The sequence below is a fragment of the Callithrix jacchus genome, chromosome 15 (genome assembly GCF_049354715.1).
Source record: "Callithrix jacchus isolate 240 chromosome 15, calJac240_pri, whole genome shotgun sequence".
Classification (NCBI taxonomy): Eukaryota; Metazoa; Chordata; class Mammalia; order Primates; family Cebidae; genus Callithrix; species Callithrix jacchus.
The window spans coordinates 75,384,823-75,607,041 of record NC_133516.1 but is presented as its reverse complement, the minus strand read 5'-3'; the positions used below and the strand labels follow the sequence as shown (position 1 = coordinate 75,607,041).

At 38.5% G+C, this 222,219-nt stretch overlaps 2 protein-coding genes and 1 pseudogene across 18 annotated transcripts; 2 read left to right on the top strand and 1 right to left on the bottom strand.

Annotated features, from left to right (window-relative positions):
* The first annotated feature begins 101,406 nt into the window (after positions 1 to 101,406).
* CCDC66 (coiled-coil domain containing 66) lies at positions 101,407 to 145,946 on the top strand. Of its 10 annotated transcripts, none has more exons than XM_078351852.1 (19): positions 101,407 to 101,485; positions 103,279 to 103,343; positions 103,779 to 103,866; positions 103,992 to 104,017; positions 110,424 to 110,850; positions 112,608 to 112,773; positions 112,954 to 113,057; positions 117,627 to 117,748; positions 122,717 to 122,848; positions 123,236 to 123,486; positions 123,686 to 123,770; positions 136,237 to 136,398; positions 137,766 to 137,910; positions 138,606 to 138,743; positions 140,115 to 140,608; positions 141,184 to 141,224; positions 142,305 to 142,564; positions 142,836 to 142,960; positions 144,129 to 145,946. In XM_078351852.1, the coding sequence occupies exons 5-19, from the start codon at positions 110,424 to 110,426 to the stop codon at positions 144,213 to 144,215; spliced, it is 2,739 nt and encodes a 912-aa protein (XP_078207978.1). In that variant the 5' UTR covers positions 101,407 to 101,485; positions 103,279 to 103,343; positions 103,779 to 103,866; positions 103,992 to 104,017; the 3' UTR covers positions 144,216 to 145,946. The 10 variants fall into 10 exon arrangements, with proteins under 10 accessions (XP_078207978.1, XP_078207976.1, XP_035129785.1 ...); XM_078351850.1 differs by having other exon boundaries at positions 138,588 to 138,743; XM_035273894.3 differs by lacking the exon at positions 103,779 to 103,866.
* Positions 143,188 to 207,664, bottom strand: TASOR (transcription activation suppressor). 8 transcript variants are annotated; one of them, XM_035273889.3, is made up of 24 exons: positions 207,073 to 207,664; positions 197,742 to 197,887; positions 195,619 to 195,711; positions 193,858 to 193,930; positions 193,443 to 193,534; positions 192,493 to 192,654; positions 190,091 to 190,215; positions 188,002 to 188,033; positions 186,842 to 186,947; positions 184,840 to 184,943; positions 184,654 to 184,757; positions 170,813 to 170,885; positions 170,654 to 170,725; positions 168,417 to 169,118; positions 164,493 to 164,896; positions 162,659 to 162,803; positions 161,248 to 161,307; positions 155,653 to 156,578; positions 150,975 to 151,097; positions 150,091 to 150,250; positions 149,602 to 149,710; positions 147,369 to 147,547; positions 147,024 to 147,188; positions 143,188 to 146,398 (listed from the first exon to the last, which is right to left on the bottom strand). In XM_035273889.3, exons 1-24 carry the CDS (start codon positions 207,398 to 207,400, stop codon positions 146,343 to 146,345), a joined length of 4,539 nt encoding a protein of 1,512 aa, XP_035129780.1. In that variant the 5' UTR covers positions 207,401 to 207,664; the 3' UTR covers positions 143,188 to 146,342. The 8 variants fall into 8 exon arrangements, with proteins under 8 accessions (XP_035129780.1, XP_035129774.1, XP_035129782.1 ...); XM_035273883.3 differs by having other exon boundaries at positions 143,188 to 146,121; XM_035273891.3 differs by having other exon boundaries at positions 155,653 to 156,455.
* On the top strand, positions 176,789 to 177,700 carry LOC103788261 (calponin-3 pseudogene; annotated as a pseudogene).
* Positions 207,665 to 222,219: the final 14,555 nt, after the last annotated feature.

Sequence of the window (222,219 nt, the reverse complement as noted above, 5' to 3'; positions counted from 1 at the left end):
AACATACTGTAATATATAGGATTAAGATTCATATATTCTATAGCAATTCCTTGGGAAGAAAATGAATAATAGGTTAAAAATAACTTCAAATCAAAATTAATGGCAGAAGCGGAAGATGAGAAGTTGGATATACTCTTCAAAGAAGTTCCTGGGATAAGGATTTAGGATTCAAAACTCTCTTCCTCTGGTGTTTTTCAAAATAGTAGACTTCCTTTTCTTAAATTATTATTTGTTTTTCTTTCTTAAATTATTTCACCATTTTTTCCTCTAAAATGTAATAATGGAAAAGGGTGGAAAGAAAAGAGTCAAGAATAAGAAGAGTATGTCACATTGCATGCCTGTATCAAAATATCTCATGTACCCCATAAATACATATATCTACTAGATACCCACAGAAATGAAAGTAAAAGAAAATATATAGGAAAAAGAAGGAGTGGAAGCAGAGATAAAACAAGAGGGAGAAATTAATTACCAACTTGGGAGAAAACAGAAACCATGTGTAGAAGTAAGGTTTATGTTTGCCTTCCTTGGTTTTCTTCTACGGGAACAAGACGCATTTTGGAAAATTTCCAGAGAATTCACCCTGGAAATGAACATTTCCACTATCTCTGAAAAGGTATCTACAAATGAAGTTTTAAAATTTATTTTTATTATACTTTAAGCTCTGGGGTACATGTGTAGAATGTGCGGGTTTTTTACATAGGTATACCTGCAATAATATTTTGCTGCATCCATCACACTGTCATTTACATTAACTATTTCTCCTAATGCTAACCCTTTCCTAGTCCCCTACCTCCTGACGGGCCCTGGTAAGTGATGTTTCCTTCCTGGTGTCCATGTGTTCTCATTGTTCAACTCCCACTTATGAGTGAGAACATGTGGTGTTTGATTTTCTGTTCTTGTGTCAGTTTGCTGAGAATAATGGTTTCCAGCTTCATCCATGTCCCTGCAAAGGACATAAACTCATCCGTTTTATGGCTGCATAGTATTCCATAGTGTATATGTGCTAGATTTTCTTTATCCAGTCTCTTTTACAACTTTTGCCTAAAAATGTGGAGATCACTAATCCCAGAGGCAAGATCACATTAGCAATGAAAGAGTGGGGGAAGTTCCAGTGTTTAAAAGTCCTTCTCTTATATCAATAACACTTCAGTCCATTCTGAACTTTGCTTTTGCTTTGTCGATGAGGCTTTGGTACAATGACCATAGGTAAATGTCTCCTCCGACCCCTTGACTTCTGTTTGTAACATTTGTCCTCCTGCTGTTAGTGACAGAACTTGCTTTAATAGGAAGCAAAGGGTAGGACAGAAATTTGTCATCACACTGACGGTGCATATCTTGTGTGCATGTGTGCAGAAGCATGTGCTTTGTTTGCTTCCGAGATTTTTTAGGGTGAGCCTGTGATCAAAAGCCAGACATAAAAGTGTGAAGGGGCTGGGCACAGCGGCTCACGCCTATAATCCCAGCGCTTTGGGAGGGTGAGCCGGGTGGATTACAAGGTCAAGAGATTGAGACCATCCTGGTCAACATGGTGAATCTTCATCTCTACTAAGAATACAAAAATTAGCTGGGTATGGTGGTGCAGCCTGTAGTCCCAGCTACTTGGGAGGCTGAGGCAGGATAATTCTTGAACCCAGGAGGCAAAGGTTGCGGCGAGCCGAGATCGCGCCATTGCACTCCAGCCTAGATCGCGCCATTGCACTCCAGCCTAGATAACAAGAGCGAAACTCTGTCTCAAAAAAAAAAAAAAAAAAAAAAAAAAAACCTGTGAAGCGAGTTGCCTATGATTTTGAGATGTCTTCATGTCAGCTTTCCTTTCTTAAGGTACTAAAAGAAGGTTTTCTTACTTTCTAAAACACTTACGGTAGGTCATGAAGGGGTGAACTAACTCATCAGGGAACTGTTTGTCTTCGAAAGGCCTCATTGCCAGTGGAAAGAAAAGAAACAGGAAAAATAACCCTGCAGAAAGCAAGTGCTCTGATGATTCATGCATTACTTGCAGGTTTTTTTTAAAAAATAATAACTAAAAACTAAACGCTGCTTGAGGCTGGGAATTTCTCTAGGGGAAAGGGTAAAGAGTTATTTCCCTCTAAGGACAACACGTAATATTTGCAAAGCACGGGAAAGTAATTTTCAAAAGTATTATTTTGTTTGCCCATTTTCATCCTCAGGCTGAATGAAACCTCAGTTTTCATGTTTGATTGAATCTGTCTTTGCTGACAAAAGTTTTCTGGGCAACCCAGAAAGTCCACAATATGAGATAATGTGATAAAGGATACAGTGAATCAATAATGTCTCTGCTGGAATTGCTTTCTGGAGACTTTGAGATGTCAGGATTGAAATGTTATACAAGAAGTCACTGGGCTGGGAGATAACTGGAGATGTGACTCCATGAAGGCATTGCTCATCCCTGTTCCAGGCATATCTGGCTGCTTTTGAGAGGGAAATAGGGATGGATGAAAGGGGGGAGTTTTAGTCCCAAATTTGTACCCTGGTTCTGCCACTTGCCAGCTCTGCTGCTCTTGCTAGTTAGATCACGTAACATATTAACTCCAGTAATAATCACTGAAAATCATGAGTCCTTTAAAGTAAATAGCATTTTCCCCATTTTACAGGAGAGGATACAGCATCAGAAAAGTTAGTTACTTTCCCTAAGTTCCCTGGGCACATTTATTACCTGAATGCAAACTCAGGCTTTGTGATGCCATGTCTTGTGAGGATTCCATCACATTGTCACTGGCCATAACTGGAAGCAGGAAAGACCCATTGCTAAGGAGTAATAGCCACATCAAGAAGTGGTTGGAACTCCCAGTATGCTGCCCACAAGTAAAGCTCACATGTATTCTGTTGGGTGGTTTGTATAACTAGAAAAAACTGGGGGTGATAGTGCTTAGATGTTGGCAAATAACAAGACTCTTTTGTCTTGTATTCTCGCTCAAATTCTGTGCTCTGATGAGTGGCTGAATCTCTTGTTTCTACCAAATGACTCAATTCACGTCAACAAGTATATTTTTTTGTAGCACTGCCTCTGCCTATGAAAACTTAGGGAAGTAACATCACTCCGATTCTTGGTAAAAAAAAAAGAGAACAGAGACATCTTCCATAAAATTACTGGAGAGATGACTGTGACAATGCATTTATAGTGCTTAACATAGTGCCTGGGACAGAATGGCACCTGTTATCAGTCAGAATTATTAGTGCAGTTTTAAACTAGCTGTGCTTGCAAATACATCACTTGGTCTCAAACCTTCACAACTAGCTGCCCATGTGTCAGCAGTAACACCCAGCCCCAATATGCACAATTTCTAAAGCGTCCGACATCAAGGTTTTGGATGTGAGGATTGCTCACTTTGTTCTCTCTTTCAGAATTGATCTCTGCTTTCTTTTCCCATGATTACTGGTGTTTTTAAGATAAACTAATTAAAAAATGCAAAGCACTCTTGCCTCAAAGGTACCGTAAGTATAAAATAATAATGCGAGACTCATCTTGGCAACCTTACCATACCCTCTCTAAAGCCGAATATCTGCTTGTTCAGGTCCAACCGTCCATTGAGAGGCAATGCGCGTTAAGCCCCACGCCCATGTCTCCGGGCCTGTTGAATCTTAGAAGAGAAGCTCCTCCCTATGATTCCCAGGGAAGACAGTGGTGAATTAATTCTTATGAACATGGAACAGTCAGCCCCTGCTTGTCCCTGAGATGTGGCCCAGGGGGTTAATCTCCCATCTCCTAGTTAATCACTTTCATCCTCAGGCTGTATTAAGCCTCAATTTTCATTGAATCTGTCTTTGCTGACGGAAGTTTTCTGGGTAACCCAGAAAGTCCTCATTATGAAAGAATATGATGAAGGATGCAGTGAATCCATAACGTCTTTGCTGCACTTTCTGGAGACTTTGAGATATGAGGGTTGAAATGTCACACGAAGTCACTGGGCAGGGAGATAACTGAAGAAATGGAACAGAAATGGCTTATCTCTGTTTCAACCATATCCGGCTCCTTTTGAGAGGAAAGTAAGAATGGAGGAAGAGGAGGAGAGTTAGTCCTGAATTTGTACCCTGGCTCTGCCACTTACCAGCTCTGCTGCTCTTGCTAGGGAGATCATGTTAGCATATTAATACCAATAATACTCACTGAAAGTTATGAGTGTTTTTTTTATATCCTCGCTACCCAAAATGTGGTCCTTAGGCCAGCAACATTAGCATTTCCTGGATGCTTGCAAGAAATGTAGACTCTCAGGACAAACCCCAAATTACCTAGATATTCTGATTGAATGAACAAAAATACTCATCTTATCAAATTCTCTGAGTAGAGTAATTTGTATGCTCTGGAAAGTTTGAGAAACACTTGCAATTATTTCATTTCTCCCTCATGATGATACTAAAGATATTCATTTTGTAAAGTCTGTCTTCTGGTTTTACTAACCACTACCCTGCTTTACATGGAAGGAAACTGAGGCTCAGAGAGGTCAAATGGCTTTCTCGATATCACACCACCAGAGAGAGGGTTTGAAGTTAGGTGCCTGCCAAAGCAGATGCTCTTAACCCTATGCAGGTGGGAGGCTTAAATAAGATTCTAAGTATCCATCACTCAGCAGAGTACCAGGCCCACCATAGATGGATGATACATGTTGGTGACCTTCTCTGTTCCTTCTATTCTCTTTCTCTGTTCTGGTTATTTATAGACTTCCAGATGCTCCCTTGTCATGGCATTTATGTTGGTCCACCCGAGATAGGCTGGATTTTTCCTAAATTCTTGGTTCCCCCTTGACTAGGGCAGTGGTTTGGAGGAGTGCTATCTTTCCTAAATTCTTGGTTCCCCCTTGACTAGGGCAGTGGTTCGGAGGAGTGCTATCTGTTTTCCCGTGGCATCCTAGAGGGTCTCCTGGAGGGTGTTGTCGGCCCCTCTTCTCCATCCCCACTGCAAAGAACTTGATGATGTTTGTTGCTGACCATAAAGCTGGGATGGAAAGCAATCCCCTGATAGGCTGGCTAGCCTCTTGTTCCCTTCCTCTAGACAGGTATCATGGGTTTTCCTAGGCAGACATGGGATGAGTTCAGGATTTTCACCTGTTATTCCTTTTGGTCCTGGGAGTTGCATAAATGAACTAGTCTTTGGCAGGGGTGGGGCTTGTGGTTTCACAGTTTACTTTTTTTTGGAAAAATAAAGGGTTCTGATTTATAGATACATTATTTCTATAAAGGATGAGCACATTTATAGTTAATCAGTTTCTATGGCTTTGGTTTCTCAGTAATACAGATGTTAAATCATACAGGACAGGAGAATGGTAGAAGGATTGAAAGAGAGAAACATGGAATCTGAGTTAAATAAACAAGAGTATAATTGAGTTCTCTGATCCCATCTTTTCTAGATCCAGTTTTTCAAGCAGGTGTAGCTCAGATCTCATTAGATGTTTCTTAGTAGATCTAGAGCCTGTGACAGTCACACCACTAGTAAACCTTATCTCAGGCTTTCAACATGAGTATATAATGAGGAAATGCTTTAGGACAAAATGGAAAACTCATGGGGCAGCTGGGTGAAGACCATAGTGAATCAGATCATTGAAGTACCTTCTCTCATTTGATCAATATCCTGGACAATGAGTTTAGGGAACTGATGACAAGTGGATTTGTGACTGTTTTGGGGAAGGAAGCCTGAAATCAGGAGAAAAAAGGAGAATGTGCATACACCTTGGAGAGCCTAGTGGCTGTAACAGAAAATATGTGAGTTACTTATTATTGCATAAAAAATCTCCTCAAAAACTAAGTGACTTAAGAAGCAAGAAATGCTTATTATGACACAGTTTCTGTGTGTCTGGAATCAGGAGTGATTTAGCAGGGCGGTTCTGGCTCAGGGTCTGCCATAGAGTTACAGTCAAGAGGTTGGCAAGGACTGCAATCTCTGAAGGTTTAAACAGGATTGTTAATGGGACCAGAGGATCCATTGCTGACTCACATAGCTGGAAACGTGGTACTGTCTCTTGGCAAGACGTCCTTGCTCCCTGGACACTTAGGAGCCCTATGAAGTGTCTTGAGTGTCCTCACAACCTTGTATCTGCCTTCCTGCAGAGCACATATTTCAAGAGAGCAAGACAACAGCCACAATGTTTTTTATGACCTAGCCTCAGAAGCCACACTTTGACATTTCCACTATATCCTGTTGGTTATGCAAGCCAGCCATCTTCAGTGTGAGGAAAAATTATACAAGAGTGTGAATAGTAGGTGGGGAATCACTGGGGGCATCTTTGAGGCTGGGTATTACAAAAGATAATATATAATCATCTAGAGGCAAGGGGGGCATTCTGGGTTTCTAAAACTCTCCTTAATTGTGTGATCTTAGATTATTTGGAATCTCTTGGTCTCAGCTTCTTAACCTCTAAAGACATTAGAATGATTTCAACGACTCTAATGCTATGGGCTTTTGGTCTGATGGAAAGGTAGAAAACTTGTCATTTGAGGACCTCAGTTTGAAGTCCAACTCTCTCTCACTTGCTAGAAGTCTAAGGCAAGTCACTCCCAGTTCTGAAGAATAGATTTTCAATCTGCAAAGTGGGGATTGTCCTGAGGATTAAAAGAGATAATGGATGTGGAAGTCTTTTAAAAATCTGTGTCCATGCGCTTGTAAGATGTTTTATTTCCTCATAAAAAAGCTGAAGTAGAGGGAGCAGGAAGGCAGTATCATTATCGTGAAAATAAAATTACTTTTTACTCTCCGATGTATTATGAGCCCCGAAAACAGCCTCTTCTATCTGTCAGGCTAGGCTGTGATCTTTTCAGCTATTACAGGTGGTTATTATAATAGAAACAACTTATAAAGAGGTTTTACTGACATTATGTAATTTAGACCTCATTTTTTTTTGCCAGTGTAAAATACCTTGTTTGTGGAAGTACTTTTTAAACTAGTATTTTTTAGAAATGCAAATGTATGGTCTTAGAAAATTCATGCTGATTGTCATATTTAGAATTACTTACCACGCTCACCCATGAAGTGGTTAAAGTCAGTCAAATAGGACTCCTCCTTATATTTTAACACATGAGAAATTTGCATCTTAGAGAAGTTAAGTGGCTTAACAAAGACTCAGAGCCACTCAGGATGAATCTGTAAAGGCAAATATTATGTCTACGGCTATTTTTTATTTTGAAAACTGTGCTTTAAACCACTGAGATGAAAATGACAATCAAACTAATCAAATCTATTATTATTATTAAACTCTATAAACCCATCTATGTTTTTTCTGATGCCAAGTACTGGAGTCATGAAGATGAAGAAAATGTGGTTTCTAACATTGTGTAACTCATTCGTGGGTGGAGATGGTGGGTCAGGCTAGACATGCAGGTGAATAGTTTCAAGGTAGCATCATATCTCACTGTAGAAGTTTATTAAAAAGTATGTGCTCTGGGGAAAAACTGGTGAACAAAACATGATCTTCTGATTGAGGTCATGGGAAAGCAGAGGGGCTCTAAAGCTGTAGGTGAAGATGAAGGGCATGGCACAGTATGGGGAGCTGAGCTTCAGGAGGCTTGCTCCACAAGTTACAGGCAGGCAAAGGCCAGGCGTGAATGCCCTGGTATACTTATCACAACAACTGTGGCTTTGTTCTGTGAATGACAGAGAAACATTGGTATATTAAAAATACATTTTTCCCCTGATTATTAAAATACAGTCATCCCTCAGAACCTGTGGGAAATTGATTCCAAGGCTCCCCTGAATGCCAAAATCCATGAATGCACAAGTCCTTGATATCAATGGCACAGTATCTGCATGTAACCTATGTATATCCCCCATGTACTTTAAATCATCTCTGTATTGCTTATTATACCTAATACACTGTAAATGCTACGCAAATAGTTATCATACTGTATTGTTTAGAAAATAATGACAAGAAAACTATACATGTTTTGTATACGAGCAATCTTTTTTAATATTTTCTATTCACAGTTGGTTAAATCCACAGTGCAGAACACATAGATATGGAGGGCCAACTGTATTTAGAAGGCTTTTGAACAGGGAGATGGCATGAAGACAGTTACAAATACATTTAGAAAACAGGCAGGAATGAGGCATTAAGTTTGTAAGAGGCTAAGAAGGAGGGTCAGGCTGGAATGTAAGGGAGTTTTGTGTTGTCTCACACTGGGAGGTAAGTGGACATGTAGCCTCTGCCCAGTAATGTGCTATAGCTCAGGGGCCAGCAAATGTTTTCTGTACAAGAATATATGGTAAAAATTCTAGACTTTGTGGCTCACATGGTCTCTGTAGCAATTACTTAACTCTGCTGTTGTAGCAATGTATTAACAAATAAGTGGGGCTGTGTGCCACTAAATCTTTATTTATGTATATTACATTTTGATTTCATATAATTTTCACATATCAAGAAATGTTATTCTTCTTTTGAATTTTTCAATTATTTAATAATGGTTAAATCATTTTTAGTTCATGAGCCTTCCCAAAACAGGCGTGGAAGATATTTTACCCATAGACCATAATTTTGCAACCCCTCTGGTAGCTTCTGGAAATCCAATCGCCATGTCTACCTGATGAACTTGGCAAATTAACTCACACCAGTTGTAGTAAATGGAAACATTACAGAGCAGTCTCCTGCTACACAGCATTCTTTTCCAGGTCACATGTGGAGTTGAAACATACTCCTAAATAACAAAAGTTAAGTGTGAACAAGGGGAGGCAGGTGTGCCTGCTCAGGTCATTTTCCATAGCTGGCTGCTGAGATGCTGTGGGCGGGTCGGGACCTTGCTGAATTCCTGAACAAGACTGTTACCCTGTGTCTCCGTGCTGGTGGTTCAAGGCTGGCTGTGCTGTGACTGCTGTCAGGCCGATAGTTGAAACAACTTGTCTCCAAAGGAAGACAAACGTGTGTGCTTCTTGGATGAATCTGGCACCATACTTAGCTGAGCTGTTTAAAGTCTAATCTTTTAAAAGACACATCTGGGATTCTTGTCTGTGCATGTTAATGGATATTCACAGGAACATTCAGAGTACCTGCATAATGTATTGACAAAACTCATTGAAAATACACGTACCCTTGGTTGGGCACGGTGACTCACCCTTGTAATCCCAGCACTTTGGGAGGCCAAGGAGAGTGGGTCAGCTGAGATCTGGAGTTCAAGACCAGTCTGGCCAACATGATGAAACCCCATATCTACTAAAAATACAAAAATATTAGCCGGGTCTGGTTGAGTGCCCCTGTAATGACAGTTACCAAGGAGGCTTAAGCAGGGGAATCGCTTGAATCCAGGAGGCGGAGGTTGCAGTGAGCCGAGGTCGTGCCACTGCACTCCAGCCTTGGTGACAGAGCGAGACTCCATCTCAAACAACAACAACAACTCAGCCTTATTTCATAGGTGGGAGGAACGGTTCCATTTACAATCCCACAATGCATGGATGGGAACAGTTGGGGCTCACATCCAGATTGTTTGACGTCATTTATCTTTTTCCCACCCTGCCTAGCTCTCTATATGGTACATTTTGAATGGGTTGGGTAGGCCTAGGTAGAGAAGGAAATAAATGGAGCATCCGGGAGACTGCCTCTTCCAGAGGAACATGGCACAGATGTATTTATTCAGTCTCCTAAGGAGCGAAACCAGCTTTCTTAATATAGTTTTATTTGACCACCTGCTACCCTTGCCTCTTCTCTCCATCTCTCTTGCTACCTTCTGCCAGCAGGTGGAAGAAATTATTGCTATGCCCAGGCCAAAATATATGAAGGCAAACAATATCTCAGCAAATGGGATTTTTGAACACAATAATCCAAGTGTTTGAACCTCAGCAAACATGCAGCTGATACAGATTCTCTTTTGTATCAGTTCTATTTTTGGCAAAAAGCAAAGGACAGAACTAAGGGGACTACATGATTCTCCAGTGTGCCATAAGGAAATCCCTGGTTCGCTGCTTATTAGGATGGTGAAAGCCAACTAAGAATAGTCAGGAAAATTCGCCAGTTCTAACTCTGTCATCTCCTTTCTCAATCATCCATGTTCCTCCAATGGTTGTCGGGGAGTGTTTACCTGTGCCATTCTCTTCTAGGCATTGGGGCAGGTTGGCTGGCCAGCTTTATGAATGAATAATATATGTCTACTTTATAAGCCCGTTATACTAACAATGGTATTCTGGAAACCAAAACTGTTTCTCGGATTTTCTCAGATCATGCAGAATTGGGTGATTTTCTCCCCCACTCCCTCTTTTTGCCTTTAGCCACACCTAATAAATACAATCTAATTCCATAAATACAACCTAATTCCATAAATGCAACCTAATTCCATAAAACCTCTTTTCTTTCTCACCCAACATAAAGCATGGGGCCCATTGCTTTCCCCTGAGATGCCTAGATGGAGTCTGCCCTTGCATGCACTGTTTTCCCCCTTATCATGTTTCTACAGGGGTTAGCTCTTTTATATAGTTTGTAGACACATAGGCATTTGTATGTAGTCCAGATTTTCATAATGATTCCATAGGTTGAAGGGAGAGGGAGTTTACATTGTGTGTGGGGAGCAAATTTCTCAAATCCCTTTGAACATATTCTCCCTCTCCCCTGCCCTTCTTTCTTCTCACTTCTGAGTCATCCTCAGGTCTCTTGATGTCTCATCCCTTTCTGATGAGCAGTTTAGCTTCTTTCCACTTCTACTTTCAGAATTTTCCAGCTACCAAGACCCACCTCCTCAGAGAGTTGCTGGAGATTTTAGTAACAAAAATTTTCCCTGTCACATTTAGGAGACGTGCTTTCTTATCTTTATTCTATCAAGCTGGGCGAAATTACACAAAACACTTTATATCTTAGAACCAGTTTCCTCTATGTAGAATGTAGCTAACCTCTATTCCGTGGTCACAAGGATCATCAAAATAAAAAATAATCATAGTTCATATGTGTGGCTTACTAACCATGTTCTAGAAACCATGTCAAGTGCTTTCTGCAGATGGTTCCACTTTTATTATACTATTGGAACTATCATCAACCCCACTTCACAGACTACTAAATTGAGTGTCTGAGCTGCTAAGCCACTTGTCCAACGATATACAGCCAGTAAGTAACAGAATGAGGATCAGCATTTGAGATAGAAATATTCTACACAAAATGTACTGTTACAGTGAAACTAGAGTGGTATCATCCCAGATAAGCGTTCATGCCTGTTCGCTTATCGAATCGGCCGAATACATTAAATGCTTTCAGGAGATTGGGAGACATTGTTTAAATTTTCCCCCAAACCCAGAAGAACTCAAAAGTACTCATTGTCTTGGCCTTATTGGTATTTGACTATGAATACAATAGATCCCACAGAAGCAAGTCTAGTAGAGTGGCCTTGGAAAAAGGCTAGGATTTAGGAGCAGGTTTAGGCAACTCAAGCCTTCTTGGCTTCCATTTTCTCATCTGTACTTTCATAATTCTGATTTTTAAGAGCACCTTTGTTGAAAGTAAAGGTTCAGTGGAACAGCACAGATGAAGTCCTTCATATTTGGTCTGGCAGGTAGTAGTTGCTCAACACGTCTTGTCTATCAATGACGACCACAATGATAATAGTGGACTAATAATGAATTGATAAAATATGATTATGTAAGTTCAAATGAGTTTTGATCTTGCCCCTCTCCTCTGTTTCCGAGGCTGTATGGTTTTTATGTTCTACATTGTATGGCTTAACGTTGGCAGGTGGGGGATTTTGATAGATACATGATAAAATCAGAAGCCCCAAGACTTGTATTTTCATCACAGAAATGTATTACTTCCTTAAGTTGTGACCTGGAGAAAGTTACTTTGTCTAAGTTAACCTTACTTGTAAAAATAATCATAAATATACCTGCCCTTTCTCGTCATCTCAGCCTCTCCACAGTCAGTGTGAGGTACCACTGGTATAGTGTATATGAAGGGGTTTGCAAGCTCTGGAGTGCTGTATGTATGCTATTTTGCCTCTTCAATTGTGAGTGGTGTTTTCCCATTCTCCTTAAATGACCCAACACTACGCTTTTGGTAAAATAAATGCATTTGTGCATGAACATTTGGCAAATAATAAGAGCTGCATTTGCAAGATTTTTTCCCTTGAACAGCCAAGTGAGCCACTATGAGCTGCACTGTAGCAGTGACATTTACAATAATTTGTTCAGAAGAGCAATTGCCAATTTGACTAGTATGGAGTACTATACGTTGTTCAGGGTGATGAGATCAGTAAACCAGCAATTTGGTAGAGCCATCAGAGAAGAGGATGAAAAGAAATGAATATCTGAGATCCTGAGTTTCCAATCAGATCAAGAAAAAGAAGCCTATAAGAATAGGTCCCATTTATTTGGGGGAGAAACATACACCACTTTGTATGGAGGCTTCATTTTCTAGGAATATTTTCTAATGCTTTCAAAAACATTGTGATATATGTAGGACTATTCCCATTTTACAGATGAGAAAACTGAGGCTATGAGGTTTAAGTCACTAGTCTGCTCCTTACATTCTGGTTTTTAGAAAATGGTGCCACCACCTATCCAGTCACACAAGCCAAAGTCCTATGAGTGAGCTCTGGTTTATCCCTTTCTCTCTCACTTCTCATATCCAACTTACCATTCAGGCCTGCTGATTTTAGTTCTTAAATATCCCTTAGCTTCTGTTTTTTCTTTCCATTAAAATTCTCATTGCAGCCCTTCTGTGGATTACCTCCTGGCCTTCCACCTGTGTGTCTGTGTCCATGTTGTCTCCAGTCTGTCCTCCACATAAGTCAGACCATGCCCCATACCTCTCAGTCCTCCTTAGAATGAGGACAAACCTCCTCACCATGGCCACAGTCTTCTTTCCATTTCTCTGTCCTCATGGCATGCCCCTCCTCTCTGCTCTGCACTGCAAAGACTCAGCATCTTGTACTGGCCAAGGTGCAGGTCCCCCTGCACCACATATTTGCCAGGAATGCCAGATCGTCCTTACTTTGCCCACTTACTGCCCACTCATGCTTCTGATCTTGGTCCCTCCCTAGGGGAAACCTTTCCTGACCTTTGTAACTAAAGCAAAGCCTTCTCCTGGGTGCTCTCATTGTTCCAGAGACCTGCCTGCACAGCACTTGTACCAGTTAAACCTTTACATTAACTGGAGTGACAGATATGTTAGTGTCCACTGCTGCCTCACAGGGATAAAGCCAGAAAAGATAAGGCCCTATCTGTGTGCATTTCTACAGTCTAGTGTGCTTAGTGAGATATTGTTTAATAAGAATGAGTTAGACATGACAGCATGGCTAGAAAGTGATGGATTGAGGATTTAAACATACTCCTTTCTGGTTCTAGAGAGTTGGCTGCTAACACTATTCACTTTGGGACAGTGTCATTTTAGGACTGATAAGGGTACTTTTTGCTAAGATCAAATATATTTTGGGTCCATCAGATGAAGTTTGATAAAAGTGGGTTATTAAGAACCCACTGATAAGCAGAGCTCCCTGACCAAGATTTTCAGATTTTGCATCAAAGAGAAAAGTAATGAAAGTGGGCTGATGGGAGGGGAAGGAGGGCTGAAAAGTGAAGCAGGAACAGCTATTTCTATAGTGCCCTTGACCCTGTCTTTCTCTGTTCTTCACTCTGGCTGAAATTGACCACCCTGAGTGCGTTCAGATAATGATAAATTATCTCTGTCACACTGTGTGTGTGTGTGTGTGTGTGTGTGTGTGTGTGGCTATGTACAAAAGAGGCAGCTTCTGTGAATAAATGAAGCCTTGTAATTAAGGAATTTGTTGTAAATGGCAAGATGCATTGGTGCTTGGTCCTTAGTACTCCTCGCTGAGGCCACATTTCCTTGAACTGGCTTGTATTTGCCACTGACACTACTAGCAGCAGGATCGAGGGGAGGAAGGGAGACACCAGGTGTTGCAATGCTTAGCGCCTGCTTTCAGCTTTGCTGCAAACTAAAACACTGACTGACTTTGGTTAACACACTAACCTCTTTGAGCCTCAGTTTTTTCATCTGAAAAAATCAATGATGGTTTGAATTTCTTCCGAATATGACATTCAGTTATCTCTCTCTCCATTGTGGAAGCACTGGGAGCTATTTTTCTACTGTCTCTGGTGGCCGTTATGACTTCTGCATTATCAAGGGGCCCTCTCTAACCTAAATAACCCCCCAAAGAAATTAAGTTTGTAATCATTTCTGCCTGGTAAGCGAAATGACAAGAGAAAAGAGCTAGTTGTCAATAGCCCTGTGGATGGCAAATTAATGGGATCTGTGCAAACAGTTGCTTATATAGCCATAATTTGCCTTTCGTTTTCCTTTGCAACTCAGAAAAAAGTGAATAATTTTCAAAGAGCCTCTCATTGAACATATTTTTAAAAAACATGTCATTGGCAAAAGGGGCACTTGGTTGCTTGATTGCCATATATCTCTGAGTATGTGGAACAGTTATTTTTAGCTGGGGGTAATTAGCTGAGAAGAGAGCTGCAGCATCTTGGAGGCAGAAGAATCTTTGTATGTCTTATGTTGGCATGGAGAAAGCAAAGCGAAAGGGCAGAGTATAAAAGGTTGTTAAATAACTAGATAAGGGGTCAGCTGCATTTCCTCTGGCTGCTCAGAGGTGAGGCCCTAAAGCAATGGAGACAACACTGTGGGTGGGAATGTGTTTGCAGGGTCTAATTAGTTTACCCAAGAAAAGCAAAAAAGAAAAAGGGCTAAAAATATGTAGATTGTAAAATTCATGGCTTCATTTGCTTTTCTTTGCCTTTGAAACCTTTTTAAAACCTTATAGTAGAACAATTTATAATCCTTAAAGCCTTTTTGCTACCACTCTTGTCAGCTTGTCTAAGGCCACCGTAACTTATCAGCTACTGGGGAAAGTTGTTTAAACTCTCTAAGCTTCCTTTTTTCCCACTGGTTCACTTAGGGGCACTAATTCCTAATTTTTATGCCTGAGTTATTGTTTTTCAGATCCCATAATTGTTTGCATATGTGCTCTATAAGATGCGTCACCTAGCACACGTTGTGGGCAACCTCAGGTGTAGAAGTTAGGACATCTTTGTGCCTGGATTTGGCTGTTACTAACAAGACGGAACGGGGAGGAAGGGCAGAGTAGACAACTGTAGAATTTTTCTGGATTCTTTGGGTTTCTCCAGAAAATGATACTGTTCTTATATTTAAAGATAACTATCTGCCTAGGCATATTGAAATTCTAAGGTTGACACCACTTTGCATTGATCCTAGGGCAGGGTTTCAGGATTGCTGGAGCAGCATCATCCTTTTACAGTATAGATTTCAGTCAGCAGGCTGGTCATGGCCTCCTCAGTGTGCAAGAATCTTCTTACTGATAGTGGGCGTCAGTGGGCTGGACTCACAGTTTCCATCTTTTAGGCTGGGCAGGCCCATGGTGGCAATGGTAAAAATTTAATGGGAACATACATCAGAAGTAATAAGAAATCCATCTTCTTAAAGCCTTCATAGGAGATTTCCTGAAGATTTATAAAAGGCACTTCATTAATCAAATGACTCTGATGTTTCCCCTCACTGGAAGAAATTCAGGTCACCAGCCCACTTAAAATCATTGTGTTCTCCTTTTGCAGTAACCTCTGCTCATATAATTTCTTTATGGCATATTATATACTATTAACTTAATATCCTGATTAGTGGAGCTAGCAAACACTCAGTATCACTATAAACTGCAGTATCATAACTGACTTCCTTTAAAAATCTTCTAATGTTTCTTTAAAATCACTGGTGCTTTTGTAAAGTAGTTCATATTTAGGAATATGAACATTTTATAATGCTGGAAAATTATTTGAATTCCTTTTCATTTAAAACCTATAGCTTTTTATTTAATCTAGCTTTCACAAATATTTTATTTTCCCACTATAGAAAAATAGAGTTTAGAGATAAATGTAAAGTCACTCATAACTCCATCCAAAAGTCAACAACTCTTAATATCATTATTTTTGTTCTTGTTCTCAGTATTTTTGCTGAATCTACGTTTCGTAGAGTTTCGTCATATGTCAGAAAAAACTGCATATATATGAGTTTTAAAATAATACATTTTTATTGTCATAAATGAAATACACATTTAATATGGTATGACTAGGACATATAGAGAGATATAACAAAGAAAATTAAAGTCATTTAAAATCTTACCAAATCTAATAACCATAAACCTTTCGATATATTTTCTCAGAATACTTTTTCCTATGCCTTTTATATTTTCTTTATTATCAAGTACTTCAAGCGTATAGAAAAGACAGAAAATAATATAAGAAGCAATGGAAAATTTTAAAATATGGGTATTTTTCTGCACGTGTTTCAGATTGTTTAGTTTTTGTTGTCCCTTGCCCTCCCCACGTGTCCCTTTATTTTCCTGGCAAAACAAAGCATTACAGATATAGTTGCAGCTTCCTATGCTCAATTTTATTCTAAAACTTATTGGTATTGAAATGTCTACCTCTGGTCTACTTACTTTCCCTGCCGAATAATACTTTACCATATGGAAATACCACGATGTACAATTACATGCATAGTGCCATATACATTTGTTTACAGGTTTCTTGGGAAGAAGCTCTCTTACTGTGTTCCCAGAAGAGGGATTGGTAAATTGTAGGGGAGGCTTGTCTTCATTTTTACTATGAATTTCCAATTGTTTAAAGTAGTTGTAACAATTTGTATTCCCACAGGAAATGTGGGGAAACTTGTTTTGTGTTTGGCTTCACTTGATATTCCTAGGCTTTTACTTTTTGTTTGTCAATCTTATGAATGTAAAATGGTATGTTTTCATTTATATTGTGCACAGACTTTATTATTTGGGACACATGTAACCTTTCTCATGCACAACTGTCATGGATTTGTTTTCAATTTAACTCATTTATTAAGCACGGAAAATTGTGAGGTTTCTCAAAGATGGCGATGAGAACTGCTGATGGGTTTGCTGCATTAGATCCACCCTCTCCAGCTCTGGCCCTCTAGTGTCAGTATTTCTGCCTTCCATTTATAGTGCTTCCTCTTTTCAGGTTCTGGGAACATTCTGGCTGTAGAAATCAGTTGCAGTAATTGGAAGGACTTTTATTAAAGTGACTTACTTGTTTTCTTACCTAGTAATTATGCAGACTGTAAAATATATTTATGAAAAAATTCAAGTTATATACAAAACCAGACACTACCAAAGCATATACAAAGTTCATGATCCCTTTTATTTTTCTCTTCTTCCTCTTCCAATATATAACCACTTGTAGAGAGCCCCTACTATTTCCTTTGTGTTTATGTTTATGTCCAAATGCAATAGATATTCTCTAACATATCTCCTTGGATCCATGAGAAGAAGGTGAATGTAATTTTTAAAAATGAATATTATATATTTACATCAGCACAGTATTGCATTATACGGAAATAAGAGAAAGAATCTAACTCTTCCATGGACATTTAGGTTGCTCGTAGTTTTCTATTATTTTAAACAGTGTTGTGGAACACATTCTTGTAAATGTCTTTGGACATCGATGTGAAAATTGTCTTAGGAGATATTTGTAGAAATGCTATTTACATGGTATTTTTTGCCTACTTTATTAATTTTTATTTAGAACATTTTATAGAACTTTAGGAATTGGTGACTTCTAAGTAGGTGTAAAACACAGTTTGGAGGCTCACGCCTGTAATCCCAGCACTTCGGGAGGCCGAGGCAGGTGGATCACGAGGTCAAGAGATCGAGACCAACCTGGTCAACATGGTGAAACCCCATCTCTACTAAAGATACAAAAAATTAGCTGGGCATGGTGGTGCGTTCCTGTAGTCCCAGCTACTTGGGAGGCTGAGGCACGAGAATTGCCTGAACCCAGAAGGCGGAGCTTGCAGTGAGCCGAGATCACGCCATTGCACTTCAGCCTGGGTGGCATAAGTGAAACTCCGTCTCAAAAAAAAACAAAAAACAAAAAACACAGTACCTGGATTCTCTGAGCTTTATGTTCTGTTTGAAGCAGGGGAAGTGACAGTAACTACCTGTTAGGGTGATTTTGAGGATTAAATGAGATACTGTGTACAAAGTTTATAGCATGGGTTATGGATCACAGCAGAGACTAGAAAGTTCAGTTTTGCCTCCTCTTAGTCAGTCCCGAACCCAAATATACTTTTAAATATTTTTTCAGCACAGATTTTAAAGTTTGATAGAAATAGAATTATATTGTGATCACTCCATATGTAAGGTTTCTTTTAGTCAAGAAAATGTTTTTGATATTCAGCCATGTTGTTGCACATGTCAATAGTTCTTTCCTTTTTTATCCTCCTATCTCAGGTCTTAGAAAAGGAATACTGCAAAAAAAAAAAAAATGAAACAATATTTCCACTTGTATTCGGTTTTGGTCTACAGTTGACATTGTTCTCAAGTATTACTAACAGGTTCCCATGGAGAGAAAAATTTATTTTCTGTCCACAACATAACAGGAATTATAACAGATGCAGAAGGCCTACTAGCCCTGTGTGAAAATCATCATGTTGACTATATTTCTCAAAAGTTAAACTCAGGTGTAGGGGCAGCTGTCAGTCTTTGTTTCCTCACTATCAATCCCACCACTTTTATTTTTTCATTTGGGGAAAAATAATAATGACTGTAATAACAATGAAAAAATAATAAAAGGACAGTAAAAAGGTTGAATGCACTGGCTGTGGCAGGGAGCAATCAGAAATGGTTTGTTATTTCCCTTCACTTTATCAAAGTTGCTACGTGGACTCATTCTTACTCACCTGTTGGGTAGAATCTTTGATATTTTCTATTTCACTGAGCAATTTAAGATATTAAGAAATTCTGTCTAGTTTAAAACAGGAGCAGAAAACCAAGCACCACACTTTCTCACTCATAATTGGGAGTCGAACAGTGAGAACACATGGACACAGGGAGGGAACAACACACATTGGGGCCAGTTGGGGGTCGGAGGAGGGTGAGACGGGGAGACCATTAGGACAAATAGCTAGTGCATGTGAAGCTTAAAACCTAGATGAACGGTTGATAGGTGCAGCAAAGCACCATGGTACACTTATACCTATATAATAAACCTAAACATTCTGCACCTGTATCCTGGAACGTAAGAAAAATCCTGTTTAGTTTAATTTCCAAACTCAAAAATCTCATTCAGCTGAAAACTTAATCCTTTTTTACATATTTTAACACATAAAATAATCAACAATGAAAACAGGTAGAGGTTGAGCATCTCTGATCCATAAACCCCAAAATCCAAAATATTCCAAGATCTGAAATTCATCCACATCGATGGCTGAGATAGCGATATGTGTACTTTCTGATGGTTCAATGTATACAAACTTTGATTCGTGCACAAAATTGCTAAAAATATGTAAAATTTTATTTGCGTTATGTGTATGAGGTGTACATAAACATAGGTGAATTTTGTGTTTAGACTTCAGTTATATCTTTGAGATCTCTTTATGTATATGTAAATGTTCCAAAATATGAAAAAAATTTAAAATCCAAAACACTTCTAGTCCCAAGGAATTCAGATAAGGAATATTCAACCACTACATCTAATAAGTCATGGATACTTTAAAATGAAATTTTAAAAGTATTTAAAGAGTCCAAAAGACATCAGGAGAAAAGGGACAGGACAAAAAGTGGGGAAGGGGATGCAAACAAAAACAAACAAAATAATGAAGCAAATCATTAAATTGTAAGCTTGAATCCAATTACATCATTCAACCACTAATAAATCTATATTTAATAACGTTAAATGTTAATAAATCATACCACATACTCCAATTAAAGTGCAGAGATTGCCAGAATTGATTTAAAAAACCCACAAGACCCAGTGCTGTATATGAAATACACACTTTGAATAGAAAAAAAAAAGACAAATATACGTAGGTCTAAATAAGTACATTTGATTTTTTTTAGACAGTGTCCTACTCTATCTCCCAGGCTGGAGTACAGTGGTGCAATCTCTGCTCACTGTAAACTCTGCCTCCTGGGTTCAAGCAATTCTCCTGCCTCAGCCTTTTGAGTAGCCGGGAATACAGAAACCTGCCACCACGCCTAGATAAATGTGGGGGTATTTTTAAGAAAGCTGGGGTTTCACTGCATTGGATAGGCTTGTCCTAAACTTTTGACCTCAAGTGATCTACCTGCCTCAGCCTCCCAAAGTGCTGGGATTGCAGGTGTGAGCCACTGTACCTGACCCTAAATGAGTACATTTAAAATGATATACTATGCAAACAGTCAGTAATGGAAGTGTGAAGAAGCTATATTAATACCAAATAAAATATGCTTAAGTCAAAACAGTATTTCCAAAAATAAAGAGGGATATTTCATGATTACAGAAGAGTCATTTCATCAAAAAAATGGATTAAAAATAATTTGTGTGTCAATTTGCACAAAACAAAATTGAACTAAAGGAATAAACAAACAATCCACAATTTTTATTGGTGATTTTAATACCCATCCCCCAAGCAATTGATAGATAAACTAGACAAAATCTTAGTCAAGATGCAGATGACCTGAACAACACTCTCCACCATCTTAAACAAACAATGGAAGACGACACCCAATAACCACAGAATACTGTATGTTTCAAGTACATGTAGTGTTTACTAAGATAGGTCACATGCTAGGTCGTAAAACAAGACTGAATAGATTAAATCAAATTGAATTCATGCAGTGTATGTTACCTGACCACAATAGGATTAAAACAGAAATTAACAATAAGAGAACTAGAAAAGCTCCAAGTACTTGGAGATTAAATATAATACACAAGCCCAAGAAGAAATCTAAAGGTAGAATATAAAATATTTTATTCTAAGGGTTAATCAAAATACAACATGCCAACCCTTATGAATTACAGCTATGGGAGTTCCCAGAGGGAAGTATAGCTGTACATGCTTATACTGCAATAGAAGAAAAAGAGCAAGGTCTAAAATCAATGACGTAAATGTTCACCTAAAGAAGATTGAAAACACACACACACACACACGCACACACACACACACACACACACACACACACAGAGCAAAGAAAACTCCAACGAAGTATTAAGAAGGAAACAATAAAGGTAAAAGTGCAGAGATAAACCAAATTGAAGACAGACAAAATAATAGAGAAAACTAACAAAGCAAAGAAGCTGGTTGTTTTAAAATGTCAACATTAATAAACCTTAAGCTACTCTGATCATGAAAGAGAGGAAACACAAATGGTCAGTATCAATATCAGAAGTGAAAGCGAAGTGAAACTATCACTACAGATCCTGCAGACCTGAAGAGGATAATAAGAGACTATCATAAACAACGTCATGGTGACAAATTCTGCAACTTAGATGAAATGAACAAAGTATGTGAAAAATACAACAAAAACTAACACAAATTTTGCAGAAAATGTGTCTGGGAAAATTAAAAGATACATTAAACAAAAGAATATGCAAGCCACAGCCTGACAGAAAATGGTCATAAATCTATTTTCAGTAAAGAGCCTGATTTCCAGAATATATAAAGCAGTTTTATAACCTGAAAATAAGGCTGGGCACAGTGGCTCACACCTGTAGTGCCAGTACTTTGGGAGGCCGAGGAGGATGAATGGCTTAGGGCCAGGAGTTTGAGACTAGTTGGGCAACATGGTGAGACCCTGACACCTAGTATAAGTACAAAAAGTTAGCCTTGTATGTTGGCTAATATCAATACAAAAAGTTAGCCTGGTATCAGCTAATTGGGAGACTGAGGTGGGAGGATCGCTTGAGCCCAGGAAGCAGAGGCTGTAGTGAGCCAAGATTGCACCATTGCCTTCCAGCCTGGATGACAGAACAACTAAAAGAAAAAAAGATAACAATTACTGTTTAGAAGGGGAAAAATTTGAGGAGCCACTTTGCAAAGATAATATACAAGTGGGACAAAATGGTTAACATCAAGGAAATGCAGATTAAAACCACAGTGAGATACTACTACACACCCCACAAAATAACTAGGTTGGGTAAGACTAAACAGCAAATGTTGGCAAGAATACAGCACAACTATAACTATTGCTAATGGGACTATAAAACAGTACAACTACTTTGTCAAATTTCTGGAATTTCCTTATAGAACGAATATACATCTCATCTATAATAAATTTCCGAGTTAGGAATTTACCCCAATTAGTGAAAATACATGTTAATAAAAATACTTATAGAAGACCACAATAGCTTTACTCATAATAATCAAAAGTTGAAAATATTTCTGGTGACCACAAATAGAGGATCAGGTAGTGAACTACGTTATTTCATAGCATGAAATACTACTCAGCAATAAAAATAAAAGAGATACTGATATGTGTAACCTGACTGATAAATATAAAAATTATTTTGTGGACTGAAGGGAGCCTTATATATAGGGTTATCACAACATGATTCAATTTACGTGGAATTTCTAAAGTTGGCAAACTTAGTCTACAATGAAAAAAATCCAAGGGTACAGAGCTGGAGACTGAGACAAGTCATGAGGAAACTTTCTGGGATTGTATTAGTCCGTTTTTCCACTGCTGATAAAGACATACCTGATACTGGGTACTTTATTCAAAAAAGGTTTAAGGGACTCACAGTTGCACCTGGCTGGGGAGGCCTCATAATCACGGCAGAAAGTCAAAGGGACATCTTACATGGTGGCAGACAAGAGAGAAATGAGAAACAAGCAAAAGGGCTTTCCTCTTCTAGAAGCATCAGCTCTTGTGAGACTTATTCACTATCACAAGAACAGTATGGGGGAAACTGTCACCATGATTAAATTCTCTCCCACCAGGTCCCTCCCACAACACGTGGGAATTCTGGGAGCTACAATTCAAGAAGAGATTTGGGTGAGGACACAGCCAAACCATATCAGGGATTATAGTAATGTTCTTTATTTGATAGAGTTTTGGGTTACACATATGTATACTTTTGTCAAAATTCGGTAAATACATACTTAAAATTTTTGCATTTCATCATTTGTAAACTTTACACCAAAAGGAAAAAAAAAGGTACCAAATTCTAGTTAATGCACGTTGAGTTACTGATGTCTGCAATTTACTTTAAAATGCCTCAAAACTATAATGGATTACTGGATGGATAGAAAGATGGATCTATGGATGGACATGAGATAAAACAAGACTCCAAGTTGGTGAAGATACAGTTAAAGTGTTCACTGTAAAGTTTTTTCAACTTTGCTGTACGTTCATAAATGTTCATGATAAAATATCAACGAAAACAATTTTCATCCCTCCTCCTCTGTGACAGCCTCAGCCTGAGAAACCCACAGTGGGAAGGGAAAGGAGGGCAGTGTGTTTGGTTATGACCATCCACCCTCACTTCTTAGCAGTGCTTTCTGGCTCTTCTAGGGTTGGATAGGGGCAGGGAGAAAAGAGAGACAGAGAAACAGATAGGGCCTTATTGAATAGTTCAGCTGTATTATGGTGTCACATTTTAGGAGCAGGCATGCAGTTTTGGGCCCTTTCTCATGCGTTCCTGAGAAATTCTCCTGGTAGGGATCTCTGACAGCAGTTCACTACCTCAGGTAATACAGTTTCTAGGAAGCCACTAAGAGCCCTCCTACCACCTGCCTCTGGGGGTCCTGGGCAGCCTCTTCCTTACCCCTGGCAGGAAGCTTTTCAGGGCAGCATCCTCCTTAAAATCAATTATTTTCTCTATTATGGAATTCCTATTTGGCCCATATAAAACATGCAAACACCTTTGTTTGGCTTAACTTGAAGTACGGGCCACTCCCAGCTCCAGTCTTTAGCGCTTCTATCTGCCCCATTATTTCAACTTGGCCACAGCCTTTTGCCTTTGGATTGTATTCAGATGGGATAGCAGTTCCCATGTTCTCCAGCCTTCAGGGACGTGAGCTAATCAGTTTGAATGGTTAATTAGAAGTTCCTGTTCAGGCAGCTCATTAGCTTTAAAATGAAGCAGCAGCATTTTCCCTTCCATGAGAATTGGGTGAGGAGGGAGTTCATACAACACACAACCCTTTCAAAAGTCTTCAGTGTAATTAAAAAAAAAATGCCCAGCGTGGTGGCTCACATCTGTAATCCCAGTACTTTGGGCAGCTCAGGTAGGCAGATCATAAGGTCAGGCTTTGGAGACTACCCTGGCAAACATGGGGAGACCCTGTCTCTACTAAAAATTCAAAAATTAGCTGAGTGTAGTGGTGGGCCCCTGTAATTCCAGCTACTCAGGAGGCTTAGGCAGGAAAATCACTTCAACCTGAGAGGCAGAAGTTGTAGTGAGCCGAGATCATGCCACTGCACTCCAGCCTCAGGAACAGAGCAAGACTCTGTCTTAAAAAAGAGAATTTTTAGTCCTGTCCTATAAAGGTAAGAGGTAGATAATAACCTATTCTGGCAAAACTGGTTCTTGCCCACACCATTTGAAAAATCTAGAACCTGATTGTAAATGAAAGGATTCTTGACAACTACTGTTTGGCGCTTGATCTTTGACTCCAATGCCAAACTTGGAGAAGACAGCATGTTTCCACTGTTCTGAAAACAGTAGCTAATCTGTGCTTCCCTTTGCTGTCTCGAGTATAGTAAAACATTTATGAGGTACAGAGGCTTGCAGAAAAGTATTTTAGAAGTGGAGTCAGAACTCTACCGTGGAAAGGGGGCTGAGAGAATCATGAATCCGATCCCTTCTCTTGCCAGAGGAGACTCACATTTGTGATGTGGTTTCTCTGGGTAAACATGAGTAAGTAACAGAAGAGATCAGTAAAACTCTGGTCCACTGCTTAGAAATTAGTGTTTTATGACCTCCCCTCTGCCAGGGAAATAAGCATGAAGACAGCGCTTTTCCTCCCACTATTTTTAAAACTCAGATGAGCAGGTGTTCTATTGCTCCACGTGGTGTGCTTTTGAACTGAGAGGGACTGAGCACGGAGAAGCCAGAGTAGCACTGCCCCCACCCCGGGCCACCTGAAACTCATCAGGCTGCTTTCTTTGGAGCGGCTGCCCATTTAAAAGAAGACTAAGGGGTTTCATTTGGCTTTGTGATTCTGCTGGAAGGAGGCCTGAGTAAGGTTGAGCTGAGGTTGCAGAGGAAAGGGGCCATTTGTCCCACAACCTGAACAAAACAGAACTATGATGAAGCAGCATTGTCCATCTGAGGTAATACCCAAGGTACATTGCCTCATGTCAAGAAAATCAAGGACGTGAATACACATGGAGTGAGGTGAAGAATGGAGGTTTTACAGGCAAAAGAAGAAAAGAGAACATCTTTCTCTTCTGCAGAGAGAGAGAGGGGCTTCTGAGTGTGTTTTCTGGTTTTCTGGTGAACTGCACAAGGTTTTATAGACTTGTTGAGGAGGTGGTGTTTGATTTACATAGGGTCCAAATATGGGTTGGACCAGGTGAGAGCTTTACATAGCTCGTGAAGAAGCTGGCTATCCACCCGAATCTTCTTAAGCATATAGGTTTTCTACTTGGCCAGTGCATGTTGTCTGTCCCTTACTGCACTTGTGGTTGATAAAGAAAAAGGAAGATTAAAGCCATCAGGTTGAGCATGCCTGGCACCCAAGTAGCCTCCTATTGTTACAGCTGCTGGCATTCACCTGTGCAAGCTTCCAGCTTGCTTGTCTATGTCTTCAGCTCGATTTTACAGGCCGCTCTTTGTTAGAAATTGTTTTGGGGCTGCTTTTCATTCAAAGGGAAACCTTACCAAAGACTTCCTTACTTTCAATCTCTGACTAAATAATTTCTTTAGAACTCCTGTTATCAATGGGACTTCTGGATTACAGTTGAAGTAGTTTTGGCTGATCATCAACTCTGCCTCCACTTAATAGTGAATGCTTTTATTTTCTATGTTTCAAGGAGGGTCTCTTTGCTTCTTGCCCTTCTTCAGAATAGCAGTGTGGAAATTGCATTTAGAACACCTGTTGGGCACAGTGGCTCACACCTGTAATCCTAGAAATTTAGGAAGCTAATATGGGAAAATTGCTTCAGGCCAGGAATTTGAGAGCAGTCTGGGCAACATAGCGGTACCCCATCTCTCAAAAAAAAATTACTGGGTGTGGGGATGCATACCTGCTGCCCTGTTGGCTCAGCTTCTGTCAGGAGGCCGTGGCAGAAAGGTCACTTGAGCTCAGGAGTTTGGGGCTGCAGTGAGCTATGGTCATGCCACTGTACTCCAGCCTGGGTGACTCCATCTCTTAAAAAACACAACAAAAACCAACAAAAGCCCACTTCCTATCTTGAATGGGAACTGGTAGAGCCTTATGACAGTGAGTGACTCAGAGGCAGAGCAAACGTTTGACCACAGTTTTAATGGTGCAATTTGAACCTTGTGTCTGTCCTACTGACCAAGGCTGTGGCTGTCTTAGGGTCCTCCATATGGTCTGGCCTTGGAGGAGAAGAAACTGTTCTTGTTCAACACTTTCTGTTTGTGGAGCCCAAGATAAGAACTTTGTTTGTTTCACAGATGAGAGGGTGCTAAATAGCTTGCTTAGAATCACACAAGTCAGAGGTAGGAGGGCCACGTTCTTTAACCAGTTTGTGAGTAGATGTCTTCCCAAGAACGTACAGCTGATGGCATAATGCTGACCTTAAGCCTAGGTTAATCAAATTGATGTTTAATGAAAAGCAATAGATTTCCTCCTGTAGCCCAAGAAAGAGCCACTTGACTACAGCTAATCAGTGAGAGAAGTACCTCTCTCAAAGGAATAGGTGATCAGAATTCATGGGCAGCAATGGGACATAGGAATGTGGAAATGAGAGGTGTGGGCTCCAGGGATGCTGGAGAAAACTCCTCCTCCAGTATTCCCTAACTCTCAAATGCTGCTGTCTTTTCAATACAAATACAAACCCACTCTGTTGTTTTGCACTGCCCCGTGCCCTGAATCTCTTGTTTGTGGACTGTATCCTCCAGTAACTTATTCAAGCAAGGATACACTGAAGCAAATTGTTCTGAAATATGACTTTATTTCTTCTTACACTTACATGACTGGTGGGGCATAGAATTTTTGATTGAAAATAATTTCCCATTCAAGTTTTAAAGATACTACTCCATTATTTCCCAGCTTCTGGTAGTGCTGTTGAGAAGCCTGAAATCATTCTGATTTTTGATTCTTTGTAAATACTGTTTTTTAAAAAACTTTTCTGAAAACTTAGGAGAGCTGTTTTCCTTTGTCATATATTGCAGATTTTCAAGACAATGTTCCTTGGTGTGAGTTCGTGTTCATGTGTTTAAACCTAGGAGGTCATGTTATTCAACTTGAGAAGTTGCCTTTTTTTTTAACTTTTATTTAAGTTCAAAGGTTCAAGCACAGGTTTGTTATTTAGGTAGAGTCTGTCATGAGGTTTGTTGTACAGATCATTTCATTACTCCGGTATTAAGCCTAGTCCCATTTAGTTGTTTTTCCTGATCTTCTTCCTTCTCTCATTCTCCACTCTCTGAAAGGCTCTAGTGTGTGTTGTTCTTCCGCCTGTTGTATGTTCCTGTGTTCTCATCATTTAGCTCCCACTTGCAAGTGAAAATATCTGGTATTTGGATTTTGTGTTCCTGCATTAGTTTGCTAAGAATAATAGTCTCCAGCTTCATCTATGTCCCTGAAGAGAACATGATCGCATTATTTTGTGGCTGCCTAGTGTTTTTTGTTGTATATGTACCACATTTTCTTTATCCAGTCTACCACTGATGGGCATTTAGCTTGATTCCATATTTTTGCTATTGTGAACAGTGCTGCCATGGACATATGCGTGCACATGTCTCTATAACAAGGATTTATATTCCTTTGGGTACATACCTAGTAACCCATTACTAGTTTTGCTGAATCAAATGGTATTTCACTCTTTAGGTCTTTGAGGAATCATGACACTTTTTCACAATGGCAGAACTAATTTGCATTCCCGAATACAGTGTGTAAGTGTTGTTTTTCTCTCTAACCTTGCCAGTATGTGTTTTTTTTTTTGCTTTAATAATTGCCATTATGACTGGTGTGAGATGGTATCTTATTATAATTTTCATTTGCATTTCTCTAATAATCAGTGACGTTGAGCTTTTTTAATATGATTGCTTGTTGCATATATGTCTTGTTTTAAAAGTGTCTGTTTATGTTCTTTGCCCACCTTTTTATGGGTTGTTTGTTTTCCTCTTGTAAATTTAATTTCCCTACTGATGTTTGATATTAGATTTTTGTGGAATGCATAGTTTACAAACATTTTCTCACATTCTGTAGGTTGTCAGTTTTCTCTGTTGATAGTTTATTTTGCTGTGTGAAAGTTTCTCATTTTAATTTGACCCCAGTTTTCAATTTTGCTTTTGTTACCTTTTCTTTTGGCATGTTCATGATGAAATCTTTGCCTGTGCTTATGTTTTGAATGGCATTGTTTCGTGTCTTGCAGAGCTTTTATAGTTTTTGGTTTTACATATCAGTGTTTAATCTATCTTGAGCAAATTTTTGTATGTAATGTAAAGAAGGGGTCTAGTTTCAGTCTTTTGCATATGGCTATCCAGTTATCCTGGCATCGTTTATTGAATAGGGAGAATCTTTTCCCCCTTGCTTGTTTTTGTTAAGTTTGCCAAAGATCAGATAGTTGTAGAAGCTTGGTTTTGTTTCTGGATTCTCCATTCTGTTCCATTAGTCTATGTGTTTTTGTACCAGTACTATGCTGTTGTTTCCTGTAGCCCTGTCATGCAGTTTGAAGTCTGGTAGCATGTCACTCCCAGCTTTGCTCTTCTTGCTTAGGATTGCCTTGGCTGTTTTTGGTTCCACATAAATTTTTCAAAAGCTGGTTTTCTGAAAAAAATAATAAAACTCAACCTACTTCTTAACATTTTTCAAGAACCCAAATGAAATCATGACTGCTCTTGGAGATGGCACTCTGTATGTTTCAATTTACTACCCAGTAACTGGTCTATTAAAATCATACTGGTTAAAAAATAATAAACTTGAAGCTAGACCAATGAAGGAGAAAGGGAGGAGATTCAAATAACCACCATCAAAAACAATAAGGGAAATATTACCACTGACCCCACAGAAATACAAACCACCCTCAGAGAATATTATGTACAACTGTAGGCACTTTTTTTTCTTTAATTTTGAGATGAAATTTTGTGCTTGTTGCTCAGGCTGGAGGACAATGGTGAGATCTCGGCTTAGTGCAACCTCTGCCTCCTGAGTTCAAGCTATTCTCCTGCCTCAGCTTCCTGAGTAGCTGGGATTACATGCATGTGCCACCATGTCTGGTTAATTTTGTATTTTTAGTAGACATGGGGTTTCTCCATGTTGATCCAGCTGGTCTTGAACTCCCAATCTCAGGTGATCAACACACCTTGACCTCCAAATTTCTGGGATTGCAGATGTGAGCCACTGAACCTGAAAAAATTGAGAAATCTAGAAGAAACTGATAAATTCCTGGTCACAACCACCCTCCCTGAGATGCAAGTTTGGTTTAACATATGCAAATTGATAAATGTCATCGTCACATAAACAGAACTAAAGAAAAAAATTACCCACATGATTATCTCAATGGATGCAAAAACAGCTTTTGATAAAATTCAACTTTCATGTGTGTTAAAAACTCTAAATAAACCAGGTATTGAAGAAACATACCTCAAAATAATAAGAGCCACATGTGACAAACCCACAGCCAGCATCATACTGAATGGACAAAAGCTGAAAGCATTTTCCTTAAAAATTGGCACAAGATAAAGATGCCCTCTCTCCCCACTCCCATTCAGCATAGCTTTGAGGGTGTTCTTTGCTCTTGGATTTCTAATTCTTTTAATTGTGATGTTGGGTAGTTAACTTGAGATCTCAATTTTGTTTTTGAGATGGAGTGTTGTTCTCTCAACCAGGCTGGAGTGCAGTGGTGTGATATGGGCTCACTGCAACATTTATCTCCTGGGTTCAAGCAGTTCTCCTGCCTCAGCCTCCTGAGTACCTGGGATTACAGGTATGTGCCACAACACCAGCTAATTTTTGTATTTTTAGTAGAATGGGGTTTCACCATGTTGGTCAGGCTGGTCTCAAACTCCTGACCTTGTAATCTGCCCGCCTTGGCCTCCAAAAGTTCTGGGATGACAAGAGTGAGTCACCGCAGCTGTCCCGAGTTCTCACTTCTTGATGTGAGCATTTAGTACTATAAATTTCTCTCAACACTACTTGACTAGCTGCATCCCAGAAACTCTGGTAAGTTGTATCTTTGTTCTCATTACTTTCAAAGAACTTCCCTAGGTAAATTTAGTTGCCAACTCTTGAACCCTTGGGGATCCTGGTTGCCTTCCTGCCACTGGCTTGGGATTTCGCATCCCTGGGTCTACTGTCAGGTGTCATTGACAGCTTCTGCTTGCCAGTTTTCTATATGCTGAAGGGATTGTCTTTATTTTCTTTTTATCTTTGTTGGTTTATTTATTTTTAATCATCCCGTATTAATGTGGTTTAATGATGGAGTGAAGGCATATGCAGGTATTCAACCAAACATCTTAGCTGAAGTCTGTGTATTTCTCTGGTAGTAAAATCTTAATCATTCTATGTTTCAGTTAATCAAATTTTTATATGTGTATTCTGATTTGGGGATGATGTGAGGGAAGAGAGAGAGAAAGAAAGAGAGACTCAGACGGACAGAGACAGGGTGAGAGAGAGAGGCTACTGTGACAAATCTGTGGGTCTGTGTATTTGGAAGTCAATAGGAATTTAGCCCTGTTTTCTGTCTAAAAAGCAGGAGTGTCCAGACAATGGATCTTGAACTAGGCTAAGAATCTTTGAGGCAATGGCGCAGATCCAGTTGTGTTCAATTTTTAGTCCTTAGGCTGAAAGGGAAAATAACGTAAAACACATTTTAAAAAATTTCTGGCTGGGCGCAGTGGCTCAAGCCTGTAATCCCAGCACTTTGGGAGGCCGAGGTGGGTGGATCACAAGATCAAGAGATCGAGACCATCCTGGTCAACATTGTGAAACCCTGTCTCTGCTAAAAATAAAAAAAAATTAGCTGGGCATGGTGGCGCGTGCCTGTAATCCCAGCTACTCAGGAGGCTGAGGAAGGAGAATTGCCTGAACCCAAAAGGCGGAGGCTGCGGTGAGCCGAGATTGTGCCATTGCACTCCAGCTTGGGCAACAAGAGCGAAACTTCATTTCTAAAAAAAAAAAAAATTTCTGAAAGTGTTGTTTTCTGATTTGCCCTCAGATAATTAGATATAGAAGGTAGCCATACATTTTTGGCTAACTCAGCATTCGTTGCTCCATTCAGCGAATTCATCTTTATATTCATGTTCTTTCTCTCCAGCTTAATATCCAAAATTTAAAAGTGAGGAATGCAGAATAGTTGAACTAAAAGAAACAGATCAACCACAACCTGCCTCTTCTTCCTCTCACCCAAAGAAAACCATTGTTAACATTTTGCTATATTCTCTTTATGTACTTTTTTCAGGTACTTTTATTCGAATATATTTTTGATCATAAAATTGTCTTAGACAATACGTTGTCAGAGAAGAACACCCACTCTTTTTACACTCCAGGCTTCCAGCTTGAAGGTGACTGACTTGGGAATCCTGTATTTTAACAAGATATGATGTTGATATGGAATCTTTTATTTGACTGTTCTGAGGTGTTCTCTTTTTAGCATACTCTCCTTCATCCCATTCTTCCCTGCTATACACACACATACACATTCACACAGACACGCACTCTTTCTTTCTCTCTCACATGCACATTCTCATACGCAAATACAAGCATGCTCATACACATGTGCACACACACACACGTGTATGCACACACTCACACTCATATGAACCAACATGCACATACACACTCTCCTTTATCTCCTTCCTCCCTGCTACACACACATACTCTAACACTCATATGCACATGTGCACACACACATATGTACAACATGCAATGTGTCAGAAGGCCATGTAGAAAATGATTGTTACTCTCCAAAAGGAAGGACACCCACACTTTTGCAATGGAAAAAAACAGCTCTGTTTTTGTAAAAAAAATGAATTTTCTATTAGGCCTAGAAAGAAACTTAAAAAGTGTTTCTTCTTTTATCTAATCGGAACTTGTGTATGTGCACACACCCATGTGACAGAAAGAGCCAGGGAGAGAGGGAGGGAGAGGAGGTGAAGGCAAGAAGAGAGAGAGTGATTAAAAAGCAAGTGCACTGTGGCAAGCTCGTCTGGACTAAGCGAGAAGCAGGCGGTTGTGGTGATGAGATAGGAACTCGGAATGCTTCCTGGTACCAAGACTGTCATAAGTGGCTTTTGGGGTCTGAAAAAGTGACGGCAAAATTCAGCGTTCCTTTGACAACCACCAGAAAATAGAATGTGAGGAAGCAGGAGGAAGGGAAGGTGTGGGGCCAACCATGAGAATGCACCCCGCTGCTCCACAGATGCCTAGAAATGCTGGTCACTTATAGGGCGCAGGTGAGGGGAAGTCTGGACTGGTGGCAGTAGTGCTGCCAAGCCACGTAGCCTGCTCTCTTAAGGGTGAATGTTCTTGCATAAGTAGTGGGGAAGATTATTCCCTAGTTTATATAGGCCCCATTTGTCCTAGACACAGATTTTAATGTTCTCAGGTGATCGCTTGCTTGATTGTCTGTGTAAAAGATCAGCAATCCTTTTTTTTTTTTCTGGAAAGGTCTAGGCAGTAAATATTTTAGGCTTGGCAGCCCATATGGTCTCTGTCACAGCTACTCATCTCTGTGGTTGTGGTGCGAAAGCAGCCATAGAAATGGGTAATAAAGGAGTGGGGCTGAGTTCCAAAGTACTTTTATGAGAACTGAAAATTGCATTTTATATAGTTGTTGACCTGTCCCAAAATATTGTTACTTTTATGAATTCTTTCACATTCGTGGCTCATGAGCTGTATGACAAGAGACGACAAGCAGGAATTGGTGGATGGGCCATGGTTGCCCAAACCCTGTGTCCAAATCATGGGATTGTACAAACAGAAGGGATCTCTGACCCTCACTTTTTTTCCTCTTTCCTTCTCTTCAGTTTCTCATTGTGCTGATTTGGAAACCAGAAATCGAAAGCTCTGGGAAGTGAACCCTTTCTGACTTAACCTGTTAGTGGCAGTGTTAGGATAAAATTTCAGGTCTCAAGGAGCACTTCTTAGAGCCCAGATCAGACTGAATGCTGCTTTTGTGATTGCAGAAGGCATACCATCCTCTGGTACACTAGTTCCTTAGCGTCACCCTGAATCTGAAACTTAGTTCTTCATAAAGTCTTTTGTTCTATGATTCCTCAGTGCATCATTTGCTAATTTGCGCCAGTTATTCTGTTTAACACAACTGAGATATAGACATAAGCAAAGTTCCTACTCTTTAGGAACTCACTTCTTCAGGGCCTGGTTTTGATAATCCAGACAAAGCTACTTAAATGTAGTTTTATCCTTAAAAGCAAAATTGGCTGCACTTATGTAAGTTACAATAATAATTAGAATTTAGGAAAAATCCATTCTTAAAACAAGAAGGCAAAGAGAATAAAAAATAAACATCCAAGTCTGACTGTGTGTTGGTTTTAAAACAACAAGACTATTATTTTAAGTGAACACAAGGAAAATTTTGCTACCAAGCGAGTACAATTTCTAACAGGTGATACATCGACTCCTCTGATTCCAGACATTTCCGAAAGTGCCCTTACTACCTACATTACTTCCTTCTGTAAAGTTCTACTGATGAAGACTTTTATCTTTTGTGGTTGGATTTTTGCTTTTGGAAATTACAACCTGCTTTTCAAGTCACATTTTGTAAATTGAGGTATCTTGCTGAGTGATAAAGTCTGAGTCAAAAACTTCCTGAAAAGTACCTCGTGAACTTGTGAGGCATCATGGCAAAGATCCCAATTGTTGGACTGAGGCAGAGAGGTAGAAAGAAGAACACAGACTTTAAGGTCTGACAGATGTAAGTATAGGTCCCACCTCCACCACGTATTAGATGTGTAATGTTAAATGAGCTACTATACCTCTTTGAGCCTCAGCTTTCCTCTCTGAAAAAAGAGATGTTAAACCTTTCCTTGCACTATTGTTGTAGGGATTGGAGATGATGTAAATAAAAATGTTTCCAGCATGCTCGGTATTCAACGTACCTTGGATAGACTTATTTGGCCAGTTCACTGCAAAGGGTAATATACACCAGTAAGATTTTTTCTTTTCTTCAAAATAGACTTTTTGGGATTAAACTCTAAAAAAGTGTTAAATAAATGAATCAAGATATTTTTCATTTCTGTTGTTGAAGTATTTGCCTTCTTACGTTTGGTAACGTTAGGATTTTCCACAGAAGAAGTTGACACTTTCCTTCTTAATCATACTGGCAATACCATGTTTCAACACTAGTTACTATTTTCTTTTTGAAAAGTGTCTTTTGTCTAGCTTCCCTTGAAAGATCAGCTAAATGTCACATTATCCCTGCTTCTGCTAATCTTTCAAAATGCTCACCACCATAGTCATAACATTTTCTTCATGCTCAAGTTTATTTAAAAAATGTTCTAAAGACAGTGTTGCTGAATTTATTTGTTTAATAAAAATTAGGCTTTTAAATATAAAAATATAGATTTATTATAAAGCCTCTAGAAAGCAAAGAAAAATAGATTTGAAAAATACCTTGTTTAATCACATAAAGCTAGGCAGAGTTAAATTACTGTTTCCATTTTGGTACATTTTATTTTAATCTTTTCACTATTTTAATGTCCTTCTTTATATCCATAATGGTGATAACATGATGTATATGTGAACATGTATATATTATATAAATATATAAAATACATAAATATATCTTTTAAAAATGGTATCTGTAGGCCGGGTGTGGTGGCTCAAGCCTGTAATCCCAGCACTTTGGGAGGCCAAGGCGGGTGGATCACGAGGTCAAGAGATCGAGACCATCCTGGTCAACATGGTGAAACCCCGTCTCGACTAAAAATACAAAAAATTAGCTGGGCATGGTGGCGCGTGCCTGTAATCCCAGCTACTCAGGAGGCTGAGGCAGGAGAATTGCCTGAACCCAGGAGGCGGAGGTTGCGGTGAGCCGAGATCGCGCCATTGCACTCCAGCCTGGGAAACAAGAGCGAAACTCCGTCTCAAAAAATAAATAAATAAATAAATAATAAAAAATAAAAATGGTATCTGTTTATTTATTATATATAAATATATATCTAATGACTATATATCTACATATCTACTTATATATCTATATATCTCCATGATAGAAGTTGGAAAATACTGAAAACTGTAGAGGAGTTCGGAGAAACAACCTATAATCTCATTATACAGAAATAATTTTCTTCCCTTTTGCTTCTCCACATTTTGGCTTAGATCAAATTTAGAAATGATTTTCTTAACGTTTTTGGTAGTATGTTTTTAGAGTATCAAGATGTTGCTGCATATTCTGATTTTTATGTATAGTTGTGACAGGAACACTCACAAAAATAATTGTTCTAGAAAAGAATTTGTTAACAAATATTTTCTTCCAGGAAGTGGTGTATTAGCGTTTTAAAAGAAACGTTTCTGGACGTCAGAGTAGACATTGGGCTTATATCAACAGCTCAATCTTTTTTAAAATACGCTTTATTTTTAGAGCAGTGTAAAGTTAATATTGAGGCATAGTGGAAAGTACAGAGAGTTCCTACATTCCCACCTCCCCAAATGCACAGCCTCCTCCAGTATCAGCCTTCCTCACTAGAGAGGTACATTTGTTACAATGGATGAACCAACATTGACTTATCACTGTCACCCATAGTTTATAATTGGCATTAGGGACCATTCTTGCTGTCGTATATTCAGTGAGTTTTGACAAGGGTGTAATGGCATGTGTCTACCATTATAGTAACACACAGAGTAGTTTCATTGCCCTAAACATCCTCTATGCTCTGCCCATTTATCCTTCCCCACTTTTCAACCCCCAGCAATCACTGAACGTTTTGATGTCTCTATAGTTTTGCCTTTTCCAGAATGTCATATAGTTGGATTCATATAGTAAGTGGTCATTTGAGATTGGTTTCTTTCACTTAGTAGTATGTATTTGAGTTTCCTCTATGTCTTGTAATGGCTTCATAGCTCACGTGCTTTTTTTCTGCAACAAAAGCCACATTCAAAGATTATTGCTTTCATTGCTGAATAATATTCCACTGTGTAGATGTACAGGTTTGTTTATCCAGGCACTTACGAGTCTATAGTAACCAGTGTGGAGCCTGGGGAAGCCATAAATGGCCTGGTTGTGGCAAAGGCCTGGAGCCTATGTTAATATGAGCCATGGAGGTTGGAGGCATTAGATCTTAGAGACATAGGGGAAGGCCTGGAGCTTGGGTTGACAGTCTGTCCCATAGCCTGTGGCTATAGAAACCTGCCTGGTGTTGAGTTCACTGAATTGTGCCCGGCATTGGAGTTGATGTTGAAGTCAGGTGTTACATTTACTCTCCTCTCTGCACATACATAGTATCTCTTTCCATGCTGCACTACCCAGGTTTAGGGGCGGGGTAATGCAGATAATAGAAAACTCTCTTTTATACTCTATTTTATGCCGTTTTTCTTACTTTTCTACTCCACAAACGTGCTATAACCTCTCACCTGGATTCCTTGTCTCTTTTGAAGACATTTTGATGCACGGATGGCTGTTCAAATTGATGTTTCTGTGAAGGAATAAGTGCTGAAAAGTTCTGTTTTGCCATTTTGTCCATGGCATTCTTCTCTGTTAACTGAAAAAATATTTTTACTGAATAACATATTGTTAAAAATTGTCAGACCCTTGGTTTAGCTCTGGAAGTTTCTCCTTTAGAGCAAGTTCCTTTCATAGTTCTCTATAGAAAGACTATAGTTGTAAAATGTTGGTAGAGATGATATTTTGTGTGTAGAATTAAGGACTGATTACACATAAATGTTTAGTGGACAGTAAACATTTGTGAGTAATCTGTTCTTACACACAAAAAGAAGGTCTATAGCTTTAGGAAAGGGAAAATTATCAAGGTTATTCAGACAATATAAAATGAGTTGAGAAAATTGAAGGGAATGTTTATACTTGAATGAGACCTCATGGAGAAAGACAAAATAAGGAAGACATGGGAGAATATTTGCATTCTCAGAACCACAAAAGTGAGGAAAGCCAAGAGCACAGCTGGAGTTGCACCAGATCAAGTAGACATTCCATCAGAGCCTGAACTGAGAATGCACCATTCCTAGTCACCTTGATAACAGCCCCATTTTCTGTTAATAATGCCCTATGAGAAAAATCTTGCAAAAATAGTCAGAAAAGGCAGAGTCACATGCGGTTCAGTGTGTTCCACCTTGGCAGACTGTCTTAGGAGGAGTTTTGGAAGGATCGTGCTGCAGGCAATGGATGAGATAATGATGAGAAATTTTCCAGCTCTGTATAAAAAGGCAAGCGAAATATATGCTTGTGAATTTTTGGCTGCTTTTTTATGCTGTATTTTCAGATCAATTTTATCCCAGTTAATGTGAATATAAACTCTGATTGTTATGGTTATCTCTCGTGGGGTGACTATTATTTTGTCAGAAATTGTATCAGGAACTTTATATAAATCACGAAATTACACATTTCCAAGCTGCATGTGAATTAGGTATTACTATGATCATTTTACAGATGAAGAAGATGAGACTCAGAGCAATACATAAGTTGCCCAAGGTCAGAGAGCAAGTAAGTACCAGAAATAAAAGCCAGATAATCTAATTCCCATATCCTTGCTCTTTCAATGATGTTTCAGAGTTGATTACAAAAAGAACCGTTCTGTGTGCTCAGGATAATTTACTACCTACTAAATTTAACCATAGGGCAGTCTTATAAACAGGGTAGAGTATGCAGTTAAGATAAAATTTGAGAGGAAAAAATTAAATTAAAATAGTACATAACCAATGATCAGAATATTCTCTCAGTATTTTAGAAATTTATGTAAGAATAAACTAGATACTGATAAAAAAATTCACATTCTTTATGCACAAATCTTGTAAGTAGCTACTGTTAAAGAGAGGATATTATTTACCTAGAAGAAAGTGGGGTTGTCAACCACTATATAACCATTCGTGGGGTGAATGTCTTTTTTATTTTAGGCCTCTGGCTGATGGATCCAAGAGGTAGATACGTGATGTCAAAATATTCTCTTTTATAGGTAATTACAATTTACAATGGAAGATACAGAGGCCACAAGGTAGTAGAGTTGAGTTATATTAACAGGAAACCTTGTTAGAGAAAAGAACCACCTCTCACTATCATGTTCAGTGGCAAAGATTAATAGAAGGTACAGCAAAATGGACACACATGCGAGTATACCCACATTGATATTGGAAGTAATTTTTTTCTTATATACTATAAATCATATCCCAGAATATACTCATAATGTATACACTTATTGGGATATGACAATCAACGTACAAAATATGTACCATATGTACATTGACTGTGATGTACATATGTGTACACAATACAGATGTACAAAAGATGTACATAATCTGTACAATATGTACATTTATATGTACCTAATCTGTACACAATAGGTATGTACGTAATGTGTACAATATGTAAATATATTGTAATATTACAATGATTTCATATAATCACAACAGCATATATAATCACAATACACATATAATACATATCAATATAAATGTACATATTGCACACATATACATTTACATTTATTGTGATATTACGATATGTACACATGTACATCATGCACACGTGCAGATTTGCGGTATATACACGTGTACATAAGTGTGCACAGTATGTACATATGTACACTACACATGTTCATATAATGTAGATATGTACCTTCTGTACAGGAGTACACAGTATGTACAATATGTACACGTATATACTAGGTACACATATAGGTGTATACCCACTTTGGTAACCGGAGAGATTTCTATCTAATATACTAAATATAAAATCCCAGAATGTAGTCATAGTGTGTACATTTACTGTCGTATTGCAATAAATGTATTAAATAGGCACAATCTGTACATGTACTCTGCTGTACATAGGTGTACACAATGCACATGTACAAAAAATGTACATAATCTGTAAAATATGTACCTATATTTCTATAATGTGTACACAATGCATAGGTACATAATGTGTGCACTATGCACATTCCTTAAAATATCAGTGATAAAATATATATAATCACAGTAAGATATATAATCACACTAATACATATATATCGTGTAATGTCACCAAAAAGTACGTATTGTACACATTAGGTATGTATTAGGTACATATGTATAGTGCACATATTATGAAAATATACATGTATCATAACACCGTATGTACACGTATACAAATATGTGCCTACTATTTAAACAATGTACACATGCAGAAATAGGTGCAAACTACATACCTATGCACAGCAGGCTATTACTACAGTTCCGCTCGTAGCAGCCTCAATGCCCACCCTGGCTGCTTAAAGACCCCCTGGCTAGGGGGCTGTACCCACAGCCCCCGCCAGAGGGCCCATAACAGCTACCAGGCCCACGCTGGCTGCTTAGGGACCCCCTGCCTAGGGCACTGTGCCCACAGCTGCTGGGGCCCGGCTATTTTGAAAATGTGGTGTAATATGATACTGGCAACCATATCACACAGAAATGATAATGTTATTGTGGTTCTTTACATATTAGGCAATAGTTCTAGTTACGCATTTGGCATATTGACAAAAATGTCATCCTCACCCCATTGACATTAGAATTGAAAGCATAGGAGGGTTTCACCCCTTGCAATGTTTAATTCAATATAATTGTTTTCTTGTTTACATTAGTGACCATATCAGAGCACGGTGTACACCTCTTGCAGTATTCAGAGTATTTCTCTACGGGCAGCAACATTTTTCTCTCCTTATCTGGATATTAGAATATCACAGGACCGGCTTACAGCGCCAGTCACATCGTGAGCAATGTCATCTGTAATCCCCTAGTTATTAAGAACAATGTAACGGGGGTCTCGTGTGCTTTTGGAGATATTTGGAGTAATATCCTTTTAGTTTCTGGATATTAGAAACAATACTACAGTGGTGGTGTACACTTCCTGCGATATTAAGAGTATACTCATCCTCTGTCCCTGGGATATTAGGAACTACATCACAGAAGTGTTGCACTTTGCCTATAATATTGGAACAATCACAGAGTGTACACCTTCTTTCATTGTGAGAGAAATACCTACTTAGGATATGATGGATAATATCACAAAATGGACACACATGGGTATATATCCACTGTGATATTGGAAGTCATTTTTATCTAATATACTAAAAGTCATAACCCAGAAAAAACTCATAATGTGTAGACTTATTGGGATATTACACTCAATGTACAGAATATGTAACATATGTACATTGACTGTGATGTACATACATGTACACAATACAGATGTACAATAAATGTACATAAACTGTATCATTTGTACGAATATATGTACAAAATGTGCACACAATAGGTATGCACATGTGTACAATATGTACATTTATTGTAATATCACAATGTTATATAATCACAACTGCATATAAAATCGCAATACACATGTAATATGTAATATCAATATAAATGTACATATTGCAAACATTATGTACATTTACCTTTATTGTGATATGATATGTAAACATGTACATCATGTACCCATTATGTACAGATGCACAATATATGCAAGTGTACATATGTGGGTACAGTATGTACATATGTACACTACACATGTGTACATATAATGTAGATATGTACCTTCTGTACCCGAGTACATTCTATGCACAATATGTACACATATAAACTATGTACACACCTGGGTGTACAACCACTTTGGTAACCGGAGAAATTTCTATCTAATATACAAAATATAATAATTCAGAATGTAGTAATAGTGTGTACATTTATTGGCATATTGCAATAAATGTATAAAATAGGTACAATCTGTACATATACCCTGCTGTACATATGTGTACACAATGCACATGTACAAAAAATGTACATACTCTGTAAAATATGTACCTACATATTTCTATAATGTGTAAACAATGTATAAGTACATAATGTGTACACTATGCACATTCCTTAAAATATCAGTCATAAAACATATAATCAAAATAACGCATATAATCACAGTAATATATATATATATCATGTAATATCACAAAAAAGTACATATTGTACACAGTAGGTATGCATTAGGTCTATATGTATTGTGCACATATGTACATATATATTTATCATAACACCATGTGTACACTTATACAAATATGTGTTTATTATTAAAACTATGTACCTGTGCAGAACAGGCTATTACCACAGCCCCCCCCCCGTAGCAGCCCCAAGGCCCACCCTGGCTGCTTAAAGACCCCCTGGCTAGGGTGCTGTAACCACATTCCCCACCAGAGGGCCCGTAACAGCTCCCAGGCTGACGCTGGCTGCTTAGGGACCCCCTGGCTAGGGCGCTGTTCCCGGCTATTTTGAAAATGTGGTGTAATATGATGCTGGCGACCATATCATATGGAAATGATGTTATTCTGGTTTTTTATATACTAGGCAATAGTTCTAGTTACACCTCTGCCATATTGACAAAAATGTCATCCTCACACCCCTGGACATTAGAATTGAAATCATAAGGGGATTTCACCCCTTGCAATGTTAAATTCAATATAATTGTTTTCTTGTTTACATTAGTGACCATATCAGAGCACAGTGTACTCCTCTTGCCGTATTCAGAGGATTTGCCTATGGGCAGCAACATTATTCTCTCGTTCTCTGTATATTAAAAACAATATCACAGGACCGGCGGACAGCCCCAGTCATGTCGTGAGTAATGTCATCTGTAATCCCCTAGTTATTAGAAAAAATATCACGGGGGTCTTGTGTGCTTTATCAGATACTTGGAGTAATATCTTTTCCATTTTTGGATATTAGACACGACACTACAGTGGTGGTGTACACTTCCTGCGATATTCAGGGTATAATAATCTTTTGTCCCCAGGATATTAGGTAGTACATTAAAGAAGCCTTGTACTTTGCCTGTGATATTGGAACAATCACAGAGTGAACACTTGCTTTCCAAATGAGAGTAATACCTACTTAAAATATGATGAATAATATAAAAAAATGGACACACATGGGTGTATACCCACTTTGATATAGAAAGAAATTTTTAATATACTAAAAATCATATATCACAATATACTCATAATGTGTACACTTATTGAGATGTTACAATCAATGTGCAGAATACGTACCATATGTACATAGAGTGTTATGTACATATGTGTACACAATACAGATGTACAAAAAAGTACATAATCTGTACAATATGTGCAATTACAGGTACATAATGTGTACACAATAGGTATGTACGAAATGTGTGCAATATGTACATTTATTGTAATATTACAATGATATATAATCACAACAGCATATAAAATCACAATACACAAGTATTACATAATATAAATGTACATATTGCACACATCATGTACATTTACATTTATTGTATCACGGTGTGTACACATGCACATCATGTACCCATTATGTTCACATGTACAAAATATGCACATGTACATATGTGTGCACAGTATGTACATTTGTACACTATGTATACATAAATACATATAATGTTGACATGTACATTTTGTACATGAGTACCTAATATGCACAATATGTACACGTATAAACTATGTACACACCTGGGTGTACACCCACTTTGGTCAATGGAGTAATTTCTAATATGGTAAAAATTATATTTTAGAATGTACTCATAATGTGTACATTTATTGGCATATCACAAGAAATGTATAAAATAGGTACAGTCTGTACATTTACTCTGCTGTGCATAGGTGTACACAATACACATGTAGAAAAAGTGTACATAATCTGTAATATATGTACCTATATATTTCTATATTTTGTACACAATACATAGGTATATGTGTACACTATGCACATTCCTTAAAATATTAGTGATAAAATGTATTTAATCACAATAAGATATATAATCACAGAATATATATTGTCTAATATTACAAAAAAGTACATATTGTACACATTAGGTATGCATTAGGTACATATGTATTTTGCACATATTATGTAAATATAAATTTATCGTGATAACACCATATGTACGCATATACATATATATGCCCGATATTAAAACTATTTACACATGTAGTAATAGGTCCAAACTATGTACCGATGCACAGCACGCTATTACCAAAGCCCCCCTTGTAGCAGCCCCCAGACCCAGCCTGGCTGCTTAAAGACCCCCTGGTAATTGGGCTGTGCCCACAAACACTGCTCGAATGCCTGTAGCAGCCCCCATGTCCACCCTGGCTGCTTAGGGACCCCCTGACTAGGTGTCTGTGCCCACAGCCCATGCCAGAGTGCCCGTAGCAGCCCCCAGGCCAACCATGGCTGCTCAGGGACCCCTGGCTGGGTCGGTGTGCTCACAGACCCCACCAAAAAGCCCAGAGCAGCCCCCAGGCCCACCCTGGCTGCTTAGGGGTCCCCTCGCTTGTGGGCTCTGCCCACAGCTGCTGAGGCCCAGCTATTTTGCAAATCAGGTGTAATATGATACTGGCAACCATATTATATAAAAATGATAATCTTATTCTGTTTTGTTGTATATTAGGCAATAGCTCCAGTTACACCTCTGCCATATTGACAAAAATGTCATCCTCACCCCCATTGACATTAGAATGAAAATCATAGGGGAGTTTCATTCCTTGCAATGCTTAATTCAATATAATTGTTTTCTTGCTTACATTAGTGACCATATCAAAGCATGGTGTACACCTCTTGCCGCATTAAGAGTATTTCCCTATGGGCAGCAACATTTTCCTCTCCTTCTCTGGATATTAGGAACAATATTCCAGGACCAGAGTACAGCCCCAGTCACGTCGTGGGTAATGTCATCTGTAATTCTCTAGTTATTAGAAACAATATCACGGGGGGCTTGTGTGCTTTCTGAGATATTTGGAGTAATATCCTTTCCGTTTTTGAACATTAGAAACAATACGACAGTGGTGGTGTACACTTCCTGCGATATTCAGGGTATGGTCATCCTTTGTCCTCAGGATATTATTAACTACATCACAGACGAGTTTTAGTTTGCCTTGATATTGGAGCAATCCGAGAGTGTAAACCTGCTTTCACAATGAGAGAAATACCTACTCAGGATATGATGGATAATATCACGAAACGGACACACATAAGTGTATACCCACTTTGATATTGAAAGTAATTTTTATCTAATATACTAAAAATCATATCCCAGAATATACTTATAATGTGTACCCTTACTGAAATATTACAAACAATACACAGAATATGTACCATATGTACGTTGACTGTGATGTACATATGTGTACACCATACAGATGTACAATAAATATACATAATCTGTACAATATGTACATTTATGTGTACATAATATGTACACAATATGTATGTACATAATGTGTACAATATGTACATTTGTAATATCACAATGATATCAGAACAGCATATACAATCACAATACACATGTAATACATAATATAAATGTACGTATTTCACACATTATGTACATTTACATTTATTGTTGTATGACGATGTGTTTACATGTACAGCATGGACCCATTATGTACGAATGTACAATAAATGCACGTGTAGATATATGTACATAGTATGTACATATGTATGCTATGTACACATACGTACATATAATGTAGATATTTACCTTCTGTACACAAGTACATAATATGCACAGTATGTACATGTACAAAGTATGTGCACACATAAGTTTACACCCACTTTGGCAACCAGAGTAATTTCTATCTTATATTCTAAATGTAATATCACAGAATGTACTCATAATGTGTACATTTATTGGCAAATCACAATAAATGTATAAAGTAGGTACAATCTGTACATTTACTCTGCTGTACATATGTGTACCCAATACACAAGTAAATAAAATGTACATAATCTGTAAAATATGTTTCTTTCTATTTCTATAATCTGTGCACAATGCATAGGTACATAATGTGTATAATATGTACATTTGTAATGTCACAATGATATCATATCACAACAGCATATATAATCACAATAAACAATACATAATATAAATGTACATATTGCAAACATTATGTATATTTACATTTATTGTGATATGATGTGTACACATGTACATCATGTACCCATTATGTACAGATATACAATATATGCACGTGTACATATGTGTGCACAGTATGTACATATGTATGCTGCGTATACCTATGTATATATAATGTAGACGTACATTCTGTACATGAGTACATAATATGCACAACATGTACATGTATAAACTATGTGCGCACCTGGGTGTAAACCCACTTTGGTCACCGGTGTAATTCCTATCTAATATGCTAAAAATTATATCCCAGAATGTACTCATAATGTGTACATTTATTGACATATCACAATAAATGTATAAAATAGATATAGTCTGTACATTTACTCTGCTGTATATATGTGTACAAAATACACATGTAGAAAAAATGTACATAATCTGTAAAATATGTACCTATTTATTTCTATAATGTGTACACAATGCATAGGTACATAAAGTGTACTCTATGCACATTTCTTAAAATTTCAGTGGTAACATACATATTATCACAATAAGATATATAATCAATAATATGTAGATATCACATAATATCACCAAAAAGTACATATTGTTTATATTAGGTACGTATAAAGTACATATTTATTGTGCACATATTATGTACATATATGTTTATCGTGATAATAACATGTACATGTGTACAAATATGGGCCCATTATGTAAACGATCTACACATGTAGAAATAGGTGCAAACTGTGTACCTGTGAAGAGCAGGGTATCCCCACACCTCCCGCCAAAGGGCCTATAGCAGCTTCCAGCCCCACCCTGGCTACGTAGGGAACCCCTGGTTAGGTGGCTCTGCCCATAGACCCTGCCAGAGTGTCAGTAGCAGCCGCCAGGCCCTCCCTGGATGCTGAGGGACCCTCTGGCTATGTGGTTGTTACCACAGCCACCGCCAGAGGGCCCGTAGCAGCCCCCAGACAAACCACAAAGGGCCCCTAGCAGCCCCAATGCCCAACCTGGTTGCATAGGGACACCCTCGCTTGGCTGCTATGCCCACAGCTGCTGGGGCCCAGCTATTTTGAAAATGTGGTGTAATATGATACTGGCAACCATTTCATATGTAAATGATAATTTTATTCTTTTTTATTATATAGTAGGCAATAGCTGTAGTTACACCTCCGCAATTTTGACAAAAATGTCCTCCTGACCCCCCTTGAAATTAGAATGAAAATCATAGGGGGGTTAACACCTTGCAATACTTAATTCAATATAATTGTTTTCTTGTTGACATTAGTGACCATATCACAGCACGGTGTACTCCTCTTGCTGTATTCAGAGGATTTGCCTATGGGCAGAAACATTCTCCACTCCTTCTCTGGATATTAGAAACAATATCACAGGACCGGTAAACAGCCGCAGTCATATCGTGAGTAATGTCATCTGTAATCCCCTAGTTATTAAAAACAACATCACGGGGGTCTTGGCGCTTTATGAGATACTTAGAGTAATATTAGAATTTCGGTATTTTACATGAGAGAGCATATTGAGTTGGTTTATATACTCCAACACAGAGTAGAAAAGGGCATTGTATATTTTTTCTGACAGATTATACTCAGAGAAATTTTGCTGTTAACATTGGGGTACCTAGATAATATTGAGATTTTTTTCTATTCGCGGAAAATTAGAATTATGGTATTTTACATGAGAGAGCATATTGAGTTGGAGTATGTACACCAAAACAGAGTAGAAAAGGGCATTGTATATTTTTTCTGAGAGATTATATTATGAGCAATTTTGCTTTTAACATTGGGGAACCTAGATACTATTTAGATTTTTTTCTATTCTGGTATAAATAGAATTTCAATATTTTACATGAGAGAGCATATTGAGTTGGTGTATATACTCCAAAAAAAAGTAGAAATAGTCATTGTATATATTTTCTGATAGATTACATTCAGAGAAATTTTCCTTTTAACATTGGGGTACCTAGATAATATTTAGATTATTTTCCACTCGTGTATAATAAGAATTTCGATATTTTACATGAGAGAGCATATTGAGTTGATGTATATACCCAATAACAGAGTAGAAAAAGGCATTGTATATTTTTTCTGACAGATTATACTCAGAGAAATTTTGCTTTTAACATTGGGGTACCTAGATACTATTTAGCTTTTTTTTGATTCGCGTATAATTAGAATTTCGGTATTTTAAATGAGAGAGCATATTGAGTTGGTGTATATACACCAAAATAGAGTAGAAAAGGGCATTGTATATTTTATCTGACAGATTATACTCAGAGCAATTTTGCTTTTAACATTGGGGTACCTAGATAATATTTAGATTTTTTTCTATTCACGTAAAATTAGAATTACGGTATTTTACTGAGAGAGCATATTGAGTTGGTGTATATACTCCAAAACAGAGTAGAAAAGGGTATTGTATATTTTTTCTGACAGATTATACTCAGAGCAATTTTGCTTTTAACATTGGTGTACCTAGATACTATTTAGAATTTTTTCTATTTGCGTAACATTAGAATTTCGGTATTTTACTGATAGAGTATATTGAGTTGGTGTATATACTCCAAAACAGAGTAGAAAAAAGCATTGTATATTTTTTCTGACAGATTATACTCAGAGCAATTTTGCTTTTAACATTGGGGTACCTAGATAATATTTAGATTTTTTTCTATTCGCGTAAAATTAGAATTTCAGTATTTTACATGAGAGAGCATATTGAGTTGGTGCATATACTCCAAAACAGAGTAGAAAATAGCATTGTATATTTTTTATGACAGATTATACTCAGAGAAATTTTGCTTTTAACATTGGGGTACCTAGATAATATTTAGATTTTTTTTCTATTGTCGTAACTTTAGAATTTCAATATTTTACTGAGAGAGCATATTAAGTTGGTGTATATAATCCAAAACAGAGTAGAAAAGGGCATTGTATATTTTTTCTGACAGATTATACTCAGAGCAATTTTGCTTTTAACATTGGTGTACCTAGATACTCTTTAGATTTTTTCGATTCGTGTAAAATTAGAATTTTTTTTATTTTGCTGAGAGAGCATATTGAGTTGGTGTATATACTCCTAAACAGAGTAGAAAAGAGCATTGTATATTTTTTCTAAAAGATGACACTCAGAGCAATTTTGCTTTTAACATTGGGGTACGTAGATAATATATAGATTTTTTTCTATTCACGTAAAATTAGAATTTCGGTATTTTACATGAGAGAGCATATTGAGTTGGTGTATATACACCAAAACAGAGTAGAAAATAGCATTGATTATTTTTTCTGACAGATTATACGCAGAGCAATTTTGCTTTTAATATTGGGGTACTTAGATATTATTTAGATGTTTTTCTATTTGCGTAAAATTAAAATTTCGGTATTTTACACAGAGAGAATATTGAGTTGGTGTATATACTCCAAAACAGAGTAGAAAAGGGCACTGTATATTTTTTCTGACAGATTATACTCAGAGCAATTTTGCTCTTACCATTGGGGTACTTAGATACTATTTAGATTTTTTTCTATTCACGTAAAATTAGAATTTCGGTATTTTACATGAGAGAGCATATTGAGTTGGTGTATATACTCCAAAACAGAGTAGAAAAAAGCATTATATATTATTTCTGACATATTATACTCAGAGCAATTTTGCTTTTAACATTGGGGTACCTAGATAATAATTAGAATTTTTTCTATTTGCGTAAATTTAGAATTCTGGTATTTTACATGAGAGAGCATATTGAGTTGGTGTATATACTCCAAAACAGAATAGAAAAGGGCATTATATATTTTTTCTGACAGAGTACAATCAGAGCAAATTTGCTTTTAACATTTGGGTACCTAGATTATATATAGATTTTTTTCTATTCGCAGAAAATTAGAATTTCGGTATTTTACATGAGAGAGCTTATTGAGGTGGTGTACATACTCCAAAACAGAGTAGAAAAAGGCATTGTATATTTTTTCTGACAGATTATACTCAGAGAAATTTTGCTTTTAACATTGGGGTACCTAGATGATATTCAGATTTTTTATCCTAGCTTAAAATTAGAATTTCGGTATTTTACATGAGAGAGCATATTGAGTTGGTGTATATACTCCAAAACACAGTAGAAAACGGCCTTGTATATTTTTTCTGACAGATTATACTCAGAGCAATTTTGCTTTTACCATTGGGGTACCTAGATAATATTTAGATTTTTTTCTATTCGCAGAAAATTAGAATTTCGGTACTGTACGTGAGAGCGCTTATTGAGTTGGTGTGTAAACTCCAAAACAGAGTAGAAGAGGGCATTGTATATTTTTTCTGACAGATTATACTCAGAGCAATTTTGATTTTAACATTGGGGTACCTAGAGAATATTTAGATTTTTTTCTATTCACGAAAATTTCAAATTTCGGTATTTTACATGAGAGAGCATATTGAGTTGGTGTATATACTCCAAAACAGAGTAGAAAAGGGCATTGTATATTTTTTCTGACAGATTATACTCAGAGCAATTTTGCTTTTAACATTGGGGTACCTAGAAAATATTTAGATTTTGTTCTATTCACGTAAAAGTAGAATTTCGGTATTTTACATGAGAGAGCATATTGAGTTGGTGTATATACTGCAAAACAGAGTAGAAAAGGGCATTGTATATTTTTTCTGACAGATTATGCTCAGAGAAATCTTGCTGTTACAATTGGTGTACCTAGATAAAATTTAGATTTGGTTCTATTCGCGTAAAATTAGAATTTCGGTATTTTACATGAGAGAGCGTATTGGGTTGGTGTATATACTCCAAAACAGAGTAGAAAAAAGCATTGTATATTTTTTCTGACAGATTATACTCAGAGAAATTTTGCTTTTTACATTGGGGTACCGAGATAATATTTAGATTTTTTTCTATTCGTGAAAAATTAGAATTTCGGTATTTTACATGAGAGAGCATATTGATTTGGTGTATATACTCCAAAACAGAGTAGAGAAAAGCATTGTATATTTTTTCTGACAGACTATACTCAGAGAAATTTTGCTTTTTACATTGGGGTACCTAGATAATATTCAGATTTTTTTCTATGCGCTAAAAATTAGAATTTCGGTATGTTACATGAGAGAGCATATTGAGTTGGTGTATATACAAGAAAACAGAGTAGAAAAGGGCATTGTATATTTTTTCTGACAGATTATACTCAGAGCAATTTTGCTTTTAACATTGGGGAACCTAGATAATATTTAGATTTTTCTCTATTCTCGTAAAATTAGAATTTCGGTATTTTACATGAGAGAGCATATTGAGTTGGTGTATATACTCCAAAACAGAGTAGAAAAGGGCATTGTATATTTTTTCTGAAAGATTATACTCAGTGTAATTTTACTATTTACATTGGGGTACCTAGATAATATTTAGATTTTTTCTTTTCGCTAAAAATTAGAATTTCGGTATTTTACATGAGAGAGCATATTGAGTTGGTGTATATATTCTAAAACAGAGTAGAAAATGGCATTGTATATTTTCTCTGACCGATTATACTCAGACCAATTTTGCTTTTAACATTGGGGTACCTAGATAATATTTAGATTTTTTTCTATTCACGTAGAATTAGAATTTCTATATTTTACATGAGTGAGCATATTGAGTTGGTGGATATACTCCAAAACAAAGTAGAAAAGGGCATTGTATATATTTTCTGACAGATTATACTCAGAGAAATTTTGCTTTTAACATTGCGGTACCTAGATAATATTTAGATTTTTTTTCTATTCGCGTCAAATTAGAATTTCGGTATTTTACATTAGAGAGCATATTGAGTTGGTGTATATACTCCAAAACAGTGTAGAAAAGGGCGTTGTATATTTTTTCTGACAGATTACACTCAGAGCAATTTTGCTTTTAACATTGGGGTACCTAGATAATATTTAGATTTTTTTCTATTCGCATAAAATTTGAATTTCTCTATTTTACATGAGAGAGCATATTGAGTTGGTGTATATACCCCAAAACAGAGTAGAAAAGGGCATTCTATATTTATTCTGACAGAGATTATACTCAGAGCAATTTTGCTTTTAACATTGGGGTACCTAGATAATATTTAGATTTCTTTCTATTCACGTAAAATTAGAATTTCGGTATTTTACATGAGAGAGCATATTGAGTTGGTGTATATACTCCAAAACAGAGTAGAAAAGGGCATTGTATATTTTTTCTGACAGATTATACTCAGAGCAATTTTGCGTTTAACAGTGGGGTACCTAGATAATATTGAGATTTTTTTCTATTCTTGGAAAATTAGAATTTCTGTATTTTACATGAGAGAGCATATTGATTTGGTGAATACACCCCAAAACAAAGTAGAAAAAAGCTTTGTGTATTTTTTCTGACAGATTATACTCAGAGCAATTTTGGTTTTAACATTGGGGTACCTAGATAATATTGAGATTTTTTTCTATTCGCGTAAAATTAGAATTTCGGTATTTTACATGAGAGAGCATATTGAGTTGGTGTATATACTCCAAAACAGAGTAGAAAAGGGCATTGTATATTTTTTCTGACAGATTGTACTCAGAGCAATTTTCCTTTTCACGTTGAGGTACCTAGATAATTTTTAGATTTTTTTCTATTCGCGTAAAATTTGAATTTCGGTATTTTACATGAGAGAGCATATTGAGTTGGTGTATATACTCCAAAACAGAGAAGAAAAGGGCATTGTATAATTTTTCTGACAGATTATACTCAGAGCAATTTTGCTTTTAACATTGGGGTACCTAGATAATATTTAGATTTTTTCTATTCGCGTAAAATTAGAATTTCGGTATTTTACTGAGAGAGGATATTGCGTTGGTGTATATACTCCTAAACAGAGTAGAAAAGGGCATTGTATATTTTTTCTGACAGATTATACTCAGAGCAATTTTGCTTTTAACATTGGGGTACCTAGATAATATTTAGATTTTTTTCTATTCGCGGAAAATTAGAATTTCGGTATTTTACATGAGAGAGCATATTGAGTTGGTGTATATACTCCAAAACACAGTAGAAAAGGGCCTTGTATATTTTTTCTGACAGACTATACTCAGATCAATTTTACTTTTAACATTGAAGTCCCTAGATAATATTTAGATTTTTTTCTATTCGCGAAAAATTAGAATTTCTGGATTTTACATGAGAGAGCATATTGAGTTGGTGTATATACTCCAAAACAGAGTAGAAAAGGGCATTGTATATTTATTCTGACAGATTATACTCATAGCAATTTTGCTTTTAACATTGGGGTACCTAGATAATGTTTAGATTTTTTTCTATTCGCGTAAAATTAGAATTTCGGTATTTTACATGAGAGAGCATTTTGAGTTGGTGTATATACTCAAAAACAGAGTAGAAAACGGCATTGTATATTTTTTCTGACAGATTATACTAAGAGCAATTTTGCGTTTAACAGTGGGGTACCTAGATAATATTTAGATTTTTTTCTATTCGCGGAAAATTAGAGTTTCGGTATTTTACATGAGAGAGCATATTGAGTTGGTGTATATACTCCAAAACAGTGTAGAAAAGGGCATTGTATATTTTTTCTGACTGATGATACTCACAGCAATTTCGCTTTTTACATTGGGGTATCTAGATAATATTTAGATTTTTTTCTTTTCGCATAAAATTAGAATTTCAGTATTTTATATGAGCGAGCATAATGAGTTGTTGTATACACTCCAAAACAGAGTAGAAAAGGGCATTGTATATTTATTCTGACAGATTATACTCAGAGCAATTTGCTTTTAACATTGGGGTACATACATAATATTTAGATTTTTTTCTATTTGCGTAGTATTCAAATTTCGGTATTTTACATGAGAGAGCATATTGTGTTGGTGTATATACACCAAAAAAGTAGAAAAGAAAATTGTATATTTTTTCTGACATATTATATTCTGAGGAATTTTGCTTTTAACACTGGGTTACCTAGATAATATTTAGATTTTTTTCTATTCGCGTAAAATTGGAATTTTGGTATTTTACATGAGAGAGCATATTGAGTTGGTATATATACTACAAAACAGAGTAGAAAAGGGCATTGTATATTTTTTCTGACAGACTATACTCAGAGCAATTTTTCTTTTAACATTGGGGTACCTAGATAATATTTAGATTTTTTTCTATTCACGTAAAATTAGAATTTCGGTATTTTACTGAGAGAGGATATTGCGTTGGTGTATATACTCCTAAACAGAGTAGAAAAGGGCATTGTATATTTTTTCTGACAGATTATACTCAGAGCAATTTTGCTTCTACCGTTCGGGTACCTAGATAATATTTAGATTTATTTCTATTCGCGTAAAATTAGAATTTTGTTATTTTAAATGAGGGAGCATATTGAGTTGGTGTATATACTCCAAAACAGAGTAGAAAAGGGCATTGTATAATTTTTCTGACAGACTATACTCAGAGCTATTTTGCTTTTAACATTGGGGTACCTAGATAATGTTTAGATTTTTTTCTATTCACATAAAATTAGAGTTTCTGTATTTTACTGAGAAAGCATATTGCGTTAGTGTATATACTCAAAAACAGAGTAGGAAAGGGCACTGTATTTTTTTTCTGACAGATAATACTCAGAGCAATTTTGCTTTTAACATTGAAGTACCTATATAATATTTAGATTTTTTTCTATTCGCGAAAAATTAGAATTAAGGTATTTTACATGAGAGAGCATATTGAGTTGGTGTATATACTCCAAAATAGAGTAGAAAAGAATATTGTATATTTTTTCTCACAGAGTATACTCAGAGCAATTTTGCTTTAACTTTGGGGTACCTAGATAATATTTAGATTTTTTTCTATTTGCGGAAATTTAGAATTTCAGTATTTTACATGAGAGAGCTTATTGAGTTGGTGTATATACTCCAAAACAGAGTAGAAAAGGGCATTGTATATTTTCTCTGACCTATTATACTCAGAGCAATTTTGCTTTTATCATTGGGGTACCTAGATAATATTTAGGTATTTTCCTATCGCGGAAAATTAAAATTTCTGTATGTTACATGAGACAGCATATTGAGATGGTGTATACACTCCAAAACAGAGTAGAAAAGGGCATTGTATATTTTTTGACAGATTATACTCAGAGCAATTTTGCTTTTAACATTGGGGTACCTATATAATATTTAGATTTTTTTCTATTCGCGAAAAATTAGAATTAAGGTATTTTACATGAGAGAGCATATTGAGTTGGTGTATATACTCCAAAACACAGTAGAAAAGTGCCTTGTATATTTTTTCTGACAGATTATACTCAGAGCAATTTTTCTTTTGACATTGAAGTACCTAGATAATATTTAGATTTTTTTCTATTCGCGAAAAATTCGAATTTCGGTATTTTGCATGAGAGAGCATATTGAGTTGGTTTATATACACCAAAACAGAGTAGAAAAGGGCATTGTATATTTTTTCTAACAGATTATACTCAGAGCAATTTTGCTTTTAACACTGAAGTACCTAGATAATATTTAGATTTTTTTCTATTCGCGAAAAATTCGAATTTCGGTATTTTACATGAGAGAGCATATTGAGTTGATGTATATACCCAATAACAGAGTAGAAAAAGGCATTGTATATTTTTTCTGACAGATTATACTCAGAGCAATTTTGCTTTTAACATTGGGGTACCTAGATAATATTTAGATTTTTTGTAACTGTTTAAATTTAGAATTTCAATCTTTTACATGAGAGAGCATATTGAGATGGTGTATATACTCCAAAAGAGAGTAGAAAAGAAAGTTGTTTATTGCTTACAACAGATTATCTTCAGAGCAATTTTGCTGTTAACATTGGGGTATATAGATAATATTTATATTTTTTTGTAACTGTGTAAATTTAGAATTTCAATATTTTACATGAGAGAGCATATTGAGTTGGTGTATATACTCCAATAAAAAGTAGAAAAGGGCATTGTATATTTTTTCTGACAGATTATATTCAGAGCAATTTTGCTGTTAACTTTGGGGTACATAGTTTATATTTATATTTTTTTGTAACCGCGTGAATTTAGAATTTCAATATTTTACATTTGAGAGCATATTGAGTTGGTGTATATACTCCAAAACAGAGTAGAAAAGGGCATTGTATTTTTTTTCTGACAGTTTATATTCAGAGCAATTTTGCTTTTAACATTGGGGTACATAGATAATATTTATATTTTTATCTATTCGCGTAAAATTAGAATTTCCGTATTTTACCTGAGAGAGAATATTGAGATGGTGTATATAATCCAAAATAATGTAGAGCAGAACATTGTATATTTTTTCTAACAGATTATCTTCAGAGCGTTTTGCTTTTAACATTGGGGTACATAGATAATATTTATATTTTTGTGTCACCATGTGAATTTAGAATTTCAATATTTTACATCAGAGAGCATATTGAGTTGGTGTATATACTCCAAAACAGAGTAGAAAGAGGCATTGTATATTTTTTATAACAGATTATCTTCAGTGCAATTTTGCTTTTAACATTGGGGTACATAGATAATATTTATATTTTTTTGTAACCGTGTAAATTAAGAATTTCAATATTTTACATTTGAGAGCATATTGAGTTGGTGTATATACTCCAAAACAGAGTAGAAAAGGGCATTGTTTTTCTTTCTGACAGGTTATATTCAGAGCAATTTTGCTTTTAACATTGGGGTACATTGATAATATTTATATTTTTATCTATTTGCATAAAATTAGAATTTCGGTATTTTACATGAGAGAGAATATTGAGATGGTGTATATACTCCAAAAGAAAGTAGGAACAGGCATTGTATATTTTTTTTTAACAGATTATCTTCAGAGCCATTTTTCTTTTAAGATTGGGATAAATACATAATATTTATATTTGTTTTGTAACCGCATAAATTTAGAATTTCAATATTCAAAAGAGAGCATATTGAGTTGGTGTATATACTCCAAAACAGAGTATAAAAGAACATTGTATGTTTTTTTGACAGACTATATTCAGAGCAAATTTGCTTTTAACATTGGAGTACATAGATAATATTTATATTTTTTTCTATTCGAGTACAGTTAGAATTTTTATATTTTACATGAGACAGAATATTGAGATGGTGTATATACTCCAAAAGTATGTAGGAAAAGGCATTTTATATTTTTTAACAGGTTATTTTCAGAGAAATTTTGCTTTTAACATTGGGGTGCGTACATAATATTTAAATTTCTTTGTAACCGCGTAAATTTAGAATTTGAATATTTTACATGAGAGAGCATATTGAGTTGGTGTATATACACCAAAACAGAGTAGAAAGGGGCACTGTATATTTTTTCTAACAGATTATATTCAGAGCAATTTCGCTTTTAACATTGGGATACATAGATAATATTTATATTTTTTGGGTAACTGCGTAAATTTAGAATTTCAATATTCTACATCAGAGAGCATATGGGTTGTTGTATATACTCCAAAACAGAGTAGAAAAGGGCATTGTATATTTTTTCTAACAGATTATTTTCAAAGAAATTTTGCTTTTAACATTGGGGTATATAGATAATTATATGTTTTTGTAACCGCGTAAATTAAAATTTCAATATTTTACATTTGAGAGCATATTGAGTTGGTGTATATACTCCAAAAAGGAGTAGAAAAGGGCATTGTATATTTTTTCTGACAGGATATATTCAGAGCAATTTTGCTTTTAACATTGGGGTACATAGATAATATTTATATTCTTATCTATTCGCATAAAATTAGAATTTCGGTGTTTTACATGAGAGAGAATATTGAGATGGTGTATATACTCCAAAGGAATGTGGAAAAGGGCATTGTATATTTTTTCTAACAGATTATCTTCAGAGCATCTTGCTTTTAAATTGGGGTACATAGATAATATTTATATTTTTATCTATTCAAGTAAAATTAGAATTTCGGTATTTTATATGAGAGAGAATATTGAGATGGTGTATATACTCCAAAAGAATGTAGAAAAGGGCATTGTATATTTTTTCTAACAGATTATCTTCAGAGCATTTTTCTTTTAACATTGGGGTACATAGATAATATTTATATCTTTTTGTAACTGTGTACATTTAGAATTTTAATATTTTACATGAGAGAGCATATGGAGATTGTGTATATAGTCCAAAAGAGAGTAGAAAAGGGAATTGTTTATTTCTTACAACAGATTATCTTCGGAGCAATTTTGCTTTCAACATTGGGGTACATAGATAATATTTATATTTTTTTGTAACCGCGTAAATTTAGAATTTCAATATTTTACATTTGAGAGCATATTGAGTTGGTGTGTATACTCCAAAAAGGAGTAGAAAATGGCATTGTATATTTTTTCTGACAGGTTATATTCAGAGCAATTTTGCTTTTAACATTGGGGTACATAGATAATATTTATATTTTTATCTATTTGTGTAAAATTATAATTTCGGTATTTTACATGAGAGAGAATATTGAGATGGTGTATATACTCCAAAAGAATGTAGAGAAGGGCACTGTATATATTTTCTAACAGATTATCTTGAGAGCATTTTGCTTTTAACATTGGGGTACATAGATAATATTTATATATTTTTTGTAACCACGTAAATTTAGAATTTCAATATTTTGCATGAGAGAGCATATTGAGTTGTTGTATATACTCCAAATAAGAGTAGAAAAGGGCATTGTATATTTTTTCTGACAAACTATATTCAGAGAAATTTTGCTTTTAACATTGGGGTACATAGATAATATTTATATTTTTATCTATTCGCGTAAAATTAGAATTTCGATATTTTACATGAGACAGCATATTGAGATGGTGTATATACTCAAACAATGTAGAAAAGGACATTGTATATTTTTTCTAACAGATTATCTTCAGAGCATTTTCCTTTTATCATTGGGGTACATAGATTATATTTATATTTTTTTCTATTCGTGTAGAATTTTAATTTCGGTATTTTAAATGAGAGAGCATATTGAGATGGTGTATATACTCCAAAAAAAAAAGCAGAAAAGGGCATTGTATATTTTTTCTAACATATTATCTTCAGAGCAATTTTGCTTTTAACATTGGGGTACATGGATAATATTAATATTTTATTGTAACCGTGTAAATTTAGAATTTCAATATTTTACATGAGAGAGCATATTGAGTTGATGTATATACTCCAAAAGAGAGCAAAAAAGGGCATTGTATATTTTATCGAACAGACTATATTCAGATCAATTTTGCTTTTAACATTGGGGTACATAGATATTATTTATATTTTTTTGTAACCGCGTAAATTTAGAATTTCAATATTTTACATGAGAGAGCATATTGAGTTGGTGTAAATTCTCCACAGGAGAGTAGAAAAGGGCATTGTATATTTTTTCTAACGGATTATATTCAGAGCAATTTTGCTTCTAGCATTGTGGTACCTAGATAATATTTATATTTTGTTGTAACTGCATAAATTTAGAATTTTAGTATTTTAAATGAGAGAGCATATTGAGTTGGTGTATGCTAATTTTTGTATTTTAGTAGAGGCGGGGTTTCACCATGTTGACCAGACTTAAATGTACCTGCCCAGCAGCTCTAAATGGAACAACGGAGCTCACAGCTCAGCACTTGAGCTCCTATGAAGGACAGACTGCTCCTCAAGCAGCTCCCTGACCTTCATATATCCAAAGAATCACCTCATAAAGAAGAGTTCAGACTGACATCTGGTGGGTATCCTTCTGGGACAAAGGGAGCAGAAGAAGAAACTGGTAGCAACCCTCACTATTCTGCAGCAGCTGCAGGTGATGCCCATGCAAGCAGGGCCTGGTGTGGTTTTCCAGCAGTCCTACAGCAGAGGGGCCTGACTGTTAGAAGAAAAACTAAGAAACAGAAAGAAATAACTTCATCATCAACACACTGGACATCCACCCAAAGACCACACCTGAAAGTCAGCAACTACAAAGACCACAAGTAAATAAATCCACAAAGATGGAAAGAACCCCGTGCAAAAAGGATGAAAACACCCAAAACCAGAACACCTCTCCTCCTCCAAGAGATTACAACTCCTCATCAACAAGGAAACAAGTCTGGATGGAGAATGAGTTTGCCGAATTGACAGAAACAGACTTCAGAAGGTGAGTAATAAGAAATTTCTCTGAGCTAGAAGAACATGTTCTAACCCAACGCAAATAAACTAAGAATGTTGAAAAAAGTTTGATGAAATGCTAATGAGAATAAGCAGCTTAGAGAGGAACATAAACGAATTGATGGAGCTGAAAAACACAACATGAGAACTTCATGAAGCATACACAAGTTTCAATGGCAGAATCGACCAAGCAGAAGAAAGGATATTAGAGGTCAAATATCAACTCAATGAAATAAAAAAAGAAGGCAAGATTAGGGGAAAAAGGTAAAAAGGAATGAACAAAGTCTCCAAAAAATACGGGACTATGTGAAAAGACTTAATCTACGATTGATAAGTGTACCTGAATGTGACGGAGAGAATGAATCCAAGCTGGAAAATACTCTTCAGGATATTGTCCAGGAAAACCTCTCTAACCTAGCAAGGCAGGCCAATATTCAAGTTCAGGAAATACAGGGAACACCACAAAGATATTCCACAAGAAGAGTAACCCCAAGGCACATAATCGTCAGATTTACCAGGGTTGAAATGAAGGAGAAAATGCTAAGGGCAGCCAGAGAGAAAGGTCGGGTTACCCACAAAGGGAAGCCCATCAGACTCACAGTGGATCTCTCAGTAGAAACCCTATAAGCCAGAAGAGAGTGGGGGTCAATATTCAACATTTTTAAAGAAAAGAACTTTCAAGCCAGAATTTCATATCCAGCCAAACTAAGCTTCATAAGTGAAGGAGAAATAAAATCCTTTATGAACAAGCATTTACTCAGAGATTTCATCACCACCAGGCCTGCTTTACAAGAGCTCCTGAAAGAAGCACTAAACATAGAAAGGAAGAACCGGTACCAGCCACTCCAAAAACATACCAAATGGTAAAAAGCATTGACACAATGAAAAAACTGCATCAACTAATGGGCAAAACAACCAGCTAGCATCAAAATGGCAGGATCAGATTCATACTTAACAATATTAACCCTAAATGTAAATGGGCTAAATGCCCCAATCAAAAGACAAAGACTGGCAAATTGGATAAAAAGTCAAAACCCATTGGTGTGCTGTATCCAGGAAACCCATCTCTCATGCAAGGATACACAAAGGCTCAAAATAAAGGGATGGAGGAAGATTCACCAAGCAAAAGAAGAGCAAAAAAAAGCAGGAGTTGCAATTCTCATCTCAGATAAAATAGACTTTAAACCAACAAAGATCAAAAGAGACAAAGAAGGACATTGCATAATGGTAAAAGAATCAATGCAACAAGAAGAGCTAACGATCCTAAATATATACACACCCAGTACAGGAGCACCCAGATACATAAAGCAAGTTCTTAATGACTTACAAAGAGACTTAGACTCCCGCACAATAATAGTGAGAGACTTTAACACTCCACTGTCAATATTAGACAGATCAACAAGACAGAAAATTAACAAGAATATCCAGGACTTGAACCTGGACCAAGCAAACCTAATAGACATTTACAGAACTCTCCACCCCAAATCCACAGAATATACATTCTTCTCAGCACCACATCACACCTACTCTAAAATTGACCACATAATTGGAAGTAAATCACTCCTCAGCAAATACAAAAGAATGGAAATCATAACAGTCTCTCAGACTACATTTCAATCAAGTTAGAACTCAGAATTCAAAAACTAACTCAGAACCACACAGCTTCATGGAAACTGAACAACTGGCTCTTGAATGTTGCCTGGATAAACAATGAAATGAAGGCAGAAATAAAGATGTTCTTTGAAACCAACGAGAAGAAAGACACAACATACCAAAATCTCTGGAACATGTTTAAAGCACTGTCTAGAGGAAAATATATAGAAATAAATGCCCACATTAGAAGCAAGGAAAGATCTAAAAATCAAAACTCTATCATCAAAATTGAAAGAGCTATAGGAGCAAGATCAAAAAAACTCAAAACCTAGCAGAATACAAAAAATAACTGAGATCAGAGCAGAACTGAAGGAGATAGAGATACAAAAAAACCTTCAAAAAATCAATAAATCCAGGAGCAGGTTTTTCAAAAAGATTGACAAAATAGACAGACCACTAGCCAGATTAATAAAAAGGAAAAGAGAAAATAATCAAATAGATGCAATAAAAATGATAAAGGGGATTTCACAGAAATACAAACCATCATCAGAGATTATTACAAACAACTCTATGCACATAAACTAGTAAACTTGGAAGAAATGGATAAATTTCTGGACACTTGCATCCTCCCAAGCCTAAACCAGGAAGAAGATGAAACCCTGAATAGACCAATAACAAGGGCTGAAGTTGAGGCAGCAATCAACAGCCTACCAACCAAAAAGAAGTCCAGGTCCAGATGGGTTCACAGCTGAATTCTACCAGACATACAAAGAGGAGCTGGTACCATTCCTTCTGAAACTATTCCAAACAATCCAAAAAGACAAATCCTTCCCAAATCATTTTATGAGACCAACATCATCCTGATACCAAAACCCGGCAGAGACACAACAAGAAAAGAAAACTTCAGGCCAATATCCATGATGAACATAAATGCAAAAATCTTCAATAAAATACCTGCAAACCAATTGCAACAGCACATCAAAAAGCTTATCCACCATGATCAAGTGGGCTTCATCCCAGGGATGCAAAGCTGGTTCAACACGTGCAAGTCTATAAACGTAATTCACCACATAAACAGAACCAAAGACAAAAACCACATGATTATCTAAATTGATGCAGAGAAGGCATTTGACAAAATTTGACAGCCCTTTAAAAACCCTCAATAAACTAGGTATTGATGGAACGTATCTCAAAATAATAAAAGCTATTTATGACAAACCAACAGCCAATATCATACTGAATGGGCAAAAACTGGAAGCATTCCCTTTGAAATCCGAGACTAGACAAGGATGCCCTCTCTCACCACTCCTATTCAATATAGTACTGGAAGTTCTAGCCAGAGCAATCAGGCAAGAAAAAGAAATAAAGCGTATTCAATTAGGAAAGAAGGAAGTCAAATTGTCTCTATTTGCAGATGACATGATTGTATATTTAGAAGACCCAATCATCTCAGCCCCAAATCTTCTGAAACTGATAAGCAACTTCAGCAAAGTCTCAGGATATAAAATCAATGTGCAAAAATCACAAGCGTTTCTATACACCAATAACAGACTTAAAGAGGGCCAAATCAAGAACAAACTGCCATTCACAACTGCTACAAAGAGAATAAAATACCTGGGAATACAACTAACAAAGAATGTAAAGGACCTCTTCAAGGAGAACTACAAACCACTGCTCAACGAAATAGAGAGGACACAAACAGATGGAGAAACATTACATGCTCATGGTTAGGAAGAATCAATATTATGAAAATGGCCATAATGTCCAAAGTAATTTACAGATTCAATGCTATCCCCATCAAGCTACCAATGACCTTCTTCACAGAACTGGAAAAAACCATCTTAAACTTCATATGGAACCAAAAGAGAGCCTGCATAGCCAAGTCAATTCTAAGCAAAAAGAACAAAGCTGGAGGCATCACACTACCGGACTTCAAACTATACTATGAGGCTACAGTAATCAAAACAGCATGGTAATGGTACCAAAACAGAGATATAGACCAATGGAACAGAACAGAGGCCTTAGAGGCAACGCCACACATGTACAACCATCTGATCTTTGACGAACCCTCACAAAAACAAGCAATGTGGAAAGGATTCCCTGTTTAGTAAGTGGTGTTGGGAAAACTGGCTAGCCATGTGCAGAAAGCAGAAACTGGACCCCTTCCTTTCACCTTACACTAAAATTAACTCCAGATTGATTAAAGACTTACACATAAGACCTAACACCATAAACACCCTAGAAGAAAATCTAGGCAAAACCATTCAGGACATAGGCCTAGGCAAGGACTTCATGACCAAAACACCAAAAGCATTGGCAACAAAAGCCAAAATAGACAAATGGGACCTGATCAAACTCCACAGCTTCTGCACGGCAAAAGAAACAGTCATTACAGTGAATTGGAAACCAACAGAATGGGAAAAAATTTTTGCAATCTGCCCTTCTGACAAAGGGCTAATATCCAGAATCTACAAAGAGCTAAAACAAATTTACAAGGAAAAAAAAAAACAAGCCCATTCAAAAGTGGGCAAAGGATATGAACAGACACTTTACAAAAGAAGACATACATGAGGCCAACAAACATGAAAAAATGTTTATCATAACTGGTCATTACAGAAATGCAAATCAAAACTACATTGAGATACCATCTCACTCCAGTTAGAATGGCGATCATTAAAAAATCTGGAGACAACAGATCCTGGAGAGGATGTGGAGAAAGAGGAACACTTTTACACTGTCAGTGGGAGTGTAAATTAGTTCAACTATTGTGGAAGACAGTTTCGTGATTCCTCAAGGACCTAGAAATAGAAATTCCATTTGACCCAGCAATCCTGTTACTGGGTATATATCCAAAGGATTATAAATCGTCCCATTATAAGGACACATGTACACGAATGTTCACTGCGACACTGTTTACAATAGCAAAGACTTGGAACCAATCCAAAGGCCCATTGATGATAGACTGGACAGGGAAAATGTGGCACATATACGCCATGGAATACTATGCAGCCATAAAAAACGATGAGTTCGTGTTTTTTGTAGGGGCATGGATGAACCTGAAATCCATCATTCTCAGCAAACTGACACAAGAACAGAAAATCAAACACTGCATGTTCTCACTCATAGGTGAGTGTTGAACAATGAGAACCCATGGACACAAGGAGGAGACTATCACTTACTGGGGTCTGTTGGCAGGGGGATAGGGGAGGGACAGCAGGGGTTGGGGAGTTGGGGAGGGATAACATGAGGAGAAATAGCAGATATAGGTGATGGGGAGGAAGGCAGGAGACCACATTGCTGTCATGTGGTACCTATGCAACGATATCACATGTTCTTCACATGTACCCCAAAACCTAAAATGCAATTTAAAAATAAAATTTTTAAAAAATTCTTTCACACCTGTGACAAGGCTATAGCCATGCCCTCCACATTTCCATTCTCGTCCCATAAATGGCTGGCTGAACCACCTGCCCCTAATGATCAATCTGGGCAAATCCCTTACTTGATCAGGTTTCACTCGGGCTTTTCTCCTTCCCCCGGGTCTTTGCCCTTTAATCTATTCTCAGCCTAAACAGGCACTGGAATTTGGAATAAGTCCATTAATATCCTGTATTAGTCTGCTTTCACGTTGCTATAAAGACATACACAAAACTGGGTAACTTATAAAGAAAAGAGGTTTAATTGACTCAGTTTTGCATGGCTAGGGGACCTCAGGAAACTTACAATCATGGCAGAAGGGGAAGAGGCACATCGTACATGGCAGCAGGTAAGAGAGAGCAAGCAAGAGCAGGGAAAACAGCTTTATAAAACCATCAGATCTCCTGAGAACTCACTCAGTATCAGGAAAACAACATGGAGGAAACTGTCCCCATGATCCAATCACCTGCACCAAGCCTCTCCCTTGCCACATGGGAATTATGGGGATTACAATTGAAGAAGAGATTTGGGTGGGGGTTGAGTGGGAACACAGCCAAACCATATTATATCTCCTCCCAAGAAGCCCCTTCCCAGCTGACCACAAAGAAACTGTCCTGATCAATTGCTCCATCCCACTCCCTGTTACTAGTTCTTTTTAACACTGTTTACTACTCTCAATAAAAGAAAAGCCTTTTTCTGCCTGACCTTTCAAAAGCTCGCAGATCTTACCGTTGAAGCATTCTGTTAGAATGCTGTCCCTCCCTTATTGCAACATTCTCTTCTCCTATTGCAATAATCCTTTTAAATAAAGTCTCCCTTACCTAAAAAAATAATAATAATAACCTATCTACAAGGAATTTAAATTCACAAGACAAAAAAAATATCAAAAAGGTGGCACATTTTGAACAGACTATGACCAGACACTTCTCAAAAGAAGACGTTTATGCAGTCAACAAACATGAAAAAATGCTCATCATCACTGGTCATTAGAGAAATGCAAATCAAAACCACAATGAGATACCATCTCACACAGTTAGAATGGTGATCATTAAAAACTCTAGAAACAACAGATGCTGTCGAGGATACAGAGAAGTAGTAACACTTTTACACTGTTGGTGGGAGTGTAAATTAGTTCAACCATTGTGGAAAACAGTGTGGCAATTCCTCAAGGATCTAGAACCAGAAATACCATTTGACCCAGCAATCCCATTACCGGGTATGTACTCAAAGGATTTAGAAAACATTCTACTATAAAGACACATGCACACGTATGTTTATTGCAGCACTATTTACAATAGCAAAGACTTGGAACCAACCCAAGTGCCCATCAGTGATAGACTGGATAAAGAAAATGTAGCATACATAAACCACAGAATACTATGCAGCTATAAAAAGAATGAGTTCATGTCTTTTGCAGGGACATGGATGAAGCTGGAAACCATCATTCTCAACAAACTAACACAGGAACCAAAAAACAAACATCGCATGTTCTCACTCTTGAGTAGGAGTTGAACAATGAGAACACATGGACACAGGGAAGGGAACATCACATACCAGAGGCCTATCGGGGGATGAGGGGCAAGGGGAGGGAGAGCATTAGGACAAATACCTAATGCATGTGGGGCTTAAAACCTAGATGACAGGTTGTAGGTGCAGTAAACCACCGTGGCACATGTATACCTACGTAAAAAACCTGCACATTCAGCACTTGTATCCCAGAATTTAAAGTAAAATTTTAAAAAAATTATCTGATTATAAATCCAAGGAGATCAAATTTTCTCCTCTTGTTCAGAGGACCTATTTATTTTTATTCATTTATGTAGCAAAAGCTCCTGGCCACAGTGCTTGGAGCTGAGGATGCTGGCAATGATTGCAGCAGAGCGTATCTGTGTCCTCACTGAGTGCTAAGTCTGGCCATCTTCACTCCTGCATGCACCCCTGGGCAGTAGCCTTCTGCTGGAAGCTCAGCCATGGCCTAAGTGGGAGGCCCATAAACCTCCAGTCTCTTGTTGTTGCTGCTGCTCCAGACAGCTCCAAACGTTTCCTCATACCTCTTTTTTAACCACATGGAGCATTTAACAGCCAACTTGATCAATCTAAAGGAAAAACATCCTAAGCACAAATATGATTTTTCAAGTGTTTGGAAAAGCCACCTTATTTGATGGAGAACTCCACCGTAATTCGTCAAAACATTTAGTTACTATGAATTGAGGGTAGCAGACATAATGTTTGGAAAGTTTTTCCTTACTTAATTTTTCTAATTTTTTTAAAGAGAAAGAAACAAGATTAGGGGAAATGGGAGTATGTGTAAAAGGGTGGGAAAAAGTTAGAGAAGTAAATACTGAATATTTATTCCCACATGTGAAATGTGAATTTTTCCTTTGAAAAAATGTGAACTTTTTCCTCAGTGGACTTTGGCATGATTTTGCGACTTGGGTATTTGAAATATTTGAATATGTAAGCTTTATGTTTTATTCTAAATTAACATAACACTGGAATGTGATTTCTACTAGAGTATATACTCCGTATGGGCAGGGATTGTATCCATCCTCAGCACCCAACATAATGCCTGGTGCAGAAGAGGCACTTGATAAATATTTAAGGAGTCAATAAATAAGCAAACAACTGCTCAGGAGACTGTAATATAGTCTCCTGACTATATTATAATCCAGAATTATAATTACTGGATGCTACTTTCTATATTTAGCATTTTCCTTTTCCTTTTGCATTTGATTTAAGATTGCATTGCTCCAGTGCTTTCACTGTCAATTTCAATGTACATAAAACTTTCTCTAGACATTACTGGACTTATGTGATTGCCTTCCTAACATTTTAGTGCTTTCATCTGGAAAAAACTTACCTGCAGCTTTGAAGGATACTATGAACCTGAAAGTACATTTTAAAATATTGGTTTTACGTTTCAGGACTACAATAAATAAAAGACTGGTTTACAAAATATAGTCTAATCTTGAAGAATATGAGGGAACAACATAACTTGACTAAACCCAGGGCTCCAATCCTAGAGGAGATGAATTCCAGCCACCCTTCTTCTAATACACTGGCCTTCAGAGCAAAAAACTACGGAGGAAGGAATCATCCCAAATCCTCAGCCTGCTGGGAAGAAGGGGACTGTTATGGACAGAATGTTTGTCTTCCTCCAAAATTCATATGCTGAAATCCTAACCCACAATGTGATGGTGTTTGGAGTTAGAGCCTTTGGGAGGTGATTGGATCATGAGGGTGAAATCCTCAAAATGGGATTAGTGAGTGCCCTTATAAGAAGAAACCAGAAAGCTAGCTAGTTCTTTAACTGCTACTTCATGAGAAATGGGAAGTTTACAACCCAGAAGAGGCCCCTAAGCAGAACCCAACTATGCTGCCATCCTGATCTCAAACTTCCCAGCCTCCAGAACTGTGAGACATACATTTCTGTTGTTTATAAGCCACCACCAGTCTGTGGCACTTTGTTATAGCAGCCCAAACTGATTAAGACAGGGAACAAATGGACATCTGCTGGTTTTGCCTGCTGAGAATTCCTGCTCTGTTAAGTAAAAGCACCCTGACTTTCCTTTGAATATACAGAAACCACTGAAAGCAGTTTTGGTGGACTGTCAATCACAGCTCCACCTAGTCCAGAGAAGAATGCATGCAATAAACAAGACCAATCAGATGTTTTCTCCCAAGAATCCAAATCATGAACTGTAAAACACAAGGACAGAAAAAGGTTAAAACGCAGTCATTCCAACAGTGTTCTTAGTTCCTGATTCCTAGATTTCAGGACCTGTGTAGATTCCTAACCTTTGCGCTACCTCAAATCTTTTCTTTGAGCTAGCTCTTATTTTTCATTTTGATTTTTTTTTTGTGTTTTATTTAGATTGACCAAAATCAATTGTTTTTGTGGCTTGAAACCGAAAAAAATCCTGTTCACGCTGAAAATAAGGTTCCAACTACTTTGAGGTTAAAAGTTATCGAAAATTGGCGGATCTCGGTGGCTCACACCTGTAATCCCAGTATTTTGGGAGGCTAAGGCGGGAGGATCACGAGGTCAAGAGATTGAGACCATCCTGGCTAAAATGGTGAAACCCTGTCTCTTCTAAAAATACAGCAATTATCTGGGCGTGGCGGCACCTGCCTGTAATCCCAGCTACTCAAGAGGCTGAGGCAAAAGAATCACTTGAACCTGCGAGGCAGAGGTTGCAGTGAGCCGAGATTGCAGCACTGCACTCCAGCCTGGCGACAGAGTGAGACTCCGTCTCAAAAAAAAAAGTTATCGAAAATTATCTGGCGGCTTGAGGTCAAGATAGAGCATGGTAAGATATACTTTAAACCCAATGGCACAGTTTTAAAAAAATAGAACATAGAAGTGAAAAATACAGAAGATATTTTCTTATGTGATGAAAGCAAGCATTTCAGACCTGACATGGCCCCACTCTTTTATGAGCTCAGGGATTAGGGTTCTTTCTACCCCACATTCCTTACTCCAGGCAAAGTGCTAGAATCTCCACTTTAAGGGGTACTTCTATGGAATGCAGGGGTCATTTGTAAACTACATCCTCTCACTCTGCTCTGCATGTGTGTCCTTTGCACTGAGTACTTGCTGATTCAGTGTAATAATGAGAAGAAGATCATTTTAAACCAAGTCCAAGTCATCCTTTTCTCCAGGATCCAAGTTGAGTCCACTTTTTGGGGCCTGGCCCAGCCCAGGGATGGCTGTGATCAACATCATAGAGACAGGAAGAAGGGACAAGGAGGCTCCCAAGAGGGAATATCATGTGGTTGGGAAGTACCATGAGTACTGACCTCTGTACCAAGAGTCAGGTGGATGGAAACCTTCAAAATAGGCCCAGTAGGCAGCCAAGTCAGAACCTGCCTCCTGCCTCATGCATCTCTGCTTCCTAGTGGTAAACATCAGCCCAAAGGAACTGACAGTATACAAAAAACTAATGAGTTATAACCCTCAGGCCCACCAGTCCAGCAAAAAGCCCTGTTCCTTAAGTGTAACTCGGGGTGCAGATGTGTACCCCCTTGAGGGGCCACTGAGGCCTAGGTTGGGGTTGGCTGCAGCAACAGTAGCAACAAAAGGCACCAGGGCAAGCAGATCAGCCCAAGCAACATCTCTTCCAACTACGGATAAACATGCCACGTGCTGGTCTTGCCAGCAGCAGCATGAATGAGAGATCACAAAGTGTGGCCAGCTGGGCATTTTTTCAACTGCACAGGTTTTATTAGGAGATGGTGCCAGGTCTCTGGATCTGACAGGAGCAGAAAATTCTGGAGCAGGCAGCATCCTGGGCAATGGCTTGGGAGTCCTCAAGCCTCCAAAAGACACACGTGAATTGTACACATGAGGTGAGAGCCCTCAGAACCAGCCCTGGAGATCTGGGAGCTATTAGAAAAGAAATTCTAGACAGAAGAAAAGGAATAGCAGGAGACTTGAGAGAAAGATAACCAGTCTGTTTGGTGCACTGCTGAGTTTGCTGTGCTGTGGGAAGAAAGTTGCCCAGGTGCCACAGCAAGAGACTGAAGGCACAGTCTGTCCCAGTATAATTAATAACTGATTACTTAGTTATAGCACAGTAAATAAGTGATTACTTAGTTACAGAAATGACACCAAATAGATATTAGATTCAATCACATAATCAATCTTATTACATCATTATTCCTATTAATCTTTGCTTTAGGGTAGGAATATTTTAGTCTTATACTACAGACATAATTGGGTGAAATATAATTAGGAACTGAAAGGATATTGTGAGAAGTGATCAGGAGGCCAGAGTAAATGCTTGTGGTAGCGCCAGCTTGGGAAGGCATCCGATACTTAGCAGGCAGGCCTTGCGGTTACGCCAGCATCTGTGCTAGTACCGTTTCTACCCCTCATCAGGTTGGGCTTTCCATAGCCGAGAGATTGAAAGAGCTAAATTGCTGAAACAGCATGGATGGTATCCCACTCTTTCTCTAGGAACTCTCAGAAAGTTTTTAAACCTCTGTTGGCCAGAAAACATCTGGCCCACCCAGAGATGAGGAGCATATCAGGGTCCCGCGTAAAGAAGCAGGCTGATTAATTACATTATGATAGAGCCACTGTGCTCTGCTGGGGTACCCCTTCTGCTCCTGAATGATTTGGATTCTCCTAAGCTGAAAGGCTGGAATGGCTGAGTTGTCCAAACATATGGGGGCCCACTCCTTCCACTGGGCACTGCATCCAAGAAGAAATCAAAACCCTGTCTGCTGGAGAATATGAAAGGGGCTGTCCGGAGGCTCTGGCAGAAGGCCCCACCATTAGATAAAAAAAATGTGTCAGGGTCCCACTTCAAGCAGGCCATAATGGGGAGTTTCCCCTCTCACTGGGGAGTTCAGAGATTACTCTGCTCTGCCGGCTGGAGGAAGGTCTGACACTAGTCAGGCAGGTCCACAGACATCCAGGGGTTTAAACACCTCTCCGTGGTGCTGTGCTCCGATGGCCGCCATCCTTATCCACTTTCATGTTCCACTTTCCCACCCGATGCTCCCTTGTAAATTCTTAGATGCTGTGAGACATAAGAATAGAGGAATCCTAAAAGCCGTTGCTCTCTCTGATAAGGGCCTAACAAGATACTGACATAAGTCCCTCCCCTCCTTGTATCGGCTACCTGAGAGGAAGGGGCCCTCTGTACTGTACCCATGTGACCCCCTGAACTATGCCTACGTGGCCCCCCATATTGTAAGAATATAGTTTGCTTGGCCCTTACCAATCATGTCAGATGTGTCACTCTCCTGACCCTGCCCCCCTGCCTTGTGTACCTTGTGTAGAATAAATATCAGCATGTCCAGGCACTGGGGGCCCCTGCTGGACTCCACCCTTTTGGTAGCAGTGGTCCCCCAAGCCTAGCTGAATTCTTCTCTTATCTCTGCTTCTTTGTCTCTTTCTTTTCTGCTGTCTATCATCTCTGCACACAAAAGAACACCCACTACACCCTGCAGGGCTGGACCCTGCACTGTGTGGCATAGTTTGAATATATATCCCCACCAAATTTCATGTTTAATTGTAATTCTTAATGTTGAAGGTAGGCCGTGGGAGATGTTTGGATCACAGGGGTGGAACCCTCATGGCTTCGTGTTGTCCACTCACAATAGTGAGTGAGTTCACATTTCACACAAGATCGGTTGTTTAAGTGTGTGACACCTCCTCCCCACTCTCTCTGCTCCTGCTTTTGCCATGTGATGTGCCTCCTCTGGCTTCTGCTTTGCCTTCACCATGAGTAAAAGTTCTCTGAGGCCTCCCCAGAAGCCAAGTAGATGCTAGTGCCATGCTTGTACAGCCTGCAGAAACATAAGCCAATTAAATCTCTTTTCTTTATAAAATACCCAGTCTCAGGTATTCCTCTACAGCAATGCAAGAATGACCTAATGCAGAAAATTGGTACCAGGGAGTGGGCATTGCTATTAAAGATAGTTGAAAATGTGGAAGCAACTTTGGAACTGGGTAAAGGGCGGAGTTTGAGAGATTTTGGCTGGCTCAGAAGAAAAGACAGGAAGACAAGGGAAAATTTAGAATTTTTAAGAGCCTGGTTAAAACGCTGATAGCGATATGGATAATAAAGTCCAGGTTTATGAGGTCTCAAATAGAAATGAGGAATATCACTGGGAACTAGAGCAAAGGTCACCCATTTTATGCTTCATCAAAGAACTTGGCTGCATTCTGTTCATGCCCTAGGCTTCTATAAAAGTTTGAGCTTCAGAGTGATGATTTCAGGTATCCAGCAGAAGAAATTTCTAAGTAGCAAAGCATTTGAGAAGTGGCATGTCTTCTTCTAACAACCTATGCTCACATTTGGTAGCAAAGAAATGCCTTAAAGTGGGAATTTATATTTAAGTGAAAAGCAGAACATGAAACTTTGGAAAATTTGCAGTCTGGCCATGTGGAAGAGAAAGAAAAAGCTCTTTCAGGAGAGAAATTCAGGCAGGCTGTAGAGCAATAATTTTCTAGAGCGATTTGCGTAACTAAAAATGAGGCAAGCACTAATAGCCAAGACAATGGAAAAAAGGCCTTGAAAGCATTTCAGAGATCTCTGAGGCAGTCCCTTCCATCACAGTTCCTTAAGCCTAGGAAGATTGAATGGCTTTATGGGCTAGGTCCTCATACTCACTGCCCTGTGCAGTCTTTGGGACAGGGCTCCCAGTGTTCCTGGGACAATGCTCCCTACGTCCCGCCACTCCGGCTCTAGCTCCAGCTCGAAGGGCCCCAGATACAACTTGGGGTCCTGCTTCAGAAGGTGCAAGCCATAAGCCTTAGTGGCTTCCACGTGGCATTAAGCCTGCAGATGCACAGAGTGCAATAGTGAAGGGGGTTTTGGCAGCCTCTATCTAGATTTCAGAGGATGTATGAGAAAGCTAGGGGTGGAGCCCTCTCACAGAGAGCCTCCACTAGAGCAGCACAGAGGGGAAAGTAGGGTTGGATGCCCCACACAGAGTCTCCAGTGGTACTTTTCTAGTGGAGCTGTGGGAAAGGGGCCACCATCCTCCAGATCCCAGAATCGTAGGTCCACTGGCAGCTTGCCCCCTGCACCTGGAGAAGCCACTGGCACTCAACAATCTGTGACAGCAGCCACGGAGACTGAACTCTGCAAAGCCGCAGGGGTAAAGCTGCCCGAGGCTGGGGAGTCCAACCCTTGCACCAGTGTACTCTGGATGTGGGATATATAGTCAAAGGAGATTATTTTGGGGCTTTAAGATTTAATGATTACTCTGTTGGATTTTGGGCTCACAGGTTCAAAGGTAGAAGGAATGCATTTCCACATGAGACTCTGGACTTGGGACTTTTGATTGAGTTAATGCTGGACCAAGTTAAGATTTTAGGGGGCTGTTGAGAAGGCATGATTGTATTTTATAATGTAATAAGAACATGAGATTTGAGGGGCCAGGGACAGAATGATATAGTTTGAATATATGTCCCTGCCAAATCTCCTGTTGAATTGCAATCCCCAGTGTTGAAAGTGGGCCTGGTGGGAGGTGTTTGGGTCATGGGAGCAGATCCCTCATTGCTTGGTGCTGTCCTTGGAATAGAGTTCTCACAAGATCTGGTTATGTTGCACCTCCCACACCCTCACTCTCTCTTTGCTCCTGCTTTCACCATGTGAAGTACCTGCTTCTGCTTTACCTTCTGCCATGAGTAAAAGCGCTGAGGCCTCCCCAGAAGCTGAGAAGATGCTAGTGCCATGCTTGTATAGCCCGCAGAACCATGAGCCAATTAAATCTCTTTTCTTTATAAATTTCCCAGTCTCCGGTATTTCTTTATAGTAGTACAAGAATGGCCTAAAACACTATGTCTGAAGGATATAGAGGCAGAAATATCTACTTGGTAGGTTTAATAGGTTGGAGTCCAAGAGGAATGTCAAAGCTGAAGACATGGGTATAGGTAGGATTCAAAGCCATGGAAATGGATGCTGTGCACCAGAGAAAAGGCCTGAGGAGAGGAAGGTGAGAGGTTAAAGAAACTTGGGTAATTCCAAAATTTAAAAATAAAAAACAATCATAATATGGGAGTTCCCTGAAGAAGAAAAGAGAAAGGGTGATCAAAGATGAAGGTTTCTCAATCTCAGCACAATTGATTTTGGGGCCCCTATAATCCTTTGTTTCAGGGGGCTGTCCTTGGCGTTTGTTCAGCAACATCCCTAGCTTCCGCTCACTAGAAGTATTCTCCTCCCTTTTTTGATAATCAAAAATGCCTCCAGATACTCCCAGATGTCTTCTGTCGGTAAAATTGTCCCTGATTGAAAACCACTGATCAAAGAACTAAGAGGAAAACAGGGAACAAAGTATGTCACAGAAGCCAAGGGCTTGAAAAATAATTAACAATGTTAAAATCCTAAGAGATATTGAGTAAAGTGAGAACCAAAGGGACCAGTGTTTGGCCAAAAAGTCGTTGGTGAACTAATCAAAAACACTTTCAAAGGAACAATTAAGGAAGGGCACCAGACTGGCTGAATGTCCATCCAACAAATAAAGAGTAAATGACATTCACCAGTTGAAAGGGTATTTTGTTGAACTAGGTGATCATTTTAAGGTTCCTCCAAACCCTGAAATTGTGTCATTCCAAATGATCTTCAAGGAAGATCTTTCAGGATCCCTCAAGCCCTGGACTGCTGGTGGCTGCTCACATGTTGACATGTCAAACTAGTATGTCTCTGCTTGTCTTACTCAGGTCACAGGAAGTAAAACTCCAAGGAACCACCAATTGCTATGCCATCTGGACCCAATGCATGATAAAAACTAAAATATGGTTTTCTTTATGTCATCACATAAGCAATAGAATGTATTAGACTTTAAAGGCAGCTGTGATTTAGAGAGAGGTTGAGTTCATAAATGAAGTCCAGGTTTAAGGTTGGTCTGAGGAGAAAGGGCCATGGGGCTGAAGTTGCCCAGGTTCTGCTGGAAGTATGTGAGCATTGTCAAGTGCATTAGTCCATTTTCACACTGCTATAAAGACACTACCCAAGACTGCATAATTTATAAAGGAAAGAGGTTTAATTGACTCACAGTTCTGCATGGTTGGGGAGGCCTCAGGAAACTTATAATCACAGTGGAAGGTGAAGAAACAGCAAGTACCTTCTTCACAAGGCAGCAAGAAAGAGAGGAGAGCAAAGGGGGAAAAGACCCTTATAAAACCATCAGATCTCATGAGAACTAACTACTATCACGAGAACAGCATGAGGGAAACCACCCCTGTGATCCAGTTGCCCCCCCCCACCGTGTCCTCCCTTGACACCTGGGGGTTACAACTGGAAATAAGACTTGGGTGGGTACACAGAGCCAAATCATATCATCTGACAACTCTAGACTTGATCCTGTGAACTGGATCATATGAGGAGAGTCCTGCCTGCAGATCAAACCCACAGTGGCTGGAGTGCACTAACTGTGCCATGGAATGCCTGTGTGGTAATAAATCTTCACAGTTGCAGCATTCTTCTCAGACTTTTGAATAATCAAACTAATTTCTATGTGAGTGAAAAAGAAATTAAAAGCAAAGATCAGATTTTCCAACTAACTCAGAAAGCAAGCATAGCAGAGGTTCTGCTTTTTAAATGAATTGAAGGCCAGGCATGGTAGCTCACATCTATAATTCACTTTAGAAGGCCATGGCAGGAGGATCATTTGAGGCCTGGAGTTTGAGACCAACCTGGGCAACATGCCAGATCTTGTCTCTACACAAAAATTAGCCAGGTGTGGTAGCATGTGCTTGTAGTCCCAGTTAGTTGGGAGGCTGAGGCAGGAGGATCAGTAAAGCCCAGGAGATCAAGGCTGTGGTGAGTTGAGATGGTACTACATGGTGCTCCAGCCTGGGCAACAAACCAAGGCCCTGTCTTTAAAAAAAAAGAGAAGAAGAATTGAGAAATGAGAAACAAGAGTTTTATTCCTGGCTTAGTTACTAACAAATGGTGAGTCACCTCCCTTCTCTGCATTCAGTTTCCACACCTGAAAAATAGGGTTTTGAGCCAAGATGTTTTTTGTTTCTCTAGTAGAGTAGGGGCTTCATGAGGTGTGTTTCCACTGTTGACACTCTTATTACACTTCATAGTATGGCTTCTTGAACTGGCTGTCCTGCCTACCAGACTGTCACCTGCTCCACCACAGTCACCACACTTCTCTTGTCCACCACTGAATCCCCTGCAGCCTGTAGTCCTTGAAAATATCTGTTGAAGGAACCAACACTTCAATCTATGAGAGGTAGCTCTAGGGAAAAATGATTTGGTATAAATTTCAATATCATGAGCCTCCCATCTCACTTTGTTTCTTTACGTTTTTATAAAAGTTCAGCTATGGGCTATGGTAAGTGGCAACATTCTAGCAGACTTCTCACACCTCTGATATGAATATCACCATCATCCTGTCTTATGACTTCCAACCAAACCAAAGTTGGAAGCTGCATCCCAAGTCGTCTATTTTAGAAGACAAAAAAAATCCAACACTATTAATCCGTGTATGTTACTTACCTGCCCCAATGAGATTAACTTGCCTTGGGACACCGAAAATTATGCATAAGGTTTAATGGATAAGGAATCTTACTTTGGAGTGACCTGAATGTTTTATAACCAGACAGATGTGATGGTTGCACAATATTGTGACTGTAATTAATGCCACTGAATTGCTCCCGTTAAACTGTTTAATTTTATGTTATGTAAATTTCACCTTAATAAATTATTAAAAATAAGAAACATAGCACCTAAAACATATTTTTATGTGAATTTGCTGTTTCCAAAAAAAAAAAAACACTTTATTAAACATTTACTTGAATACAAAAATGAATTCCAAATTAAATAATTCCTTCTGGAGAAAGGCCCAGAAAAAGAATATAGAGCTGCTTATAACTCATTGTTAATTTGCAAATGATGCTGAACCCTTGCCATGCTTCTGCATAATGTGGTTCAGTCAAGGGTTTGGTAATGAGCAGTTCATTTGGAGCCGTTTTTCCAAAATAAAGCATGCTAATCATGAAATGATTCTTCAAGTATTTATAGTTATATGCCAATATTTATTTTTTAGTTTATGGGGAGGCTCCTTTTTGAAAGGCTTAATTTGGGACTTGAGAAACTGAAGGGGCCTCAGGATGCTTCTCATTGATAGACAACTGATCATTCTGTCTCCCCAAGTTGAATGTGTTTAGAGTAGTGTAGTAGTTTTCTAAGGCTGCTGCAACAAAATGCTGAAGACCAGGTAGTTTAAACAACAGAAATTAATTTTCTCATCATCTGGAGCCTAGAAGTTCAATATCAAGGTGTTGGCAGATTTGGTTTCTCCTGAGGCCTCTCTCCTTGGCTTGCAGGTGAGAACCTTTTTGCTGTGTCTTCACATGGCCTTTCTCCTCTGTGCTCATCCCAATTCTCTCTTCTTGCGTCCAGATTTCTCTTATTATCTAATGCCAGTAAGGTTAGATTAGGGGCCACCTAACAGCCAAGGTTAGGGGTTATGGCTTCAAATATAAATTTTGAAGTAACACAGTTCAGCTCATAACTGTATCTAAATGGACCCACCATATATTACAAAAGTTTTCAATAATAATGCAATATTAAAGTAGATTTGACCTCAACATTGGCAGAGACAAGCAGCTTCATGATGTTTTTCTCATTTTGCTTCCGTAGCCAAGAGGGGAAAAAAAGAAATATTTTAAATAGCATAAATCTACTTTTGTTTTCCAAGAGTCTATTTTTCTTTTCCTTATCAAGTCCTAGTTATCAACAAAATAAACCTCATCAAGTTATCAGTAATTTTAATACCCTTTTAATTAAGTACATGATGTATTAAATACACATTTAACTAAATCTGATTCCCATTGGGGAATGAATGACTACTCTGAGGTGATTCACATTTGCAAAATGGGAACGATAGTCACCTGTATCACTGGAAACACATGAAAATAGTATACAACAACACTGATTGTAATCTATGCAATGCAACATTAACACAAGGTGAAATTCTTAATAATGCCATCCAGTACAACAAATGGAGAATGACTCAATTATATAAGAAATACATTTGTGACAGAAAACTTCTCAGTTAATTTTTCTTTAAATTTTGCTTTTTTGGCTTATTTTTATTTCATGAATTATTGAATGAATTTAGAAACAGTAGTAAAATGTATGTATATGCCATTAAGCAAGTTGCTCCTTTCATTAGCTAAGAAAAGAATCTGGAGGTTGGGGTTTAGGAAGGAAAGAAGCTCAACCAGATTCTAATTTTGTTTTTCCTTCTATGTACACATTTTTTTTTTTTGCACGAATTTGTTTGAACTTAGCACTCCTTTTGTGAAGGAAATGAGTGGAATAAAGGGGATTTAAGAATTGGGCAAGTGCCTATGGCAACACAACATTCTAAGAACTGACAGTGCACATTAGTCTGTGCTATCTGATGGTAGAGAAGCTGGATGCATGACTGGAGAAAGGTGGCAATCAGCTTCAATTTGTCTGCTGTAAATAAGGATTCACTTTCTTTCAATGGAAGTTCAAAGATTTTCATTTTTATCTTTCCTATCTGCATAAATGCTCACCAAAGAGGCATTGGACTTAAAAAAATCCTCACGATTCATAATCACTTTCTCTTTTTCGCTTGTTAAGTACAGGTTGTGAATCCTGGAGAAAGGCTGAGTTGTTAACACCAATTATTTTAATCCTGACTTATTCTTCTGCTCTGCAAATGTCAGTTCCTATACGCCTCTGCTTCTACACCTAACTTTGAAGGTTATATGTAAGATAAAGATATACATATTAAAATTTTCAATGAGCAAATAATTCCAATCTTACACAAACCCTTCCAGAGAATAAAAAAGGAGAAATAAGTTCCAAGTTATTTTATAAACTTAATATAACTGCTATATCAGAACAATATAAGGGATATAAAAGAAAAGAAAATTCCAGGCCGATTACCCTCATGCATACCAAAACAAGAATCATAAATACAATATTGATAAGCCAAATTTTACACTATATATTATCTAAGAAATGTAAAACTGGTTTAACATTTGAAAAATGTGTTAGTATATTTAGTGACATTTCTAGATTAAAGAAGGAAGAAACCAGATGATCAACCCAATAGATCTGGAAAACATGCTTGATAAAATTAACATGTACAACAAAAGTTTTTATCAACTTCAGAATGAAAGTGAGTTTCCTCAAGCTGCAAAAGGATAACTATAAAATATCTACAGCAATACCCTTCATAATGGTGAAATGTTGAGCACTGCTGTTAAGAAAAAGAAGATACAAGTCTGCCCACTATCACCACTCCTAGTTTGCACTACATTAGAGATCCTGGCCAGCAGAGTAATATATGAAAAAGAAATTAAAGATACTAAGGTTGGACAGGAAAAAAAAACACACATTTAATTTGAAAGTGATATACCTGCTTAAATAGAAAAGCCAAAAGAATCTACTAACAAATTACTGCTATTTATAGCATTATAAAATATAACTTATAAGTTTAAAAACAGATATGAGTAATAAATAGACAATATTCTTTTTTTTTGCCAGTTTTTTTTAAAGCCATACTATTTACAGAAGCAAAAGCAACTATGCAGACACCATTTGCAAGGCTGAAAACTGTGAGGTACATTAAAATAAATCTGGCAGGTGCAGTGGCTCATGCCTGTAATCCCAGCACTTTGGGAAACCAAGGAGGGTGAATCACTAGAGGTCAGGAGTTTGAGACCAGCCTAACCAACATGGTGAAACCCTGTCTCTACTAAAAATGCAAAAATTGGCTGGGTGTGGTGGCAGATACCTATAATCCCAGCTACTCAGGCAAGACAATCGCTTGAACCCAGGAGGCAGATGTTGCAGTGAGCTGAGATTGTGCCATTGCACTCCAGCCTGGGTGACAGAGCAAGACTTCATCTCAAAAGAAACACACACACACACACACACACACACACACACACCTTATAATCAGGAAAATGCCAATTGAAACCAATGAGATAACATTACCTATCTTCTGGATTGGCCAAAATTATAGATCGGAAGCATAAAATTTGGTTGAGGATTTGAAACAACAGAAATGCCTTTACAGTGCTCACGGGAGTGTAATTGCGAACTATTTAAAAAGTGATTTGGCCCTATCCGGTAAAGGTGAGGCTATGAGCAGGAAACAGATATGAAATTATTTATAGTAGCATTATTTATAAGAAATAAAACAAAAACTAACAGACTAAAAAACCACATAAATTAATAGGTAAATGGATGTAAGTACGGCATGTTGTTATAAGTACTATATAGCAGTGAAAGAACGAACTTGAAAGAATGAACTACTGCTCAAACATCAACCTGGTTGAATCTCAGAAATCATGACATTGAGTGAAAAAAGCAAGGTACAGAAGATTTCTTAGACTATGAATTTTGTATATAGAAAATTCAAGGGCAAAGCAAATACTGCTAAATATACTGTATTCGTTTGCTATGGCTGCCATAACAAAATTGATTAAATAACACAATTTTATTTTCTTGTAATTCTGGAGGTTCAAAGTTTGAATCAGCAGGCTTGATTTTTTGTGAGGCCTCTTTCCTTGACTTACAGATGGCTCTCTTCTCTAAATGTCTTCAAGTGGTCTTCCCTCGTACACATTCTGTGTCCAAATTTCCTCTTCTTATAAGGACACCAGTCATATTAGATCAGGGACCACCCATGTGACCTCATTTTAACAGAATAATCTCTTCAACAACCGTGTTTCCAAATACAGTGACATTCTGAGATACTGGAGGTTAAGACTCCAACATATGCATCTGGGATGGGAACACAACTCAACCCAAAATAGATGCATACATATGAGTAAAACTATAAAGAAAGACAAAAAAAAAAGAAAAGAAAAAGAAATTTCCATATGTAGCTAATCCATAAAAGATACAGAGAGTAAAATCCTGAACATACATTAATTGTGAAAGCTCCATATTAACTCAACTAATTAGGAAATGAGTGCTTTACCGTAATTTGACAGTGCATTTTAAAATTTATGTTTGTTTCTCTTGTGAAACATCTATAACCTGAAAAAAAAGTAATGATAAATGACTAGATGATAAAATGCTTACTCTTGAATTGGCAATTCAATCTCAAAAATGAATAGTGTCAAATTCTTCTGCTTAGAAAAACATTAATGTATGAAGAAAAGAGAAAGACATTCATATGATAAAATGAACCTTTGGCTTATTTCTACAATAGTAAACCCAGATTGGCTCATGCAAACTTGAAAAGCAATATCCTCTCCACTTTTCCTACTTTACAAGTTGATGCTGTTTATACTTATAGAAAGAAACAGTAGACAAGGTGACAAAGTGCTCTCATTGACAATGGAAACATGCAAGAAGATTTGAATAGAGTATCTAGAAGGATAAATTGGATTATTTTTCTCCCCTTTGGAACTCTTGAGGATACAGAATTTGGCACACTGGCACAAGAAGGAAATAAATCTTAGAAAGTAATTATAATACATCCAGCAGACTTTTATACATAGCGGGGTGCAGTGGGGTGGGTACCAGGGGACTACATTAATTCAGCACCTATGATGTCCCAGGGACTGCATGTGAAGCCATAGCATTTAAAACTTCTACATTTTTCTCCTGTTCAGTTGAATATAATTAGGTCAAACACTTCTATATAGAGACCAAAAGCAAATCACTGGTTGCCTGGGGCTTATGGTAAGAGTGTGGATTGGATGTCATTCACTTTTGAGATTGAATTTTTTAGATTGATTGGCTTGCCTATTCAACAAGCATTTTATATTCTAGTCATTTATACACATAACTCTTTTTTTTCAGGTTATAGTAGTTCCGAAAGAAAAACACATAAAGTGTAGAGGGAACTTTTTGTGGTAATAAGAATGTTCTAAAACCAAATGGTGGTGGATGGTAGTGACAAATGACTTTTCAAAAAGATTTCCCCTAAATCCTATGAATTTTAAAATATGGCACTTTATGCAAAATAGGTATTTGTACATGAAAAATTTTTCTAAAAAACAATTCCAAAATTTGGCCTTTTTTTTTTTTTTGAGACACAATCTTGCTCTGTTGTCCAGGCTGGAGTGCAATGGCACAGTCTTGGCTCACTGCAACCTCAGTCTCCTTGGTTCAAATTCTTTTCCTGCCTCAGCCTCCCAAAGTTCTGGGATTACAGGTGTGAGCCACCACACCCAGGCTGACCTGTATTTTCATGACTATTTTATGTTACAGTTAATAATATATTGATAGAAATTTTTTTTTAGGGAGGAAGGCAGGAAGGGAGGAAAGGAGGAAGGGAGGGAGGGAGGGAAGGGAAGGGAAGGAAGGAAATCGAGCAATGAGAGAGACATTGCTGACCTGGATCTAGAGGTCTACAAGTTGATTTCTTTTTTTTCTTTTTTTGAGAGAAGGAAAGAAAAAAAAGGAGTGAAGGAGAGGAAGAAAGAGGAAGAAAAAGAGGGAGAGAGAAGGGAAATGTTGCTTTATTCTAAAAAAAAAAATGGGTATTAATAATGGCCAATCAATATTTCATTTAAACCTATGAGTAGGTGTGATGTGGTATTGACAAGAATGTGTATTTTGTATATTTAAAGTGGAGAGCTCTATAAATATTTATTAAGTTTACTTGTTCCAGATCTGAGTTCGAGTCCTTGATATCCTTATTAATTTTCTGTCTCATTGAGTCTGTCTCTTTATAGGTCTTATGTATCTGGGTGTTAGGATCATTAGCTCTTCTTGTTGCATTGATCCTTTTACCACTATATGTTTTTTGCTTTAAGATCTATTTTATCAGATATAAGAATTGCAACTCCTGCTTTTTATTTATTCATTTATTTTTGCTCTCCGTTTGGTTGGTAAATCTTTCTCCATCCCTTTGTTTTGAGTCTTTGTGTATCCTTGCAAGTGAAATGAGTCTGGATGTAACATGCTGTTGGGTTTTGGCTGTATCTTTTGGTTGGGGGATTTAGTCGATTTAAATTTAGGGTTACTGCCATTTGATGTTAACTGGCTGTTTTATCCATTCGTTGATGTAAATTCTTCTTTATGTTGATGCTCTTTACTTTTTGGTATATTTTTAGAAAGGCTAATACTGGTTGTTTCTTTCTATGTGTAATGCTTCTTTCAGAAGCTCTTGTAAAGCAGGCCTGGTGGTAATAAAATCTCTGAGTACTTGCTTGTTCATAAAAGATTTTATTTTTCCTTCAGTTGTGAAGCTTAGCTTGGCTGGATATGAAATTCTGGGCTGAAAGTTCTCTTCTTTAATGATGAATATTGGCCCCCACTCTCTTCTGGCTTGTAGGATTTCTGCTGAGAGATCTGCTGTAAGTCTGATAGGCTTCCCTTTGTAATTAACCTGACCTTTCTCTCTGGCTGCCCTTAGTAATTTCTCCTTCCTTTCAACCCTGGTGAATCTAACGATTATGTGCCTTGGGGTTGCTCTTCTTGAGGAATATCTTTGTGGTGTTTCTCTGTATTACCTGGGGTTGAATATTGTCCTGCTTTGCTAGTTTAGGAAAATTTTCCTGAATAATATTCTGAAGAATATTTTCCAGCTTGGATTCATTCTCTCTGTCACATTCAGGTACATCTATCACACGTAAATTTGGTCTTTTCACATAGTCCCACATTTCTTGGAGACTTTGCTCATTCCTTTTTATCCTTTTTTCTCTAATCTTGTTTTCTCGTTTTATTTCATTAAGTTGGACTTCTACCTCTGATATCCTTTCTTCTGTTTGAACAATTTGAGTGTTTAAACCTGTGCATACTTCTCGGAGTTCCCATATTGTATTCTTCAGTTCCATTAATTTACTTATATTCCTCTCTAAGGTGTCTATTCTCATTAGGATTTCATCAAACCTTTTTTTCAAAGTTCTTAGTTTCTTTACATTGGGCTGCAACATGTTCTTTTAACTCACAGAAGTTTCTTATTATCCATCTTTGGAAGCCTGATTCTGTTAATGGGATGTGCTCCTTCTTGATCAAGTCTTGTTCCCTTGTTGATGAGGAACTGTGATCCTCTTTAGAGGGAGAGGCATTCTGATTTTGCATATTCTCAGCCTTTTTATGCTGGTTTCTTCCCATCATTGTAAATTTATCCACCTGTCGTCTTTGTAATTACCAACTTTCAAATTAGGTCGCTGAGTGGACATGCAAGTTGTTAATTCCCAGGGCCGAAGTATGAGCAACACACTGCGCCAGCCAAAACAGCGGCATTAAGATTGATGGTGTTTTTCTGCCTGGGAATCTCCAGTCTGGCTTCCTTCTTGAGTCTGTAATAGGTGACTCTGCCTTCCCGGAGCTCCAAACCTCGGTCAGAAGGGGAACCAGTCCTGTTTACTGTGCACCAAGAGCTGCCACGCTGAGGTGCCGGCACAACCACTGCACCAGCCACAAGAGTCGCGCTGGCAACCCGTGGAGCTCCTCCACTGGGAATCTTCTGCTCTGTGAGCGACCAAAATTTGTCTGAAAGTGTGGTGTCCTCTCGTTGTCTGAGCTTTCGCTGGGAGCTACAATCCCAAGATGTTAGCGATCGGCCATCTTGGATCATTCCCCTCATATTGATAGAATTTTTTAAGCTCAAGTAAAATTGTTACGTCTATGATAAACATTTAATTATATTTAGTAGGCAAATTTTAAGGAGTCATATTTAATTCATGATTACACACAGAGATATGAAAACATCTATCTTGGTTCTTATAGTTTATGCAAATTTCATCTAATGATTCCCCACAGAGAAGAGTTCATCTAAAATAAAATTATTAAACTTGCTTTAAATTACATTTTTTTCTTGTTGTTTGTCATATAACATGACCATTATTACACTTTAGAAAGCTACAGCTTGATAAAATGTGACTTAATTTTTACTGCAAAATTTATAGTCAACCAAGGGTATAACAGGTTCCCTCCAACCACAGGGCCTTTGCACATGCTGTTTGTCTTGTTTGCCATGGTCTTCGTTCATCCTTCAGATCTCAATGCAGACATCTCTGCCTGCAGGAAGTATTTCCCCAGACCCCCAGGTTAGGTCAGACTCCTTTATCATACACTCTCTTCGAGGCATTTAGTTCCTTCAGAGCAGTTCTTTGATTTGTAATTGTATAATCATTAAGTTAGATGTTGAACTAATGGCAATCTCAAGCCAGGTGCAGATTTCCTTTCAAAAGGAAAGAACGACAAGAAAAATAACACACTAGATGATTTTCCTGGAACCATCTCTTTCCCAGTCCCGCCAACTTTATTGATGACTGAATGCTGGGCACTAACATCACACACTCAGAAAGCAAACTGACTGTGACCATGTACCCTGAATCAAGCCAATCAGACCTATCTTCTCTCAAGAATTTGAATTTTAAGGGGTTACTTAGGCTGAGAGGTGCAGATAAGGCTGTCATCTGAAAGTCATGGGCCCCTGAGAAGATGACTGTCAGCTTCTGTTCTATTGGATCCTGGACAGCCACTGAGACCTGGTTCTTCAACTTTTCTTAAATCATGTAAGCTACTCTAAAACTTTTTTTACTTTTGCTTAAATTAGCTAGAGTTAATTTTTTTGGCCCATAGCCAAAGAACCCCAACTGTTATATTTTCCTATCTCTTTTACCTTAATCAGATGTAAAGATTTCTATGTTACAGTACTTCCCAAAACTAGAGATGAATGCTATGAATTTCAGAATTGTAGCTAAAGGAATGTGCTACATTTAACCAACACAAATGCTCAAAGTAAATGGTTGTTTGGAAATGCTGTTTTGCATTGGCTCAGGCCAAGCCCTTCTCTAACTGCCCTTCTAGGTCATTTCTAGCACGTCTTTTTCCAAGTCGTCCTTCATTCTCTGTCTCCAAGCTGGATGTATAGTTCTTTTTACAGCCAATGAATCTTTCTCAAAACTCAAAGAGCTTTGTTAAGTCCCATATGTAAAACTTCAATCCCATGGACTTCTTATTTCTCTTGAGCTTACCTACCTCCAACTCCATCCTTCCTCCTTCACAATTGTCTTGGAGGCTAGGCAGCCTGACACTTGTGTGCCTCTTACGGTCCTACCTTCTCAGTGGTCATAGCTAGTATTCCCTGAGCCAGGGATGGCTACACTTTATATGTGTTACTTGATTAAACCCTGACAACAGCCCTAAGCGATAGACACTACTATTGCAGATCAGAGGAGTGAGGCTCAGAGAACGTAACTAACTTGAGTGAGAACAGAAAAAAAGGTTTGAGCTGGACAACTTGATTCCTGAGCAGGTACCCTTAAACACCGTGTTTGTCCACCTCACTGCTTTTCAACGTTCTCAATATCTTTCAGATCTCATTCCTCTTCCCATTAAAATAAAGTTCTGTCTTCATCTTTCATCTTCCTGTGGTTTTCTTCCCTTCACTTTCCAGTCTTCACTGCCTCCACTGTAGTCTAGCTTCCAGCCTTCCAGCCTGCTGTTCTCACTAAATCTGTCCTTACTGAGATAACAACATGCTCTGCTAGGCACCAGGTACCTTATATATCCAACTCTATTGAATTCATCTATTCATTCACCAAATGGTTTTGAGCACCCACTCTGTTTCAGAAACTGTGGAACATGCACTGGGTATATAGTAGTGAACAAAACAGAAAGAGTCCCTGCCATCACATGTATGAGATCACCAGTGACTTCTTACCTTCCAGGTACAGCAGCCACTTTGGCCACTTCTCATGTTTTCTCCTGTTTAATCTCTGCAGCATTGGTCATGCCAATCATTTCTTCCTTGAAATTTGGAGCTGGCTTTGGCTTCCATGAAGCCCCTTATATCTGGTTCTCTCTCTATTCCTGGGACATGCCTTTTCACTTCTTTTGATAAGTTTTCTTTTTCCATCAACCCCTTTAAGCATTGGAGTTCTTAAGAGTTCTATCATGGAGCACATTAAAGTCAATATGGCTGAAACAATGTTTTTTCTGTCTCAATCCATATCTTTCCTTCCTTATTCCTTGTTCTTATGAATGACAGCATTTGACACCCAATCTCCCACTCTTTTTCTGCCCCTCACCCTTACTCAATTGTCAGGAAATCCTCAGAGTTCTACCTCAGTACACCCCTTACCTGTTAAGGCTCTCCTTACCATTCCTTGGACAAATACAATCGAATCTTTTTTTTAACAGCTTCATTGAGATACAATTGTTATAAAATATGTTAATATCATTAAGTATCTTTTTCATCTCAGACACTATATTTTTCATCTTTAGAAGTTCAGTTTGGGTCTTTAAAATATTTTCTTTCTTTCTTTCTTTTGAGACAAAGTCTCACTCTGTTGCCCAGGCTGGAGTGCAGTGTCATGATCTCAGCTCACTGCAACCTCTGCCTCCTGGGTTCAAGAGATTCTCCTGCCTCAGCCTCCTGAGTAGCTGGGATTACAGGCGTGAGCCACCATGCTTGGCATTTTTTTTTTTTTTTTTTTGTAGTTTTAGTAGAGATGGGGTTTTGTGATGTTGACCAGGCTGGCCTTGAACTCCTGACCTCAAGTAATCTGCCCACTTCAGCCTCCCAAAGTGCTGGGATTACAGGTGTGAACCACAATGCCTGGCCATAAAATATTTTCTATGTCTCTATTTCACTTTTTTTTGAGGCAGAGTTTTGTTCTGTCACCCAGGCTGGAATGCAGTGGCACGATCTCTGCTCATTGCAACCTCTGCCTCCCAGGTTCAAGTGATTCTCCTGTCTCAGCCTCCCAAGCAGCTGGAACTACAAGTGCGTGCCACCATGCCCAGCTAATTTTGTATTTTTAGTAGAGATGGGGTTTCTTTCACTATATTGGCCAGGCTGGTCTCAAACTCCTGACCTCAAGTGACCCACCCAATTCAGCCTCCCAAAGTGCTGGGATTGCAAGCATGAGCCACTGCACCCACCCTCTACTTCGCTTTTAAAATATATGCAATACAGTTATAATAACTAATTTAATGTCTTTCTCTACTAACTCCATCTGTGTGAGTTCTCAGTCAGTTTCAATTAATGGATTATTCTTCTTATAATGGACTATGTTTTCCTGTTTCTTTGTATGGTCATATTTGATTAGATGACAGACATCAAAAATTTTACCTTGTTTGGGTACAAGGTACACTTTTTGTATTCCTATAAATCTTCCTGAGTCCAGGATGAAGTTAATTTACTCAGAAACAGTTTGATCCTTTCAGGTCTAGCTTTTATGACTTGTTAGGCAGATCTGGAGCAGTGTTCAGTCTATTCCAATACTGAGGCAAGACCTTCCCGATTAATCTACCCATGAATTACGGGTTTCTCCAATCTGGCTGATGGGAGGAGGTACTACTCCTGGCCCTGCATGAGTACCAGCTGTTGTTCTCGCTAATCCTTCTGAATAGTTATGTCCCTGGCCTCACACTCATGCCAATCAGCACTTTGCTAAAGGCTGAAGGAGCCTCTGTCCATCTCCAGGCTTCTCTGCCTTTGTGCAGCTCTCTCCCCTGTGCTGCCCTGTTCTTGGATCTCAGTGGTCTTGGTCTCCCCACACTCTCAGTTTGGTCTCCTCACTCAGGGAAACCACTGGGCTCTACCTGGGTTTCCTCTCCCTGCTTCGGAATCTGGAAACTCTCTCAAATCAGTGCATAGGGTGGTAGGATTCATCTATCCTTCATGTTTCCTGTTTCTCAAGGATCTCTGTTCTTTATTTTCTGATGTCCGGTGTTTTGAAAACTATTGATTTATGTGTATTATTTGTTTTTGTTATTTCCGTTGGGTTGTTAAATCTAGCTCTTTACCTCCATCTTAACCAGAAGAGGAAGTCTTCCAATGGAATCCTAACCAATCAATCACCTTGTCTCAAACTTTTCCAATCCAGTTTTCTCACTTTACCAACATTTTATTTTTTCCTAAAATACTAATCTCTTGTTATTCCCTTGCTTTAAATTTTTTATGGAGCCCCCGTATTTTTAGAATAAAATCTGAAGTTTTTTTTTTTTAGCTGTTTACTATAGCATATTTCATGCATTCGTGATGAGGCTCCTTCCCAATCCTTTGCCTTCACCCCCTGCCATTCTCCCACATGTACCATCAGCTCTAATCATGTCAAGGTATTTTACTCCCCGCTCCATCCTGCTACCCAGCACTTTAAGATTTCCTACCTATCTGTCTTTGCACTCGATGTTTCTTCTGCCTGCAGTGTTCTTTCTCCTCATCCACCAGATGAACTCTTCTTTAACCTAGAAGATTGTTTTGAGCATACACTCATTTGTATATACTTTCTCAGACCTTCCCATCCTCACCAAGTAGAATCACTTCTCCTCTTACACCAACATGAAATACATCATGTGTATGTCCCTTCTATAGTATTCATCACACTTCTTTATATATATTTGCTTATGTGTTTATTTCCAATAACATATAGTACATTTCAAGAGGGTAAATATGTGCTTTCTTCATCTTTATATACTCAGTGCTAAATTCGTCTGACCAATAAATATTTAGTGAGCACCCTACCATGTGTCAGGCATTGTTCTGTGGCCTGAATATGCAGCATTGAACATGACAAAGTCTTTGTCTTCATTGAGTTTACCAGTGATTAAAGAGGTGGTTAATAAACACATGAAAGCATAGCATATTCACAGAGCAGAAGAAGACAACCTTGTTAGGAAGCTGTTGTTATAGTCATGCAGAGAACAGAGATAACATTAGCTTGGAATAGGGTGGGAGAGGAGAAAACATGCAGAATTTGATCCACTTGAAAAACATTTAGGAGGTAACACCTGACTTTTATATGACTAGGTGCCTAATACATTCTTATAAATAAGTTTTTTGAAAACTAAAAACTAATTTTAAAAAGACGAAACTGTGTATTTAACTTAGCGTCTAACTGATGCCAATTTCATCAGTAATGTTTGCCTTGTACTGACCAGATACCATCTGAAATTAGACTTCAGAGGTAGACTAATTTGACTCTACCCTTACTCACCACCTGTACTTAATCAAGTTATTTTACTTCTCTAAAACTCAGTTTTGTCTTCCATAAGATGGAGAAAATACTAATATCTACAACTGAGTTTTTGTTTATGAATAAACTGAGATACTTTTTAAGTGCTTAGTACTATGTCAAACATAATAAGTACTCAATAAACAGGAACTTATTTCAGTATATTGTTACTAAAACAATCAATGAATTGGTCATTTTGTTGTCCGTTCAAGAATATCATGATTGCAATTTTTGTTTCTATCCAGTGATCCTCTATAAAGTTAGGGGACTGCGAGCAGTGGCTTATGTTTGTAATCCCAACACTTTGGGAGGCCAAGGCAGGAGGATCACTTGAGCCCAAAAGTTTGATACCAACCCAGGAAACATAGTGAGAACCTGTCTCTACAAAAAATTTAAAAATTATCCTGACATGGTGGCATACGCCTGTAGTCCCAGCTAATCAGGAGGCTGAGTAGAGAGGATCCCTTGATCCTGGGAGGTCAAAGCTGCAGTGAGTCATGATAATGCTACTTCATTCCAGCCTGGATGACAGGGTGAGATCCTATCTCAAAAATAATACGAAGAAGAAAAGAAAAGAAAAAGAAGGAAAGAAAATTAGATAATTCTTGCTGTGATATATTTTGTAGTCTAGGAAAATTAATGAGACTTTCAGAAATAGATGCATTCCTTTGCAATAGTACAAAATAAAATACAAAATTAAACTGTCACACAAGTCTTCCCAAAAGATTGAAATTTCTATGATTTAATACTTTTTTTAAAATTTTTTATTGGATTTTAGGTTTTGGGATACATGAGCAGAGCATGCAAGACAGTTGCGTAGGTACACACATGGCAGTGTGCTTTTCTTTCCTTCTTCCCTTCACCCACATTTGGCATTTCTCCCCAGGCTATCCCCCCCACCTCCCCCTCCCACTGGCCCTCCCGTTTTCCCCCCAATAGACCCCAGTGTTTAGTACTCCCCTTTCTGTGTCCATGTGTTCTCATTTTTCATCACCCGCCTATGAGTGAGAATATGCGGTGTTTCATTTTCTGTTCTTGTGTCAGTTTGCTGAGGATGACGTTCTCCAGATTCATCCATGTCCCTACAAACGACACAAACTCATCATTTCTGATCTTTTGAGTACGTTTCTTTTTTTTTGAGACCGAGTTTCACTCTTGTTACCCAGGCTGGAGTGCAATGGCGCGATCTCGACTCACCACAACCTCCACCTCCTGGGTTCAGGCAGTTCTCCTGCCTCAGCATCCTGAGTAGCTGGGATTACAGGCATGCACCACAATGCCCACCTAATTTTTGTATTTTTTGTAGAGACGGGGTTTCACCATGTTGACCAGGATGGTCTCGATCTCTTGACCTCGTGATCCACCCACCTCGGTCTCCCAAAGTGCTGGGATTACAGGCATGAGCCACCACGCCCAGCCATTGAGTACCTTTCTAAAGTGGCCCATTTTCAAATATTTCTAACATTGGGAGAAAAGCCCATCTGCTGAATCTTCCAGTTGAAGCCAGGAGTTCTCAGTTCTCTTGAGCCTTTCCCAGGGAATGATAGGAAATGTGGGTGGACCCAAAGAGAAGATGACTGTGTCCTCAATGGGGAAGGAGTAAAGAAGGTCGGTCACTTATATCTGTGGAAATTCAGAGTCAATAAGTCTGAACACTGGTGAGCAAAATGAGACAGAAGTGGAGCTTCAGAATGGGAAAGAGGAATAAGAAAAAGGAAAGAAAAACCAATCAGGGCCTAACAAGGGGCAGCATATCAGCATATTGTTGCAAAGGCTGGGAAAGAAGGATGTTTGGTGACAGGTGTTTTTCCATATACTCTTGAAGGGCAGAGAAAGAGAGAATACATATAAGAGGAGAATAATGAGATTAGTGCCTGGAGATCCTCAAGAACAGGCAACTGTAGTAATAGTGTGAACTCATTTTCACATTTAACTCTCCAAAAACCCTAAATACCAAATTCTAATGCTATCCCCATTTTATAGAGGAAAGAAACTGAGAAGCAGAGAGGCCAATTAACTTCCCCTAGACCACACAGCAAAGTTAGCACCAAGTCAGGAATTTGAATCTGGGTCTATTTAGTCAGAGCCTACATTCTTCTCCACCTTGCTGTATGACTCTTCTATCTCTTGGTAATGCAAGGAAAGCAGGAGATTCAAAGGAATTTAGGAAAGCAATGAAGGAATGTGAAGAAAATGTACTGGCAAAACATCAGGCTGGGTGCAATGGCTCACGCCTGTAATCCCAGCACTTTGGGAGGCCAAGGCAGGTGAACCATGAGGTCAAGAGATCTAGAACATCCTGGCCAACATGGTGAAACCCAGTCTGTACTAAAAATACAAAAATTATCTGGGCGTGGTGGTGGGTGCCTATAGTCCCAGCTACTCGGGAGGCTGAGGCAGGAGAATAGCTTGAACCCGGGAGGCGGAGGTTGCAGTGAGCTGAGATTGCACCACTGCACTACAGCCTGGTGACAGATCAAAACTCCATTTAAAAAAAAACAAAAAACTTCATCCCTCCAGTTCTTGAGTAAAAATTTATGTAAATGTTTCTTTGTGTTTGATTTTTTTTTAAGACTCTCCAAAACTGTTATCTTACACCACAGTAAAAAAGCATAAAGATTCTTGGCTGGGTGCAGTGGCTCACACCTATAATCCCAGCACTTTGGGAGGCCAAGACAAGAGGATCACCTGAGGTCAGAAGTTCAAGACCAGCCTGGCCAAAATGGTGAAACCCCATCTCTACTGAAAATCCAAATGTAGCCAGGCATAGTGGTGAGCACCTGTAATCCCAGCAACTCAGAGGCTGGGATTACAAGAATAGCTTGAACCTGGGAGGCAGATGTTGCAGTGAGCCAAGATGGTGCCATTGCACTCCATCCTGGGCAACATAGTGAGACTCTATCTCAAAAAAAGAAAAAGAAAAGAAACAAATAAATAAATAAAACAAAGATTCTTAAGTAATTTTATTTAAGAAACTTATTTGCAAAAGTCAAATTTCAAGTACTAGTTTATACAGTCACTCAAATCTCTTTGGAGATAATGATCCCTATTTCCGCTTAAGAATTAGCTTTTGGTTTATTAATGAAGTATTTTTTAATGAGCTTAATATAATCAGAAAATATGTCTCTAAGTCTCTAGGAAGAGAGTCATGCTTTTCTAGAATTTTATATTTTCTATGTTAACCATTTAAAACCACAGTTATTCAGCTAAAATAAATTTCATCTGTGAAAACGTCCATATGGTATCATTGTATATGAAGTTGGACCCACACCGCCATCTACTGTGTCAAGATTAGGTTTAAAATCACCCACGTAAACTGGGTTTAAGAAATACAAAAAATATATATATGTGGAAAATCTGTATTACTTTGCTTCTTGGAAAATGAATGCAGGGGAAAATATGTACTTGCAGTTATTTATTTCAACTCATATTAGCAGTATGTGCGGGAATTGCATGTGTGCGTGTGTTTTAACATGAAATATTTTGGAGACACAAAAATGAATATAGTATAACAGAACTTATGTTTCCATCATCTTTAACAAAAAATGAATATTATCAAAGCCATTGATACTTGCTGGCTTTGTCTCCCTGGTCTCATTGTCACCCAAGAAAACTACCCTCATGGTTGTCATGTTTATCACCAAGAAAGCCTTTCACAGGCAAATATATGTATCTAATAGGTAAATGTGTCCACGTTTTATTTCTGTGTGCTTTATTAAGATTGACCAGTGAAGAAGTTTCCATGCTAACAACTTCACCCTGGAGAATTAGTGAAAAGAGCTCTATTCCAAAACAGTCCTGTTGTTCCCAGGAGGATATTTCCCAAATTTAAGATTCAGAGATCTCCACGTAATCTCTCCTTGGTTGCTGCTAAGTCTTATATCGATCATGCTGTTCCCTTTCTTTGGCATATCTATGATAATATGTAAATTATAAGCCCCCATTGTCCCATTACAGGTTCCTGTGGGGAGAAAAGTATTTTAGAGAGGGAAAGCTAAAGAAGAGACACAGAAATGAGAGAGAATAGTAAGTATATTTAGAGAAGAATAAGTAAACTGTCACAGCTGGAGCATCAGGGGTTGGGGAAATAAAGATGGATTTCTAGGGGCTGGGAAAGCCACTGTGCCATTGACAGAACGAAGGGAAATGGGACCACGAGAGTCATGTTGGGAAAGGACAGTACATGTAGCATTTCTCTGCTGCATTCAAGGGGATGCCACACAGCCATGTGAGAACTGGCAGCTGCAACAGGAGATTGCATAGGTGAGGAGAGAAGTAGAAACAGGGAGTTTCAGAGCCACCCTTAAAATCCTTACAAAAATGAGAGTTCAAAGAAGATAAGAGAGAGATTGAGCAGTCAGAAGTAGGGCCTGGGAGAAAAGCAGGGGCCATGGGTGGTAGAAAACAAAACTAGGGAAACAGTCATGAGATGCTGCAGTGTATCCCTCTACAAATTACAAAAATGCACTTACTACAATTCTCCCCAGCATCTGACCACTCTTGCTAACTATAACTTAAACCTTTTTCTTTTTGGTCTTATCTTGTAAATGCCCTTCTAATCATGAACCTGAGTAAAGACAATTCCAGGAAGAAAAGTACTGAGCCAGAGACACCACACCATCTGCAATCCAGTTCCCCATCTTCTTCAAAACTTTTATGTAAGAATAAACTCGTTTAAGGCCAGGCACGGTGGCTCACGCCTGTAATCCCACCACTTTGGGAGGCTAGAGGGGGAGGCTCACCTGACATTAGGAGTTCGAGACCAGCCTGGCCAAAATGGTGAAACCCTGCCTCTACTAAAAATACAAAAATTAGCTAGGAGTGGTGGTGGACACCTGTAATCCCAGATACTGGGGAGGCTGAGGCAGGAGAATCACTTGAACCTGGGAGGTTGCAGTGAACAGAGGTCATGCCATTGCACTCCAGCCTGGGTGAAAAGAGTGAAACTCTGTCTCAAATAAATAAATAAATGAACTAGTTTATTTATTTTTTTTCTTTTTAAAATGTTTTTTCTTTGTTGCTCTGGCATAAACTAGTTTAAATGTATATCACTTAGGCTAGAAAGAAGACAGAAGATAGCAACAAAGAGAAGCCTGCAAGGTCTAGGTTAAAGGACCCCAGAGAAAGCCATCTCAGATGATATTGCTAAACAGAAGTCTTAGACATATTGGTGACAGACTGCATCTTTCTGAGTCAGGATTCTGTGCATGAGGTGGTGTGTATGGGTGGGTGGTGCAAGGAATGAGAGACAAGGAAAGCTGGAGAAGTCCAAGCCTTTCAAAACTCAAAAGCAAATCCCATAATTTGTTCATCTCTATAGATTTCAACTAGAGCTGAGGACTCAACTCTTATTGGGTACTGTACTGGAACTGAAGGATGCTTCATGGAACAAGTACAGTCGCACTGGACAACAAATGGTCTATGGAGGGAAGTGCAGAGTACTCCCTGGATTGGGGAAGGAGTCTACCCCAGAGAGGGAGACAGTAAGGGAGGCTCCCAGGAAGATGTGACATCTCAGCAACGACCCTGCAGAACAAGTTGCTCAGGTGAGGGGCACCCTGAGGAACAGCATTTCAGCAAACAGAAATAGCTCCGAGAGGGCAAGGATTTTTGTCTGTTTTGGTTATAGATTTGTCCCTTGTGCTGAAATAATTTTGGGGACACATTAAGCACTCAATAAAATATGCGGAATAAATGACGATAAAAAGGTGGGAGATAGGAGCAAGTGTGGCTACATTTGAGGAAATGAAAGATCAGTGTGTTAAGGGGGCAGTGGTGAGAGGTGAAATTTAAAAGGTCAAGATGGGACTCATGAGCTTGTTAAGCCCTTTGTGCTTTGTATCAGGAGCAACAGGGTTTGTCTGTTTGTTGTTGTTTAGTTGTTGTTTTTGAGACAGAGTCTTGCTCTGTCACCCAGGCTGGAATGCAGTGGCACGAGCTCAGATCACTCCAATCTCCACCTGCCCGGTTCAAGCAATTCTCCTGCCTCAGCCTCCAGAGTAGCTGGGATTACAGGTGTGCACCACCACGCCTGGCTAATTTTTTGTATTTTTAGTGGAGATGAGGTGTTGGAAATAGATGCTTGGTGCCACAAAGAAAAATTAGCACTGAGACAAAGGATCTTTCAGCAACGCAATTTTTACTTCCCGGACTGCAGGAAAGGTACTGTCACTGGCCATTGTGCCACGTCATCGTGCCACGAGAGTACAAAGAACAAAGGGAAATACATAAATTTATTTCTTATGCATTTGGGGTCGTCCTTACTGTTGTGTCTGATCTCCGTTGGCTGGAGTCAGACCTCACAATCTAAACTAAACCCTGATTGGCTAACAACTTAAAACTTTTCTATACCGGTTAAAGCAATGGAAAGCTGGGACAGGCCTGTGAGCACATCCAGCACAGATATCTTGGTTAAAGTACAGGGATATAAAGTGTACTATGTGCCTGTACACATAGTATGTCTTTCAACAGCTACATAGGACAGGGCTTAACAAAGTTATTATCATACTTATTCTTTAACAAGAAAAGAAACTTTAAAAAGGAATTTTTTTACTTCCCACATGGGTTTCACCATGTTAGCCAGGATGGTCTCAATCTCCTGACCTCATGATCCACCTGTCTCAGCCTCCCAAAGTGCTGGGATTACAGGTGTGAGCCACTGTGCAGCACACAGAATTTTTTAATTATTGGGAGTTTTTTCTTTTAATAGACTGCTTTGTAAGAGCAATTTTAGGTTCACAGCAAATTGAACGGAAACACAGAGATTTTCCACATACTTTCTACCCCTTCTCCAACCTCCCTCTTTGTCAACATCCCCCACTAGAGTAGTACATTCACTACAATAGATGAACTTATACTGACAAACCATTCTCTCCCAAAGTTCATAGTTTCCATTAGAGTTCACTCTTGCTCTTGTGCATTTTATGGGTTTGGGCGAATAATTACATGTTTATTAGTCTGTTTTCATACTGCTATAAAGAACTGCCCAACACTGGGTAATTTATTAAAAAGAGGGAGAGACGGAGAAATTTCATTAATTCATAGTTCAGCATGGCTGTGGAAGCCTCAGGAAACTTACAATCATGGCGGAAGGTGACAGGGAAGTAAGGCACTCTCTTCACAGGTGAGCAGGAAGGAAGAGTGCCGAGCAAAGGGAGCAGAGCCCTTTATAAAACCATCAGATCTCATGAGAACTCACTCACTATCACAAGAACAGCACGGGGAAACTGGCCCCATGATTCAACTACCTCCACCTCGTCTCTCCCTTGACCCATGGAAATTATGGGTATTATGGGGGTCACAATTCAAGATGAGAGCCTAACCATATCAACATGTATCCATTCTTGTAGTATCACACAGAACAGTTTCGCTGCCCTAAAAATCCTCTGTGCTCTGGCTATTTATCCCTCCCTCTTCCAATCCCTGGCAATCACTGATCTTTTTACTGTCTCCACAGTTTTGCCTTTTCCAGAATGCCATATAATTGAACTTATACGGTTTGTAGCCTTTCCAAATTGGTTCTTTCACTTAGTAATATGCAATTTACATTTTCTCCATGCCTTTTCATAGCTTAATATCAAGCTCATTTTTTCTTAGTTCTGAATAATATTTCGTTGTCAGAATGTACCACAGTTTATGCATTCATCTACTGAAGGATATCCTGGTTGCTTTCAAGTTTTGACAATTATGAATAAAGCTGCTATAAACACCCATTTTGTAGGTTTTCCCGTGGACACAAGTTTTCAACACCTTTGGATAAATAGCAAAGAATGCAATTGCTGGGTCATGAATACAGTAAGAATATGTTTAGTTTTGTAAGAAACCACAAATGCCAGGTGCAGTGGCATATGCCTGTAATCTCAGCACTTTGGGAGGCTGACATAGGCAGATCTCTTGAGCTCAGGGGTTCAACACTAGCCTGGGAAAAAAAAATTGTATTTTTTGTGGAGATGGCAAAAGCCCAACTCCACAAAAAATACAAAAATTAGCTAGGCATGGTGGCACATCCCTGTAGCTACTCAGGAGGCTGAGGTGGGAGGATTTCTTGAGCCCAGGAGGTCAAGACTGCAGTGAGCCAAAATCATGCCACTGCATTCCAGCCTGGACAACAGAGTGAGACCATATCTCAGAATTAAAAACAAAAAATGCAAAGAAAGTCACCAAAATGTCTTCCAAAGTGGCTATACCATTTTGCATTCTCACCAGAAGTGAATGAGATTGCATACTCACCAGCACTTGGTGTTATCAGTGATCTAGAGTTTGACCATTCTAATAGGTCTGTAATAGTATTTCACTGTTGTCTTATTTTTGCATTTCCTAATGACAGATGACATATAGCATCTTTCCATATGCTTATTTGCAATCTGTATTCAGCATAGTTTTTGGTGAGGCATTCAGCAAGGTCTTTGGCCCACTTTTAAAATTGGGTTATGTTCTCATTGTTGAGTTTTAAGATCTTTTTGTATATTTTGAATAACAGTCCTTTATCTGATATGTCTTTGGCAAATACTTTCTCTTAGAATGTGACTTATCTTTTCATTCTCTTATTAGTGTCATATATAGAACAGAAAATTTTAATTTTAATGAAGTCCAGCTTATCAATCTTTGTTTGATGGATCATGCCTTTCGTGTTGCACCTAAGCAGTTGTCATCATATGATGTTAGCTGTGAGCTTGTAAAAAAAAAAAAGTTATTACTTTGGGAGGCCGAGGCGGGCAGATCACAAGGTCAAGAGATCGAGAGCATACTGGCCAACATGGTGAAACCCCACCTCTGCTAAAATACAAAAATCAGCCAGGCATGGTGGTATGCGCCTGTAGTCCCAGCTACTCGGGAGGCTGAGGCAGGAGAATTGCTTGAAGCTGGGAGGCGGAGGTTGCAAGGAGCCAAGGTCACACCACTGCACTCCAGCCTGGCGCCTGGCGAAAGAGGGAGACTCTGTCTCAAAAAAAAAAAAAAGTATCATCAAACCCAAAGTCATCTAGATTTTCTCCTATGTTTTCTTCTAGGAGTTATACAGTTCTGCATTTTACATTTAAGTCTCTGTTCTATCTTGAGTTAATTTTTGTGTTGAGTGCAAGGTTTGGGTCAGACTCAAATTTTTGCATCTGGATATTCAGTTGTTCCAGCACCATTTGTTGAAGCATAATATTTTCTCCATTGTATTGCCTTTACCCCTTTGTGAAAAACCAGTTGACTGTATTTATGTGAGTCTACTTCTAGGTACTCTATTTTGTTATTCTATTTGTCTATTCTTTCACTAATACCACACTGCCTTAATTACTGTAGCTTTATAGTAAGTCTTGATGTTGGGTAGTGTCAGCCCTCCGACTTTGTTCATCTTCAATATTGTTTTGGCTATTCTGGGTCTTTTGTCTCTCCACATAAACTTTAGATTCAGTTTGTTGATAGCCACAAAATAACTTGCTGGGATTTGGATTGACATCGTGCTAAATCTATAGATCAAGTTGGGAAGAACTGATCTCTTGACAATATTGAGTCTTCCAATCTATAAACACGGAATATCTCTTCATTTATTTAGTTCTTTAATTTCTTTCACCAGAGTTTCATAATTTTTCTTATATATACTTTATACATATTTTGTTAGATATATACTAAGTATTTCATTTTGGGGGCTGCTAATGTGAATGGTATTGTGTTTTTAATTTCAGCTTCTATATATTCATTGCTGGCATACAGGAAAGCAATTGACTTTTGTGTATTAACTTTGCATTCTGCAATGCTGCTATCTATACTCACTTACTAATTCCAGAAGGACTTTTTGTGCCTTCTTTCAGATTTTCTACATAGACAATTAAGGCATCTGCAAAGTTTTATATCTTCCTTCTTAGTCTGAATATTTATTTCCTTTTCTTGTTTTAGCTAGGACTAAGGCTAAGTCTTAGGATTGGCTCAGACTTCCAGTGTGATGTTGAAAAACAGTGATAAGAAGGGACATTCTTGTCTTGCTCTTCTTCCCGATCTCAGTGGAAAAGCTTCCATTTTTTCACTGTTAAGTGTGAATATTAGGCTCTAGGGGATTTAAAAAAAAAATAGAGATGGAGTCTTACTATGTTGCCCAGGCTGGTCGAAAACTCCTAGACTCAAGCAGTCCTCCTGCCTCAGCCTTCCAAAGTGCTGGGATTACAGGTGTGAGCCACCACACCCAGTCTCCAGGGGATTTTTGTAGACATTGTTTATCAAGTTAAGGATGGTCTCCTATATTGAGAGATTTTAAGCAGCAGAGTGAATTAAGCAGATTCATATTTTAGAAATCATTCTGGCTACAGGCTCACGCCTATAGTCCCAGCAGCACTTTGGGTGCCTGAGGTGGGAGGATTCCTTGAGGCCAGGAGTTTGAGACCAGCCTGGGCAATATAAAGAGACTCTCTCTACAAAAAAATGTTTTGAAAAATTAGGCATAGTGGTGCATGCCTGTAGCCCTAGCTGCTCAGGAGGCTGACACAGGAGGATCATTTAAGCCTAGGAGTTTGAGGTTACAGTGTTAAGGTTGTACCAATGCAGTCAGCCTAGGTGACAGAGAAAACCCTGTCTCTTAAAAAAAAAAAAAGGAAAGAAAGAAAAAGCAAGCAAGTGATGGGGTGGAGAAATTAGAACCCTCATATACATTGCTGGCAGAAGTGTAAGATGCTTCAACCGCTATGGAAACAATTTGGTAGTTTTCTCAAAAAGTTAATCATAGAATTGCCATGTGACCCAGTAATTCCACTCTTAGGTGGATACCAAGAAAACTGAAAATAGAGATTCAAACAGATACTGGACACCAGTGTTCACTACAGCCTTATTCACAATAACTAAAAGATGGAAACAACCCAAATGTATATCAGTGGATGAATGAGTAAACAAATTGTGCTATATACATAGAATGGAATACTATTCAATCATAAACAGATATGAAGCTCTGATACATACTACAACATGGATGTACCTTGAATACATTATGCTATATGAGAGAAGCCAGACACAAAAGGACAAATATTGTATGATTCCACTTTTATGACATGAAATATCTATAACAGGCAAATTCCTAGAGACAGAAATAAGAGGAGAGATTTCTTAGGACTGAGAGGAGAGGAGAATGGGAAGTTATTGCTTAATGGGTACAGAATTTTTATTTGGGGGTATTAAAGAGGTTTTGGAAGAATATGCTGGTGATGTTCCACTACATCGTACCATGGAACTGTCACTTAAAAATGCAAAAAACATGAATCAAGGACCAGATATCAAAAAAAATTTTTTTTAATTAAAAAAATTAAAAAGAAAATGGCAGAAATAGCCAATTTTAACACATATATTACAATAAAACAAAAGTTTGTCAAGCATTTAATAATTAATACCTTTAATTTTTTTTTTCTGAGAAGAGTGTGAGTAAAGATACTTAACCAAATGTAATGTGTGATCCTTAATTGGCTCTTGCTTTCTAAATAAAAAGCCTATAAGGTATTCTTTGGACAAGTGGGGAAAATTAAATAGGGAGGGGAGAATACTATCATGAAATCAATTATTTTAGGCATAATAATGATACTGTGGTTATATAGAACTTCTATTCTTAGGAGTTACATGCTGCAATGTTAAGGGGTTAAGTGTTACAATGTCTGTAACTTACTTGCAAATGGTGACCCAAAAAAGGGTCTGTGTGTGTGTGTGTGTGTGTGAGCGCGCGTGCGTTTAAGGGTTATAATGTCTGTAACTTACTTGCAAATAGTGACCAAAAAAACCGGCTGTGTGTGTGTGTGTGAGCGCCCACGCCCTCCCCCGCGCGCTTTGGTCTCCGCCACCGAAGCCTTAGACTCGTAAGCCGGGTCAGGCTAAATTCCACTGTGCGCAGGGTTGGGGGCAAACACAGCTTTCGCCCCGGGAGCCCCAGCTCAACTCAGCGGACGCGCCAGCATGCCCCATCCTGATTGGTCCACTTGCCCAGCTCGCAGGCACCCCTGTATCCAATCGGCGTAGCGCTTGCTAAGCGGCGGCGGCAACCGACTTACACTAGGGGCTGTAGCTTTCTGTGGAGAGAGTGCGAGGTCGGGCCATGAACTTGGGGTAAGTTGGGGTAAGAAAAGTGGTCCTCAGCGGAAAGTGGGGCGTGTGTGTATGGGTTATCCCTTGGAGTCTTTAGCGGAGAACGTTCCCAACCTGCGCCGCCGAAGAGGGGCAGAGCCCAGTTCTCGAGTACAAGAGCGAGGGAGACCTTACGTTTTCACTTAATGACTCGCGCATTAAAATTGCCTGTGATTCCCTTTTCGGCCTCTTGTTTACCTCAGGATGGGAAGGGAAGGGAGGTGTGGAGAAAAGGAGAGAATGACGAGGTAGTTAAAGGAAGCGTGGCGGCTTCTGGGGAGTTCTACTGGCCAGGCCCCAGGTTCTTTGCCACCCTATTTTTGGCGTCTAGCAGAATGTTGGAGCGCCCAGATTAGTTTTAGGCCCACGAGGATGGGAACCAAGGCTTCTCAAAAAATCGGTGTAGTACCAGTGCCTAACAACTAGTAGGCGCTCTTTAAGTAGGATTAAATAAATAGAAAGGACTGGTTCATGGTGTTCATCACTCGGAAGTTTGGTTTTAAGAAGATGAGAAGCCACCAAACTCAGACTTAACTACACATCGTTCAGCAAATGTTATGTTTTAGAATCTGGGGATATGGAAATAAGATGGTGTGTCCCTTAAGTAGATTACAGTGCAGTGCGTCACAGAAGATACTTTGCCATTCAAGGTCTTTTATTGGTAACGTTTCACCAACATAATCATTAACTGTTCATAACCCTGCAATAGGGAAACCCGTAAAACGTATTCTTTCCAGTGTTTTATCTTTAATAGTTAAGTTGAGGTAATTTGATTTCCCCTACCTGAGCAACACCGCAAATTTCGCGTTCCTAATCTGACCTTTCCCAGTCTCTCTCCCTTGACTGGTTTGCTGGGTTTAATTTTCTCTCTCTAAATTACGAACTGTGTGTATGGACTGCCATTTTTGTTTTCAGTGGAATTTTTATTTAGGACCTTAACAGACTGGTTCAAGTTTTGTTGGCAGTACCTACTGTTACTTTATGCCTTTGCTTTTGACATGCATATATAAAGCATAATACTAAATGTCAATATGTATTATTTGAAACATTCAAAGTGGTACTCTCTGCTCAAGCATTTACTAACCTTGTATTGCTAATAGACATTTTCAGTGCTCCAGCACTCCATAGAATGTGCTAGTCATGAGTTCATTATGAAACTAATGAATCGTGGTTAAATGTATCTTGGTCCTTTAACTTATGTGAGGAGTTTTGGTAACAGCATTATTTTTTCCAGTCAAGAGTTATGTGTTAAATGGTGGTATGATAACTGAATTTATTGTTTACCAATAACAAAATGAAGTTTGGATTAATGATAGCAATGCTTGTATTATTGAAGAGTTTAAAGAATAATTTTCTTCCTTTAGTTGTTGGTTTTATCTTGAATTGCAAAACTTTTTTTTTTTTTTTGAGACGGAGTCTCACCTCCCAGGTTCAAGTAATTTTCCTGCCTCAGCCTCCCAAGTAGCTGGGACTACAGGCACGTGCTACCGCCCGGCTAATCGTTTGTATTTTTAGTAGAGACAGAGTTTCACCGTGTTAGCCAGGATGGTCTCGATCTTCTGACCTGCCTCAACCTCCTAAAGTGCTGGGATTACAGGCGTGAGCGACGGTGCCCGCCTTGCATAACGTTTTTAATTGAAAGACTGATTCGATGTGTACAAGATTCCTGCATAAATTCAAAATAATGGATTTATTGTCAAGGGTCAAATAGACATTTCTGTCTATTTAAAATGTTGTGGTTAAAAGTGACAGACAACTTTCCTTTTTTATTGCAGAGATGGTTTAAAGCTTGAAACTGAATTACTGGATGGAAAAACCAAGCTAATATTGTCTCCATATGGTACGTTTTGTTGCAGAAATCTGAAATGTTAACTTTTAAATTCATACGTAAAATTTATATTAGTTCAGCAGACTTTTTGCTTGTAATAGAGTGATATTTAAATATTTTGAGAAAAACTGTTTCCCCAACCTCTTTAAATTTACTTCTAGCCAAATCAGATTACAACACTGCTTACTACTGTCAGTATTCAGACTCAGAATATTTAATGTACCAGTATATTGTGTGTTCATTATATTTGCATATACCAAATATCCTTATTGTCTGATGAATAATACAAGTGAAATTTATTTAATCATGTCCTTTGCATGTAAAGAATTTATCATTTGAGAAAAGTTCATAGTAAGACCAAAGTAAACTGCTAAAGTCACTTTTAGTATTCATTTTTAAAGTCTGTACTTTGGTATCTTCTCCTTCGCATTTTTTTTCTGTTTATAGTTTTAGCTTGGAAGGATAAAAAACAAAATTGAAATAGAAGTAAATACTTGAACTGCATTATAAAAGAATACTCAGGCAGGATCTAAAGGTAATGCTTTCAAGGATAATGTTGCTAGCTTAAAATCTTACAACAATATTAATTACAGTTTTCTTGCATGACCACCTTAATGTGTTTTTGGTGGATAGTTTAGTAATTTCTTTTTTCTTTTGTAGAACATAAATCAAAAATTTCTGTGAAGGTAAGCCATATGACTTTGACCTGATCTGTTTTCAAATGTAAATGCAGTTTTCTTTACAGTGGTTAGAAAATAATTCCTGGGAAATGTCAGGTGTTCTAAGGGGTTTGGAATTTAGTGAGAAGTTATTATTTTCTTGTTTTCAGATTGCTCCTTTCACAGAAATGCATCATTTTAGGTTTTAAAGCCCAATAGATTCTCTTTCTCTGGATAAGTGTTTATCCAGTAAAGCGTCTGTGTTAATGGAAGTGTTTATTAATAAAATCAATACTTTCGAAGCCACTAGTCTAGTCATGTGTAGTTATTGAGCACTTAAAATGTGGCTAATGCGACTGAGCAACTGAATTTCTAATTTCCTTTAATTTTTAATGGAGTTTAATGGACAATGGACTATACTGGACAGTGCAGCTCCAGAGATCTTTAAAAAATAAATATTCAGACTCTTTTTTTTGGGGGGGGGAAGGAAGGCAGGAAGGGAGAGAAGAAGGACAGTAGGGAGGAAGGAAGGGATGAAGGAAGGAAGGGATGAAGGAAGGAAGGAAGGGAGGAAGCGGGGAGGGAGGGAGGGAGGGAAGGGAAGGAAGGGAATCAAGCAATGAGAGAGACATTGTTGACCTGGATCTAGAGGTTTACAAGTTGATTTCTTTTTTTTTTTTTTGAGAGAAAGAAAGAAAAAAAATAAATCAATAAGTAAAGAAGAGGAAGAAAGAAGGAGAGTAAATGGAAATATTGCTTTATTTTGAAAAAAATTGGGTATTAATAATGGCCCATCAATGTTTCATTTAAACTTATGGGTAGGTGTGGTGTGGTATTGACTAAAATGTATATTTTGTGTATTTGAAGTGGAGAGCTCTATAAATATTTATTAAGTTTACTTGTTCCGGATCTGAGTTCGAGTCCTTGATATCCTTATTAATTTTCTGTCTCATTGAATCTAAGTCTCGTATCTGGGTGTTAGGATTGTTAGCTCTTGTTGTTGCATTGATCCTTTTACCACTATATCTTTGTTGCTTTAAAATCTATTTTATCCGATACGAGAATTGCAACTCCTGCTTTTTATTTATTTATTATTTATTTTTGCTCTCCATTTGGTTGGTAAATCTTTCTCCATCCCTTTGTTTTGAGTCTTTGTGTATCCTTGCATATGAAACAGGTCTGGATGTAACATGCCATTGGGTTTTGGCTGTGTCTTTTGATTGGGGGATTTAGTCAGTTTAAATTTAGGGTTACTGCCATTTGATGTTGACTGGCTGTTTTATCCATTTGTTGGTGTAAATTCTTCTTTATGTTGATGCTCTTTACTTTTTGGTGTATTTTTAGAAAGGCTAATACTGGTTGTTTCTTTCTGTGTGTAATGCTTCTTTCAGAAGCTCTTGTAAAGCAGGCCCGGTGGTAATAAAATCTCTGAGTTCTTGCTTGTTCATAAAAGATTTTATTTTTCCTTCAGTTGTGAAGTTTAGTTTGGCTGGATATGAAATTCTGGGCTGAAGGTTCTGTTCTTTGAGGATGTTGAATATCTCTCTTCTGGCTTGTAGAGTTTCTACTGAGAGATGTGTTGTAAGTCTGATAGGCTTGCCTTTGTGGGTAACCTGACCTTTCTCTCTGGCTGCCCTTAGTATTTTCTCCTTCGTTTCAACCCTGGTGAATCTAACGATTATGTGCCTTGGGGTTGCTCTTCTTGAGGAATATCTTTGTGGTGTTCTCTGTATTACCTGGGGTTGAATGTTGACCTGCTTTGCTAGTTTAGGAAAATTTTCCTGAATAATATCCTGAAGGGTATTTTCCAGCTTGGATTCATTCTCTCCATCGCATTCAGGTATACCTATCAAACGTAAATTTGGTCTTTTCACATAGTCCCACATTTCTTGGAGACTTTGCTCATTCCTTTTTATCCTTTTTTCTCTAATCTTTTCTTCACGTTTTATTTCATTAAGTTGGACTTTGACCTCTGATATCCTTCTTCTGCTTGAACAATTCGAGTGTTTAAACCTGTGCATACTTCTTGGAGTTCCTGTATTGTATTCTTCAGTTCCATTAATTCACTCATACTCCTCTCTAAGTTGTCTATTCTCAATAGGAGTTCATCAAACCTTTTTTCAAAGTTCCTAGTTTCTTTACGTTGGGCTACAACATGGTCTTTTAACTCACCGAAGTTTGTTATTATCCATTCCTTGAAGAGTGAGTCTGTCATCAGGATGTGCTCGTTCTCCATCAAGCCTTGTTCCATTGTTGATGTGGAACTGTGATCATCTTTAGAGGGAGAGGCGTTCTGACTTTGAGTATTCTCAGCTTTTTTACGCTGGTTTCTTCCCATCATTGTAAATTTATCCTCCTGTCGTCTTTGAAATTACCAACTTTCAGATTAGGTCTCTTCAGTGGAGGTCCAGGTTGTTAGTTCCCAGGGCCAGAGCAGCGGCGTTAAAACTGATGGTGCTTTTCTGCCCAGGATTCTCCTGTCTGGCTTCCTTCTTGTGTCCGTAGTAGGTGACTCTGCCTTCCCGGGGCTCCAAACCTCAGTCAGAAGGGGAACTGGTCCCGTTTACTCTGCGCCAAGCGCTGCCGCGCCGAGGTGCCGGGCTCTGGTGTCCTGCTGTGGACCTGTGCGGGTCCTCCGAACCTGTTTACTCTGCTCCGAGAGCTGCCGGGCTGAGGTGCGGCAGAACCGCTGCGCCAGCCACGAGAGTCGCGCTGGTCACCCGTATGTTTCCTCCACTGGGGGATCTTCTGCTCCGTGAGCGACCAGAATTTGTCTGAAAGTGTGGCATCCTCTAGTTCTCCGCGCCTTCCCTGAGAGCTGCAATCCCGGGATGTTAGCGATCAGCCATCTTGGATCGTTCTCAATATTCAGACTTTAAACAAAAATGCTCTTTCTTTTCATATTCAGATTCCATTCGCCCACACCCAAGGAGAAATTCACAAATTCTAGCATACATTTAGCTTTTTCCTTTAAAAGGTTGCACTTGAGCTTAAGGATAATTTTCCTTTTAAGTTACTTTCCCTTATCAGGAATCTATTGGGCTTTTTTTCTACAAAATACATTATCACTTTGTTTATTTTAATTTTTGAGTCAGAGTCTCACTCTGTCACCCAGGTTGGAGTGTAGTGGCATAATCATGGCTGCAGATCTTCCTCCTTCAGCCTCCTGAGTAATTGGGACCATGTGCATGAGCCACCACGCCTGGCTAATTTTTTAAATTTTTAATAGAGATAGGGATCTCACTATATTGCCCAGGCTGGAATTATCAGTTAACAGCTTTTTGAGGCTGGGTGTTGTGACTCATGCCTATAATCCCAGCACTTTGGTAGGCTGAGGTGGGTGGATCACCTGAGGTCAGATCGAGACCATCCTGGCCAATATGGTGAAACCCTGTCTCTACTAAAAATACAAAAATTAGCCAGGCATGGTGGCACCTGCCAGTAGTCCCAGCTACTTGGGAGGCTGAGGCAGGAGAATCACTTGACCCTGGAGATGGAGGTTGTGGTGAGCCAAGATTGTGCCACTGTACTCCAGCCACAGAGCAAAATTTCTTCTCAAAAAAAAAAAAAAAAAAAAAAACCTTTTTTTTTTGATACTTTTGCTTTTCTTGCTACCTATTTTTTTTTTTAATTTTTAGACTAATAGCAGTAGGAATTTCTCTTCTCCTCTTCCATAACTTACTACATCCCCCTTTTCTTTCATCTTTGCAGTGTTTTAAAGTCTTTGCTTGTCTGTGGATAGAACCCAATTTGAATGATGTAGCACTTTGCCCTTCAACTCTGAGCCCTCAATGGCTTTACTTGCAGGTTTAATCAAGGTGAAGAAGTTGGTGGAGTACCCAAAAAATCACTCAACAAATGGGTGAAGATGATTAGAACAATTTCACAAGCTACATATAAAAACTGTTTCTCTCTGTGTGTATAGTTATATACCTTGTATGCTCCCCTAATCACAGACTACAGATTGTATGTTATTCCTAGCCCTTCCCTATTAAAAATTGCAACTAACTACTGTTATATGAATCATATTCACAAATACAGTGGCCTTTATCAAGTTTCTAGATGAACAACTGTTTGTAATGGTTGATTTTTATCATCTTCAGGCTGATTTGTTACAGAAGCCACATTTGTGAAGACATTTCATTGTCATTTTAACCAACTGAGAACATCTGAAGATCCCCTTTATAGGCCTAAAATAAACAGAATTACTAGTCTTGGATTTTTGGTAGGGCTATAATAAAGTTACTAGTCTTGGACTTATGATTACTAGACTTAAAATTCTATCAGCTTTCTAGAGGTATTTTAGGACTTCTTTTTAGAGTAGCACATTCTCAACTGCTGTTGAGCCTAAATTGTTTACTGCCTTAAAGAAAATTGTTTGGGTTTATCCCCATAGCATTTGGGACTTCAAAATACTGATGCAACCTAAGTTTCCTTTCTGTATTGATTGTTTTCAAGAAGTTTCTCTTCCCATATTTATAGAGGTTACAGAGATCCTCATTTCTTTTTTGTTCTTCATAGACTGTAAACACCAGAATCAGTAGTATTTTCTTCCTTTTTTGTTTTGTTTTTTAGTTTCCCAAATCTCACATTTCTGCAGTTATATGTTGAATTCTCTTTCCTGCAAGTTATTCGTGAATTCTCTCTGCATGGTGCTTTTCTTAGTTCCTTCTAATGGGGGAAGCTCCTGAGTTACTAAAACACCCACAGGTCTCTGTTTTTTCTCACTGCCCACTGATTGAATTATTGTACTCTCCATAATGTGTTCTTGAAACAGCTGAACTCTATCTCATCATCAAGTTTAACATATTTGTGATCAAAGTGCTTTCCTAATTCTGTCAAAATATCTGCATTTTTCTTTTTTCTTTTTTGAGACAGGCTCTCTCTTTGCCCAGGCTGGAGTGCTGTGGCACAATTATGGCTCACTGTAGCCTCAACCTCCTGGGCTCAAGGGATCCTCCTGCTTCAGCCTCCCAAGTAGCTAGGACTATAAGCACATGCCTGTACCACCACAATCAGTTAATTTTTTTGTACAGACGGGAGTCTCCCTGTGTTACCCATGATTGTCTCAAATTCCTGGGCTCAAGCGATCCTCCTGCCTCAGCCTCCCAGAGTGCTGGGATTGTAGGTATGAGCCACTGTGCCCAACCTCTCCTACATTTTTCTTCAATCTGCGATAATGAAGTAAACATGATTACTAGCCTAATTTCTTAGGCTTATAGGAAGAGAAATGAAAAAAGTGCAGATAATCCAGTGTCATAAGTAATTTATTAAAATAATGGATTCTAAAACTTTTACACTCTCAAAGACCAGAAATATAAAACAATAAAAATTTATGAGTATGTCTACACGTGAGATTCAGTGACATACTAAAAGGTATTTGTAATACTAGTGCTAGATAGCACATTTTATATATATCATTTTTTGAGATGGAGTTTCACTCTTGTTGCCCAGGCTGGAGTGCAGTGGCATGATCTCAGCATACTGCAGCCTCCACCTCCTGGGTTCGAGTGATTCTCCTACTTCAGCCTCTCGAGTAGCTGGGATTACAGGTGCCCACCATCACACCTGGCTATTTTTTTGTTTTTGGTGTGTTTTTTTTTTTAATAGAGATGGGGTTTCACCATGTTGGCCAGGCTAGTCTTGAACTCCTGACCTCAGGCGATCCACCTGCCTCAGCCTCCCAAAGTGCTGGGATTACAGGCATGAGCCACCGCACCCGGCCTACATTTTATATTTAAAAATGTTACTTTTCTCTGATCTGGCCTTGATATCTTGGTTTCATATAAATTGTGAAGTCGGCTGATATTAAACAAATGCATTGAACATTGGCTTTATAATGTGAAAAATGGCTGGGTGTGGAGGCTCATGCCTGTAATCCCACCACTTTGGGAGGCGGATCACCTGAGTTCAGGAATTCAAGACCATCCCGACGAACATGGTGAAACCCTGTTTCTACTGAAAATACAAAAATGAGCCAGGCATGGTAGCAGGCACCTGTAATCCCAGCCACTCAGGTGGCTAAGGTGGGAGAATGGCTTGGACCCGGGAGGTGGAGGTTGCAGTGAACCAAGATGGTGCTGGTGCACTCCAGCCTGGGCAACAGTGAAATGCTGTATCAAAAAAAAGTTAAAAAAAATTTTTTAATTAAAAAAGAAAAGAGGTAATGTGGGTGGTATAATCTAATGGCATTAGATTCAAAGCTGGAATATAATGGAGATGTCCTGTAACAACTATAATAAAAGTTCTTCTGTATTTATTATCTTTAAGTAAGATAATTTCTAGTTGTTGATGAAGATTTGTAACTATTAAGAGTTAATTTCTTATGGTTATGTTACCTAAATAGCAAAATGAGAAAAAGTTTAGAGGTCCAATTTATCACAGATTGTATTTGTGGACAGTTCTAAAGAATAACTTTCTGGTGTTTTAACAGATGGGAAATAAGACCAAGATTGCAAAGTGTTCTTTAAGAACAAAAACTGGACACACTCTAAAATCAATTGGGAGTGAAAAACTTTTGCAAAAGAAGACAGTTGGTTCAGAAACATCACAGGCAAAAGGTGAAAAAAATGGAATGACTTTTTCATCCACTAAGGATTTATGTAAACAACATATAGATAAAGATTGTCTTCATATCCAGAAAGATATTTCACCTGCAACCCCTAATATACAGAAGACTAGAAACACCATAAATACATCTCTAGTAGCGAAACAGAAGCCTCACAAAAAACACACCACAGCTGAAAATACGAAGAGCAGTTTGGTGTGTCTAACAGAAGACCAACTACAACAGATTTTGATGACTGTAAACCAAGGAAATAGATCTCTTTCCCTGACTGAGAATGGAAAGGAGGAAAAAAGTAAGATTTTCCTAAAGTTTTAATGAGTTTTAATTTTTTTCAATGTGTTTTAGAATATCAGATTCATTGGGTTTTATGTAACTTTGACTCTTAAATTCTAATTTAACATGTCAATCTATTAAAATAATTGTTCTTTTAGAGGACTTTTTCTAATAAGCAAAATTATTTTTATAGTTGTGCCATATTTTAAAATTAGTGTTCAGAATAATTAAGAAACCCAGTTTCTGTGGACTTTAGAAAAAAATGTTAATACAAAAAACTATTATACATATTTTAGAATATAGGAGGCTTTACTCATATTTAAAATAGTTATAGGAAACATGCTTTAAAAAAACCCATTATGGTATTTCCAGTGAAAATTAAGGAAACCTTACTATGACTATTTGACTTGAGTTGCTGAAAAACATTGCTCTCCTGGCCCCTGCAGTTACTCTTCCTGTTCCTTATTCCATGCTAAGGATTGGCAGTACTCTTTAAAAAACAAGGTTAACACAGATTTGGAAGGAACAGTAGAGTGTTTCATGCTTTTTCTTTCACAAGTCCTGGCATTGTATTGTGTTTTTAAAAGCATTCTAATTTCCACTTTCGGATAAGGAATTGTGAATATTAAGACAATAGAAATAACTAAAATTTTATTAGGCAATAGTGAAATAAATAAAAAATTAACAGTTCACATGGAGAGGCCCTACAAGTGGTTTGGGGGCCCAGTAACTCCTATATAGTCCCATGATACTCAAGATGGAATTATTTACTCTCTCATTATAGATTATTCTTCGTAAAATGAGAGAGCTGGATTTTGTCTCTAAGGCTAAAATTCTAGCAACAAACTGCTTATTAGGCATAATGAGAGATCATATCAACAAAGTTAAAAGCAGAATTTGCCTAAGGAGGTAGACCTGCATATTAAGTCTTTCTCTTCATTGGAAGAACTAGCATATTCAAAAGAAATCAGAACAGTTTTTGAGCCAGCATGTGAGGCCTCTATAAATCATTTGATTTAGATATTATAGCTGGGGCATAGAGACAATTCATGAAAAGGTTTTCCACTGATTTCACAGCTAAATAAGAAAAATAACATCAAGGATAATGAGTATTTATCAATATATTTATATTCTCCTTTAGATTGTGATTTGTGTTATGATTTTTATTTTTAAAAGCATGTTGGCAAGAGGAAATGGAGATCTGTTTTCTGTTGTTGCTGCTTTTTTTCTTGATAAAAGAAATTATATGGCTGTGGTCATGAGCAAGCTATTTAACCTCTGGACTTTAGTTTTCTCTCTCTCTCTTTAATTTATTTTTATTTTTATTTATTTATTTTCTGAGACAGAGTCTGGCTTCTGCTGCCCAGACTAGAGTGTAGTGGCACAATCTCGGCTCATTGAAACCTCCACCTCTTGGGCCCAAGCCATCCTCCCACTTCAGCCTCCAAGTAGCTAGGACTATAGGCTCATGCCACCACACCTACCTAATTTTTGTATTTTTTGTAAAGACAATGTTTTGCCACGTTGCCCAGGCTTATCTCGAACTCCTGAGCTCAGGCAGTCTGCCCGCATCAGCCTCCCAAAGTGCTGGGACTGCAGGTGTGAGCTGCTGCCCCCTGCTTCCTTTTTTTTTTTTTTTTTTTCTCAAACCTCAAGGATTGTTGTGAGAGTTAATTGAAGTGATGTAAAGACATGTAAGAACTCCATAGCAGTATGCCAAGTATTATAATGAATATAATTGAGTGTTAATTTTAAAATATGCATCTTACCTCCTAGGTCAATATAGTCTTCATTTAAACAGTATTTCTAATCAGCCAAAGGATGAGAACATTATGGGATTATTCACAAAAACCGAGATGGTTTCATCTGTCCCAGCTGAAAATAAATCTATCTTAAATGAATATCAGGAGACATCTAAGCAGTGTGAGCAAAAAATTGCCATGTATGTAAACTCATATCTGTTATTGTGTGGTCATCTTTGGAATATGGTTTTGCTTTTCCTTGACTTGCATGTGAAATAGTTACTCAAAATAAAGGTACTTAAAAGCTTATTAATATTTATGGAGTCAATTGTGTAGAAATGTATGATATAATTTCTATTATCTTTTGTGTTTTGCCTTAGAGAGTGTGACTGGAAACCAGCTGATATATTCAGTACTCTGGGGGAAAGGGAACGTGATAGAAGTTTGTTAGAAGCAAAAAAAGCCCAGTGGAGGAAAGAGCTAGGTAGGTAACTTTTATGCCTTTTATTATAGCTTTGTTATTGTTGTTTTTGAGGCAGAGTCTTACTCTGTTGCCCAAGCTGGAGTGCGTGCCATCTCAGCTCACTGTAACCTCTGCCTCCCAAGTTCAAGCGATTCTCTTGCCTTAGCCTCCTGAGTAGCTGCGACTAAGGCACCCGCCACCCTGCCCAGCTAATTTTTGTATTTTTAGTACAGATGGGGTTTCACCGTGTTGGCCAGGATGGTCTCAATCTCTTAACCTCATGATCTGCCCGCCTTGGTCTCCCAAAATGCTGGGATTACAGGTATGAGCCATTGTGCCCGGCCTATAATAGTTTTATTAGCTTAAAGAATATGTATTGAGGCCCGGCATGGTGGCTCACGCCTGTAATCCCAGCACTTTAGGAGGCTGAGGCAGGCAGATCATGAGGTCAAAAGATTGAGACCATCCTGGACAACAATGGTGAAACCCCATCTCTACTAAAAGTACAAAAACTAGCCAGACATAGTGGTGTGCCCATGTAGTCCCAGCTACTCGGGAGGCTGAGGCAGGAGAATTGCTTGAACCCGGGAGGTGGAGGTTGCAGTGAGCCAAGATCATGCCACTATACTCAAGCCTGGCAACAGAGCTAGACTCCATCTCAAAAAAAAAAAAAAAAGAATATGTTTTTGAGTATAAAGTTTTGAGGCCAAGGGAAAACTTCCTTGCCCTCTGAAGGTTTTCTGAAAAATCAGCTGACAAAAGACAAATTAATAAGAGGGATACAAATTTATTGACATGCATGGAAGTTTTACAGAATTTAAAAACTAAAAGAAATGGCTAGGTGGCTGACACTTCTCCACCATGTTGAGGTTACAGAAAGAATGGGGGTTGGAGCATGGCAAAACAGGTTATGGTGGGGGAGAAGAGGCAACCTGGCCAGTAGAAGTGGTTTTGTTATGTACATGAGACCTCAAACGTAGTAGTCCTCCGAGAATAGGTGGTAAATGTTTCTTTCAGACCTTTAAAGGCGTTAGACTCGGTTAATTTATCCTAGATCTGGACGAGGAAGAATCCTCAGAGAAAGCCTGGCTGTATTGATGCAGGTTTTCTCTACAGATGCAAATCTTCTTTTTTTTGAGACAGAGTTTCGCTCTTGTTACCCAGGCTGGAGTGCAATGGCGTGATCTTGGCTCACCGCAACCTCCGCCTCCTGGGTTCAGGCAATTCTCCTGCCTCAGCCTCCTGAGTAGCTGGGATTACAGGCATGTGCCACCACGCCCAGCTAATTTTTTGTATTTTTAGTAGAGACGGGGTTTCACCATGTTGACCAGGATGGTCTCGATCTCTTGACCTCATGACCCACCCGCCTCAGCCTCCCAAAGTGCTGGGATTACAGGCATGAGCCACCGCGCCCGGCCACAAATCTTCACAAAAGACAGCTTTGCATGGCTACTTCTGTTTGCGGGCCCTCTGAACAGCCATCTCGAAATATGTCAAATAAATATATTTGGGGGTAAAACACTGTAGTTTCCTTTAAAGTATAGTTATCCCTCGGTATCCATGAGATTGGTTCTAGGACAATCCTCCCACTTCAGGGTACCAAAATGGATGGATGCTCAAGTCCCTTATATAAAATGATGTAACATTTGCATATAACATATACACATCCTTTTATAGACTTCAACTCATTTCTAGCTTAATACAATGTAAATGCCGTTGTTTGGGAAATAATGACAAAGAAAAAAGTCTGTACATGTTCATTATAGACACTACCATCCTTTTTTCTCCCAAATGTTTTCAATTTGTGGTTGCTTGAATCCATGGATGTGGAACCCATGAATATGGAGGGTCTACTGTATATCTTTTAGTATGATTTTATCAAAAGTCTTGTTTTATAACATTTGACATCTAGAGTAGTTCTCTACAAATGCTTAAGATAACATTGTGGTTTTATAATGCCTTAAGTTGAGTCTTTTTGTTACTCTTAAGTTTGCACCAAAAACATTAAGGTCATCAGTATCATCATTCTGCAGCCCCTGTAAGCTCAAAGATTTGTAAACTTTTTGCATTTCCTGGAAATCCTTTGTCATAATTTTCCATTACAGAAATCCTATGCATTTAAGGAGGGTTTTACTAAAAACTAATTGATTTCATTTTTTAAAATAACCAAAATAATCTAATTAAGAATAATCATTGTGATATCAGACAATATATTCTAGACAGAAATAAGCTTATTGCTTTCTTTCAGCTTTGGACCTTAACAGAAAAATCTATAATTTCTATTAGAGTCTTGAAATTTACTTCTTCAACTAAACTTGGATATCACAATTTGCAAAATGTGCGACAGTAGTTGTATTTCTTAAGAAGAGCTGTGCTAAAGGCATGAGATGAGCTTCACCCTAGTGGAAAAACTAGGAAGTCTTGTGAGACCATCACTAACTTGGCTGGCATGGATGATTTAGAAAACAAGCAAAGCCAGGTGCAGTGTCTCACAAATAATCCCAGCACTTTGGGAGGCCATGGTGGGAGGATTGCTTAAGACCAGGGATTCAACATCAGCCTGCTGCAGCAACATAGTGAGACCTCATCTCTACAAAAAAAGAAAAAGAGATAAGGAGTGAATTGATGCTGGAAGTCAAGTGTGTTAGTCTGTTTTGGGTTGCTGTAAAGGAATACCACAGACTGAGTAATTTATAAAGAAAAGAGGTTTATTTGGCCCACAGTTTTGCAGACTGTGCAAGCATGGTACCAGCATCTGCTCAGCTTCTGGTGAGGCCTCAGGAGGCTTTTACTCATGGTGGAAGGCAGAGGGGGAACAGGCATTATACATGGCAAAAGAGATGCCAGGCCCTTTTAAACAACCAGCTCTCATGTAAACTGACAGAGTGAGAACTCACTCATCACCCCAAGGGGATGGCACCAAGCCATACATGAGGGATTCATCTCCTATGACCCAAACACCTCACCTTAGACCCCACCTCCAACATTGGGGATCATATTTCAACATGAGATTTGAAGGAGACAAATATCCTAACTGTATCATCCAGGTAAAAGAAGAATGAAGAGATTAAACTTATGTTAGCAGTATCAGAAGGTTTGGCAGTCTGATGTCTGTTTATATCACAATTTCAGCTTTAAATATTTTCTTTTAGCACATTACACATCAAAATGCAATACCAAATGTCTGAAATAAGAGGGAACTACTTGAAAATGACGGGAGTATTTTATGCTTTAATCAGTTTTTTTGGTTTTTGTTTGTTTGGTTTTGAGATGGAGTTTTGTTCTTATTGCCCAAGCTTTAGTGCAGTGGCGTGATCCCCGCTCACTGCAGCCTCCACCTCCTGGAGGTGATTCAAGTGATTCTCCTGCCTCAGACTCCTGAGTAGCTGGGATTACAGGCACCCGCCACCATGCCCAACTAACTTTTTGTATTTTTAGTAGAGTCAGGGTTTCACCATGTTGGCCAGGCTGGTCTTGAACTCCTAACCTCAGGTGATCCATGTGCCTTGGCCTCCCAAAGTGCTGGGATTACAGGCGTCAGCTACCACGCCCAGCCTTATGCTTTAATTGTTTTAAAAATCAGTTTACTTTTTTTTTTAACTTGTCTTAGTAGAGCACTATTTAAGTCATGCTTCTAGTAACATTCTTGGAATTTAAATTTATACATCATTGAATTTTGTATTTAAAGAACTGTTGTTGATTGGGGATTTAGTTTTGGGGGTTTTTTTGTTTTTCGTTTTTATTTTTTGAGATGGAGTCTTGCTCTGTCGTCAGGCTGGAGTGCAGTGTGCAGTCTCAGCTCACTGCAACCTCTGCCTCCCAGGTTCAAGCAATTATCCTGCCTCAGCCTCCCCAGTAGCTGGGAATGCAGGTGTGTGCATTCCCAGCGGAGTTTCACCACATTGGCCAGGATGGTCTTGATGTCTTGACCTCGTGATCCACTCTCTTTGGTCTCCCAAAGTGCTGGAATTACAGCTGTGAGCCACTACACTCAGCCAGGGGTTTCTTTTTGACTATATCTGTCAGACACAAGGTTTTATGTTTTTTACTTTTCAGCAGTTAAGAAATAATAGCCAACATTTATTGAATATTTACTTTGTGCCAAGCCCTATATTGAGATAGGTACTATTTTTATACCTCATTTATAGAAGGAAGAACCAAGGCTAGAAAGCTTACCAGCAGTTTGCTCATGATCACTTAGCTAGGAAGTCGTTGAACTTGATTTTTAACCCATAGTTCTCTACTTCAGAATTCTAGCTTTTAATTCTCTTAATAATAATTGAATAAACATTACAGGAAATTAGGACCTCATGGTAATTAACAAAATATAAGTTATTCAATAAAACTACTCCTTATTGGTAATTGTGATAATAAAATTGTACCATACTTAACTTTGGTTCTGATTAAATTTTTTCTTATTCTATGTCCCTAAAAAATTATTCTCTACTTTGTAAGTTAATCTCCTTCCTAAAAAAAAGTTTTGATTAGATCTGTGTTGGTATCTGCATTCTTTAAGAAGGTCATGATTTGTTTACATGGTTCTTTTTTTACAGTTTTTGTACATTTTTTTAAAAAGGACATTATTTACAGATGAACAGGTTGCTTTAAAGAAGAAAGAAAAAGAAGTGTCGGAAAAATGGAATGATCCTTGGAGAAAATCTGAAACTGATAAAATAATATGGGGGAAACTTCAAATTCTTGACCAATCTAGGGTAAGACATCTTAATTGCAGTTTTTAAAATGCTAAGCAGTGTTCATATTATAGCATTTATTTTTAAAGCTTATTTATTTTAAAACTTTTTTTGATACGGAGTCTCTCTCTTGTTGCCCAGGCTGGGGTGCAATGGCACAATCTCAGCTTGCTGTAACCTCCCTGGGCTCAAGCGATTCTCCTTCCTCAGCCTCCTGAGTAGTTGGGACTATAGGTGCTCACCACCAGGCTGGCTAATTTTTTGTATTTTTAGTACAGATGGGATTTCATAACATTACAGGCTGGTTTCAAACTTCTGGCCTCAAGTGATACACCAGACTCGGCCTCCCAAAGTGCTGGGATTATAGGAATGAGCCACCACGCCTGGCCTATTTTTAAAAACATTTCATATTCTTGGGGTTTTTTTTGTTGTTGTTGTTGTTGTTTTGTATGTGTGGTTTTTTAAAAAAAGAAACAGGGTCTTTCTCTGTTAGTCAGGCAGGAGTGCAGTGGTGCAATCAAAGCTCCCACAGCCTTGAACTCATGGACTGAAGGGATCCTCCTGCCTCTGCCTTGCAAGTGGCTGGTACTACAGGTGTATGCCACCATGCCCAGCTAATTTAAAAAAAGTTTTTAGAGACAGGGTATCACTATGTTGCCCAGGCTGGTGTCAAACTTTTGACCTCAAGCAATCCTCCCACTTAGGCCTCCTGAGTAGCTGGGATGGTAGGTGTGAGCCACGGGGCCTGGCTCATATGGTATTTTAAAACAGTGTTATTTTTAATTTAATTGTGACCTCAACTGGCCTCTCGTTACATTCTGTATGTTGTTAGGTGAATGTAGAGGCTCCTAAGCACCTCCTTTATAGTCTCATAAAAGAGCTCTGCAATTTTTGAAATGAATACAGAACTCTGCCACTAACAATATGTAAGTGTTTAGTTATCAAATATACGCTATGCCAAGTGTGCCTGTGTAGTGCATAGGTGATTTTTAAGTTTTATCTATAGTTAATTTTGGGTAAAGAATCAGTGTCACTGTTTTTCTATTTGTTTTTACTCTTCTGCTAGCTCTTCAAGCATTCTATCACAGTCTCCTAGTCAGGTTATGGTGGTCCAAGCTGATGAGCATTCACTACTTAGAGCTAGTCAGATTTTAGAGGTAAGTCCTAAGTGTCAGTACTGTGGATATTTAAACCTTTTAATATTTGACCTCTATATAGCCTGTTTTCCTTGAAGGAGAGAATCTTAAGTCTTCCTTATTTTTAGCTATCAGTTAATTTTTACTTGAGTGTATTATGCTTCATTCGCCTTCATTTCTTTTTTACATTTATTATCCCTTTCTTCTTGTGAGCATTTACATTTTAGCAAATGTATTCTGAAAATAATGCAGTAACTTAAAGGGATGATTCTCCTAAAGGGATGATTCTGGTGCTAGAAATGTTTGGCATTGTGGCCTAATTAGGTAAATTTCTTATGGAACCCCTTCAAGTTAAATTTTTTGCATGGCTGTCTATTCTGCTTCATGTAGAGCTGAGTTGCCTACATTGATAATCTTACATGAACAAAAGGAATGAAAAATGAATTGCATTTGCCCGCAATCCCAAAAGCACTTTGACTGAAAAGGCAATAAGCTTGTCTTGATAGAACTCATTTTGGAAAATTCTGTAGCTCTGGGTGATGATTTTAAGGGTGTAAAGTTTAGAAGTTGTATGCAGACACCACTAAAAGCTGTAGCTAAAACTAAGTTTTCATGAAGTTGGAGAGAATCAGTTTTTGGGTTATTTACTTTTCAACATCAGGATAAAATATCTTTAATGCTAAAAATGTTAAATATTTTCAGTTGCCAAATTTTCAGTTGAAATATCAATATATAATTATTTCTTAATTTGCATGGCTTTTTAGGTCATTTATTATCTGGGGGTAATCCATACCATAGTTGTTAATGCAAGTAAAGAGCCATTTGAGGTGACTTTTAGGTTTTAAAATACTTTGTATATATTTGCTAATGATGGTATTTGTCAGCTGAGGAAATGACGAGTCTTATGAATTTGGAAAGGAGAACTTTATTTCTTATCAGCAGTTGCAACCTGCAGCATAGCCATTCTGATAGGCTGGGAAGCATAGCCTTTGGCCAGCCAGGAGCCAGAAACTTCAAGGAGCAGGGAAGGGAACAGGAATTTATGTTGAGCGAAGTGGCTGAATATAGTGTTTAATAAGCTATAGGAGGAGTCATGAATATTTATGAAAGGAGAAACACCCATGCACAATTGAGTTTTATGTCCCTTCATGGGTCCCATGTACAAAAAATGGCAGCATTAGCATAATCCAAGGGTAGAGTTTTCAGCCCTCTAACATCAAAAAGTGAAGCAGAGGACACACAAACCTTTTGGCCAGAAGCATCTGGTGGTTAGCTGTCACATGAGAATAGGCCGTATGCATTGGCTCTTTGGGAGGCTGCGGCAGGTGGATTTCTTGAGCCTAGGAGTTCAGTACCAGCCTGGGCAACAATATGGTAAAAATCCTATCTGTAAAAAAAATAAAATAAAAATAGCTGGGTGTGGTGGCATGCATCGGTAGTCCAGCTACTTGGGAATCTGAGGCAGGAGGATCACTTGTGCCTGGGAGGTTGAGGCTGCAGTGAGCCATGATTGTGCACTGCAGCCTGGGTGCCAGTGAGACCCTGTCTCAAAAAAAAAGTTGGGGGAGAGAGAATAGGCTCAAAACATATTTAGGAAACCAGTTTTTATGTAGGGGAAGTCTCAGGTCAATAATAGGGAGATAGGGTGAAAAAGTCAGTGAGCCTGGGAATAGAGGCTTCTTTCTTTAACTGTACATAGGACTTAGAGGGAATGTTAGAAGAAGGTCAAAACACAACGCTTGTTACAGTGTCTTGTGTTATACACAAATATACCTTACTCTGCTTTGACTAAATGCACACAGTTAAACCAAAAGAAATGCAATTCTACCTACTACTCTCTTCCTATCTCCCACTCCCATGTTTTGCATTCTTCTAACTGAATGCACGTTGGGAGAGATTTGTGAAAAAGAATATAAGAATAATTTAAAGGCTTTCCCAGTCAATGACAGAAATGAAATCCAGGTAAGTGGTAGTGGCTTTATAAGACATCCTTGACTAAGAAAGACTAAATTGAGAGATCTGATTGTTCAGTTGGCTTAGGGTTATAAATATATAAAACATTTTGAGTGTTTTAGGAATTTTTAAGGGTAATTTGACTTTTGTCTAATACCTGAATAATTTGCAGTGCCACTACACTAAAATACGTAATCAGATCTGGTTACATCAAACTTAAACAGATACACAGCATTCTAAGACTATTGAGTTACCTTGTTGAAATTTTTCTTTAGGAAGTTCAAAGAGTCCATTTACAATTCAGGGGTGTCCAGTGTTTTGGCTTCCCTGGGCCACACTAGAAGAAGAAAAATGGTCTTGGGTCACACGTTAAGTAAACTAACACCGTGATAACTGATGAACTTAAGAATTGCAAAACAATTCATAATGTTTTAAGGAAGTTTACAGATTTATGTTGGGCCACATTCAAAGCTATCTGGGGCCATGGGTTGGACAATGCGTGTTTTTCTTTTCCCATTTTGACCTCTGAAACATTTCTAGAGGTAGAAAAATTGTTAAATCATATACCTAAAGGTAATGTTCGTTTCGAAGTGATTGTTTTAGGCTTAAGTAAGTTTGATGGTTTTTAATCTGTTTAGAATTTAGGAGGACTGAGATATTAGGATCTTTCCTTTTTGTATAAAGGAAAGATTTCTTTTGATCAAAAGAAATTTTTCTTATTTCTTCTGATCAAACAGTAGGTTTTAAACTGTGAGCTTTGTGATATTTTCTGGTAAAAGCAAGGGAAGAAAGTAACACTGTGAGGTATATTGCAATTGTAGGATTCTGTCAAACCATTTTTCGTATGTCCTGCAGTTATTTCATGTAACGAAGTGTTTTGTTGCTTGCCTCTTTCATTTCAGAACAATTTGAGTAGAATATATTTTTCTTCCTTTTTTAAAAGAGTATCCTAAACTCATCAGTTAAAGTGGGAGCAAACTTTTATGCTGTTTTCATTCCTTATTTTTCCTTAAGATTCAAAGACTTATTCTGGACACAGTATGTTTTTCTTATTGAAACATCATAGGCTGTGATGGAGCTGTAGTAGCAGAAACTGAGAAGACAGGGTCTCCTAGAGAGAGACATGATTCAATAGGGAAAGTCTCTTGCTCTTATACATCTTTCTGTATTCTTGTTCTTGGTCCAGAGGCAATATTGGTTGTATTCCAAAGTCAAATGTAAAACAATATTCACCTGTTGTCAATTGTTAATAACTCTTTCAGCTTCTAAAGGAGACTTAGAATTTTGAGGAAAAAAAAAAAATTTTTTTTTGAGACAGCATCTCACTCTGTTGCCCAGGCTGGAGTGCAGTGTCATGATCTTAGCTCACGACAACCATCACCCCCTGGGTTCAGGTGATTCTTGTGCCTCAGCCTCCCAAGTAGCTGGGATTATAGTCATGCACCACCATACCTGGCTAGTTTTTATTTTTTTTTAAGTAGAGATGGGGTTTTGCTGTGTTGGCCAGGCTGGTCTCAAATTCCTGGGCTCAAGTGATTTCCCCATGTCAACCTCCCAGTGAGCTGGGATTACAGTCATGAGCCGCTGCGCCCAGTTGAATTTCAAAAGTCTTTTAATTGTTTTGGAGAAAGAATTTTCTGTTTTTCGTTAGAAAATGTCCTTTCCTTACACTTAGATATCATATTATATCTCTTTGCTAATAATATATTTAAAAATATAATTCTGAGAATCAGAATATATCTACTTAATTCTTTGAGTTCAAATTTGTTTGAAGTTATTGCTCCTCTTACAGATATATGCCTTACTGGATTAAATCTGTATGAATTATTGTGGCAAGATTTGCAAATATTAAGTGATTAGAAAAAGATAACTTTAGGTGGCTTTTATGACTGTTTTTTAGGAAACAGTACTGCTGGAGCACCCTTTCAGTGCTGTAAAACAAGAACTGCAGAGAAAATGGATGGAAGAGTTGAATAAGCAAATAGAAAGTGACTGTCAAAGAAAACTAGAGGAAAAACTTACATATTCAAAGGTAACTTACGAGGTTTTATGGCTATAAAAGAAAAAGATAATAATATTAAAGTCTTAAAACTAGAAGTATTCTGAAACTACTTGACAAGACCAGAATATTCGAGTTATTCCACATTTGCCCATGTGAGCCTGTTTTCATTGAATGCATTGTGTGACATTGCATAGATTCTTAAAACATTTTAGAAATTTCCTAATTCTTTGAATTTCTCCAATTTTTGAAGCTAGTTATCTATATGTATAAGGACTCCAAACAGAGTACAATTTTGTTAATTTTTATGATGCTTATTCTGCTCTAGGTGACTTTTAGAAATCACTTTTGGTTGTCATTTAGAATTATACATGAGAATAACTGTAAAAATTCTTAGCACTTCTTATTTGTCATCATTAGGGTGAGGAACATGACAGATGGGCAATGCACTTTGATTCATTAAAGAGTTATCCTGGTTCTCAATCTCAACTGTCCTCTTGGTCAACATACAAACAACCTGAGTACTTCTGTGTCTCTCCTGACACTCAGGAGATGGCTGATGTCAGCAGTGTTTGTACACCTACATCCGGAAGCCAGATTGAACCTTCAGAGAAGGAGCATATAGCAAAACCTATTAGGGATGTAGTTATGGCAAACAGTAAGAAAACAAAGTAAGTTCGTGTTTATGTATTTATTGATTTTTAAGAAAATCCGTGTGCTTTAATAAGAGTGTTTTGTCTAATTGGTTTCAGGTTTGGTATTTGTCTTTGAAATAGAAATGATTAGTATATTTATCCCAAACAAAAATGATTTAGCTTGTTGAATCTACCTTTTTGGGGTTTTGAATAGCTAACATATGTATCTTGCCAGCTTTCTTCGTTCTATGACTGCCCTCTTGGACCCAGCTCAGATTGAGGAACGAGATAGACGACGACAAAAACAGTTAGAGCATCAGGTATGGCATTGTTAAACATTGTTCTTTACCTTGATAAGTAACAGTCATGGTGAACATATACCTAAGTAAGTGGAAATTTAAATTCTGATGTAAACTTTACAGCATAGGTACTGTCCAGTCGTGGCACAAACCCAATTCCTACCCCAAGTGGCATTGTAATATTAGAATTATGCTTATACTGAGAACCCGACAGTATCACATACTACAGCCACCTGCCTTCCAATAGAGAAGGTCTTGAATAAGTTGTATATGTGAATTTGTATTGTCTTAGGTTAGTATTGAGGGTTTTTTTTTTTCACATCAATTTACTTCTTCTGGGTTCTGTTTAAGATGATAATTCATTCTTTGAATAGGGATTGAACTAGAATTATGACTAAGAAATCTAATGCATAATATAAGAAAGGAGACTAAAATTAAAATTTCCTCTCCTGATTTTAGCCTAGTGCTAAAGGGACTTTAATATCTGCATAATTCTTCAAATCCTTTGATATATGAATTTGGCATCATTAATATTACTCTTAGTGAGCAGACATTTGTAGAACATCTGCTATTTACCAGGCACTATGCTAAGCACTGAGATTATTTCTTCAGTTGTTTTTTAATATCGTTTCCTCCAATAGCCCTCCTAGCGTTGAAGAAAAAGCATGCAGAACTTGACAGTACAAGTGGGAGATGGGACAAGTGCATTGGAAATTTGACATTTCCACTTCACTTTATAAATAATACTTTCAGTATGCTGATAAAAATTCTACAGTCACCAAACATGCTTCTTGGATTTTAAAAATTGATATATAATGTTTTATATGTAGGATACATATGATACTTTGTTATATGTATAGAATGTGTAATAATTAAGCCAGAGTATTCTGGTATCTGTTACCTTGATTATCATCTCTGAGTTGGGAACATTTCAAGTTTACTAGCCAATTTGAAATATATAATACATTGTTGCTGACCACAGTCACCTTAGTATGCTGTCAAACATTAAAACTTACTCCTTTCATCTAACCATATGTTCGTATCCATTAACCTACCTCTCTTGATCACCACCACCTCCATACACACCCTTCCCAGCCTTTGATACCTGTCATTCCACTCTTTAGCTCCTGAGACCTTCTTTTTTAGCTCCAATATATGAATGGGAACATGTTTATCTTTCTATGCCTGGCTTATTTCACTTGACATAATGACCTCCAGTCCCATCTGTATTGCTATAAATGACAAGATTCTATTCTTTTTTTAGGGCCAAATAGTATCCCATTGTGTATATACCACATTTTCTTTATCCATTTATTCACTGATGGACACTTAGATTGTAGTGCTACAATTAACATGAGAGTGCAGCTATCCTTTTGATATACAGATTTCATGTTCTTTGGATAAATATCCCGTACTGAGAGTGCTGGATCGTATGGTAGTTCTATTTTTAGTTTTTTGATAAATTTCCATACTGTTTTCCATAGTGACTGTATTTGTTTACATTTCTACTAACAGTGTATCGGGATTACCTTTTCTCCACATCCTTGCCAGCATCTGTTATTTTTTTGTCTTTTTGTTTGTTTGTTTTGCTCTGCTACCCAGTCTGGAGTGCAATGACATGATCATGGCCCACTGCAGCCTCATACTCCTGGGTTCAAGCAGTCCAGTTGCCCCAGCCTCCCCCATAGCTGAGACTACAGGCATGCACCACCATGCCAGGCTAATTTTAGTTTTTCTCTTTTATAGAGACACAATGTCACTATGTTGACCAGGCTGGTTTCGAGTTCCTTGCCTCAAACAGTCCTCCAGCCTCAGCCTTCCAAAGTGCTAGGATTACAGGAATGAGCCACCGGGCCCAACATTTTTGTCCTTTTAGTAATAGCCATTCTAAGTGGAGTGATACGATATCTCATTGTGGGTTTGATTTGCATTTCTGTGATAAATAATGTTGAGCATGGTTTCATATACCTGTTGGCCGTTTATATGTCTTCTTTAGAAAAATGTTTGTTAATGTCCTTTGCCTACTTTTTAATGGAATTATTTGGGTTTGGATGGGTGAGTGGGTCGGTGTGTGTGTGTTTCTTATGTATTCTGGATAGTAGCCCCTTGTTGGATGAATAGTTTGCAGATATTCAAACTACTGAATATGCAACCTACTGAGTACTCAAACTACTGAATATTCAAACTGGTGGACGGACTGTCTCTTTACTCTGATTATTGTTTCCTTTCCCATTCAGAAGCTTTTTAGTGCAATGTAGTCCCATTTGTCTGTTTTTGATGTCCATGTTTTTGAGATCTCAGCTGTAAACTTTACTTACACCAGTATCCTGAAGTGTTTTCCATATGTTTTCTTCTAGTAGGTTTACAGTTTTGGGTCATACATTTAACTATAATCCATCTTGAATTGTTTTTTGTTTTTGTTTTTGAGGTGGCATCTCACTCTGTCACCCTGGCTGGAATGCAGTGGTGTGAATTTGGCTCACTGCAGCCTCTACCTCCCAGGTTCAAGTGATTTTCCCTCCTAAGCCTCCTGAGTAGCTGAGATTAGAAGTGCACGCTACCACACATGACTAATTTTTTTTTTTTTTTAAGTAGAGATAAGGCCAGGCTGGTCTTGAACTCCTGACCTTAAATGATCCACCTGCCTTACCCTCCCAAAGTTCTGGGATTACAGGCATGAGCCACCACACCGGCCCTTGAATTGCTTTTTGAATATGGTGAGAGATGAGGGTCCAGTTTCACATTACTCTGCATATAGATATCCAATTTTCCCAGCATTTATTGAAGAGTGTGTGCTTTCTCCAAGTATGTTCTTGACAATTTTGTTGAATCAGTTAGCTGTAAATACATGGATTTATTTCTAGATTCTCTATTTTGTTCCATTGATCTATATGTCTGTTTTTATACCAATACCATGCTGTTGTGGTTACTGTAGTCTTGTGATATATTTTGAAGTCAGGTATTATGATGCCTTCAGGTTTGTTCTTTTGATCCAGCTTGATTTGGTTATTACACCTTCTTTTTTGTTTCGTAGAAAATTTAGAATTTTTTTTGTATTTCTGTGAAAAATGAAGGTGGTATTTTAATAGAGATAGCATTGAATTTATAGATTGCTTTGGGTATAATTCTTCTGATCCATGAACATGGGATGTCTTGCCATTTGTTTGTGTCTTCTTTAGTTTCCTTCATCTGTTTTGTAGTTTTTTTGTGTAGAAATGTATAATTCCCCTTGGTTAAATTTATTCCTAGATATTTTAAATTTTTGTAGCTATTGAAGATGGGATTGCCTTCTTTATTTATTTCTCAGCTGGTGTATAGAAATGCTACCGATTTTTGTATATTGATTTTGTATTCTGCATCTTTACTGAGTTTATTGATCAGATCTGAGTTTTTTTATGGAGTCTAGGTTTTGTTGGGTTTTGTTTTGTTTTGTTTTGTTTTGTTTTTTGGTTTTTTTTAGATGGAGCCTTGCTCTGTCGCCCAGGCTGGAGTACAGTGGCATGATCTCTGCCCATTACAACCTTCGCCACATGGGTTCAAGTGATTCTCCTGCCTCAGCCTTCCAAGTAGCTGGGACTACAGGCGTGTGCCACCACACCTGGCTAATTTTTGTATTTTTTTTTCTAATAGAGATGGGGTTTTGCCATTTTGGCCAGGCTGGTCCTTAACTCCTAACCTCAGGTGATCCACCCGCCTTGGCCTCCCAAAGTGCTAGATTACAGGCATGAGGCACTGTGCCAGCAGAGTCTAGGTTTTTTAAGATACAAGATCATAGCATCAGCAAAAGGGACATTTTTGAGTTTTTTTTGTTTTGATTTGTTTTGTTTGTTTGTTTTGAGTCAGCTCTGTCGCCCAGGCTGGACTTCAGTGGCACAATCTTAGCTCACTGCAACCTCCACCTTCTGATTTAAAGAGATATTCATGCCTCAGCCACCCAAGTAGCTGGAATTTACAGGTGTGTGCCACCATGCCTGGGTAATTTTTGTATAGGGGACATTTTGATTTTGTCTTTTCTGATTTAGGTGCCTTTTGTTTATCTTGCCTGGTTGCTCTGGCTAGGACTTCTGTTGCTATGTTGAATAAGAATGATGAAAGTAGGCATCCTTGTTTTTAGTTCTTTAGGGGAAAGGCTTTCAGCTTTTCTCCATTAAGTATGACGTTAGCTGTGGGTTTGTCATTTACAGTCTTTATGTTAAGGTATATTTCTTAGGTGCCAAGTTTGTTGAGAGCATTTATTATTAAGTGATGTTGAATTTTGTGAAATATTTTTTCTTGTCTACTGAGATGATCATACAGTTTTTGTATTTCATTCTGTTGATGTGATGTATCACATTGATTGATTTGTGTATGTTGAATTCTTCTTGCATCCCTGGGATAAATCTCACTTGATTATTGAGTATTAGTTTTCTCATGTGCTGTTGGATTGAGTTTGCTAGTATTTTGTTGAGAATTTTTGCATCTGTGTTCATCAAAAATATTGACCTATAGTTTTCTTTGTTCCTATTTGTTGTGTCCTTCTCTGGCTTTGGTATCAGTAATGTTGGCCTCACAGAATGAGTTAGGGAAAATTCCCTCTTCTTTGACTACTTTGGAATAGCTTGAGAAGAATTGGTTAGTTCTTTGATAGTTTGGTAGAATTCGTTAGTGAAGTTGTCTGGTCTTAGACTTTCCTTTGTTGGGAGGCTCTTTACTACTGATTCTGTCTCATTACTCATTATTGGTCTGTTCAAGTTTTCTTATTTCTTCCTGATTCAATCTTGATGGCTTGTGTGTGTCCAGGAATTTTTTCATTTCTTCTAGGTTTTCCAGTTTGTATGTAGTTGTTCATAATAGTATCTGATGATCTCTGGTATTTCTGTGGTATCAGTTGTAAGTTCTCCTTTTTTTATTACTGATTTTATTTGTGTCTTCTCTCTTTGGTTCTTGGTTAGCCTAACAAGTCGCTTATTGGTTTTATCATTTGCATTTTGTTTTTTGAGACAAAATTTTGCTCTGATGCCCAGCCTGGAGTGCAGTGCCACAATCTTGGCTCACTGCAGACTCTACCTTCTGGGTTGAAGTGATTCTCCTGCCTCAGCCTCCCAAGTAGCTGAGGATTACAGGCACATGCCTCCATGCCTGGCTAACTCTTTGTATTTTTAATAGAGACAGGGTTTCACCATGTTAGCCAGGATGGTCTCGATCTTCTGACCTTGTGATCCACCCTCCTCGGCCTCCCAAAGTGCTGGGATTCCTGTATTTAACCCACTTTTTTGATGGGATTGTTTTTTTCTTGTTTGAGTTTGTTGTAGATTCTGGTTATTAGTCTTTTTCAGATGTATAGATTATGAAGATTTTCTCCCACTCTGTGAGTTTATTATGCTTAGTGTTCATTTTGCCATGCAAAAGCTCTTTAATTAGATCCCAGCTATTTATCTTTGTTTTTACTGCATTTGCCTTTGGGTTTTTGGTCGTGAAATCCTTGTCTAAGCCAACATCTAGAAGGGTTTTTCCAGTGTTATCTTCTAGAATTTTTATAGTTTCAGGTCTTACGTCCTTAAATCCGTCATGAGTTGATTTTTGTATAAGGTGAGAGATGAGGATCCAGTTTCATTCTCCTATGTATGGCTAGCCAATTATCCCAGCACCATTTGTTGAAAAGGGTGTCCTTTCCCAACTATATGGTTTTTTTTTTTTTTTTTCGCTTTGTTGAAGAGCAGTTGGCTATAAGTATTTGGTTTTATTTCTGGGTTCTCTATTCTGTTCCATAGGTCTGTGTGCCTGTTTTTCTACCAGTACCACGCTGTTTTGGTGACTATGGCCTTATAGTATCATAGTATTTGAAATCAGGTAGTATGATGCCTCCAGATTTGTTCTTTTTGTTTAGTATTGCCTTGGCTATGTGCGCTCTTCTTTGGTTCCATATGAATTTTAGAATTGTTTTTTCTAACTCTGTGAAGAATGATGGTGTTTTTTGTTTTTGTTTTTTTGAGACGGAGTTTCGCTCTTGTTACCTAGGCTGGAGTGCAATGGTTCAGGCAATTCTCCTGCCTCAGCCTCCTGCGTGGCTGGGATTACAGGCATGCACCACCATGCCCAGCTAATTTTTTGTATTTTTAGTAGAGACAAGGTTTCACCATGTTGACCGGGATGGTCTCAATCTCTTGACCTCGTGATCCACCCACCTCGGCCTCCCAAAGTGCTGGGATTACAGGCTTGAGCCACTGCGCCCGGCCCGATGGTGGTATTTTGATGGGGATTGTGTTGAATTTGTAGATCGCTTTTGGCAGTGTGGTCATTTTCACAATATTGATTCTAGTCATCCATGAGCATGGGGTATGTTTCCATTTTCATCTGTGATTTCTTTCAGCAGTGTTTTGTAGTTTTCCTTATGAGGGTCTTTCAGCTCCTTTGTTAGGTATATTCATAAGTATTTTATTTTTTACTTTTTGCAGCTATTGTAAAAGGGGTTGAGTTCTTGATTTGATTCTCCGCTTGGTCGCTGTTTGTGTATAGAAGAGCTACTGATTTGTGTACATTTAACTTGTATCCGGAAACTGCAGAATTCTTTTAACAGTTCTAGGAGCTTTCTGAAGGAGTCTTTAGGGACTGAAGATAAACAGTTATATCTTCAGCAAACAGGAACAGTCTGACCTCCTCTTTACCGATTTGGATGCCCTTTATTTCTTTCCCTTGTCTGATTGCCCTGGCTAGGACTTTCATTACTATGCTGAAGGAGTGGTGAGAGTGGGCATCCTTGTCTTGTTCCTGTTCTCAGAGGGAATACTTCAACTTTCCCCATTCAGTCTTATGTTGGCTGTGGATTTGTCATAGATTGCTTTTGTTACATTAAGGTATGTCCCTTGTATGCTGATTTTGCTGAGGGTTTTAATCATAAAGCATGCTGGATTTTGTCAAATGCTTTTTTCTGCCTATATTGAGATGATCATGTGATTTTTGTTTTTAATTCTGTGTGATAAATTACATTTATTGACTTGCCTATGTTAAATGATCCCTGCATCCCTGGTATGAAACCCACTTGATCATGGTGGATTATCTTTTTGATATATTGTTGAATTCAGTTAGCTAGTATTTTGTTAAGGATTTTAGCATCTATGTTCATCAAGGATATCGGTCTTTAGTTTTCCTTTTTGGTTGTGTCCTTTCCTGGTTTTGGTATTTGGGTGATGCTGGCTTCACAGAATTAATTAGGGAGGGTTCCTTCTTTCTCTATCTTGTGGAATAGTGTCAAAAGGATTGGTACCATTTCTTTTGACTGTCTGGTAGAATTCTGTGAATCCATCTTGTCCTGAACTTTTTTTTGTTGCTAATTTTTAAATTACCGTTGCAGTATGGTTGCTTGCTATTGGTTTGTTCAGGGTATCTAATTCTTCCTGATTAAAGCTAGAAGGGTTGTATTTTTCCAGAACTTTATCCATTTCTTCTAGGTTTTCTAGTTTGTGTGTGTAAAGGTGTTCATAGTAGCCTTGAATGATCTTTTGTATTTCAGTGCTGTCAGTTGTAATATCTCCCATTTCATTTCTTAATGAGGTTTTTTGAATTTTCTCTATTCTTTTCTTGGTTAATCTTGCTAATGGTCTATCAATTTTATTTATCTTTTCAAAGAACCAGCTTTTTGTTTCATTTATCTTTTGTATTTTTTGTTTCTATTTCATTTAGTTCTGCTCTGATCTTGGTTATTTCCTGTCTTCTGTGGGGTTTAGGTATGGTTTGTTCTTGTTTCTCTAGTTCCTTAAGGTGTGACCTTAGATTGTCTTTTTGTGCTTTTTCAGACTTTTTGATAAAAGTGTTTAGGGGTATAAACTTTGCTCTTAGCATTGCCTTAGCTGTATCCCAAAGGTTTTGATAGCTTGTATCATTATTGTCATTCAGTTTGAAGAATTTTTAAATTTCCGTCTTTATTTAGTTTTTGACCATTGCTTATTCAGGAGCAAGTTATTTAATTTCCATGTATTTGTGTGGTTTTGAAGGTTCCTTTTGGAGTTGATTTCCGTTTTATTCCACTGTGGTCTGAGAGAGTACTTGATATAATTTCAGTTTTCTGAATGACAATAATGAATGGTCCATCTTGGAGAAAGTTCATGTGCTGTTGAATAGAATGTGTATTCTCTGGTTGTTGGATGAAGTGTTTTGTATATATCTGTTAGGTCCATTTGTTCCAGGGTATAGTTTAAATCCATTGTTTCTTTGTTGACTTTCTGTCTTGATGACCTATCTAGTGCTGTCAGTGGAGTATTAAAGCCCCCTACTATTATGATATTGCTGTCTATCTCATTTCTTAGGTCTATTAGTAATTGTAAATTTGGGAGCTACAGCGTTAGGTGTATATGTGTTTAGGATTGTGATGTTTTCCTGTTGGACCAGGCCTTTTACCATTATATAATATCCCTCTTTGTCTCTTTTAACTGCTGTTGCTTTAAAGTTTGTTTTGTCTGATTATAGTTATCCCTGTTCGCTGTGAGTCCTTATGTGTTAGGTGAGTCTCCTGAAGAGGGCAGTGGTTAATTGGTGAGTTATCCATTCTGCCATTCTGTATCTTTTAAGTGGAGCGTTTAGGCCATTTACATTCAGTGTTAGTATTGAAATGTGAGGTGCTGTTGCATTCATCATGCTCTTTGTTGCCTGTGTACTTTGGTTTTGTTTTTTAACTTGTATTTTTGTTTATAGGTCCTGTGTGATTTATGCTTTAAAGAGATTCTGTTTTGATACGTTTCCAAGATTTGTTTCAAGATTTAGAGCTCCTTTAGCCATTCTTGCAGTGGTGGCTTGGTAATGGTGAATTATCTTAGCATTTGCCTGAAAATGACTTTATCTTTCCTTCATATATGATGCTTAGTTTTGCTGGATACAGAATTCTTGGCTGATAATTATCTTGTTTGAGGAGGCTGAAGATAGGGCCCTAATCCCTTCTGGCTTGTAGGGTTTGTGCTGAGATATCTGCTGTTAATCTGATAGGTTTTCCTTTATAGGTTACCTGGTGCTTCTGTCTCACAGCTCTTTAGATTCTTTCTTCCATCTTAACTTTGGATAAACTGATGACAGTGTGCCTAGGCAGAGATTTTTTTGTGATGAATTTCCCAGATGTTCTTTGTGCTTCTTGTATATGCATGTCTAGGTCTCTAGCAAGGCCAGGGAAGTTTTCCTTGATTATTCCCCCAAATATGTTTTCCAGGCTTTTAGAATTGTCTTCTTCCTTATTCTTTTTTGTCTTTATTGGATTGGGTTAATTTGAAAACGTAGTCTTCGAGCTTTGAATTTCTTTCTGCTACTAACTTAGTTATATTGTTGAGACTTTCCAGAGCATTTTGCATTTCTAAAAGTGTGTCCAGTTTCTTGAATTTTTGTTTTTTCTTTAAGCTATCTATTTCATTGAATATTTCTCCCTTCACTTGTATCATTTTTTGGATTTCGTTGCATTGCGTTTTACCTTTCTCTGATCCCTCCCTGATATGCTTAATAACTAACTTCTCAGATTCTTTTTCGGGTAAATTTCTTCTTGGTTTAGATTCATTGCTGGTGAACTAGGATGATTTTAGGGGGAGTGTTGACAAGCCTTACTTTGTCATATTACCAGGGTTGGTTTTCTGGTTCCTTCTCATTTGGGTAGGCTCTGTCAGAGGGAAGGTCTAGGGCTGAAGGCTGTTGTTCAGATATTTTTGTCCCACAGGGTGTTCCCTTGATGTATTACTCTACCCCTTTTCCTGTGGGTGTGGCTTCCAGTGAGCCTAACTGCAGTGATTGTTGTCTGTCTTCTGGGTCTAGCCACCCAGTGAGTCTGCCTGGCTCTGGACTGGTACTGGGAGTTGTCTGCACAGAGTCCTATGATGTGAACTATGAGTCTGTCAGCTGTAGATACCAGCACCTGTTCTGGTGGAGGTGGCAGAGGGTGCAGTGGACTCCGTGAGAGTCCTTAGCTTTGGTGGTTTAATGCTTTTTGTGCTGGTTGGCCTCCTGCCAGGAGGTGGCACTTTCCAGAAAGCGTCAGCTATAGTAGTGTGGAGAGGGACCAGCCAAAGCAGGTACCCTAGAACTCCCAAGAGTATATGTCTTTTGTCTTCTGCTACCAGGGTGGATAGGGAAGGACCATCTGGTGAGGGCAGGGCTAGGTGTGAGTGAGTTCAGGCTCTCCTTGGTTGGGTCTTGCTGCAGCTACTGTGGGGTATTGGGGGTGAGATTCCCAGGTCACTGGAGTTTTGTACCTAGGAGGATTATGGCTGCCTCTGCTGAGTCATGCAGGTTGTCAGGGAAGGGGGGGGAAAGCCGGCAGTCACAGGCCTCACCCAGCTCCCACACAAACTGAAGGGCCGGTCTCACTCCCACCGTGCCGCTCTTCACCCCCAACAGCCCGAGTCTGTTTCCAGTTGGAGGGAGTGTCCGACTTGGAAAACTTGCCCGAAGCTTTCTGCCTCCCAGCTGAGAAAGCCAAGGGCTTTAGTTCTTCCCCTGCCTATGAAGTTTGCAAGCCAGATTCATACCCTCCCCAGAGTTCTGGCCAGGAGGCTTCTCGCCTCATTCAAATTGTTACAGAGTTCAGCTAGAGAAGTCCTTCTCCCTGTGAAGTTTTACCCCCTGCTCCTCTGGCCACCCTTTTGATGGATCCCTGTGGTTCAAGGCAGGGATGGGCTGCTCGGGGATCCAGCAAGCTCCCAGTGTCTTTCTGCTACTTCCTCTACCCCTGTATCTCACTCGGCTCTCTAACTTGACTCAGCTCCAGGTAAAGTTGGGAACTTCTCCCACAAACACACCTTCAGCTTCTCCATTGGGGGTGTGTGTTCGGGAGAGAAGGGTCTCCCTTTCCCACTTCCACAGTTGGGGTACTCACAGTAGTTAGGGTGTCTCCTGGGCCCTGCAGGAGCACTCTGCTTCCTTCAGAGGGTCTGTGGATCCTCATGATTGTTGATCTGTTCTTGCAGTTGATCTGGAGCTAAAATTCACAGTGCAAGCCTCCACGTGCTGCTCTGTCTGGAGTGCAGTCTAGTCCTACCTCCCATCCGCCATGATCCTCAACTCCTGTTTCCTTGTTCTTTTATGTTTTCTGCATTCTTATATGTTGATAATCTGTGTGTCTGGTATAATGATCACTTCTTCCAATTTTTTGAATTTGCTTTCGTAGGGGAGAACATTTTCCTGAAGGTTTATCTATGATGGTGGTTGGATAGGTACTTTTTCTTTGATCCTGGGTGCATGCAGGAGTGTAGTCTCTGTACGCTTTTTTTGGCCAAAAACAGTATCTGTGGTATCTGTAATTTCCTTGATGGCTTAGGGTGCGGTTGTTAGTGGAGGCTGTGGTAAAGTTTTGCTGCGAACTGGGGCACCAAGTATACCGGTCTTGAGGATGCAGGGTGGTAGCAGTAGGCTGAGTATGCCTGTCCTTGGGCCCCAGGGCTATATACACTGGCACCAGTGGCAACAGGTCCAGCCAGCCCAATTATTGGGCTTCTAGATGGCTGGCTCAGGTGCTGGGAATGGCAGGAGTGGGGTGAGTGACTAGGTTTTCAAGCCACTGGTCAGGAAACATGGGCAATGGTAGTAGCAGTGGGACAAGCCTTCTGGGATCCTAGCAGTCAGTGGTGGGTGGTGTTGGCAGTGGCTATGATGGGCTGCTTGGGCCAGTCCCCATTCTTGCAGGTAGTATATGTGGGTGGGTGCCAACTACGGTGGTAATGGCATGTTGATTGGGCCCAGACTCTGGGAGGAGTGCTCAGGTGCCAGTGGTGGTGTCCTGAGTAGGGCAATCCCCAGATCCCTGGACCATGTACTTGGTTACTGATGAAGATAAAGCAAGGCTGAGCAGACCTGCTCCCAGGTTCCCAAGGTGTTGTATGCAGGCACTGGCTATTGTAGGCAGGGGTGGGATGATTCATAGGCCACCAACAGAAAGCTTAAGTTGAGGATGGGTTTGCTTTCAGTGAGTTGCTCTGGCAGCTGGTGGTTGTCAGTGGGGCTCTAGGGATGTGGAGATGCAGGGGCTATTGGGCCCCAAGGCAAGATACTGTCCACTAGGGGCTGGGCTCACAAAATAGTGCTGTGCTGCAGTTCCTTAGGTCTTGGGTGTTAGTGGGACCTAGTGTGGGCTCTCTTGAGCAGTGCTTTCATGTGGTCTACAGGTAATGCCTTGTTAGTCTTGGGACCCATGAGAGTCAAGGAGCCATTCGGTGGTTAGGATTATAGGAGTCCTTGGTGGGAATGTGGATTGCCAGGGATTGCTCGCTTACCCTTTTCCGCCATTAGGCAGCCTCTGTAGACTCCAAGCTAATCCTATCAAGACAGGCGGCTGTGCCGCCTTCCTTGCTTATGATGCTTCCTGTCATTTTGAATTCCAGTGTTCTGTGTTAGATCTATGCGATATAGGATTGTCTACTCATTATTCTGGTTCCCCTCTGTGGAAGAGGTGAGCACCAAATGTATCTAGTCAGCCATCTTTAGGTCCTTCCTGCTTCACAGATTTTTATTTTTGACAATAATTTATGTGATTGCTTATGACTAGAAAGCCATCACTGCCCAGGTAGAAGAGAAGCGCAAGAAGAAGCAACTGGAAGAAGAGCAAAGAAAGAAGGAAGAACAAGAGGAGGAGCTTCGTTTAGCACGGGAACGTGAAGAGATGCAGAAACAGTATGAAGAAGATATACTTAAGCAAAAACAAAAGGAAGTAGGTATTTACATTCTAATTGTAACTTTGGGGTTTTTTGTTTTTGAGGCAGGGTCTGCCTGTTTTGCCCAGGCTGGAGTGCAGTGGTGCAGTCATAGCTCACTGCAGCCTTGACCTCAGGGCACCTCAGTCTCCTCAGTAGCAGGGACTACAGGCATGTACCACCACATTTGGCTAATTATTTTGCTAGTGTGTAGAGACAGGGTCTGACTATGTTGCCTAGGCTGGTTTCAAGCTTTTGGGCTCAAGCAACCCTGCCACCTCACCCTCCTAAAGTGTTGTGATCACAGGGGTGAGCTACCATGCTTGGCCTCCTGATTGTAACATTTTAGAATAAAAATGGATATATTTTTAAATGAAAAATAACCAGAAGTTGAACATTTCTATGTATTTTTAAATTATGGAGCAATGTATGGAAATGTCAGACCTGCACATAAAATTAGGAAAGAGCGAAGCTTGAGAAAGTTTTGTTATTTCACATGATTTTTCTGTTGAGGATGTCAGGATGAATTATTACAGCACAAAGCAAGTTACCTATGTGCTTCATTTTTATCTACTAGTTTCTATGCTTTATTTCTAAGCAGTAATTACTATATCAATAATTATTTTAGGTATATTAAGAGAAATGATTGGCCATTCTATCAGTATCCTGTGAAAAGAAACATGTATTTGCAGAATAATTGGCTGGGATTGATAATAGAATTTGTGAACGTGTTAGGGATCTCTGTATTAAATGGCCTTTTTAAAAAGTAGATACCTGGTTGGCTAGGGGATAATAAAGTGGTACAGATAAGAGGTATGTATAGTGGTGGTAAGTGCCGTATTTGAGCTAACCTGACAAAAATACTCACTTGCTATTTAAAGGTTTAAAGTGTAGAGCGCTTTAAATATTTTCTTGCCTTTTGCTGCATTTTTCCCACTTGGCAACCTTCACTCCAAAATTGGCTGGTAAACGGACACCTGGTCTGGGTTCCAGTTTCATTGAGTTGAATAGGCTGAGCCAGTTACCCCTATGTGATAACCATACATGAGGAAATCAATGAAGCATTATTTGAATCGCAAGAAGTGGTCATATACCTTGTGTTTTACCTTTTAAAATTGATTTTTAAATTAATAGTACAGTTTTTAAAACTTTGAAAAATTTAGTATAAATTTCAAATGGGTAAAAATAGTTATTTGTAATTGAATATAGCTATAGAAAAAGATGTTAAAATGTAAGCCCCAAAAGGGCAGGAACTTTGCTTTGTTGTCCATTCTACCCTTAGTGCCTGACACATAGGAAAAGCTTAGAAAGTGTTTACTGGGAGGGAATAGTCAAGTCTTTGTATGTTTAGTAATTGTATTTAATAACACATCAATATTGACAGGAAGTCATGACTCTCAAGACAAATGAACTATTCCAGACAATGCAGCGAGCGCAAGAACTGGCACAGAGACTAAAACAAGAACAGAGAATCCGAGAATTGGCGCAAAAGGGACATGACACTTCTAGATTGATTAAAAATCTTGGTGGTAAGAGCTTAACCAGAATTTCATAATATTTTTAGAAGATGATTTTAAATCCCTTTTATCCTTGTTTGGAGACAAGGACTCATTCTGTTGTTCAGGCTAGAGTGCAGTGGTGCGATCACAGCTCACTGCAACCTCATAATTTTTGTAGACATGGGATCTTACTTTGCTGCCCAGGCTGATCTTGAACCCCTGCCTTCAGATGACCCTCCCACCTTGGCCTCCCAAAGTGTTGGGATTACAGGTGTGAGAGTCACTCCACCCAGCCTAAATGATTGCCTATTTTTAGTACCTTTAATATACCTACTAAGTATTTTTGTAGGAATTTCCAACCTTAAACTAGTGTAATTTTATAAAAATGAATGCTTACTTGGAAAATTGCTATAAAAGCAGAACTAAATGTTAAAATGTGTTAAACAGTATTAAAATAATAGGTAAAATGTGTACTTTTGTGTCTGTTTTTACAGAGAACAATCATTACATGATCCCCCTAATCAGTAAGTGATAGGAATTTGTAAATTCAGTAACTGATAGGAACGCGGGTAACTTCTTGTAAGAATATTTAGGCTAGCTCTCATAAATTTTTATTGCAGTATTCATTGTAATTAAGTGAAAAATAATATATTTAGTTGCTGCTATACATAATTTTTATTACTATTCCTTAAATGCTGTTTTATCAGGCAATTTCTCTTTGCCAGTTGATACAATACAAATGGAATATAATGCATCTACTAACATTTCAAGTTCAAGACATGATTCTGATGAAGTCAGTGGTAAAACGAATACAAGTATGAATTCTTCAACATCTCCTAAGAAGGATACTGGTGTGCAGACAGGTATTTGTGTAAAAATTGTGGTTTGATTTAAAATTTACTTAGTCATAATTAAAACTATTAGAATTAAGTTCAACTTAAAAGCTCAAAAATTAATGAAATTTGAGGTTTTCAGTAAGAGTTTACAAAATAAAGGGATAACAGCTTTGTTGAAATATGTCAGCTGGGCACCAGGGCTTATGCCTGTAATCCCAGCATTTTGGGAGGCCGAAGAGGGCAGATCACAAGGTCAGGAGTTCGAGACCAGTCTGACCAACATGGTGAAACTCCATCTCTACTAAGAAATATACAAAAAAAATTAGCTGAGCATGCTGGTGTGTGCCTGTAAACCCAGCTACTCAGGAGGCTCAGGGAGGAGAATCTCGCTTGAACCCAGGAGGCGGAGGTTGCAGTGAGCCAAGGTCACACTACTGCACTCCAGCCTGGGCAACAGAGCAAGACTGTCTAAAAAAAAAAAAGAAAAGAAAAAAAGTCACATACCACAAAATTTACCCTATAATTTGGTGTTTTTCGGTATTCAGTTGTGCAACCATTACCACAATTCTAAAACATCACTTTAGAAGGAAACACTGTACCCATTACTTGTTACTTTCTATTTCCCCTTTCTCCTCCAGTTAAGGTACTGTCTCTTTTTGCCTGTTCTGGAGATTTCACGTAACTGGAGTTAGACCACATACAGTCTTCTCTGTCTGGGGTTTCTCTTAGCATAATGTTTTAAGGTTCATCCATGTTGTAGCATGGGTCAGTACTTCATTTTTGTCACTGAATAAGTATTACATTTATCATACCACATTTTGTTCATTCATGAATTGAACATTTGGGTTATTTCCACTTTTTGCTTTTATTAATATGCTGCTATGAACATTCATATATAGATTTTTGTGGATACACAATTTTAGTTCATTTGAGAGAAGAATTGCTGAGTCATGAATAACAGGTACTCTGTGTTTAGCATTTTGAGGAACCACCAAACTCTTCTCCAAAGCACTGGTACCATTTTACATTCCACCATCAGTGCATGTGGGTTCTGATTCTCTGTATCCTTGCCAACCATTGTTATTCTACTGGTTGTGAAGTGGTATTTTAGGCAGGTGGTTTTGGTTTGCATTTCCCCAGTGACTGATGATATTGAGCATCTTTTCATGATTATCTAGAATGGTCAATTCATAGAAATGGAAATCAGAATGGTGGTTGCCATTGGTGGGAAATATGAGGGAAGAACGAGTATAGAGTTTCAGTTTTGTTGGAAAATAATGAAAGAAAAAAGTCCTAGAGGGCAATAACCTATAAAGGTATTTAATATTTTGGGGGAAAATTGTTTAAAATAGAAAATTTGTTTATAACTTTTAAAAATCATTTGAAACCTTTTTTTAGATGACTTAAATATAGGACTGTTCACCAACGCAGAATCACACTATAGATCATTAACAGAGAGAGACATCACAAATGGGTCATCTCCTGAGATGTCGGCAGAACTTACTGGAGACTTTAGCACTAAGAAAAACAAGCAAGAACTAATCCAGGATAAAGGAGCCAACTTAGAAAAAGAAAACAATCGGTATGATGACCAGTGTAATCAGTTCACAAGAATAGAGAAACAAACAAAACACATGAAGAAATGTCTTAAAAGGCCTGATTGGAATATAAATAAGTCACCTAAAAGGTATATTCCAGCATCGGAAAAGTACCCTAAACAGCTTCAAAAGCAGAGAGAAGAAAAAAAAGTGAGGAGGCAGATGGAATTGCTTCATTTGGTAGAAAAAATTAATCCTGGGCACCTCTCTCAAAACAGAGGCATTTCACCAGAAATTCTTCATTCATCTCATCAAGAAACTGAGTCAATGTTCAGGTGGCATCTAGTCAAAAAGGTAAAAAGTTCTTCCATCTTATGAGTGCTTTTAAACATGTGTTGATGTTTCTAGATTCAAAAGTTTCTCATGTATGCTTTAATAAGGATGTTCTGATCGACTTTGTTTTAGTTGACATTAGGGAACAGTAAACTACATCCCATGGGTAAATCCAGTCTGCTTCCTGTTTTTGTGAATAAAGTTTTATAAGAACATATCCACACTCATTCTTTTATGAATTGTCTATGGCTGACTTCACACAACAGACTAGCAACAGAAACCATATAGCCCACAAAGCTGAAAAAGTTTATCAAATCCTTTATACTTACACACCTTCTATAGATGAATGCTATGTATTCAAATACTCCTTTAAAATCCTTGTTTATAGTCCATATAGACAGAGGTCAGTTTGGGAGATTAGGAACTACTGATTAGTCTGACTATGGAAAAATGCCTAAATCTCTCTGTTCTATTCCCCAGTACCTGTTATTCAAATATTACCCTCAGATTACTGAAACAAGTAGCCCTAAAAATGTTTGCAGGGACATGTGAAGATACTGTATATTCCTTTCTGCATTTATCTGTCCATCTTTTAGGAAGAAGAGCCTCTGAATATTAACTCATTCAGCAAGGAAAGGTAGGTATGCATCAGATTAATTCCATAGCTATTTAGTGCTTTTTGTGTGGGACAAAAAGGGTCTCAAGATCTGTATGTATATATAGGTAGAGAACAGTAAGAAAGTGTGTGGCTTCCAGGTGAGGATTAGAGGTTTAAGGGATAGGGTGGCACTTTATCTGGAGCTTGAAGGCCTAAATTGGACTGGGCCTAGGCAGGAATGTAGATAACATTTACTTTTATCTCTAGACTTAGCTAAGTGATTTTGATATTCCAGTTATGTCACTAGCAGAATAGGCATTCTGCTTTGATTGGGTGGAGGGGTGGCAGGGGGTGGTGGATGGGAAGAAATGACTGATAAGGACAATGAGAAATTCAATCAGCTAATGAGAGATTTAGAACTATTATTACAATCTTTGTCTTTATGCATGAACCAGCTGGTTTAGTTGTCTCAGAATGGGGCTGTAAAACCCACAATTCCGTTCAGTAGATGAGTACATTAGCCTATGGTGAATTATCTAAGGAGAAACAGGCTGAGATTAACCAAACCAGCAGTGATCATTAGGATCTAATTAAATTTCTCCCTTGTGCGATAGTACACATATCATAGCTAGGGCTAGTAAAAACGCAAATGATCCCATTCTGTTCCTGTTTTGTAGAACAGTATTATAGAACTCAGGCTTCTATGCATATATTCTCAAAGGTATTAGAGGTATATTAAGAATAAAGTGAAATGAGCCAGATGTGGTGGCTCACGCCTATAATCCCAGCACTTTGGGAGGTTAGGGCAGGTGGATCACCTGAGGTCAGGAGTTCAAGACCAGCCTGGCCAACATGGCAAAATCCCGTCTCTACTAAAAATAGAAGAACTAGCCAGGCACAGTGGTGTACACCTGTAATTCCAGCTACTTGGGAGGCTGAGGCAGGAGAATTGCTTGAACCCAGGAGGCGGAAGTTGCAGTGAGCCAAGATGGTGCCACTACACTCCAGCCTGGCCAACAGAATGAGACTTTGTGGGGGCGGGGGAGGAATAAAGTGAAATACGGTTAAAGAGATGTGTTTACACTTTTATTAAGGCTACTTTTTTTTAAAAAAAAATAGGTCTCAATCATCACCAGTTCCAACAGTGAAAAACAGAAGCCAACAAACTCAGAATACGTTACACTTCTTGCCATTAAAAAACAGTAGCTATGAGAGAGAGAATTTGATCTCAGGAGGTAATCAAACAGAATTATCACCTGGGATTTCTGAATCATTCAATTTTATTCCCTATGTTCGAACAAGTGAGATCTATTATCTTGATCCAGATGCACCATTGTCTAGACCTTCAACCCAGGACTCTCAGTACCAGCATTCACAAAGTAAGTGAATATAAGCATTCTAAAAGTAAAAATTGAAGACCCAGGTGAACCTCCAAGTTTAAATTCCAAATTAGTAATTCCTGCCCTTAGTTCTAGAAAGTTTTACAATATTTGCCCCTGGAGAGATGGAAAGAACTTTCTCTTGAATATGTCTTAAATTTTGCTTAGTACTTGCCTAGGATACAAATTTACTAACTCCTTAGAATATAATAGCACAGGGCTATGCCATTTTACTAATGCATACTGACTGGTTACTTTTATTTGGCTTTAGACTGTTGCCAAGAACAACAGCTACTTGATTCTGACTGTGTCAGGGATCCACTTCTTAATCCTAACTTGGTGAAAAACAGGGATCGACAGCAAGCAATCCTTAAGGGACTTTCAGAACTGAGACAGGTATGAGCTTTTTAAAGTGTAGATGTGACTGTTCTTTATGTGGCCTGAGCGGGCATGAAGGGGACGTGTTGAATGGCTGTTTTAAGTTACTTTGGTGCACCCAGGTTTTAAGAAAAATATTTCAGTTCCTAAACTTTAGACACAAATAAAATGGGACTTTCCTTGGATTTGCTTTTAAATTGCTATCTTTGAGTATTTCTTTTCAGTACAAAATCATGAGACAGTTCTAAAATTAAGCATTTTATTGAGTAAAAAAATGCATACATTGGAACGGCAAAACATCAATGAGGCCTAAAACAAAAAAATACAGTTTATTGAAGCATTCTTAGCAATGTGGCCCACACTTTTTAAAAAATTGATGTGTTGGCAGTGTTCAGAATAGATTGACATATATCCCAAAGAATAATTCAGTATGAAATTATACACATACAACCTTACTCACCAGACTACTTTTTCTTCCAAACTATTGTGACTTCTCATTATTTTGCTCTTATTAATACAACAGGTAACATCCTTATGTCTTTGATTCACTATACTCTCTGAAGTGCCCTTTTCCATGTCATCATGTACCAATACTCTGCATTTCAAAATGCTGACTTAGATGTTTTCCCTCTACAGAACTAGAAAATTATACCCACTTTGGCCTGTTTACTCACTTGAAGACAAACAGGGTTACTAAGAGTTTACAGAATTTATTTCTTTAGAGTGACAAAATGTTAATTTACTTTATGCCTAGTGGAGACAAAACTTATGAAACAAGGAGTAAGGAATATGATGTACACATTTACCCACCAATATAGTGCCCAGTGTTATTTCAGCAGGGCCCTTCTATTAACCTCTCTAAGATTAGGACAGTCAAACAGTGATTTTAAGGAAGACTCCTTCATTCAGTAGCTAAGAGCACTTGGTGGGGCTGGTGGGGGGAGAGGGGATGACTTCATTTACCCCCCTAGTTATGGAGACTAGATTTTAAGCTAAAAAGGTAATCTTACAAGTATGTGGTAGCTATATCCAAATAAGGTAGTCTAGTACAAGCATTTCTGAAGAAATTTTTGAATGACAATTTTATCCTAAGCAGTACGTTTTCCAAGTAAATAGAATTCTGCTTTAACAAAACATTTTAAGTCAGGTGTGCACATTTTACTAACATATGTCAATGTGATTTCAGGGCCTTCTCCAGAAGCAAAAGGAGTTGGAAAGTAATCTCCTGCCTTTAACTGAAAATCAAGAAGAGAACTTTGGTTCTTCATTTTAAATGTAGAAAATCAAATCCTGCATATTTGATTTGTGTCTTCCAAGTTATAAAATGTGCTCACTGGCTCAGCTGTATTTTTCAAATAGCCTAATTTATTTATTTAATGCTTATTAAAAAACTTCTACATTATGTAGTAAAATGCTGTACTTGTTTTATACAGTAAAACAGATACTTTTGTAAAAGCTTAGTAGTTTAAAAAAAAAAAAAAGATTCTTCTGCTCTGTCACAACCTGGGTTTTGAAGCCCTATAAAAATACTTTCTACTTACCTTGGAGTTCCTGACCTGCTAAAACAGTGTTCTTTCACACTTTTTAGGTAACTTATTAACAGAAATACCACTCATGCATTTGTTCTACAGTGCCAAAGTTCTATCTAACTTATTAACATGTGTAGACCCATAATTTTTTACTAAAGTAACACAAATTCAGTTTAGGCTCCTGTGGAAATTGTTTTCTTCTCTAAGTCCTGCTTTTATGACATTTGGAGATACTGCAATTTTCAGAAACATTTAACAAGTTAACATTAGTAACAAGTTAGTAATTAGTATTAGAGGCAGTAGTTAGGGATAGGGGTTTGAAAGCTATCTCGACTGTATCTTTCTAGTATAGCACTAATGTGTTCAACAAATGGTAATAACCACTAAGACCACTAAAAGATATATTTCCATTATACTTCCATTTTGCTAAATCTAATTTAAAAAACAAATTGTTCAATGCCTTTGATAAACAGAAGCCTATCATCTTTTGAAAGAAAAAATTTAATTAAATCAAGGATTGCACAAGTACTGAAAATATTATCCAGTACTCTCAGTTACCAGAATTTTAGCAATAGGCAGGCAGTTTTTACATGACTAAGCCTAGAGATTAAAAATGTGTCCTATGTACATAGTTTATTACCTAAATGAAACTGCATTGTTAGATAAATCTTGAGGTATTGAGCCAAAATCCTGTAAGTATTAACATTACTATTACTGGCTTATACCTGTGTAAAAACACGATACAAAAGCCTAATAACTTCAGCAAAAGTAGTTTGTATCAAGTGACATTAGAGGAAAAGAAGTAAAGCCTTTGCTGTTTACCGTCCTCCTGCAAGCATCTGATTTTACACATAAAACAGGCTTCAATTTGAAGCCTAAATACAGGTAACATACATACAAAAGTAAAACTTAGAAGTGCCAACATGAGATAATTCAAGTACAATATATGTTAAAAATATATATTTATTTCAATTTTTAGATGCTTTAACTGTTACAGACCATCATGATTTAAATAAAAACATTTGAGAAAGAACAAGAACCTTTTGTTTAGACAATGAAATATAAATTGTTAATAAACAAAAAAAGTCCACGACAACCTATTTAGGAAAAGTTACTATAGTTACTTCTCTTTTGAACACAGCCTGGAAGAATCACTTTTTCCCCAACTTAAGGGTGGTGGAGATTTATCTGTATCCAAGCTTTGAGTATAAGCAGTTAAGAAGTAATTTTCATTTTCTTGAGACTGACTTGATGAAAGGGTATATGGTGTCCCTAAAAATGTCTGATGAGTGAGAACATTAAAATAACTAAACTGATGGGACATATTTAATTGACTATGATAAACCTGAAAGTTACTATATGAATCTCGTTTTGCTGAATTGCTGTTCTGTCCTTCAGAGCATACTATATCAATAGAAGTTCTCTCTTCAGAATCAAGATAAGTCTTATCTTCTAATAAACTGTTTTGCACATCAGGAGACGATTGCAACTCAATTTGAATATTCTTTTTTTGATCTGTTCCATGTGATCCTTTGGTCTCTTTCGCCCATATTTCTGAATGAAAATTGCTGCATACTTCTATATGTGAGATTTCATCCCCTGAATCCAGAGACATATCCTCTTCATCCTTTTCATCGTTTTCTAAAAGAGCTACATTTAAAAAACAAAAAGTCCTCCTCTATTGAAATACACAGTTTGTTTAAGTTTTAAAATTATACACTACTCACACAATATAACGCGTCAGGGTCTGCAAGTCCACAATCCCTTAAAGCTTGGTCTTCTGCCACAAGTTCACTTAGTCACAACACTCACACTAGATGTGAATGTCCAGATAATCCGATGCTAAAAGCTTCTGCGAAATGTGTTCACGTTTAATGTTGGGAAATCCCAACTCCCAGCTCCAAAGGGGTTAATGTCAAAACAGCATCTAAAGTTATACGGTAATTCAGTATTTGACAAGACAAATACAAAATAAAATTTTTTGACATCTAGCTTCACTGGATTACTAAACTGGTTAGCACTACTGAAAGATCATCTCTGCTTTTTTTCATCAAAAATAAAAGTATATCTTTCATTTTACATAGAACCTGGAACCAAAGCAGAGGCCATTTCACAAAAGATAACTATGACAACCCTACTATCTTGCAGTTAAATTCCTTTATACATGTGGGGTGTTCTAGTAGCTCAATGCTAAATCACCATATCTGGTTCCCTACCTTTTTAATATAACCGCTTTGCTGACAATAGTAACCTAACCAATAATGCTTACAAATCCTCAAAGACAAAATGCATACTTCATAGTATGCATTGTCTACAATATAGATGGAAATGTATATTCTATAGTAACTTAACAACTTACACTGACTACAGTATAATGAGTAGATCTTGTGCGAGCTAAGTATCAGAATAATAAATGTCTTGAAACTTTCCCTATGGCTACTTACACTGAGGTGAGTGGTTTCAAAATAGTCATTTCATTATTTGATAACAGAGCAAAACCATTCCTCTTTTTCTGTCTGCCTAAAAGAAAATGAAAACCACTGAAAAGTTACCTGACTGCGACTCAAGATTCTCATTAGCACCAAGCAGTGGAAGGTTTTCTTCTGTGATTGAGTTGTGATAGCCCACAAGATTTTTAAAGTTTTGCATGAAGTCTTCAGCAGTTGCAACCACTATTCCATTATCTGTATAACTGGAAAGCATCTTGATGTTCTTCTCTAAGAAAAAAAAGTTTCATGTATGAAACACTTAAAAATATAGACAGCCCCCAACCCTCACAAAATTCTTTCCTTCACATTTTCAGAATCATAGCTTAGCAATACCCACCACAGCCCCATAAAATCTTTTTATTCACATTCCTATATTCATAGTAGAAAGCTCAAGAGTGCTCTCTTTACCTGTTAAAAAGACTATGTGTCGTTGCTGTATGTTCTGAGCCTGAAGTCTGATAAGGCAATCCAATTCTGGAGCATTTCGAGTTTGTGAATCACAATTGTGGTATGACAAAATTTCAACCAGATGTTTCTTCTGATAGACATTCAGAAGCGTCAACAGACTTAGAGCTTTAGCATTCAATCTGTGAAATTAAGCAGTTCAGTATCTGGATCTGTACTTCTAAAATTTAGTATGGAAATTTCTGCTTTAGATTAAATTTCTCCATTGAGGCAACTAATAACAACTGCACTGCTTTAGCTCTCTCCCTGATGTAGGGGTGTGCTGCTTTGGAGAGAAGGAAAGCAGGGGTAAGTCCAAGGATTTATTGGTCACAAGGTCTCAGGGCCAGCTCTACAGCTTAGGCTAAAATCTCAGCAGATTATTCTACTTACTAAATAATAAAGTATGATTACCTTTATTAATTTTGAACTTTAATGAAGGACTTCAAAAGGACAAAGAATAAATCCTTCCTTCAAAAAATACAATCTATGGGCTATGGGTGTGGTGGCTCACACCTATAATCCCAGCACTTTGGGAGGCCAAGGCAGATGGATCATCTGAGATCAGGAGTTTGAGACCAGTCTGACCAACATGGAGAAACCCCGTCTCTACTAAAAATACAAAATTAGCCAGGTGTAGTGGTACATGCTTGTAATCCCAGCTACTTGGGAGGCTGAGACAGGAAAATAACTTGAACCTGGGAGGTGGAGGTTGCAGTGAGCAGACATTGCACCATTGCACTCAAGCCTGAGCAACAAAAAATACACACACACACACATATATACACATACACACACACACACACTATTATGGCTCCAAGCTATTTTTTTTTTTTGAAACAGAGTGAGACTCTTTCACCAGGCTGGAGTGCAATGGCGCCATCTTGGCTCACTGCAACCTGTGCCTCCCGGGTTCAAGCAATTCTACCTCAGCTTCCTGAGTAGTAGCTGGGACTACAGGCACATACCACCATGCCTGGCTAATTTTTGTATTTTTAGTAGGGACGGGGTTTCACCATGTTGGCCAGGCTCAATTTCCTAACCTCGTGATCCACCCACCTCAGCCTCCCAATGTGCTGGGATTATACGTGTAAGCCACTGCACCTGGCTAAGTTACTTCTATATTGCAAAGCACAACGCAACAAGTGGAGATAAACTTTTAAAAGTGAATTGCTACAAAAAGCTAAATACTCAAAAATTAAGCCTGAATTTTCTGAAAATTGTACCATGAAAGGTCATATTTTAAGAAATAAAATTTGGTGCTTAGTTTAAGAAAGTAATGATTGACACAATGTAAAACAGAATTCCTTTAACTAGAATTCTTCATATCCTTTAATGTATAAAAACATTTTATAGACTCTACTAGTAGGACATAGTATCCCAAATGTGTCTGATTACCATAATCATTTATGAAATCTCTCAAGTGCCTAGTGTTCCAAAGATCACAATTGGAGAAGTGACTTCCATGCATGTTAGAAATTACCTGTATCTACATGAATTGACATCCCAATCACAAATCACTTCACCAAGTCAAGATTAATCCTTGTCCAATCCGTGTAATTTTATTAGCTACCTGAAGTAGTCCTCAGCTGGGAGAGGGTCTGATCTGGTTGGCACATACAGTTCAGTTAAAAAAGAAAAACTGCTAGCCAGGATCAGTGGCTCATGCCTGCAATCCCAGCACTTTGGGAGGCCAAGGTGGGTGGATCACCTGAGGTCAGGAGTTTAAAACCAGCCAGGCCAACGTGGTAAAACCCCATCTTTACTAAAAATGCCAAAAATTAACCAGGCATGATGGCAGGTGCCTCTCATCTCAGCTACCTGGGAGGCTGAGGCAGGAGAATCACTTAAACCCAGGAGGCAGAGGTTGCAGTGAGCCGAGACTGTGCCACTGCACTCCAGCCTGGGCTACTAGAGTGAAACTCCATCTCAAAAGAAAAAAGAAAAATGCTGATCATTCAATTTGGATCATTACTCTAAATCCACAAATGGTAAAGATTAAACCAATTTTACCTATACATATAACTATAACTTCCTCTAAAAGGCTAGAATAATTCAGTCTCTATACTCCATTACGGCTGGCTATGGACATCTGTGCAAAATGAGCAACATCCGTAATCTACAAACGTGGGAAGAGAGAAATGTCAGTACAATATTAAAATCAATAACCATTATATAGTTATGTTTCAAATCTTACCTGCCTAGTTCCTTTAGTTTTTTCTGAAATTTACAGTGGACTTTCCATTGCCATTTTCCTTCTGGAGTACTAAGTTCTTCAAGGAATGTCAAAAAATTTTTAAGGTTCTCTGTTAGAGATAATGAAGTTCGTTTTTAATTCAATAAATAACAGTTGTTCCATAAGTGAATTATGAAAGAAGTGCTTTTTCATATTATGTAGAAACACCTACTTTCCTATGTACTAAACCTCTAAGAATATAGTATCTACACATAAAAAAGAACATGTTGATGGCAATAATAGCAGAAGTGATTCAACTACAGCAGAGGCAGAGATCCTTCCTTGCTTTACACCAGATTTAGAGGAAATTACTGGTCAAGACTAAAGGAAGGGGAAAGAAATTTGAGTAACAAAAACTCAGGAAAAGACTGAATGGCAGAATAAATGGACAGTACATTAAAAAGTATGAGTCAGAAGAGGAGTTACATGCACAAAAGAACATCATCTTACCAACTGTGACAACCTCTGGATTTAGAATTGATTCATCAGATACAATAAAACCTCCAGATACAAATAATTCATTGTATGTATGATTTTTAACATCATCCAGGCTATCAACACCAGCAAAACTAACACAGGGTAGCTTCTTTAAAGTCACCAAGCCAGGTATCTGTTTAAATCCCAAAATAAAAAGAGAAAAGGATGGATGAGGCGATGAACTGATAGACTTTAACTGTGAAGGACGCTACAAGAAGTCTAACAGAATGCACTGTGGCTCATCTGTATTAGTGGATTGCTTCTGGAAAGCCACACATACCTTCAAATAATATTTCCAACATAATTTCCCAATCTATAAATCAACATTTATGGACTGGGACCTACCACTAAGGAAAAGGAGTTTACAACAGACCTGAAAACACAAAATGGACAAAAGCTGACCTGTCTGTAACCTCTGACTATAGTCAGAATTCAGATGAAGGCAAACAATCAGGAAAGGCATCAAAGGTATAGGTTGTGAGACAGGCTCCTAAGACTAGATGGAATACCTCAAAATTTAAGGGAAAGGGGGGCTGGTGTGGCAAAGATGGAGCACAAATAGGTTTTTCCTAAGACATACAAATGAAGGTAACATTTGTAGTAGTCAGCAGACCCACTGATATTCAAGGATTCATATTCTTATTAGTCTTGACTACTTGAGTGACCCGGAAAATCTGTGATGTGCAGCAATTTAAAATTTTGCAGAGGTACAAACGAATCCCACAAGCTGATTCACAGATGGGTCCTTAAATTTAATCTCCTTTAAAGCTTATTTTAAAACACAAGTCTGGCAGATAGTGATTTTAAAGAGAGTTTTTAAAACCAAAGTAAGTAATGAATTTGACTTAATAGTCTACCTTGTGAATGAAACCTGCAATGTCTTCATTTTGAATAATAATCAATAGTTTATCTAATTTTGATCTTCTTTCCAAAAACTGTTCTGGATGACATTCTGTATTACCTAATTTGATAAGATAGTCCTGTTAAAGAAAAACAAATCAATATTAAAATGTTTTGTAAACAACAATTTAACACCAGAAATGCAGGATAAACTGATAGCTAGTTAACTACTAATAAGACATTATTAACAATGAACTTACACTCTAGGAGACCTTAGAGACCATCTAATCCAGCTTTTGTTTTGTTTTTTTGGAGACAGCATCTCACTATTGCCCAGGCTCTAGGGCAGTGGGATGATCACAGTTCCTGCAGTCTTGACCTCCCAGGCTCAAGCAATCCTCCCACCTCAGCCTCCTGAATACCTGGCACTAGGCTCACAACACCATACCAGGCCAACTGGGTTGTTTTTTTTTTTTTTTTTTTTGTAGAGACAGAGTCTCGCTGTGTTGCCCACCCAAGCTGGTCTTGAATTCCTGGGCTCAAGTAATCCTCCTGCCTTGGCCTCTCAAAGTGCTGGGATTATGGGATTATAGGCGTGAGCCATTGCACCTGGCCCAAATCCACTTTTCTCTTCTAGATGAGGATTCTAAAGGTCAAGAGTTTCACCAATCATAGTCACAATGTTACAGGATATGTAATCAAAGCCAACCAAGTAAGAGTGTGAGGTAACAGAAAAAAATATTAAAGAACAATGGATTAGGCCAGGCTCTTAATGCAGCTCCTTCAGTTATTATAGAGGTTAATGATTAGACTCTAGGTTGCCCGTAATATCCTATGAGAAGCACTTTAAGGCAACCTAGAATTTAGATTATTACTAACCACCCCCTGCCTCCCATTTTCCTTTTCATTCTAAGCAGGCCCTTGGTTATTTGAAGCAGTATTAACTGGGATACCCCTTCAGAGTTATTTAAAAAAAAAAAAAAAAATTTCCCGGCAACCATAGCTCCTTTAATTCACAATAGCTCAAAAAGCATTCATATAAAGCTTGAGTTTATACAATGGTATTCACATACTAATTAGCCATTTCTGTCAAGTTTGTGTCTTCAAAGTAGACTCTCCCAACTAACAACTCTTCCTCCATACTGGGGACCATGGTACTGCCTTTCACAGGACACAGGCAGACTTCCATGCAGAGTTCCCTTTGCTCTCTGCTTGCTGGTAGAATCCTGAATACTGAAGCAAACTGCAGGATCCTGGAGGTCACATTCCTTATTTCACAGATTACTTTTTTTTTTTTTTTTTTTTGAGACAGAATCTCACTCTGTCGTCAGGTTGGAGTGCAGTGGTGCGATCCCAGCTCATGCAACCTCTGCCTCCCCGGTTCAAGCAATTCTCCTGCCTCAGCCTCCCTAGTAGCTGGGACTACAGGCACATGCTACCACACCCGGCTGATTTGTGTATTTTTAGTAGAGAGGGGGTTTCACCATGTTGACCAGGATGGTCTCGTTCTCTTGACCTCATGGATCCACCCACATTGGCCTCCTAAACTGGTGGGATTACAGGCTTGAGCCACCTCGCCTGACCCCACAGATTACTTTTAATGTCGGCACAGCTGGTCAGACAGCCATAATCAAAACCCAGCTTACCTGACAACCAGTCTACTGCTCTTTTAACAGCTGCCTAAAGTGTTATCCCAAAGAGGATGATGATGATGTGCTAAAGCAGCATCTTCTACACTGATTTTGATCTAAGCTCTGGAACTTTTGGGCAGATCTTAGACCAGCTTACAGTTAATGAAAACATAAATTACCACCTGAAAGGCCTGCTAATTTTTAATCAGTCTTTTTACATTAAGAAGCTTTAAGTTCAGCCAGGATCGGTGGCTCACGACTGTAATCCCAGCACTTTGGAAGGCCGAGGCAGGCACATCACGAAGTCAAATCGAGACCATCCTGGCCAGTATGGTGTATCCCATCTTTACTAAAAATACAAAAATTAGCTGGGCACGATGGCACATGCCTGTAGTCCCAGCTACTCCAGAGGCTGAGGCAGAATTGCTTGAACCAGGAGGCAGAGGTTGCAGTGAGATGAGACTGCTGCACTGCACTTCAGCCTGGTGACAAAGCCAAATAACGCTCTTTTATGCTATATAAAGTAAATAACAGAAATATGACTTGTTCTATGCTAGAGTAAATTAAAAGCACTATTCATTAGGAAACGCATCTCCTGGAGCCAGGCACAGTGGTTCACTCCTGTAATCCCTGCACTTTGGGAGGCTGAGGTGGACAGATCACAAGGTCAAGAGATCGAGACCACCCTGGCCAACATGGTGAAACCCTGTCTCTACTAAAATAAAACAAATTAGCCAGACATGGTGGTGTGTGCCTGTAGTGCCAGCTAGTCGGGAAAATGAAGCAGGAGAATTGCTTGAAATGGGTAAAAGTTGCAGTGAGCTGGGATCACACCACTACATTCTAGCCTGGCGATAGAGCGAGACTCTGTATTTAAAAAAAAAGAAAGAAAGAAAAGAAAAGAAAATGCATCTCCTATCCCTTTAATCTAAATGTCACGGTCGGACACGGTGGCTCATTCCTGTAATTCCAGCACTTTGAGGGGGCCGAGACGGGTGAATCACCTAAGGTCAGGAGCTCGAGACTCAAGACCAGCCTAGCCAACATGGAGAAACCCTGTCTCTACTAAAAATACAAAAAATTAGCTGAGCATAGTGGTGAGCACCTGTAATCCCAGCTATTCAGGAGGCTGAGGCAGGAGAATTGCTTTAACCCAGGAGGCGGAGGTTGCAGTAAGCCAACTATGCCATTGCACTCCAGCCTGGGCAACAAGAGCAAAACTCCGTCTCTAAATAAATAAAAATGTCACACAGGTGTGTTACAATCCTTTTAAAAAAAGGAGGGGAGGTGTGGAGGGAGTTATAGTTATGCTAAGCACACTGGGAACTGTGTCCAACCTATTCTCTCATCTAGCCCCAAACCAATATGCAGCTATGCCCTCAAAGAGTACTGTGCTTGGGAACTTGTTGCTGGTCAGTGGGAAAAGTTGAGAAACTCTACATTCAGTCATATAGGGCAAAAATGGAACCAAGGAATTCCTAGAAATCTGATTTCATTTTCCCAAGAAACCATTAGGAATCAGTAAGGGAAGCCCAACTGAGTACTCCGACTCTTGTCATTTCCATGCTCTTCAGGTCTTGACCAAGTTACCGTCACACAAAACATGCTGACCTCAGAGATCCCCAAACTGACAAAAGGCTTAGGATATGTTAGCGGAACTGAATTTCTGGGCCACTCTGGGCTATAAAGCTCATGGTCCCTCTGCTTCCTCTAATGAAATTCCAGTCATAGTAAGTACATTCCATAAATGAAAGCAGGCATTTATTTAAAAATCCTAGGCATTCCCTTGAGAAATTAAAATCCTCTAATTTAGTATTAATTGTACTAATATTATACCACTAATATAATTGCTCCAATGTGTTACCATTAACCTACCTACTGTTAACAAACTTACATATCTATGTCTAAATGTACAGACACACAAAAAGGCGTGTGTGTGTCTGTGTGTGTTTAAACCAAGTTATTTGAAATGTTAGTCTGTAGCTTTGGTAGAAAAATATACCTCAGTGAGAAATCTTTCATGACTGATGAGTCTTTAAAGATTATCAAGTTTCTTGATCAATAAAGGCTAAAGGCAATGTGACATGGCTAGGGTATCAAGAAACACCGAAAGTATATCACTAGGCCAAGACTGGGTGGTTTTGTTTTTCTGTGTGGTTGATCAAACACCATGAGATAAATCCTGGAAGCTTAACTTTTCCTGTGTTTTTCCCTCCCTTTCATTAAAAATCCAAGAAACATTTAAAACCTTCAAACCACTATGTGCATAAATGACACTATAAAACAAGATTCTAAATTCTAACGTATTTAGATCACAGGTTCTAAATTTACTTGGACTTACCACTCTTTTTATTCCACCCTGAGTTAAATTATGAAAATATACACTCAACTTTCATTTTATTTTGAGACAGTTTTGCTCTTGTTGCCCAGGATGGAGTATATTGGTGCAATGTGAGTTCACCATAACCTCTGCCTCCTAAGTTCAAGCAATTCTCCTGCTTTGGCCTCCCGAGTAGCTGGGACTACAAGGCACCCACCACCATGCCTGAATAATTTTTATGTGTTTTTAGTAGAGACAGGGTTTCTCCATGACGGTCAGGCTGATCTAGAACTCCCGACCTCGTGATCCATCCACCTCGGCCTTCCACAGTACTGGCATTACAGGCGTGAGCCATCGTGCCCAGCCTATTTTATTTTTAGAGACAGGATCTCACTCTGTCACACAGGCTGAGCACAATCATAGTTAACTCTAATCTCGAATGCCTGGGCTCAAGTGATCTCCCCACTTCAGGTTCCCAAGCAGCTGGGACCACAGCCAATTGCCACCACGTCTAATTTTTGTTATTATTAAGAGACAAGGTCTTGTTATGTTGCCCAGGCTAGTTATAAACTCCTGGCCTCAAGCAATCCTCCTGCCTCAACCTCTCAAGTTTTGGGATTACAGGTATTAGCCACCATGCCTGGCCTATGGTAAACATTTAAACATAAAACACTTCCATTTTAAACAGGTCATACCAACAAGAGAAGTTTGTACAGCATTACTATTACCTTCTCGCTTAGTTACCTTTATTTCTTTACAGAGCACACTCTCTTCTTCTTCATGAATATAAAATTTCACAGTATTTTTCTGGACATCTTTCATGATTTTAACCAAACTATTAAATACTTCAGGTTCTAACTGGCTTATAAAATTTGAAAGAGCTGGTTGAGCCGAAATGTTTACATCACTGGGGGATTTTGTTGTTTCTTCTACTGGTTCCCGGGCCATATCACCAGGTACAGTATCATCACAAGTCACCATTAACTCTGTGGCATGTTGAGGCTGGTTTATTTCTACTTCAGTTAAACTCGAAGTGGAAGTGGAATGCTGCTCATTAGAGTTGGTGTCTTTCAAAGGATCACTACACAGCTCAGGGAGATGTTTATTGTTGAAGTCACTTGAGGAAACTGGTATGACATGTCTTTCCAGAGGATTCAATGCTATCTTTGCACCAGAATCGTTAGGACTGACTGGTGGCAAATTCCCACCCTTGGCTGATGCTTTAATAATAATAGTATTTAGCTTCTCATGCAAACCATCCACGAACTCCTGCACACCAGCTTTGGAAGTCTTAGAATATATAAACTCGGAAAGCCGTTTCATCTTCTCTTGTGTTGAAAAGACAGGTGTGGAAACTCTACTGACATATGAAACATTTTTTTGCTTCAAAATCTCTTCTATCTTCCTAGAAAAGAGATTGTACTCTCCTAACACTGTCCTCTCTGTGGTTTCGCTCACTGCAGGCGGCTCTGCCTCTGCTGCTGGCACACACTGCTCCTCCACCTGACCTGTCAACACGTCATCCTCAGTGGTGCCCTTTAGTGTGTCTGTAAATGGAGAGGATGGAAACTGGTAATCAGAACTTCTCTGTCTATTTATTACCCGGGGGTCGTTAGGAAAGGCCTCCTGTGGTGGCAGACACACCAATTGTTCTTCTGGTGATTTCATACCTATACAGGAAGAGTTCATTATTATAACAGCAATCCAAAAAGACAACATATGAAAACACGAACTCAAACTGGGGGAAAAAAGAGTTAACACACATTTAGAACTAATTATATACTGGAAGGTGAAATAAAATTCTCAAATTCTGGTGTGAATTATATTCCCTCTGTGCCCTACCGGGATGGCCCTTAGAGTTGTGGCTAATGTTAACAACTCTGCTATTTTCTTTGCTTTCTTTTGAAGTGCTCAAGCAAGCACCAATTTGGCATCAATATAAATTAAGTCATTGGCTTATTTCTGCCTCCCTACCATTCTGTAGATTCAAGTTTAATACATGTTTAAATCAAGATGGTCACCTGCATCAGTTTGCTTGATCCCTGTATTTATTCTCTGCCAAAATAATTACTACGGTAATGCCCCCTTAGTGAGAATTGTAAGGCAATTGTAAGAATATCAAACAGAAATGCTGTGGGAATAACTCCAAGTTAAAAGTTGCATCTAGGATCTAGAACAATTAATTTTACCTGCTTTCAGACTTGTTCTCACTTATGAGATTGCTAAGTAGATTTTCTGTAATGTCAGGGACTTCATTTTAGCAGTAAATAAAAGGAGCAAAATTAGAAAAGAATGTATTTCACTGCTACACACTTTTGACAGTCCTTTCATAAATATTTTCCTCTTGCTTAGAAATAATTCTAAAAGAAGATAGTTTTATCTCATTTGAGATAAAGAAGTTAGCTGATACTAATGGGATTAAAACCTTTCACTCTTGACAAATAGCCCAATCTACAAGTTCATACTTTCCCCCAAAAAGTCCTAAATTCAAACAGTGTATTGTTGAAACTACATCTGAAAAAAGGACCCCTGATTCCATTTTTAAGAAAAAAGGTAGGGCCGGGATCGGTGGCTCACGCCTATAATCCCAACACTTTGGGAGGCCGAGGCAGGCGGATCATAAGGTCAGGAGATGGAGACCATCCTGGCCAATATGGTGAAACCCCATCTCTACTAAAAATACAAAAAATTAGCTGGGTGTGGAGGCGCATGCCTGTAATCACAGCTACTCAGGAGACTGGGGCAGGAGAATCGCTTGAACCTGGGAGTGGGAGGTTGCAGCGAGCTAAGATCGTACCACAGCACTCAAGCCTGGTGACAGAGCAAGACTCTGTCTCAAAAAAAAAAAAAAAAAAAAAAAAGAAACAAAGAGAAAAAGTATATTTAACTTCAATTTATAGTAGTGTTATATTTCAGGAAAAGACCAAAACTCATGTTCTTTGCTTAAAAGACCTACACAATTTTACTTGCTAAAAAATTACTAATTTTCCTTAAGTCTTAGCCAACATTTCCTAACAAATTGCTGCTGTTGTATAGGAAATCGTTCCTCTAAATCACAAAGTCCAGGTATAGGTAGTTTTCAAACCTAAAGATTTTAGTCACACTCATCACACTTTTCTAAAGGTTTAAATAGCCTAACTAGTAGTCAGTTTATGACATTCTCAACCAATCCTGGTGGTTATCAGGAACCAGTACAACCATTAACTATTGCAAAGGAAATTTGTCAGCAGAGTAAAAAGACCCAAAGCAGGTCTACAGGCGAAAGTGAGAGGGGAACAAAATATCCAACATGCTAGGGTAAGAATTAGAACTGTATGAAATTGATAAACCAGAAAATCCAAGTTCCATAAGATAATTAGGAATACTAAATACTAAGAATCCTTCTTAAATCTGCAACATTAAAATGTGGTTTAGTACACATAAAGTGTCCGGAAGGATACACAAAAAATTGGTAACCATGGCTAATATATGGGTAAGATTCTTAACTGTCCCAAGCCAGGGGTAGTATTACTTTCTCAAATATTTTTGTACTTCCTGAATTATGTACCATATCAAATATCTGATATATTCAAAGAAAAAAAAATGTGAATTGCATCTCATAAAACATATGGGTTGGAGATAACTACCTGTAATTTTTAAACTTATGAATTATTTGTTAGACTTGGGGCCTATGTTGCCCAGCCGGCCTTGAATTTCTGGGCACAATTCCTCCTGCCTCAGTCTCCTCAGTAGATGGGACTCAGGAGCATACCACCGCACCCAGCTATTTATTACTTTAAATGAAACAGTTGCTCCCAAAATGTGTAGCTAAATATCAAACCAGTGAGTTTATTCCTGAAGGGCTATAGTTTTTTTTTTTTTGAGACGGGGGCTTGCTCTGTCACCAGGCTGGAGCACAGTGGCACAATCTCTGCTCACTACAACCTCTGCCTCCCAGGTCCAAGCAATTCTTCCGCCTCAGCCTCCCGAGTAGCTGTGACTATAGGCACATGTCACCATGCCCACCTAATTTTTGTACTTTCAGGAGAAATGAGGTTTCATCATGTTGGCCAGGATGGTCTTAATCTCTTGACCTCATAATCCGCCTGTCTTGGCTTTCCAAAGTGCTGGGATTACAAGCGTGAGCCACCTTGCCCAGCCTATAAAAAGAATATTTTTGACCTGAAATATAACTTATATCCACATGGAGAATTTTCCATAATTAAAAACCTCTAAACCAAATAGATTCATTTATAAACTATAAATAATCACAACCTAATTTTGTTTTGCACAAATTTCCCTGTATGATTTTATTAAGGATATAACTGGTCAGGTACAGTGCTCATGCCTCTAATCCCAGCACTTTGGGAGGCTGAGGCAGGCAGATCTCCTGATGCCAGGATGGTCTTGATCTCCTGACTCCATAATCTGCCTGCCTCAGCCTACCAAAGTGCTGGAATTACAGGCATGAGCCACCTCGTTTTTTTTGTTTAACTTACTGTCAATAAATAATTGCAGTATTTTAACTTTTGAGTAGTGAGTTCTCTAAAGGCAGCATCATTCAGATGTCAACACTTACTAGCTGACAAAATATGAAAACAGTATCCTCAAATAAGACGAATGCAGGTGCTGATGTAGCATTCTGAAGCGTAAGAAAGATAACTACTATTCTTAATGAGAAAAAGAATTACTGATAGATGCATAACACAGATGACTCCCTGACATAATATTGCATGAAAGTACCAAACATGAGAGATGACTAGGCTCTACCCTAAGTTCAAGAGCAGGCAAAACTAATGTATGATAAAAGAAGTCAGATTAGCGATTACTCAGGAACAGGGAGAGTACTAACTGGGAGAATGTGGAAGAAAATCTAGGGTGCTAGAAACATTCTACATCTTGATTTGGATGGTGGTCGTACATATGTAAAATTTCAAAAAGCTATATAATCAAGAATTGTGGCTGGGTACAGTGGCTCACTTGAAATCAGGAGTTCGAGACCAGCCTGGCCAACATGGTAAAATCCTGTCTCTACTAAAAATATAAAAATTAGCCAGCATGGTGGCACATGCCTGTAATCCCAGCTACTCAGGAGGCTGAGGCAGGATAATCGCTTGAACCCAGGAGGCAGAGACTGCAGTAAGCCAAGATCGTACCACTGTACTCCAGCCTGGGCAACAGAGCAAGATTCTGTATTAAAAAAAAAAAAAAAGACTTATGAATTTTCCTTTATGTTATATATATCTGTTGTTCACGGTTTCTTTTTTTTTTAAACCATTTTTTCCTAGAAGGAGATGGTAAAGATTTTCTTGAAGGAAGCTAGTAATTAAAAATAAAAAAAACTCCCAAAGAAGTTACTATAAAGATGTAGCAAAAAGTCATTTCACATTTCTTTCAAATAAAAAAATAACACTTTGATTTCTGAGATACAACAAAACTAAAAGAAAATATTAAAAAGATCACCACCAAACTCTAAGCAAGAAAACAATTCCCACGATCATCTGCAGAGAAGCTGAATCCACCAAGCTCAAAGACTATCTCCTAGGTACCCACTGCCAACTAGCTAATCAGTAATATCTGCAATTGTTTCTAGAATCCAAGTTTCTTAATCTGTTATTTAAACTACCTGCAGATATTAGCTTTACAATCAAAAGAACTAGGTTAAAAGACTATGAATAGTATACCTAAAAGATAAATGGCTTCCCCTCCTATTTTTTTTTAATTTAAAAAAAAGAAGGCCAGGTGTAAGGTCTCAAACCTGTAATCCCAACACTTTGGGAAGCGAGGAGTTTGAGATCAGCCTGGCTAACATGGGGAAACCCCGTCTCTACTAAAAATACAAAAATTAGCTGGGCATCATGGCATGCGCCTGTAATCCCAGCTACTTGGGAGGCTGAGGCAGAATCACTTGAACCTGGGAGGCAGAGGTTGCAGTGAGCCAAGCTCACACCACTGCACTCCAGCCTGGGTAACAGAGCAAAATTCTGTCCCAAAAAAATATAAAAAATAAAAACAGAAGAGTGTTTTTCATATGATATAAGATAACCTGCACAAATGGTTTAGGAATATATTCTGGTCTTCCCAAATTATAAGAGAGACTCTACTGTGGGTGAAGAAAACTTAATCTATGTAAATATTCAGTGACTTCTTTGAACACCTTTATAGTAAGAATATTAGATACAAGTAATAATTTACGTGTCTGTGTGTGTGTGTGTGTGTGTGTGTGTGTGTATGGTATTGTCCAAATCTTCTGTAATTAAAAAAATTTAAGTCAATGCCCTATTGATGGATTACCAGAAATGCAAGTAGCAATTCTGAAGAAGGGCACACTGGGAAGAAAAGCAAAGCAAACCTTCTCACCTGGTGTTTGTTTCTCACCATGTTTCCCCAGCTGGTCTTCTGAGCTTCTTGCATTCCCTCCTGAGGGAAAGCATCCATTAGACTCTCTTCAGACATCACTGATACCTAATTTTTGTTTGTTTTTAACTGTGGTTCAGAAGGAAGTGATACCTACTAAGCACCTTTCAGACAACCCCAACTGGTAACAAACAGAAGCATTCCTTCTACCTAAAATAAACTGAAGGGTCATACCACTGATGATGGAATATGAACACTTATTAAAACACTGTTAACTTCAAACGACCCTCAACACCAAGTATGAAGGCATCTAAATGAGAAATGGTTAAGATAACCATCTTGTATCAACTATTTCCCTATTTTGTTTCTCCCACTCAAGCTTAAGTTTCAAGCTCATAAAACAATACTAGGTTTAGGTTCCCTCTATCATCACCTACAGGCCTCTTGCCCTCTAGAAAGGTATTAAGTAGAAGATGGTGCTGAAGCCCATGGAAACTCGAGTTTTAGAAATTCTTCTCAGAGTCCTTGGAGGTTTCAGTAGGTTCTAGTCTAGTTCACAGGCCAGTCTACTCTGTAACAAAAAGTTGTTTGTTCTTGCTGTTGTTTTTAAAAGGTTAAAGATGTAGGACTGGAAAAGATGTATGCCCTGAAAATATTCCCAAAAAATGTTTAGCTAAGGTAAGTGAATAAGAACTTGGAATATTAAGAGTATGTATTCCTTATGGAAAAGCCCTTTGCTGTTCTGAAAGAAAAGAAATTTCTCTGTGCAAACACACAACCATACACACATATAAATCAGAATGCCATTCCCAAAAAATGATAATCTCTCAACATTTGCTAAACTCTATTGGCCTCATAATTCAATAACATTTACATTTGGTCATTCAGGTCATTCTCTAAGATAATCCAATTTATTTAAGATAATCCAGTATTAAGAAATCAAATTTCTAAAAAATGAACCTCAACATTATCACTTATTAGATGACAGCTTGTTATGGTGAAGTTTAATAAGTTTGAGAAGATGCATTTAATTGGTTGTTCAAAGAGCGAACCATTTTACCTCTGTAGCTATCTCACCTTACCAGAGACTCAGTTTCTGCCAACAGTCTTCATTCGGCAGTCTGCATGCTAACTCCACAGACAGAGCATGTCTTAAATCCCTGTTTTTAATAAGCAGTTTTGCAGAGGTGCTTGCTGATGCTTACCAAGAACAGCAACACTCAGTGATGAACATTGCATTACTCAAAATAAAGACACTGAAGATGTCTTCATCTAGACTTCATCTAGTGATGTCTAGTCACTAGATGAAGGACCTAGTGACCCAACAGTGAAATCCAGAAAAGATGCAAACCTTCAGGAAACTGGTCTCTTAAGTAAAATGAAGCAAACCCAAGTCCAAGTATACTTTCCTTACCTGTAATTGGAATCAGTTTCCAGTGTATTTCAGTCTCTTCAACATTATTTGACTTAGACTGTTGTCTACGAAATCCATGTTCAATGGGAACACTGGGACACAAACTGCAGTCTTCAAAATTATTCATGCTAATTAAATCTGGATCCTAAAAATCCAAGTACACACTCAATAGCTTTCTTTTCAATTCCTTTTAATATCAAGAATAAAATATTTTTTTTCACAGATTCAAGTGCTTCAATCTAAACATTACAAATGAGTAAAATAAACATGGTTAAGTTATAATACTCTAGTCTCAAAATTAAAACATAACTTGTCCCTCAAAACCTAACTTTATGTTAATTTAGAACAAGGACTGGTAAGTTTTTATGCTTAAGTGCCAAACAGTAAATATCTTAGGCTCTGCAGGCCAGACCCTCAAGTCTACCACAGACAATACCTAAACAAACAGACATAGCTGTGTTCCAATAAAACTTTAGTTATAAAAATGGGTAGTGCAGGCCAGGTGCAGTGGCTCACGCTTATAATCCCAGCATTTTGGGAGGCCAAGACAGGTGGATCACAAGGTTAGGAGTTTGAGACCAGCCTGACCAACATGATGAAACTCTATGAAAAATAGAGGCCGGGCGCGGTGGCTCACGCCTGTAATCCCAGCACTTTGGGAGGCCGAGGCGGGTGGATCACGAGGTCAAGAGATCGAGACCATCCTGGTCAACATGGTGAAACACCGTCTCTACTAAAAATACAAAAAACTTAGCTGGACATGGTGGCGCGTGCCTGTAATCCCAGCTACTCAGGAGGCTGAGGCAGAATTGCCTGAACCCAGGAGGCGGAGGTTGCGGTGAGCCGAGATCGCACCATTGCACTCCAGCCTGGGTAACAAGAGCGAAACTCTGTCTCAAAAAAAAAAAAAAAAAAGAAAAATAGAAAAAAACTGGTGGGTGTGGTGGCACACGCCTGTAATCTCAGCTATTCAGGGCCCAGAATCACTTGAACACAGGAGGCAGAAGTTGCAGGGACCCAAGATCACGTCACTGCACTCCAGCCTGGGCGATAGAGCGAGGCTCCAACTCAAAAAAAAAAAAAAAAAATGGGTAGTGTGCTAGGTTCGAGCCATGCCCCACCCCTCATCAACTTTGATTTAGAGTACAAAAGATACCAGGAATACAGGTTGGTTCCTCAGTGCCTACCTTACGTACCCCAATAAATAAACCTCCTACTGTTCCCCAGTGATGCAGCCACTACTTAGGGGAGATAAGGCTACTTCTAGGCTACAAACCAGCACTCTAAACATCTTATAAATACGCTGGACACTCTAATAAGCAAGTCTGAGAGTCACTTCAGAGGTAATCCTAAAGGCTACTTAAGTTCCATTCCTATTTGCATAAGAAATACCAAGTACCTAACTTTGTTACACTGGTGTACTGAGATGGTATCCTCATCTGTCTCACCTTTGGGTTCTCTGTTACTGCCAGCAGAAAGCCAATGCTTTGGGAATTCAACTTTCTTATAAAACAATAAGGAATTAACTCCCAATAAGCCACTTCTGACAAATAGATTGTTCTGCCTTAGCTTTATCACAGCAAGTAAACTTTAGATAATATATTAAGCCTCTAAGGAGGAAGGAAAACAACTATTTCGGCATTTATCTCTTTGTAACAAGGAATAACTTAAAAGTACCATCCTAGATAGGCAGCTTTACTCAAAAATGCATTTTATTTCTTTTTTAAGGAAAAAATAATTCCCTGAAGCATACTCCCAACACCTCTTTCACACACACACACACACACACACACACACACATACTCACAAAGATAACCAACAGATGCTTGCTTACTTCTTTCAAATGTAGCTTATGGTCAGTGCCCACTTCACTGGTAGAAACAGCAACAGAATACTTAGATGCTGTATCAACTTCTAGTAACAAGCTCTGAGTACCCTTAAAATGAGCATTTTCAATTTTTGCACAAGTAGGCTGCTCATATTCTTTCTTATCTGGGGTAGAGTTCAACTCATACTCATGCTTTTGCCTCAGCTCTTCATAGGCATCATCAGTGCTCAATCCTAAGGCTTTGTTGACTGTGTCTGTCAGAGATGCATCAGAATGGCGCGCATTTGCTAGTGTTTCTGATAACCAATTAAAGAGCCTATGGATGTCAGCAACACCAGAGTTACAGGTATCCTGCTGCTGTCGCCTCAAGTCAGCATCATGTCCAAGTAAGCAAATAGGCTGTGGAGACACTGAGAAAAAGAAAAGTCATTGGCTGAAGTTAAAGTTTAAAAGCCAGCATAAAATTTTTTCAATCAAATATACTAAAAAAAATTATCATAAAGCATTTATGGTCAGGAACTCAATCAAACAATTTGCTTAGATTTTACAAATATTACCATCACTTACTTTATAAACATAATTGTAAAATTTTACACATAGGTCAAAATTCCTATTAAAGTTTAATTCTCATTATAATTTAAACATTCTATCATAGGAAAATAAACTCATGCATAAGGTTTTAAATATGCATAAGAATAACACTACCATCAAAATCTCAAAGTCAACCAGGTAATTACCAAGAGATTAAACATTTGTACTTGCTATTTTGCCAATTGTTAGGATTATATGCATATTACACTACGCTACTAAAAAAAATTACTTAAATTTGATTTCTATCTTCTACATACCTATTATATTTTATCCTAAAAGCACTGGCTGACATACTTAAAATCTACACCTTATCCTAAATGACAAGATTAACTTAAATTCATAATGAAGCTAGGATATTATAGATATAAAATCATCCTGAAGAAATCTCCACCAAATTTACATCAAGAACAAAAAGCATTATGAGAAGAAACACGTTAAGACATGGTTTCATGCATGCACTATAAATGTGTATAATCAGTAACAACCAATATATTTTAAAACTTGCAAAGGGAGCAAACATTCAGCAAGTCACATGCTTTAACGTTGGGGCAGGGTAGGGATTGGGTGAAGCCTGAGTTAAGATTTCTAATTTAAGAGTATAATGTACCACAACAAAAATAAATGTCAGAAACAAAGGAGTGTATACTGTATGAATCTAATTATATAAACTTATAGAGCCAGCAAAACGAATCGATAAAGACAAAAAGTAGATCAGTGATGGAGTAGGGTGAGCTACATAACAAAGGAACACAAGACAACATATAAAAATGTTCTATATATTGAAGTGGTGATTACGCAGCTGTCAAAACTCTTAACTGTGCACTTAAGTAGGTACACTGATACACATTTTACCTCAAAACAGTTTATATTAAAAGTTATAAGAGGTGGTGTGAATGGATTAGGAGATTATCTCAAAAAATGAATGGGTTCACCACCAAATCAAGATCAGAGTGTTTTAAAAGTTTGACTATAACCTTGGAATCTCTACCTTCAGAAACAAAGTATGCAAAATGACTTAAAAAAGAAATAAGTGAGAAACACCTAGAAATGCAAGTCTGATAATCACTAGCTTTAGTTAACCTATATACTCTTCTTCCCCTGCCTCATTTCTCGTTTGGTGTACTATACTTAGTATGGCTTTCTCACCATTCTAATTATTGACGAAGCCTGAGTTTTACCCACAACTATGTTTTCACATACACAGAATTAGTCAGTTACCAACAAAACAAAAACAGTGACAAAAAAATAAGTATCTTATTTATTGAGGGCATATTATGTGCTCAGTGACAGGAAATACAGCAGTTTGTGAAAAATGCTTTGGAGTCAGTCAGAACTGACTTCAGAATATGTGCCACTAACTTCATAACTTTTAGTAAAGTTACTTATCTGAGATGCTTTTCTCATCTGCAAAATTAGGATAATAATGCCTACCACTCAAGAACTATTAATAAATAAGTTCATACACGTAAAGCACCTAGCACACAATAAACAAAACTTTCAAGACACATGTCAACAAGACAAGACAGTACGTGTTATCAAGTGCTAACAGGTTCAGCAAAGATTGCAAATCCAGCATAAGCTAAAGGAGGAGACCATTAAGGAGAACAGACAGAAAGCTGAGGAGAAATCTAAACTGCAAAGATACACTGCTTGAAAGAAATGAAAGTTACTTAAGAGAAAAAAGAGGGAAATGAAAGACTGACCATGACATACTCTAGGCAAAGAGAGATGACCCTTAACCGAGATCTGTGAGAGAAGAGTGGAAAACATGGCTGGACATGGCTGGTCTATAACAAAGCCTTAAAAGGCAAGTATGTAAGATGAGATTGGTAGCAAATTAGCAAAGCAATATTGAGACGCACATGATACTGAAACAGGTGCAAGAAAGTTTAAGTCAGGAAGGCCACCAAAGAGATAAAGAACCCGGACAAGAAATAATAACTGTGTAAAAAGAAAAAGATACACAGGTCAACTAAAGAAAAAACCATGATAGTTACTGCAGAGAACAGTAATGTCAAACAGAACTTTCTGCAATAATGAAAATGTTCTCTGTACTAATACAATGGTGTGACTGTTGAAATGTATTTTTCATTTTAATTTAAACTTAAATAACAACACATGGCTAGTGGCTACCATTTTGAATACTGTAAGAAAAAAAGAAGTAAAAGGAAAGCAGACTAGGCGTGGTGGCTCACGACTGTAATCCCAGCACCTTGGGAGGCCGAGGCAGGCGAATCAGAGGTCAGGAGTTCAAGGCCAATATCGGAAAACTCCATCTCTACTAAAAATACAAAAATTAGCCAGGCATGGTGGCACATGCCTATAATTCCAGCTACTGGGGAGGCTCAGACAGGAGAATCATTTGAACCCATGAGGCAGAGGTTGCAGTGAGCCGAGATTGCTCCACTGCGCTACACCCTGGGTGACAGAGTGAGATTGTCTCAAACAAAAAAAAGGAGAGCAGGAAAGTAAAAAGTGAGGATACAAATACAGATTGCTAAGAGACCAAAAGTGTAAAAAGACACTGATTTGACTAACCTAAACTACAACACACTGAATTTGAAGAGACAAGTGTAGTTGCTCAATTAAAAAAAAAACATAAGAATACTCAGTTCTGTCATAATCACTCAGAGGAGCAACAGCAGCACAAAAATTGGATTGTTACGTCAGCTTTCCTTGAATGCAGAACTCCTTTTGTGCTTATGAACTAGTAGTGTTAAGATGTTAAAAATCTAGATAAGTGTCTTAGCTGACTTGCAATATTGAAACAAACACACTTAAAACAAGCACTTTACATGTCTATCTCTGTCAACTAAAACAAAACAACGCAACGGTAATTAAAAAGAACAACAAAAAAAGAAAAACCAAAGATATTCCTGGATTCTTGGGGAAGAATATGTATATGCATATTTTATTTTCAAATTCAGAAGGTTCCTTTTCATTAAGCAACAGCCTAAAAGATACCAATATTCTAATATTATACTTTTTCAACTATAAAAATAAAGGAATATAAAAGGAGAACAACTCTGATTAGCATTACTATGTTAACCTAAACCAAACTATTTAGAAATCTGATGTACCAGGGCAGGAGTTGGAAAGTGTTTCCTATGCTGGGCCAGACAGCAAGTATTTTAGGCTTTGTGGGCTATACACTCTCAATGCCAACTCTGCCATTAGAGCATGAAAGCAGCTATATACACATAAATAAATGGGCATGGCTGTATTCCAATACAACTTTCTTTACAAAAATAGTGGACAGGCTGAATTTGGCCCCTCTCCTATAGGAAAGAACAGAACTACTTTATTTTTGGTTATTATAACAACAATCTGATATTTTACCTTCATACAGATGGCAGTTTTCAGATAAATGACTGGTTTTGGCGAGCTTTCCCATATTTTCAGGTAAATCCTCCAGCTTCCTCTTCAGGATAGTTTTGCTTCTCATATCTTCTGTGTCTGAGTCCCCACCCACATTCTTTTTCCTACACTGAATTAAATTAATCAGTTCTTTGACTCTATCTTTATCATAATCCAAAGAATGAGATGACCTTTGCTTTCCAGATATAACTGTTTCACCCCTTGAGTTACTTCGTTTTCCAAATTTCATTTTTGTACCATTCATTTCTTCTTCTTGACCTTCATAATCTGAAAGTGGACTAAACTGTTGAAGTTTTCTATTTTCTTCAAATAGTTCTTTTAATTTACAAATAGGCAACTGATATACTTCAGGCCGAAAAATATAGGCATGCAAACAGGTATCAATATGGGATTTATTTCTGGGAGCTGAATATAAGAATTTTTTATCATCTAATCGTGAATCATATGGAAACATAATAAATTCTCGTTTACCTGAACCAAAACCTCGCTTAAAAAATTCACTTACATACTTTTCAACAGCAGAATGAAAATTTATAGTGCTTATATTTTTGAATTCCTTTCGACACTGAATCAAAGCAAACTGTAAAAACTGAGCTATTTTCAATACATCTGGCATGCTCTCATGCCTCTCCTGTGGTGCTGCATTGGTTGAACCTTTTTGTGCTGTAAATAAACAAAAAAAAGCAAACCATGTTAGCAATCAATAAACTAATCAAATACAGATCTAAATATTGCCAAAGAAGTGTAAAAACATTTATACATTAATGTTGAACCAAATGTGTATGTACCCTAATACATATATATAATATAGCAAATATATGAATAGCATGCTTCTCAAGTCCAGGATCCTAAAACAGCCCAGTAAGAAACTAAAACAAAAAGCAGAACACATTTTTAAAGGAAAAATCACCCACTCATTAAAGATTTCACTTCCTATTGCCCCTAGGACATTCAAATAGTGGCAAGCAACATGTAAGAAGAAATAAAGAGACAGAACAAGATCTGAGGCTCCAAGCAAAACAGTCCTGCATTGTCATCCCTTCCTCTTATAAAGTAGTAACTAACTTCACATGAACAGATATTCAGGTGCTGAGTAGCCACAATTGAGAAACTTATCCTTAATCCAACAGTGAAATCCATTAGTGGAAACTTTATCTTCATAAATAGTATTAAAAGTTCATTCTTAGAAAAGGTGAGTAACAAATCTTATCTAACAACAGCACCAAAAATTTCTATTAATTTTGGATGGCCTAATATTTAACCTTGCACATGATGTTTAGAGTCACTAAAATTTGAATGCAAAATTGAACAAAGCTAAAAAATAATCATATAAAATTATCATAGGCTGGGCACAGTGGCTCATGCCTGTAACCATAGCACTTTGGGAGGCTGAGGTAGTTGGATTACTTCAAGCCAGGAGTTCAAGAACAACGTGGACAACATAGTGGGACTGTGTTTCCACAGAAAAAAAAAATGAACTTAGCTAGGTGTGCTGGCACACGCCTATATCCCAAGCTACCAGACAGGCTGAGGCAGGAGGATCACTTGAGCCTAGGAGGGAAGGCAAGACTGTATGTAGTGAGCCATGATCACACTGCTGACCAGGCAATAGAATGAGACCCTATCTCTAAAATAAATAACCCTCATAACTAAGCTACAGTACTGTAACAATTATAATCAAACTTTATAAGAGCACTGATAAACACAAATTAATTTTTCATAGTTAAAAAAAATCGTCGGCCAGACACAGTGGCTCAAGCCTGTGTAATCCCAGCACTTTGGGAGGCCGAGGCGGATGGATCACCTGAGATCAGGAGTTCGAGACCAGCCTGGCCAACAAGGTGAAACCCCATCTCTATTACAAATATAAAAAATTAGCCGGGCATGGTGGGGAACACCTGTAATCCCAGCTACTCAGGAGGCTGAGGCAAGGGAATCGCCTGAACCCAGGAGGAGGAGGTTGCAGTAAGCTGAGATCAGACCACTACACTCCAGCCTAGGCAACAAGAGCAAAACTCTGTCTCAAAAAAAAAAAACTGTCATATCATTTGTGTTTTATATTGCTACTACCTCTTACCCTCCAGTATTTCCTGAAACATAATATAAGAAAGACAAAGTGTTTAGTGAGTTATCTGGAAAATTTCAATAAAATGTTAAGTGTCTATAAGCAACTAGATTTAGATATTCATAGAACTTACAAGTAACTATGCTTCTAGGTTCTTGAAATAGAAACAAAGCATGTAGGACTCGAGACCTGGCAGTCTGATATTCTAAAAAACAAAAGCCAAAGTCATTAGCAATGTGTCTTAACTAAAAAGTTAAGAAAGAATTGTAAAAATTAAAGAGAGACCACCTACCATATGGAGAAACCATCTGACAAGGAGAGAGAAGAAAAAGGTATCCTCGGTCTCCCAAAGGTTTAACAAGAACCTGCATTTTGAGGGGAAGGAAGAAGTTGTATCTGCTTTATTATTACTTACCACAAGGCAGACACAGAGCATTTTCTACCAATTGTGAAAAAAAAAGTTATTAACCATCTTTTAAGGAAAAATATTGCTAATGAAATAGTTAACTCTTTCTACCAAGTCTGTTGATTAACAGGATTCCAATCAAATGAAAATTCCTTCATTTTCATAACATTAATGTGAAAAATGTTACTGAAAGAACTCCCCTAACTGCAAAACCAACAGGTTAATTTTTCCCTTAAGCTAAAATACAAGGACCAAACTAAAGACTTCAAATATTTTCTTCATCAATTCAAAAGACATGTTTATTAATGGCCAAAGTAATATGCTAGATGCTAGATATAAAACATGCTTTGAAACGCTGCATTACAAGAGTTCAGACTAACTGCAAGCCCAATGTGTTGCCGTAATCTAATTCCACACATATTATATGAATGAACACTTTTCACATGTAAGCCAATTTGCCCAGAGATAACCAAAAACAAGCAACACAAGATCCCTGATCACAAGAAGTTTATAATTAGGTAGAGAGGGTAACACAAGAAATATCAATAATTACATAAGACAGAAAAGTTCCCTAAGATATTTACAAAATAATGGAAATTGAAAAATACAGTTTACGGTAGTAAAAGATGATCAAGAAAGGTTTACTGAAAGTTTATCAAAAGTGGATTTTGAAGGATGGGTACAATGACAAGAGCTTGAGATTGTGGGAAGGACATTTCAGTAGAGGCAGTATCATGAGCAAAGGTGAGTTATGACGGACAGTTTACAAACATCACAGTATTTATCACTGGCAGCAGGATGAGGACAGACTAGGATAAATGTATTAGACAAATCTGGAATGAAAGATCATGGGTTAGCTGTAAACAGACCAGAAGCCAGGTTAGCCATGAATGTCCTTTAGAGTATACCCCTTTAGGCTAGTCTTTCCTTAAAACAACAACATTAATGCCTGTAATCCCAGCACTTTGGGAGGCCAAGGCGGGTGGATCACGAGGTCAAGAGATCGAGACCATCCTGGTCAACATGGTGAAACCCTGTCTCTACTAAAAAATACAAAAAAAATTAGCTGGGCATGGTGGCGCATGCCTGTAATCCCAGCTACTCAGGAGGCTGAGGCAGGAGAATTGCCTGAACCCAGAAGGCGGAGGTTGCAGTGAGCCGAGATCGCGCCATTGCCCTCCAGCCTGGGGAACAAGAGCGAAATTCCGTCTCAAAAAAAAAAAAACAGTAACAAAAAAGACTTGACAGCACTGTGCAGGAGGCGGAAAAACAATCCAATGCAAAGAATTTATTTTAGGGGCTACAGCAATAGTTCACAATGTTTTGGGTAAATGAGAAACTGAGCATGGCAGCTGAACACAAAGGATACCTAAGTTATGAAAGAAAACTTGTACTACTTAAATTCCTATTAAAACAATTCCAGTAAACAACATCTGTATAAAAATGAGTAATTCGGGGACAAAAAGTAACTGCTACTTTTTTAAATTCACATTTAATAAAAACATTGTTTGAACATGCAAAAATAAAGTGGTGTTATATTTGGGGGTTTCAGGTAGCCTTAGTTGACCAACTTCCCCAGGGTCAACTTCTCTCCTTCAGTTTAATCTGTGCCAAACATGACTCTTTGATACCTGATGCTCACAGAGTTTATTTTAGTGGAAGCAGGCTGGTGGCACAGGTCAGATAAAGTAAGGAGGTCAGATGACCAAATGACCAGGAAGGTCTCCAACTGAAGACCATTCTAAACTTTGGGGAATCTTTGCCCATTTTTATTCCCAGTATTCCATGAGGGTCAGTTACCAGGTCTTTCTTTCATAAAGGAAGTTTAAATATTCTTCTAAGGGTAAACTTTGTTTTAAGGTTTCTAAGAGTTACATCTGTGCTGAGACAGCCTTGTTTCCTAAAAATCCCAGGGCCAAGGTTGGAAATCCTCATGCCAGGTTATACCATACTGCCAAGTGACATATAGTATTGGCTCTGCAAGACATTTAACTGGGTCTTACGGCTACCATTTATAGCCACGCTAAGTCTCTTACAGTATACTACAAATGGACATTGGTACCTGAAAAATTTGTTTCAGACACAAGCTTTTTTTTTTTTTTTTTGAGACAGAGTTTCGTTCTTGTTACCCAGGCTGGAGTGCAATGGTGCGATCTCGGCTCACCGCAACCTCCGCCTCCTGGGTTCAGGTAATTCTCCTGCCTCAGCCTCCTGAGTAGCTGGGATTACAGGCATGCACCACCATGCCCAGCTAATTTCTTGTATTTTTAGTAGAGACGGTGTTTCACCATGTTGACCAGGATGGTCTCGATCTCTTGACCTCGTGATCAGCCCGCCTCTGCCTCCCAAAGTGCTGGGATTACAGGCTTGAGCCACCGCGCCTGGCCCACAAACACTTCTATCCAAAATATTTTAGATAACACATTTAATATTTTGCCCAAACTCCCAGTTGATGAAATAAAAAGTTAAGAAGCACAAGTAAAATTTTCATGTTTTGTGCTCACTGACGAAAACCAACTAGATGCCTTTAACCTCTCACTCCAAATAGCAGGTTTTATAAATTCTACTAGTAACCTAAAGACTCCTGTGCTTTAAGGGGTTCCAATGTTTCCAGAAATCCATGGAGTAAAAACAATCTATAATCAGAAACAACACTAAAGCATACAGAAACCTTCAGCAGTTATATCCGTGTGGCTTCAGCCCACTCTGAAGGAAAGAAAAATCCTGGAAATTGTGCTCCTGTTGGCTCTATTTTAGCTGTTTGGCTATTCTTACAAAAAAAAAAAGTATTAATCCAATCTATGGGTTTTTTAATTAGTTTATTCTACTATTTTAAATTTCCAGATAACATTAAAGGCATTGTGGCACCCCTCACCCCTGCAAAAAAAAAAAAAAGAGGTATAAACACAGGTACAGCGGGCCAGACACAGTGGATCATACCCATAATTTCAACACTTTGGGAGGTTTACATGGAAGGATTGCTTGAGGCCAGGAGTTCAAGACCAGCCTGGGCAATACAGCAAGACCCCATCTCTATTAAAAAAAAGATTTTTTAAGTAGCCATGTGTGGTGGCATCATGTGCATGTAGTCCTGGCTACTTGGAAAGCTAAGGAGAGAGGAGGATTAACTGATCCCAAGAGTTCAAGCTCTGATTATGCCACCACACTTTAGCACTTCAGCCTAGGCAACAAAGTAAGTCCTGTCTCAAAAAAAAGCAGCAGCATAGAAGGAAATAAGCTATACTAAGTGAGATTCAGCAGGAAAAAGAGATTCAAACACTCAAAGGCATCAAAAATTGAAATTATCAAATGCAAAATGTAAAATATCCATTATGAAATGTTTAAAGACATAAAATAATTGGAAGAATTAAAAACGTTTTCACACAAAAATGTTTAGACTAATGTTCATAGCACCATTATTCATAGTAGCCAATAAACAGAAACAACTGATAAAAGAACAAGCAAAAAATGTGGTATTATCTATACAATGAAAGAATACTGGGCCATAAAAAGGAATAAAGTTCTGATATATGCTACAACATCAATGAGCCTTGAACATTATGCTCTGTGAAAGAAGCCAGACACAGAAGGCCACATACTGCTTGATTCTATTTATATAAAATATCCAGAACAGATAAATTCATAGAGACAGAAGTAGATTAATGGCTGTTAGGAATTGGGAAGGGGGAATGTACAGTGAATCCTGAGGTGAAAATGTTTTGGAATCATAGTGTTGATGGTTGCACAACAGTGTGAACCTACTTAAAAAAAAACATGGAATTATATATTTTTAAATGACTAAAATGGCTGGGGCCGGTGGTACGCACCTGTAATCCTAGAACTTTTTGAGGCCGAGGTCAAGACCAGCCCAGGCAATATGGCAAAACCACGTCTCTACAAAAAATACAAAAATTAGGCAGGTGTAGTGGTATGCACCTGTAGCCCCAGCTACCCAGGAGGCTGATGTGAGGATCACTGGACCCCAGAAAGTCGAGGCTGCAGTGAGCCAGAATCACACCACTGCACTCCAGCCTACATGACAAAGCAAGACCCTGCCTATTAAAAAAAAAAAGAAAAAAAAAAAAAAAAAAAAAGGCCGGGCATGGTGGCTCATGCCTGTAATCCCAGCACTTTGGGAGGCCGAGGCAGGCAGATCACGAGGTCAGGAGTTTGAGACCAGCCTGACCAACATGGTGAAACCCCGTCTCTACTAAAAATACAAAAATTAGTCAGGTATAGTGGTGCATGCCTATAATCTGAGCTACTTAGGAGGCTGAGGCAGGAGAATCACTTGAACCCGGGAAGCGGAAGCTGTGGTAAGCCATTATCACATCACTGCACTCCAGCCTGGGTGACAGAGCTAGACTCCATCTCAAAAAAAAAGACCAAAATGGTGAATTTTATGTTATGTGAATTTTATTTCACTTAAAAAATATTGGAAAAGAATACCAGAATATAATATGCACCTCCTAGAACAGTGCCTGGCATATAATACTTACTAACTAAATACTTCCGAAAGAATTAACAAGAACCTATTATAAAATATCCAGGCTGATCCAAAAACGTTCAAATATAATTTTTAAAAGTAAAAAACATCCCCTGTGAAATTAGAAACTCAATAAATAAATAAAGCAACAAATGAGACACAGCCAAAGATGAGATTTTTTAAACTAGAAAACAGTTATGATGAAGTTACTTAGAATGCAGCACAGAGAAACAAACATACGGAAAACATAAGACAAGATTAACAGACATGGAAATATGCCTCTTCAGGGTCCTAAAAGACAGGCGAGGCTGGGTGTGGTGGCTCACGCCTGTAATTCTAAACTTTGGGAGGCTGATGTCAGTGAATCAATCAGCTGAGGTTAGGAGTTTGAGACCACTGGCCAACATGGTAAAACTCCGTCTCTACTAAATATACAAACATTAACCAGGCATGGTGGCACACATCTGTAATCCCTCCTACTCAGGAGGCTAAGACAGGAGAATTGCTTGAACCCAGGAGGTGGAGTTGCAGTGAGCCAAGATTGTGCCACTGCACTCCAGCCTGGGTGACAAGAGTAAAACTCAGTCTCAAAAAAATAAAACAGGCTAAAGAAAATGAGGGAGAAGTACAAAAGATAACTAATTTTCCAGAAAAAAAGATACAAATCCACAGATATGAAAGGAAAATATATACAAAACTGGATAAACAGAAATCTACACCTAGATAATTGCTAAACATCAAAGACCAAAAAAAAAAAAACTTTTAAAGCAGCCAGGGGGCAAAGGACCTACAAAGGAACAATTAGACTGAGAGTTGACCCCTGACTCCTAAACAAAAATAGGAGCCAGAAGACATTGCAGCATAGTCCAAGTGCAAGAAAATAGCTGTCAACCAAGAACTGTGTACCCAGCATCCAAAATCATAGATTATATATTTTTCTCAAACACAGAAGGAGCATGTGCAAAACCTGACCACATAGACCTAAAAGTCTTAACAAATTTCAAATAATCACCACCTGTTCTGATTACAATGCAATTAGAAATAAAAAAAAAAAGAGGGGTGGGGAGCGTGGAGCTTTGGAGCAGACACTGAGGCTCTGCTGCACTCCGTCGGACCCAGTTGCCCAGGCACCGCCCGCGCCCCGAGGCTGCCACCGTCTCCTGGGCTGCCCAGAGGAGCCAGCTCCGAGCATCCCCCGCGGAGGCCAATCCTTGGGGCCAGGAGCGGGGAAGTGAAGTGCGAGAGACCCGGGACCCCAGCGCAGCCTCTTCCCGCCGCCCGAACCACCATGACCCTGAACACTTCAACAAGGGCCCTTCCTATGGGCTATCAGCCGAGGTCAAGAACAAGATAGCTTCCAAGTATGATCACTAGGCAGAAGAAGATCTTCGAAATTATAGAAGAGGTAACAGGCATGAGCACTGGCACCAACTTCCAGCTGGGCTTAAAGGATGGTATCATACTCTGCAAACTCATAAACAAGCTACAGCCAGGCTCAGTGAAGGTCAACGAGTCTTCATTGAACTGGCCTCAGTTGGAGAATATTGGCAATTTTATTAAAGCTATTCAGGTTTATGGAATAGAGCCACATGACGTATTTGAAGCAAATGATCTTTTTGAGTATGGAAACATGACCCAGGTTCAGAGACTTTAGTGGCTGTAGCAGGTCTGGCTAAAACAAAAGGATTCCATACAACCATTGACACTGGAGTTAAGTATGCAGAAAAACAAACAAGATGTTTTGATGAAGGAAAATTAAAAGCTGGCCAAAGTGCAATTGGTCTGCAGATGGGAACCAACAAATGTGCCAGCCAGCAGGTATGACAGCTTATGGGACTAGGAGGCATCTTTATGATCCCAAAATGCAAACTGACAAACCTTTTGACCAAACCGCAATTAGTCTGTAGATAGTCACTAACAAAGGAGCCAGCCCCACAGGGATGTTAGCACCAGGTACCAGGAGAGACATGTATGATCAGAAGCTAACATTACAGCCAGTGGACAACTCGAGAATTTCTCTACAGATGGGTACCAACAAAGTTGCTTCCCAGAAAGTAATGAGTGTGTAGGGGCTTGGGCAGCAAGTATATGATCCCAAATACTGTGCTGCTCCAATAGAACCTGTCATTCACAATGGAAGCCAAGGAACAGGAACAAATGGTTCAGTAATCAGTGACAGCGATTATCAGGCAGAATACCCTGATGAGTATCATGGCAAGTACCAGGATGACTACCCCAGAGATTACCCATATAGTGACCAAGCCATTGATGATTAGATCCGCACAGAAGGAGCTCAGTATTTAGTCCATTGTTTTTATTCAGTGAAGACCAAGCTAGCCTTGAGTAATTTTTATCTTGTCTTCCTAAAACACTATTAAGATTATTACATTTTTAAGAAAAATTGACTTACATACATTCCTTTTTCTGCCTCTTCCCTCAATAGTTGCCTTTTAGAGCCATAACAGTTAAATCATACAGCATAACTAATAACTTGCATATGAAGTAAAAAGGAATACTGTGAAAGGGGAATACTCTTGTACAGCCAGCCAGTTCTTTCTTATTGTACTGTATTCACCCTTCTTATAAAGACGTGAGATGATAAAATGCCTACGTGATGAGATGGAAGTGAGGCTGATGACACTGGCATTGTGATGCAGCAGTAGGCTACTACTGAAAACTAATTTAAAACTTATGAATTATTTCTGGAATTTTCCATTTACTATTTTCAGAAAACAGCTGACCACAGGTAACTGAAACTACAGAAAGCAAAACCAAGGATAATGGGGGACTACAATAAAGACTAGAGGAAAACTATAAAACCAATATTCCTTCCAGATAATAAATTCTATATAGAAACCCCAAAAAATGGACAAAAATATATACATTATTCAAATTTCAACTTAATCTGCATTAAATCAGTATGTAAATATCAAGTACATTTCTATATATACAAGAAACAGAAAATGTACTAACATGGAAAATACTATCTACAGACCAGGCACGGTGGCTCATACCTGTAATCCCAGCACTTTGGGAGGCTGAGGTGGGGAGATAACTTGAGGTCAGGACTTTGAGACCAGCCTGACCAACATGGTAAAACACCATCTCTACAAAAACTACAAAAAAATTAGCCATAGTGACACATGCCTGTAGTCCCAGCTGCTCGGGAGATTGAGGCAAAAGAATGGTTGAACCAAGAGGCAGAGGTCTCAGTGACCTGAATCACACCACTGCATTCCAGCCTGGGCGACAGAGAGACTCTGTCACCAAAAAAAAATAATAATACTATTTACAAAAGCATCAAAAAAATAAGACACCTAGGGATAAAGCTAATGAAAAAAATGAGCAAGACTTGTATCCAGAAAATTCTAAAACTCTATTATAAAAGAACACACTAAATAAAGACAGAGATGGCCAGGTGGCTCACACCTATAATCCCAGCACTTTGAGAGGCCAAGGAGGGTGGATCACCAGGTCAAGAGTTCAAGACCACCCTGGCCAAAATGATGAAACTCCCTCTACTAAGAATACAAAATTAGCCAAACATGGTAGCAGGCGCTTATAATACCAGCTACTCAGGTTGAGGCAGGAGAACTGTCTGAACCCAGGAGGCAGAGGTTGCAGTGAGCCAAGATCACACCACTGAACTCCAACCTGGACAACAGAGCAAGACTCCATCTCAAAAAAAGAAAAAAGAGAGAGAGATAATCTCATTCATAGATAAGTCATTATCATAGGTTAATCGTCTCAAATCTGATCTGCAGATTGGGGATGGGTGGGATGGGGGGTGAAGAAAGGGACCTGATAAGCTGATTTAACATTTTTTGAAAAAGTGATTCTTTTGAAAAAAAAAAAAAAGCTAAATCTCAAAGAGCAAAACATTCCTGTAGTTCCTCACTTAACATCATCAATAGGTTCTTTGAAACTGCAACTTTAAGCAGAACAACACATAATGATACCAGTTTTACCATACACGGGAGAATATGCAAATTCCACACAAACAGTGGTCCTAGTTGAGAACTGATTTGTTTTCTTATCAATGTTAAAATGACGTAAAACAAAATAATGTTATTCAAGGAACTGCTGCATATAAAAAATACTTAAGTCTTAAAGGCAAAATTGTAAAGAGCTCAAAAGAAAATACAGGCCAGTATCTACGTGACCTAAACACAAACAGTGCTTGCCATTCAACTGCATTAAAATTTAAAAATACCTGTTCTTCAAGAAACACAATGAATGAAGAAAAAGGTAAGCTGCAAATTATGGGGAAAAAAATTTGTTCATGCATAACTATTAATATCCAGAATACAGATAAAACTCCTCAAATTAGTAAGAAAACACAAGGTATTCAAAGGAAAAACAGGCAAAAGACATGAACAGGCACTGAACATCACAAGAGACAAATTTATTTTAAATTTGTATCTTAGGAAAATATAAGCTAAAATCACAATACTATTTACACCTTCTAGACTGGCAAATTTTTGTCTAAGTCTGACTATACAAACTCAAGTACTTGTGAGGACACAAATCAATGGCAACTCACTGCTCCTGGGGGTTATAAATTGGTACAACCACTTAAAACAATACATTACCCTATAAAAATCATTCATGTGCATATATTATGATTCAGTAATTCTACTTCTAGAATACCTTAGAGAAAATCTTGTACGTGTACAATACGACATATGTAGAAGGTTCAAAGCATAGACAATATTCAAATTTAGGGGATATCTCTTTTTGGTTTTTCTTTGTTGTTTTTTGAGATGGAATCTTGCTCTGTTGCCCAGGCTTGAGTGCAGAGGCGCAATCTCCACTCAGTGCAACCTCTGCCTCCCAGGTACAAGGGATTCTCCTGCCTCAGCCTCCCAAGTAGCTGAGATTACAGGCATGTGCCACCACATCTGGGTAATTTTCTGTATTTTTAGTAGAGACAGGATTTTCACCATGTTATCCAGGATCTTCTGACCTTGTGATCTGCCTGCCTCAGCCTCCCAAAGTGCTGGGATTACAGGCATGAGTCACTGCACCCAGTCAAATTTAGAGATATACCTTTTTTAATATATATATTAAGCTTACTACCAACTATTAATAAAATATTGGCCTGTAATCCCAGCACTTTGGGAGGACAAGGCTGTGGATAATGAGGTCAGCAGATAGAAAACATCCTGTCCAACAGAGTGAAACTCCATCTCTACTAAAACACAAAAAATTGGCCAGGAGTGGCAAGTGCATGCCTGTAATCCCAGCTTCTCGGAAGGCTGAGGCAGGGGAATCGCTTGAATGAGGAAGCGGAGACTGTAGTGAGCCAAGATTACCCCACTGTACTCCAGCCTGGCAATAGAGCAAGACTCCGTTTCAAGGAAAAAAAAAAAAATCAATATATCTCACTTAGTTTATAATCTTCCTGGGTGAAAAGAACACCTCCTTGGATTTCTAAGTACTATTACAAAAAGTCCCAGCCTAATATAGAAAAATGTATCCCAGCCTGGCCAACGTGATGAAACCCCGTCTCTATTAAAAACACAAAAATTGGCTGGGCATGGTGGCTAACGCCTGTAATCCAAGCACTTTGGAGGCCAAGGCGGGCGGATCACCTGAGGTCCGGAGTTCAAGACCAGCCTGACCAACATGGTGAAACCCCGTCTCAATAAAAAAAAATAAATAATAACAATACAAAAATTAGCCAGGCATGGTGGCAGGCACCTGTAATCCTAGCTACTCAGAAGGCTGAGGCAGAGAATTGCTTGAACCTGGGAGGCCGGGGTTACAGTGAGCTGAGATCACACCACTGCACTCTAGCCTGGGTGACAGAGCAAGACTCCATCACAAAAAAAAAAAAAAGTATATGATATAAAGATAAGGGAATGTTTGTTTGCTTTCATACGCCCCACAAATATTTTACTCTTCGCATACCTTAAGATTTAGATCTGTAGCCATTTATCTAGTTAATTGCTCTGCTCCACAATAATAAAACTTATTTTATCTCCCTGAGAGCATCAGGTGGGGTAGAACTAAGAGATTACAGTACGGGACAGGCGTGGTGACTCAAGCCTGTAATCCTAGCACTTTGGGAGGTCAAGGCAGGCAGATCACAAGGTCAGGAGTTCAAGACCAGACTGGCCAACATGGTGAAACCCCGTCTCTACTAAAAAATACAAAAATTAGCTGAGCATGATGGGTCGTGCCTGTAATCCGAGCTACTTGGGAGGCTGAGGTAGAAGAACTGCTTGAACCGGGTCTCGGGAGGTGGAGGCTGCAGTGAGTTGAAATCATACCACTGCACTCCAGCCTAAGCGAAAGAGCGAGACTCCATCTCAAAAAAAAAAAAAAAAAAAAAAAAAAAGAGAGAAAGATTACAGTACAGACAGGTTCTTAGGTTAAGTCTTGAGGTGCCAAGAAGACTGTGGAGGTCTCCGTAGGTATCTACATTTCAGTGAGGAATGAGTTCCCAGGATTTTGGAAATGTCTCTTGTTCCAAGAGAACTAAATGGCTCCTGGAGAGATGTTACTTATATACCCAAGAGTTGGAGTTAATATTTATAACATTTCAAAGAGACACATTCAGGATATGTGGGAATAGCTGCCTCTTCCCCTATATAAGCAAAGAGAAATTATTTGTCCCCATCTCTTACCTACATAGCATGCAGCTACTCAGGACAAGTGGCCTAGGCCTGCATGCCATAGGGAGTAAGGACTAGGGCAAAGGAGGGCCAATATATTTTTACTTACTGTGAGGTATTCACAAAATCTGTCTCTGATTCAGAATACCTTCTGTGCATATCCTGGACAAAAGTAAAAACTCAGTATTCCTCAATGCACCGCTCATTATCAAGAGAACTATGAAGAAAGTAGCTATAGTTAGAATAATCCCCAGTGAGGCCTGCAGGAAAAGGAATAGCTACACAAAATTCCTAGGTACATTAGATTCTCGAAGTATATCCTTATGGAATCCTAGTGCCCTTCAAGATTTAGGATTTTACTTTACTACTTGATTCTGGAAAGACCCAGTCCTCCATGAACATAATATAACACTTGGTCAGGTAAGGAACGAAATGCCACCATGTTTCCTATCCTGATCCTCACTATCATAACTGAAAAGATACTGTAATTTTCTGATAAACCCCTCATTGTCTAAATCCTCAATACTCACTCTCTGAAACACAAAGAGATTTGAGTAACTCAGTATCCAAACCTACCATCTCAACTTTCACTTTCTGAACTTGGGAACTAAACAGATTTGATCATGAAGAATACTTGCATTGTAGTCAGGCTTTCAGAGGAAAACAAGCACTGTAATACAAACATAAAATTATATTCATATGCAGTGAGAAAGAAAAAAAGAAAGGTCAGGCGCAGTGACTCACGCCTATAATTCCAACACTTTGAAAGGCCAAGGCAGGTAGATCACTTGAGGTCAGGAGTTCGAGACCGGCCTAGGCAACATCATAAAACCCCATCTCTACTAAAAATACAAAAATTAACTGGGCATCATAGCATGTGCCTGTAATCCCAGCTACTCAGAAGGTTGAGGCATAAGAATCGCTTGAACCTGGGAGGTGGAGGTTGTGGTGAGCAGAGATTGTGTCACCGCACTCCAGACTGGGCGACAGAAGGAGACAAGAAAGATGAAAGGCAAAAAGGAAGCCAGAAAGGAAGGCAGGCAAAGAAAAGAGAGAAAGTGTGTGTTTGTGTGTGTTTTCAAGTCAAAGACTCGTAAGGGTTTTATAACTCTGCCTATAGGTTTTATGTGCAATCTGACTATCCCATCTATAAACAAGAGACTGATTAAGCACATATATATGAAAATAATTAAAATTCTATTTAGCCACTAAACATGAAGTTGCAGGTTCTGAAACTCAAAGCTATTTCTGCCATTTGACTACCTGGAAACTGAGACCCAACAAAGTGAGAAATAAAAAGTCAACTGTTGAAAAACTTGTATTAAATAGCACATCTGTGCAAAAAAGTTATATCCCTCTTTTCTGGAACTTCTGACCAACACTTAACAAGACAAAAAGAAGCCTTGGAATAGCCACTTCCCTTCTCTACAACCATCTCCTTGCCTTTAGCTAAAGCACACATACTGGCATTACATTCATTTTCCATTCACTTCTCTACCCATCATAATCTGATGTCCGATCCAATCCCTCTACCCAAACTACATACACTTCAGTATCTATTAAATTGGATACCTCAAAAATATACCATAGATCAGTCTCTTCTTATAACATTATTACCTTTCTCATCCAACCCACCATCACCCTCTAATGTAATAGTTTCTACCTCATCTCCCCTCTTCAATTTATTCTCTACGGAACAACGTAATTTTCAACAAGATCTTACCTTGCATACACTTTCAAAGTTTCAACGCACCCCCTTGAAAACACTTCAAAATCTGCTGCTGTTAGGATCAAGTCCAAAGTTCCAAACATTTGAACACTGTCTGAATGACACTGTATGACACAGATCCCTACTACTATCCCCACGACTCTAGTGTTATCTCTTCAACCTCACCAAGTTTATTTTTCTTTTTGGATTTTCAAATATGCCACTGTACTGGAACAAACCACATCTATGTGAATAACTCTATCACTCCGTAATACTGGATAACAGAGACTCTCTTTGTTTACCGAACTGTATTATATATCCTGTGTAAGAAGACAATACTCAAAAAATATATGGTGATGACCACATTCTTAATCACAAAGTATAATAAAGATATTTCATGAGGGTCGGGCACAGTGGGTGGCTCATGCCTGGAATCCCAGCACTTTGGGAGGCCGAGGTGGGCAGATAACAAGGTTAATGGATTGAGACCATCCTGGCCAACACAGTGAAACCCTGTCTCTACTAAAAATACAAAAATTAGCTGGGTATGGTGGCACACACCTGTAATCCCAGCTATTTGGGAGGCTGAGGCAGGAGAATCACTTAAACCCAGGAGGCAGAGATTGCAGTGAGCCAAAATTACACCACTGCACTTCATCCTAGTGACAGTACAAGACTCCATCTCAAAAAAAGAAAGATATTCCATGAGAAAGACTCGTGTGCAGAAGCTATGGTACCTTGGGCCAAAGAAAAAATGCCATAAGCCACAGTAAAACACTGTTAACTAAACAGTAGCAACAGACATCTCGTGGTACTTTCAGAGGCAAAAATAAACTGAAACACTAATATAATCACACATTAATATGCATGTTTATAAGAAAGAATGAGAAACATCAAAAAATCTTTCACTCACAAGTTTTTCTCTCTCTAGTTTTTGCAGTAAACTCTCCATGTTACTTCCAATTCTTGTCTTTTCTACAACTTCATAAAGGCTGCAATACATTCCATTCTTCAAAACTGACATAAGAAAAAAAATACATAGTAAACATCCAAATCAAGTCCACTTCTAATGTGTTTTAATAAAATTAAATTACCTTACCTTCATTTGGACCTAAGTAGGTTTCCCTATAAAACAGTGCTGGAGGGATTTTCTGTTTCAGATGATCAATACTCATAACTGATTCAACATCTAACTTCTCAGGTCTGAAAGAAAATTTAAAAAGCATGGTTGCCTTACCTGTATTTTTAACTGTACGATTTTAATCGTAACACATACACAAAAAAGTATACTTGATGGAAAATAGAAGAGCCTGTCTACTGATATCTCACTTATTCTAAAGATTTTTTTGTTTTGCTTGTGACAGTGTCTCACTCTGTTACCCAGGCTGGAGTATTTTTAAAGATAAAAAATCTTTAATCTCACCTTAAAAGATTTTGTTTTGTTTTGTTTGCAACAAGCGTCTCATTCTGTCACCCAGGCTGGAATGCAGTGGTGCAATCAGAGTTCACTGCAGCTTCAACCTCCGAGGATCAAGTGATCCTCTCACTACAACATCCCAAGTAGCTGGGACTATAGGCATGTGCCACCATGCAAGGGAATTTTTTTTTTTTGAGACAGGGTTTCACCAAGTTGGTCAGACTGGTCTCGAACTCCTGACCTCAGGTAACCCACTCGCCTAGGCCTCACAAAGTGCTGGGATTACAGGCGTAAGCCACCATGCCTGGCCACAAGTATAACTTTGGTTTTGTTTTGGTTTTTTGGAGACAAGGTCTCTTTATTTTGCTCCAGCTAGTCTCAAATTCCTGCTCTCAACTGATCCTCCCACCTCAGCCTCCCAAAATGTTGAGATTACACGAATGAGCCACTATGCCCAGCAGTAAAGGGGATTTGATACTGGAAGTCCAGATATATACATAGTTAGATAGCTGGCAAGGTAGTATTTCCAACCTTCCATCCTTAAGCCAGAAACTAAAAAACTGTCATTTTATTAAGGACAATTGAAGTATAAACTGTTAATCTTCACACATTTATGAAGGCCCACAATGACAGAAGCAAAAGATTTTACACCTGGCTGGGCACGGTGACTCAAGCCTGTAATCCCAGCACTTTGGGAGGCAGAGACAGGCGGATCATGAGGTCAAGAGATGAAGACCATCCTGGCCAACATGGTGAAACCCTGTCTCTACTAAAAACACAAAAATTAACTGGGCATGGTGGCGTGCGCCTGTAGTCCCAGCTACTCAGGAGGCTGAGGTTACAGTGAGCTGAGACTGTGCCACTGCACTCCAACCTGGCACCTGGTGACAGAGTGAGACTCTGACTCAAAAAAAAAAAAAAAAAAGATTTTATACCTTTCTATGCCAACACATGCTGCATAGAACTGAAAACAGCCTGTATATTTTAACTACCCAATTAAAGCTCTTCCCAAGAAAGAACTGGTAACTTTTACATCTTTACATCTATTATATTAAAAATGCTAAATTAAAAATATTTATCTACTTAGGATAAAACTGAAAAACTATGTCTCATATTTAAAATCACTGAGAAAAAGTTTTACGTCAGGCATGGAGGCTCACACCTATAATCCCAGCACTTTGGGAAGCCGATGCAGGAGGATCACCTGAGATCAGGAGTTCAATACCACCCTGGGTAACATGGCAAAACCCTGTCTCTACTAAAAGTATGAAAAAAATTAGCTGGGCATGGTGGTGGGTGCCTGGAATCCCAGCTACTCGGGAGGCTGAGGCAGGAGAATCACTTAAACCCAGGAGGCGAAGGTTGTAGTGAGCCAAGATTGCGCCATTGCAGTGAGCCAAGATTGCGCCATTGCACTCCAGACTGGGTGACAAGAGCAAAACTAAGACTCAAAAAAAAAAAGAAAAAGTTTTATACTGTAAATGTATTGACTCAAATCAGGACAGAGAGGTAGAGGACTCATATTGTCAGATTACCTAATTTCAAATCAACCTTTTAAAAAACAAACCAACATTTATATTTAAGTTCTTATAAACCAAAATAAAATTTAAATATGAAAAATAAGAAAAAGGCTCAAGAAACTGGTAAAATTAGCAAGCACAAACTGCTCTATTCTTATACTTACAGTTTGATAGGCAAAAAAGCACGAGTGGCTGACCTCAGAGAAATATAACACAAAAGTTTTCCTTTATTTAAAAGCTGTCCTTTCCACAAGGTATAGTTATATTTATCTAAATAAAAAGAATAATGACACAGCTTAGTCATTTGGCAGCCCAGAGAAGTGAGAGCACATTTATTAGAAATGAGAGGGAAAATATCTTGAAACAAGGTTTAAGTAGAAAAAAAAATTAAAAAAAGAGTGACACTTCTACACTGCTATTTACTGAAGAGTTCAAATATTAGGTTTTCCATTTCAGATATTTTTCCCCCTATAAAATCATTGCGGGTGCAAACAATAATAAATTTATCTGCCTAAATGTCATTATCAGAAAGTTGTGGAACAAAGACAAGGTAATTATTCATCACTTATTTCCCCCAAAGGACACTGTATTAGATTTGGTTGATTATATGAATGCCCACAATGTCTTGTATCTTTTACTCAGTATCTTTTCATTATAAAGAAACTTTAAAATAGGCTGGTTGCAGTAGCTCACACCTGTAACCCAGGAGGCTGAGGCCAGTTGATCACCTGAGGTCAGGAGTTCAAGACCAGCCTGGCCAACATGGTGAAACCCCATCTCTACTAAAAATACAAAAAATTAGCCATTGTGGTGGCGGGTGCCTGTAATCCTAGCTACTCAGGAGGCTGAGGCTGGAGAATCGCTTGAACCCAGGAGGCAGAGTTTGCAGTGAGCCAAGATAATGCCACCAAACTCCAGCCTAGGCAACAGAGTAAGATTCCATCTCAAAAAAAAAAAAAAAGAAAAGAAAAGAAAAAAACTTTTAAAATAGTTTAACGTCAATGCTACTTTCAATCTTCTCTAATTCTCTCCTAAATCCTATACCTCTGGTGAATTTAATACTTTAAAAAGGCTAAGTTATAAAACCTTTTTTATTTTTTACCTTTTTCAATTAAGTGCTAAAAACCTTTTTATCTATTCACAATAGATTTTCAAAGGAGATCTTACGCTTACACAACCAAATGCTGATGCTACATTATAATATATAACTTTTTTCATACTCTGCAGATTTTCATTATAAAAATAATACAGTGCACTTATTAATCTTTTGCTATATGTACTTATTCTTTACATTTATAAAACTAAAGAAACATAAATCTCTTACCTATGTTTCTATCTGCATTAAAGCTGTTAGATCTACAAATTTTTTAAAAGAAAAGAAAATATTACACATTGGTAACACAAAAATTAACATGTAAGACTTTTATATAAGTGCAATTATTAATGGCATACTACACTTAGGTTCTTTCCACCAGGTAGGAAAAACACAGAAGTTACTCATTCAAAATCTAATAAATCCAAGTCTTCTACTTAGAGAAAACAGAAGTACTTACTTTGCTCAGATTACCACATTTTCCCAAATTTAAGGGAGCTGTTTTTTCAAAAAATATTAATCAAGAGAAATAGTGTCCACCAAAGTCTCTTGTCAATATTTTGGTGACAACAGTAGAAGACACAACCTCAATATATATTTATATATTAATTCATCATAAAGTAAGTATCCTATTATTTACCAGGTGCAATTCTAGATAATAGGATTATAGAGATAAATAGAACAAAGTTCCAACCTTTATAAATCTAATAAGGAAGACCAAAAATGATAAACAACAGATCATGATGATTTTAAGTGCTATAAAAAGAGACATAAGGGTATAGAGATTTTAAAAAAAAAAAAAAAAGAAAGAAAGAAAGGAAAAAAAAAAGAAACCTCAATGATCAGGAGATACCTGAAGAACTGTAGAATGAATTATGTAACTTATTGGGGAAAGAGAGAGAACAGCAAATGCAGAGGCCCTGAAGCAGGAGCATGCATGGAGTATTCAAGGTACAAGGACGGATGTTTAATCAATGTGCTCCTTTGAAATGATATGGAGGTCAAGAGATGAAATCAAAGAGAAGGCCAAGAAATTAACAGTCATTATTCCTGGGGGTATGACCTCATAATTATAAAGTGCTAGATGTCTTTAAAGACCACTTACGAAAAACAGTAACAGTGAATGTATATATGTCATGGGGATCATAAATTTAAAGCCGCAACTGTTTTGACACTATGTCAACTGGTACCTGTGGCTATGAGGGTTTCCAAGGATTATTCACCTACATGAAAAAAGGACCGTATCTCCAACAACTTAAACAGAAGAGAAGATAGTTTGATCTGGAAAACTGACAAAGAGGTCAACCTCAAAAATATACATGTTTTATGATGTATGGTTTTAAAACACCAGTATTTCTAAATTAACAGATACCATATATGACTTCAAATATGTATAGATACCCAAAGTAAAAATGAGCAGACATATGACCATCTCACCTACATCCCTATAAATTTACTTATTCCATTTGGCTAAAATATTTTTAGAATCACCACATGGGGAAAAAATGGTAACTGCTTTCTATTTGGTCACCTTATACTAGAGCTTATAAGAAATATTCAGTAACACAGGAACAGAAAACAAAACAAAACAAAAAAATCATCAGTCCAGGTATGACAGCTCATGCCTATAATCCTAGTGCTTTGGGATGCCAAGGCAGGAAAATTGCTTGAGGCCAGGAGTTTGAGACCAGCCTGGGCAACATAGCAAGACCCATTTCCACAAATAATAAAAATAAACCAGACATGATGGTGAATGCCTATAGTTCCAGCTACTTGGGAGGATCACTTACGCCCAGGAATTCGAGGTTGCAGTAAGCTATGATCGCACCACTTTACTCACTCCAGCCTGGGCAACAGAGCAAGACCTTGTCTCTAAAGAAAAAAAAAAATCAATGGTCCTCAACACTGGCTGAAAATCAGAATCACCTGGAAGCTTTTAAAAACTACCAATGCCTTGACTACCCACTAAATATCTGGTTTGTGGTGAGGCATGAGCATCCTTTGCAGAAGCTCCCCATTTCCAAGAATGCTAATACACAAAATCTCACTTTTAAAAACTGCCACTTAACTACACAAACCTTCATTTCTAAGGAAGAGATTAACCAAATGAGATAAATTTTGGCTTGTATTTCCACATGGTAAACTGTTCTTCGAACTGACCATTTAAAAGTCATCATAAACACAACAGATTTCTAACTAACTTGAAGGGAAATTTAAAAAAAGAAAATGGGAAGGAAACAAAGTGGTCCTCCTAACTCAGTAGTGCAGGATCTGTAGAAGAATATCACTGTGGATGATGTCTAAAACTCCTAAGTCTTACCTTGATGAAGGTACAAACTTCGGAGTTTGTATATCATCTTTGTAAGTAAAAGACACAACTGCATATGGACAAACGTGTCTTGGTCTTCGCCTTAGCTCATCAAAGCCATACTCATAAAAATAATACTAAAAATAAGAAAATGCAAAATTAACTTCAAGAAGGCAAGGTGAAACCTTATATTTATATGCCTGATTTCTGAGAAATAGAAACCATATATGCACCTCTGACAAAAAAAATTTCTTTAAGCTCTACTTGCCAATTTAACTAAAATAATTTGTACTTTGTATTCATTTTGTGATATAAATTATTATCCATCTAAGTGCATCAGATCCCAGGGTATTACTAAGTATTCCAAAAGTTTACTTCTGAAGAGCTGAACACTGGGAACACAGAACAAACTTCCCAATAAAAATATTATAAACAGAGCCTAAGCTCCCAGGTCAGCTCAGAATAGCCAATCTAATACAAAAAGCAAAATACCAAGGACACAATCTCAACTAAACCAAACTACGGTTTTGCTATTTCAAAAGAAAAACACATCTGGGCTCCAACTGCAAAGTAGCAAAGGAGATATCGAAAAGAATACCAACCATAGGTGAACTAAGGTAGCTGACCCTCTTCCCATTATCCATTAGCCTTTCCCCTTCACCCCTTTACCACATTCAGTATACTAGTTTTATAACTTGCAGGCTAGTAATTTTCACTTTAAGAGTGCGTGAGTTTATGAACACAGCAGTATTGTCCTTCAGAGTTCATTCCCCTGGGAAAATATTTATTTCAATGATGTTGTTATTGCTCTAAAAATGCCTGGAGATTGTTTTGAAACCTAAGGCCAGTTTGCAAGTCCTTCTAGAAAGGTAACTATCTTACATGTATATTCCACATCCACCAATATTGCTATTGTCCAGAGGGTAATCAAATAAGTCAGTTCCAAATGACTCTGGTGAATATAATTTTTGCTAAAAGCCCACAACAATAGGTCTTAAAATTTCATTTTACATAAATGAAGCAAAAACTAAAGAATGAATGTTTCTAGGGAAGTTAACATTACTACTTTGCACAAACAGTCCCTTTGGCTATAGACATTTTTTAAATGTTAAAAAGAACGGGTGCCAGGCGCAGTGGTTCATGCCTGTAATCCCAGGACTTTGGAAGGCTGAGGCAGGTGGATCACCTGAGGTCAGGAGTTCAAGACCAACCTGGCCAACATGGTGAAACCCCGTTTCTACTAAAAAAAAATACAAAAAAAATGGCCAGGTGCAGTGGCTCAAGCCTATAATCCCAGCACTTTGGGAGGCTGAGGCAGGTGGATCACAAAGTCAAGAGATCAAGATCATCCTGGTCAACATGGTGAAACTCTGTCTCTACTAAAAATACAAAAATTAGCTGGACATGGTGGCACGCGCCTGTAGTCCCAGCTAATCAGGAGGCTGAGGCAGGAGAACTGCTTGAACCCAGGAGGTGGAGGTTGCGGGAGATCGCGCCATTGCACTCCAGCCTGGGTAACAAGAGGGAAACTCCGTCTCAAAAAAAAAAAAAAAATTAGCCAATTAATACAGGCGACTGTAATCCCAACTATGCTGGAGGCTGAGGCAGGAGGATCGCTTCAACCAGGGGGCGGAGGTTGCAGTGAACCAAGATCACACTGCCGCACTCCAGCCTGAGAAACAGAGGGAGACTCCATCTCAAAATAAAATAGCAAAATACTAATAATAAAAATAAAGAATAGAGAGGCCAAAAGAGGATGATCACTTCAGCTCAGGAGTTCTAGACCAGCCTAGGCAAAATAGTGAGATCCCTATCTCTATTTAAAAAAAAACAAAAACAAAAAGCCATTGCTTTATAGTCAAACTTCATATAAAAATATAACACTAAAGTTCATTAAATGTTACTTTTATATATGCGTAGTTTAAAATATGTCAGTAATACCTGAATAAGGCTTAAAAATTCTAGGTTTGCATCTTTAAAAATGTTAATAAAGATAAAAATATCTATCAAATTGACAGTACAAAATATTATGAATTAAGGTATTTCAAGAGGTTTCAACTTTACTTTGAAAGATGAGTAATATCTTATTAGTCCAGGAAACACCAAGGTTTCAAAATGAAATGAAGTGTGTTGAGGGCAATGATCATACAAAAACCAGGCCACAGTCTACTGGCAGAAAGAGCTAGACTAGGGAGTCTATAAATATTACCCTATAACTCTGAAGAGCCACTGTATGTTCCTGAGACATCTCAGAAAACACTGAATAAACAGCAGCTACAGACCCTGGAGTCTGAAAGTGATACACAGAAACCAGAGTCTAGTGGTGTGGAGACAGAACTGAAAGGACAACATTTTAAAGAATCTGATAACAAACAGATATGAGGTCCTAACATGACAACAGATCAGGCACCTACCTGAGTAAGCTCATAGGCTCTGTAAGCCAAAAGCGATGTAACTCGATTGGCATTCTTTGACACGTGACATTCATGCTTTGGTGTGGGATCCAAAGCACTTTTATTCAACATAGATTCCAAACTTTTTACACCCATGGGGTCATATATACTCTTTATTTTACCCTAAAATAGAGAAAACCTTTTAAGTGTGTACCTAAACCTAATTGTTGACTATACAACATTAATATTACAAAATATTTCTTTGAATATAATCAACCATACTAACCACTTTTTCCCTTTAATATCACAGAACGGAGGGGAGCAGTGGCTCACGCCTGTAATCCCAATACTTTGAGAGGCCAAGGCAGGCGGATCACCTGAGGTCACGAGTTCAAGACCAGCCTGGCCATGATGGCAAAATGCTATCTCTACTAAAAATACAAAAATTAGCCAGGCATCATGGCACATGCCTGTAATCCCAGCTACACAGGAGGCTGTGGCAGGGAGAACTGCTTGAACCAGGGAGGCAGACGTTGCAGTGAGCAGAGATCATGCCACTGCATTCCAGCCTGAGTGAGTGAGACTCCATCTCAAAAAAATAAATACCTCACAGAACACTTTCACTAAATTTGAAGCAGTAAGAAAAAGTTAATCACCAAAAAAAAACATCATTTGAACTTGTTTAATAACAAGTAAATAGAAACTCCATTCACAATACTCTTCACTAACATAAATTACATCACCAACATATTACTCTCTACATTCCTTTCTTTGGAAAGGAAAACAAACTCTAAACTACCGTTAGCTTAGATCAAAGATGGCAAATAAACCTTTCTCAAAAGTATCTTTACCTACTAAACACTAGCAAGCATCAACTTTTAATCAATCTCCTAAAGATTTAGCATCATCTAAAAATTAAAATCCAAATCAAATGTAGTTTTTAACATGTGAAATGTGTAAGTTTAAATTACCTTCATTATTTTAAAAATAACAACATCACCCGTTGTCCCAGTGTCCAAAGGATTTGCTTGTAATAAATCAGCATATCTAGAAAGATAGACACCTAGAAAAGAGGAAAGAATTTGAAAAACTGATTACATTTTTCAAAATCACTAGCACTAAAATGAGACATTTTTCAAAATCACTAGCACTAAAATGAGACATTTTTAAAAAGTTATCCTTGATCAATTTGAAGTACACAAAAATCAGAAACAAAAGATAAAACTGATTTTACATTTCGGAACCTATGACTAGTCTCTTTTTCTGGGAACATAATAAAGCATACGTTAATTTAATAAGAACTCCAGGGAAATTACATGAGATAATATATTTTTAGACAGCAACTTAATATTAGGTATTCATATTTAAAAAGAAAAAAAAAATTACCCATGGAAGGAATGCCAAGAATTGTTATTTTGGACTGACCCACATGTAATCCTTTTTCACATATGCTTTGAACCTAAGTTTAAATAAAAAAAAAAATCACTTCATATTGCAATCATAGTAACATTTAAAACATAAAAAGATAATTTTATAAACTTGTTTTAAATAAAACCAAAGCTTCTAAACTATATATAATTCTACATCATAAAAAATCTTATATATATGCTACTTTATATTAATGTGAAACTGACTGACACTTCTCAAAATAATCATGTCTAGAATCCATTTTTATTTAACTGTTTTAGAGACAGAGTCTACCTCTGCCTCCTAGGCTGGAGTGCAGTGGCATGACCTTGAATTCCTGGGCTCAAGTGATCCTCTCACCTCAGCCTACCAAGTAGCTAGGACTTCAAGTGCTCACCACCATGCCTGGCTACTTTTTTTTTTCTTTGAGGTGGAGTCTTGCTCTGTTGTCCAGGCTGGAGTACAGTGGCGTGATCTCGGCTCACTGCAACCTCTGCCTCCCGAGTTCAAGCAATTTTCCTGCCTCAGCCTCCCAATTAGTTGGAACTAAAGGCTCATGCCACCAACCTGGCTAATTTTTTTGTATTTTTAGTAAAGATGGGGTTTCACTGTGTTAGCCAGAATGGTCTTGGTCTCCTGACCTCGTGATCTGCCCACCTCATCGTCTCAAAGCACTGGGGCATTATAAGCATGAGCCACCCCACCTGGCCCCAGCTAGTTTTTAATCATTTTTCTTTATGCCAGGTGTGACAGATAAACTCTTAACTCCTGTCACTCAATATGTATAGCCATTACTTTTCGAAGAGATTTAGAACCAACAAAATGTTATTCCACCTAAATATCTTCAATTAAAAGGAGACAAAATAGGCCAGGCATGGTGGCTCATACCTGTAATACCAACACTTTGGGAGGCTAAGGTAGGCAGATTACTTGAGGTCAGGACTTCGAGACCAGCCTGGCCAACACAGCAAAAGCCCAACTCTACTAAAAATACAAAAAAAAATTAGCCGGGCACAGTGGCACATGCCCATAATCCCAGCTACTCAGGAGGCTGAGGCATGAGACTCACTTGTGCCCAGGAGGCGGAGGTTACAGTGAGCTGAGATCACACCATTTCACCCAGCCTGGGTGACAGAGTAAGACTCTGTCTCCCCTGCCAGCCAAAAAAAAAAAAAAGGAAAAATGGTTTCAGGCACAATAGAATCAACAATAGAGAAGAACAATATAAAAAAAAATCTTTCCAATAAAGAAAAATGGCCAGATGCAGTAGCTCACGCTTGTATTCCAGCACTTTTGGAGGCCGAGGTAAATGGATCACTTAAATACAAAAATTAGCCAGGCATGGTTGGCATGTGTCTGTAACCTCAGTTACTTTGGAGGATGAAGCAGGAGAATCACTTGAACCGGGGAGGTAGAGGCTGTAGTGAGCCGGTATCATGCCATTGCACTCCAGCCTGAGTGACAGGGCAAGATTCCATCTTGGAAAAAAAAAAATAAAGAGAAAAGTATTAGTTATCAAGCACATTCTAGGGGAAGAAAATAGGACTAGTCAGAGAAAGAAAACTGAGTACATTTGAAAAACAAATTACAAACAATAAAATTTTGCCCCATTAAATCATGTATTCTACTTACATATCAAAAAAGTCTATAAATGTCAAGTATTTTGTTGAATAATCACAAAATTAGTAACTTACAATGGAAATATCCTCAAATTGTTTTTTATAAAGTGCGTTAACTCACCTGGTAGCGATCAACCATCAGAAATGCATAGGATTCTGAAAGTTCCTTATCTAAACGACCATCAAACTTCAGTTCTCTTCGCTTTTCTGTAAACTAAATGAAATTAAATTTTTAACAACTCCTTAGCATGTGATTATGTTTTTCAAGCTACAAGTTTTAGATTTTTTTTTCCAAGAAATCGAAAACCTACCAAAATGGAAAAATAATCTCTCTATATATTGTCTGTCCTTCAGTTTTTCCCCTATTTTAGTTGGCTCTTCATGTACAATTTGGTCAAATAAACATCTACTGCTCATCAATCTTAACTAAATTTCTATTATAATTTTACCACATCACAACTCTTCCAAATTATAAATCCATGCTTGCTGCTGTATCTTCCATTCTACTTAACATAGTACACTGCATCCAATAGGTGGTTTAATAAATCTGCTGAATGACCAACTTCTAGACTATAAACTCAATTAGGACAAGAAAAATGTTTCTTTTCTCTGTAACTGTATTCTCAATGCCAAGCACATAAGATGTGCTCCATACATATTTATAGGACAGAAGAGTAACTTATCTTAGTAGTCGAAACTATAAGTTATCCTAAACTGCTTGCTTTCCTATCTATAAAATAGATATGCATTTAAAATATAAAATATCTGACATTTTATATTCAGGCTATTACTGTTCTTCAATAATATAACTTATGAATCTTCAGACTAAATTTTTGTATAAAATTAACAAATAATCTCTATATACCATAAAGCCACATCAAACTACTAAGATTTTAATTTTCTCTGGAATCCAGTAACATTAATACCCTTTAGGGAATCATTCAAAATTAAATCCTGGTCCCACCTGGTTAAACAAATGGTAAAAATAAAAAATTCATATTTCAGGTCCATTAGGAAAGCATTATACATCAAATATTTTGAAATATCTACACCTGCTGGCTTTTCCTAAATCCAAACTCAAATATTCCAATTTTTACACGAAACTCAGTTCACTGCCTAACATGCTCAACTGCTCCTCTGTTTGAACTTTTTCACTAAGAATATCCACTAATATTATCATAATATAGCCACCAGGCAATAACAGTGGAAAAAGTTAAGCATATCCTAAAAACACACACACACATATATTTGATTTCATTAATTACCTTCCAATTTAAGTATTTAATTAACATGTACTACCCTCAAAGAGCAAAAAGTCCTATAATTTACAATTTATTTATTTACTTATTTATTTGAGACACAGTCTTGTTCTATCACCCAGGCTGGAGTGCAGTGGCTCAATCCAAGCTCACTGCAACCTCTGCCTTTTGAGTTCAAGTAATTCTTATGCCTCAGCCTCCCAAGTAGCTGGGATTACAGGCATGTGCCCCATGCCTAGCCAGTTTTTGTATTTTTAGTAGAGACAAGTTTCACCACGTTGGCCAAACTGGGTCTCAAACTCCTGGCCTCCAGCAACCCACCCACCTTGGCCTCCCTAAGTGCTAGAGTTACCGGTGTGAGCCAACACGCCCAGCCAAATTTACAATTAAACCATTAAATAGTAAGCTATCCCTATACTTAAGATTTTTAGTAAAGAAGTTATTTTACATAATTACATATTAATAATTTAACACAGCAGATAAATGTAATGCTACAGCAACAATGTTTGGGGGAAAAAAGAGATGCCATTTAAAACTTGTTCTCCCAGCCAGGCGCAGTGGCTTACGCCTGCAATCCCAGCACTTTGGGAGGCCAAGGCGGGTGGATCACGAGGTCAAGAGATTAAGACCATACTGGCCAAAATGGTGAAACCCTATCTCTACTAAAAACACAAAAATTAACTGGGTGTGGTGGTGCTCTCCTACAATCCCAGCTACTCAGGAGGCTGAGGCAGAAGAATTGCTTGAACCCGGCAGGCAGAGTCTGCAGTGAGCCAAAGACTGTGCCACTGCGCTCCAGCCTGGATTCTGGTGACAAAGCGAGACTCTGTCTTAATTAAAATTAAAAAAAAAAAAAAAAAAAAAAAGCTTGTTTCCCTTTGTAATTTGGTTCTCCTAAAAATTTTAGTATTTCTGGAGAAAAATTTTTTCCCAGGCCGTTAACTGGTTCTGAAAACAATCTTACAATAAGTAGTTTAAAACATACCTCCTTTTCCAAAAGCTCATTGTGTATCAAACAAGCACGTTTGTAGTTAAAATTTGTTACTGAGGTTGGTTCAAGGTAAGATGAATGGAGAATATTTACAACATCTTCAAATTCTCGAGAGCCTGGAGTTAATGGCTGGAAAAGTGCTAAAAGAAAAAAACAAACATTTTAAATGTGTTAACATTACTCCATCTTAAATATAGCTTCTTATATTTTTGTGTTAATGTAACCTTAACATGAAAAAGGCATCAAGGCTATCTTACTTTGTAACACGCAAAACAGGTACTTATTAACTGAAAAAAAATTAAAACTAGTTAGCTATATTTACCAGGTTCCTTCAACAATGAGGATCTGGCATTACATACACAGACAAGGAGGTTGCAATTTTGCAAATCTTAAGACATGCTACATTAGGCAACCTAAATTGCTTAAAGACTCTTAAAAGAACCTGTGTTTATAGTCAACTTGTCTCAGCTCCTATTTTATGTTACACTAAAGATGTCTCAGACTGCATACTTCACCAAACTAAATATCTATACCATGTATGAGAGCATAAAAACATTTAAGACATTATTTGAAGTAACAAAATATTCTTGGTTACTGACACACTGGTCTTTAAGTTTAAAAAAAAGGCCAGGCGCGGTGGCTCACGCCTGTAATCCCAGCACTTTGGGAGACTGAGGCAGGCAGATCACAAGGTCAAGAGATCGAGACCATCCTGGTCAACATGGTGAAACCCTGTCTCTACTAAAAATACAAAAATTAGCTGGGCATGGTGGCGCGCACCTGTATTCCCAGCTACTCACGAGGCTGAGGCAGGAGAATTGCTTGAACCCAGGAGGGGGAGGTTGTGGTGAGCCGAGATTGCACCATTGCACTCCAGTCTCGGTAACAAGAGTGAAACTCCATCTCAAAAAAAAAGACAGTAAGTTTTTATTCGCCACATACCCAACCATTCTACATCCCTTTTTTTTTTTTTCCAGAGTGTCACTCGTGTTGCCCAGGTTGAGGCAATTATCCTGCCTCAGCCTCTCCAGTAGCTGGGCTTATAGGAGCCTGCCACCACATCCAGCTAATTTTTATATTTTTAGTAAATACAGAGTTTCACCATGTTGGCCAGGCTGGTCTCGAACTCCTGACCTCAGGTAATCCACCTGCCCTGGCCTCCCAAAGTGCTGGGATTACAGGCATGAGCCACTGCACCTAGCCCCTACTTAATTTTTAAAATATTTAAGTCAAATATCCAATTTGTTCTTTTGGATTACTGGTCTAGTAACCTCAAATTTCCATCTTATGTGCAAAATATTTTAATTTATTAATATGCCTTAAAGACTATACATATACATATTTCCCCAAATCAAAAAGGAACCACTTTTCATTGTAGAGAGAAGTACTTATAGAAACTATGTTATTCTCTATTACCTTAATTTCTTTCAAGACACTACTTAGTAGGGCTCAACAAATGTCAGTCAAAATAGCTCACTACTGCAAACATAATGTTCCACTTGTACATACTCCTAAAGGTAACAGATGCAGCCAACTTTTGTCTTTTCTATAAGATTATTAGACTTTAAAAAACTTGTCAAATGACAGACCCATTCATCCATTCATTTACCAAACCATGTATATATTACACAAGTATCTGTAAAAATGTAGTTTTCAATGGCACAGTGTGTACAAACAAATGGGTACCACTACTTTGGAACTGTACCCTAAAAAAATAGTCAACATACTCACAGTAATGCAATAAAAAAATAAACAGGAGTAACCTCAAACAATTACTCAAATAGAACAAGACTACTCAACACAAAGTGCCCTATAATCAAACTTGTAGCAGATGAATATAATTCAGTAACCTATCGATTATAAGCTCCGTAAGACAGAAACTGTATTTGTCTTGTTCATCACTCATCTTTCCCATACCTCAGTAGCTAGCCCTGTGAGTGCTGGCCCTAAAAATATCGAACAGTTAAGTGAAGAAAATGAGAAACTCTGTCAAGAGCTTTAAAAATAGTAACAAATATATTCTACTACTAAATAATTGCTATTTAAAATTAAGACTCATTCACAAATTCAACAATTCAGTAACATACAAAACACAAATGAAAGCTCAGAAAAGAGGGTAGGAGACATACATTGCCTTAATTCAAACCTGTGTTACAGAATGTAGGACAAAAACATCTTATCTTTATGATTGTCCCTGATTAAATTGTGAGGAATTTGGCAAAGCAAGCAGCATGTGGAGGTCTTTATAGTCTTTCACATTCAAAGTGGGCCAAGCATGATTTTAGAAGTAGGGTTTTACACACAATTTTGTTTCTAAACTAATAAAATGACTTCAGGTATCTACAATGTACACAAAAAATGTATCACATGGCTTCCAATTTCTATGAAATTTTAGTCTACGTAAGAGAAATTTAAGCTACCCCAACACAATTTCTGCCATTAATCTAAAGTAAAAAATTACTCAAATCATAAATCTGCATAAAAGTTCACATACAAATTATTCTCAAATAACTTAACGTTTCCAGTTCACTCTAAAGCAATGTCCAAGAGTCATATCCAATGTACTAAAGACAACAGCTAGTAGGAAAAAACTTCCTGCAAATGAAAAGGCATTTGAGTTCTAACAATATGTGTCCTAATAACTATGTATTGCAAATGCCTTTGTGGCTTCATTAGTTAGGCCAATTATAATTTCTCACTTTTTCTGGTGATAATTTCTACAAAAATAAAATTATGCTATGATTTTTAAGGATTTCAAGTCAACTTGCTGGAAAACTTAAGTTCCTGTTCTCAATGTACATTCTCTGATAGTCTTATTTTATGTCCTCAGAGGTCACTTAACATTACATGCATCTTGATCAATGTATCCTGTCACTCCTTTTAAAGAAAACACAAGTAAAAATCTTAATTATGGGTCACTATTTGACAACCCTGTGTCTATCCAAATAGGGAAAGCATTACATTTATGAATCATCCATTTCACTAAGGGACTCAGTATTCAATATTCTGTTCTCTAGATTCTGACAGTTATCATGTAACCATTAGTGGTTAAGTACCACCTTCAATACTGTACTAAGAGCTTTACAAGTATCATCTCAATCACCCAAACGACCCTATGAAGTTCAATATGCCCATTTCTCAACTGCAACTGAAACAAGTAGCAGTTGAGGTGGTCCAAGGTTACAGGGTTAATCAATGAATCAAGCTGCTGAGATTCAAATTCAAGGGATCAGGCTCCCTATCTCATATCCTGAAATATGGTGTGTGTGTTTATAGGTTTAAGATGTACAATGTCCAATCATGTCGAGCTGAAAAAAAATCACTGCTTCCTCATTTTATAAACTAGAAATCACATAGAAAACTTAGGTACAAGGAAGGGTGAAACAGCCCAGGTCAGAAATGGAGCAGGTCAAAACTCCTGTGCTGATCAGTAGTGGGATCGCACCTGTGAATAGCCACTGCACTCCAGCCTGGGCAACATAGCAAGACCCCGTCTCTACTAAAAAAAAAAAGCAAGCAAGCAAGCAAGCTTAGGCACAGGAAGTTAGCTATAAAAGAACAAAGACGCCAGGTGCAGTGGCTCACACACCTATAATCCCAGCACTTTGGGAGGCCAAGGCAGGCAGATCACAAGGTCAGGAAGTCAAGACCATGCTGGCTAATATGGTGAAGCCCAGTCTCTACTAAAAAATACAAAAATTAGCTGGGAGTGGTAACGCAGGCCCGTAGTCCCAGCTTCTTGGGAGGCTGACGCAGGAGAATCACTTGAACCAGAGGGTGCAGTGAGCCGAGATCACGCCACTATACTCCAGCTTGGGCGACAGAGATTCTGTCTCAAAAAAAAGAAAAAAAAACAAAGAATTTGGTTCTAAGACTGCTCTTTCTATACCCTCTTATGTCTTCTCTCAAATCTCTTAATTTTTTCTGATTTTAATTTTCCTGCAGAGATACTAGGGCCAAGTCATAACAACCTTTTTTTTTTTAAAAAAAAAAGTTAACAGTAGCAAAAGTTCTTTCACACATTAATGTGTAATTTTGCTTATTTAATAAATTTTCATTAAATGCTTGTCAGAAAAACAGCTGCGTTGACTACTGATCATACAAGGTTTTCCTACTGACAAGCTATTTATAGATGCATTTTACAAGACTGAAAAACAGATTTAGAAGAGCACTTGGAGATTTATAATTCAAATGAAGAAACTGACAGTACCACAGACTAGCAACAGGAATTCACATTTCCTGACTCTTAGCCATACTATCATCAAATATTTTTTATTAGATTATACAAAACACACTCAAGATATGAAGGTCATATTTAGGCAATAGGCAGATATAATTTAAGTAATCAAGCAGTAGCTTTGTTCCTTAAGCAAAAGAACATCTTCACCAGGCGCGGTGGCTGACGCCTGTAATCCCAGCACTTTGGGAGACCAAGGCAGGCAGATCATGAGGTCAAGAGAACAAGACCATCCTAGCCAAAAGAATGAAACTCCCGTCTCTACTAAAAAAAATACAAAATGTGGTAGCACGTGTCTGTATTTGCAGCTACTCAGGAGGCTAAGGCAGGAGGATCGCTTGAACCCAAGAGGCCGAAGTTGCAGTGAGCCAAAATCCCACCACTGCACTCCAGAAAAAAAAAAGGAACATCTTCATCAATTAGTTTTACCAATTTGTTTACTGTTAACGCAGATATTTTTGTATTTATGTATCGTAAAAAATATCATAAATACCTAACTTTTGTGTATATATGTATATACACATACACAAGCTAAACTAAAAGATGGACCACTCCTATCAAAACATACAAATGGGGTTGGGCACAGTGGCTCATGTCTATAATCCCAACACTTTGGGAGACCAAGGTGGGCAGATCACATGAGATCAGGGGTTTAAGACCAGCGTGGCCAACATAGTGAAACCCCATCTCTACTGAGAATACAAAAATTAGCTGGGAGTGGTGATGGACACCTGTAATCCAAGCTACTCAGGAGAGGCTGAGGAAGGAGAAGGCTTTGAACCCAAGAGGCAGAGATTGCAGTGAGCAGGGATCACAACACTGCACTCCAGCCTAAGTGACAGAGTGAGACTTTCTCAAAAAAAAGAAACACAAATGGGTAATATGAAGTCTAAATAAACAGTTGTCTGATTTAAAGTAATTCATGGAAGAATACGAAATAATTATCAAGAAGCGACTGGGGATCTGAAATTCTCTCTGAATTCATAGCTGATGTCTACTGATATTAACAATTATAATACAACCACTCTCTATCCATTTGTTCTTCCGTTAAGATCTTTTTTAAAAACCACTTTTCGTCAGTCTCAAAAAATTTAGCACAGACAATATGAATGGGTGCTGCATTGCTAAATCAGCAAGGCTTAACATAGTGTATAGTTAGGAATGAATATGCTGGCAGGAATCAAGAGTGTACAAATATGAAACAATGATTTTTGGACTGAGGATAGGTCAAAGTAAATTCTACCTCCATTGCTTTGCTATTATATACAGACAGATCTATTGTTCTCAGAACCCTCTCATCCATACACAACTAATGAAATACCACGGATATTTCCTTAAGAATGAGACTTGGCTCCAACAGCTTCAAAAAGACAAGTGCAAATTTTGTTGGGGAAGATGGAGGTAGGAAAATTTGTCATTACTTCTGGACTAAACTAGTTTGGAAACTTAGTGTATGAGAGCAAATAATTTTTGAGACTCCCTTGCACGCTACAAAAACATTAAACATTTTCCAGAAAGTGAATCATCACTACTCTATTTCCCAAGAACTTTGGAGGGAAAAATTACATCAAATGCAATTACCAATTTTAATTTAGTTTTGATGACTTACTAGATTTAAACAAAGCAATAGTGAAACATCTCCCAACAAAATGCAATTCTATGATCTGGTTAAATGTAAGAATTGGTTGGGCATGGTGGCACACACCTGTAATCCCAGCAGTTTGGGAGGCCAGTGGGCAGATCACAAGGTCAGGAGTTCAAGACCAGGCTGGCCAACACGGTTAAACTTTTCAGTATCAAAGGTTCTGTTGCATTCATATTTTAATATGGCGGACCTTTTCTTGTGACTGCTTTTCCTGTGAAAAGACCAGGCTGGCCAATATGGTGAAACCCTGCTTCTACTAAAAATACAAAAAAAAAAAGGTGGGCATGGTGGCGGACGCCTGTAATCCCAGCCATTTGGGAGGTTGAGACGAGAGAATCATTTGAACCCAGGAGACAGAGGTTGCAGAGAGCCGAGATTGTGCCAGTGCACTCCAGCCTGGGTGACAGGGTGAGACTGTCTCAAAAAAAAAAAAAAAAAATCATGCCTCAGCCAATAAATAACAGCACATACATCAAAAGTAGTAAAAATTTATACCTTTCCAGATAAATTCAATCTGTCAGCACCAATCAAATGTTGACAGCGAACATAATTTCTGAATGTCAAAATTTCCCAAGGATGAAAAGGTACTAAATATTTCTATATTTAATGGCAGGAGAGGTGGTGGGGACAGTTTTTGTTACAAACTGTTCAGGTCAAAAGCAGCTAACTTAAATCCTTAGGTTATAAAAAAAAAAAAAAAGAAAAATCTTGCTACCCAGTTTGAATAGTGCTAAAGAAGTACTCACTCCTATCTTCAAATTCCAACTCCACCACTTATTAGCTGTGTGACCTTGGACAAGTTACCTAACTTCTCAGTACTTTAGTCTCCTCATCTGTAAAATGGGAATAGTACCTATCACAAAACACTGCTGAGATTTAGTCAACGTATGTAAACTGCTTAGAACAATGCCCACAACTTATTAGTTGTGTTTGCCAATATTACTACTCAATTACAATTGCAGTTATTTTGGATGTCATCCTATTATTGACAAGACCAAAAAAAGAACTGAGTCAACAAGTTATAATTGCATAGTAGTGACCTTTAAGGCATTAAACCAGTCAAGTCCTAATCTTGAATTTCATGGGAAAAGCAGTCACAAGGTCTGCCATATTAAAATATGAATGCAACAGAACCTTGATACTAAAAAGTTCAAGCAGACATACCTATTGAAAACCATCTAATATTCATGATAAAAAGACTTAGATGACAACTAATAAAACCTAGCCAAATCTTATACAAAGTGATACCTTTACCTTTAGAGCCTTCCAAGAGATGATGTTGGGGTGAAGACTGAAACTAGCAGCTTCCCTATTAGTTTATGATGAATAATTTTTTTAAAATAAAGTTGATTTTATGTATTAAATTCCACCAAGCACTAACTTCTCTCAGCTTGGACAGGATAAAATTCATAGTCGTAAAATAGATGCTTATTTAATTTTTTAAAGTTCTATTTAAGTCGCTACTTTACTATTTGAACAGCTGGTGATCAGGGCATAAATATTTACACAAGTTAAAAATGGCTCATTTTCACTAAACATGAAAAAGTCCACTGTGATATATTTTCCCTATTCACAACTTTTGTCTCTAAATAAAAATGGAAAATACAAGTATTACCCAAGAGGTACAAGACTATGGGGGGAAAAGCCAGGTTTATATTTCCTAATCTCTCAATTATTTCCACTTTTAGTGTGTTCAACTGAAGTCTATTTTACAGCAATCTCTGGATTTTTCTCACACACACACACACAGGGCCTTTCCAGTTCCTACTGCCTTTCCACATTTCAAACCAAATTTTAAGGATTTCTAGGCCAATTTTCTGGTCCTAACAAACGGGAAAAAAGTGTATCATGGTTTGTCCATATTCTTAGGCACTTAAAACTTAAAAAAAAAAGACTTCAAACGGCTTTTATTACGCTGTGAACAGAAAAATAGTTCGACCTCCTACCTCATAACCAGAGCCCATTTAAATGTACTTTCAACGTATTCTCTACCAATTAATTTATGCTGGGAACTTAACTTTTCTCATAAAGACTATAATCATACATCTCAAATCTTAACTGAATACACCAAAAGAACTGACAGTCTTCACCTTTAAAAGTATCTTTCTGAATCCCATGTTAACTCGAAAGATATTTCTAGAAACAGTCCTCATGCTAACTTCCAAAGGTTAACTTTATCTTTGTCAACATGGTTTCTCACACCAAGTATTTTCTTGGCTTTGTTATCCAAACAGAAATGAACTTTATTTGTATCTTTCCGATAACAGGCTCAAACAATTCCAGTAGTGCAAGTGGAACTGGTTATGCTTATGGAAAGTCAGTATAATGCTACAGCCAAGATTCTATAATCAAGAAATGAAAAAGCTTTCCGTAGGGGGAAAAATATCCTATTATTTTCCAAAGTAAATAATGAAAAACCTAACCACACAGTAGGGCAAAAAGGAAGTTGTCTAAATCCAGAATATCCAAAATGTACTGGACAGTTAAAAAATAATACCCCAATAACAAAAAATGATACTAATTTTGATCTTCATTAGAAATTTTGACTCCATATTAATATGGCATTAAGATTTTTTAAAAGTACATATAATTAATGTAACTGTTCCCACATGGGTTCCAAAAACTAAGACCGGACTTTTTTTTTAATCTGAAGTTCTACCATCTAGAAGACCAACTTGGTGACTCTTGAGGATAAGGTAACTTCTCATTAGTTTTCCACTGGGAAATTACTGCACCAAGAACCTACCTTGCCATTCTTTTCAAATATAAGAAAAACCATATTAAGTTCAGACTTAAAAAGGGAGAGATCTATTTAATCTAACGCTTCAATAACAAGGGGGGAAAATCTACATGGAAATGAAGTGTAATGGAAAATAGCAGTGTGCATGGATCACATCTACTAATGAAGATTCCTAAATAAGGGAGGACGCTGACATCAAGCACATTTCAAGTAGACACACAGAGCTGAAGAATTTCCACGGGGAGAAGCACTCGTGGTCCTCAGAACGCAATGGCCTCGGAGAAAGCCCCAGAATCCATGACCAAGGGCTATTTCCACAGCGAGACTTCTCAGAAGCATCCTTAGGACACAACGGCTTCTCTGCCTTCGGGGACTGGGAGGGAGGGGCGCCGAGCACCATCTTTTCTCTCTGGGAGAGCAGCCTTAGGGACAAGCTTCAAACCTGAGCTACTTCCAACTTCCACGGGGAGGGGGAGCAGGGGAGCGTGGTTCCTCCGCTTTCTCTTGCACCAAGCGCGGCAGCTGGGTAGCCGTGGCAGTGAGGGGAGAGGCGGCCGGCGCTGCATGCGTGTTTACGTGTCTCGGATGGGTGTGGGAAGAGGACATAGAAAGGTTCTAATGAAAAGATGGAAGGGGGAGAGAGAGAGCGAGAGAGAGAGATAGAGAGAGACAGAGGGGGGTTGAGGAGAAGGGGAGGCACCACCTTTCTTTTCTCTGCTCTTCCTGGGGATCTGAAAACTCCTCCTAACAGGCCTTTCGGGCTCTTCGGGGCCTCTGGGCAGGGCTGCCGTGCCCGCCTCAGAGGATTCCTGAGGCTGCTCGTGGCTGAGACTCTGAGCGGCCTCGGCCCCCGCGGTCTCCTCAGGCCCAGCGCCGCCGCCAGATTCCGCGATGCTGAGACCGCCGCCGCCGCCATTTTGTGGGGAGGACTCAAGCTCCGGAAGCGCCTGTTTCATCTCGTCGTCTCCGCCGCCGCTTTTCCAGCTCGAGTCCGTCGGCGGAGAGGCCTCAGTCTCCACAGCAGTCGCCATCGCGCCGGCGTGAGGAGCTCCGGGAAGCTTCTGCCCACAAGGTCGACGAATGTGGGGGGAGGGGGCGGCGGACCACTCTCGCCCCCGAGCTGCTCTCAGCCCACCCACCCCCTTCCCCCCGTGGCCTCGGGCTGCGCTCCCGACCCGGCAGCCTCTTGGGGGCTCCGAAGCGGACACCCCAACCGTGCTGCCCGGTCCTTGGAGCCGCTCCTCGCTGGGGCAGTTCTGTCTTCCCCCGCCACTCAACGTGCGCGCGTCGGGGCCGAAAGGGGGCGGGGCTCCCGTGGGTCTTTCCACCAATGGGAGCGCGGCATCCACCTCCGCAAGTGCGGATATACCGCGCCGGGGGGCGGAGTTTGGGGCTCCGGAGCCCGCCAAAAGGGGCGACCGCAACGCCTGACGAGGGCCTCGACGCCGCAGCAACTGTCTGCAGAATGCGTGGGCTTTGTGGCGATACGCGAGTTCCCGGGCCGCACTGGGCCCGCGTTGTAGGCGAGGGAGACGGGCTTGGCCTCATCCTCGGAGCACAGGCGTCGCCCATTTGTGGGCAAGACGCTTACCCCTCCGCGCATGAGTTATCTCGGCCCAAACGGGCTGCAGGGCAGCGGATTCAGGACGATCTCGGTTTTATGAACGATTTGCATGTGTACAAAGACCTAGAAAGGAGATAAGAGACCTGCTATTCTCACCAGATCTTGTATCTTTATGATACATTACTCATCCCAGGCCTTCTCTTTTATCTCAAAGGGTGTGACCCAGCTCTCTCAAACACTCTATAACTGAGATCCTGTGATGGGACTTAACAACCTAGTGTTAACAGGATTTGGTTCTGAGTTTGAGAGGAGGAGGCTGTTAGCTCTTAACATTATTTAAGTACTTTCCCATTTGGTCCCCTCCCCGTTTTCCTATAGTAAATGTATAGCAAAGAAAAAATAAACTTTTGCCATCACATTAAAAAATGTAAAGCAGGTGGTTGCCCTTCCACAAAGGGAACAACTTGATAGTTAAGAGCCCTTTACATAGTGGTTTCTACCTTGTCAATATAAGAAAAATACGGTTTTTCTTATATTTGAAAAGAATGGCAAGGTATGTTCTTGGTGCATACCTTGTCAGTAAAAACTATCATGGGTTGTCTGAATACAGCCAATATTAGTGCTTTCTGTGTGCTACACACTGGACAAGTGATTTACGTGCATTATATCCATTTAATCCTCACAGCAACAGATATGAGGGATATTGTTCACACAATTTAAGCATTGCAAAACATTGAACAAATTTACAGTAGCAAAATCAAGATTTGAATTCAGGTGTTTTTAACTCCTCCAGCAAGTACTTAAGCACTGCACACTGCCTGCCTCTCTAAGACTTAATTTTCACAGCAGCTGTGCACTTTTATTCATTTTTATGGATGAAACAACAGAGAGCTGACATTTTGTTGAGGTCGCCAAGGAGCAGGTTCAGGTTTAAGACCCAGATCTCTACTTCCAAACTCTATCTCCCAAGGAGTTTACTGACCAAATTATGTCATAATAAAGCCCCATGCTTAAAGAGCATTCCCAAGGGCAACAGCAAAGTTGGATTTTTTTTGTCCTCTGATAAACATCACTGTTTAACAGCTGATATTAAAAAAACTAATCATGAATTGCCCAACCTATTGGAATCAATTTAATAAATCATACAAAAGTGAGGGTAAATCCATTATTAGTAAATAGTTTAAAAACATTTTATGGGAGAGAACTGGCATAAAGAAAACACACACACACACACACACACATTTTAGGCCAGGTGTGGTGGCTCACACCTGTAATCCCAGCACTTTGGGAGGTCAAATCGGGCAGATCACCTGAGGTCAGGGGTTTGAGACCAGCCTGGCCAACAGGGTAAAACCCCATCTCTACTAAAAATACAAAAATTACCCAGACGTGGTAGCACATGCCTGTAATCCCAGCTACTTGGGAGGCTGAGGCATGAGAATTGCTTGAACCTGGAAGGCAGAGGTTGCACTGAGCTGAGATTGCACCATTGCACTCCAGCCTGGGCTGAGACTCTCAAAACACACATAGACACATTTTAAAATATGCTTAAATGAAAAACCGAGGTCTAGGTTGGGTGGGGAAATGTTACATTAAGTAATTTTTTTAATTGGGGGAGGGGCTTTACTTGATTTAAAAGACAGTACAGAAGATAAGAAACTCATATTGCAGTCCCCAAATGGTAACTTTCTTTTTTATTGATTCATTGAAGGCATACCTAAAAGCTCATTTTTATCACATTCAAAAATAAGGCCTAATTGTGACCAGGTGTTATGACTCACGTCAAAATCCCTCTTTGGGAGGTGGAGGCAGGATGCTTACTTGAGCCCAGGAGTTCAAGATGAGCCTGGGCAATATAATGAGACCCTGTCTTTATTTAAAAAAAAAAAAAAAACCTAATTGCATACTAATGCCACTACTCATCCACTCAAGAAAAGGCAACTGTACTTGGAAGCTCCTAGGCTATGCATAAGGCAAGCACAGGTTGTTAGTAAAGAGCACCTCAAACTAAGGCTAGACAGAACCATTAGCCCTCCGCAGAGGTTGAATCTTAAATTTTGTGAGGATAAAAATTGTTTCCCATTCCAAATCGACATTTATTAAAAGAAATTTGGCTGGGTGTGGTGGCTGACACCTGTAATCCCAGCACTTGGGGAGCCAAAGCAGGAGGATCATTTTAGCTTAGGAGTTGAAGACCAGCTTTTGCAATATAGTAAGACTCTGTCTCTGTTTAAAAATAATAATAATAATCCCAGCACTTTGGGAGGCCGAGGCAGGTGGATCATTTGAGTTCAGGAGTTCAAGACCAGCCTGGCCAACATGGTAAAAGCCTGTCTCTACTAAAAATACAAAAATTAGCTGGGCCTCATAGTGTGTGCCTGTAATCCCAGCTACTTGGGAGGTTTAGGCAAGAGTATCACTTGAACCCAGGAGGCAGAGGTTGCATTGAGCTGAGATTGTGCCACTGTGCTCCAGCTTGGGCGACAGAGCGAGACTTCATTTCAAAAATAACAATAATTGGCCGGGCGCAGTGGCTCAAGCCTGTAATCCCAGCACTTTGGGAGGCCGAGGCGGGTGGATCACAAGGTCAAGAGATCGAGACCATCCTGGTCAACATGGTGAAACCCCGTCTCTACTATAAATACAAAAAATTAGCTGGGCATGGTGGTGCGTGTCTGTAATCCCAGCTACTCAGGAGGCTGAGGCAGGAGAATTGCCTGAACCCAGGAGGCGGAGGTTGCGGTGAGCTAAGATCACGCCATTGCACGCCAGCCTCGGTAACAAGAGCGAAACTCCATCTCAAAAAAAAAAAGTGCCAGGTACTGTGGCTCACACCTATAATCCTAGCACTTTGGGAGGCCGAGGTGGGTGGATCACCTGAAGTCAGGAATTCAAGACCAGCCTGGCTATCATGGTGAAACCCCATCTTAAAAAAAAAAAAGAAAAAAATTTAGTGAAATCAGATTTTCTATATTATACCTTACAAGGTATAAAAAACTTGGGAAGCTCTAAAATATAATTTTAAATGCATATTCATTTACTGTAGATAGCAAAAAAATATTTCAGTTCAGCTGGAGAACATTGCTAACATTCACTATTAGAAATATTTTTTAGGCCAGGTGTGGTGGCTCTGGCCTGTAGTCTCAGCACTTTGAAAGGCCAAGGCAGGTGGATCATGAGGTCAGGAGTTCAAGACCAGCCTGGCCAACACAGTGAAACCCTGTCTCTACGGGTGCCTATAATCCCAGCTATTCTGGAGTCTGAGGCAGGAGAATTGCTTGAACCTGGGAGGTGGAGGTTGCAGTGAGCCGATATCATAACAGTGCACTCCAGCCTGGGCAACAGAGCTAGACTCTGTCTCAAAACAAAAAAAAGATACAAAAATTAGCTGGGCATGGTGGCACATGCCTATCATCCCCTCATGTGGCTAAGGTAGGAGAATCACTTGAACCTGAGAGGTGGAGGTTGCAGTGAGCCAAGATTGCACCACACACTCCAGCCTGGGTGACAGAGTGAGACTCTGTCTCAAAAATAATAATAATAATAAGGCCAGGCACAGTGGCTCAAGCCTGTAATCTCAGAACTTTGGGAGGCTGAGGCAGGCGGATCACCAGGTCAAGAGATCAAAACCATCCTGGCCAACATGGTGAAACCCCATCTCTACTAAAAGTACAAAAATTAAGTGGGTGTGGTGACTCGAGCCTGTAGTCCCAGCTACTCAGGAGGCTGAGACAGGAGAATCACTTCAACCCAGGAGGTGGAGATTGCAGTGAGCCAAGATCACACCACTGCACTCCAGCCTGGCAATAGAGCAAGACTCCATCTCAGAAAAATAAAATAAAAATAGGAAAAGACAATGACCCAAGATCACATAGCCAGCTAGTAAGAAGAATTAACATTTACTGAGCACTTTCTATGTGTCAGACACTTCTAAGAGTGTTAAATGTATAGTCTCATCGATCCCCGGAGAAGGTTCTAATGTTATCTCCATTTACAGATGAAAAAACTGAGGCAGAGCAGTTAATTAACTTAATGTCATTTAGAGTGTAAGTAGCAAAACCAAGATTCTAACACAGGCAGTGTGCCTCCAAAGCCCCATGCCCTTAATAACCACAATATATTAAACTTCTCTAGAAACAAAGTCCAACACTCAGTGCATTTTCCATTATGCCATTTCATCTCCCTTCCTCAAACAGTACTTAAAAGACAGGATACGAATAGCTTAACTCAGCAATAACTATCAGTATTACTGATGCATAATCTTTGACCTAGCAATTCTATTTCTAGAAATGCATATGGTACAAATGTACTCATTCACATTCTAAATGTGTATTCAAGGAGATTCTTTACAGTGTTGCATTAGCAAAGGATTGGAAATAAATATGTATCAATAGGGTTTGTCCATACAGTAGAATACTATGCAGCCATAAAAAGGAATGAGGCACTGATGCATGCTACAATGTGAATAAACCTTGAAAACATTACGCTAAATGAAAGAAGCCAGACACAAAAGCGATATATTACAGATTCTGTTCATATGGAAGTTCAGAACAGGAAATTCTACAGAAATGGAAAAATGATTGGTAGTTACCCGGAGCTAGAGAGAGGGGAGAAGGGGAGAATGGGGACTGACTGCTAATGAGTATAAGGATTCTTTCTGGGTTGACGAAAATATATTGGAATTAGATAGTGGTGATAATGCCACAACTTTGTGGATATATTTAAAACCACTGAACTATATATTTTTAAGTATATAGATTTACACACACACACACACACACATATATATATATAAATTTTTTTTTTTGAGATGGAGTCTTACTCTGTCACCCAGGCTGGAGTACAGTGGTACCATTTTGGCTCACTGCAACCTCTGCCTTCTGGGTTCAAGTGATTCTCCTGCCTCAGCCTCACAAGTAGCTGGAATTACAGGCACCTGCCACCACACCCAGCTAATTTTTGTATTTTTAGTAGAGACAAGGTTTCGCCATGTTGGCCAGGCTAGTCCCAAACTCCTGACCTCACATGATTTGCCCACCTCAGCTCCCAAAGTGCTGGGATTACATGCGTGAGCCACTGCTCCCAACTGAACTATATACTTTAAAAGATGAATTTTATAATATATGAATTGTATCTCAAAGGGGTGGGGAGAACTAGACATTCCTTGAGGTCAGAGACTCCAGGCAGCAGAAACTCTCTCCTATTGCCTGCTTTGAACAAACAAGCTGCCATGGATTCTATAGCTGCCAACAACTTGGAGGAGTTTGGAAACAAACCCTTTTGTATTTGAGTCTCCAAGTGAGAATGCAGCCCAGCTGCATGATTTCAACCTTGTGAGAACCTGAGCACAGATCCCGGCTAACCCATGCTTGAACTTCTGACCTAAAGAAACTGTGAGCTAATACAGTATTGTTCTAAGCCACTAGGTTTGTGCTTTTCTATTAGAAAATGAATACACAAGTTAAAATATGCCTGGCATTTTCTTTTTCGAGACAACGTCTCACTGTTGCCCAGGCTGGAGTACAATGGTGCAATCTCAGCTCACTGTAACCTCCGCTTCCCAGGTTCAAATGATTCTCCTGCCTCAGCCTCCCGAGTAGCTGGGATTACAGGCATGCACCACCACACTCAGCTAATTTTTATATTTTTAGTAGAGATAGGGTTTCACCATGTTGGCCAGGCTGGTCTTGAACTCCTGACCTCAGGTGATCTGCCTGCCTTGGCCTCCCAAAGGGCTGCGATTACAGGAGTAAGCCACTGCTCCCAGCTATGCCTGGCATTTTCTAAGTGCTTTGTATATTTTAACTCATCTGATTTTCCCACAACCCTGTGAGGTAAGTACTCATATTATTTCCATTTTTCTAATAAAGAAGCTCATTAGGTGCTAAGTGTTAAAAAATAAAAATAAAAAGTGGCCAGGCACGGTGGCTCACACCTGTAATCCCAGCACTTTGTGAGGCCTAGGTGGGCTGATTATGGGGTCAGGAGTTCAAGACCAACCTGGCCAACATAGTAAAACCCCATCTCTACTAAAAATACAAAAATTAGCCAGGCATGGTGGTATGCACCTGTAATCCCAACTACTCAAGAGGCTGAAGCAGGAGAATTGCTTGAACTCGGGAGGCAGAGGTTGCAGTGAGCCAAGACCATATACCACTGCACTCCAGCCTGGGCAACAGAGCAAGACTATAACATATTGAGTATATGTTAGTTGAGTATATAACATATTGAATATATACATATATACTCAAAAAAACAAGGCGCAGAATAGGATGAATAGTGTGTTAGTATTTTTACCAAAAAAATGAGAAATAGTTAAATATATACAAATATATACATTTATTTGCATAAAATTTTAGTGGAAGCCTACAAAAGTAGCTAGCAATATTGATTGCCTATGGAAAGGGAACAGAGGCTAGAAGATAGAGATGGGAGAGACTTTTCCCTCTATATCCTTTTGTGCTTTTCATGTAAAAGACAGGTTAATATATATATATTATATATATATATTTTTTTTTTTTTGAGACAGGGTCTCACTCTGTTGCCCAGGCTGGAATGCAGTGGCTCAGTCTCAGCTCATTGCAACTTCTACATCCCAGGTTCAAGCAATTCTCCTGCCTCAGCCTCCTGAGTAGCTGGGATTACAGGCACCTGCCACCATGCCCGGCTAGTTTTTATATTTTTAGTAGAGACAGGGTTTCACCATGTTGGTCAGGCTGGTCTTGAACTCCTGACCTCTGGTGATCCACCCACCTCAGCCTCCCAAAGTCCTGGGATTACAGGCATGAGCCACTGTACCCAGCCATATATAGATAGATAGATGATAGATAGATAGATAGATAGATAGATGATTGATTGATTGATTGATTGATTTTAAGACAGGGTCTTACTCTGTCACTCAGGCGGAAGTGCAGTGGCACTGTCATGGCTCACTCCAGCCTTGACCTCGTGGGCTCCATTGATCCTCCTACCACAGCCTCTGAGTACAGGTGTGCACCACCATACCTGGCTAATGTTCTTATTTTTTGTAGATATTGGGGTCTTATTATGTTGCCCAGACTGCTCTCGAACTCCTAGGTTCAAGCAATCCTCCTGCCTCAGCCTCCCAAAGTGCTGGGATTATAGGTATTGCTTGGTCAAAGGGTGTGATTTTTGATGCTCACAAACTCCTTGAGCCTTGTAGGTCACACAGCTAGGAGGCTTTTTGTTTTTTAACATTTTCATTAAAAGACAGCAGTAGTAAAGATAATAAAGGCCAGTCAACAAAAAAGGACCTCTAACATCTAATTCATAGAACTTTAAGGATCTTAGAGATTAATTAGTTTGTTTCATTTGGAGGAAAATATTACAAGGTTACAACTCCATTGTCCATTCAGATGCATTAAAAAATGTCAAATTGTTATTCCTACCATATATTGAGCAACAGTAATTCTACTTCCAAGGAGTCATCCTCTTTCCCCAAAGGGCTTGTCTGGTTACTCACTGAGCAAGTATTTCTTGGGTGTGTCCTAGGGAAGCCTGAGAAAGACCCTCTCAGTTTGGCAAAAAACTGTGTTGAAGTTGATTCATGGTTAGTAACTGGAAGAAAAACTTCCATGCATTGAGGAAAAGTAACAAAAGGAAGAAATTCAACTGAAAATAAGAATATAGTTAGCAACGAACAAGAAGCAAGTATTCTCTCACTAACATAGCTAACTCTGGTAACCACAAACCTCAGCTAAACCCAGAAGTCAAGAGCTGTCACTTAGGTTTTATTTCATTTCTGAGTGAAACCTTTCTAAGACTTTATTACATGCAATACCATGGATTAATCTCATAGATGTAATGTTAAATGAAAGAAGTACCATATGATTCCATTTACATGAAGTTCAAGGACAGACAAAAATAATCTACGGTAATAAAAGAATTGTGGTTCCCTTGTGGGGGTAGGGGTGGTAAGTAATTGACTCAAAGGGGACATGAAGGAACTTTCTGGAATGATGGAAGTGTTTTGTATCTTGATCTGGGTGGTAGTTATACAGACAGGGGCATACATATGTAAGTCTTCATTGAACTATATGCTTAGAGTTGCATTTTATTGTATGATGTTATTCTTCAATTAAACATAAGCAGAACTTTTCTATGGGTTCTCATTATTCCAGGGACAAAGATAAGAATTCCTCATGTGGGCCATGGAGCCTTGCTGATTCTGACCTTTGTCTGCCTTTCCATCTCGCACTTCACTTCCCTAAATTCCTCCTTGGTGCTTCCTATGTCTGGCACATTTGCCAAACTCCCTGGCCATGCAATCGACCTTAGCACATGATATTTGTCCTGTGTGGCATGTTATTCTTCCCCGTGCCACCCTCTTCTCCAGTTCCAGTAACCTCTTGCACTTCCTTTGGCTGAAGCTTCACTTCCTTGTGTGCACTTCCTTCATAATCCCCCTGCTCCCATTCTAGGTCGGGTTCCCCGTTGGATGCTCTTAAAGAACTTTGCTCCTTTTACTCAGACCACTTACCTCCCAATTTACTTAATCTGTAATTACTCCCTCATTTGTGGGACTATTTAATTAAATGTCTCTCCCACTAGACTCTGTGCCATTCCATGGACTGAGGGTCAATATCTGGGTTTTGCTCACCATGGTATCCCCAGGGCTCACCACAGTGCCTGGAACACAGTAGGTGTTTACTAAATATGTTTTGACTCCTGAGGATAAAGTGACTATTTGATAGTCTGTGGCAGGAAAATTGCTGATGTCTCACATAACATGATTTGGGTTTACCCCCATTAAATGTTATTGGTATATCCTGCTTTAAGCAAACTGAATCCATTATATGGAAGTCTAGATTTATCCAAAATATAAATTAGAGTGCATCTGTTAAAATGCCTATTACATGATTGATACAAGTTTAAGGGTTTTTTTTTACTGCATTTGAGAAGATAGATGAGCTTCATTTCCCAAATTCAACACTAGTTGAAATCAAAAGGATTTAACAATTAGAAGTAATGGTTGTGTTCTACCAGCTAACTGGCCAGTATAGATGTAGTTATAAAGTCATTTATACCACTGCCATTGTCATCTGAACACAGACCTAGATTTATAACAGCTTCATGTTGTGGTTGGTGGAGTTCTCTAATTAAAAAGGACGCTGGTGCAAACAATCCAAGTTACACAAAGAGAAAAAGAAAATGCTCAAGAGGAAGTGGTACACTAGAAAAGTGCAAACATAGGTGGAATGTGTGAAAAAAAAATTTTCAAATTAAAAGTGTCTTAGATATTATGTTTTTATGACAAAAGGGGCCAAAAGAAGGTTGTCTGAGACTTCCTATTTTCAAGATAACCCATCTCAGCACTCAATTTGGAAGACAGTGAGTAAGTTGGAGGAAAAGAAGTAACAATACAGAGAGAGCATGTGAATAACACCTTGCAATTTACCAAATGCTTCACTTATTATCTCAACCTGCTACCAAACCCTAAGCTGGGCTTTTGAGGATATAGCTGTAAACAAGCAGATCCATCCTGACCATGTGTTTCTTTTCTTCTCTTTTTTTGAGACAAAGTCTCACTCTGTCACCCAGGCTGAAGTACAGTGGCACGATCTTGGCTCACTGCAACCTCCACCTCCCAGGTTCAGGCAATTCTCCTGCCTCAGCCTCCTGAGTAGCTGGAATTACAGGTGTGCCACCACGCCCAGCTAATTTTTTTCTATATTTTTAATAGAGATGAGGTTTCACCATGTTGGTCAGGCTGGTCTCGAACTCCTGACCTCATGATCCACCCACCTTGGCCTCCCAAAGTGCTGGGATTACAGGCGTGAGCCACCACGCCTGGCCTCTTTTTTCTTTTTGAGACAGAGTCTCGTTCTGTCACCCAGGCTGGAGTACAGTGGCACCATCTCAGCTCACTGCAATCTTTGCCTCCCAGGTTCAAGCAATTCTCCTGCCTCAGCCTCCAAAGTAGCTGGGATTACAGGCCCAGCTAATTTTTGTATATTTAGTAGAGATGGGGTTTTACCAGGTTGGTCAGGCTGGTCTTGAACTCCTGACCTCAGGTGATCCATCCGCCTCAGCCTCCCAAATTGCTGGGATTATAGGTGTGAGCCACTGCAGCTAGGCCCTGTGTTTGTTTTCTGATGCTTCCATACCCATTGCCTCATTTTTTTGAGATGGAGTCTTGCTCTGTAACCCAGGCTAGAGTGCAGTGGCGTGATCTCAGCTCACTGCAACCTCCGTCTCCTGGGTCCTGGTTCAAGCAACTCTCCTACCTCAGCCTCCCAAGTAGCTGGGATTACAAGCATGAGCCACCATGCCTAGCTAGTTTTTGTATTTTTTAGTAGAGACGGGGTTTCACCATGTTGGTCAGTCTGGTCTTGAACTCCTGACCTTGTGATCCACCTGCCTCAGCCTCCCAAAGTGCTGGGGTTACAGGCATGAGCCACCTTGCCTGGCCTCCCATTGCCTCATTTAATCTTCCCAGGGTTGACAGAGAAACATTGTTACATTTGACAGATGAGGAAATAGTAACTTAACTGCCTTGCTCAAGGAAACATCACCAATAAGTGATGGATCAGGACTCAGATTTCCCTCCTAAATCCAATTGCAAACCTTGCAACTACCCCAAATTCTACTTGCTCATAGGCCTCTGGGATGGCTAGTTTGTTAATCAAGACTCTCATCGGAAATCAAGAAAAATTACAGTTACACCACTATGCATTTTAATCATTCCTCTATGTATTATTTCTTTCCCTTGTTTTGTACTTTCATTTTTCTGAGTGAATAGGAATATTCCCACCAACTCCCTTAAAAACACAAGTTTCTTCACTCATTTCTCATAGCTCCTACAGATTTGTAGATGATTTCTGGGCGGACAGAAGTAATCAAGTCATTCAGTTTCTTTGACCAATAACTGAATTGAGAGCTGCGTCCCTTTTAAGTCATATGATTCAGGTTATTGTTTTATTTGGTGCTTCATAGTACCAGAAAGGTATTCAGACTTAATTTTGGACATTTTCTACCCAGTCCATAAAAGTCTGGTAATAAAAAGATATTTGACATGACCTTTTGCTAAATGATTGATGCTATAAAATGCTGATTTTAAGATAAATTAGCAAAAGTTCATCAACATATGAATAGATGAACAAAATATATTGTTTTCATACAATGCAATATTATTTGTCCATAAAAAGGAATGAAGTACTGATACATCCTGCAACATAGATGAACCTTGAAAATATTGTGTTAAGTTAAAGAAGCCGGTCACAAAATGCTGCATATGGTATGGTTCTGTTTATATAAAATGTCCAGAAGAAGGCTGGGTGCAGTCGCTCACGCCTGTAATCCCCGCACTTTGGCAGGTCCAGGCAGGCAGATCACGAGGTCAAGAGATGGAGACCATCCTGGTTAACATAGTGAAACCCTGTCTCTACTAAATATACAAAAATTAGCTGGGCGGGGCGGTGCACGTCTGTAGTCCCAGCTACTCAGGAGGCTGAGGCAGGAGAATCGCTTGAACCCAGGAGGCAAAGGTTGCAGTGAGCCGAGATCACACCACTGCACTCCACCCTGGTGACAAAGCAAGACTTTGTTGAAAGAAAGAAGAGAGAGAGAGAGGGAGAGAGAGGGAGAGAGGGAGAGAGGGAGAGAGAGAGAGAGGAGAGAGAAAGAAAAAAGAAAGAAAAGAAATAACGAACAAAAGAAAGAAAGAAAGAAATGTCCAGAATAGGGAAATCTATACAGACAGAAATTAGATCAGTGGTTTCCTAGGGCTAGGGTAATGGGGGAATTTGGGTATGATAGCTAAAGGGTATTAGTTCTGTTTAAGGTGATGAAAATGTTCTAAAATTAATTGTAGTGATTGTTGCATAATTCTGTGATTATCTTAAAGACCATTAAATTGCATGCTTTAAGTCAGTGAATTTTGTGGTACCTGAATTATATCAATGAAACTGAAACTGTTTTTTCTTTTTTTTTTTTTCATGTCTGACAGGTAATGTGCTGACATTTATGAACTACCAAAGGATATATAACTGTTCTTTTATTATTTTAATTTTAATTTTATTATTATTATTATTATTTTGAGACGGAGTTTTGCTCTTGTTACCCAGGCTGGAGTGCAATGGCGCGATCTCGGCTCACCGCAACCTTCGCCTCCTGGGTTCAGGTAATTCTCCTGCCTCAGCCTCCTGAGTAGCTGGGATTAGACATGTGCCACCACACCCAGCTAATTTTGTATTTTTAGTAGAGATGAGGTTTCTCCTTGTTGGTCAGGCTGGTCTCAAACTCCCGACCTCAGGTGATCTACCCACCTTGGCTTCCGAAAGTGCTAGGATTACAGGCATGAGCCACTGCAACCAGCTCTTTTCCTGATTTTTATATTTCAATGATTTGTATTAGAGTTAATTAATATTAACCCTCTTCAAAAATAACATTACACCTAAAGCCCAGTGACTTAACAACATAAAATATTCCAGATTCTTATCCCCCAAAAATTCCATTTCAACTATTTGAAACAAAAATTTAGATAATGGTTTGGCTTTAAATGCCTTATTTCAAATATCTTTCCCTCTAATACTCCCAAGTAAAAAAAAAAAAAAAAATTCCCTATTATTTTTCCATTTAATGTAAAACATTCCTAGTTAAAAGAGATTTTCAAAAGTAGAGCTTTACAAAAAATACAAGTTCAAGTTTCAGTACCCTCCCCTCCCTCTATCCCCCAGCCCAGTGGCAATTAATTAGTATAAGTTTTTTCCTAAGAAGTCTTTGGGGAACCAGCCAAGTTTAAATAGGGTAATTGGTAAGTCTATGGTTGCAATTTACATAAATTATAGAAACATAACACCAGACATTTATCTAATTGAAGAAAATGTGGTGTTCAGTTACTTATCTAGAGAAATTCTACTTGTGGTTTGTGTCATTTGGTGATTAGTCCATTCTCTGGAGGATCTGGGTTGCTCTAGAGACAGGATATCTGATAACAATGCTCAAAAAATCAGTTTGCTTTACTTAGTAAAAACTCAAAATATATATGAAAAATAAAATGCTATTCATATACATTTCCTTGACAAAAATAGTATTGAAATAGTATAAATTCATTAATTCCTTTAGAAGATGCTTGTCCACATTCCTGTTAAAGATGTTGATTAGTTAACACTCACCTGATGCTCTCCTTTCTTTTCTTTTCTTAAAGATGGAGTTTCACTCTTTTTCTATTTTATTTTTATTTTATTTATTTATTTATTTTTTTTTTTGAGATGGAGTTTTGCCCTTGTTACTCAGGCTGGAGTGCAATGGCACGATCTTGGCTCACCACAACCTCCGCCTTCTGGGTTCAAGCAATTCTCCTGCCTCAGCCTCCCGAGTAGCTGGGATTACAGGCGCGCGCCACCATGCCCAGCTAATTTTTGTATTTTTATTAGAGATGGGGTTTCACCATATTGACCAGGATGGTCTCGATCTCTTGACCTCGTGATCCACCCACCTCGGCCTCCCAAAGTGCTAGGATTACAGGCGTGAGCCACCACGCCTGGTGCAATGGTACGATCTTGGCTCACTGCATCCTCTGCCTCTTGGGTTCAAGCAATTCTCCTGCCTCAGCCTCCCTAGTAGCTAGGGCTACAGGTGTGCATCACCACACCCAACTAATTTTTGTATTTTTAGTAGAAACGGGGTTTCACTATGTTGGCCAGGCTGGACTCGAACTCCTGACCTCAGGTGATCCACCTGCCTTGGCCTCTCAAAGTGCTGGGATTACAGGCGTGAGCCACTGTTCTGGCCAATGGTCTCCTATCTTTCAGTGCTAAAGAGCTCTTCACTCTCTTAATCAATCTGTTATTACAGGTCCTATGGCCCTTTGTTGAATTTTTGTTTACTAGAAATATAATAAGCAATGTAAGATATTTAAATTCTGTCAAAGTTGTTCCAAATTTCTTATACTAATTAAGTATAAAGATATTACATGTCTATTTTTTTGCCCAGGTTGGAGTGCAGTGGTGAGATAACAGCTCACTGCAACCTTAATGTCTCAGGCTTAGGTGATCTTCCCACCTCAGCCTCCCAAGTAGCTGGGACCACAGGCATGCAGCACCACCCAGGCTAATTTTTGTATTTTTTTGTAGAGATGGGATTTTTCCCTGTTGCCCAAGCTGGTCTGGAACTCCTGAATTCTAGTGATCCACCTGCCTTGGTCTCCCAAAGTGCTAGGATTCCAGGTGTAAGCCACCATGTGCAGTCTGATAATAAGCAAAATTCTGTGCGTCAAGATGGCCGGGGGAGATCTATGTTAATTCTAGCTAAATAATTATAAGC

Excerpts from the sequence above, each read along its gene's own strand:
- CCDC66 (XM_035273893.2), top strand. Across the intron at positions 103,344-103,991 it reads GCTAATATTGTCTCCATATG|AACATAAATCAAAAATTTCT; the intron begins GTACGTTTTGTT and ends TTTCTTTTGTAG. Across the intron at positions 138,744-140,114 it reads GGATACTGGTGTGCAGACAG|ATGACTTAAATATAGGACTG; the intron begins GTATTTGTGTAA and ends ACCTTTTTTTAG.
- TASOR (XM_035273883.3), bottom strand. The coding sequence starts at position 207,400 with ATGGCGACTGCTGTGGAGACTGAGGCCTCTCCGCCGACGGACTCGAGC. Across the intron at positions 169,119-170,653 it reads ACCTAGAAGCATAGTTACTT|CACAAAAAGGTTCAACCAAT; the intron begins GTAAGTTCTATG and ends GTTTATTTACAG. Across the intron at positions 156,579-161,247 it reads TGGTGAGAAACAAACACCAG|GTATGAAATCACCAGAAGAA; the intron begins GTGAGAAGGTTT and ends CTTCCTGTATAG.